Source organism: Falco rusticolus, chromosome 10, assembly GCF_015220075.1.
Source record: "Falco rusticolus isolate bFalRus1 chromosome 10, bFalRus1.pri, whole genome shotgun sequence".
Classification (NCBI taxonomy): Eukaryota; Metazoa; Chordata; class Aves; order Falconiformes; family Falconidae; genus Falco; species Falco rusticolus.
The window spans coordinates 456407-742899 of NC_051196.1; the positions used below are offsets into that span (position 1 = coordinate 456407).

General features: G+C 43.0%; 4 protein-coding genes, 3 long non-coding RNA genes and 1 other non-coding gene across 19 annotated transcripts; 5 read left to right on the forward strand and 3 right to left on the reverse strand.

Annotated features, from left to right (window-relative positions):
* Nucleotides 1-2719: 2719 nt before the first annotated feature.
* On the forward strand, nt 2720-186956 carry OSBPL5 (oxysterol binding protein like 5). Of its 3 annotated transcripts, XM_037402494.1 has the most exons (23): nt 2720-2938; nt 4910-5012; nt 120904-121060; nt 127126-127199; nt 137741-137821; nt 138486-138587; nt 140182-140385; nt 146248-146332; nt 156499-156670; nt 161810-162029; nt 166273-166457; nt 167878-167959; nt 170036-170134; nt 171040-171136; nt 172170-172268; nt 173559-173656; nt 175715-175804; nt 178533-178669; nt 181658-181843; nt 182384-182522; nt 183699-183816; nt 184447-184549; nt 185619-186956. In XM_037402494.1, exons 2-23 carry the CDS (start codon nt 4998-5000, stop codon nt 185752-185754), a joined length of 2679 nt encoding a protein of 892 aa, XP_037258391.1. In that variant the 5' UTR covers nt 2720-2938; nt 4910-4997; the 3' UTR covers nt 185755-186956. The 3 variants fall into 3 exon arrangements, with proteins under 3 accessions (XP_037258391.1, XP_037258393.1, XP_037258394.1); XM_037402496.1 differs by lacking the exons at nt 2720-2938; nt 4910-5012 and adding an exon at nt 43750-43921; XM_037402497.1 differs by lacking the exons at nt 2720-2938; nt 4910-5012 and adding an exon at nt 44332-44508.
* LOC119154655 lies at nt 186398-188425 on the reverse strand. The gene is made up of 3 exons (XR_005106514.1): nt 188120-188425; nt 187907-188034; nt 186398-186470 (listed from the first exon to the last, which is right to left on the reverse strand). It is a non-coding gene; the product is annotated as an uncharacterized LOC119154655 (long non-coding RNA).
* An 83-nt stretch (nt 188426-188508) lies between these two features.
* On the forward strand, nt 188509-198494 carry LOC119154898 (tumor necrosis factor receptor superfamily member 6-like). Of its 3 annotated transcripts, none has more exons than XM_037402885.1 (10): nt 188509-188598; nt 189608-189701; nt 190527-190658; nt 191059-191170; nt 191750-191823; nt 192515-192619; nt 193616-193647; nt 196414-196752; nt 197228-197276; nt 198175-198494. In XM_037402885.1, exons 1-10 carry the CDS (start codon nt 188566-188568, stop codon nt 198468-198470), a joined length of 1266 nt encoding a protein of 421 aa, XP_037258782.1. In that variant the 5' UTR covers nt 188509-188565; the 3' UTR covers nt 198471-198494. The 3 variants fall into 3 exon arrangements, with proteins under 3 accessions (XP_037258782.1, XP_037258783.1, XP_037258784.1); XM_037402886.1 differs by lacking the exon at nt 188509-188598 and adding an exon at nt 189096-189229; XM_037402887.1 differs by lacking the exon at nt 188509-188598 and adding an exon at nt 189348-189514.
* A 410-nt stretch (nt 198495-198904) lies between these two features.
* Nucleotides 198905-233373, forward strand: CARS1 (cysteinyl-tRNA synthetase 1). Of its 2 annotated transcripts, XM_037401707.1 has the most exons (23): nt 198908-198997; nt 204794-205039; nt 207897-207988; nt 208816-208904; nt 209207-209303; nt 209762-209860; nt 210825-210974; nt 212158-212298; nt 213136-213224; nt 214377-214498; nt 215251-215363; nt 215925-216053; nt 216264-216393; nt 216716-216819; nt 217833-217930; nt 219352-219541; nt 220048-220116; nt 222952-223033; nt 227509-227589; nt 227959-228026; nt 229374-229433; nt 230670-230753; nt 231869-233373. In XM_037401707.1, the coding sequence occupies exons 1-23, from the start codon at nt 198973-198975 to the stop codon at nt 232001-232003; spliced, it is 2493 nt and encodes an 830-aa protein (XP_037257604.1). In that variant the 5' UTR covers nt 198908-198972; the 3' UTR covers nt 232004-233373. The 2 variants fall into 2 exon arrangements, with proteins under 2 accessions (XP_037257605.1, XP_037257604.1); XM_037401708.1 differs by lacking the exon at nt 204794-205039 and having other exon boundaries at nt 198905-198997; nt 231869-232224.
* On the reverse strand, nt 230895-236921 carry LOC119154320. The gene is made up of 2 exons (XR_005106430.1): nt 236838-236921; nt 230895-231273 (listed from the first exon to the last, which is right to left on the reverse strand). It is a non-coding gene; the product is annotated as an uncharacterized LOC119154320 (long non-coding RNA).
* Nucleotides 236922-241360: 4439 nt separating this feature from the next.
* Nucleotides 241361-242255, reverse strand: LOC119154319. The gene is made up of 2 exons (XR_005106429.1): nt 242101-242255; nt 241361-241476 (listed from the first exon to the last, which is right to left on the reverse strand). It is a non-coding gene; the product is annotated as an uncharacterized LOC119154319 (long non-coding RNA).
* Nucleotides 242256-246170: 3915 nt separating this feature from the next.
* NAP1L4 (nucleosome assembly protein 1 like 4) lies at nt 246171-274846 on the forward strand. Of its 7 annotated transcripts, none has more exons than XR_005106374.1 (18): nt 246172-246302; nt 248065-248105; nt 249170-249228; nt 250258-250289; nt 251502-251563; nt 253104-253203; nt 254141-254282; nt 254383-254469; nt 255994-256119; nt 256861-256932; nt 260531-260670; nt 262588-262733; nt 264322-264344; nt 264981-265100; nt 265389-265418; nt 266725-266802; nt 267964-268001; nt 273567-273742. XR_005106374.1 is itself a non-coding variant. In XM_037401474.1 (18 exons), the coding sequence occupies exons 3-17, from the start codon at nt 249226-249228 to the stop codon at nt 267967-267969; spliced, it is 1146 nt and encodes a 381-aa protein (XP_037257371.1). In that variant the 5' UTR covers nt 246172-246302; nt 248065-248105; nt 249170-249225; the 3' UTR covers nt 267970-268001; nt 273567-274846. The 7 variants fall into 7 exon arrangements, 5 of the variants coding, with proteins under 5 accessions (XP_037257367.1, XP_037257371.1, XP_037257368.1 ...); XM_037401474.1 differs by having other exon boundaries at nt 266746-266802; nt 273567-274846; XM_037401470.1 differs by lacking the exon at nt 267964-268001 and having other exon boundaries at nt 246171-246302; nt 266746-266802; nt 273567-274846.
* On the forward strand, nt 254683-254810 carry LOC119155188. The gene has a single exon (XR_005106637.1). It is a non-coding gene; the product is annotated as a small nucleolar RNA SNORA54 (small nucleolar RNA).
* Nucleotides 274847-286493: the final 11647 nt, after the last annotated feature.

A 286493-nucleotide genomic window follows, 5' to 3' on the forward strand; every position in this document is an offset into this window, starting at 1 on the left:
CAGGGGTTTGGTTTCTCTGGCAGAAGTTAGCAATGCCCAGAGCTGGGCCAGGCTGCAGGCTCACACCCTTGAGAGCTGGTGGCAAGGAAGGGCTTGAGTTGTGCTGGATGGATCCTGGCACAAGTGGAAGAGGAAAGGGGGCAAGGGTGGAGGGGTTCATCAATAATTAAACACTGAGACAGAGCAACATACATAATGCATGATAAATTAGTCCAAGCACAGCAGAGGAAGCATGGGTGAAGTTTGTTTCAAAAAATATAAAATAGGATGTGACAAGGTAATAACAGCTGTTTGCTATTTTTTTTCATTTATTTATACAGATTTCCTCCCCCTCACAGTTAGGGGTTCTGCCTAGAGTGGGACAGAAATCGGCAACTAAGCTGGAAAATAAAGTCGTTTCCTGTCAGGTCCTGGTCCAGCAAGCTCCCCATCTGGGAGATCTCCCTCTTTGCTTAGTACTAGACTTTCCTATTTGATAATCTGATGCAATATTTCCTGTGCTGAGAGTCATCCCAGTGGTTTGGGCGGCAGTTTGATTGCAGTTAAGGCGGGCAGGGTTGTGCTTGTAATTCCATGGAAACAGAGGCCCATGTTGACTCACTGTAGCCTTTTCTGATCCCAGTTTCCCCAAATGTCTTTCTCCTTCCAAACTGTATTTGCTATTACAACACAAATTATTTATATTTTAAGATGTTACATTCATTACAGATGGTAATGAGGCTGCCAGCCAGAGGGCATCCACTCTATGCTGCAGTGTCAAACTGATTTAGGTGGGGGGTGGGATATAAATAAAACCCCATTCCTTTCCTTTTTTTGAACAAACCTGGCAGATCTGATGAGTTTTCCTGTAAGCAACACCAAAGGCCAAAAGCTGCATTATTAGACTTGCAAAGTTGCTTCATCTGAATCAAAGTGAGTTCTGAGCAGCATGCCTTTTTTTTTTTATTTCCCACTGTGAATCACTTAAGGTCTCCTTTCCTGTGTTAATGAATAAGCTAGGTATTTGTCATGATAGATCACAGAACACCATACACAGAAGATGTTTATTACAGGTAGCTGGTACAGCTACCCTGACACAAAAATCCAGCTTTGACGGAGCTCCTTTTGCTCATCATGGGCTGCACTTGGAGTAGGATTGTGTGAAGCCACCAGGAGCTGAGCACTGAGCCTTTCCTACCACTCCTGCACCCTTCACATGAGGGCTTGCTGAAACACCACTCCTTTAATCTTGTCTCTTCTCCCAAGCTCTGTCTGCTTCAAAACTGCCTTCCCCCTTAAAAGCAGGGGGCACTGGATGTCATGCTTGCTAATCTGCCTACTCTGAAGAGGGTATCTTACTTCTCGCAGGTGTAAGCAATACACAGGGAAATATTTTTGTTACTAACTGCAGGCTGCATTTTTCCACTCTAGGACAGATGCATGTTTTCTGGTGCATATTGCAGTTCTTTGCCTAGGATTGCACTTGGATTTTTCCGTGTTTCTGGAGCTGACAGGACAGTACCCTCAAGCAGGGACTGCTTAGGCTTGAGGTGAGGGAAAAAACAGTCTGAGTTCTGATTATTTTACTGTTTTTTCCTGTATGTGGGCTTTCATCTTTCCTTGCTAGAAAGGGTAAAACTATGGAAAGTGTCTTGCTGTCATGTGTGCACAAAGTGTGAAGGGTTGAGTATAGACTAGCTGTCCCCCCAAAATCAGTATGTTCTCTTTAAACATTGAAGTCACCTATATATAAAAAAAAAAAAGTATTGAAAAAACATGTAAATATTGAGCCCATAAGATATGCAAGAATAGAAGACTGCTATTAAAAGGCTAAAATTACACAACCCCCTCACTAAAGGCACACAGATGCAGTTGCATATCCAGGTGCTAGAAGGGATGGGGAAGAGGGAAGCAGCTTTTGATCTCGAATTACCAAGAAGCCAATGCAGTTTTAACAGCCTTAGCTCTAACTAGTGAAGATATGCTTCAGTTTCTTGAAGTATCACAGGCTTCCTGCATGCTGCTGGGCTTTCCCAGTAGTAAGAAAGTAATGTAACTTTCCCACAAGTAATGTTCTACTTCACAAAGACATCCTAAGGATAAATGCACTAAAGAGAATAAAAATGTGCTATAGCCAGGCAGAACAGAAGCATACTATGGAAACTCCTCAGTGAGCAGGTTCGGCAGGTAAGCAGAGCTCTGCTTTTTTTCTTCTTTTTGTGTGTAGGGTTTTTCCTGTTCAGCTGTTGCAATGACTCACTGATTTGCATGGCCACTCGTGTTACGGTCTCTGAAAAGCTTTGAGCGTATGATTGTGATGATTAAAGCCCCTGTCAGCCATCCCTAATTCAGCTAGATATTTTTCTCTCTCCCTTCTCCTCCTAGAATCTTAATCTAGATGGGCCTTACCACTTTAAAAGTAAAGTGGGACACAGGGATGTGAGAGAGAAAAGGAAAATTTCTGAACTCATTGCCCTGTTCCAAATTAATTAGAGCCAAACCCACCTCAAATATGTGTAGAAAGCAGCTTAGAAAATGCTCTCCATTTAAATGCTGAAACTAGAGTTTACAATGAATGATTAACCAAATCCTGCATCAGCTGCTCTCTGTGCAGTTTGACCACACTCCAGATACACAGGAGGAGAAAACGTAGGTATTTACTGGTTTTCTAGTGCAATGTGCACAACTTACAAAATAAATCAACCCAGTGCTTGTCAGTGGCATGGGATACCAGCACAGCTGCCTGGCTGACTGATTTTTCTTTCATCAGCTATATGAAAATTCAGAACTTCCTGGAGGCAGGCTGCGGTGGTAACCTACTTGGCGTCCCTCTCTTTGGTATGCCACTGCAGTGGCCCCTGGCCTGCTGCTGGCTTTGAGCTCTTCTACTCCCAGAGGTAGGGGGGCTCCTCACTTGCTTGGCATGTTTTCCTTGGTTTCCTTAAGACAGCTGCTTCCAGTAAGTATATGTCCTTATTGTCTTTGCAGCCAAGACACTGTTTTACTAAGCTACTACTTGACAAGCTTCTTTCTGCAGCACCAAGACCACCTCTGAGGGAACACACAGTGCGTAATTGCCTTCAGTGGTGTGTGCTCTCTGCCCAGCACTGCCACTGAATGGACAATATGGAAGTGTAAAGTGGCTTCAAATGAAACCTCACATTTTTAAAGATAGCAGAAGATCCTCAGCTGGAAGAAAAGCCTGTGTGAATTAGCCCGGGTCTATGCCAATTTACATCAAAGGAAAATCCAGATCATAAATGCTTGCACATGTAGCTTTCCAAGATCAAAGTCCAGGCTGCTGTATTCAGTTAGGCTGTGCCTCTGTGCTGCCTGATTTTAGCGTACTGTGGCTCTTCAGAAGCCTCTTTTCCAGCTCAAGTGTAACACCGCCTTCAGCGCTCTGGGGCAACATTTTTGGATTGTGGTTCTCCAAAAGGCTGCAGTGTCATCATGTAAAGGGAGCAGTGGTAGCGCTGTCTTGTGTAAATAAGTGAAGAAGCATCCATACCAAAACAGGAGATAAAGAAAAAGTGGTTATTGTTAATGACAGTCTTGCTGACCCTATTCAAATATAACTGTTTTTTTCCTTACCATTTGCTTTTTCATTAAAAAAGCCTTCCCATTTTAAGGTGCAGTGTAGCTTTTTGCAAAGTAATAACTTCCCAAGGGGTTGTCTGCACTACAGACAACTTTGTCCTCTAATATGTGTAGATGACAGTCTGTAATGTTACTGCTGAAGATTGGATGGTGTTTGCTTTTCATTTGTGTCAGAAGACTGAAATAAATGTCGGTGGAAACGTGGGCCATGGCCTGGACTGTCCTTATATCGGGTGGCCAGTCAGATTTGCAGATGGAGCACCTTGGTGCAAAACCTCTGTGGAAACAAATCTGAATAGGTTTTACCTGAAAGAAGTTAGGAGACGTAAATGCAAGCAAGGGAGCAAAACAGTGTGCAGAGACTACCTATGCCTTTTCTCTATTAGGATTTCATAGCATGGGTCATCTGCTGTCAAAACCCACTTTTTCAGGCTCGTGACATATAGGTCTGGTCTTCCTCGTCGTGTTAATTGTAGAAGTACACGCCTCCAAAGTCCTTTCCTGACCTGCTAACATGCATAACTGCAACAAATGCCTTGTCATCTTTAGGATTTACCATAGGATAGCTACCACATACTAAGACTGACTTAGTTTTGGTTTCTTAGTAAGGAAAACTAACATTTCCTGGATGTCCCTGGATGTCAGCCAGCTCCTGGTTGTCACCTCTGTGAGGTCTTATTGCACACTGGGAAATTATGCTGCTGCTGTAGGACTGGCAGGGTGAAATCAAGGGCTCTTCCAAACAGCAGTGAAGTCCAGGATGAACATGTGGGCCTGAGGACGGGATGGCTTCATGCAGCCACTGCAGCAGGTCCAGCTCTGGAAGATAAAATAGAGGTAAGATTGCAATGGTCTCCACACTGCCCACCATGAACAGCATCTCTGTCCTCCAGTGAATGCTAAGTTGTTTGAGCAGTAATTCCCACCACTCCCTACAAAGCTAGGTCTGATATGGTACCCCTGCCCCAGCAGCGTGAATTCACAGCTCCGGATGTCACTGTATTGCTTCCCAGCACAAGGCACCTGCTTGACTGATATTTTACCCTTGTCAGTGTTCAAAATAGTTATGCATCTATTTTAGCCAGGCAAGGCAAGTGCAAATTGTTTTTTATGCAGGATGACTGTGTACAGAAGCACAGGCAGGGGGAAGCTGGATTTTTGGAAAGCAGACCCTTCGTATGGGGCAAAATGCTCGCCCGCACTCTGATGCTGATTTTCTCCTTTATTGGCTGCTCCTGAGCCTGCAACCAGAGGAACGGTCTCCTGTGGAACGGCAGCTTTAGACAATTTTATTGGCTGATGAATCTGATCTTGCCTGGCCACTTTCCAGAAACACTGACTTGCCCGAGACGAGAGTGAGAAGAAGGTTGCTCTGCCTGGGGCTGTAAAGCAATTGTTTCAAGACCAACGTAACACCCATGCCTTGCTGCACGGTAAGTATATAAAGATGGGTCTGTATACACACATATATATACGCATTAAGTGCTTTATAATGTAATTGCTGACACAATTAAATGTGCAGCTGCTGTGGACTGTGTCTCGTTTGCTGGTTAATGATGTGAAAATGTACTTGGTAAATTGCTTGCTGTCACAAAATGCTCCATTAACTCTTGCAATGATCTAAGTGGAAACACTGCATTTGTCTTCCCCTCTGATTATTTCCTGTGCTGCGAGACATTGATTTAAGCTTTTTGCTATGAGAGAACAAAATACAGCTGCAAGATGCTGACATTAAATTGTTTTCTTCAGCTTTATTCTTTTGCTAGTGAAAATTCAAAATACCAGAGCTGCTTGTTAATATTTGCTTAAGTCTAAAAATTGCTGATTAATCTTGCCCTTTCATTTTTTTAAGGGTAACTTCTGTAAAGTTTGATGCTATGGGTTGTTTTGCAAGTTGTGCTTTGCAACAGAGCAAAAATAGGGCAGAGCTAAGAAAGAGAATGTTTCTAATGTAGCCACCAAAGTGTGTGGTGCTCAAAGTGGCAGGATACTGCATTGCACCTACATCAGTTGGAAACAGATAAACATTTCTGGAAGAGCCTCCAAAACTATTGCTACCTAAGGAATTGATGGTTGACCCACAGCACTAGAACAGATTGAAGGAACGCAGCTTTTTAGACTGCAGCAGCTCTATAATATTTAAAGATGCAGCTAATCCTGATAGCACAGCATACCTGCTGCTTCAGAAGTGATGCCGAATATTTTAAGTTTCAGTCTAACAACCTGCAGTGCCTCTGATAGCCAGCATTGATCTGGAAGCTGTAAAGTTTTAACAGCTTTGAGAAACCACCTTTTATCACCGTATTTTTTCAAAATACCTCTCCCTAATGTTTCGTCATTCCTTGTTAGGAGAAGTGAGGTGGCAGTGTTTTCTGCCAACAGATCCCTACTGATGATAGTGCAGGGACGATACAGCATCCTCAGAGCTAAGACAAAGTATTAAATTAAAGGTAAGTAAAGCTATATACAGTCCTCAAACACTTCCTGAGCTAGAACCTGCTGAATTCTTGGGCTGTGCTTAGCACAACTGTGTTGATGGCAACAATGCTTTTCTTCATTCTTCCTGAGGGTCAAGGCGGAACCTGAGCAGCTTCATGATTTGCCTTGGCTGGAATAGCTTTGCAGTACCACACTGGCCTGGGATGCAATGGGTTCCTTGAGGAGCCAGAATGGACAGCGTAGTTCTGGCTATAGCTTCTTAAAATTGCCTCCACCGCAGCTGCCTTTCCAAGCCATGCTGTTATGTTTTGAGAACTGTGGGAAGAGGTTGGAGTAGGAGGGCCAAGTTTTGCAGGTGGAGGAGACATGTGCATTGATTTGCAGCTGTGGTTGTAGGAAGATTTTCCCTATTATGTCCAAGTGAGGAGGAGGGGAGGCCTCACTTGGTGCAATTCCTAGCTGTATTTCAGCTGCAGAAGGAAATAATCCTGTTGAACTCCCATGGCTCCCATGACAAGTGGAATGGCAGTATACGAAGTTGTGTGGCTCTGTTATCACCTGCGGATATAAGAGTGAAATAGGACCTTAATGGGAAATGATGCAGCAAATGTGTTTTAATGTGACTTTGGTGCAATTGTGCCAGGTAGCACTGACAAACTTTGGTGCTGTGTTTTCGAAACATTCATTTTGTTGACGCTGTAAATAGTCTGAACTACTTTTTCGCTTGTTCCTGTGTTTCTACACTACTCCTGCTCCTGTTGCTGGTTGAGGCTTGTAAGGGAGCCATGGGAAGTTGACATTCATACTCATTGGATTTCAAACATCCCTTCTAGAAATCACAGGCACTGGCATTATATGGAAGGCAGTATCTGCAGAACAGAATTATCTAGTTTGTAGGTGTGTTTGTGATTTCCTGAGGTTCTGTTGTGGATTTTAAATTAGGGCTTCTTTCAGGTTAAGATATAAGTAAGTAAGTGGAAAACATAGTACTGACATACCAGCTTGGTATCTTTTCACCCTTCTGGAAAAGTTTTTTATATTAATGTCAATCATGCACCTGTGAAGTTGCAATTTGTGGTTGTTGTAATACTAAAAAGGAAGGAAAAGAGGAAGCAACTGTGAAGATGTGAATTCTGCTAGTTTAAATGAGAACCATTTAAAAGCAACCTGTGGTAGAAATGGAGCTTTACTGCTAAGCAGGATGCAACTTACTTGGGGGCGAGACGCATGGTCCTCTTGATTCTCCAAAGGGCTCTTCGATACCCTGTTACTGGTATGCTGCTGATATGTTTCTGCAAGACAGCAATCCTGCAAAAGCTACAGAGAAGCTACTCATTTATTCTTTGAGCATTTGCAATCAGTCTAGGTAGAAATACCTGTGACTTCTGTCACTGTCAAGCCAAAGGTAGAAGTGGCCTCACTTCAGGTACCCGTGGAATGGGTACCCAAGGAAAATTCCTTGTGCCTGAGCTGTGCCAGTGGCCTCTGCGAGCACTCCCTGGGAAGGGAGAGTGGCTCAGGGCCCTGTGGCAGGGCAGGGGAGAAGGACAGGTCACATCAGATGCTTTACCCTTTGCTGGCCTGCCCCACACACAACTTGTAGGAGTGCGAAGGGCATGACTGCAGCCAGCCTCAAAACAGCATGGCAGATTTTTGCTGTTCTGCCATCAGTTGTCTGGTGTGGTGCTCTGCGCTCCGGCTGCCTCCCCCAGCCTTGTAAATGTGCCTGGGTCCTGATCTTTGTTTTTTTTCTTGCAGTAGATAAAAGATAAGGGCATTTCTAGCCCTTTTGCCTTGAGGAGGGAAAACAGAGAAAAGTGGAAAAATCTCAGAAGAGGAGGCAACTAAAAATATCATAAAGCTTGTGATCTTTGTTAATGGTTATATTTGGCAATTCTGTAGAAATGGATCTGAGAGAAAATTATGATTCTTAAGACTTTAAAAAAGCATTTCTTTGGAAATGTTTTGTTTTTAAATTAAGATGTGAGCAAAGAAAGTGGAAATGCATTGATTTGTATTTTGATGGTTTAAAATATCTTTTGTGCAATGCTTTTACAATATGTTAGTTTAGAATGTGGACTTGCAAATTACAGTAGTATTTTAAAGCACTTAAAATTCAGAACGACATGTAAACTGACTGCAGTGATTTTATTTCCATCTTGGCTGGTTTTGTGTTAGTTTGGATGTGAATTTGTATTTCTGTATGTGTATATAAACATAATCTTATTAACATGTATGTAAGTAGGAAAGTGGTAGGCAATGTGCTTACATATGTATCACCGTATTATTGAACCATAATATGAAATATTTACTACCAATGTCCATTTATAATCCTGATGTGCTATGAATTCATGCTAGGAGTAATAAGGCAAGAAACTGTTTATGCTCTGTGATACAAATAGCCAGATCAACAATGGGAGTGCAAACTGGAATATTGTTTTTCAGTTTTAATTACAGACTGACAAATCATGCATTCATTTTTCATTGTTAATAAATGGCCCATATGGCATCCCTTGATCACATGCTCTGCAGCTTCTGCAACAGTAAGGCACTTATCTTCAGGAAATACAGAACATAAGATTTAATTCGGGCTTTCTGAGCAGAAGATTGTGTTAGGTAAGAAAATGGACCCTACCAGGAGAAAGTACCTTAGGTAGCTCAGAGCTTTCCAGTCTGAAGGCTTAGTGCATGTTGCATGCACCTCAGCAGCACAGCCAGCAACGTCCTCATGTTCCAAATCAAACTGGGTAAAACCAGAAAGGGTTTTTCCCCACAAGCAAATTTCATTCTTTCACAGGATGTGTGAGATTGATTTTTTCATGGTGCACAATCCAGATTCCAGGATGCCTGGCATGCAGGGATGGATAAAAACTAACCAGAGAAGGGGGCTTTATTTAGAAAGCAAAGCAAAATTAGAATTTCTTTGTGTCTGAGAAATACACATCACAAAAAACACCAACAACCCAAGTCTCCCCTCCACCTTCCCTTCCCTCTCTCCTGCACACCTCAGAGTAAAGACAACCTATTTGCTTTTAATCACAGTATTTATCATACCTTTTAGAAACAAAACTGAAATCCACAGCCAGGACACCAGCTGGAGACATTCAGGAATATCTCCATGGAAATACCATCTTGGAAAGCAAAGCTTGCTGAAGTTTACTCATTATTATCTTCAGAGCATTGCTGCCGGGGAGAAAACAGGAGCTAGGCAACTACTCATCTCCCTGTTTTCTACACCCACTGTCACAACAGATGGATGGGTGATAGGATCTCTCCAGAGCAGCTCATGTCCTCCCTTACAGTGTAGCTCTTGTAGCCACTTTGATCAGAGTGGACAGCCAGTGCCTGGGATCTTCCTGGGGTGTTTCTATCAGAAAATGATACTGATTATACACAACTCATACCTTTAATGTGATCTTAAGTGTTTGCAAAGCATACATGTATGTAGCTCCTGTTTCCCTGAACACAAGATGTTTCCTCCTTCACAGTTTTCATCTGATCCTTCCAGGGGCAAGGAGATGCAGAAAGGAGGCAGGAAGAAGGAGCGGAGGAAAGCCTATTGGTCTTGCTTTGGGAAAGCTTCATCAGTGCCATAGCAACGCATAACCTCTCATCACCTGCTGCAGCACTGTCAGCGCCCCTAGAATACTTTGAACTTCTGGTCTGACAGTAGCAAATGACCAAACTGCACACTCACCCATTACTCCATATAAGCAAAGACTTGTGTCCCCTTAACCTTTTGGAAATGATGGATACAACATGATAGCTTAAAACCCAAGGCAGATGGTGCATTTCCATACCATGCATCATTTTGTACGTGTGATGAAATGTGGCTGGCTAAGTGTGTCCAGATGGGCATTGCTCCTTTGATGAAGAAATCATTAAAATGTGGTGATTTGTGGGAATCTAGGCTAAAATAAGCTCTCACATGGAGAGTTAGTAAAGGCACAAGGTTGAAAAAAATCATTCTCCACATATGTAACTAAAGGGGGGGGCGGGGACACGGACACCTTTAAAAGATTGCATAATCATTTAAGTTACTGCTTCACAGAACTCAAATATAAGGCACTTAAAACACTCTGAAAACAAGGAGTGTTGTGAACTTTCAGCCAATACTCCAGTGCTAATATATAAAATGCTTCCCCAATATACCTGATTTCTCCTTTCAGCTGACTTTATAGGAAGGATTTTTGAGGAAAATTCCTAAGCCCAGGTGACCGGTACATGTTTTAGGGAATATGTAATTTGCCACATGGAATACACGCTGGTCCTACCTCTGTTCTTAGAGAAGATGGAAGCTAACAAAAATGATGTCTGACAGGCTGTTTTCAGACTGCGTGGAATGGTCTGTCCCTATCCTCAGTTTCTTGTAAGTCACTGTAGCTCAAGGTGGGTTAAAATGTTTAAAGTTATAAAAAGTAGCTTTAAAGTCACTGTCTTTTTAACTTGTAAAAGTTGTTTAGGTAGGGGCTTATGCTGTTGAATCCTGTCATCTCCTTTGAAATGTTTTTATAGTCCATCTTCTTTGAATTAATAGAAAGTTCTTTATTTACTTTCGGTAAATGCCTGACTTTGGCCACAAAGCATTGCTGATCATAAACTTGCTGAAATGTTACCTGTGAGGTGTAAAATTTGGAAGTAACTTGCTGAACTGATAAGATTGTCAGGGACAGTAATGGGTAAATGCCTCAACCTTTGTAATATAAATGATTACATTTGAAACTAAGCATGGGGAGGAAATGCACTTGTCCCAGGAAAGGAATAGTGAGCACAAGAATTACTTTTCCTTCTTCCAGAATCCATGACAGAAAAAGGAATACCCTTAAGCAGTTCTGTCACAGCAGATTAGATTTTGATATTAAATATTCCCACCTGGGCTGCAAACCAAATCTCATTCCTCTTGCTTTTAGGTGGATGTCAAAGTTTAATATAAAAAAGGAAGTATTTATTCAATTTCTCTTACTCCCCTTCTGTGGTACAAGGCTCTCTCTGGCTGCAAGGACAAAGATATGACACATGTAAACATGACTGATTTGTTTTCAAGTTTATGTCATACGTCAGCTCCAATATAGGGGCATCACACTTTCATCAGTTTCACAGAAATGCCATAAAGAACCTATATGGATGGTGATTTCAGTATGAGAGTAAAGGTAACAAACTTGACCCAGTCAACTTTGTGACGTATACAGACACTTACTGCAGCAACTTGCACCCACACAAGCTGTAGGTCGCAGGTAAGCCACGCGGCTATGTCTCAGCAGTTCATCCCTACTTCCTACTGCGGTTAGACTGTACTGGCTTCTGGGAGGTTATTGCATCTGCATCAGGCATTTGCATTGGTGCAATGGCTGTGTTTCAGGCTTTCCCCAGATGCATAGAAACAAACCACCCAGGTTTCTTTGTCCCAGGAAAAGTCTTGTCCCTGTGAAGTTTTAGTAAAAGATGACTAGATTTCTGAAAAACCAAATAAAGAGGAAGTAACACTGAGTAATCTAGGAAATGTTTTTCTATCTAGGTTTTATTAATAATTGTTTCCTACTATGGTTATTTGTATACATTTACCGAGCCCAGCAGAGCTATTTCCCTTGCTTGTTCCCTTTTGTTTCATAAAATTCCGAAGTATGGAGCTGTCACTTATGCTTGCCAGGGATGAAACGTTGGTGTGATGTAATTTAACTATAGGCAAGGAGGTTTAATTAACATTTACAGTTTAACAGGCAGGTTTAGGATATGCAATTTTGTTTTGTACTAACTTTCAATTTTTCTTTTACATCTTTCCTTTTGCACTTTAGCAGTGGAAAAAGAGCTCATGTGCTCTTTAGTCATATGACCATGCAGCTCCACAGAGGGACAGGGAAGGCTCTGTTCAAGAAAAGTCAATGTATTTGGGGCAGGATTCAGCAAATTAGCTGGGAGCCTGTTTTTCTAAAGGCTGATTTATGCCAACAGGGAGATCCTCACACAGTGTGAAGCAGCACTAGGCTCATCTCAACAGAGCTACTTGGCTCTGTGGGGGTTAAAAATCTGATCCCAAGTGTGTGTGATTCTCTTCTCATGCTCTTGCGATGATTACCACTGTGCCTGGGGAAGGTTTTGCCTCTGTCTCCTCCTCTCCTCTCTTTATTGCCTCATAACCCTACAACACACTGTTTACCCCCTTGATTTTTTAAAGGTTATCCATGCTCATGTGGCGAGCTGTGTTTGTGGCTGAGTGCTGCTGCTTGTGTGAGCTTTGATGCCATGGGCTTGGTAGCAGTGAAAGCACAGCAGCACTGGTTTTGCTGCAGCCTCGCTACCTGCAGCAAGGCCCCAGGACCTGCTTTTTCCAGTTCAGCCCATGCTGCCATATCACTTGCTGCTCACTTGGTTTGCCTCCACATACCAAAAGTATGCTTTCCTCACTGGAGCACGGGATATCGAGGAAGTAAGTTACTCTGAGGTGGGCTTCCCTGCCAGCAGTGGTTCATCGTACTGTGTTGAACTGGTTTGCTTCTTATATATGGCAGCAGGAAAAGCCTGTCCCCATGCTGCTGCTCCTGCTCAGTTTATCATTTTAAAAGACATGGTCCATTTGACTAGCACTCCTTCTGTGTTTGTAGGTTAGACAGAATTCCCTATGGGTCAGCTTTACGTCTTCAGCTGTAAATGTAGGTCAGCTGGCTGCTGTGCAGTATGTTCCTTATCCTTAAAAGCACAGGTCCTCACATGCAACTTCACAGTACATTGCACTTGCTTGTCCTGTAAGAAAGTTCATTTTGCTAGTGTAGTGAGTGGTTCAGCTGCTCTTGTGAAGGGTCTGGAATGTAAGTCTTATGAAAAGTGGCTGAGGGAACTGGGGTTGTTCAGTCTGGAGAGGAGGAGACTCGGGGGATCTTACTGCTCTCTACAGCTGGCTGATAGGAGCTTGTAGACGGGTGGGGGTAGGTCCGTTCTCCCAGATAACTAGTGACAGGACAAGAGGAAGCTGCCTCAAGTTACACCAGGGGAGGTTTAGATTGGATATTAAGAAAAAATTTTTTACTGAAGGGGAGGTCAAGCATTGGAACAGGCTGCCCAGGGAGGGTGTGGAATATACCTCAGGAAAATACCCCGAGGGTATTTAGAAAATGCGTAGATGCGGTGCTTGGCAATATGGTTTAGTGGTGGGCTTGGCAGTACAGGGTTAACAGTTGAATGTGATGATCTCAAAGGTCTTTTCAAGCCTGAATGATTCTATGATTCTATGATGAAGAGTCCTGCCAGCACGGTAGCAAAAATATTTTTCAGTCTGCGTGTTGTAGACATATTAATGAGAGTACTTTCTGCTGTTTCACTGAGGGTTTTCCTGCCACTTTTTTGGTAAGAAGACACTGATCTCAACCCTATTAATGAAATTAATGATTATAAGGTGTGACAGTTGGTGCCTGTAAATCAAAGCAAATCCTTCAGCTTTTCTGCTGTGCTCAGGGACTGTCTGTTCTGATGTGGAACCTAAGGTATGTTCATTCCTGCATCACAGAGAGCCCATCAGAGGTTTAAAGTCTAGGTATGAAAGAGATTCTCACGAGCTCACAAGGTGCCAGTTGAGTTCAGCTACACTGCTGAAGGGCCTACTGTTTCCTTTATAATGCACGTTTGGTTTACATATCCATTCCTGCAGACTCAAATATTAAATATGACACTTAATATGCTTTGAATTTTTTTTTAGCCCAGTTTCCTAAGAAGCTGAGGCTTATGCAATCCTTCTGCAAAAGGAAAAGCCCCAAAAGGTTAAAAAAAAAAAACAACAGTACAAACCAGCCAATGAGTTCATGAATCAGAAAACGTATTTTGGATTCTTTCACACAGAAGAAGGTGGGTGGTGTGGAGCTCTCTCTGTCCATAGCCGCAGGGACCCTACAGCTGCTTGTAGGACCACGGCAGGGTACAGACTGGGGCTCTGGGTGACCTCCAGAGGTCCCTTCCAATCTCAACCATTCTGTGCTTCTGTGTCCATGTAGTACTAGCTTTTCAGCAGAATTCAGCAGAGGGGTAGAGCTCTCAAAGGCAAACAAGTTATGACAGGTGTCTGCACGGAGGGGAAGGCTGCAGCATGGATGGGACGGTTGGTTATCTTGATTGGCACAGGTATGCTTGGGAATCACCAAGTATTCATGATCCCCTAGAGCCACTGGTGGTTAGCAGATACAGAAAGGAGTAAGGGGATACACTGGAGAGGAGACACATGGAAATATAAGACCTATTAGGGGTCTGTGGGGAGATAAGGAGATGGTGCCTTAATGCACAGGATGTTTCTACACTTGATTACTTCCACTGGCAGGACAGCTCTGCAGTATTTAGAGAGAAGATGTGGATGTGGCTACGGCAGCTAACCAGAGAAGGATCGTGGTCCCTTTTGTGGCCAGCAAAACAAACACAGTCTGTAGTATAGTAATTCCTCTATTCATATGTAAGATAGGCTGGCAACTTTCTTAGGGCGGAATTCTCTTTTTAATAAATGGAATCTTCTCAAAAAAAATATTTTTTTTGCCCAAAACTGGTATTTCTTAATAACTAAGAAAACATTACTGGTTTATTGAAGTGAATTTATTTGGCTACCAGAAAGAGTAAAACAAATTCAGGAAATACTAAGAAAAGGTTTGGGTTTTTTTTTCTAAGTTAAATATCTTGCATTTTTTTGAGAAAATATCACTGTATAGTAGGTTATTGAGATTATATGAGATTAAGTCAAATCCCATTAAGAACTGCTTGCTTGCATTGCCTCAATAGCAGGATGTTACTTTATCCTGCTTGTGCATCTCCAGTTCACTGCTTTTTCTTTTTAACCTCTGTCTCCTCCTCCTTGAGCGCATACAGAAATGCAAAATGCCACGTGGGAAACTGAAATCCCAAAATTCTACTCCAAAAATGTCTGCTAAAGCGATGCCAATTTAGTAAGTCATTTGCGGGGCCACATCACTTAAAAGAAAAGAAACTCTTAAGATGAGTCTGACCTGTTACCTCTGAGACAAGCTATCCTTTCTGGAGTACACCCTCAAAACAAGACCGACAGCTAAACCTTTGAAAAAAAGCAGCCTCAGACTTTGGGCAGAATTTTGCCTGAGACCATTTGGTGGGGTGCTGCTGAAGCCATCTGAGTTCACCACCCAGCAGGTACCCAGCCCTTGCGGGCAGCTATCAATGACATTGGTTGATTGCTTACAAAGACAAGTGCCATTCAAGTTTCGTTTAACTGTTAAGTAAATACATGGTGCTCCCAGAGAAGTTAGTTACCATTTTCCTCCAATACAGAATGAGGCAATTTGGAACTTTAACCAATTTTCTTGCACAAAATTACAGGAGAATAAAATAGGGCTTCATAATGGAAATGATGTAGCATTAAGTATGGATTGTCCCTTGCCTCCCCTTAAGAAACAAAATACATTTATCTGACAATATATGTAAAACCCTGTAATTTTTTTCATAATTTCCCTAAACCATAAATAGCAAATCTTCAAGAGTAACTCTATATAATCTCAATAGCCATTTCCGTCTGGGAAAGGAAGCATTGCTGGTCAGATGTTAGAGCACTGGCCCAAGAAAATAAGGGGGGAAGTCTGATCAAGGGCCAACTGCTGAGAATATACTACCAGTCTGGAGGTGTGACAGGCTTCCCAGCCTGCAGCGGAAGGCAGAGGCAAGCCTGTTTGGCTTGGCCCTGGGTCCCCCATCAAAAAATCACTGTCAGGGTACATTGAAGGTTTCTGCTTTGATGCTCCTTGCTCTGCCAGCCAAGAATTTGCCCTTCCCTCTGCCGCTCCCAGTGCAGCAGGGTGTGGTTTGCCAAGTTCATCACCTTCCTCTGTAAAAGGCATTTCTTGCCTGGCCGTGGCTGGATGCAGAATAAGATATATCTGAGCATTGCCAGAGCTGAAATGACTGGAAATGGATTTGTGCATCTTCAGGGAGAGTTCCATATACTGTGTCAGCTGGACCACATCCCCAAAATCTCTGGGATGGAAAGGGAAATGGCACACCTCTGGAGACAAGCTGACAGGTTTTGCATGCACAAGGATCAGCAAGGTGCAACACAAGAAGACTCGCGCAGTGGTTGTTCAGACCTTCATGAGCAATGAGATGTCAGAGGGTTCTTCCTTTCAAAGGCTCTGTAGAGAAATACCCCTCTGAAAATGCTTGGCTGGAAACACATCTGCTATTGTAATCCACTAAATAGGTGGGAACTAGACTTCATTAGGAGTTTTGATGGGCCTAGGCAGATTCAGGGCAGCAATCAGACTGTGACCTAACCAATCTGTCTCTTCTTTTACTCCTCCAGTAACTACCTGAAGTTGATTTGTTTTTGTTAAGAAGTCTATTTGGGCAGCGGCAAGGATGGGCAGGGAGCACACATTCAGTGAGCAGCAGAAACAAGGAGGAAAAGGCTTTTTCCAGTGGCTGCTATAATGTTCTTGAGTGGTGATGAGGAAGGTACCTGAGCTTTTATTGTTACTGCAAACACATGCATGTGGCAGGAATTGGGAGGGGGAAGGATCTACCCGCTTTGCTGTCAGCTGAGAGTCAGGCCTGCCAGCAGCAAATGCTAAGAGTGGCTGTTTTAAACCAGACTGTGTCAAGGTTTTGCAAGTGGAGGGAATGTGCTTTTAGAGCCAGGGCAATGACCTGGAAGGAAGCAGCAAAAGCGGTGCCCGACACTGGCAGCAGATGACATGTGGGTCAGAGGCAGCGCAAAAGAGAAGACGGTTGCTGCGCCAGGGCTGTGTGGCTTAGCTGGAGGTGGGTGCAGGAAGCAAACTCTGTGTGTTTGTATGTGGCCACATCTTTGCGCTATGAATGTAAGAGGAGGGGAACAAAGGAGTCTCCTCAGGGCTTTGAACCAGGCAAGCTGAAGCACAGGGAGGGAAGTCAGGTGCAGCTGGTTTTTGGAGTCTTGTTACCAAAGGCTTCGGTTTGGGAAGGACCTGTCCATCTTGCCTCCTCCTTTCCCATGAGGGCTCCTTTCCCATGACACTGACTGCAGCCCGTGGACATTGGCAACATGAGAGGATGCCATGCAGGTACACCTGAACTGCTTCCTGTGGCTTTTTCTGGGTACCAGAAGCAGCATAACTGCCTTAGCTCAGCCCAAAATATGGGCTAAGTTAGCCTGCCTTGCAACAAGGCTGATTCAGTTAGGTGGGGAGCGGTATCTGGAGGCTGTGCTGCTGATCGTGCTTGACTTACCCTGGTTGTCTCTGGCCAACAGTGCATCCTGCTGCTGGGACCTCTTATCAGAGACAACAGCACATCAGAGGCTCTGCTGTCTGGCAGTCAGCACTGGGAGTGGAGGAGAAGCAGATAAACATAATCTTTACATGAAAGAGGGTATTAATCACTGGAACAGTGCTTGTTGTGGACACCTCACCACTTACAATTGCTAAACCAAGATGATTTATGTTTTTAAAATATAAAATCCATATGTATGAGTGAGTTCAGTGACATCTTCTGCCTTGTTCCAAGTGAAGCCAGACTATGATGACAGTGATCTTTTCTCAACTTATAAAAATGACTTGATACATAATATATAGAGTTATAATTAATATTAGAAGCATATTATTAATTTTCTCTTGAAATATGTCTACTTATGTCTGGATCCTTCTTCTGACACTCAACTACATTTAATAACAAATTAGTTCTTAATAACTAGTTAATGTGACCTTCATTTATTCTGGCATAAAACAGCTAACATTTTTCCACGTATTTCATAATCTCCTTTGCAGTATTAAGTATGGAAAGCTAAAGTGGAGTCTCAGAGTACAGAACCACTGAAGAACTGAGGTTCCAATGCGAAAAAAATTCTCCTTAATGTTAGCAGAGTTGAGCATGACCAAGCATGAATTTCAGTAAAATCTGGAGTTATGTAAATTAGGGGTCTTTGAATATGGAGCCCAAATCCACTAAACAGAGTGGATTAACTTCCCTGGAAAAGGGTTTACCATGTTTCAGACCCATTAGGTCTCTTGCTTCTTTTCCCTGTATCTGCTCATTGCTCCCCACTGCGGCAATCAGTGAAAATAGTTATTTTTGAAGATGCTAGGCTGTGTTTTGCTAGGATGTATCTATGTGTAGGTTACTAGTGATTTCAAGGAGGCTGGTCAGAGCAGAGTTGGATCTGGGGTTTCTGGCCCTCTGATGTGCCCAGCTGCTGCTTTCCCAAATGCCTCAGCAGATGTGGGATTGGGACCAGCCTCCACTTTGGAGGGACTGACACTGGAAGTAGGACAGCTCGCAGTGCCAGTACTCCTGCAAAAGAAGTAGGAGGGCCAAAGGCATCAAACTTCGGGACTGAGCAAGGTGCCACCAGTCAGGAGCGCACTTCTGCACAGCCTTGGCTCTGCTGTGTTTGTAGTCAAGGAAATGTATAAATACCTTGTTAGCGGTTAAGTGTATTGTCTTGTTAGTGACTGCCTCATGGAACTGGGGCCAGTTGTATCCCAAAGTGAAATACCTTTATCAGGAGATCTGCAAGTTAACTTAACACTTAAGGTTAGACTTTTTACCAGTGGTTGTGAATTCCTTGGAGTTGCTTTGCTTTATTAACAAGAGGAGTGTCTGCTCTGCCAGCAGCCGAGAAGAAATAGGTTATTGGTTTCTGGAGGACAGGATTACAAAAGCCTTTGCAGCTGCTAAGGTATAGTTTAAACCTTTTCTGCCTGGGCATTGCAGGTGCTATGCTTGCCAGGTTGGCTCCTGGCCTAAGAATGTCAAACATCAGCTCTCACACATTAATTTCTTGCCTTGTGGTTTCCTGGTGTATCCCCAGAGGGAACAGACCACTCTGTTGTGCTCTGATACTGGTCCCAGTAAAAGTCCAAATATGCAAATTCAGGTCTACTATAAACTTTTTTGCAAAAACTCTTATAAACTTAATGAACTGAGTTGTCAAGTGCTATAAACATGAATTACTCTACCTGTGATTTCCAATGACTTCAGGATTTATGCCAGACATAGATAAAGCCAGCAATGTATTGAAGTAAATTCAGAGAAATGCAATTCAGTTGTTTTTAATTTGAGCAACAGAGTCCTTCTATTGAACAAAAGACAATCCACTCTTTAGTTGTTTCTGGACATGCCCAGGGGCACTAATATTTCTGCAGCTTGATTTTTAGCTTCTTCTCACCTCATATTCCCTCTAGTTTGAAGAACAATGTACCCTTAGCCTTGAGTTTTAAACTTGCAACCCTCTTCTCTGGCCTCATAGTAGAAATATTTTTATTAGATAATATTTGGCAGCGTCATAGTTTACAAACATCATTTTGGTAGACTACCGTCTCAACTCTAGCATGACAGTGTGTGTTTCATGGCCTTGCGCAGAGCCTAGGGAGGGAATGCAAGGATAGCTAGTCCCAGTTTGCAGCAGTCTTGAGATTGCAACTGAGATACTGGCTACTCACAAAAGAGAGGACCCTGCCATGGAGGTTTTATTGCTGATTGTTCTTGGTGCCTTCCCTTGTTCAGGATTGAAGAGCTGGCTGTGGGGGAAGGTCCTAGAGCAGGTAGGATATGGAAGAGGGAAAAACTCTACCGTGACCCTCTTCAGCAATACCTGGGCAGTCCTCACCTCAGACTTTTTTTTTGAGAGACTGAATTTTGCTGTATGTGTGGGTCAACACTGGGGTAAGAATTAATTTATTTATCTCTTTTTCAGTGTGTTATGGGAAAAGCCAGCTTCATCTGCTTTCTGTGATAGTTTTAGGATGGTGAAGAAGCATTTGGCGTAAGAAGGATGATTTTCCCATGAAATTCAAAGTCAGGTGATACACCCGACTTCTTCATAGCTGGCTGTCAGACTGTGCAGCAAGGTACCAGGCAGTGTTGTCTAGTGTCCTGCTAGTAAAAAAGGCAATCAAACAAGTTTCCGAGTGTTCCCCTTTTGAGGAGCTGCTTTAAGCCCCTTCAGTTAACCAAGGTTTTCTTGTGGAGATGTGAAATCTGATGAACCTCTGCATAAAAGCCTGAAGATCCAGGATATAACGGAGTCTTTTAGTGTGGTTTGTGGCAGACCAAATTAAATCACTGGAGGAAGTCCAGCTCTTTTTCTGATAGTGCTCCCTTAAAGACTGTTGATTTTACACTTGAATACAACAAACACAACTTTCTCAAAATTTTTGGCATTAATATGAATGCTCTCCCATTGAAGTAAATAATAAAATTATCTTCATTTCAATGAAAACAAATCCAAAATAGCATGTCAGAAAAGCCTTCCAGGCAAATTTTAACTCTACAGAAGTTAAATTACCTTGTCAGACTAGCTGAGAGACGTTTTTGTCTGAGTTTAGTTAGACTCCTGGTTAGTAGGAATCTCCTAATTGTCAGTGGAGAGTGAACATTTCCAGAAGGCAAATCTTTCTACTCACCAGTGACGCCCTTTTTAAAATAGGATTAAGTACACTGTGAAGATCTGGGTCACTGTGCACTAACTGGGACAACTACCATCAACTAGATGGCTATAGTTGCCTGTAGTTCGCTCCAAATGTTTATTCTTTACCATGTATGCTTAAGTGCTTATAAAAAGTGTTCAGCTTAATCAGTCTGTCTCTGGTAAAATGTGCTTTTAAAAAAAAAGGTGTATGTGTAGCTGCCGTTCATAACAGTGGTGAATATAAGTCAGATTACCCATTCTTTAAAAGCCTTAACCTTGATCACCTTGATTGTGGCCAATTTTCTAGGTAATGAATGCAAATAATACTGTTATTTCTGCTTACCTTTCCCTTACACATTGCCTTCGCTACTCAAGTATTTTCTTCCTCATTGTTTTTGTTTGTTTGCTTTCTCATCTATACTCCCACAAAGCTGTAAGCTCTTGCAAGGCAGTGTTGGTTTAAAGCTTAGTGAAATCACATCTCAGACATGTTCATCTCAAAGACCTGTACTGCAGTGTTGTGACTCTCTCTGTTGCTAGTGAGAGTCAGGCACCTCAAGTCTTGCACGCCATTTTGAAAATAATGGAACAGATTTAGTCTTTTAAGGCATATTTTACTTCCTTTGTTTCTTGGATGATTTCCATTTCTGAACAATGTGCTGATTTTTGTGCATTTAAACCACTTGCTGTGGAAAGCAGCAGAAAGAAGCAATTTCCTGTAGTTATTCTGTCATTTTGATTCTAGTCAGGGCTAGAAGTGGGTGAATCTTGTTCAGCAAAAAATGCAAATTGAAAATCAGCAAAACACTTGGCAAATTTGTGTTGATTCTGCAAATAATTCAGGGAATAGGAAAAGAAAAAGTTTTATCTCAATATGCCCCAAATCCTCTTGAACAATATAGCCTTTCTTATCAGGCCTTATTAACCTTAAGTCATCTCTAGATCTGAGTAATTTTCTCTGGTCAGGGACATGTTTTTCAGGCCTCTTTTATTCATCTGCTCTGCATGGGAGACCCATTATGACTTTTTAAAAGCTAATGCTACCAACAGATGATACGGCACTGGGCTGTGTAAAGATAGCAAGCTTGTTTTGCACAGGGTATGCTGAGTGCTAGAGAAGTCCTACAGCCGTGGTGAATGATGCCAGTGCATTCCGTTTTTCAGCTGGGTCAGCAGAAAAGCTGTGTTGCTGGTATATGTTGCACTGCAAGACAAATTTGCCATCTTCTGGCTAACATGCAGGCCCCTGACTCAGTAAACCTGAAGTCCTTGTGAAATGGCCGACATGACTGAAAGGCTCAGGCTTTGTCCTGGAACGACTTCCACAAACAGGAAGCCAACCTTCGAAGACACACACTGATGTGCACACACCCATTGCTAATTTTGGCACAGTAAATATTCTCCTGACACACATATATTGGCTTTCTCTGCCACTCATACTGAAGGACAAAAGGACTGCAAAGCAGGTTTAATGGACAGCGTTTCTAACAGGCAAATCAAATGCTTCAAGCCTGCAGAAAAACTAGTCACATCCCCTTCTCAGTACTAAAATCTCTACTTGACTGAGAAAAAAAATACATGAAGGTGTAGTCCTGGAAATACATCTAGAGGTAGGCTCCAAGGGGAAGATTCTTTAAGGTTATTTTTATTCTTATAATCAGATACCTGAGGAAGGCAGGAAACTCTCTGAGGGAGTATAAAGTGCTTACCAGCTAATGAAAGGGAATCAATATCAGGAATGTTAAGTGACTACATTATGTTCTCCGTTAAATTGCTTTGCATTCATTTATCTTGAAGCCTCTTAAAAGAGCTGGTGATTGAAAAGACATATCTCTTGAAAGCATAAGGATTTATTCTTGAAAAGCATCTATTGTTAACAGTCCCATGTGACAGCTATCTAATTGTATGGTAATTGGTAGCACTGGGGTCTCATTTATCTTTTCTTTTTTTTTAGCAATTCCAAGGTTTAGTTACACTAGCTTCTACTTGTACTAGTCAGTCTCTTCGGGGCTGGAATAATATTCCCTCTCTAAAAAGCTCTTTAAGGGAGAAAAGGGCCATAGGGAAAATGAGAGAGCTCTGTATTCTGGAAAGACATTTATCTCAGTCCTAAGGTTGGCACAAAGCTTACAAATCTCCTAAGCCCTCCCTTTAAGCCTTCCCAACAGAGCTCTGACTCTGAATGCTTCTAGGTGTGGGTTCCCTGTGCAGGGCTGTGTTTCACTACATAGGACATTTCTAGATGTGCTTAGAAGAAGAATCAGAAGCATTCATGTGCAAGAGTAGCACCCTCCCTGTTCACTTTTTTTTTTAGTCTCACCCCAAACATTTTCTAGAAGTCAGGTGTGATCTCTAAACATGAGACAGCCAAAATCACTATGAAGAAGGTCACGCAAAGAGCTGTGGTGGTGACCATGGCAAGCCTGATGCCCAAGAGAAATGTCTAATAAAGATAAGAAAGGCACAAAGTCTACAGGTAGAAGGCAGCACCTTAAACTGAAAGCATTATTCTCTTTTATTTCCAGCACTTGAGCAGCCCTCAGGTGGCAGCCAAGAGATGGGATTTTCTTCCACTTTGCACTCAGTGAGCACTGAGCTCAGGGTGAGCGATAGCCCCCAGAGTGCCTTCCTAGGAAAGATGTCCTCCAGTGCATTGCAGGTTTCAGAGAGCAAAGCTTTGTCCAGACTTTGTGCTAGGCATTTCTGGAGTGTTTCTGATGGCTTCCTTCCTATTTTTTTTTTTAATTCTGTTTCTCTGCAGAGCTTTCTACTAGACTATACAGGATCCAGAAGACATTAAGTACAGCATTTCCCCACCCCTTTTGGGATGGGGAGACAGGCCAGCAGCCTTCAGGCAGTTTTCCTCAGCATTTGTTGAGATCTCTAAGCTTCAACAGCTCCACATGTGCCTGTGCTGAACCAGAAGTGCCAAACTAATTTTTTACAGGTGGACAAATGAGGTGGTTGAGTGTTTGCACATGTGCCCAATTTATTGCAACCCACGTTTTTAACATACTAGCTTGAGCTAAGGCCCTTGTCCTGTGTAAGAAAGTGAGGTAGAATAAATGAGTGCAAAGCACAGATGCTCCTGAGAAAAGTTTATTCTAGCTAGCTGGGGATCAAGTAGTGCTGAAGCAGACTTTATGCTGCAGGGCAGTACACGCCAGTCCAAAACCCTGAATATGTAAGTACTGAGTGATTATTTCAAAGACTTTTTACTACGTGAAAGATTACAGCTCCTGGGAAGAGGCAGGCTTTCCATCTGTACTCTTAAAGTTACAGTGCAATGCCATACCTATCATGAATTTTCTTTCCTAGAATGAAGGGTGTGACAAAACTAAGGGATGTTTTCCCGTGTCAGTGGTGTTCTGGAGTGGTTTAGTGCCTAAATACATTAGTGGTACTCATGCACTATTAACGGTAACCTATTAACCAAGATAGCTGTGCATGCTGAGTTTCATCAAGGCTTAATGACCAATGCCATGGGCTAATCACTATCTTCTTTCTGTTAATTGTTAACAATTATGTTTTCTACTATTACCTGCTTGCACATACCACCCAGACTTACTAAGGTGTGTGCATCCTCCATACACACCCAAGGCTGGCTTCCCCCACCCACAACACTTTCTCACCTCTTCATCTCACACAGCTGTCTTCCTCTCACACTCTTGCTCCTGCACTTTGGTCCTAGGCCCTCCTCTAGGTGCTTGCCACGGGTGTATGTAACAGTGGGGAGTATCACCGTGCTGCTCTGGGAGGTCTTGGCTGTGTGATTCTGCTGGGCTACTTAACATCAAGTAGCTCCATGGCATTTAGTCTAGCACAGAGAACAAAAAGGAGGTCCTTCCCAGAGCATGGGTTTGACAGACAGGGAGATGTGGAAGTGCATGCAAGGGGATTTGAAGAGACTGTGGTCAACATGGGTCTTCAGCCAGTGTGGCATTGGCCAGATGTGTGATGCTGACGTCACTTTTCAAATAATCTACACCTGAGGTGCTTATATTAGCCTTCTGTCCTCCCTGAATGGTGTCAAGGGAAAGGAGACTTTTATCTGGCTTTCAGAAGAGGGGAGATCCTGTATATGGGAAGGGTTTTGGGGTGTGTGGTTTGTTACTTTTTTCCTGTAGAATTCAAAGAGGATTTTCTCTTTTCGCAAATTGGAAGTTGACTCTCTTGACTGAAGAATGAGGAAGGGAAAACAAGGTGAAGATACAGTAACACTGGTTGCCAAGAAACTTTCTGGCATGCCAATTCTGTAAGCAGCCCATTAGAAACTAGCTCTGAAACAAGTTGTGGATCCTTTTACGTTCTTGACTTACAGGGCAATTTAAATGTCGAATGATTATCTATTCTGCTATCCGTGACATTGATATGAATGTGTGCTGGTTTTTGTAGTGGGTAAAAGTAGTGAAATTGTAGTTTTCTTCTTTTTTTTTTTTTTAAGGCAGATTTCTTAGGTGTTGCTCCAGTTCTTGTAAGTTCAAGAAGTTGGTGTGTTATTGTTCACTGAAATGGGCAATGTTAAGGTATAACCCACCTCGTAATAGGGTGTTGTTTAATCTCAGCTCCACTTCCATGAGAGTGAAAAACAAGTTGAACTATTTTGCTGAATTGTGGTAGTTATGATTTATATGTGTAATATCCATTCTGATGTTCTACGGTAATAAGAGTCTAAGAATATCTGGTCAGCCTGAATAACTCTTAGCAATTACCAGCTAGTGCATTTATCTGTGGAATCAGTTCTTGTCATTCATTATGTATCTTTTAATGTTATGAACAAAGTTTGCTGCATTTTAGCTTTTGTCCCAAGAATTTGGGTTATATTTTTGCCTCTGACTCATGCAGAGTCATCATCAGCTGATGAGTACCAGAGTAGGAAATGACTGAAAAGATAAATTCTCTTTGTCATAACACAGCACAGTGTAATTTCTTGGTAGAAGATAACACCATTTGTTTTAACAGACGATCGGCAGTAGCAATTTACCTTCCACCCTAGAGCGCCTGACTCTGACCTCTTGCATCTCTTTTATACCAGTGTAGCTTTAAGAGCCTTAGTAGACTTTTGATTTAGGCCCAAATGCAGAAATATGATTAAACACACATTGATTTCAATCAGGATGAAGCCTGTACTTCAAGCTAATTATGTACTTAAATATGGTGCTGAAGATGACTTTCCCACTAATTTATGCAAGGAGAAAATTGAGCCCAAAAATACATATGAAATAAGACAGGTATCTGTTTCTTTTGAGATACCATATCCTAGCTCCTCTTTTTTTTTTTTTTTTTTTTTTCTATTTCATTTCTGTGCACTGAAAGACTATCTTTTTTTGGATTTCCAAAGACTTGATGATGGCGTTTTCTGCAGCTATGTTAATGTCCCCAGATTTATGCCAATGCCAATAAATTTAATCCATATGCTTTCTATCTTTCCTTATCAGTCTTACTAGACCTACAGTAGCTGTTAAAGCAGTTTTACTGCTAAAACTTCTATTTAGCTTTTCTTTTTTTTGTTATGCCTTTTGGAAAGATTGATGTCTGCAGAGACTGTTAAGCTTTAACTCTTTGGGTTTCTTCAGCCTCATAATCAGTGACAATGGGGCACTTACTGTCACAGAGCCTCTACAGGGATACCAAGCCTGCCTGAACTTGGCAAACTCTCTGCTTACGCCTTTGTGAGTGCAGCCACCTCCTCTGCTTCAAAGACGTGGAGTAAGGAGAGGAGGCCAAAGCCTCTGGGCTTTCACAGCACACTAGTATTGGAGCACTTTACCTGTTCTCCACTGCTCCGATGTTTTCCAAAGCATAGGGACCCAGTGTGGGCAGACTGGGAGATCAGCTTAGCCGTGGTTAACTGGTGTAAAATCAGATGGTACTTCCAGCCGAATCGCTGTTCTGCAGTCACCGTTCCTGCTGGTGGGAAGAGGCCCTCTTGCTGGCAGTTCCAGTAGAGCACCTGAACAAAGCCCAGAAAACAACTTTTCCGTTCATCTCCAGGCGTGGTACTTTGCTGAGGATTGATCTGACTTTGTGGCTATTCCAGGCTAGTAAATAATGATTAATTGTAAGATACGGGAAGTCTTTCCCTGTGCCAGGTCAGCTTACAGTCCCTCACAATCTACAATTGTGGAGAAAACAAAGATAACCATTGCCCAGAAGTCACTGGACTGCTGCAATCAGGGCAATTCAACCACCCCTTATCCTGACATTTATTAAGAACACACTGCCTTTCCTGTTGAGCAGTGACAGTCGATGGCAAATATCAACCCAAAAGGTATAAATCCGTAACAGGTCCTCTGGCACACTGCTTAATACGACATGCTGAGTGTGGTTCTAAATCTACCCTAAGCCTTTGTGCTTTGCTGCCGTGCCCTCGAACTACTCATTCATATCTGTGCAAAGGATGCCTGAAATATGAGCACACCAGAATATGTGTTGATAGCCAAATGACATGCACCAGTAGCACACACTTCACTGGACCCTGAGTGGGCATAGGCAGCTCAGTCAGCTTTGTCTGATCACATTTTTTGCCTTCCCAAGGCAGACGTGTCCCCGCAAGTGGGGCAGAGAAGCACATTGCAGCCGGGGCAGCCAATGCAGTGTTCACAGGAGAGAGGCTGCAACCGCTTTAGTACATTTATACTTGGGGACGGAAGCATGCTTACTTCTTGCACAGGTATATCAGACACCAGAAAGGGTGTCCCTTCTAAGTTATTTGTAAAAAGAAAGCATAACCTGGTTTTGAGGGTAGAGACAGCAAAGTCCACGACAAGGGGCTTCTGAGGTTGGAGCACGGTGGGCTGGGAAGGTGCTCCCCAGCCCTTTCTTGGGAGCACTAATCATAGCTGTGCAGCTCCCAGTGAACCAATGCTTCCAGGGGAATGAAGCAGAATGCAGCCTGTGGCAAAGGTTGCTAGTAAAAGAACTCTAAAAAGAAATGTGCAAGTCCTTGAGGACAGCTGAGAGCGATTTTTAAAGATGTCAGACATGAATCTTAATGTTTTGCCTTGGAAGCCTTGTACTCTCATGAGCTGCTTTCATTCTGCTTATGTATAGAAACAAGCCAGCATGATGGGGCCTCAGTTTGGGTCAGGCCGTCTCAGTATCATGAGTGAAGAATAATCAGGAGATCCTGTCTCCTTAAAGTAGAAAAGCCAGAAAATATTCTTGCTGAGCATTCTTGTTATAACAGAGGTTTACAATTTATGTGGTATTTGTCTTTTAACCCTGAAAAAAATGGGTGTCAGCAGACTGTGTTCAGATGTGCAGATAAGCTCTGATACACCAACCCCCCCACCCCCACCCCCCAATACTCAGGAAAAGCTCTCTGTGGCTTCCAATACATAATCTTGCCTAGGAAAAACCAGGCTTGTGCCCCAAATACCTATTTGGGGATTTATACAAGGGAGAAAATACTCTGGGTTTGGATGGGAAATAGGGAAATTTTGAGGGACAATATTTTCTTCAGTGTCCAAACCAAGAATCACAGCAAGAGGACGACTCCCAGATCTGGCCCTATCTATTCAGCAAGAACTCATCTGTTTAGGATGAGTTTGGGACTAGATGTATCTTCAAGGGGAGGACAGGGAGGAAGCATATGGAGATCTGGACTTGTCCTTTATTTTCAACTTTGCGGCTGTGTACCTAGCAGCTCTTAGCATCTAGACAAAGAGCTCAGCCTTTGGCCACTGCAGAGCAGAAATGAAGGGAAAGACTATAGCAGCTATTCTTCAGTCCTCTTCTTTTTAAGCTATGCATGATTCATGGGTGACATTAGCATCTCTCCAACAGAAGGACATGGATCATTAATGCACCAGTCCAGAGGAGACATGAGTGACGGCCTTCTGCTTTGATTACTAGTCACATTGTTTATGTTGCATACTGCCAACCTTTTCTGTGGCTCTCGTCTGTGCAGCACTCCCCATTTACAAATAAATTCTCCAGGCTCCAGTGTGTCATGTTAGTTACACCTCCTTTGCAAGGAAACCCTAATGCTTCAGGAAAATGTGTACTGATGAAAGCAGTCAGCATTGGGCCGGCATGTGGAAAGAGTTACACAGGGTAGCTAAGCTTGTTGGCACGCTAGAGCAGGTCACGCTAATGTAATTGCTAGTGCTGACCTTCTGCCTTTGGGTATGGAGCACAGTATTTATGTCAGTGTTGCAGTACTGCTGACTGCCCTCGGTGGAGAAGATGCCCTTCTCCTGGCTCGCCTTGTGCTCAGGTCAGGTGAAAGCATACTGTGTGTCAGACTTGAAGAGCACGACAGATTTTTTTTCACCCACTGTGTGTTCTCTTTGCAAAACAGTAGCTGCACAAGACATGAAAAACTGTTGCCCAGGGTGCCTGTTTTGACATTAAAAAGTTACAGATCAATAAATTAATAAACAGGCTAGGGACAGGCAGACCGAAAATGCCAAATATACCAGAGAGATCATTGGTGGAGCACAGTGTGATGAAAGGTAAGCTTGTTTGAGATGGAGTGTGCACATAGGAATTTCAGATGTTTCTACTTGTCTGACTGGCAGTAAATTTGCACAGTATCACCGAAGTCTGGGGTTGTACATGCACGAGTGCTCAACGTGGTGTCTTTCTCAGCTAAGCTCCAGGCTATTCAGTGAGTTAATGCTCTGCCTAGCACAGCCTGTTCGTCTTTCCAGCATGTTCCCCGGAGAGTGAATGAAGAGGTATCTTTCCCCCTGTGTTTGGGGGAACCTTTGTGTGCTCTGTGCTCTAGTACTGGGGTTGCATGGGAGTGGGAATTGCGGTCCAGCTCTTTACGCTGCTTCTGCCGCAGTGAAATGCAAGTGTTGTGCCCTCACGTCACACCACAGCTGCATCTAAAACTTGCCCTCAAGCAAAGATGAGATTGCTCTGGCTAACAATAAAATAATTTAATATAAACTTCCACCTTCATCTTTACTGCTCTTACAGGGAGGATCTAGCTGTTCAAGTGTGACTTCTTTCCCCCCCAGTTAGCAATCTCAGGAAATCAAAATACATTGGGAGAAGTGAAAGCTTGCAGATTTGTGGCCATCTGGGACTCATCTCCTGCCCAGTCTCCAGAGATCGCACTTTTCAGGGTGCTGCGTACAGGCAGCTGCACTGTACTTGGGTAGCATTTCTTGTGTGCTCACTATGTTTTGAGAACTACCTTCCAAATATCTCACTTGACTCCTACACGCAGGCAAAAGCTGCAGAAAAAATAAGATTGGCTCAGTCTATTTTTGTCCCGGAAGGTGTCACTGAAGAGCTAGGAAAGGTGCAGGTTTAGTAATAGTCTTAACTGGGGTCTTAACTGCTGCCTGGTGAAGTGGAGCCTGGGGAGGGTTAACGTAGCCAGAGATCCCTGTGGCTACCTGGTTCTGAAGATCTGAAGATTTTTGCATCAGAGAATGAATACTCACATTTGAAATGCTGTGCTATTCATCAGCTAAGTCATCTTACGGGCTGTAACAAAATGATTCTTGGTAGGTGGTGGGAAGAGGTTCACGAGCTTGGAAGTCCTTTTTTATAGCACAGCTTTGAAGGAATAGTTTTCCTTCTTGCTCTTCATTTCATACCTGTTGTGTTAACATTACATTATAAAGTATAAATGCTTTTTTGCAGCCTTTTTTTGCAAAGTTTAGGTCTTTAGGCTTATTCTTATGGATGGGAGGAAGAGCTGGGACTTTGATTGCTTTGCTATGACTTATGCATTATTGATAGATGCAGAACTAGCACGGAGTTGTCGGTGATGTAAGAGGCCTCAAGGAGCTTGCAATGTGAATTCAACCAAGAACAACAATTTACACATGGCAAGGTGAATGTCCTCTCCATTTGGAAAAAGTAGTTTGAGTTACTGTTTTAATAGTCTTTTCTCGAATTTTAACTGTCTTATAAATTTGATCTGATATATGAAGCAGGGGCATTTAGGGTACCTGCCTCCATGATGCATGTTGCAAAGAAATTCGTCATTGATGTAGCCAGAGTAGAAAACCTTCTCAAAAGGATATTAAATAGCCTGACTTAAGCCAGTCTCTGAACTACTGAAGACCAGGCTGTGATCTGATGTGAGGGTAAGATTATCCTTACACCAGCCTACTAAAGGTTGTTATTTCCGTCCCCAGAAACATCTGCTACTGTCTGAGGCAGGATAATGGACTAGATTATTGCATCCATGTTGCTATTCCTGTGTTTTAAAAAGAGTAATTGGAGGGTCTTTAATAAAAAATGTAGGGGGGGGGGGGGGGGAAGATGTTTAGTTGATATGTCAAGCTATATAGCTGGTACATACCTAGCCAGCTCTCTGCTCTTCAGGGTACTGACGCTGCAGATCTTGTCCCTTTCTCTTAATATCCAATAGCATGCCCTCAGCCAAGTTTGTTTATCTTGCCTACAGTTTTAATGTACATTATTAAACTGTAATTTAATTTGTAATATACACCACAGCTTTTTGACAGTTTGTTGGCTTTCTGAGATGCTGAACAAAGGACTCTTAAGTTTTTCTCTGACTGACAGAGCTACACCAGGTTCGTTGCTCCGAAGGACTTCCAAGGTCTGAATGAAGGAATATAAAAAGAAGTCCAAAATTCGCTAGAACGTGTGCTGCCTTACTTGATAAAAGCCACTTGAAATTTCATTTAAGTGAAAATTCAAATCATTTTCCTAACCTCCTCAGCACTGGTTGAATCATACAATGCTGCAAGTACATTTAATGGCAGAAATAGCATAAACTCCTGGGAATGTATAAGAAAACCTGCTACTGTTGTTTCAATAAACAGAAAACAAGCTGAAAAAAACCCACTTAAAAAAATGTAGTAGAGTCTACACAGTGACATTCTAGTGGAAAGGTATGTGGTCATACTGAGGCATTGCAGCAGAGGAGAGCAGCAGGTCTCAGTGCTGGAATTTTGCCATTTAATCCTTCCTCTGGCAGATTAGCATGGATATTACATAGCCTGTGTGCATTGTTACCCACAGAAGCAAAACCTACAAGAGTTTGTTCACCTGTACTCCCCACTTTATTTATCCATTTTTTATTTCAGCCACTAATCTGCTAAGGATTTCAGCCTTTAGCTCAGGGTTAGCAGAATGGCATTGTGAGTGGATAACATCTGTTTCAGCTTTCATCCATCTAGAACACAAGCATTAATCACTAGAAATGGAGTGTGAAATGGAAAGAAGAGTTAAATGCACATTTGATTCTGAACGCTTTCAGAGAAAATGTCTTTTGGGATCTGACCAGAGGGAGAGCTTTGCTGCGCCATAGCTAGGGTTGCCAGCGCAGCTTGCATGAAAAGCTGGTCGTATTATCTGACAGAAATTCTGCTTCTTTCAGTTTGTTTTAAAGACACAATAAAACCTTGTCCTGTCTATTTTAAAAAAAATGTTAAAAAACAATTAACCCCAGAACAGTGCATCTGTTCAGTTCAATTTGGTTGTGGTTGTCAGTGTGGAGAAAATAAAGCTTCTCTTTCCAGGCTTTCTGTGCCCCAGTCGCTATCTCCAGCCCTGAGCCACTGCAGCCCCGTGCTGCAAGTGAGTAGCTGTGGCCAGGCTTTCCTGGAGCAGGGGGGCCAAGGGAATATATCAAGGACTAGGAACAATCTTTGACCAAGACACAATGGGCTGGCTTAACAGGCCGTTTCCATACAGAGTTTCTAGATTTTCACAGATCTCGGCAAGATGTGGTAGGGAACTATGCTGATTTTTTTTTTTACTGGTCTGGCATGCCTCATGGTATCTGGACTCTTAATTTTTAAGTCACTTTAAGAACAATCACCAGCCCTGCCTTCATGGGAGCAATTAGGCATAAGATACCATGACTGCTTAATTTTCTCTCCAAATTCATTTGCTATTGTACATTTAAATCTTTTTTAGTGAAATTCATCTATCTCTAGTTTGCCATTCATCTCTCTCTAGTTGGCCCTTCCATCACACTTTCTCCTTTTGTCTCGTTAAGATTTGCCTTCCTAGCTAGAAATATGAGTCTCAAAAAGCAGCACTGTTGGGAGGAATGTATAGTCGGTAAATCAGTGTTTGTGTGGTGCGAGTCAAACAGCTACTGCAGAGGGCTGTCCTGTTTCTTCAAGGAGGTTTGTTATGGGACAGAAGATTTCCTGTAAGCATGTTTTTGTAGAGTTAAGACCCACACTTTGGATGGTTAGTAGGGCTTGTGGCTGACTGTGTGTACTTCTCTGATAGTTGCATGGGGAATTTTTACAGCACAATGGGCTGAATTTGCTCTGCTTTGTGACAGGTATCCTCTCTGCATTGGAGAACATGTTGGGTGTTGTGCTGGCTTTGGAAAGCTGGAGGTGGAAGACAGCTTATATTCAGACCTAGCTGGTGATATGTGTTTTGTATGTATGCCCTTTTGTAGAGGTGATTTCCAGCTTTGCTTCTTACATTGTGAGATGCTCAGAAAACTGGCAGTTTATTCTTATTCTCTGAAGCCTTCAGAGAAGGCTTCTCACAGAATTCCTCCAAAACCATGGAGTATAATTCATCCAGAGCAGTCAATACTACCTACTTCTGTCATTTTAAAACCTCTTTTTTCATCAAGAGACAGTTAATATAGTTCATCAAGGTGTGATTTCTGCACAGTGCAATGAATTCAGCAGATTACCCGTCCCTGTTTCCTCTATCACTCCTACCCCTTGAGATAAACTGTTCTCAGCATCTACAACTCTAGAAGTCTCTGAAGAAAGTCATTGCGGCTCATTAAAAACACCATGACAACTCTTGCCCACCCATCAGGTCAGTGGAAGTGCCCTGTTTTCCAGAGCCTAAGAGAGGTGTCTCTCTAGGAACAAGAGAGAACCATGTTAACAAGTATTACTTCTCTAGCTTTTGAAAGCTGAGCCCACCTCTAACCTCTTCCAGAAGAATTACTTCATTTGGTGTCCTCCCCCTGACTTCCTTGCCAGAAGTCTTTCACTGTAGGTAGACTTAAATATATTAGTCTTACGCATCCCAGCAGCCAAACTACTGTATTCTTCAAGCTCTGTTTTCTGGGAAGTGTTTCTGCAGTCCCACATCCTTTGGTCCTTTGATTTCCTTTGGTGCTATGCTGAGAAGTGAAATAGTTAATATTTACTGGCATTACAGTTACAACACTTGTCAGCTGAGTTGGCATCCGTTCAAGTGAAGGCGAATATCAGGCAGCAGGGCAATCAGTTCAGTCTCTCTTCAGACTTGGCTTGTCAATGTGGGATAGCTATAGCAGAAAAGGAAAGGGAGAGACTTTGAACCTCTGTAATTAAACCAGTAGTTCCCAGGAGGACACTTCGTGTCTAAAATCAAGACCTGCCCTTTTTACTTCATGTTGCTGCATGAATTCTTGAAGCTATCCTGACAAAATAGAGTCTTCACCTAAAATCAGAACGTCTACTCTGGTCTAACGTGAACCATTTAATTAGACCAGTATAATAACCAGGAAAAAAATGTCTGCATAGACAAGCTCACAGGTATCTATTTATATTCACTTTGTCTCTTCCCATTTTAACAGAACTGAATTTCCTTTTACAAGTGAGCTGAGAGTGTGCCAAGCAACAGCCAGACGTTGAAATCCTTTGTGTTTTCTGGAGCTGATGCCATTTACTTGTGCTGTCAGTAAGAACCGAGTCTCTTCCCTCCGCAGAGAGCACTCCCCTACCTTTCCAGCCCCAGCATTCCTCCACTAAGCATAGTGCTCCCATACCAAGACAGCTTTTCTTTCTGTTTAAAAAAACCCAACAACCAACCAACCAAAAAAACCCAAAAAAGGAGAGAGAGGAGATGGGAAGAGAAATTACTGCCAGTTCTTGGCCTTATACTTTTAGGATTATGTTATTTAGGGTGTATCTTACTGGCCTTCTTATAAAAGAAGCATAGAAAGACCTTTATTAGGTTGGTTTTTTTAGGAAGGCAATAGCCTAAACGCAGAAATGGAGACAACATTTCTGACTGATTTGTCTCTTTCCTTTTGGTTTTGGAAGATAATATCTTCTGTTCTAAAAACTCATTGGTACTTTTAGAAACTCCTTGGGTTTTTTAAGGGAAAATCTAATGAATCCACAAGAAAACAATAGAGAAGAACAAGTCAGTGATGTGTTTATCTCTACAAGCGATGGAAATACTGAACTGAAATAAAAACATTGTTGTTTATATCAGAATAGCAGTAACTGCAGTTCTAGACATGGTAGGTAAAACATTCACTTATGTCAAGAATGTTAAATGTAAGTAAACAAAGTCTTTGACACAGGCTCTATCCTGCAGATGAACAACTGTGAGTAGGTTAAAGTTTTGCACAGAGAAATTCAATAGTAGAGGCCAGAACTGGGACCCGGTCTGATGAGGCTGTTGTTTTCCTCACCAGACCCTCCTTTCTTTCCTTTGGGCTCCATGCTTTGTACCAGCTCACAGAATAGTCTCTTTGAAACTATTTAGTATTCATCACAGATGATAGCCTCGTAATTTTGTGAAAAGTAACATCTGTTCAGGGAGAAATAGTGTGTACATGTATAAGCAGGTTTCTAAGACATGTATTTGAGAGAAGAAGAGAAAACAGTTTTGCTCAAATAGAGCTAAAACTTGCCCGCCTATTCAAAATAATCCAGTGACACAACCTCAGAGCAACCTTCTCAGGAAAAGAAAAAGAATACATACTGATCTCCAAGCCCCAGCTGACATCAAATGGTATTTCTTGATTGCAGATCTAATCCGTTATGTTTTTGCTGCCTGATGAAAAGAACTTCCTGCCACTGGCAAGTGGAATTTTTGAAAACCAATCTATATGCTAGACTACACTCTGGCTTTAACTAGCAGAGCCTTATATCTGTGCTGCTGCTGATACAGGCCCTCCTATAAGCTTTCTGATTGAGTCCAGAACTATGGAGTTTCATCTGGTTTCACTAGAAAGTTTGACAGAGTTGTGAGGAGCACAGTTTTGCTGCAGAACCATCTCAGTTGGCTGAGATGCTTGGCACAGGTCTGATGAAAATAGGCTGAATTTTAAGGTTTTAATATGACCCCACACCCATGAAGCTTCGTTTGGATTCTGCTCTGCTTTAAAAAACTCTTTTGCCCAGGGTTATTTAAGGTACTTTCGGAAAGTGATACAAATTTAGCTCTCCATATCCAAATGCAATTATTTGTGTCCCCCAGAGATCAGCTACAGAGAATATTTTATTCTGCTCTTTATTCTACTCTCCTTTGTGCCCAAGGATCTGATGGGAAGCAGGACAAGGATTAATTGCATGTCATAGAGTCCCAGGGGGTTTCCTGTTCTGGGTAGCAAGAAATCATTGATGGTCTTGAACTCTGGTTTCATTCAAATATGCATCATCAGCATTACTCCTCTAATCCTGTAGTCATGCAAATATAAATACAAGTAATAACACTTTAAACTAATGCATTTCATATATTTGTATATTTATTACAATTTCTCAGTAGCAATTTGTGTTCAAAACTATGGTATGTTTTTCACTGACTATCTTTTTTAAAAAAGGCATCTGTTCTTAGAATTTGGTCTTATTTTTAATCCCTGTGTCTTTGCCATGACAGTTCAAAGCGAATGGCTGCTACATTTAACACGGTTTGTCTTCAAAACAGTAGCATGAAACCACCACATGACAGTGTCTGATTGAAGAAAGCAGCCTTTGGCCCCGCTGGAAGGCTTGCACCCAGTGGAGGCGTGGGTGGCATATGAGGCTGAGGGTTCTGCTTGCCGTGGTGCCCCATGCAGGCTAGCTGCCCCATTTGTGGCACAGCCGTCCCCCACTAGGTGTGAAATGGGGAGGAGTAGCCTAACCCTCACTGCCAGATAGTCATTGAGGGAGCTAAGGTAGAAGGGCTAAGCAATGTGCTCCAGGGCTTGTACAAACCTAGGGAGCTATTATCAGTCAGTAGGTAAAGTGATATGTTATCCTAAAAACCTGTCTCTGCATTCCACAGTATTTTTTTCCACCAATATCTCTTTCCTCAGTCAGCAGCCTGCTCATATCTCAGATGTGTCACTCTTTTTCTTTTTTTTGAGACACATCAGCAATGTAGTTTTGAGGTAAATTTCCAGTTCATCTTTGTTTACTGCTCTTTGATTCATAACCAGAGCAGTCTCATGCACCTGGGTTCCCTTTCAGTGAAACTACATGGGAAGATGTACTTACTCTAAGAGCACATCCTAATTCACTGTAGCTGCTGATGGATGCTGATTTGATGGGTCCAAATGAACGCTAGTCTAAAACCATCTCTCTGAATTCAAATACTGTAGATGTTGCATCCTCACTAACAGTTTGTTCACCCTACGGATGTGCTCCTGCTTGGTGGTGTAGGATTAGCATGAGAAAGCCACACACTGACAGCAAGCCTGATTTAACTGTTCATGGGGATCAGGAGACAGTGGCAGTGGATCAAGTTCGTCAGGGCTGAAAACACCCAGGATATTAATAATTCTATTTGCAAAATGATGGAGCAAATGCCTACAGTTTGCTGTGGTCACCATCATAATTCCCAGGGTATTATTCCACTATTTCAAGATTGAAATAGTAGCTAAATCCAGCCATCCTCTGTGAGACCTTGTGTGGACTTCAATAGCACAGATCTAAATCCAGGTCCTCTGTGGTATAAAAGAGATGGATGTTTTGCTCTGGAACAAACCTTTGTGTGTTGCCCATTGAGGCTGTAAGTCAGAGCATGGTCTTTGATAGTGTTTTATCTGTTCTGGGGAAACATTTCTTTTCTTCTAGGCTTCACTTTTGTGTTTTACTTCTACAGTTGTAATTTGCAACAGGAACACTGGACAGGTCTCCTTGTTTGAAGCAAAAGGACAAAATACTGGCATCCCTCTGTGCAGAGAAACCAGTTAGACAGCTGGCCTTCAGCAGTAGCAGAAAATGTTATTGTACTTTCTCTTCCTGATCTCCTTCAAGCCCTTGCGGCAACTGCAGGTGTCCTGTTCATAGGAGGCATCAGCAGTAACAAAGAATCCTTAAAATGAATTGCAACAGTCAAGGAGACTTATTTTTGCTTGATCATGGATGAAGACAGAAGATGGATTTCAGAGAGCAGAGCAAGAAAGAAGCTGTGAGAGGTTCCGTAATTTATCAGAAATGAGCTGGCTGCAAGAGTGAGTCAAGAGTTGGGCAAAATAAAAGGGGTCAAGTATGAAAACAAACACATCCTGTAATGTTTGGAAGCAGCTGCAAGCTTGGAAATATGATACAGTGTTATTACAAAGCTGCTAATAGATCAGGTTTGTGACTCTCTGGCCTGACTTCCAGATCAATAGCATACACTGAGTATCAGGAACTAGATTCAATCATTTGTCAGTCAAAATGCCCCTCTCTGGAGAGGATGATGTTATGAACAAAGCAGAACTAAGCTGTAACTTTCTGTCTGCCCAGATCCAGATCTATCTCCGGACAGAGTATCAATCAGTCAATAAATAGATACCTGTAGAGAGATTGGTACTGGCTTATATGAAGATCTATCTGTCTATATAAGTCTGATAATCAAATCTTTTAAAGACATGTTTATGTTTCTTCTCATTGTAATATTTCCTGTAAGAGAACAGCACTCGGTCCAGGCAGATTAAAATTGTTGTCATCTGTTCAAAAGTTTATCTGGGGCAGGATGAAAAATAAAATAAAAAAACCCTGGCTGTTTATGAAGTTTGACTTCATATGGACATTTCCCATTAGCTGTTGAGGAAATCATGTCAGCTACACATCCTGATGTGGATGTTGCAAACTTATCCAGCCATGCAAAAAGTTCATTTACATATATATTTCTAGGCATGTATGCATATATTTACACATACATATAAGTTTTCATTTTATCCTTCAAGGCTAACAGCTAACTTGCTTTGCAATGAGCTTGAAATATGATCAAGAACAAGGGCTGTTGGAATGTTTTTGAATAGCGAATGGGTTTCATGTCATGTCTTATCAAAGGTTTTGAAATCTAGCCCAGATTTCACTGGACAGTTTGTCAGATCCTGGATATCTTGGCTGCTTTCCAGCCTGCTGCTAGCTGCAGGAGGAACCTGGCTCACCAGATCAGGTCAGCGTGTTGGGCTTCCCTCTGAGAGGAGATTTGCAGTTAGTTACTAGCCAGGCCTGCAGGAACAAACCAATAGCAACCGAACTGATCTAGTTTTCACACCAAAGCCATAATTGCAGCATTTGGCTTAATTTGCTATGTTAGACATTGAGAGGAGAATAAAATAGGTTCATGGTGCTTGATGTGAACAGCCTTCAGATAAGCCATAAGAAATTAGGACCTTGGGTAGTCACAACTCAACTTGATTTGACTCCAATTTTAGCAAGACCAAGGTGTATGGAAGAACAGTCCTACCTCCCAGCACAGACCTTAATCTAGGACTCCTGCACGTGAGCCCCCTTGAGAGAGAAGGTTTTTTTAGCGCGGGTGCAGGGTAGGAAAAGTGAGATCTGCCCAAGAAGTCTTGTTTAATACGAGATACCTAAGATCACAATTGACCTCTCTGGAATGAGGTCTGGGTAGAAGTAGTTGAAATGACACTGTTTAGACTCCTGAAAAACAGCCTTGGGGTTAAGGCTGTAGAAAGCAGGGCACCATCCAAGCATATGACAGGTCATACAGAGAAAACAAAGCAGGTAAGAACATCTGTGATCTTTTTTCTTGTTACCGGCAGGTCTTCAAAATTGCCTCCTGAAGTCTCTACTACAACCTATTGCTGGAGATTCCTTCCTGAAAGCTCAAACCCTTTTTTACAGGACCATCACAGCCGTGAGTGCCTAGTGAGCCCTTTGGAGGCTTAGCCCACTGGGTGAAATTCCTAGCCAGACTTATTTGCTTTGTAACCCAAAGCCCAGATGTGGACATTTGAAAATCTTCTGACCACAGTGTGTGGATAAAGAAAGACCTTCAGATTGTTTACTTACTCCATCTTCTTTAGTACTGCTCTAGGCAGGGAGCACGGTGCTGCAATGGCCAACATCCATCATTCACAGAAATGTCTCCTAAGCTGCACTCAAGGAAGTCCATAAGGACTATTGCAGGGAGAAAACAAGACAGCAGAAAAGGAGATGAAATACAAAGCAGCAGGATCTAAACAAGATCTTAGAATTATGTTATCTACCCATCTCAGCAGCAGACAGGCAAGAAGGAAGGAGCTGGCCTGTGTTAGTGGATGGTGAATATATTAGCTAGGAGGTAAGTTCTTGCTAGCAAAACATGCAGGAAAAATTACCTCTTCTAACAGAGGAAAAAAAGACTCAGCCAGAAACATTATCTCAGCAGGGAACACACACTAACGTTCAGGAGATGCTAAAGTAAACAGAAGCACAGTCTGCAGTATCAAAACACAGTGATGTTGTGCTCCTCTTGATGCTTGCCCACGGCCAGATGTAAAGTCTTCATGCTGCTGCTTCTATGCTCTGCAATGTGCTGTGAAACTTGATGCAAAGCCCATACTCCCTCTGAATCTGTTACTCAGCGTGCAGCCCCCTGTGTAGAGTCCCAACTTTCAGCAGTCATCAGTTGCTGAAAATTTTCCTTCACCTTTTGCCACAAGAGTACCTCAATCTCCAGTGGCTCCCAGGGAGATATTTGTGTTTTTTCTAACTTCCCCAGAGACCCATTCTAGCAAACTTGCAATTAGGAACCTGGTTTAGCAGCAGCTCTGTTTTTCAAAATGTAAAATGAGCAAACATGTTTAGCTGTGGACTTAATTTTCCAGAGCTCTAAACAGACGAACTACCATTTCTTAACAAGAAACTCCTGCTCTATCCAGCTATGGTATTAAAAACTTTTTGCTAAGGAACTTTGCAGTGGAAAATGCATGCGGGTAAAAGTGATCTTTTTCTTATCATTAATTGTGTACAGTTGTGTTGAAGCTTATGGATAATGATAAAGACCTGTGTTCAGTAACTTCTTTTTTAACTAATTTGTTTTAAAGCTTCCCGCTTCTTGTCTTGCTATGTGTCCATGAGCTTAAGGGCAAGTGAGCTTCTTGAAATGCTAACAACCTAAGAATCGTTCATATGATGTCTGATTAATGTGGTTATGGTTGTAGAGACATTGTACTAATTATGACAATATGAATATGATTGTTCCTCTCAATTTCTATTTTAATAGAGGCCAATAAATATATCTGATGGCTTTTATGGTATTTAATAACCTTTACAGTCATAAATGGGGGCTTGTAGAACTATTGTAGATATGTCGTGAGATACAGGGAAGCATAAAATGCAAGTCTTCTGGACAATGCAGAATGAGCATATATTTGCATTTCACATAGGTGGGATCTGATCTCTGTTGCGGGGAAGAAGAACTCAGCAGTTAGCAAAAGGTGAAGGACTCAAAAAGGAAGATGCAGGGGAAAGTTTCAGTTATTTGTTAGAGCAAAAAGCAGGCTGCTGACCTGAAAGAACTGAGTGATCTGTCTGTTGCTGCAGCTCATCTCCCCATCTGCCTTTATCATAATTTTTAAACAGCACTTACACTGTGTTGTTGCACATCTGCTAGGGTTGTCATAAAAAGATGTTAGATACTGTTTTTAAGTGCCCTGACTATTAAGTTCTCTGGGTTGCATTATTGGATTGTAAGGACTGGAGCAACACAACTGAATCACTTTGACTTCAGCCTCCCAACACTACAATTACAGGATATTGTGCTTTGCTGTTTTTGTTACCCTTGCTTATGATAGAGTTCACAGCAGTTTACAAGCCCTCTTAGGACAGAGTTATATTGCTGTGGTGAGAAAGGTAAGTGTTGCGAACGCTGGCAAATGCCCAAAGAAAATATCACAGCTGCAGACCTAAAAGGTAGGCTGCTTTCTTGCAAAGGAGAATTGAAGCCAGAAGGGACCTCAGCCCTAACTGCTAGGTACATCCGTCAGAGAGCTTTTATCAAAGGGATGTGTCATATCTGGGGGTCACTGATGAATTAGCTTGAGAGCTCAGGTGGTGTTAGGACGGAAGCTGGTGCACACAGCACACCTCACCCCAAATGCAGAAGTTGGGTCATGAGCTTTGTACTGCACAGCCTACCCCGTTGGGTAGGTACATCCACATAAAGTGCAGGCGGCACAGGCAAGGAAATCGTAACCAGCAGAGCCTGAGCACCCATGTTGTCTTCTGAATGGCTGTTAACAGAACAGACACTAGAGGGCTGTGGACAATAGTCCTTACAAATATTAGTGTTTGCATGGTTCGGTTTCCCCACTTTCTGTAGCAGATTTGTAAGAGGGAGAACGGGTCCAGGTCCTGTCTTTGACAGGCAGGGTAGTAATGGATGTTGCTCTTCTTGTCTAAGTCAGTGTCAGAGGACCATCTGGTGCAAGGTCTGAAGCCACAGCAAATCCAGTTTCGGGGCTCCCTGAACCATGTCAGAAATGCCATGGCTACATGATGCAAAGCATCATTCTGGTATAAATTTTCCCAAAATACTGACAGTTTAACTGGTAAGCCTTTCGCTCTGTGTATCCACACATGTCACTAATGCCACATGCACCGTCTTAGAGCACATCGGAAAACAAAGTATTCTTTACAAGGATCTCTAACTGTTTTGACAGAAAAAGTTTTTGAATGCGCAGTTTTTTAATCAAATGAGCTCTGTGTGGCAGTGAACAGATGAAATATTAATAATCACAGAATGATTGCCTGAGAAGAAAATAATCTAGTGGAAAACTTCAGTCAAAACACTTTTAAAAGGATTTTAAAAACTTTTAAAACAGAAATCCTTGGGAAGTGGACTCTGAGTCCCACTGTGATTTCTGCAGGGATGTTAGACACCCTATCTCTGTACCAAAGTAGCCGAGGAGCCCCTTCTGTTGTTATGGCTGGACAAAGCCAATCTAGATGCAGGTAGCAGGATCAATGTCAAGCCCATGGTTTCAAAAAAAAAAGCCATTTGGACCAGGCAAGGTGTTGGCAAACTAGCAGCTGCATTTGAGTGAGCCAACCCTAAAAGCAGGCAGCGTGAAGGGAGCGTGAGGTACAGAGAGGAGCGTGGTATGGCTGAGACCAAACAGGGCAGGAGGCAGCAGGGAGAGGCAGTATGAGCCAGGTAAGCTGCTTCAGCCTTCGACAGGACGGCTCTGCATGGCGATGCCCTGAGCCAGGGTGACGAGAAGCCTTGGCTCACGCTCGTTCTGGCATCTTCGTGCAGTGCCCTGCACCATGGCACAGTACAGGCTTGCCCTCAGGGTAAAATTTTGGGGACGGTTAAGTCAAAATCCCAATTGACTTGAAGGCAGCTGGAATCATGGCAACTCTCCATGCCTTGCAGTTGGATGGCAGAAATCACTACAAATACAGGTGAATTTAATAATTACCTGCCTATGCAGGTAAGTAATTCAAGGGCTTATTTAATGGGTAGAGAAGGGCCATAGTGCCTCTTGAGTAGCAGGAATAGCTTAGGCTGTGGGATCTCTTCATAATTTAGTTTATAATCTGTTTATAGCCCTGTTTTGTACTAGAACTTCTAGGAAAGAGCAAAAATAGATGGTGAATTTTCTCTCCAGTACCATGCTGTACTCCTAGCTAGGTGTAGTGCCTATTGTTCCATGTCCTACTGGGCTGACTAGGAGAAAATCAGCTACCTCTACTAGCTAGTATTAGGTACGTGGACTTAAGTGATGCAGGGTGTAGCCATGTTGTCCGTGGATGGGCTGTAGTTGGCTGGAGGTAGTGAAAGAAAGTGTGTCGGGGTCCACACTGAGCTTGCAGCTTTAGTTGAATTCAGGATTTTTCTCTTACATCTGGGAAACCTCTTTAATTAATGAGTTATTGCTTTTTAGAGTTGGAAGCTGGCTTCCTGGGTAGCATGAGGAACATCAGAGCTGGTGGGTCTTTGTCTTGGTTTAGAGGCTGCACACCCTGCAGTGAAAAAGGATCTAGCCTTTTCTGTGAAGGGTGGGGTAGCAGAGCACTTCAGGCAGCTGGTTAAACGCTTCTGGGTTCTGAGCTGCGCGCTGTGTTTAGCACCAAGGGCTCAGCTGCACACGGGTGATTCAGACTTGGTGATGGAAGTCAGACACACATGTTGGTCATGTTATCTCCTGTCATATGACTGTAGTTTCATAAAGTGTGGGTGCCTTTTAATGCTGCCGCTCCGAGTCTGGGTGGACTTTTGGCATTACCTTCTCCCTGGGCAATGGCGGAGGCGTGAAGCCCTGTTTGGCTTCCTGTTCTTGGTCCAGCATCAACCCGTGGGACCCGCGGGGTGGAGGGAGAGGAAGCATCAGTTAAACGTGTGTGGCTGGGCCGTTTTCTGTGTCTGATGTTCTACCAGATACTGTGCTGCCTGTAGAGTCCTGCCTCCCCCGAGGGGCAGGCAGGCTGCGGCCAGGGATGCGGTGATTGGACTGTCCTCTCGTCTGGAGGAGCTGAGGGGTCCCTGCTTGCCGTGGGATGGATTTTTCGCTCTGGATGCACAGGCGAAGCTGGGAGCGTGCCCGGCTGCGTGTCAGGGCTGTATATTGCATGGGCGCCTTTGAGTCACGGCGGCGGCGGCTTATGGCTGGATGCTGAGACAAAGTGCTCCTGCAGCTGGAGGGCTTCAGCGCGGCGATTTCCCCAGGTTGACTTTCATTGCCTTGCACACGGCGTCAGCGAACCCCAAGGATGGCTAGTTGCTTGCTTGGGGTGGGGGGTGGGGGTGTCTGCATAATTTTTTGGGGCGTTTGGCTTTTTTGCTTTATTTACTCTTGTCTCGGCTTCAGCCTCTCCCTGTGTCGAGAAGAGGGAAAGAAGGAAACTCCAGGGGGAAAATAAACCAAACCGAGCCGGGCTCCAGCCGGGTCGGCGGGGTGAGAGGGGGGCGCTCCTGCGGGCCCCTGCAGCCGAGTACCGCGCCCGCTCCGCGCCGATCCCGCCCGGATTTTGCACGTTTCCTTTCTTTTTTTCCTCCCCCCCCCCCCCCGCCTTCTATTTTTCCCTCTATTCCCCGCTCCCTTCCCTCCCTCCCCGGCGCGGTTGGATCAGTCTTTTGGTATTTCCTGCCGCCGCCGCCTCCCCCGCGCAGCTGCCCGGCCGCTCCCGCCGCTCCGCGCTTCCCGTGCGGCGGCTCCGCGGGGCCCACGCTGCCCCGGCCATGCGGGCGGCGCGGCGGCGGCGGGGCGCGCCGTGCTGAAGGCGGCGCCGCGGGGGCTTGGTCGCCCCGAGCAGGTAAGCCACGCCGGGCGCCCCCTCCTCCAGCCGCCGGGTCGGCGGTCTCGGAGCCCTTCAGCCCCAGAAGCCGCTTCTTCCCCCGCGCCATCCTCTCCAAAATACCTTCTAAAACCAAAGACGTGTGTCCGTACTCGCCCACGCCCACCCCCCCCACCCCCCATCGGTTCTTCCCGCAAAGCCAGCCCTTCTTCTCGCCCCCCCGCGCAGTCCGGCTGCCGATTTTTAAGCATAACGTTGCGCCCCCAGATTCATCTTGGGAGAAGAGTGATTCCAGTTTGGAGGCTGAGCGTTGGCAGCACTGGGAAGGCAACCCCGCGGCCCCTGCCCGTGCTTTGTGCCCAGTTTGCGGGTAGCGAGGCAGCTTTGCCGTTTCTGTGGGTGCCTGTTGCAGTTTGGGGTTTGCGGTGGGAGCTGTGGGATGCCCCCCCGTCCCCCTGGCACCCCTGCGTGCCAGGGCTTGGCCGGCTGGTGTGTGGCTGGCGTGGCGTGGGGGGCTGCAGGCTGTCAAGGTGACATCATTTCTTTACACGTGTGGACGTACCTGGTCGGTGGAACCCGTTTTTAATGTACTTCAAGGATGGTGAGGAAATAGTAAGGAGACTGCACTGATGCTGTCTACGTGTAAGTGAGGATAGTAATTGTCTTTCCTATAGGCACTTGTACAGATACTATACTGGAGACCATTTGCATTGTGAGCCAACTTGGGTAGACCTGAGTTTGGAAATGCTTTTAGCTTGCAATAAGTGAAGCGAGGCAGCGTTCCTGGAGAGATGAATATATACGCGTATACAACTGTCCGCTGGATCAGAAACCATGTTTTCTGAGTGCTATGCAAACCCGAAGTGCTGTAGTGTGAAACAATTGTTTAACTTAAGTGGGGAGGAAACTTCTTGAAGCTGTGTAGTCACCTGCTCAACTTCATCCAGCTGCAGCAGTATCTTTGTTGTCAAAATATTCCCTCCCTCTCTTTGCACTGATGCACAAAATAATAGTATTCAGCAACATCTGTACAACAGAGAGCAGCCACTGCATTGGATGTGTCCCTAGCTGCCACCTTCCCTCCCTGGCAGCAAGTTTCCAAAGAGGTGTGAGTGGGGAGGGAGGGAGAGAAGCCTGAAGTCACACTCAGCAGCATCTTCCCCTCTGTGCATGGTAAGTTTTCTTCCAGGAGTGCAGAACGGGTGTTCTCCACAGGGCAGCTCATGATGGGATGGTAGGTGGCCCTCAGAGTGTGCTTGCTCCAGCCTGGCGAGGAGAGTGATGGATGAGCTGGGCCAAAAAGGTGTGAGGGCTGTGAGGGAGTCTGGTCCAGCGTCAGGGGTTACTTTGTGCCACTATTGATCGAGGTGGCAACAATTCAGCCGTTCAAGGGGAAAAATGCAGGCCTTGGTCCTGCCTGCAGCCTGGTTTAGTCTGAAGAGGACAATGTGAACCTAAGGAACGATTTAATCATGGTGCGACATGAATGTAACTGAAAGGTGGATTTACTGCTGTAATCATTTCATGGTACTTAATTTAATTTTCATGTGCTTTATCGCTAGACTGATTCATCAGGTCAGTGGGAGGGAGGCTTGTACAGTGCAGGTGGTTCAGTTTCCATTGCTGGGTTAGGTATTTAGCAAGGTGCTTTCTTGACTACAGCAGGGAAGAAATGGCTCTGTGTCCGACATGGTGCTGTGGTTTGCAATCTGGGGTTTCTTTAGGGAAAGGCCATTCCTGTGGTCTGTAATGGGCAGTGTTTGAAGTCAGTGTGCTGTGTTTAGGGCAAAACTCAGACTCAACATAATTCATCTTGTGTTCATAAATCATAAACGTGTTAGTGAATCTGATGTGAATTGGGTTAGAGTCACTTCATGTCCAAGGGACCTGTTACCTGCTGGAGGCAGCTCTGAGACTGTTGGTGTTGCCAGTGGCAAAGGTCTTTTAGGGCTGGATCAGGGGCTTAAGAGGCAAAAATGAGACGGCCTAGAACTGTGTCAGTAGGATCCTGCAGCTTCTGAGCTATGGAGCCCAGACGTCCCTCTGGAACTGCACAGAGTTGTGCTATTTGATCTCGTCTCTTATTTGGGGAAAAAGCTGCATTTAGTGTTTCTTCTCCTGACCTCCCTGCCTTTTGAGCGTTAATAGCAGTGTTTTCTCAGCCAGAAATGCTGCTCCTTACGCCTCCGCTCCTCAATGTGCGATGTCTCTGGCAGCACATTGTAGGTGTTTGTGCATGCCTGCTATGGTTACTAAGGTAAAGGAAACACAAGCAGCAGCTCAGGGAATGGGAACAGACAAAAAAATCCTCAAAAAATATGGGCATATCCCTTGTTCTCTAGTCTCAGATAATTTTGTGTTGTGTTTGTAGAGCTGCAGTTCAACTTGTGCCATTATTTTCTTTATATTCCTTTTGGACTGAAGGATTTATAGAAATGTAAATCAAACTCTCGATTGAAAAGGCTCTTTTCTCCTCCTTGTTTCTAGGTGTACACCTGGGCTTGCTTTTTGAAATTTGTCACTGAGGTCTGTGCTATGGGCTAGTATCAATAACCTTATGCTGGCAGCCTTCTTGATAATAGTTTTTGAGTTTTTATATGTGTTTTGTTAAACTGCAAGCCAAGCTGTGATTTTTTGGTGATCAGCTGTACGGTTGTGTGAATTTGGGTGTTCTGGCAGGCCAGTTACCTTAGGCATGATTATAGTATCAGTGTAAAATTAACCAACTAAAGGCAAAAGAGAAATACACACATCCTCAATAAACTGGGCCATGTGTAGCTATCCTTGGGGGGGGTGGGGGGAGCCTCAACATCGAGTCTGCCTGCTTCATCCTATCTAATCTTTTAGTGAATCAATCAATGTGAAATTGTACCCCCAAGGAATAATGTAATAGCTGTTTTGTGTGTAATCCCAAAATGGTACTACTGTAGTAGAGTCCTGAAGGGTGTGCTGTCTAAATTGATCAGCAGAGGCTAAATGAAAGCAGACTTGCTGCTTATCTGTAAGATGCAGAGGAGAGGCATTAAGTGATGAAATGTCTAGTTCTGTGTTGAGTGGAAAGCTTGAACGTAAACTTGGTCTTTCTGCATCCCAGCACTTCAAGCGCAAAAGCAGTATCCTGCTAGTGCTCCTTCAGTTTTCTCACTGCAAAAACATGAGATTGTGCTAAAAGGCACTTTAACTTCCATGCTGATGTAGTTTGCTCCAGACAAATGTTTGCATTTTGTTGCCTCTTCCCACCTTCAGTGCTGCAGAAAGTTTGGCTTTTGTTAGTTTTGTTGTTTGATGCTGCTTAAGAGTGCAAAGCCTACACTAACATTGCACTATTCAATTGCTTTGTTCTTTTCTCAGATTATAATGACAGGGAGTTCTGTCCTCACAGCAAACAATTGCCATGTCCCAGTGAGGAGGCGCAGGGAACTCTACTGTATTGCATGGTGTCGGTAACTGTTACTCACTGTGGGTAATCCTGGCACAATGAAAAGAACAACTTAATTTAAAAAAAAACTTTTCTTTTTGCCTTTTTTTTTCTTTGGTTTTTTTTGGCATGCATCAGGAGAGAATCACTTTTATGTACTAGTAGGAGGTGACCAAGGATTTTTGACACTTTATCAAACACTGTACTGTTGGCTCAGGGAGCTGCTGCTGGCTCTTCTGTAAAATCCCTGGAAGCTGAATGTGAAATAACCACTGGATTAATGCTGGGCAGAGGGGGAGTGGGGGGATTATTCTGGTAACCTTCTGGAATGGATACAAATAGATGAAATTTCCATGTTATAAGATGAATCTTTCAGCCTTTTGCTGTGTTGCTTTGAAAAGAACTTCGTGCAATGCTGCAAGCTTGACAGTTGCTGATACAGTGAATAATTTTTTTCCCCTTACCTTACTAAGGAAAGAAATCTATGTTTGCAGGTCATTTAATGACCTTTTCTTTCATATGTAGATCAAAGACAGTTCAGGTCTGAGCAATATATATATTTTTTTTTCCTATAAAGTTGTAAATCCTTACCTGGATTACGAAGGCTTTCTGTGAACACTGAATGCACTATACAAATTGCAACACTAGTGGGCAAGGCAGTAATTTAAGCTGCCTTCCATGGACCATGGACTCTGTTATTGTCAATCTAGAGCAGGACACAAGTATGTAAGGCATGAAATACACTGTCTTTGTATTTTTGAGTTTGGTTTAAAATAGATTTTCTTCTTTCTGTTTTAACATCTGTTAATTTGGCCCAACCTCCTTGTCTTGCTCTGCCTTTGTAACAGGGGAGATGTAATTTGATAAGAATAGATAGAAATGGATTTTTTTTGTTTTGTTTTGTTTTAATTCAGGTTCAGTGGATGCAAACCAGGCCCCATATTTTTTTGGCTGATGATCCACCCAGGCTTTGTTGCCTGAAATCAAACTGCTGTTTGCTTTTCCCAAATTTCTCTCTGGACTCCAGGTCATGGGAGGCACATTGACATACTCATTTATTCGTACATGTATGCATTACAGTCGACTTGGGGAGGTCTAGTTGTGGACAGGGCTGGAGGCTGTGTAAACCAAGCCCAGACTATCAGGCATCTAAACTAATTTTTCCAAGCTGGTATTCAAGTTCTGGCTTGTGGAAACTCGGTATAGGTACTGAAAGCATTCTTTTCCAAGAGGGTGAAGTGTGCTGAGAAGCTGGGAGGATCCCCTAGCCATTAGCGTATGTGAGAAGTGTGGTGTAGGGTCTCCTGTTCCTGAGTGCCCCAAGAAGGTACGTGGCCAGGGTGTGTTAGCATCAGCTTCCCATGCCTTTTTCATCTTCTGTCTGCTTGGATTATATGTTCTATGGTGTCAAGGTCTATCTTTTGTGGTAGGTTCACAGAATATCTAGTACAATGTGGCCTTGGCTTCTGCTGGGCCTTTCTGTGATTATAAATAAAAGTAATCCCATTGTGTAAGCAAGATACTGAGTAACTCCTCTAAATTATCTGAGAAAGTGGGTGCAACAGTGCCAGTTTTATTCTCTCCTCTGAACAGGTGCATCCTCGTGAGGAGATAAAAGGTAGGTAGGGACCAAGTGAGAAACATTGAGCAACAACCAACTGTGATTCAGAAGCAATTTAACCACAATAATTCCTACAGTGCTAAAGATTCCTTTTCCCAGAAATGCATAATATGCTGCGCTCTGCTGTAAAGCTGTTGTCAGCTGACATCATTGTGTTAATATAAGCCTTGCTGTTATCCACAAGATACACAGTTAGAGAGCAGTTCTATGCTGGCTGCTAATTTTTGCTAATGTTCTCCCGATTGTTGAACAACAATATAATAAAGATATTTCCTGGTTAGTATTTTATTCCTGATGTCTGGTGTGCTCACATTGTGTTAAAAATAATGCTTCTACTATCAGTTCAAATATTACCAAACCAGTGTTTGATTTATTTATAAGAACATAGAATGACCATTTATGAAGAGCCTGCATTGGATACTTCTTGTAGATGCTTTGGTTTCGGTTTTTTTGTTGTGGGTTGTTTTTTTTTTTCCCCTCTGAGTAGCATTGTAGAAATTAATTGCTTTAAAACAGACTGAACTTCTAGGGAAGATCGGTGTTTAAGATTTTCACATCCTTCCGTGGCACAGATGTGAGTAGGCATGGAATCCACGTCTGCACTTTGTCCTCACAAATGAAATTACTTTGCCTGCAATGAGATTGCTCTAAACAGGGACTTGTGTGAGTCAGTGTTTGCTGAAATGAATCTTCTAAGCTTTTACCACTTAGACCGTATATTTATTAGAAGATATGTAAATGTACATGGCTTCTTACCTGATTTCCTCTTGGCCTCCTGTTTTGTGTTTGATATCCTGACCCTCTTGAAGTCTGTGTGTTTTCCTGTCGATTTCATGGCGACCAAGTGCTTTTTATCGCCTGTCTCTTTCAGAGAAATCACATTAATAATACATCGCTAGCCTGCGAGAACTTCTCCTGAAAGCACACAAAGGCAATCATTTGCCTTGTTATTCTGTAAAATGCAAATTCTTTCCTCATGCAAAAAAAGAAACTTTGTTGAGGTGAATGAAGTGAACAGGGAATTGGTGTTCAAGTACTGTCTCCCCAATGCGAAAGGAACATTGTGCTATCATTGAGATTCTCCTGTTTTTTCTTGGAGATGTGGTATTGAATTTGGAAATAGAATTTGAACAATTTTCAGCTGAACATCTCACTTTTATGCTTGCTGAATAGATACAAACCCTTATTGTTTAATGGCTAGATTCACTTTTAACTGTATAGAGTTTTATAAAGGTAAGATAATAGCTCTGAAAAAGTAAGACTTTTTTTTCTAGACACTATTTAATTTACCATAATTATATTAAGTGCTAAATTGAAAGAGGCTTTTCTAGTTAATATGAGGATAATGAGTAGTTGTGCATTATTAGCATAGCCACAATGAGGGAAGAAAGAAGAGATTTAAGTTTTGCTTCAGAGAGAAAGTAGTCTGCCTGAGTGTGGTCCTTAATAATTTATTTTCCCCTCTCTATTGCTGACTCCCAAGTTTTGCTAGAATAGCTTTCTGCCCTTTGTACCTCAGGGACGTAGCAGATATTTGAAAGGAAACAGTAGGCGCTCCAAATGAAAATGTCTGTGGGAATCGAGTGAAGGAGCAGATTGCACCTTGAAGCCGAGCCTGGAGCTCCATAAGCAGGGGAACTGCATGGGAAGTGCTATTGCAGGAGTCAGCTCTGAAAGCACTGGGCTGTAGCATGGCTCTCCAGAGGCTGCTGCTCCCTCCACGCTTCGCCCACGCTGCAGAGCAAGGTGTAGGTTGCTGCTGTGTTGTGCTTGTGGCAAGCTGGAGCAGCTCGGGCTGGCCGGGCTGCAGGCCGCTTCCCTCCTCTTTGAGGCCCTGAGCAAGTCATGAGGTGCACGGAGTTGTGTATCGGCTGAAAACTCACCAGCTCTTTGTTTTGGCATGTTTGGTGCAAATGAGAATGGCATCTTTATGCTTTTAATGTGGAGCTGCTGTAAGCACGCTCTCGCTCTCCGTGTGCATAAAAGTGATTTATTTGGGACAGGATTTCACTGGGTTTTCAGAAGTCAAAGCTGTCAAGGGGAAACCAGAGCATTTCCTTGGTTTTTCACCTCTGTACTTTGGGGTCCGAGACACCACTTCTCTGCAGAAGTCATCCACTGGCTTCTCTTGCTGTCGTGCTAGGGCTGCTGCCAAGCTGATCCCCAGGGGCTTGTCCCGTACAAACATTTGTCTTCTGGGAATTACACTTGAGCCGTTCTCTTACCTCTTAAAGTGTATCAGAGTGTGTGTGATTGTACTTGACACTTGTGGTCTGGGCTGGATGTGAACCTCTGGGGAAAGGCAGTGTGTGAATTACTTAATCTCTTGAGTGTTCCAGTCCCCTACCTAAAAAGCATTAAGCAATACGGGGCTTTTTGCTTGATTTTATAGAGGGTCTGTGTCAGCCTTACTTGAACTTCAGAAAGCTGAGTATTTTGAAATTTTTAAAAGTTCATAACCTTGTTCCAGATTTCTATTGCAATATGGGAAACTTACACCATTGTAAGCGGTGTGTGCTTCTCAGTGGGTCAGAAATATTCCCAATAAATGTTCTGTTTTCTTGTCTTCCCTCTCTCCTTCCATCCCCCCGTTAATTTGGTATTTCTGGATTCAGACAGGTTGAGGCAATGAAAGTAGGATGATTTTGTGGTTAAGGCCTTTGGCTTTGTATCCAGGAGACCGATGTTGGTTCCTGCTGCCATCGCAGGCCTTGTGTAGCTGTGGGGAGATGGCTCACACCCCTGCACCTCTGTCTGCATTGGGAAAATAATGAGCAGAAAGTAAGTTCTGGGGTTGCGTTTTTATTTATTTTCTTGTGTTGCTGGCCTACAAGACTGTTATGAGGGTAGGGAGAGGGTCTGATCTCTTCTCTGTGTCATTTGGCCTTGTCTGCCTGTCCTGTCTCAGCCAGAGCATGCCTACGTACTCTCTGAATAAAGCTAGTGGGAAACCTTCACGCCCCTATCTTTTTTTTTTTTTTTTTCACTGCCACTTTTCTGTCCTGCCCTTTGCTTTCATTTAACGTCAAAATTAAATGGTGAGTTAAATAGTATAGCTCTTAATAATGTCTTGAAAATGAGCTGAGCTGCATACATAGATGGTGCCCGTAGGAAGCCTGGAATGGTACTGTAGTATGTTTAATATGCAGTCCTGCTGTGCTCTAAGCTGTTGGCTCAGTGAGTCCATCCTAGATGAGCCATAGATGAGACGCCCAGTACTGTAAATACCTGTACTCTTTAGTTTTGAGTACCAGAAAATGAAACAGCATACGAAATAATAAAAAAAGTTTTATTTTACTGAAGTCAGTAAAACAATTTTTTCTTCAGGCTAATTTGGAAATGGACCTTAGAAGAATTAAGTGGGGATTAAATGCAGTGTTTAGGTGCTAGAAAAGTTTTAACAATCAACGCAAGCTGCCCATTGCGGGCTGCCCTGCTGTCTGCTTGTAGTGCAGTGATGTGCAGCACTCGGGCAGCCTAGAGAAAAGGCTCTGCAGCACTTGGCGTGGTGATCTTGTAAGGTGCTTATGTGGTGAGTAAGTGGGCTCAGGCAGGAAGGCTGGAGTCTGCTTTTTTGAACAGTTCAGGGGTTTTTTGCATCCTGGATTTTTAAAGGCAAAAGTATCAGTCGTGTTGATCTTACTTGACTTCGCATCTGCAAGCCACAGGATTTTAGCCTGGGGTTCTTACCTCACGTCTAGTGATTTCTGGTTAAATTCAGCATATATCTTAGGCATGCAGTGCATTTTGATTTTTGTTGGTGATTCTTTTGTGTTCTTCAGCAATGTGTGGAAAGGGTAATTATCTTTACAATAAAAGATGTGTACTTTCCCTCTAATCTGGCTTTTTTTTAGCTTCATTTTTTTCCAGCTTTCTGACATCTTTTCCCTGTAATTGCAGTCTATGATCAGATGATCCTTTAAGTATCTTTGTTTGGTTAAGTAGGTTGAACACCTTAAATCTCACATTGCAGTTGATTTAAGACCTGGAGACAGTGTTGTGGTTTTTTTGCTGGGTCCTTTCCAATTTTTCATTATACAGTATTTCAGGTAAAGGTAAAGATTGCATGTGTTATGCCAGCAGTGATTTTGCAGCTGCCACATGCAGAAGTAAGGCTCTATGCTGGCTCTTGCTGGCTTTGGTTCACACACACCTCCCCCTTGCCCCCCTTGTTAATGCTTCCAGGAACTGAGCAAGCCCTGTTCACCCATGGTGTTGCACTTGACATCCAGGCTCTGTTGGTTATCTGTAATTCTTTGTAAACCAGAGCCATTTTGGAAAACTAAGGTATGTGTCTGGAAAGAGAGGAGGGGGTGTTTTGGTCTGGTATGTATCAACACAAGGTTATTTATCACACATTGTGCTCTCTGCACTCTTAATAATCTGCAGATGTTTTGCCAGTAATAAAAAGGTCAAGGAAAAAAGTTGCTTCCTACAAATCATGGCATTTGATTGTTCTTATTATTAAACAGACCATGGTTTCCTTGCAACGAAATTTCAGCGATCCACAGCTTTGTTAAAGGTGAATTATCAGCTGGTACAAATACATGGGAATAAAAGATAGAGCAGCTTTCCCAGCCATCCTTTGTATGCCACTGGTCCCTGTTCCAGTGACTTGTCCTTTTGTGAAGTAGGGTATAGGGAAGATGAAAGAAAAAATGTGCCTTGAACATTGAATACAATAGCGAAAAGAAATGATGGGAAGTCGATACTTGGAAAATTAAACATTAAGTTGATTTAAAAGGCTTCTAGAGTCATCTCTCTGCTCTCAGGCTCACAAGATCTTATATATGCTTATTTTTTAGCAGTGGTTTTCCATGTTACCTATTAAGAATCCTCTGTTACTTCAAGTATAGTAATTCACTGAAATACAACATTACATCTTATTTTTTTCTTTGCTTCCAAACTTACTGATTTTTGTCTCTGAGATGCCTCAGTTTGAGATGGCAATGCTGTTTTTCTTGTAACCCCAAATGGCCCTTACTGATACAGAAGTCATACTGTTGGAGGCAAGGCTGTGGCATAAATATAGCAGTAGTGGTTGGGCAGCGGATGAGCGTTGGCAGTCAAGTTGGAGGTTCTGTAACACCAGCCACGATTGGGAGCTTGGGTAGGTCTGCAGGAGCTCGAAGGGAAAGGTGCTGGCTTCTTGCAGGGTTACTATTTGTGGGGGCAGCAAGCACTTGTGGCAGGCTGATGAGTTTTAGTGCTGTGAATTAGGCTAGTTTGTTATTTTGTACAAAGAGGTAGCACAGCTGGTGTATTTTTGTTAAAGGAAATGAACAAAAGTGTCTTCCAGGGAGTGCTGGCTTGTTTCTCTTGTAACTGGGCATTTGCTGCTATCCCTCCTGAAAGCATCTCTGTAGACATCTGAGAATGCATGCCTAGGGAGCTGAATTATAACAATTATATAGCTACAGTGGGCAGAGGAACTGTGTGTTGCAGTTCTTACTACCAAACCACCCTCAAAATGAATTTGAATGTAAATGCTTTCAAAAAAGGGAGTATTGAAAGGTCTGGATTGGGGGAAACAGCATGTATAGTCTCTGGCTGAGCCAGGTTTTTTAGCATCCTACAATGTCATTACATGAACGTCCAGTGGGCAGAAGGTGCATATTTAGCTGCCCAAGGATTCAATATTGCTATTAATTGGCTCTGGAAACAAGCCAGGTCCACCTGAAATGGATTTATTTCAAAAAGTGCTATTTTGCCATTTAAATTACTTCAGCCAGTGTCCTCTTGGGCAGCTCAGTAGGTTTTACTTTTATAGAGAGCATTGTATGTGTTGGGACTCTGCATGTATTGGTCTTGGCAATGGCTGTTGCGTAGTAAAATGCTGAAATGTGCTGGAGCTGGAGTGAGCTGCTGGCTCTGCAAGGATTGAAGGAGGATTCCCAGCTTCCTGCCATCCCAAGGGATATGGGAAGTCACATTCATGCCTGCTTTTCTAGCCTTTTGTATTTAAATGTTTTAAAAGCTTATTGTGCTTACGCAGTTCAACACAAGGTGTTTCTATACTTCCTTTCTGCCAAACACATTGCTCTTCAGCAAATGCGTGCAGGGTACCTAAACAGACTTCTTGGAAAACACCTAAGGATCTACATTTAGCACACGAAGTACAAAAACCTTAAGCTTTAAAGTTAAAGTGTCTCTTTCCTGGGTTGACTTAGATCTGGGGGTCATTCTGTCCTCTCCAAGGCCATTTCTACTATAAGCAATTTCCCTTGTGAAAGCATCCAGCGCTGCTCTGTTTGGGTTTGCGTGCTGGTCCTCCTGCTTTCTGGCGTATGCCTGTCGCAAAATGCAGTCATTTCTACTCCTGAAGTCTTTATTTAGCCAGCAGTGTCTTGAGGCAGGCTGAAGGAGAAAGGTGGCAACTTTGAATGAGACTGGAGAAATGGTCCTGATTTCAGGAAGGTCCAAGCTGAACAGGAAGGGAGCAGGTGGGCAGGGCGCTCTGGGGCAGACACACTGTGTAGTGCTGGCGCCTGCGTACACATGGCTGGGATATCTTTTGTACGAGTGAGTCTGATGTTACATTTCTTGTTAATCAGATACCAGTGTTATCTCATCCTGGGAATTTCTGCGGCTTGTCTCCACCCGGGTTTAAAATTGGCCTTAATGAGCAGCTTCTGGAAAGTGGGGAAAAAAGTATGTCATGGTCTGCCACTGTTTACATTCACGATTGATTTACTGGGCCTTTTCTTTCTATTTTCACCGGGTATTCATAGACTTTGGATGGATCGTTAGCAAAAAAAACAATTATCAGTTGCATTTTTTTCAAAAATGTAATTAAAGGAAATGTCTTCCACTTTATTTAAAACCTAATAATAAATCAGACAGTTATGCAAATGTCAGAAGCCATCTCATTGGTCACAGAAAAGAAAGATGGAGCCAAAGAAAGGAAGGCAGGGTAATACCATGGCATTCAAACCACTTTTTTTTTTGTTTTCATTCAGATATTTTTAGCTAATGGTGATTTTTCCCTTGGAGTTGATGTGTTTTGTCAGTGCTAGAAGCTGCCGGTGTAGATGTCTGTCCCAGGGAAAAGGTAGCAGTTGACATTGAATACATTCCAGGGACTGCCAGATAAAATGATGTGAAGGAAACATAAGGAATGCTTCAGCAGCTCTTCTTATTAGTAGTAATAAAATCCAGATTAAAAATTGCAGCCTCATTTAAATCAAGGTTTAATTCGACTTGCAGTAGTCTGGAGCCTTTATTTCCACAGCTACCTTTCTGCTGCTTCAGACACCCCACTTGGGTCGACACGTATGTTACTTTCCTTGGTTTGGTGCAGTCCTTCCCAGGAGAGGTGGTCTAAATACTTTCAAGTGAGTGGTAAATTGTTTCCAATCTCTCCTTGCCTTAAAATGGATTTTTTTTTTTATTCTGTTTATCCATTTAGGCCCCAATCTAAATCCCATTGAAATCATCAGGAGGAGGGGGACACACAAAACAAACAATGGGAACAAGAAGTAAATCAAGCCCATGGGTTGTACTCATGGCTTGACTATGTAAAGGCATTATCTTCGTACACATTTGAGCTTTCATTCTGGTCTTGCTTTCTCTGAGCCGTGCATGCGTCATGGACAGTGTGGTGCAATGGAGCTGCAGAATGTTGGGGACCTGCCATGTTTCTAGGTGTTTGTAGTACCTTTACTAGGTATTTATGAATTTTCCAGTGTGCAAGAGAGCAGCTGCTCCGGAAGTGAAAAATAATGCAAAGTGTGTGTAAAATTGGGGCAGAGAACCTTCCCCTGCCTCCCCAGGACACACAGAGTTCGGGTAAGGTACCTTGTGCTGGAAAGGTTTTCTTCCGTGAAGTTTTATTTGCACACTGGACAGCGCTGGCTGGGTATGTATTCAGCACTGTCCCTTCTCTGGGCAAGGACGGCTGGGAGCAGCGATGCAGCATCTGTTTTCAAAAAAAAATAGCGCTAGACACACAGAAAAATCCTGTTCCTTGCAGGATAAATGAAGGCAGCCCCAAGACTGCTATAATTTGTATGCTTTCCTTTTTTCATGCTGTCCCTGGGGAAAATAACAGCGTGCCTGCTCAACGTCCAGAGATCTGCTGCGCCAAAGCAAATAATTGCGGCATGTGGCAAGCAGCGAAGGCACCAAGGTGTTTGATGGATAAGCATTCCTCTCTCAAGCAGAGAGGTATTTGTGAGAAGCTAGTAATATACAGTGGTTGAAATGGCCCAAAATTCCTAATCAAGTTGGCCAGCAGAGACTTGAACAGTTGGTGCAGGAAAAGAAATCTCTGTAGATAAATCAGGTTGGCACCTAAATAATTGCAGGGCCCTGAGCAGGCCATATTAGCATTTTGTCTTGGGTGGATGAAGTGAGGGAAGATTCCATTGTGTGGTGACGAACACCTCCCCCAGCTCCTTCCCTTCCTGTTAGAGCTGCCTCAGTTCATCTGAAACAGGATGCTTGGCGTGTTACGCTGCTGCTGAGGTTTGGTGTTGCAGTAGTGTGCCAAAGTCCTTATCCTTGATCAGGGCAAGATGCTGCTCAAACAGGTCCCGAGAGCTGGGGGTGGAGGATGTTAATAAGCTGGATGGAGAGCTGGAGCATCATTGTGGATGAGTGTGGCTGCTGAAGAAGCTCTCCAGAAGTGAGAGCAGTTGCAGCTAGCTGTGAGGGCAGACAGGCTCCTGTGCTGTAATGTAATTACAGACTGGTGTTTTAATTGCTGCTACTTGCTTCAGAGGTGTGCTCAAAATTAAGAAGGTGCTTTAGAATAGCAGCATTTAACTTATTTCTGTGGTCTGCTTGCTTTTTAATTGGTCTGGGCTGGGATTTACCAAGGGAGGCTTCCTGAGCTATATAGATCCCTTGAAAGGGTGTGGACACTGGGTTCCTAACTCTCCTGGAGGTGATTTGATGTTCCCCCTACACCAGAGTAATCTGGCTTCTCTGCACACTCAGTTGTGCAAGCCCACTGCATCCCATGTATAAAATCCAGCAACTGCTTGAGCTGATCTGCGGGAGAGCTGGCCCACCTCCTTTCTGTTGCATAAACCAAGAGACATCCCTGGGGGCCGCATGATTGCTGGATGTAAGGCAGGAGGGGAGAGGGTGCAGCTGGAGGGAGAGGGGGAAGCCTAGGTTTGCGCGGTTGGGTGGGGCATTGAACTGCAGCCCTGGGAAAATTGCTGGTGGGAGTGTAGACAAGACTGCCCTATTTCAGAGCTTCTAGCCGTTCTTCCAGCTTTTTTTTTTTTCTAAATTTAAATGAGACAGACAGCTCAAAGCTGGAGAGGCAGATTGCGTGCAACTAGATGTTCAAAATCAAAGCTCTGGTATGCAGGGGCAGTCAAAATAGCTGGGACAGTGCTTCCCAAAAAGTTTTTTGCTCATCCATTTGTTAGGGATAATATTGTATATCCAGGAAAATATTGTCAATTTCGGAGATCCCGAAGTTGTTAGAAATTATGACGCTCATTTTAAAAATACAAACTTCTCAAGATGGGGGAAGGAGGGGTGCTAAGGAACATTCTTTACTGTTATTTTTTAAAAATTCTAGCTTATGTTCCACGCAGACTTCCAAGCTTTTCTCTCGAACCAGAAGAGGTTTTTTTCCCCCTGGCTTTTACTAACAAACAGACATTTTTTCAAAGCAATCCCCTGAGGTTTAAAAGAAAAAAAAGTACTGTGAAATTGATTACAAAATGGCAAATCATAGCAGCCCTAGTTAAAACACAAAATAGAGCCAACATCTCTTTAGTATCCTCTTTTACAATCCCGAAACCATTCAAGTTTGCGAATAGAGTAGCTTTAATGTCAGAGAAAGCCATTTACTCAGTAGGAGAACAAAATATATTGGACTTGACTCCAACATAATATTATGAATGGATTGTAGACCTCTCTGTTGGCATGTAAACCGTGTGGATACATGCAGATAAGGGCATGGGTATAGGTTTGTCCATAGGAAGAGGTCTACCGGCACACTTACCTGTGGTCTGGAAGCGAGGTAGCTGTGCATGCGGGTGGTCCTCCTGGGCTGCAGCATCTCCTTCCTCAGGAGGCAGGCAGAGTACGTAGCAATGTGCATAACTGCATCTGGTACTTAGAGCAGCGTGCTTGCAGGTGTCTTTTATACAGCGTTGTGTATGCTTTTGTTCAATTAATATAATCCATCTGCCGACTTCATTCAGGATAACACTCTTGCCAATTGATGTGGTGGTAATTAAAGTCACTGTTACACATTATGTACTCCTGTTGTACATTATGTACTCATTGGAGGAAGAAGGGAAAATAGGTGAGGAAACGCTAGCTTTGAAGAAGAGGAGTGGCGATGCCAATTATCTTGGATGAGTTGTTCAGTGACAGTTAATCCATGTGAGTGAAAATAAGTCCTCTGTGATGCTGTGCCAAGGTCAGGAATTTGAACTCTATTTCGAGCGTGAAAGTTACAGTCTTGCAGATTAAAGCTCCTTAGAAGAAAACATCTTTATTGCATAAATTGTGCAGAGCTTTTCCAACTCTGTCATCCATGTAATAGTCTCCCCTTGATGCCCAGAAAAGGACTGTAGCAGAGTAGAGCTAAGACCCCCTCAGATGAAGGGTTCAGCATTGCAGGGGTGTAACAGAGGGGGTTTGTGAGACTTGTCTTAGTGTGGGTATGCCCATGTGCATGTGTATGCGCACAGGCAGCCAGAGAAGATCAAGTAATGTGTGCACTTGATCTTGTGGGAGAGCAACTACTGCAAAAATACATTGTCCTTTGCCGTCCATGGTGACAACAGAGCTGTACTGATTTATACCACCCGGAGCTCCTGCTCAGTATGCTGCTACATTTTTACCAGGTGGAAAATGGTCAAGTTCAGAAAGGTGACTGACTTTACTTTGTCCATGTTTTCTCATTTTGCAGATAGGATTGAGTCAGCACTTGATATGCTGGAGGTTCAGCTAATTTCAATACAGTTCTCCTGGTAGCTGGTAATTCGGGGTATCTGGTTCATCCATATGAATCACTCTATTGTGCAAAACAAGGTCATTTTGCTCTTTGTCTCTACCTTCTATCTAAAATCAGGCACCATCTCGTCGACATTTTGTTCAATATCTGTGAAATCATTTTCAGTTCAGTTCATATTTGGGTTATATGTGTCTGTCTGTGTCGTGTGTCGTCATCCCTCCTTGCCCTCCGTTATTGGCAGTTGTATTATATAGGCTATCCAGAAACTGACATTTCATTTTAGTCTCTGAAAAATAATGCTATAAATTCCATGATAGACCGCAGTTTGTAGGACATGTGGTCTGTGATGCTAACCAAGGAGATGCCCCTTTATTTCATTATGTTGGCATTGCCGATATATAATCACACCCATGTTAGTACATATTAGTACCGTGTATTTTAATATCCATAGCAGAGTATAAATACAGTGCTTTCTATATATAGCTTTTTAGTCACTTGATATAAATGGTACTGTTTTAATGCAGAGACTGCCATGTGTTCACTTGCCTGTACAGATGAGCATGTAAGGTCTTGGATGTATGTGGAATGTCGCTGACTTCATTATCCACTTGCATTGGTGTGCTTGAATGAATGAGGCCTCAGTATATATAATGCCTTTGTATAGTTTACACTTGCCTCTCCTGGAAAGTGTGTATGGAAGGGAGTTGATGGCCTTAAAGATAGTTACCTGCAAGCGTTAGGGGCTTGTTCATTACAAAGAACAAGTTGGACGGATTGCTCCTTTAAATATGAAGTATTGCTGGAGCTCGGCACCATCAGTACTTCTAGTGCAGTCTGAAAGCAAACATTGAAGCTCTGAATTCCTTTGCAAAACAGGATTACTGTGTTCTAGGCAGCCTCGCTGGCCGGTCCCTCCACCAGCCTCAGGGTCATCCACCCTTTGCAGCGTGGGTGCTCTGGCTGCCAGCCTCTTCTCTCCTTCGCTCTTCCCTGAGCTCTCCAGCGCAACCTGATAAATTAGTCCTTCCAAGTTAATTTGTTGTGGGAAATCGCTCCCAGCAGCTTCTTTCCTTATTGCTGATCCATCCCAGTGAAAGTCGCTACCGCTTGACTCTTTTCTAACCTATCTCTAAGTAATTTCTGTCTGTCTCAGTCTTGTACCTTTTTTCCCTTGCATCTTTGGGATGATACCCCATTCTGTCACTGAGGCACTGTGAGCTTAATTAATATGTACCAAATTCACTGGAGGGCTGTGTTTGGTCAGGGGTAAAATACTGTTGTCAAACAGTAGGTTTTTTTAAAGTGGAAATAGCCCACTGTTCACACATAATTGAAACCAGGCTTTTTTGGAGCGTCTCACTTGGACAGGGATCTGCCAGTGCTGGAGAGGTGTGAGTACAGATGCACCCTGTAATTGCATAAATGCAGAATGGATCTAAAGGGGACAAAGTCTATTAAAGTTATATTTTGGAAGGTAGGATTGTTGTTAGGGTTTTGAGGTTTGGGGTTTTTTTAACTGTTTGTGAACAGAAAATCTGCTATTGCTCTGAGAAGCCTTGTGTGAGTGTCCCTGAGAGGGGATGGGCCTGGGCAGGTTTGAGGAGGAGGCTTGGTGCTCCCTTTGCTGCTGGTGGACACCGGTGCTCATGCCATGGCAAGCACCAGTGCTGGGTCGCATGCACCAAAGCCAACTGGGCAGAAGGGCAATGCAAATCAGATAAAGCAGGTTCTTGAACAGATTGAGCTCAATGCTTTACTAAATCAGAACATAAATGTCAAATTCCTTATAAATACCAGGCAGTGTGCAGCTGCATTGAGCTACTGTAGTTGCTGTGGTCTGTTGGGTGGGAGAGCAGGGTTGAGATGTCCCCACACGAGCTAGAAATGTGGTGGTGGTTCTTCTCAAAAGCAGTTATCCACATTTCCCCCCAGCCTGAGGCGATGGGTCACCCCTTCTTAGCTTGGTGAAGAATGTGTCCAGTCAGCATGGGGGGAAATCCCAGAATAGTCCAGAAGTGCCAAGCATGCAAGCACAATACTGGCATTGGCAAATCAGCATGAATAGTTTTGGAGTGCTGTAATGTGGGCTGCAAATTGCAAGGCTGACTCCTCACAAAGACCACAGATCCATCACTTTGAAATGTCAGGCATTTGTCACCCCAAATAGGCTTTTGTCGTCTTTTTCCATACACGATACATGGAATTTTTTCTTTTTTGCTTTGTGTTATGCAGTATAATTGGAGAAGAGTCTGGGCAGTTCACACTGAGAAGCTCAGCTAGGAAGAAAGGCTCCTTCATAGTAGGTCGCTGGCCAAAGACATGCAGGCACAGTTGAGTTGTGATTGAGGCAGCTTTTGGGACTCCCAGGAGGGTGTTAAGATGCTCTCCCCTCTCTGCCCACTGCAGTGCTGTGAATGTAGGGTCTGGGAGAGCCACTACTGAGCAGTTGTGTCTAAGCCCAAAACCTAAATTCCCCTTTTTAGTGCCTTGAGTCATGGCCCAGGCTGTCACATTTGCTTTTTCAGTGACTGGATTATGAGACTGAGTGCTGTCCCTCCAGTTTACCTGCATGAATTAGGCATGTATAGATCTTGTGCAAAACCACAGTATGCAGCGTTAGTAAGAGGGAGCTGCAATCCCCCTTGAGATCTCTGTTGTGGTGGTTTTTCTGAGTCTTGATTACATGAGGTGTGGTCCACGTGTGCGTTACAAGTCTCAGAAAGGAAAGAAAACTCAAGTCACTATTTTTACGCACATGCTTGTACCACCAGGAATATAGCGCGTACCAAGTGTAATACATACATAAGTTCTCATCTAGTTTTGAGGTTGAGGGCTGTGTTGTGCATGGTGCAGTAGGTGTGGATTCAGGGTTTTTCCAGTAGGATTTTTGTTCAGATAACGGTTGTGCTTTGCAGATACAGTCTCCACTTGCGGAGTAATCTCTGCTTCCTTGCTCTGTTTCATGTTGTGGAGCAGTCCTGGACTATGCACACTGGATTACCTTCAGATGAAACTAAATCGTGCTGATGATAACCAAAAGAGACAGCCCAGAGTAAAACCTGTCCTGTAACATGGTTCCCTAATCGGGATTCATCTGCAGTCTCAGTAATTACAGTTCATGAGTTTGGATCTTCATGTTTGCGAAAGACATCAGCCCATCAGCAGTCTTGGAGAAATCAGCCTTGTGTTAAAGTCATTGGCCCATGTGCTGTGTGGGAGCCTGGGGGAGACAGGTTGTCCGAGGGCCTTTCACAACGTGGTGGAAGATTAATAGGTAGGGTTGAAGTATTGTGGGTTATCGTCTTGCTTCTAAGTCCAGCCCCAGCTGAGCGGGACATTTTTAATGTGGTCACTGATGTTGTTGAGTTCTGACCTACAAATGTCAGAGCTCAGTTTTGTTCTCATGGGTTTTCTGTGCTCCAGGGCAAACTGGAGGGCTTTTAACCTGCTCAAACCTGGAGTTCAGTATTTATGCTTTGTCAGAGTATTTCTTGTGCTGTTTCAGTGTAATTATTAGTAACAAATATCACAGAAGAAACACAGGATACTGAAAGTTATTTTGGCAGCAAAGTGCATGAAGAGCAGACATTAATTTGTAAATTTAATCTCTAAATATGCTTTTTTTCCTCTTAGATTTGGAATCTTTCCTGAATCAATTAATTTCAGGTAGAGAAAGCGTGGGTTGATGTGTTTTAGGTTTTTTTCTTATCTTATCATTCTTCTACCCTTCTGGATTAGCTTCATGTGCACAAGTCGCTTCTGTGGAAGAAGGTGTACCAACTGAACCACCTCCACCCTCCACTTTTTTTTTTTTTTTTTTTTTAAGGTATGAACACAAATGCTTCTTCCTCCTTTACCAGGATCGGGGGCAAGAGCACTGTGTAACTCCCGGTGAGTGCCAGAGGGAAGTGGATGTGTCACTGTTAATGGCAGGCTATCCAGCACTGAGGGGCACGCGAGAGTAGCCTTTTCTGAGCAAGGCTGCCATGCCCTTCTCAGAAATGTTATGCAAGGCCCCTTTTCATGTGCCAGCATCCCTTTCCAGTAAGTTAAAGGAAAACCCAGCAGCTTTTGCTTCCAGGATGAGACTCGTGAAGGGAAGAGTGTATTTCTGTGAAGACGTTAAGTAAGTAAAAGCCCCACATCCAGGCATAACTTTAGTAGAATAAAAGAGGATTCCACCCCCACTCCACCCCCCACGTATTTATATAGGTTTGGCCTATTGCGGTTTCTGGTTACACAGGAGCTGCACAGTCAGACTTCCAAGACACCAGGACATGGGGAAGGATGTTAGTATCCCGTATCTCATGTGGGATAAGGTCCTTTTGGTTGCAGTGAGGTGCATAGGTGTTAGTGGAACAGCTCCAGCTGACCTCAATCCCAAAATCATCTTTTTATGCTGCAGCTCTCTGCTGATAAAGTCCTTATTGGTGTAAAATGTCATATGGACCAGAAGCAGCTGTGAGCTGCAAAAGGTTACATTTTTATCAACAGCTTGAATTTTCTTATTTTCATGTTGGGTGAACCTGTTTTAAATTGGGACAAGCAGGAACACTGACTGATAGCTACAGGATGCTCTGAGGTTGAATCTATACGAGCAGATTTACAATTAATGAAAGCAGCAAGGCTTGTCGCTGAACTCCTGAGGAGTAACGATGGAGCTGCTCTTGAGCACTCCATGTATTAATGCAAACAATACTGCAAGAAATAGGTTGCTGTGAGGAAACACTCTGATCCTTTTTTCTTTAATATGTTCTTTTTTCTTCTTCTTTTAAATGGTTGGGGTTTTTTTTTGGTTTGGGGTCTTTTTGGGGTTTTTTTTGTGTGGGTTTTTTTTTTTTTTTTTTTAATTTTGGCAGTTAGCAAGTAGAAAGTTGTTCCTGCTGGGCTGGAACAGGCTGTTGTAGTCTTAAGTTGTTGCTTGTTGACTTATCCTTGCACAACTCCCAGCAAAATGTACTGTAGGCTTTGCTCCAGCTGGCTGAATGCCCCATCCTCTGTGAGGCACAAATTGAATTAAGAAACAAAGCTATTTTCTACAGTCTGGCTGTTGCTACTCAGTCAGACACTGTTAAAAACCATTTTAAACATGGATCCCAAAGCTGATTTCATGTCAAGTACAAATAGGCGCTAGAAAGAGGTACCTTAAGGTTGAAAGTAGTGTTTATTTTTCTCATCTTCAGTGCCAGCTTTGGAATGTCAACATAGCCCGTGTCCGGGGTAGACTTGCCTGGTAATAAATACTTCCACGTATTATTCTGGTGCCTGTATTAGCAGCAGGGATTCTTGGAGATCTTGGCTTACTTTTGAGAATTAAAATTCAGAAAATCAGGATCTGAGTGTTGCCAGCATATCTACCTACCAAACAGCTTCAAGGTAGGTGTGGGATGAGGCTACTTAGCTTTGTGAATTTGCCTTCCTTTGTTCTGTATCTCTGGGACTTGCTGGAAAGTAAATCTGCTTTTTCTCAATCTGCATTATAAAAGGAAGCTCTCTTGTTATGTCTCTGCATTTCTGTTTTCTCTGGACCCCTCCACACACACAAATCTGCAAACTGTAATTACTGTGGAACAAAGGCTCTTCTCCTCCTCTGTGTTTTTGACAGCACCAGGTTTTAAGCCCCCTCATGGTGATAGGAGTGGTGCTGAGCAGGGAGGCCACAATGCAACCCTAACTTGGCGTTGGGGCTCCCATCCAAGCGCTGGCAATAAAGACAGCCTCTCCTGAGCTGTGGGGATGGAAGAGCCTGGGAGACGAAGTGCTCTTTTAGTAGATGTATGAGTTCAAACAAAATAAAGTGAAGCTGTCAGCCCTTTCCCCAGACACACTGGTGACCTGAGGTCAATGCTGAGTCTGGACGCTACCTCTGGGAGCCTGGGAATCCAGAGGTACGTTTCTCAGCTGACCCAGGCTGCTTCTCAAGGCTGAAATGAATCTGTTGTGGTGGTAGGGTTTATTGATTAGCTGCCAAGGTGTATACTGGTGTGTCAGTGGGGAAAGGTCCCACATGAAGATGTATCATAAAAATTGAATTACCACTCCCCTAAGGTCATGAAATAAGAAGCTTTCTACTGTGGAGCTCTGGGGGAAGTGATTAATGGGGACCTTGGAAATCTGAAAGCTGCACCTGTTGACTGTATGAGCTGAGAGGTCTGACATCCCTACAATTGCAAGCTAGTGGGAAGCATGAGATAGCATTGCTGCCTTGGCCTCTCCTCTGTAATCTCCCCCCTCCTTCGTGGCTCAATCCGATCTCAAGATGGATCCAAAATATACATACAAGCTGGAGAATTCCTGAGCAAAGAGTGTTCTTCCTTGCATCCCTGTGTTGTATCTGCACCAGCTCTGTGAAGTAAATGAGATGTGCTTTGAGGAGCAGAAATGTTTAAATGCATTTAGTAGTGTCTTAGCTTCTTTATTGCTTTTTCTCCTCTGTTCTTCTCAGAAATAGTGAGTGGTCGGATCATGGTGTTGCTATGGTGAGTTTTAAGACACGCTTTTGATCATAGTTGATAGGAGCCAGCCAGCATATTAATTCTAAGCTGTCCATGTGATTCCAGACCAAAATAAATCTCTCTTGCTACTCTTAATTTTCTTGAACGCTTAGCCTGCAAGCTCACAAACTACTTTGTCTTATTATGCTGCTCTGAGAAATTGGATCAGGTTTGATATTTCCTTTTCTCATCGGAGCAGCAGCTGGCAGAATTAAAGCAGAGTTTCTTTCCATTTGTGAGAGTAGTGGTCAGGGCACTGTCTTCCTCAGAACTGACTTTGGCAGCCCTTTAAGATTGGGAGTAAACAGTACTTAAAGAGATGGGAGGGAGGAGGAAGGCTCTGTGTGGAGAAACACGAGGTACCACGAGTGTAGACTTAGTGATTTAAATTGCTTATACCCTCGTCTCTCACTTTTTCAGTCTTCCTGTTGCACCATTCACTTGCACTGAAGTGCTTGTATTTGCAGAAGTAGTGTCCCCAGAATTGGGCTCATCTTACGTGAACGAGTATTTGCTGATGTGAGTAAATGGCATACTCAAGCCCTGGCATTTGTGTTGATATATTCCGTAGTGTGGGGAAGTGTTGTGCTGCTCAGTATTGACTCCTCCAGCCAATTCAGAAGTGGAATTAATTGGAAGGAGGAATCTTGTTTGATTTGTCCTTTGGTAGTAGTTGCAAGAAAAGGCCCTGGCTATTTAATGTGAACTTCTGGGTATGTGAAATGAGATGCTGAGATTCCTCCCTTGAAAATCAATAGCAGAAGTCCTACTCCAGATGAAGGAGATGAGGTCAGATGGTTTTGTCCCAGCAAGCACAATTAAGTCTACAAAATGATTCAGATATAAGTATGTCTTGAGTGGCAGCTCGTCCCTTCTGCCTCATTTATGTTGGCCAACAAGTTTTCCATAGCTCCAAAGCCTTACTGAATCGCTGAGGTCTCCTCACTGAATTGAAAGCAAAAGCCTTGCGAAAGTCCAGGGGGGCTTGAGCATCACCCAGTTTTAGGCAAATATCTGGAAATTATTGATTCATTTTATAACTTGCCTGTATTACTTAAAGATGATGCAGGAATGACTGAATTTGTGCATGAATGTGGGAGCAAGTGCTGTAATTCAGAAACAGCACCAACCCCCGGATTTTTCCTTGTCGCTGTTTGGAGGAAGTCTGGCCTGCTGATTTAGCAGTGCTGCTCTGCAGCCAGCTTGGCTGGGTGGTGGTTTTCTGGCTTTCAACTTCACTTGTTCTGCAATGGTTAAATGCCTCTCCTACTTAGGAAAATATTTTGCTGTCCTCTGTGGTTTTATACAAATAGGACTGAAAAGCCAAGTGACAGGGAATGTGGTGCTCAGTTATTTTCTGTGATTTATGCTCTGGTTTATCTGGCAAGGCAGCCTACGAACCTGAGAGAACAGTCTGAATATCTGTGTAAGCAGAGATCAGATAGCGGGCTGCCGTGCCTTGCTGGGCTGGAGGGCCTCATCAGCTATTAGGAGATGATATTAGGAAATATGATTTACAAAGAGACTGTTCAGAGAGTTTTGAGTCTTTTGTCAGTTCTAATAGAATATTCAAGAGGAAGTTTGCAATTTCAGTCTAAACCTTTTGGGTTGATTTTTTTCATTTTTGTGTGCTTGTTTTTCTGCCAGGCAATTGCCTGCTACAGCTATTTGCTAGGACTTGCTTATCTAGGCTTCTGTTGTTACCCTGGTTGAATGTTGTTGTTTACTTGTATGGTAATACCTAGAGCTTCTGATGTGGGATCAAAGCTCCATCCTGCTAGATATCACACAGACCTAGTTTATTAAAGGCAAGTATTCACTGTCCTAGGATTGTACGGGCTTACCTTATAATATCAAGAAGGGACAGAACAAGGTAACAGGAAAGCATTCACATGCAATGTAATAAGCAATGGTCAATGCACACCAGCTATCTTGTTTTGAAGTGGCAAAGGTTTGTGCCTGAAAAAAAATATAATGGCTAGAAAATGTTTTCCCCAGCAAAACAGCAATTATCAGTGTGTTTTCATTTTTGTTGCCTCTGCAAAATATTTGCAGTGCTTTTTCAGCACAGAATGGTTATGCTGCTGTTGACAGGACTGCAGCCAACTTCACCAGTCGGTGGGCACAAGAGGTTTCTTTAACCAGAAATTAGGAGATCCCAGGTAAGAAGTTTGTATGACAAACGTTAGTTAAACATATACTCCTTTGAATTAAAACCTAGCCTGAGCTTTTAGTAAGTCCTTGCCTTGGTCAGATACTGCAGGCATTTTCTGATCACTTCTGCAAAGCAGTTGGCATGGCTCATGTTACTCCTACATGGCGTGTTACAACTGTGTTACAAGGGACAGCATCACCGACCTTAAAAGGGTTAAGTGGATATAGGTTTTGAATAAATCTGGGTATGTCATACACTGAACTGCACGGTAGGATTAGCTGGGTTGGGAACAGGCTGGTTGATGTTCAGCCCTACCAAGGACTGTAGTAGAGTCCATGCGGACACAATGTCAGAGATGAGCCGACATTGTCAACAAGGCAAACTACATGCTGGGCTGCACTATGAGCAGCAGCATTGCCGGAAGATTGAAGGAGATTAGTATTTTCTTCTACCCTTTGGTGCCCTCCCGGTCATGACAAAGCTTGAGGGGGCCCAAGCTTGCTGACCACATTCGGTGTGTAAGAAAAGCAGCAGCAGTGAGTTTGAGACAATTTTAGAGTACCACAGAGTGAAAGCTGAATGTGTCCCAGCAAGCACGAAATCTGGAAATCTCCCCTCCTGTGGGAATGGAGGCTTTGAATGTTCATCTTCCCCGTATTAAATGCCTTCTCAGCAACCCTGTCTGTACCAGTAGGATTTGTCCACCCAAGTCTGGTGGCGTCCTTGGAAAAAATCAGCTTTTGCATAATCAGCCCCAATAGGAGGGTGCCTGAAGCTTGCAGGGTCGGGTTTGGTTTGTTGTCTTGTTTTGGAATTGATTTGTTTCCTTTTTTGGAACAACGTTGTGTTTCTCCTGCCAGCAAGGAGGCAAACATCTCTTCCACCTTGGAACTGTGCAGCCCTCACTTCTGATTTTCTGCTGGCTCCCATACTTGGCTTTCTTTTGCTGCTGCTGGTGGTGAGCTTAATTTCAGAGATGTGCCAGGTTTAGCAGAGAGATCCAAATTTAGGTGTCTCCACCTTTAAACAGAACAGAAGGTCTACAGAAAGCATTTTTTTAGGATAGCTATTCAGAGTAGCTAATAACAGAGGCTTATTGGCTGTGCATGAGACCGCACAGAATCCCTGGACCCCGCCATGCTGGGCACTTGGCTTTTCTTCTTTTATGCCCTCATTACTTGCCATGGTGATGACCCTAGGTGACAGTGGACCCAAGGAGAAGTTAGAAGCAGAAGCCTCCAGCCAGGCTTAATGTGGGACTAGAGTTACTTTTACTTCTCAGAGCTCTGGGTCACCTCATCCCACCCAGGCGTGTTTCCTTTCTTGACTTACGTACTGGTCTCCTGATGCATCTCCTCTCGTCTTCATACTTCAGTGAAATGCTGGTGCAGTGACTTTTATTGTAGCCTGGAAGGGAAAGATACTTCCTGATCAGAAGATGGCATGAACGGAGGAGCAGAGATAATTTCCCTAATGCAAACTGGATTAGTGTATACTTCTGTAAGGACTATAGTCAGGAGGGCTGTATTATGTAGCTCTTAGACTGCAAAATAATTTGAGATAGGAGCTGAGGCATTTTAAAAATGAGAGCACTATTTCTGGCTTGTTTGGATAGAGTTGAGAAGCAAGATGGAGAAGGGGCTGAAAATGAGCAGGCTGGTGAGAAACTTAATGTGGTATATAACTAATTACAAGACAAATGGTGTCTCGGATGTGTGTTAATTAATTTTAAAATTGGCTGGCAGTTAACTGCTTGTTACATGAAGTCCTTTATATCTTCAGGTTTAACATCTAAACTGTAGGGGAATTCACAGCTCTCCACAGTTGACTAGAAGCACATTTTAAAAAGTAGCCTGCAAGCTTGCAGTTATTTAACTTTGTCAGTGTTCTTTGGTAATACAGCAATTAACTCCAGGAGTCTACTTGTGTGTCTGGTTATTGTGTTTCTTTCTTCTTAAATTTTTAAGTAGCTAATATTTGAGTAAGCAAAAGCTGAGCAAAGGTATTGTGTTATCATTGGTCACTTTATTTAATATTCAAGGCTCCCTCACTTTTTTGTCAAAGGGGTTTGAGCCTGACAGCCTGCTGGGTTGCATGAGGGCTGTGCCAGGTGTGTAGCACCCTGTGCCACAGCAGCTAACTGCATGCTGCACCCACCTTCCTCTATTTCCAAAATACTCCTCTGGCTCTGGACATGTCTACATTTGAACCTGGTCCAGGTCTTTTGACAGTTACGTGGCTGCTTGAATGCACAAGTTTGTCCAGAAAATAATGAAGGAAGCCTTGAATCTTGTCTCACATGCTGTGGATCTGTGGGAGGAAAGTGGTTGTAGCTACTTGAATGATTTCCAACATGGCATGTAAGTCTTGAGTGGAATTAAACTGCTACAAAAGGAGTTGCTGCCAAAGGAACAAGGTAGTAATGATTTCAGGGTACTGAAGAATGCTTAGTCAGGATTTGGAAGAACAGCCACCCGGACGATTACCTCCTCTGCCTTCTCTTCTTGTTTTCATATTATGCTGTTCCTGCTTATGGCCTTAACATCAGTGAGTAGGACATGGGAAAGATCTAAGGATACTTCTAGCATTCTGAGGCATTTCAGTGCAGTGATGAATGGCAGAAATGATTCCTGAACTGCCCTTTGTGAAGAATCTCACTCTTCTGTTTTGATACCACTTGCTCTCTGCTGCTTTTTCCTGTGCTGAAATGATTGCTGTTGAGGATACAGTTGTGAAAAGGACCTGGGAATGTGGCTGGTTTGTCTTTATCAGCAAGTGCCATGGTTGAGGGGGGATTTGGGGTAGGTCAGGCAAAGGAACGGAGGCCCAGAGTCCTCCCCCTAAAGTTCAGGCTCTTCAGTGAGGCACGAAGGGTACGGAGCTGTTGCTGGTCTCTAAGCATCTCTTGAGGGTAATACTTAGCATGGGCAACTAGAATAAGATTGCATTAATCTGGACTGAAATATGTCATCTTTATGCTGTTGGCTCCATCCCCTGCCTAATTCAGCTGGGACCAGAGAACCATCTTTTTTTTCTATTTCAGGGTCAAATACTACTTTGCTGGTGTTTTTGTCCTCAGTTCATTAAAATTAGAACTATTCTGTAAGACCTCAGCCATTCATTAAGCTAACAAACCAGTCCTGACTTTAATTTCTGTGGCTGGAATTTAATTTTGCACAAGCCCTGGTGCACAAGAAGCTTTTGGGCTCTTGTGTGATTGCCTTTCAGCAGGCTCACTGGTACTTACACCATGATACTGTTATTACTAGCAGGGACACACTAATGCCTTCCTGCTTAAACCTGTCTAGGAATCGATTAATGGGGTGGCCTACTTCCAAATTGCAAAGAGGAGCAAAAGCTCATCACACAACATAAATGGTGATAATTTCAGCAAATGCTTTCTCTGTAAGGAGATTGATGTTTTAAGTATCTAAGCAAATTGGTATTAATGATCAGCAATTCTCTACCATTCTTCACAAAGAAACAGGTCTTTTAAAGAAGCAATTAAGTGCAGCCACCTTCTGGACTGAGCTAATGCAGACTTTTCCCCTTGTCCTGTAAGTTAACTATTAGACTTACAAGTCGTTTTTTAATGAGCTTTCCGCTTCTAAATCGGTGGGGAGCCTTCGATGAAGCTGTGGAAGTGTGACCAGCATTTATGGGAAGTGCCTACTGCAGCTTTCAAATTACACTGGACAAAGCTATGATTTCCTTGCAGTTGAAATGGGATAAACCAGGAGATGTGAAATGATTCTGCAATAGCAGCTGTTGCTGTTGTGCTGTTTGCTCATCTTACAGGTAGTGACTGGAGAACGAACATCAGCTGGTTCCCTAATATAATATATGGAAAGATTTCAGCGTGGATGTCTGCGTACATCCATGGGTGTGAGGGAGAGGTCTAAACTGAAGGTAAAGATGAATGCAGTGTTGTGCAGAAGCTTCAGTGTAGGGCTTCTTTTACTTCGCTACAGGAGGCATTATTAGCGTGGTCCATATGCTGCAGTAGCCCCTGAACAGCTTACCTGCCCAGCTGCAGCACGATCAGATGTAAAGCCCTGATTGAGCAGGGGAACTACTGAACTCGGCAGTTTTCAGATCCAGTGTTCTGTTTAACAACAAAACTCAAGTTTCCTGATTCAGTCTCCTCCTGAGCCTATGTAAACTTCTTGCACCCACAGTGTCCTCTCACTGTAGGGTGATCCCGCTTACTGAAGAACAGACATGCTGTTCGCTTCACTTTAATAGACTCTGCCGTGGAAAACACAGCAAGCTAGCAATTGCTATCCATGCTGATGACAGCCATGCTTTTACAGAACTCTGTTTTGTCCCCCTAAATAAAGTGTTTTCCAGACTATTGAGTCTCCTCAGATGACAGGACTGGACCTTCATGTAGTATTCAATGTGTGAAGTAGCTGTGGATTTTTAATGTCATCTTTCCTACTGCAGCGTAGGCTCCTAATGAAACTTCACTGATGACCTTCTTTCATTGGGAACTGAACGCTTACTCCCGTTCTATGTTTCCTAACTTTTAAACATTTTTTCTATGCAAGGACTTCCCTTCCTATCCAGCAACTTTTAGCTTTCATGAGCTGTAGATGAAGGTGTTTGGATTTCAAGAAGAGTTGTGACAGATTAAGTGAGATAAATCACTTTTATCCACATGGTTGCAGACTCTGGTTACTGCAGGAACTCCAAGAGGCTGGAAAGGCAGGGCTCCCCCTTACAACAGCTGTGTTGACTGCCATGAGCTTGTATTTATGTGGGTATCTGTTATCCTTTATTACAGGCTTCACAACATTGCTAGATACAAATGTTGTCATATAGGCCTCTAGTTTCCAAGGCCCTCCCAAAATCTTTTCTAAAGGCTTCATGTTTTTCATTTTCCAGTAATCCAGCTATCTCAATTATGAGTGTTTTTAAAATTTTCAAGTGAACACTAGTTGTAGTCCTGATTTGTTACTGTTCCTTTTCCCTATTTATACCAGAAATCCTCCTGTGATCATTGAAATTTCAGATAGATCCTGAAGAGGCTCCACTGCGTGGACCACTGCAGATTCTGTTTGTGTTTCTCTTGCAATGAGTTCTACTTAGGTTTTAACGGGTACGTTTTTTGTTAGTTATTGAAACAGCTTTTAGATTAATTCATGCTGTAAGGAATATCAAGAAACTAGCTATGTTTCTTTCCCTGTTTGTCACATTTTAACATAATTTTAATTCTCTTTAAAAGGAGAAAAAAGCCCAGGCAAACATCTTTCTCAGGATGTTTTTTGTTGCTCTGGCAAGGCAAAGGGATCTTCAGATCTGGAAAACTGCATTTATGTCTTCTTTCACAGACAGATCAGTGGAAAGCAGTTGCTGCTGTAATCGAGAATTACACCCCATAGTTTTCTTCTGGCAAGACAAAGGATACTTTAATACAGATACATAGTATTTAATATGTTCGTAAAAATCACTTCGTTGTTCTAAATCTAAGTGGTCACATTTTTAAGTGCCGCTGTTTCCACATTCAAGTCAGCTCATCTAGGTATGACTTATTTCTCTCCTGTGTTTACCTAGTTCCATTTAATAGACCATCTATCTTTTGATTTTGATGGGATTGAACTCTGTGCAGACAGGCTCACAGCTCACACTGGCGCTGTGAGGATACCTTATGGCTTTTCACATTGATTCTCTGCGCCGTTATAATCTTACCAGCTTGTTTTCACCCCCTGGAGGTATGCCGAGATGCAAATGCTAAACTGGCGCCTCAGTTTCTAGAAGTAGCTGAAGCCAGTGAGTTTTGTATGGAACTAAATTTCGTTCCATCTCATCTGTTGTAACATGGAGTCTGGAAAATGGTAGCCAAATCAGGCAATTAGCAGGCAGGTAAATGACGCTTCAGTACACAGGGCAGTTCTTTTGCCTCTATGCTGATTTCAAATTACAGTATTTCAGTTGTGTTTTTTGCAAGTCCAAGCAGAATAGTAAATACTGGATTGCCAATACTAGTGAAAAAGCATGCTTTAGGCTTCCGCAGCACCTGAGCTGTTTTAACCATCAGCTCTCTGGGTTTGTTGTAAAGCTTTTTTATAAACGTCTTCACTTTTCATGTTTTTGTTATCATGAGAGCTAGGAGCCTATGTTTTCTTAAATAACAATTGATATCATTCATGTTCACGTGTCCCTAAGAACACAGACTTGAGGAAATAAGCTGAATCCCTTTAAACTGAAAATGAAATGGCAGGTTTTCAGAACCAAGTAGATAGTACAATACCAACACCTTATTTTATGAATGTATTTGTATAATACCAGCCTGAACTTTTCAATAGGAAAAAAGAAGCTTAGGATGTTCAGAGTTGGGTGCCTTGGAGTTGAGATGTCCCTTAGGCAGTTGTATAAGAGTTGTTGGTTTTCAGAAATGCTGACTCTTGCAATAGTTGTTGGAGTTGGTAAAATCTGTGGCTGCTCAGACCTTTGAAAACCAAACTGGTTTTGTTCAGGTGGGCAGATGGAGTTAGGTGGACATTTGGGCATTGCGTTCTGTAATTAAGTCTGCAATATCATCTTTACTCCCCAGTCTGCCTCTCCACTTCGTGTTCACCTGCACCAAACTGAAGACACTGACAAAATTCTCTTTCTGCGCACACACCCCCCCACCCACCCCCACCCGCCCCCGCCCAGTATGGTGTGGTTGGGCTGTATACTCCTACATGCTTTAATCTAAGATCCAGTAAGGTAAACAGGAAGACTGACTGGAAAATTTTAAACCATATCCTTTCATGATTCTCTTCTATCGCCTGGGGAAAGTTATATGAAAAGGCAATTCCTGATAACTTTCCTGAAGTATCTTTTGCTTTTAGAGATCATTCCATTATTGTAACCTAGATAAGTGTGGTACTAGCTGAGAGGTTGTAAGTGTTGATGTTTATTAGTGCAGCAGAGGTTGCCAGCATTCATTTTGGTTATGCACTTGTGTTTTTAAAATTTAGCAGGAGGTACCAGGAGGAAAGGTAGGCTTTCTTTGGGCGTATGAACTGAAAGAAAATAGTCTAATTTAAAGTTGTGAAGTTTCCTGTTCAATGCAGTGTTATACCTTGTAACACAGAATACACTGAGTACAAGAGCCCCAAACTACATTTGAGATCCATTTGAAGCCCATCTTTCCAGACTAATGGGAAGACTGGAAATATTAAGCGTTTGGGAAGTTGCAGAAACATTTACTGAAGGTGAGAATGTTTCAAAGCTGTAAGAGGTGCCTAATAATAATGATATCCCAGAACTCAGGTATCTTAGAGTCCTTTACATGCTGAAGGCATGTTGATGGCATTTTTATGTCCTGATTCAAGGAAGCAGTCACGCTCTGCAACCCCCTGATGTACAGTTTAGTCTGCATAGGCTGCATCAGCCTGTACGCTGCTGATGCCTTTGTGTGCTTAGATGCTTGTGTTTTGCTGAGCTGGAATATTTAAGCATGCACTTGAATATTTTGATGAGCTGCTGACCTAGAAAGGTGGTATAAATTGAGTTCATATAATTTCTAAAACACTGCAGTGAATACTTCAGAGAAGGATGCTTCTCTGGATCCTTTTATGCTAGCACTTACGTGGTGGGTATTTTGGTATTTTGTTTTTCAAAGTTAGACATTCTGTCACATTATTCTTATATTGTGTTAATTCTTTTAGTTCTTAATTGAGACACTTTTGGAAACTGTATTCTTCTGTTAAGAGAAATAAAACTCTAATGTATCCTTAGACTGACATCTGTTAATTTTCAGCTGAGGACATTTTGGTTTGAACTATTGGTCTCAAGATCTATTTCCCCATTTCCCTGTCTCCTTTTCATTAGGTCTAAATGCAGAGTCACAACTGTTCTTCTCAGACCCAAGCCTTCAATGTCCTCTTTTCTGGATTTCAGTTTGATTACTGCTACATCATGAAATCTTGAAACCCACACTCCAAATAGGTGGCTTTCCTTCACTGAGTGAAGTATATTCTCCTGGGAAATACAATGTACAAATTGATTTTTAGGCATGAGCTGAAAAGGATTCACAGATGTGGAGTGGTCAAGATTTTTTAAATGTCAGTCCTGATTTCAGGGTATCTTAAATCTTTGATGTGCCATTTGGAAGTGCCGGAGAAGATCCTGGCTTGCAAAATGTGGCTGCTGAGCTCTTTGAAATTAGGATCTCTTAGATTCTCTCCACTTGGACATCCAAGTTGCAAGATGCTTTTCACCACTGATAAAACAAAAAAGGCCCGTTCTTTTTTTCTTCAAACTAGGGAATATGACTGCCACCCTTAAATAACTAGGAAAGACGGTTAGCTATATTTGGAGAAGTGTGAGGTCTGTTTCTCTTTCAAATTTGCAGTTTATTTAAAACTATTGAAAGACCTAGCCACTTGTATGTGTCTGTAAAATGAGGTGTCTGTGGGATCTGTCTTGTCCATATCTAAAGGAGGAATCATTGGTGTAGTGCACTGATGGATGAGTGGCAGACAGAGTTGTTACTCATAGGCAAAGAAATAAAACAGTCTATTATACGTCCATCCCATCTGTTGTAGAGAGGTGCCAAATAGTAGCAGTACTTGGGATGTAGGTTCATATCACACTCAGCTGATGTGAGGGCCAGCTGCCCCTCCACTGACCTTGCTTTACATTGCTATTTGCTCTTGTCTCTTTTTCTGAACTGGCACCAGTGCACATAAAAACAGGTCCTATAAAACTGTTTTGGGATCACTGAACTCCCTGAATCAGCTCACTGTGCCTCTCAACAAAGATGCAAGAGCTCAGAGCTTCCTTCCCTCCTAGTGAGGAGCAGATGTTTACCCCTCTTGGGAGTAGCTCAGAGTCAAAACCATAGTGTTGGGTGAAGAAGCCTGCATCCCAGGGGCAAAGCCTGTGTACTGATTTTGCAGTCCCACCTTGGGATGCTTTGTACAGGAGCTCCCATGGATGGCCAAAAGCTCGGGAGAGTGCACCAGACCCACTCTTACCACCTCTGCAGTCAGTTGGGTAGGAGGGAGGACTGCTGCTATAAGGCAGGTCAGACCAGGGACTGGGAGTCTTTTCTGAGCCATCATCTGCAGGAGTTGATTGCTGATTTATAAAGAAGGGACCAAGGTGAGTATATTTCCAAACTAAAGCCAGCTTTCATAGGTGTGCTCTGAAATCTCACTGTCTGAAACCTTCCACCACAGGCATTCACTTACCAGCCTTCCAGATCATCCTAGCTTTTTGACATACGATATTTAGAGGTAAACATCCAACCCAGCCTCTATTTCACGAAAGTGCAGTAATTGCCGCAAGTCATTGTGCATATAGTTTGGAATTGTAGTTTATATAGTTCTGAAATGAGCCCTTGAAAATGCTATTAAGTGAGGATATGGGCAAGAATGAATCGCTCCTGACCTTTTGAACTCCTCTTAAAATAGTTAAGTTGTGTTTAGCTAAGGGCTAGTTAAAATAGTGATTGGTGTCTTCTCTTGCACAGTCCAGTCATCTTCCCGAGCATTTTACTGAGCTGTATCTTCTGGATGTTGGTGGATGAGCTCTGGACAATCTTGCTACTGCAGTTGTAAAAGGTACCGCTCCCTGCTCTTGTTTCTTTCCAAGGGGTACTGGACCCATAACAGAAACAGCAGAAGGAAACATGCATTAGCAGCTGCAGTGAAAAATCCAGTATCTCAGCCTAAAAACACTGCTTAAGCAGCCCCAAGGAAATTCTTCAAAGCCAGGGCACAGTTAGTGCCCCTGTTTAAGGCAGAGCGCAGCTCCTGGGTGAATGTTACATTCTCAGATACACTATTGTAAAGGTTGATCAGTTTTTATTGAAGTGGCATTTTGTTTTGTTTTGACAAGGACGGGAGAAAAAGCACAGTGGTGCTTGCTGGGGCTTTCCTGCCCCTGGGTGTTTGGGGGCATGGAGGCTTCTCTTACAAGGCACAATACAATTGTAGCTGATTTCAACAGACCAAGGACCAACCTCATACTCTTGTCTCAGGTGAGTGTCTTGCTAAGTTGTTGCTTTCCTTTCCCTGTCATGTTAGACCTGTGGTAGCCAATGTTTTCCTTTGGGCCCTGATTCTAGGAACTAGAGGATTGCCTAGAAACGCAGCCGGTGCTGAAACATCTTGAATATCTTGCATCTCCTACTTGAAAAACAGGAAGGAAATCAAAGAACAGAAAAATTATATTTTAAATTCTTATGGTTTTTGGGGTGTGTTTTAGTTAGCCTTGTGAGTCCTGTGGTTTGACTCATGAGTGTGTAGTGCTGTGCCTTGGCAGTTCTGTGAGCGTGCATGAGTCTCTTGGCAATCATAGGGCATCATGCCGAAGGACGAATATACCTCATAATTCTAGTCTCTGTCCAAGGAAGAGGCCATAGTGTCTGGAACCGCATAGTTTCTAAGCTTCTGTGATGGTCTCCCTCTTGTCTTGACGTCTCCAACTGGAATGCAGAAAATAATGTTAGCTAACGAGCTACGTGTTCTGGGCAGATTTCTCTTGCTCAGTGCTGTGGTACTCTGTAACAGGTTGTTGTTTCGTTTCTCATGTTGCTGCTTGGTCTGCTTGCAGAAGGTGATGGCAACTATTTCAAAAGCACTGTTTACACACATATCCTTTGTCCTCAGCATGTTGGTTGTGCCTCAGAGTAGGAGAAACTTCTCTCTAGGAAGAACTTCTACAGGAAGTGGGAGCTGCATTTTAGCACAGAAGCTCCAAACGATCTTGGTCACCTGGAATAGGATGCTTATGGGGTTTTGTTTAAACAGAGGCTCCATCCTGCAAATTCGTGTTGCTTCACATAGCAGAGTCAGGGCCAAAGATCTCAGTGAAGAGCTGTCAAACCTGGGCTTGCTGTGAAGTGGTATGGAGTTTCCTGATACAAAGCAGCTCTTCTGCAGAATTCCCACATGCCCTGCACACCAGGTTGTAGGGCTCCATTTCTTGGCTTGGTCTTAACAAACATTCTGTCTCCTGTGGGTCTTACCCAGATCCTAACCCTTTCAATAGGAAGCTGGTAGCAACACCTATAATCTGTGCTGCTTATTGATTCTGGGAGTGGAGAGTGCTTTCAGAGCTCCATATTAAGAATTTGTTGCACTGTAACGAATCAGGCATCATCTCACTTCTTAAATTAGAGAGCTCAGGAATAATTGTCTCATTGCTCTCTCTTCATGACAATGTTGGCAGACGAGTTGAACACTCTGTGGCCTGTGCAGACTATGACAGCAGCACAAATCATGACCTAGAGGACAGTGATTGTAGCCAAATTGTTCACTTATTGCTTCTATCAGCAGCATGTTTCATGTCAGAGATGTGGGTTTTGTCCAACACTCATGCTCTCCGATTCTGCTGATAATCCTTCAGTCTCATCTTTTGTTTATGCATTTCCTGTTATATTATTTTTCTGGCTGGAAGCCCCTTTCACATGCCAGCAAGGAGTTTTGCTCTCAGAATATGTATTGTAAAAAAAAAAAAAACAAAAAACCCAACTTCATGCAAAGACCAACTTTGCTTTTATAACAGATGTCTGTCTGTTTGGCAATCAGACATGAAGCAGGTAATGACTTGGGATTTTGCCAGTACCCCCCATTCCTCTGCTGTGAATAATGAAGTAATGCGCAGCAAATTAACTCTTTGTCTTACACTTCAGATCCCAGGAAAAGAATCTCAAAATGTGTTTGTCAAGTTTCTAAAACAGTGTTAATGTAGATATCTCTCTCTCCCTCTCGGTAAAGAGACACCCTTGTTGAGTGGTAGGCTCAGGTTTTATTTCCAAATGAAATTCAGTAACGAGGAATAGGAGAGGAGAACAATTAAGAGCTGGGAGAAAGATTTTTCTGGCTATGATTTGGGAAAGGATAATGGAGCAGATACTTTGGGCCAGATACAACAAACTATTTAGGTTCTTAATTCTTGGTGAAATGAAATGGGAAAGCCAATAAAATATAGACCCATTCTAATGAAATCAATAGTAAAATAAGGAATATAAATAGTTTTGTTGAATATGGTCCCTGCTGTTGTTTATGTGGAAAGCAGATGAGAAAGTTCTCCCATCAAAGCATGTCCTTATTGTAGTAATAGAAATGAAGATGTGAAAATGAACTGAGCAAACTGGAAGCAAAAAGATTAGTTTCTCTTTTGATCAAAAGCAGGCAGGATAAAAAAAGTGTCTTTTGGTGCTGAAAATCTCTATGCTAAGTTTTAGCCAGGGAAGAATGTCATTTGCATCAGGTAAAAACGTGTTCCATATTTCAGAAAATGAGTCCTTAGCATGGAAATGTTGATCCATCCTAAGTACAGTTTTATAACTAACACATTAATGAAAAGAACAAAACCAAATCTCTGTAAACCAGTCCCACTGGGCTACATTAGATGAACTACAGCTGGCAGAAGCAGAGATATTAAATCTTTAATTACTTTGACAGAGAGGAGGAGACCTCCAAAGATGTATAGCTGTCTGAGACTGAGCCACATTTAGGAAGTATTAATTTAAATTTGACCACTAAAGCCTTTTTGTTGTTTCTAAATAGTTGTAACCAGGAGAATACTGAAGGGTCTGCTTTTTTGTGTAAATAGGTTGTCACAAAATTTATGCAGAGGTGGTCTTAGCTGAGATAAAGTTCTTTCTGTGTTCATTGAAATACAGCATGAGCTATGGGAGAGATAATTTCGGCCAAAGATATATATAAACAGTGCATTTCAAGCTTTAGCAGAAGATATTTCTGGTCGCAGCCTAATAGGCAGCTGTCTCTTGGTGGCTGCAACATTGCTTTGGCTTCTGCCAAATGGGCGAAGATGACGCACTTTACAATTTCCACCCCCACCCCAATTTTAGAGTCCTGCTACTTTGAGCATCTCTGCATTTGTTGAGCAATGCATCCATAGATTCCTGCTCCTTTTGAGGGCATTCTTCATGCAGGTGTCCTGCATTGAGATTTACCATCAGTCTTTGCAGAATGGGAGCATAAATCACAAATTAATCGCTGAGACACTACACAATGCTACAGATGTGGTGCTGTATAAAGTTCTGTTAATCAACGCTAGCTGTTGCAAAAGTGTCTGCTCAAGCGCATTTACTTTGACCAGTGTTCCTGGATTTAATGGACAAAACCTGTCATAAAATTAGTGCAAGTAATCATCAGTTCTGCTCATCTGGAATGTAACACATCTCTTGGAATGTGTTTGGATAGATCTGGTCCTTGGATGACTGAACTCAGCCTGATTCCTTTGGAATGAGAAAAACAGTGGGAGATGTAAGAGACCAGGCTAAACTGCAGTTGAAAATTATTTGACATGTCTCTGTAAGCTTCTGTAAGGTGCTTAAAACTGCTCAACTGGTGTGGATGGAGGGCAGTTCTGTAGGAGCCAGGCATTTTGAGCCAATGCGGATGGTGTGAGCTGAAGGTCTGGCTCATTAAAGCAGATAGTCACAGCTCCTGGGTGTGCGTACTCATAGCTAACTTGCAAACAGATGCTGTGGGACAGAATAACTTTTTGAGCAGGAATATGTGCTAGTGTATTTCTTCATGTCCTCTTCTATATGTGTGTATACACATACATATATTTATTTATGTTTATATATAGAAAAAGGGAAGAGACGTAATATACTTCAATTAGCTCATTTCATATTTGCAGGTCTGAAAGAGTTGTGCCTCAGAGGAGGCAAGAGGAAAGATTAGAGTTGGGAGCACTGCCGTGGAGCTAGGAGAATGTGTAGTTGGTTATTAGATGCAAACAATTTCAGGCTAGTGAAAATAGTCAGATACAATTTTAATACCTCTGGGAAGATCACTGGAAGATTGACTGTCCACTCATCATGTGCCTTGGGAACGGACTCTGTGAGGTTGCTGGTGTGTTCTGTTACTAGTTTGCCTTTCTGTTGCAGCAAAGCTGATGGGCTTACAGCATTAAGCTTTTTTTTGCAGGGGATGCTGAATTAACTTGTAGAAAACAGCAATCCCAGAATACTGCTTGTTCATTGCTGTTAGCAAGTAGAGAGTTAGTCCTGATGCAGGACCAACATGATGTTGCCTTCAGTTCAGCATGAGACATAAAACAAATGTTCTGCTCTTCTGAGTGAATGACTCCTTCCTTTTGCACTTCATCCAAACCAAATCAAAAAGCCACATCATCAAGTATAAAGAAAACACTTGCCGTCACGAAGCAAGCAGGGCACCAAAATGGGTCTATTTAATAATTTTCATGTGTTGCTAAAAGGAAAATAGCAGAAAGCAAGTTGTTTGCAATAGCAGGCATTTTTAAGGCTTTCATAAGCCAAAGTTTTTTAATGCTTGTGTGAGTATGACTGCACAGTAATTGGTGTCATAACTTTTACTAGTGACTGCCCTGCAGAGAAATTAGTTTGTACCTGAGGGATGCAGTTAGAGCTCTTGCCACAAGGAGTTTCATGCCATAGACCGGACCTGATACAACATAGGCAGCAGAAGGTTAATGAGAAAGCAGAAAAATACAATCAGGAGACTTGAGGGGTGACAGTAGGGAGGGAACAATCACATCTTGCAGCCAAATACATCTGAAGAGCCATGTCAGGCTGCTGAAGGTAACTGGCTCATAAAATCAGTCACCCAGAGAGCTCCATAGCCAGAGACTATCCTTATAATGGTGGTTGTGGTGGAAACATAGAATTCCTGGACTGAAACTTAGATTTGAAGTATATTAGGAGCTTTGAACATCCTAGAACTATTTTTGAATGTAGTGTGTACCACACACTGCTGCTGACGTTGCAGATTTCGCTCTGTCAGTGCACAGACTAATTTTACCAGCTGTGTGGCAGCAAACCCACTGCTAGTCACCAGCTCAGTTATACTGGGGTTTTGTTAGCAAACAGCATTGCTTGCACTGGTCCCAGCAGAGGTTTTCTTGGTCACTTGAAATACAAAGGTGATCTAATGTTTGCCTCTGTTTGGTAAGTCCCCTTAGGCCTGACTCAAGGTACCAAAAGGCGCAAGACCTAGGGTCTCACTTGCCTTACGAAGTATCTACTTGGGACCTACTTAGGAAATTAGTTTACATGGTCAGCCAAATAGTGTTCTGGACTGAGCTTCTTGGTTAGGTGCCACCGTGTGCTGCTGCCCTAGAAAACTGGTATGAAAGCCAGAGAAGTACAAGGAAGCTTTTCTGGGCTGGTCCTGCCCAAACTGGCATTGCTGTATGTTAGTCACAGCCCTTAGACAGATATTGCCATTTAATTTTTAGGACTCTGTCTGCTTTACAGTAATCGTAACTGCTTGCAAGGGGAAAAAAACCCAGATCAACCACATTATGAAGTAGATTAATTTTCATTTCAGCTGCTCTTTTCCTCTCAGTACCTTTCATTATTGCCAGGAACCTCTGTCTCAGGCAGTACATTAAAAACAAAAGCCTAAACTTTTCCTTGTTACTGTTCTGGGTGCCCTGCCATGTATAAACTGGCAGTACCTTTTGCAGTGATTTTTCACATTGACAGTGTGCAGATACAGTTTGTTTAGCTTAGTCATTCTATGTGAGGCAAGGCTGGGGAAATGCCAGCTTATTTTCTGAAATGCCAGCCTTCTCAGCTAAGAGCTCTCACTTTGCTCTGTGTTCAGAGCTGTTGGTATGTTTGAGGAATGTTTGCAAGTTTGGAGTATTTTTGAATAAGTTTTGAATAAATACCTACCTAACAGCTGTTTGTGGAAAACTGCTACTTTTATAATTTTTGCATGGTTTTGTCTTGCTCATTCATTTTAAAGGCCAGCTTTCACGATGTACATCAAAAGTACAATTTGTGTTTGCTGAAGTCCATTAAATTGCCCTATGGTTTGCTGTAAGAGGTGTTTCCCTCTGGTCAGTCATAGTGTCTTCTGAAACTGGGCAAGTTCCCCTCATGAAGAAGTGGTGGGTTCTGATTTGCTTGTCTTAAAAATAGTGTAGTGCAGAGTGTGGTTTTGGCTTTGCAGCTTTCTCTCTGTGTAGTTCCAAGCTGACAAGATGCTTGTTTATGAAATGGAGAACTTGAATAGCTGGCTGTTATCAAAATGCCAGTGCTATAATTGGGAGCATATGCTGAAGAGTTGAAAAATGTAAGAAGGCCTTTTGTATGATTACATCCATTTCCCTACAAAGATAGACAGATCTCAATAAAGGTTTTTCTCCAGCATTGAAGTGGCACTGCAGTGATTAGAACCAAAAAGCTCCTCTTCCTGGTTCTCACATGCATGCTCATACAAATGTTTTTTTAATTGGAGAAAACATGATAAAGTAAGTGTTTGATTATTTTGGAGTTTTTGGAGTGACCAGACGATGCTTTTCCCCATTGTTGTGCTTAGAAATTTGAGTAATAGAGAAAACTTGTCTGTAAAACTTAATATGGCCTTCAGCAAGGACGGGCATCTTGAACTGTATGTAGAAAGTTGTTCTTGAGATGTGATTTTTAAATGAGCTACATCCCCAGTAGTACAGCAACACTTTTGCTCTTTACACATTGGCAATGTTCTTCCAGACCTTTGAGTCCTGCACTGTCTGACCAGGAACATGCACATAGCAGTCATAGCATCATAGAATTGTTTAGGCTGGAAAAGACCCTTAAGATCATCTGGTCCAACCATTAACCCAGCACTGCCAAGTTCACCACTAAACCATGTCCCTAAGCTTTTACATTTTTAAGCCATGTCCCATGGCTTTTAAACACCTCCAGGGATGGTGACTCCACCACCCTTCCTGGGCAGCCTGTTCCAGTGCTTGACCAGCCTTTCAGTTGAAGATATTTTTCCTAATCCCCAATCTCAACCTCCCCTGGCACAACTCGAGGCCGTTTCCTCTTGTCCCATGGCCTGTTCCTTGGGAGAAGAGACTGACCCCCACCTCTCTACAACCTGCTTTCAGGCAGCTGGAGAAAGCAAGAAGGTCCCCCCCAGCCTCCTCCTCTCCAGGCTGAACAGCCCCGGTTCCCTCAGCTGCTCCTCCTAGGACTGGTGCTCCAGCCCCTTCCCCAGCTCCGTTGTCCGTCTCTGGACACGCTCCAGTGTCTTTCTTCTAGTGCGGGGCCCAAACCAGAACACAGGATCCGAGGTGCGGCCTCACCGGTGCTGAGTGCAGGGGGATGATGACTGCCCTGGTCCCGCTGGCCACAGTTTCAGGTACGAGCCAGGGTGCTGTTGGCCTTCTTGGCTGTCTGGGCACACTGCTGGCTCCAGCACCGCAGCCGACTGCTGTCAGCCAACACCCCAAGGTCCTTTTCCAGTGGAGGCCCATCAGTCCAGCCTGCCCAGGCCCCTCTGCAGAGCCTCCTGCCCTCCAGCGGATCAACACTCCTCCCTTGCTTGGTGTCATCTGCAAACTGACCGAGGGTGCACTCGATCCCCTTGTCCAGATCGTCGATAAAGATGTTCAACAGAACCGGCCCCAGTACTGAGCCCTGGGGAACACCACTTGTGACTGGCCACCGGTGGGATGTGGCTCCATTCACCGTGTCTCTTTTTTAGCTCCACCGGCCAACCAGTTTTTTACCCAGCTCGGTGTATGCCCACCCAAGCCGTGAGCAGCCAGCTTCTCCAGGGGAATGCTGGACTCCAGGCACAGCTGTGCTTATTTCAGCCCTCACACATTCTAATGCCCCTGGATGTGCTTTTTATGTGTATGTGAGAGCTGTCAAATGGATGTGCTCATTGGCCTGTGCTCTGTAATCAGATGTGTGTGGGAAGCTTACGGTGACAGGCCCCTCTTGCAAATGTTTTCACAGTTGAGTAATTTCACTGGTGTGAATAGGTCTGTTAGGCAGGAAAGCACTTGAAGATTTTCATTTTTTTAACTTGGGGCAGTTTAGTTCGAAAGACAGACTGAGGGGACTCCCTCCTTTGTCTCGAACACAGTCTGAATAGGATTCTTTTCTGTCATTTGATATTATTCCTGCAGGAGCAAAGTGAAAAAAAGAGAACTTCATATATGCAGAGACCTGCATACATAATGTTGCATTCACATACAGGTGTAGATGGAACTCAGAGGAATGATCACAGAAATGAAGATGCTCATCAATATAAAACCAGGAATGAAGAAAAAGAGTTGGAGATTAGTCCAAGTTTAATAAAATCATTGCTGTGTGCCCTCTTGAAATGCTGTGTCTTTGTTAAAATCCTCCTAACATGCAAACTGTCACGCAGCATTTCAGTAGACAAGGTAGATGACAGTATCTCCAGGTACTGGGTTTCTGTAGGGGTTCTGCCCTTGCTCATCTTCCTCTTTTTACCTGTATGTTTTTACTTTATGGTTAATTACACCATAAGAGATCAAAGGTGTGTTATCTGTCCCCAAAGCTGCTGCTAGCCTATTTAAGGTTTTATTTGTTTCCCTTTCACTGTGTGACTGCAAATTGAGAACTTCTTCCTGAGTGGTCCCTTTGAAAACTGCTGGTGTGATTCATGCCCCTTCCCATGCTCCAGCTGTGAAAGCTTGATGCTTGGGTGGAACGATCCTCCAGGCAGCCTGCCGGTAAGGAACCTTTCTGTACCTTGTGGTGGAGAGCAATGGGAAAAGGTAGGTAGAGTGGGATTTAGTGTGGTATATCAGACATCTGTGAGATTGAGTTTACAGCTGTGTATTGGAGTTTATTGTCCTTCATCTTGATTGTTTTATTAATTTTATAAACTTTATACCAATGAAGAGAGACACATGACAGCACTCACGGCTGCAGTACTTCATTTTATTTGCAGACAGGTTACGATACTCAGGTAGGAACATACACTTTTTTACTTCCTTGCTTTGCCAGTGTTACCTCATCTTTGAACTGGAGGGATTACAGGAGAGATGGAAGGGCAGATTGTGAGCGAAACACTAGGAACCAATTTCTGCTCCACTGAGATTATTAGGGAGTTCGCCACCAAGCTCAGAGTGAATAGCATCAGGTCCTAGACTGTGTTCTTGGAGACTTAGTTCTGGGTGCATCTTCCCCTCTATCTTACTCCATTTTTGGTTCTCGGTACACCTCCAGCCTTCAGTGTGCCAAGGCCAGGCTCCCGGCTGATAGCTGGAAAGGCTCAGTGAGGAAGATATGTCCCCTGTTCAACCTGTGTCTGTTTCTGAGCTGTTTGTGGCTTGGTTTGGATCTGCTGCCATGAACTAGGGTCAGCTGCCATTGATTTTACCTTCTTTGACTTGTGAAGTGGCTGCACCAGCAGTTAATTCCTGAGCCCCTTCAGTGGGGGGATGGAAGGCTGAAAACAAAACACAGAGCTTGGCTGAATTGCAGTACTTTTCCATAGGAGCAGTGCTAGGCTGTATTTATAAGTTCCTGCTTCCAAATGAGGTGGTGGTGTCAGGGGAGGGTTTCAGTACTAAAGTTTTCAAAGGGAAGATCTCTGGCAAGTGAGCAAAAAAATACACCGTATCTCTGCTCATTCATAGAAATCACTTATTATCTCTGGTTGAAGTATCTTTTAAACCAGCCCTAAGGCAGGTGGCTGAGATGCTGAATTTCAACACAAATCGTTAAAATTCAGTTGAGTAGAAGTCCTCTGCTCAGAAGTCTTGGGTAACTTTAATTATGAGCCATTGTAGTGATGTTAATAAGTTTGTCTGCCACTGTCGATGGCACTCGTGTTCTCAGTGTAAATAAATGAGTCAGATGAAGCATTAGGAAAAAACATGTAACTGTAGAGATGAGAGTCATTGGAAGAGGCTGTAGGGGAAAAGCTGTGCAGTTTTCCTCACTGGAGGTCTTTAAGAGCATCCTGGAGAAATAACCTGCAAGGCATTGCTTTTGGCAGAGAAATGCATTACAGGACTTCCTGAGATCTTTTTCAGCCTGGGATGGGAGGATAATGCATTCATGAGTAAATAACCATCTCACATAATTTTCTTACATGTGTCTCACTCCTACATAATGCATGTTGCCTTAAGTGGTAATTTGCTTTCTCTTGCAGTCCTTTATCAAAAAGGCACCATAACTATAGTTAATTGGCCCTCCCTGCCAGATGCAGTGGATTAAGGACAACAGCGAGTGTACAGCTTCAGGAAGCCGAACAAATGGGCTGGGCTCTTCTGAGTGGCCTTGTAGCTTTGTGCAGGTATTGGCAGCTCTTGTGGAACAAAGCAGAGATCACCCTGTTTGAAGGAAGCATTTGGGTGGAGAGCAGGTCTGCTGGTGTTTGTTGCTGTGTCCCTACCAAATCGAAGTCTTCTGGGGCAGCTGCAGCTGCATGATTATCTGCTGTGTTCAGGATTGGTTTTGGTTGTACTTCTGAGGGTAAAGGCAGCAAGCACAGCCAAGTGCTAGGCAGCCACAGGGAGACCCAGTGGTAACACTTTTGGATTGCATCTTGCATTTATAGCTGCACAGCATGTATCAAGAGTCACTGCAGTGGGATTTCTCAGACATTGTAGTCTTGCCTGCTGCTTCAAATTCTGCTCCAAGTCATGAGTTGCAGATCTTGAAAACCTCCAAAGTTCGAATTCTCCCCTTTTCCCCTCCAGTATTTCCATTTGTGCATGAGGCTTCCACGTGCAGCTGCAGCCAGTCTTGGGGGAGAGAGCAAGTAATGCAGCCTTGACCCAGGTGCATCCCTGCACGAGTATGTCAGTCCTAGAAAGGTACAAGGGTACTTTAAACAGCTGTTTAGGAGCCAAAATTGTGTAGCCAAAAGTAGAGCTCCTTTCCCAGAAAAGGGTATATGTGAGGAATGGAAAGGAGCTTCAGTGGGTGTTTTCACTTGCTACTTTTAGGTGTCTGACTTAAATGCCTGTCTTAAGAGTGCAGAGGATACTGGTGTCCTGCTAAGGGAGGCTGCGAGTTTGAGTCACTCTTGGCAGGACTCTCTCTCTTTCCACTAAAACCAGAGACACTAATTTCGTAATTTAGGAGCCATAATTGTTTACCAGAAGTTGGGAGGTGTAAATACCAGCAACAATGATCCTCCTGAAAGAGCACTGCTAGAATACTTACCGACTGGATGTACAGTTCTCTGGAGCCTGCTGCAGGTGGGGCATGCTTCACAGCAGCCAGAAAGCTGCCATAACTACTCTGGCATTGAATTTGCCATTGGCTATTACCAAACTTAGGCTCCTGGGTTTTGGTGTGTATCTGGGTTTGTTCTCGGTGTATGTGTGTTAGTACTGCTTATCTTCCCAGGTCCTGTCTGCTCCTAGAAGCTGTCTGCTTGGAAAGCCTGGATATCATTTTTGTTGATAACTGTGGTTTCCCCGCAGGCTGGAGCAATAGTCTTTTTGCCCCTTAGTTCCCCTATTGCTGGAGTTGTGTGCAGAGCAGGGAGCCGGCGAAGAAGAGTGGGGCAGGATTTGGGTTGCTGCTTGATTTCCATCAGTTGTCTTGTTGATGCTGCAAAAGATGCATCCAGAGTCCAGTCTATTCCACCTGCTAATATTTTCAACTCTTTCTCCAGTTTAAGAGTTTTTCTCTTTACAGCCTCAGATGTATATTTTTATTTGTGAACGGAGCAGCCTGAGAGCTGGGGATGTGGTTTACCGCCAAAGAGTAGGGTGAGTGTGAAGAAAGGGCTGTTGGGAATGCCTTATGTTGTGTGTCAGTAAGAGTTTCAGATAGGAGGAAGAAAGCTGGGAAATGAAGAGCTGAGCTGCTGGCATACCTTAGCTTGTCTTTGCTTGGAAAGCCCACCACATTTGGAAAATAATTGCAAGGAGTCACTACCTGACTGGTCATTTAGGTGATGAACGCATCTTCAAAATGTCATTCTTCTAAATTAAAGGCGTCTGCACAGGGTTGTCATTTTTGGAATAAGACCCCTTGTGAACACGCCTGACTACATCAAGACTTCTCATGAGATCAGAAACTCAATGAGCTCATGCATTGCCCAACAGGAAGAGTGAAATTCCCCACCCTGCATGTTTGTAGAGTTAAAGATGGACTAGAAAACAGAAATGCAGGAAGTGTTGGGTCTGGGTTTTTATTTTTAACTTCCAGTCCCACGTTACATCTACAAGACCATCAGATCTGTATGGCAAGGTGCCACGTGTGTGTGGTCATCTGGATATTGAGCATCAGTGCTGAGTACACCAGCTGACCCCTCCCAAGTGCAGTCACACTTAAAATGTTCTGGAGCAAACATAGCTGAAGTGCTCAGAATGAAGCTGTGAGAGAAGCAGAAGCGGGACATATTTTTTCCTTGTATTATAAAGTTAAAGCAAAGTATGTGGTCTCATTTTTGACTTCACGTTATTTCTTGAAATATCGGTACCTATCATGCTGGTAAGAGATTTGGGGGAGTTCATTTTATTCCGGTCCTTGCTTTTGTACTGCATGGTAATAGATTAGTAATAGATACATGTAGGACAATATGTGCAAAACCATTATGTTTCTGTAAAGTGATGGTGTTAATCACTCCAGTGTCCTGTAAAAGCTGTTGTGGGCGTTTAGACAGGATACTTTTTTGCTCTCAGACCACTTCAGGGCACTGTGGGGGAACAGCTAAGTGACTGCTTAGGGCAGGACCCAGGACGTTACTTGGTGTAAGGACAGCAGGAAGTATCAGATCAGTTGCAGGATGGGTTATTTCCATGCCCAAAGCCCATTTTAGATGTTTGAAGCTTACTGACTCGGTATATGCATCAGCAAACGTCTGTGGCAGGCCGTCACGTGTGTTCAACCTACCTGTGTGTGTATATCTATAATTTGAAATGTGTAAAGCAGAGGACACACAGTTGCATTGCCTGCTTACCTAAAGACACTGAATACACGCTGTATACAAAGTAAAAATTGACTTTTTTTTTGGCATAACAGTCTTTCTAAAGGTAAGACATACCTAAAAAACATGAGTCAGTTCCCTACATGCCATTGTCTCATACGCAGCAGTAGAAGGCCACCTCTTTGTGACAACCTGAGAGAAACAGATGTTTTATCACCTTTGCTCACTGTGAGTAGTACCTTACTCACCATAACCACCCGTTCAGATCAGTCAGGCTATTTGTGGAGTACAGCATTGTTCACTGTGTGCGAGATTATCAGAGATTGGTCCCTATTAAAAAAGATTTCTCTTGCGCTAGAATGTTTCCAATGGGATCACTTCATTTATTCAGGGAACATTTGTAAAAAAGACTCCTTGCTGTAAACGCGTTGTGAATTCAATGGAGCAGCATCCACTTGTGGCAGCTTAGGAACCACCGATTTGCTCTTAATATAGGTAAAGGGACTCAAGCTGTCCTGGGTAAAAAAGCTGGGTGGGTTTTATAGTGCACTGTGGTTCCAGCTTTCACCAAAGCAGGGTCTGAACCCCGATGCTTTGTGAAAATACTCGTATATTCATGTTTTTCTGCTTTTGCTGAAATGCTGTACCTGCTTTGCATTTGATGAAGGATTAAATAAATTACATCTGCCAGTATGGCGCTCTGATAACTGATGTGCTGCTCTTTGGAAGAAGCTGCATTTATAGTTACTGGTTTATTTGCTTTGATGAAGATGCCTCATTTTGTTGGTTCCTGCTGTGTTTGATTGAGCTGAGTGGTCTGATCAAGCAAAGTTGCTGTGAAATTTTCTTCTGCTTTGGTAAGTCAGCTCAGTGCACAGAGCTGGTGGGATGTCAAGGCGACGTGATTTTGTGAAGCTGGAGCTCTGTTTTGTGTGAATGTCATGTAAGGACTGTGAGGTGAGGTGAGGGAAGAAGCGGGAAGCTCTTTTCTCATAGTGCAAATCCTAGCAGTGAATTAAAGACCAGATACTGCTCTTCAGTGCCTTGCTGTAGCTCACTGGTGACTCAGGACCAAAGAGGAGCTTTTGCCAGCTGAGTGACTGGAAGTTTATTACTCCCAGACAGAGACCACAATATTAATAACCACCTGCTGTTTGACCCAGCAGAAATTCAGCTATTGGATGAACACCTAGTGCTTTTCACAGTTCGGGTATTTTTAATTTTTGTAACATAATTCCTATGAAATGAATAAAAGAATATTCATTTATAGCCTGTGCAGTGCAAAATGGAGTAGTCAGAGTGTGGGGTCAAATCCTCACTCAAGCTGAGTAACTTTGTTGGAGTGCTCGCTTGGAAAGGCACAGGTGACTGCATGTTCGCTTTTGCTTTGCGTCCTTTGTGGTGGGGCATGACCGGGTCTGGCCTGGTTGCAGAGCTTCTCATGGGCCACCTGAAGGTGCCTGCAGTTCCTTCGTGTCTCAGTAGTGCTTGTCCATCTAGAGAGGTGCACAACAGGGGAATTTCCTATTTTGGTTTCTTGGAGGAACCTACCAATTGACATTAAGCTGTTGTGAAGGATAAATATTTGCAGTCATGACAGATTTTTCTGATTTGATTCTGTCACTTCAAAGTTATTTTTAATGCATGTTCATAAGCTTAACTGTGCCTCTCCACACGCCATAAGCTAATGTGTACTATTTCCTTGCTGATTAAATTGCAGTGATCTTTTTTGTTTAGAAGCAGAAAATTTTGATTTGCAAGAGTTGAGAGGCAGTAATTAGAAATTTCTGATGCTTTTTATGCAGGGTACTATAGCACTAAACTTTCTCAGTCTTGAGCTTTCTCTTTGTTACAGTTAATGTATCTACATAGGTATTTTTTCTTCCTGTGAATAATATTTTTTAAAAATATAAATTTTCCAATCATTGTCCATTTATATAATTGGCACAGATAGAATAATTACATGGGCAGGCAGAGCTACAGAGTTATAAATCTTTCCCAGTGACAGTGTCTTGAAATAGCAGTCAGGATATCATCACCGCAGCTTAATATTGTCAGTAGATTTTGCTGCCTTTCTGTGAGGATATCAGTATTGTGTTGAATCCATGCAGGTGTGTATGCATATACATGTGTTGGGGTGTGTGCGTGTATACATGTATGCAGTTGTGGAGAGCTTGTATTTAATTATGATGGATCCTTCTGTCGCGGAACCGTTAGGGTATGGTGGATGTTACCAGATAGAGATCTAAGCAGAACCCCAGTCTCTGCCTACTTTTTTGTCTGACTTCCTCCACTGTGTGACACCTTCATTGTACTGTCGGTGTCAGCTGTTACCCAGAGCGCTTTAGGGGGGAGATGAAGGCCTCGACTGTGAAGACTGTGATGGTGTAAGGCCAGCTGGTCCTGCCTGCAGATCTGGATAGGCTGGGTGCAGATGGCACTGAACGCGTTTCAGCCGTGTTCACTGGTGCTTTTTTCAGGTTTGTCTTTCCCCAAGCACCGTCTCGATGCCATGGTCTTGCAAAGCAGCGATTGCCATGCTCTGGTCCTAAGTTTGTAATGCAGATGTGGCCCTCCTAGGTCATGTTTAGCTATCCCAGGCCCATTTGACATCCCTGGAAATCCTGACCTGGGGTTCACCAGCTGTGAACTCAAAGATTTGAAGCCTGATTTGATTGATTTCACCAGCAGGTCCTTGGTCAGCCAACTTCTTGTCTCTCCCCACAGGGAAGCACTTTGCTTGCGCTGTCTCCTGTTGTCAGACCCTAAACTGAATAATGGCAGTCTGTGAAGTCAGACCACTTGGAAAAGCCATAAAATGCCAGACCAGGAGTAGCAGGCATGAGGACTGCACAGGTCTTGCATTCCACTTGCTGTGGTCACCTGCAGATCACTAAGAACTGCAGAGAAAGGGCATTTGTGTTACCCTTCCTTCACCACCGTGTTCCAGCTATGGGACATAACTGTGAATGCAAAACCAGCTCATGGTCTGTTTTTGCATTCGCTGGTGAACACTCTGCGTAATACAACCAAGAATACTCCATAAGCCAACCTGGCTTGGATGTAAGTGTCGCTTCTGGTTCCCTGTCCTCTTGGGGTGATCTCCCCTTCTTGCCCATGCTGCCAACTGGGCCATCGATGGGACAAGTCTGGAGACTCAGCCCCAGGGAATTTCTGTGTCACTGATGGCACAGCTGCAGAAGTGGATTTTCTTGGCAGGAGAGGCTGTAACAGGTGTGGTTTCAGAGAAGAAATCCTTTGGCAAGGCATTACATTGCCATTTTAAAATGGCCTGTTCTGTCAGAACACTTCTTCCAAGAACTCTTGCTTGCTGTAGATTTAGAAATATGCCCTTTGATGCAGGGAGCAGGCTTGGGGATGGAGTCCCTTCCTTTGGGTGTCCACCCTTTCAAGGGGAAGTCTGTTTCCTAAATGACAGGATTCAAGCCCGATTGTCTTCACTCTTATCAGAGTTAGCTGCCACATGTACTCCTGATCCTCCGGCACGTTACAGCACTCTCCTGGCTGGACACTGGTGGTTCTCCTGGTTGTGAGTCATTCCCTCCTTGCTGTGCAGCTGCTGTGCTTAACCACAGGAGCACAGTTTAGAACCAGAAGCCAATGAAACACATGATACTCAGCTATCTGTAGCATGAAATGGTATGTTAGCTCTTCAAAGACAGCCTGGAGCCTCATGGTTGTCCTCTTGAACAGATCTTGCTTTCTGCTAAACATAAAAAAACATTGTGTAAATGGCCTCACTTGCATCAAAGTCAGTTCACCACTTGCGAATCTGGCTCCACGCATCTGGTATGTTCTTTACCAGCAGAGATAATGGTATTTAAAATGACCTTTACTGAGGTTTTTGACTCAGCTGTTTCTCACTGCATCTGGCTCTGTTATTGGCTTTCTTACCATTCCTATAACATCTTTTTCTTCTTGGGAGCTGTTTTAAAAGCAAAACCTTTTAGATCTGAAAGCATTAAAGCAAAAGGGTTCATGAACAGGGAACAGAATAGACTGTTTCTGCCTCTGGTTGCTTATAGCTGGATTCAAAAGAAGCTGACACATCGGTCATGTTTTATGTGGTCCCATGGTTCTGGCTTCATTTTGAGCTACAATACACCACGTTTGTGTAAAAGGTCATAATGAAAAGAAGAGTGTTGGAAGAAATGACATTGTTTACTTTTTCTGGGTGTTCCTTCCTTCCTAGTTAAATGAAGCACCTTATGCTTATGTAGTTCCAGATAATAAGCTCATCTTTGAACGGTTTCTGAAAGGCTGGATAAATTTGTCTTTTGCTGGAATTCTTTAAATCTGTGTAAGTCCTACCAAGAAAAGCCTTTTTGTGCCATTTCATTCTTAGTGGTCCTGGTTTCTTATCAGATGTCCTCTGTAGTATGTGACTATACTCAGAACAAAATGTATTGGCACCAAGCACTAAGTGTGAATCTGAAAATGGACCAAAGCTGTGGATGCAGTTGAAATTTTTGCAAATGAGTGACTGGATTTGAAACAAACCCCTTCCAAAGGTGGGGAGATTTGTTGTTTCATGGAAGTAGATGCTGATACTGCTGAGAAGGCAAGGTCACGACTTAACAAACAACACTTTTTTCATTCTCCCTTCTTAATTACAGGAGTCAGTCAGGGTTCAGCTCTTGCATGTTAGGCCACAAGGAAAAATAATTTCCTTTTCATCCCTTTTACTGGCTTTTTCTCCACTAGTATAAAACTAAGGGGTGAATTTTTTTCCTACCTGTTTTAATAATTGAAGTTACAACAAACAGTTCAGGATTGCATGTAATAACAATAGCTCAGTGTGTTCAGAAAGTTTACTTTGCCCTGTAGCAGCCTGTACGTGTTCCACCATATGGAGCTTTTCAGTCTATACCTCCTGTTGTGCTTTGTAGCTGCTGGGAGCAGAGGGAGGGCGCTTGGGTGGGTAAGCAGCACCCTTGTCCTGCTTTCACTCTGTGCTGGGGAGCAGTGGGCTCCAAAATGGGTCCCAGTAGCCTTTGCCCTGATTTCCAACAGGCTGAGCACTCAGTTTGCCTAGTTTAGTGCCCCGTTTGCCGTGGCTCGCTGACCTTGTCCAGCCAGGGCCATTTTCCTCCGGTTCTTAACCCGGCAGCTCCTGGGGCTACCAGTTCTCCTCTTTCCTGCTGGCAGCAGTTGCGTAGTTGGAGTTTTGCCCATCTACTTTTCCTGTTTCCCCCCAATGGGGCTGATCTTTGTGGGGCGGCGTTGCTCTGGCAGCACAGTCCTGCTCCCTGTGAATTAACTCCCCTGCTGCAATTCCTTCAGCCTGGGCCGTGCTGCAGAGGTTTCTGTGCGTGTGAGTCCTCACTGGGTGCACAGTACCTTCCAGCTTGGCTGAAGAGCTTTGATGGTTTTTGTGAACATGAAACTGTGCCTTGGTTCACAGTTCTGTGGTGTCTTTTACTTTACAAAGACAAGCTCTTCCCTATTCTTTTCTTCTCTGCAGATTTTTTCTTGAAGGCAGGCGGCAAGACTTCTTCTTGCAGCTTTTGTTTATTAAACTGAGGAAAAAGAGCAACCTCCCAAAACCAAAGCATTGTCATTTATTGACAGCATAGCAGTGATACAGGTAAACTGGGTGTGAAGCACAAATCCTGTCTTGACTACGTAGTGTCACTTGGGAATTTCATTACAATAGTGCACATTTCATGCAGCGGTACTGCCTCAGTGCCCTAGCCCTGGGAAACCTTCTGTTACTGGACGCTCACCAAGTTGTAAATGGAGAGTTTGGAAGCAGCCATCAGATGTGGCAAGATTTATAAACACACATTAGCAACCTTCTTGCTTCTTCCTGGATCATGGGACCTAATCACATATTTGGAAAAAGGGTTACATTTTCTCCTAAACTAGGGCCCAAAGGCCCAGACCTACCTGTACTTTCTAGCAGGCTTATTTCTCATAGCAGAGATCCCAGAAACAGGCACAGAGAATGTAAAAAAGGTATTTCCAAGGTTAGCTTGTTAGCCAGAAACATCCTGAGAAGAGTAATTTGCCTAGAGGGATGGGTGGTGAACATATGCTTGCTGCCATTTGAGGTTTCTCTATTATTTTCTAATAGCTTTTATTTTCATGTGCTCTTCTGGCTAGCTGTCTTTGCATGCCTCTGACTTCTGGGATCCTGGATTCTTTGAACTGCAAGAAATACTGGATGTAATTCTTTCACTCTCTCTTTCTTAAAAAAAGGTATCTTCAAGTGTCTCTCTGTGAATCTCCAAAATGGTACCTCTCTGATCTGATTAGATTTCATGATGTGATTCCATTGCTGCTAGTGCATAACGCCTTGCATTTTCTCACTTTTCTACCCTGTTACTATAGTATTTTACTGCTTAGGTGCAGTGGAGCCCTGTGAAGGCAGGAAGATACGGCTCTTCCGAAAGTCGGTTCTGTAGCAAAATAGTGAAGCATCACATGCACTGATAATGGTAGTGGCAGGGAATTTCCTGTGTTGTGTAACAGATGTTAACACTGCAAATCAGCCAAGTTCTGAATTTGTGTTCTTTCAGGCGACTGCGTACACAGAAAAGCCTGCAGTCACCTTTTCAGGCAAGGTTATGAGATCGGTGCTGTTGTTAACTCTATTATGCTTCAAGAATGAAACTGCTGCAATTTAGAAAGGTTACTTTCTTTACACAAGCTAAATTGATGATAGTGGCAGCATTGCTAGTGAAAAGCAGCATCCCATTAAAGCTGTACTTTGCATAAAGCAGCAAGCATGCCTCAGTACTGTCAATAACTCACCTGCTGTGGCCCTATTCATTTGCAGACAGAAAAGGGTGATATTTAGGCAAAGGACACTCTTTAGCATGTAGGATTTCTAGCATAATAAAGGAGGGTTGGCATATCTCCAGCCTGCTCCCTCTGACCTGTGGCTTCCTCAAAAGCAAAGCTGTGAGGGTTTCGGTGTGAGAGCCGTAGACCCTTCCTGGAGGAGCTCGCTCTCAGAGGAGCCAGGAGTGTGTGGCCAGATGGTGCCATGCTGCAACGTCTGCATGCTGATTTCCTCGTCACTGGTGTAAATCAGGAGTGACCTCAGTGAAGCCACAGAAGCAGGCTGTTATCACACAACTGAGAGAAACAGGACTAAATGAAAGAATTGGGATAAATTATACTTCTTGTGTGAAATGCTGTTACTGCTGAAGTTTTTGGCAGATCTTTACTTGATTTCTGTGACCTCTGTTTTGTATTTGTGGTTGTCTTGATGTATCTGAATGTCAAATAAAAACTGCAGTAGCCACTTTAAATACAGGAGAGGCTTGAGAGGAGTGTATGGAATTAGGGAAACAGCAGGAGATTGGTTTGGCTGCCGTATTGGTAAAGCCACTGACATAACCTATAGAATTGTCTTACCCCATACCAACACAGCAGGTATTTTCTGAAAGAAGTAAATGGTAGTTTCTACACTTTCTTTTTTATATGGCACGATAGGGACCTGGTTAAAACTTGGCCTTATTTACAGAGCATCTTGGAAGCAGTTTTAAGATAATAGATGAATTAATTACACTTGTTTGGAAAAAATAGCTTTAGTTTGAGAATGGCATGAGAAGTTGTAGCATGAAAGATATTGTAAGACTGTTTGAGAACAGCAATTTAGAATGAAAAGTTTTTTCTTTGTTCTGGATATAAAATGGTCTGATCTGCTGCATACTAGAAACCAAGGGCTTGCCTGTGTCATTCCCGAATGGGCAGTTGTGAAAATGTGCAATTAATGCAGAGTCTGGAAGCAGTGAGAAAGCATGGCTAGGTGTACACCAGAAAGCAATTCTTCCTCTGTCTCCTCACTGAATGGAAAAGCAGCACTGTAGAGCCCAGCATGTTTCTTTTGTGTCAGTATGTGTGTATTTGCACCCTGCAACCACAGAAAAATGCAAAGCCCAAATCTCTTTCACCTCAATAACATTTCAAGAGGATTCCAGGTCTAAAATGAGAAAGAAAAAAATAAGTTGTTTCTGGTTTGTTTGCTTTGATTTGTTTATTTTAGAACTAGAAATGCATTGTGCAGACTGTGCAATCACGGGAAGGCCTGGTAGGCTCGGCTGTGCTAAGCTGTCCTTGTCAGAGCCACTGGAGAAGACCTCATGGCATCTCCGCACAGGGCTGCATTGGGATGGCCAAATGCTGCTCGCCGGGATGGAGGGGGTCTCCCCCGGCAGTGCCTGCGTCCTGCTGCCTGGCCAGAAGAGGGTTAAGGGCTGCCCGCCTGCTTTGTGATCCAGAGAGGTTTGAAGGAAAAAGGTGTGCCTTTTTTTTTGCAGGAAATCAGAAGACACAAATGGAGATGCCTTTGGGCCTTTGCTACTTCGGTCACAGGAAAAAGCAGTTTTTTATGTTTCTTGGGCATTGTCTTTGGCCGAGTAAGTCATGCCCAGAGGAAGATGGCCAGTGGAGACTTTGAGGCGGGAGCACGCTGAGATTTTCCTGGGCAGGTTAACAAGCTCTTCCCAACTTGTAGTGTCTTTGAAAGCAGCTTTGCTGCTGGCCCACGAGCTGCTGGGAGCTGAACCTACTTGCATAACCCAGGTGCCAGCTCAGTTGTTTTCTAATTGTAAATGGATCAGGCCGCTGATTTGTTGCAAGCATCTGAATTTGGAGGGATATTAAGTGTGAGAGTCTGCTCTAAGATCTGGGTTTACATTGTTAATTTAGCAACACAAAGCTGTGTGGCTACGTGGCCTTTTTCTAACAGCATTTTATAGTGGTCATTTTGACTGTTGTCTTTTTTTTTTTTTTTTTTAAGATTAAGGTGTTTTGCCTGCTTTTTAGGAAAGCAAACAGTTCAGCCAGACTTCTAAAGAAAATCACCTGGTATGAGCTTTGGGACCCAGATGTACTTTTCTAAGTACAGGAAGGAAGCTGTTACTTGGCAGAAATGGAGCTTAAACAAGAAAGAGACAGCGGGAATGTGATTACCTGGCATGTGGAAAACAACTTTCAAGCAAGTTTCTTTAAGATCAAGAAGTGTTAAGGCTGATCCTGTCTGCACTGACCCCAAGCAAGTCACCAGTGACCCAAGTCCAGCCGAGTTGTATGAGCTCGCAAGGGAGCAACCACATACCAGTTTGCAGATGTGAGTTTTGTTACTGCTTTAATCCTGAACTAGGCTGTGTAAGGAAGAGGCAGGACATCTTAGAAGGGAGGTATAAAAGCTTTCTTCTGGAAAGAAATCTGAGGATTTCCTCGTTTTGGTGTGGCGGAGATGGCAGAGGTAGATGTGCCCTTGCTCACAAATGATGCAGCAGCAGCAGCAGTTCCCCTCTCTGGATTGTCATACCTTGCATGGAACCAAGGGCAGACCACAGTCCAAAACTGTGAGGAGCCTCCAGGTTGCTGTGACATTTAGTGGCTCAGTACAGAGAAGGGGTTGCTTAGAGCTGCCTCCGCATCTACCTGTTCAAAAATTCCCCACCCTCTCTCAGAAGCAACTGCTGGCCGTGGCACTGTTGGATTTGCTGGTGCTGCTGCAAATGCCAAACAGCCTGAGCAGGTGCTGAAAGACTGACTTATCTTTGTAGCACTAGGTGATGAAAATGCAGAAGTTATGAACAAGGGAAACACAGGACTGTAAGGGACCCACAGAGAACATCCAGTTTCTTTCCCAAGACAAAACTGTTCCTGGCAGCTCCTTGTCTCACGTGCCCACAAAAATCCCCTGTGCCTTCACAGCTAGCATGGCCTCAGGGTGTCCTTCCCAGCCAGTAGCCTGCCTGCATCCCCTCGTCCCAGTGGAGACCCCAGACCCCTTGCAATGCCAGTTGCTTGTGAGCCTTTCTCTTAAATTCATCCCAGTTTTCTTTTTTGGCTTGTAATACCCAACCACAGAGGGCTCTTTAATAACTGTCTGAAAGTGAGATACGCACTTTTATCTGAACACTGGCTCCCAGACCCCAAATGCACTGGATGGATTTACTGTGTCCCCTGCCTAGACCAACTGTGGTACCTGTAGTAAAAAAATGTTACTTCTCACTCTCTGTCATTTACTGCCAGAATTTACTGCAGGATTTCTCTGCCCTCTTAAATGAGGCTGGACTTCTTTCTGCACACAGTGTGCACCTCATATGGTTCCTCCCCTGTTGGGTTACCCCAAGACATGTAGGCAGCGTCTCTGGGTGCCCTGGTTCTTCCAGTCCCCTGTGGCAGAGGGGCTGCAGCCTCCTGGCCTCTGCATCACTCCTTGCATGGGAGTGCGTATCACTTCCTCCAAGGTGGTGGTGTTAGGATCCAGCAATGTTCATGCTGCCTGGCACATGAGCACTGCCTCCCACAAGGACTTCAACAGTTTCCTACAGCGACACTGTCTCAGATAGCTGAAATGTCTAGTAAAAGATCTTCATTTCTCAGCAGATGCTGTGGCTTCAGCAAACTATGGACTGTCAGGTCTCGAAGGTGGTGTTTATGCATACATTTTAATCCTTATTTGCACTGTACTTTGAAGGTGTAAAATACCACAGAAATGCTGGTTTCTTATTGTTACAACTGGCATTTTAGTGTTCCATCATTTTGAATATCAGTTATTCATGAGAAATCAGTGCAACTAGTAGTTCTTCCAAAGCTTTTTAGTTCGTATTGTTTGCGGTCACATCATGCCAGATGTCTTGGAGGAATCTGATCTCAAACAAACCCAGACAAGTCACTGTAAAACTGTATACAAAAAGACACAGGTTGATATACTGCAGCTGGTTGCACCAGCAGATACAGATGTTATTTGCAAAACTCTTCCTTCACTGTGAGAGCGTGAGGGCCAGGGAAGAACACATGCTGGGGAGAACAGCAGCAACACAAATAGCCTTGGCTTTGGCTGAGGTGTGTGTTTTGTGCTTATCACTTAATTTAGCAGTATCAGGAAAACCCGTGAAGGAAAAACCTGTGGATATTTTGCAGATGCAGAGTGATGTAGGAAGAAGCAGGGCTGTAATTAAACATGCTTGCCTACTGAAGTATGTGTACAATTGCTGTAGAATACTATAACTAGCAACATCTATTGGACTGTTTTCAAAGCTAAAGCAGTGATACTATGCTAGTGTGGCTGATGTCTATGCCTGTGCCTGGCAAACCTGCCTCTGCATGGCAGGTTTAGGTTCTGCGCAGCTTAGGAAATGATGCTTTTACTGTGCTCATCTGCATCAGCTGAGAAATCTTTGTCAAACTCAAACGTGTCTGAGCCCTGCGCAGAATGCACCGAGTGATTTCCACCAGCAGCAGCCCACTGTTGTAAAGATTTACTTTATTGCTTACAGATTAATTACAGAAAAAAGTGAACTGTTTGTTGTTTTTTTTCTTCCGATCGCACAGTGATTCTGTATGCCAAGAAGCTACTAAAAAGAAACAGAGTGTGAGAGATTATGTGTGACAGGAAGAGAGCCTGTCACAGAGTTGCACGTTATTTATTGCTGGTGTGCTTTGGTAAGTGGCTGCAACTGGCTCTAATTTTCTCGGTGCTGCCCAGCTGCTTTGATCAGCAATGAAACTGTTAACAGCACTGACAAATTATTGTCGATGGGCATTGCAGTTTAAACTTCCCCTGACAAACAGTGGCAGATCACACCTGTCAGGGCTACTGTTTAAGGCTTTCTTAGGATATATTGCTGGGTTGAATCATGCTGTGCTTCTTTTCAGGGGTTTTTTTTGGGTTAGAGAGCTGCTCTGGTTTTCTGAGCGAGAGCTGGGATCAGACAGCGTGCTGGCAGCGTGTGGGAGGTGTGTTCCATTGCCCATGTGCCCCTGGAGCAGAGGCTTTGCGTGCAGGTGTCTTCTCTGGGTCCTGCTGATCTGCAGCTTGGAGGAGTGTGGCATCCAGGAGGGGACGGGAAAGCTTCTGTGCCTGTAGCAAGCAGCGAGGATCTGGGGAAGGGGCGGTTGCTCTGAGCACAGGTGTCATGAGGGAGAGGAGAGTGGATGCTGTCTGAGAACACTGAGCACTGCGGTGAGTGTCCTTTTCTCCTCCTTCCCTGAGACTGATCCCAGCCATCCTTCTTACTTTCCTATAGCTCTCTAAAATGCTCCCTTTGCGTAGACTCTTTCTTTATGCCTTTCAGCCTCTCCTTTTTTACCTAGCCTCCTATTCTCCCCTCTCATTCCCCTCCTTTCAGTCTTCCCGTCTTTATTTCCTGTGCCTCTGAGGCTGGACGCAGTGTCATGCAAATGCAGTGGGTTCTTTGAACATGTGTAGCCTTATGTTTTGGGAACTGTTGACTGGCAGGAATTGTCTATAATGGATTTAGTAGTACCTGAAGACCCTAGTGGCATTTTTGCCTGTCTGCTCAAAAACACCAGCACTCAGCTCCCTTGAGGCTTGAAATCTGCTAGGAGCAGCTATGGCAGTGGCATTCTGTCATTTGCTTCATCAGCTGACATTTTTGGGAATGACAAAATTGCTGACAAAACGACGTTGGCCATTTCACCGCCCTCTGCTGCTGAACAACTTTGGTAACTTCTCACCTCCTAAAGGGATGGAGTCCCCTAGATATAACTGGCTTTATTAGAGCAAGCCCACATGAAAGCATGCAGCCTCCTTATGTTGTTGTTGTTGTTATTATTCAGTGGTCTGTATTGATTTGTAGTGTATTTTATTCAGCTCAACCCCTGATCAGCCCAGTTCTATTTTGTGTCTAGATTGCATGTAGAATTAGGAGTTTCAGTAGAGATTTCAAGATCAGGAGCAAATCCTCTACAAAATTAGGCTTTGCCTATGTAAACAAATTGCGCTACTTTCAACTTCCATTCTGTAACATTGATATAACCTGCCCCTAATGTGAATTCAGGTATGCCAGCATGGACATGCTTATACCAGCATAGCTTGCTTCCCCGTGGGAAAGGAGAACAAGCTATTCCAGTATAGAGCACTTTTATTTGGCTCTGACTACATCCACGCTTTCATTGTATTGGCAGAAATATACCAGCAAATAATACTTGCAATTTTACATGGGTAACTGGTACAAAATCATGTATAGAACAAGTCTTGGGCTGCAGACTGCCTCAATAACTCCTTCATGAGTGAGTGCTGAATATGCCACGTATTTATAATCTTGTCTTTGTAACTAGAGGTACAGTGGAAAAGACTTAGTGTTACTGGCATTATGTATTCACAATTAAGAAACTAAGAACTGGTCAGTGTGTTGGCTCTAAAGTTGTGACTGTGAGTCATGGCTGTAGTTTATTTTTAAATAAAGTACGTAAGACTTTATTCACTTTCAGATTGGTTGCTGACCTTTGTTTTTATTTGCAGCATATTGGCAATGTAGGAGGGCCGTGGCAGAGATGCAAGTTCCAGTAGTGCTTACTTGGAAGTGCCTTTGAGCTGGCAGGGAAACACAGAGGTGTTCCAGCAATGCTGGAAGTCTAGGTCCTGAAAAGCCGCTTGTGCCGGTGAAAAGTGAGTGCCTGGTGGCTGTGGAATACTTGGTATTTGTATTTGTGGTCATCTACCTCGGTCCTCAGCGGGGCAGAGCAGTCCAGAGATCAAGGGGCAACAGGCACAGGGAGAAACTTTAAAAAATTCCAGTCAGATACTATTATCCAGATATCATGGTTTATTGGTGGTTTTTTTCCCACTACTGCTGCTAATCGAGGTGATCAGTACGTGTCTTGTAGCAAGAACCGTGTAGGAAAGACTCCTGGTGTTCGCAGGCAAAGGAGAAGCACGTTTGTCATGGGAAACCCTTCACGTTCAGAGTGCTGGGGGAGGGCAGAGCCCCCAACAGACTGGGGTCTCCTGGAGGGGAACTGTCTTAAATTGCGCATGGCTGACAGGTGTCTGGAAACATGGGACCTAACTAAAATCTGTAGATTTTCTTCTACCACAGAGTAAAAGAATGGATATGACCCTTTTCTTCTGCAAGATAGGAAGTTATTTTAAGGCAGGTGATGGCGAGGTGAAGCAGTCTGTGGGGAGGAGAAGCTGGCGCCATTAGGGGACTGCAAAGCTTGCTAGGAGGAACGCACTTTATTGTGCTGGTGTTTGGCACAGTTATCTTGCCGGGCTGTTGAGGGAAATAAATTTTCACAGAACCTAACAGTTTCCTCCTATGAGTTACTGTCACCTCCGTCTCATTTAATTCCCACCTTTGCTTACTGTGAGTGCCGTTTCAGTGCTGGGAGTACCTTCCATTACCTCCAGACTGAGCACTGCTTTGGAAACAGCTTTCCCGACTGCAAGGGGCTCGTTTCGCAGAGCAGGGAGGAAAACTTCCTTGCCTTTTTTTCCCCAAGCTCGTTGACTCCCATGACTCTGACGATGGTGGCCGAGGTGGCCCCCTCCCCGAGCTGGGCTGGGGCTCTTGCCTGTGGCTGGGGCTGCAGCTGGGTGGTGCCAGGGCTGTCAGGGTGGCACAGGGCAGCAGTCAGTAAAACTGGCGTATTGGTGTCAAGAGCAAGCAGCTGACCTTGGACAAATCTGCCGCTAGGCTGTAACCCAGCCTAGAGTCCAGCTTGCCCTGGCCTTTGCTGCTTCCTTCTAGGAGGAAAGTGATCTGTGTTGGTCCCCTTGCTGGTTTAGATTACTTCTCTCCCTGAGCCGACTCGTGGGTTTTGCCTGCTGTGTTTGCATCGGGTGGGAGCCACAGGCTGTCAACAGCAGATCTTTCTCCTCAAAAGGTCCAGCAATGTTGGCAGTCCTGGAAGGAGAGGCAGCGGCGTCAGACAGGTCCTTGCCTGCAGTTCTTGGCAGCAAAGCTTGCAGTTGGGACGGTTTTCGTGAGATTGACAAATAGAAGCAGTATCGGGTCAGCCCTGCTCCCTCAGGAGTCCACAGAATCCATTGGTGAGCAGCTTTGAAAAGATTCTTTTTATTGTCTCGTCACCTCCACTTTTAACCACATACGAAATTGTTCATTATAAAGCACCCAGTCATCCTTACAGCAATCGCATCACTGATGTCTGTGGTGTTGCGTTGTGAGCTGCACAGGAGAGAAGTCATTAATATCCATGTTTCTACATTTCCCTAAAGATGAAGAGATGACTGCAGTGGAAGATCAGTTTTGCTGGGAAAGACACTGAGTGAGCTGACCTGATCAAGGAGAAGACATTAAACGTTACGCTCTTTAGTTTTCTCTGCTTCACTCAGACCTTAGCTGGTGTGGTCTATTGCCTTTTAGAAAATATGTTTGGGTCCAAGGACTGCCTGAGACAGTTAGAAACCCAATATGTTTTTTGAGGCAGGGGCAATTATTCATTACGTGTTTGTACAGCTCCTAGCACTTTTGGTTGCTGTGCCAACGGATTGGTAATGGCTGAGCAATAGTATTTATTACTGGCAGCTGGTAATAGCAGTCTGTGTTTATGCTCTGTAGGGGAATTTGGTATGTGCACACAGCTATGGGCTGTTAAAGGTTTTGTACCTTTTAGAAGCACCACAAAATCTGTACAGACCATCTAGCCTTCTGCCATTTTAAGTGTTTTCTTACTTCATTTCAGAGATATTTGTTTATTCCTTCCCTTGTTTCCCTCCCAAACTTTTCAAACCTTTTCCATCTGGACTCTTGTGTTTATAAACGTGTATGGAGCTTGTAGGCAACAACCACTTTCAAGCCTACTATTGTAATACAGACCAGATAGCTGCCAGAAAGCACTGTGGGCCCTCACCACCTCCTGAGGGCATTGCAGGTCTCTCTGAGATTGCCTCCCTCCTACCTGCTGGATGCCCAGCCCTGTGCTCACCACTGTAGGTCAGCATCACCCTGTGAAGGAGGCCACAGAACTTCCCTGATTTACCCAGGCTGGGCATCTGGTGCAGCACAATTGCTATTGAAGAATTTTCCTTTGTCTTGGTTTGTTTCTCTTGAAAAGTCCTAGTGTGGCAACTCTAACTCCTGTTTTGTAAGACGCACGCAGCTGAAGCCTATCACTTTTTTTCTAGTGTGAAAAAGATGAGCTGGTCAGCCATGAGCGGGCCTGAAGTCCAGCCTCATAAAAACTGTATGTCACCTTTTAACCATTCTCCTTGCCACTTCCTTTTCGTAGCAGAGATAATGGGAGTGTTTCCTGCTAACTCCTGTCTCTCTGTGATAAATTGCTGTGTTCTTTATTGGAAAGCATTGTATGGCTGCTCATAGTGCTGCGATAAAGAAAATGCTGTGAATTGGCTGCATTGTGTTTGGCTTCCTTTCAGCCAGGGCCAGTCTGGACACCGAGGACCTGATCTTCCTTCTGTGCCAGGCCTCAGCTCATGTTTGTGTGGGAAGCAGGGATTTTTTGTTTCTTTCTTTAAAGCCGCCTTTAACACTTTCGATGTTGAGCTGTTGAAAGTCAGTGTGATCTATAAATCTATAGACGGGAGTCTGCAGGTGCCGCTGGTTCTCTCTATCTCCATCTCCTCCCTCCTTTGTGGCAGTGCTGGCGCTGGTGTAGGCATCCTTGCCTTGGTGGTGTGCTGCGTGGTTAGTGCTTTCTTTACCCTCCCCAGCTGGGAACTCCCAGCTCTCCAGGCAGGGGTGCTTCAGACCCCCTTTGTATTTCCAGTGCTTGTAGCAAGGAGGGCTTGCAGCCAAGCAGTACTGTTTTGGTTCAGGTTTGGGGTTTTTTTGCCTGGATCATTCCATTCAGTGACGAAAAAAAAAAAAAAAAAAAAGCCAATGTCAGTATAGGATAGCTTTAAAGTGATAAGAAGAGTACTCCTTCTGAATTCCACAGCTTTCAGATTTGTTGCCTTTTGTCAAGAGCTGTATTGTCAGGTTTGCTGCCCAGGAGATTGGGAGCCTGGATTGTCCAGGCCCATAGCTTATGGCTGATAACTAAAAAGGAGTTTTTGTCTGGCTTATGCCCAGCACGCACACGGCTGCATCTGGTAGTGGGACAGTTGTACAAGTAGCAGAATAGTCAGTGACAAAAATATTGGGATAGTAGTATTTGAACAGGTAGGAGAAGATCAGCAAAGACAAATGCACGGTTAAATTTGTATGTCAAAGGTGTATCCGTTCACCTGCATGCCTAAAGCTCCCTCCAGCTGAATCAAAGGAAGGCACCAGTGCAAAGCCTTTGACACCATCTCCCACAGCATTCCCCTGGAGAAACTGGCTGCTCACGGCTTGGGTGGGCATACACCGAGCTGGGTAAAAAACTGGTTGGCCGGTGGAGCTAAAAAAGAGACACGGTGAATGGAGCCACATCCCACCGGTGGCCAGTCACAAGTGGTGTTCCCCAGGGCTCAGTACTGGGGCCGGTTCTGTTGAACATCTTTATCGACGATCTGGACAAGGGGATCGAGTGCACCCTCGGTCAGTTTGCAGATGACACCAAGCAAGGGAGGAGTGTTGATCCGCTGGAGGGCAGGAGGCTCTGCAGAGGGGCCTGGGCAGGCTGGACTGATGGGCCTCCACTGGAAAAGGACCTTGGGGTGTTGGCTGACAGCAGTCGGCTGCGGTGCTGGAGCCAGCAGTGTGCCCAGACAGCCAAGAAGGCCAACAGCACCCTGGCTCGTACCTGAAACTGTGGCCAGCAGGACCAGGGCAGTCATCATCCCCCTGCACTCAGCACCGGTGAGGCCGCACCTCGGATCCTGTGTTCTGGTTTGGGCCCCGCACTAGAAGAAAGACACTGGAGCGTGTCCAGAGACGGACAACGGAGCTGGGGAAGGGGCTGGAGCACCAGTCCTAGGAGGAGCAGCTGAGGGAACCGGGGCTGTTCAGCCTGGAGAGGAGGAGGCTGGGGGGGACCTTCTTGCTTTCTCCAGCTGCCTGAAAGCAGGTTGTAGAGAGGTGGGGGTCAGTCTCTTCTCCCAAGGAACAGGCCATGGGACAAGAGGAAACGGCCTCGAGTTGTGCCAGGGGAGGTTGAGATTGGGGATTAGGAAAAATATCTTCAACTGAAAGGCTGGTCAAGCACTGGAACAGGCTGCCCAGGAAGGGTGGTGGAGTCACCATCCCTGGAGGTGTTTAAAAAAACACGCAGATGCGGTGCTTAGGGACACGGTTTAGTGGTGAACTTTGCAGTGCTGCGTTTACGGCTGGACTTGATGATCTTAAAGGTCTTATCCAACCTAAATGATTCTATGATTATAAAGAGTTTATCCTGTCTCCTTGTTTTCACCAGCAAAGTCACGGATAAACTAGGAGAGAAGGAAGGACTCACGCAGGCATGAACGTTTTTTGACTTGATAACTGAGGCTGAGAGTGGGTTTTGTTGTGTGTGCTGCATCAGTCTGTGTGCTGTTTGAGTCTTTTGGGCTCATTTAACACAGCATAAATTCCACCCTAGATGCTCTTTGTGGGTTGTCTAGTTTCCTTCCTCCCACAGAGATTTTTAATTAAAAATCTAGGACCAAAATAACTGCAGCGCTATCTTTTAACTATTGTTGAAGGAAGAGCTTGATGCTCTTGTCTCTGAGAAACAGTGAAGTTTGTGTGAAAATACATGGTGTTTTAATTTCCTGCAGAATTTCAGGGGGAGTGGCTGTAGCAGGGGAGGTATAGGTGGGTGCTAAATGTAAATAACTGTACAACTGATCTTGGTGTGCTACAGCACCCAAGAGTCTGAAAAGCTGAACACGAGAAGTATCTTTTAAAAAATAGATGTACTTCCTTAAATTTTGTTGGTCTTGTTTATTCAGCCTTCCTTGCGAAGGCTCCTGAGGTTTACACAGACTGTCTGAATCGACAGAAGAAACAAGAAAGTAGAGGAGCAGAAAATTCAGCATGATTTGAGCACTGTGGGATGTGGCCATTTCTCCATTGCTTAGCTGTTCTTCAGAAGCAGATGAGCCAGGTCAGCTATAATTTAGTGGTCTTGGGGTCAGAGCCTTTGGGTGCAAGTATAGTTTGTGCTTTTCCAGGATGTCAAGGTAGAAATATACTTCTAATCTAAAAGTCTCTGCATTTAGGATATTGTCCCTTTGGTTCTTTGTGAGCATGTGTTTGGGATGGTGGATGCTCATGACATAAATAATCTGGAACTGATTGTGGAAAATCTTTGTGGAATTGAACTGCACTTCTAAGATGGTTTGTAAACACCCTTTCTTGCCATTGCCTTTGCCTTACTGCTGAAGTTCTCTGTTGAGATTGAGTCTGAAAATAGCTCAGCAAGACTTGAGATAGAGGTCTGATTTTGTTTTACTTTGTTACAAGGGGGCAATATTTCACGAACAAGGGAATAATGTCAGGGGGACGCTATCAAGCATGAAAGCAGGTCTTAAAATTAGCTTGGTATTTCCTAGTAGTTGTGTGGTGGGAGTGTATCCCCAAGGCACAGTCTTTTCTAGATTTAATTATACAAAGGCAGAGGTGGATATCATAGAAGGCCATCATTGAGACTTGCAGTCGTCTGGGTTTTTTTAAATGTCATTAAAGCTTGAAGTAAGATCCTTCCATTAAAAGGGAATATGATCTCATTATGTGATTTAGATAGTGGTATGAGGCTGTAATGATGCTTTTTAATATGTTCTTCTTAAAGAAAAATGTCGAGGCAAGAATTGACCTTGAAGATGTGGATTGCTTGCAAATGATGTAACTACACAGCTGTCCAAAGCAATGTGTTCTTGCATTGGCTTTAAATCTCCGGTGGCTTTAGCTAAAACAACTAAGTGAATTTCTTACTTACATTTCCATGTACCTGATACCATATTTCCCTCACTGCCCTGGACTTATCCCAAATCCTGTCGCTCCCTGCAAAGGGCCATGCTCCTTGGAGCCCTCCTGCCGGCAGTGGGGATGGCAGGTGCCATGCAGGGACAGGCTCCCTCTTCCCAAGGCCTATCACAGTGATTCCATCTCTAATCCCTAAGGTACCACTAGAAAAACTGGGTTATTAAAAAGGTGTTTGCTTATGTAGTCAGCTACAGTTTAAAGGATTGTATGGGAGGACATCGGAGGTTATTACTAACAATTAGCATACGTAAAAACTTCAGGGCACAGGGGGCTGTGGGATAACCGTTCTCCAAGTAGTGTGTGTACTGAGTTATGGATAATTACTGGAAGGCTTAATGTGTCAAAGGTGGATGTGGTTTACCGTTATGCAACTCATTAATACTGTTCATGGGACTCAGAGACTTGGTCCCTGAAATGCTCAGGCTTGGAGATACTGTGTTCAGTGTGCCTCAAACAAAAAACATCAGTGGTGTATGAGCTATCAGTACTAATAACTACAATAAAAAGGATGCAGAGCGCTTCAAATCTGCTTTTCAGGTGGGGATTTTTTGAGTCATCTAGCCAGTGTTTTTACCTTTGGGCCTAATATTCTTTATATTGAATTTCATAATACCGTGTCTGTGCCCGAGCCTCACACCCATGGAGGTCAAAGGGAGCATTGCCTTTTGGCTTGGGCACGTGCTGCCAAACCGCTGCAGGCTGGCCAGACGCTGTGCCCACACTTGCAGCACAAGCAGCAAGGATTCAAGGGGCGTCTGTATTGCCGGTGAGGTGTGATGATGACTTGTATCTGCTTACTTGAACAAGCTTGCTCAGTAGCAGACATCAGCATGGATTTCAGAATGATCTGCCCATGTGGTGCTTGTCTGATTTCTCAGGTATAATTTCTAGCCTGCCTTGCATGCCTTACAACTGTAGCCCACACAGTTAGCCCCACTCCAGCTAGGTAGCCCAAGGGTAATTTATGTATGTGTGCCCAAGTTGCGCTTGTACCTTAATTTTGATGTACGTATATCTCCAACAGCCTTTTGAGTTCGCTGCCAAGAAGCAGCTATGATAGCCAGATGAATCCTTGTGTCATCTATATAAAACTTTTAAAGAAGTATAAATATTTCTAGATAAACAGAAATTTAGAGGCAGAGATCTGGTTCCTGAGTTTGTTTCAAAGTGGATCCTTACTGGAATTTCTTGGCTAATGTGTTAACGAAAACTGCATCAGGAAATCAGTGGTGATCTGTGATGGCACATTTCTTCCTATACATTCCACATGTGCTTGTACATTATGTTTTGGTGGGGAGTCTGCTAATCTGCATTTTGGCTTTGTTTTCCTACCTAAAAGAATGCTAACTAGAGCTATCAGTAACAAATAATGGTAAACTTTAAATAAAAATTCTGTAAGGCGGATAAACGTTCAGTTGCTTCATGTATATTTAACAGGCGTGGTTTACCTTTTGGTCATCTTCAGTTGAATATATTAGAACATGGGATTAAAGGGCTGAAGAGGATTCAATGAAAGCACCTTACCCTTCTGCATAGATTGGTGCTTCAAGAAAATACCTTTGATGAGCTTTACTCAGTAGAGATGCCTTCAGAAATCAGGGCCTAAAGGAGTTTATGCAAAATACGATTTACTGAAAGTAAAGCGAAGGGACTAAGACAAAGGTGTGCAGGTAAGGTGCTTGTTCCTGTCTTTCACTGAGCGCTGAGGACTCTCATCCTTCTGGTAGTATGGGTAAAAGCATCAATTCTGCATGCACCTGCTGTTACTGGGGAAATAATTGATGTACTAGTTGTAATTACAGCAAGTGAGGTATGATCTATGCCATTAGCAAGGGGAAAGACCAGTGAAATTGCCAAATCAGGAGAAGCCCCTCAGTGGTAGTAGGAAATTTAATATGCTGTGTTAAATTAATAGCCTTCTGCATAACAATCAATTTACAGCTTAAAGGGCAGAGGAGGTGGATGTAAAAATCATTAAGCATTCATTTGATGACCCGCTCAATATTCTTAGTCAGAAGAAATCGCTAGCATGATGTTTACAGAGTAAATTGCAAGTGTTTTAAGACAAAAAAACACACGAGGATTGTGTATTTAATGTTTATTACAATGGCTATTTCTAAGCCATAAGCTTGCAGTGATCCTTTTCCCAAACACAACATGGCTTTAGTGATGGGCTGCTGTTTGCTCACAGATGATGTTCATCCAAACCAGAGATTATTCTAAAGATGAGGTTTTCCTACATGTCAAATAAAAATGTTTTGCCCTTTGTGACCCTACCTTCAAGTTTATTAGTCCTGAGTTAATTCGGGATCCTCAAAACAAATGGTCTGGGATGTTTTTTTCCTAGTGTAGGCATGCAGTGCCTGGTTTTGCCTGTAGTTGTTCTGTTTGTGGTCTTTGTACATAACGCTTACCGTAGAGAGAGATTTGTTCTGAGAAGATTACGCATGTAAGTGCTGATGGTGTGCCTAAAGCTGCCAATGTTCTCGTGTATACAAAGGAAACGTTAATCAAGGCATCTTACAGAGAATTAAGGGAGGAAATACTTTTGTTTCCTGATTACTACTGGCCAGTGCAGGAAAAGGCAGGCAGAGAAGCAGAAGGCAATAGAAAGAGATGGTTGTTCTCAGAGAAAGCAAGAGCAGATTGCTGGGGGTGGCTGTGGTAGGCAACTTCCACAAAACCAGCACACGAGAGGCAGCTTTAAGGACTCTGCAGGGCATGTGAGCTTTGAATTAGGTTGTAAGGATGAACTGGCCACACTCCTGAGCTTGCTAAAGCAGCTGAGAGAAATCCATCCTGTTGCATATAATCTTAATAAAGCTGTCTGTAGCTTTAGCTTTCTATAACGTTCCATTGTTGCAGTTGGGTGTCATCGGCAAACCCGTATTATTTGATTTTCGAGCCTGGACTGAGTAACATGGCATGCAGCAGAGGACATAGCATTCCTTAAACTTGGAGCACTCCCGCAGTACTAGTATTTTGGTGTTTTCAGCTGGAGTGCATGAAGGATTGAAAGAGTGGTGCTTCATCGTGCTGCTGGAGCTGGTTTGGGCTCCAGCAGAGCAGGACATGGTCTAGGGGGAACATACTGAGGACCACCCCTGGTGAGGAAAGGTCCCCTTGCCAGCAGCACAGAGAAACAGCTGACCCAAGTAGTTCTGGGAAATAGCTGACAGTTATTGTGAAGCTTCATTGCTTCAGGTTCCAGCTGACAGCATGAGAGCCCAAAACATTCAGTGTCAGCTGTACTATGTATGTTTTGCCATATCCTTAACCAAAACCATGGATGGAGTAGAGAAAAAAAATTGCCTGCGCAGGCACTTTTCACTGTATCAGGTTTTATTCACCTGTTAGTAGGGGGTTGGTTGTCCAATTACCTGTCTTATAAATAGGTGTTTTAGGAATAGCTTCCAGAAGCAGATTTCACAAGAATTTCTGAATTGATTGTAGTTCTTCAGCTGTTGTAAATCACCAGTGCACCACTGGACTATTAATTTACCTTTGCTGAGGATCTGTGCTGCTGTTTTTCCTTGTTGAATACTTAGGGCAGTAATAGCTAGAAATGTATCTGCTAACAATTTGCCTTCTCTTTTCATTCATGAAATTTTTACCTCCTCATGATTAATTGAATCAGGAAGCGTCAGTATCTTCAGATTTAGTTTTCCTTATTGATGCAGATTCTGGAGTGAATGACTGCTGTGAATACAAAATATGGTTTAATTTGATTTCTGGGAAATGGTTAGTGACCAGAAAAAGAGAAGGTTGTTTGAGACAAGCTTTGAATAAATTAAGAGCACACACATCACCACCGCCCTTCCCCTGCACAGCCTTCTGACGATATGGAACCCCTAATTAACTCCTTATAGAAATGTGCATATTTCCAATCTATTTTGAAATGCTGGAAGTGAGAGTAAGCAAACCAACCTACCCACTAGTTTGCAAAGGGTAGGGGCAGCGTAATGTCTGCACAGTGTTTAGTTTGTGGTAATTATATATCAGGAACTTAGCAGATTTAAAGATGGAACCAGGAAGATTCCATCCCCAAGAGGCTCGAGCCTGAAGCCGAAAGCTGCCCTATCTTCCCAGCAAGCACAGAAGGCACAAAATGCAGAGCAGCCATGTGAAAGGCATCGCTGCACCAACGCTGATCATCTGTAAGTGTATTAGTTGCTGCCTTCACCCAAAATGGGTCCAGTGCCAGAAGAAGAAGGTGCTGGCATTTCCCATTTGGTTTAATGGCAGCCACGAGGTTTGCTGATAAAATAATTTTTATTCTTGTCCTATTGCTCTTTCCTTGGCTGTTCCTGAAGCTGCCTGGAAGTGAAAGTCCCATTAGGCAATTGCACCCTGTTAAGTTCACCCACCGCTTTTACTGTCCTGTGTTGCATGGGGGTTTGATGCATACTCTCCTGTATTTTTCATTTTTAAAAGATAAAGTAGTCTCAAAGACAGGGTTAAGCAAGAAGTTTATTTCTTGCTGCTGAATTATTTATTCCTATTTAAGCTCTGGCTAGCAGCCCATGTTTAATAGCCCACTAGTGCTTAGAGAGCTGTGAATACAAAAGGGGCAATCCTGAAAAATACTGTTTAGTGGCTCTGTACTCTCTGTATTACCTCTCCTTCATTTTTATGATCAAAAGCACAGAATAGAAGGCCAGAAATGACCTGTACTGCAAACTTAAGGGCACTTTAATCTACCAAGATTGCTAACATCCAGAGAAATTAATGCAGTAAATTAATGCTAGAGTGAAGATTTTTTGCAATGAGATTAGCTTCCTAAGGGAGCTTATGGATTCTGCATGTTGGCATCTCCACATCAACACATGATGTCTTTCTAGGGCGATTTCCCCATCTCGTCTACCAGATTTGGAGGGAACACAGGAGCAGTGGTTGAAATTTATTGCTTTGTATTACATAAGTGGTTTGGTAAAATAATGGCAATTTTTGGCCTTCTGCAATTCTGGCCCAGTTTTGATTTTTACCTTCTTTCTATTCCCCAAGCCCCCACGGAACTGGTTTCTGTGAAGCACCTGCCATGTCCTGAAGTAGCCTCCAAAATACTGATTTAGAAGTAGATTTGAGTTTCACAACAAAGTTGCCTTCAAATCGTCCATGGAAGGTTTGAGGCTCAAAGGCACTTATGTCTAGAAGTGTTTCTTGGATGGTTGCATATTTCTTAACAAGTACTTCATCGCTAGTGAGTTTTTATGTGTTTTCTAGATAATTATGCATTAATGGTATAAAAGTAGATATAGTACAAGGCTATATTCTTCAAAACCTTCACACCCTCCTATCTCACACAGGTGATTCTGGGCAGAGGCTGGATTATTTAGGTGTCTAAAAATCCCTGTTGTGAAAAACGCTGTGCGCACTTTCCACCTTCCTGTTACATCCCTTCAGAAAATTGCCCCTGCTGTCTACTGTTCAGCATCCCCTACAACTCTCACGAACTTTGTGTAATTTGAAGCCAGTTTGGGCAGGCAGACCCTTATGGACAGACAGAACAAGGAGCTCTCTGAATAAATGAGCTAATGAAGCCTCATTTTCTTATGGATTTGTGGCTTATATTGGATGGTATTTGTTAATAGCTGGGTTCGTAGTGCTACCCTTCTTTCAGAGGGCAACAATGCAGTTTCCCTCCATTCTTTAGGCATTGATTCTCACGTAACTTTTAAGAAGCTAGTATTTTCAGGTTTTCTAACACCTGTTGGGTTGCCTTGACTTTTGCCAATGGTACAAAAGGCATTGGGTGGGAGGGAGGATAGAACAGCATACATACGGATGCAGACACATACAGAGATATCCTTTGGAAACCAAGCCAAATATTTCGCGTGTATTATAGAATCTTAATACTGTGAACTACATTTTCTCCCACCAAGAAAAAAGGTGATGTATAGAAAAACCCCAAAATACAAAAAAAGTTCTTTTCTCTGATTTTGTGCTGCACTTTGCACTGAATAAGGTGAAATCTTGTAGGCTGAGTCTGTCCATCTCAGTCTTTCTCTGAAAAAATTGCAAGGTAACCTAAAAGATGGTACAATCTTGTAGAATGAACTGCAGGCCAGCATTTCTTCTCTTTTACCCAAAGTAAAGGAGAAGTATGTTGAAGTGGTGCATACCATGTAGTGCACTCAATGAGAGGCTCTGCTGCTGTCAGAGCAGGTTCTAGTTGGAGTGAAGCCTATGACAATGCGCACGGCATAAGAGCCTGTCTGGATGAGGGTCAAATGTAGGAAGGATCTATGCCTGTGAGCTGGAGCAATGCAAGATTAGGTGACCTTTGAAAAACAGGCTGGGATGTTGGTGACGTGGTGTGTTGCGTGTGTGTGGCCGACAGACACATCGCTGCTGCTGCTTCTCTGGGAGCTTGGGTCACTGGAGGCCTTCTGACAAAAAGGATCCAGTTAAGAGGAAATTACTCAAATTGATCTTTGTGGTCAGAAAGAGGTGAGCTGCTGCCACAAGTTTATATTAAGATTTATAAGAGAATAGCGAGAGCAAATTATGGACTCAAGAAAAGGCTTTTTCCTTTGTTATGGCGCAGTGGCTTTCCCCATTGAACAAGGCATCCAGGTTTCTTGCTGTCAAGGCCATGGCTTAAATAAGCGTGAGAACAACAGAGCATCAGCACAATAACTCTGTCAGTTATCTCGTGGTTGAATAGTGTGCAATAATAGGTGAGGGAAATCAGAGCACGGCGCTCTCTGCATAGTAAATATAGCAGCAGTTGAAAGAAATTCTGTCCTGGTGCGTCTGATCTGGTATACAGCCTGCTCTTGCTCCAGTGTCTGGAGGGGGTTTGCCACCAACAGCAGTGTAAGCTGGCTGGAAGTTCTCCACTGATGTGGCTTGTGTAATTGCTGAGATGAAATGATGCTAAATGCACCCTTTCTGTTGCCCTGTCAAGAAGAGTCTCCACCATGAGAGCAGGGCGTAAGAGCTGGATGGACAGATATTTTATGTTTGTAACTTGTTCCCCAGCCTGCTTTCCACTGGATGGACCTGGGATTTCTGAACGCCTTCCTGCACAATTGGCTCGGCCTTGCTGGGTCACTGCTTTTTGGGGAGAGTATCCCACAGATTTGCTTTTGCTCCAAGCCACTTACGAGCAGTTCCAGAGGCGGAAAATTGAGATGGCCTTTCTGGGAACAAGGGCAGAAAATAGCTCAGTGTTAGCATTCCAAACAGAGCTATTTAGACCTGGATTATTTTAAAATATTTTGCTTTCAGACATGTAACTACTTGCATTTTCCTCCTTTCTCTCTTCTCTTTTTTTTAAAGTTAGCTTTTTTTAAAAAAAAATTCTCTGCACCCAGCTGTAGGCGGTCAAGAGTATCTATGCAAAAAAGGGGTTATTTACATTGCTAGATGTTAGGTACATAAGTTACCTGCTGCTTCAGAGATGTCATTGGCTGCGGTGGGAACCTGGGGACTTTTTGAGCCTGGATGTATGTTTGTAGGGCGATTTTGCTGGGCAGTCGAATTGACGGGGGGGCAGGGCAGCGGCGAGTGGAAAGCGCTGCAGCCACCCGTTCACCCAGCTGTCATCACATGCCATCAACCTGGAACAGCCTTGCGTGAGGTGCTGTGTGACGGGTTTGGCTGTGGCAGCCCCATCCAGCCTGGCGTGTCTCGGTGCTCAAATGTAAAGCCTTTCTCCCAGAGCTGTGTGAAGGTTAGGGTGAAATGCTGCTGCCGAATCTGTAGTCTTACAGCCGCTTCACTGAGGGGGCCTTGATAACACGTAGGGCTTTCGGCGAACATTCTGTCCTCAGAGCACTGCACAGACCGTAAGTCATCCTGCGTGGATGACGCAGGCCCAGCAAGGGACGTGTATCACCTTCACTTTGCAGGTGTGTGGCCTGGGGGAGTCCCATTCTCAGGCTAGCCCTGGCTGCTAGCCATTAGCCCCTTTTTGGGTGTCACAGACCCTCACATCTGATGGCTCACCTATCCCAGCACGGTGAGCTGGGTTCAGAAAGGCGTGCTGCTCAGAGTGGTTTTGGTAACCCATGCTGATTGTTGGAGTCCAGACTCGTTTAGATCAAATTAAACTCTTGGGCACTGAGGCCATCTCTTGCAGGAAAGAAGGAGCAGATTCCCTCTTGCCTTGTAAATCATTGGTAGTTTATATAGTTGATGCAGCCTGCTGTGTAAATACATTTAAAAAACCGTCAAAACCTGACACATTGGGACTGCCTTCTACAAGGATTAGCAGGGCAGGTGGAGGGGCAGAGCTCAGATAAAACCCGAGAGGAGTTTCTCTACACTGGGACATGGTCATTGTGTCCTTCCTCCTGTGCAGTGTCTCAGCTGTGAAGGCTGAGCTCCAAGAGGCCACTGTCGGTTCCCCGTTACGCTGGGGTGTTTGGGCCAGCACAGGCACCAGGGTGGTACTGGGAGCAGGAGGGGCGGGGCAGGGTGTTCTAGCCCATCATCAGCCCATTTTCAACCAAGTGCCACACAGATCACCTTGCATGCATGCTGGTCCTGCCTTCTTGAACACTGTGACTCTGGGCGACTTCTTTCCCTTTGTTTTCCTAGTAGCTTAAAAAAAGTTGGGAAAACTTGGTGTCTCTTTTCAGGAGACGTGTGCCATCCTAAAGGGGTTTTCTTACCACAATTACTGTGGTAGGTAAAGTGAGAGGAGCAGCAGACGCTGTGGTCTGTAATGCCCACCCAAAGGCTGGGTTAATGCTTCTTGCTGCTCGTAAGAGCCCTGCCTCTGGCTGCACACGGGGAGAGAGTAACGCTTGTTACTCAGAAAGGAGACAGTCATAGTATCTGTTTGTAATGGGTAAGAAAGAACTGCTTGTTGGGTGGGTATAAAAGAAACCTTTAATTCCAGCCAGGATAGTCTAATGCATTAGCCACGTGGTGGTAAAGAGCACAGTACCACCGGGCTCTTCTGCGGGGGTGCAGGGAGGCTTTGGGGTAGGCAGCTGCTGTTCTTTACCCTCACAGAGCAGCAAGGTTTATCTTAGTCATCAAACTGCAAGGCTGATCTAAATGCTATTTTAATGAAAACTAAAATTATTTATATGTGTAATTGGAAATAAGGGAGGGAGTGACACCGGTGTTATCTCTGCTTGCTGTTCTGCAGGCCTGTGCAGCTGGTCTTCCTCCATGCAGCTCAGATTAAGTGCAGTTTTTTGTGGAGATGGTGTGACTCTGCTGACACCAACGGAGTTACATGTATGAAAGAGACTCCAAAACCTAAACAATATAATAATAGTTAAAAGTGAATTTTAGCCACTGTGCTCTGGATACAAACAGTAAGTAGCTGTTATCCTAGATAGATCCTTGTAGGCAGGAGGGTGTTATACTGCCTGGAATCACCAAGGAGCAGTGTCCTGCTTCCCTGCAGTTTGCAAATACTGGGGGTCAGCAAATCAGTAATTGTAGCTTCAAACTAATAGCACTTTCTTTTTTTCCCTGCGTAGCCTTCTGGCACTCTATAAAAAGATCTGGCATGCTACATAGGATTAGGCAGCTTTGAAGCAGTGGAGTCATCCGGGTGTGAAACTTTGATTTCCTGTGTCTTGAACTGTTACTTCTATCCTTTTCAGAAAACCCCCACAGCTCATGCCATGAAGGAGGAGAACTTTCTTCGCCGCAGGTTCTCCCTCTGTCCAGCCTCGTCCACCCCGCAGAAGGTTGATCCTCGCAAGCTGACACGCAATCTGTTCTTTGGGGCCGACAATGACATCTATCCGCTCAGCCCAGGTTGGTTTCGGTGTGTCAGTGCAGAAAGTAGTGTGTCGGGTGCTTGACTGCAAGTAGGTACTTCAGTGTGCTGCTGGGAAACAGAGAGAAACGCCTTAGTGTGAGAGAGAGAGGAGCTGTTGCAGTGTAGGTGGATCGCAGACAGTGCTGCTTTTGTGGCGCTGTCTGTGGGCTTTCATTGCCATAGCTTTTCCTGGGCACGGCGGCTGGTAGAGTTAGGGTTCCTAACTGTTTGAACGCTGCGTGGCCTCACACTTAAAAAAATGACTAATGTTTTCGGTGCTTCCACTTCGAGGCACTTGATGTGTTTCACCCTAAGCATTGGACTCATTTAAGATTTACTGGCCCCAGTTGCAGATGTTTAATGGCAGGTTTCCCTGTTCAGGTTTAAAGCCCAGGATAAATATTACAAAACCAGACTTTCAGTGGTTAATGGTCTGTAAATATCTACAAGCACAACAAGTACCAGGAATCTTGGCAGGTTGTGGTAAATGGCAGATTGGCTTTATGCGTTCTCTTCGCATCTTTTTTGTTTTTAATTTCCTAGCACCCTTGCGGAGGGAAATAGAGCTCATTTCATTCTTTCAGAATTTGTTGCTCACAATAAACATTCAAGTCTTTCCTTGATTGCAGTCTGCAAACAATGCTTCCATTCCAGCCTGTAAACAAGTGCTTCAGGGAGCAGTCACGAATACGTAGAGCTGTCATTTGCAGCTGCAATTGTCAGTGCTAAATAATCAAACCTCAGAGCACCTTTGGGAGTTCTCAAAACACTGCTGTCTAGAGAAAGACCATAGCATCTGTCAAAAGGTTTCGGTGTTCATATAGATGTAACACCTGACAGACTCTCTGGGCTTTGCAGATGCAGAGCAAAACCAGGTCTGAGTTTCCTGAGCTAATTGTCTCTAAGTGCAAAGGATTCAAGGGCCTCTGACTTTGCAGGTATTTCTATTTGTGAGTGTCTGCTTCAAGGCAATGGGGAACCTATTTTCAGCAGTGTGACTAATCCCGGCTGTCACTGAGGTCACTGGAAGCTTCAGCAACCTTTTGGTAATCAATTTGAAAGCAACTTCAAATGGGACACCTGAAATCTCATACACTTCAAACCTGTAGGGACTTCTGAACAGCTAGCTGCCCATAATTACAGTCTGTACAAATGAGTGGTAAGTAACTAGCTGTTTCACTTCTGCCATCCTTGGGAGCTGGAGAGCAGATTCTTCAGGCTATAGTCACTTCCCCTTGCTTTGGGGAGATGGAGAGCCATAGCTTAGTTTGCCCATTCTTGAGTTCTTACCAGCATTTTCAGTGCTAAACAAGTTACTGACTTCCTCACAGAGCTGTGATCTTTCACAAACCAGGAAAAGGTGAGAGTTTCAGCATGGAGGAGGTAGCTGGAAGAGTTTGTTTCTGCCTCAGCTTCCCCCATCTCCTTGTTTCTCCTTGATCCCTGCTGGCAGCCAGACCAAACAGCCTTTGCTGGGCTGAGCAGAACAAATGCCTTGAGCTACGCTGGACCTTTTGTTCTGCTGCACAGTTCTCCTGAGTAACCTCCAGCACTGCCATCAGTGAGGGCAGTAGCCCTCTTTATTGCAAAGAAAAAAGAGCATAGGCAAAAGAGTTCGTAAAGGAGAGAATATCTCTTTTAAACAAACAGAAGCTACTGCTTCAGCCAGGGAATTTCTTGCAGAAGTCTGGCCTTCATATTTTTTTTAACTCCTTTCATTTCTTTTCTCTTCCCCACAGAACTGCCTTGTCTCTTTGTTTTCCTCACATTTCCCATAAGAAGTAACTGTCATTCTTCACATTCAGTGGCCGTCTCCCATGATGGGCTTTCTTTTCAGTGCTTTGTTGCTGCTTCTGCTCCCTTTCCTCTGAGCCACATGTGCTTCCCCCCCACCTTCTCCCATCGCTCTTAAGGACGTTGCTGTCACCGCAGATAAGCCACAGGTCTACACTCATAAGTTGCATCCCATATTTCTGTCCCCTATTTCTCTCTGTTATATTTTATGTGAGTTTTCAGTTTTTGAGGCTTTTCCGTTGGTCTGTGTTTTGCTGCCTGACCCCAGCAGTTTTCTTTACAAGCGCACTGGGCTGATGGTGTTGCATGGGTGCTGTGGGCAGCAAAGCCCAGTGATTTCCTGCCAGAAATGTGGTGGGTTGTGAGGTGGCTGGAGCTGCAGGTCTCACAACGTCAACACTTAGGATGAGCCCTCCAACAATGAAGGTGTGCAAGTAAATAATTCAGTGAGAAGTGAGTGACAGACTTCACACCTCAGGCAAGCTATGCTATGAAGATTCAGTTCATTGAGAGGATTTTTTTGAAGGGAACATATGGGAAATGCAGAGGGCAGTATCTGGAATAACATGTCAGACTTTTTGCCTCTTGCTTGCATAAAAAAATGCTAGTGATTCTGGTAACTAAAAGAAATTTGAGGAAGACATTTCTCTATAAAGGGAAGTTCACAAACTAGAGAGACATGAATTCATGTTCCTTGCCTGTATCTGTCTTTCACTTAGCAATAAGGAGAGAGAATCTTTTTCCATTTTCTCTTTAGGAGGGTAGGCAATTTTTGGGGGGAGTAGCTAAAAGAACTTCTAGAGAATCTCTCTTTTTGACTAGGCTGTGAGATCACACAGTGTCTTTAAATAAAAATTCAAATTAGCTTGTCTACATCCTAAGAGTTGTGCTTTCATGAACAAGGGAATTTTACTGTGATAGATTCATGGAACTAAATTTCAGTCTGGTGTACACATTAGGCTATGTGGCAGATATTTACAGCAGTGACAGGTTTTATTTGCGATAATTTTGCCACACATCAGAGCCTATTTTTCATCTTGTAGTTATCCAGCTCCTTTGTCAGAAAGCCTATAAAATAACAGTTCATGCTGCATGGAGTTAATCATGATTTCCTCAATAACCCAGTAATTTTACTCCCTATTGTTACTGGTCATGCTTGCTGTCTCATCCTTTATAAAGGGGAAAAGCAAATGCACTTGTAGGATTGATGCCCAGCAGCAAACAAAAGAAAAGGAATAGTTACTGTTCTGCAAAGGAACTAAGTATTTGCTTTTCCTGTGCATGACAGTAATGGGATAAAAGAAGGTATTGATAATTCTACTCTGTAACCATAAGACTGGAGTCTTGGCACTTTTCTTCACAATGTGGTGAATGAAGGCTGTTTCCTTAAGCACCACTGATTCTCTTCCCAAAATCTTTTTCATTGTTTGGTGCAAAAATTTTTGGGCTACTTTGTGGAGGACCCTTCTTTGCATGCCCTGCTATCAGCCAGCACTTTTAAGTCAGGAGAGATTCAGCTCTATTTCTGTTGTGGGCATTACGTTTTCTTGGTCAGGGAGATAAAAACTCCAGCTTCTGTAGCCAGTTAATATTGAGCTTCTTTTAAGTTTTTATGTGGTTTCCTATTTATTTTCTCGAGGTGGCTGTGTCTGTTGTTCTCTGGGTGGGACTCCCACTTTTGGGCTTTCTGTGCACTTAAGTATGTGTGCGGGTTTTTGAGAAACTTGCACAATGAAGTTTGCTTTGCAGACAAGGGCTGGCACTGTCCTTCTGCATGGCTGCCACAAGTCTGCTTGAGAGAGACAGCAAACGGCAAAGTTAGCTCTTCTCCAAAAAACAGCCTTTCCCTTACAAGTGCCAGTAGGCTTGACGAGTGAGAAACTAGTACATGCTGCTCCATAAACATCTCACAAACACTGGTAGAAGAGTGAACAGATGCATGTTCCCGTTTTTCATAATACTGTGTGAGCGTGATGGTACAGAGCCTCAGGAACAGCGAAAATCTCATTGTTCAGATGGCAAACCCTTCTAAGTGTTTTACTGAGAAAAGGCGGAAATCTCTTACATCCAGGCTTTTTGTATGGATGCCAGCTTGAAGTTAAGCTTTCTTTAAGAAATTAGACATAATAAAGGATGGATGTGAATTCTGTTACATTAATAGGCACCATTCCCTTGGAGCGGGCAGCAGCAGCTGATTCCCATTAACTTCACTCGAACTTTCATTTCTCATACATGCGCAGAAAAAGCTCTTTGTGGGAAACCAGTGCAGCAGCCCCATGGCTTTGGGAGTTTGTTTCCAACCTTTGCTTCTGCCAAGGAGAGTGGGGGCTGTAGAGAGGAAAGTGCCATCAGAGAAAGAAAAAGTGTGGAGGTACAGGTCCTAATCCACACGCAGCTGTGCTTATGGCCATCTCACTTGTCATGGTAGTACGAGAGGACTGTCAGATACCCAGCGGCTTGCGATTTTCTCCTGCTGGTGGGCGTTAGGTTTCTGAGTGCATTATTTAGGGCGCAGTGTTTCGAGGGGAGGAGTGAAAGTTAAGAAACTAGGTTAGGATACAAGTTCCCTGTTGGTACACTGCCTTCCTGTGTGACTGCGTAGGTCCCTCCTCTGCCTCAGTTCCCCACGTGCGCAATGCTCGTGCTGTCCCTCTTCTCCCAGCCTTGGAAGCGTTTGCTTTGTGTCAGATGGCTACATGCACGTGGCAGAGCGCGGCACTATGCCATGGGTGAGAACGACATCTGAAAGCTCCACCATCCTGGGTCATCATGTGAAAAGCTGGACACCTTCTAGAGGCAGGTGTCCCACAAAGCCTTTTCTTACATTTAAGAGCTGATACACCAAGCTGCCTGTTAATGCCTGTGAAAAGGGCTTGGGTTTTGTCCTGTCTCTTAACCAGTGAAACCTTGTAGCACGGTTGCAGCTCCGGTTATAATGGGACATGCTTGTTCTCTCACGTGTCCCGTGATGGAAGTACAGAAACATGACCATGAGGATATTTTATTTTTTAGTAAGCTTCTGTGGCAGGCTTTTCTCATGATGCTTAGTTTTTTTTAAATGGCTGCTCTGAAAACTCCAGGAGACATTGTGGCTTCTGACACATCTGTGACAGCTTCTGCTGTCTTCAGGAGAATCAGGATTTTCCCTTGCTGGTTTTGGATTTGGTGATGTTTCCAAGACTGGCCCACACAATGTCTAAAAGCATTTTTAACAGTTCCCATGCCTGCAGTGTGCTACAAATGGATTATATTTCACTGTCTTGGTGGTTCTTTACTGCATCCAGTATTCTGAAGCTCTGATTGCTAACAATTTTGAGAAGAAAACTACATTGCAAATTAGCTCTTTAGTGACAAGATAGTCATTGTTATCCAATCTCATCAGATGCCATTTTCTGGCTTTTTTTGTTAATAGAAGCTCTATGCCTTCTGGTACTGTAAGGACATGATTACAGTTGGCAAAAAGAACAGAATCTGTCATTACATTTTATTGCTTGGACTAGGACTACACACACTCATACTAGTACATAATGTGTAGAATGTACTGCAGGTTCAGCGTATTTGGCTAGTGGAAATATTTCTCTATAATGATTGGAAAATGTCATAGTGTTCATAAATACTACTTGTTAATTGAAAATGTTTCTTATTTTAACAAATAACGGTCAGAATACATTGAACTTCTGCAGGGCTTTTTTTATTTTGTTTTACTGATTATGTCTAGATTATGTTCTGTCTTCTGTAATGTTTTATGATCATGGTTATGATTTGTCAAACAAAGCATGCTATCAAATGCATCTGTGTATAGTTGCCAGATACTGACCAAGGAGGATAATATATTGAATAACTGCTTATTAACTGGATTCCATTTATTATTTACATTGAATAAGTCATGGGGTTTGTAAGAAAAGAACAGACTGTAGTAACGTAATTAAAGACTGCATCATAATACAGACACAGAAGGGAGCTGATTAAGGATGCATTAAGCAACTTTATTTCTGTTTTTTCCCAGCCTTCATATGCTGGACTTTGCAACACTATGTTGGTTTACCACGAAGTTTTGAGACCTAACTTTTAAGCAGTACTTGTTGCATAGCCCACACATGTGGGTTATTTCAAGCTCTGCAGGATCCCTCTCTGTGATCCTTGTGTGCCTGCTTCTGCTCATGACAGCTTCTCTTGCTTGCTGTTAGCAGTAGCCCTTCTAAGGCCATGAGTAGCCATGGTTCTGCCCAGAATTCCTCTGTTTCTGAATCACATTTATTTGTTGCAGGAAAAGACGTGGAAGCAAACAGCCCATCAGCACTGAAGGATGAGACACCACAGACTCCAAACTCCGTTAGCAAGGTACTGTGGGATAGGCATCCATCCCTAGACTTGCTTTCATTTCTTCTCAGACTGTTATTAATCGTTCTTACTGTCTTACTTTTAAAGTCATTGAGAAATCCTCTCCCTCTGTTCCTGCAGTAACTGTGTGCGCATTTTTTGAGAGAAAGAAAATCAGTGGTTTTGCATGGTTGGGATGACAGATAAGCCCACACTTTCCCCTGACTTGATAGCACCTACTGCAGAACCCTGTTTATTTGGGCCTCATTTGGTAGTGTAATTAGATATGAATAATTACAGTTGAAAGGTTGATTTTGTCAGCAGAGGTGTCTCCTGCTGTTCCTGATCAGCAAGGCAATCATAAACCTTAATTGTTTTGGAAGAGAAAATTGTAATATTTAGTTAGTGCATAACATCTGAAACTACGAATTGAGATTCTGGGTGAGAACACTGGGAATTAGTCTTAAGAGGAGAGGAACATGAACTGACCAGCATTTCCTCAACACAGTGTTTCCATCCAGCCTGTTGTGGAGAGGTAAAACTGGATCTAAAGAGTCTGGATCTGGGTGTTCAAAACCTGGCTCTCTATCTAGAGTTACGGAGTGCCTGGGTTTGATTTCCTGTAGGGATGGAGTCAACTTTATAAATTAGATCTGGCTTTGAAGATTCATATACAGGCCTTTTTTGGCTGCAGCTCCCTAACATGTTTCTGGAGGGTAACTGGAAATAGAAGCAAGGCCTGTTAATAAATTTTTAACTGAATTTATTCAGCTATGAAGCTATAAAATGCAAATGACACCAGCTGAAATGAAAATATAACATGAAGGAAGCAGCAGCAGACAAGTGATTTCTTATAATACATGAAAATAGGCTCTGCATCTTCACATAGGTTTGGCTGTGCTTGCCTGGAACTTGCAGGTTGTTCTGCTGGGGTGCCCTGGCAGAGGTCAGCACAGGGAGAAGGTGATGAGAGGAGTGTTGGCAGTATGCAGCACAAGGGCTCGTGTACGTGTCCTTTGCTATTGCTGGGACCTGGCAAGCTGTTTTAAAGCCAGATGTTTTGTGTGCCTTACAAGGAGTGGTGTTAAATTCCCAGTTGACTTAGGAATATGAAGAAGAAGGACTTTTTCTGGACAGGACAACTCAGAGCACTGAAATGCTGTCCAAAAGGGAGTCTGATTTCTGAGATGCAGGGTGAACGTAAAGGTAGGAATGTATTTATGAGACGTATCTGGGTGAAAGCATAGCTCATCTGTGTTTTGCCCGCCTCAGGGCCTGCCTTGCTATTTACTCTCCTACAGGTGTATGTTTGAAAGAAGAAGAACCCTTGGAAGATTTGGGTGCCCAACTAGATTTCTGCCATGCTTTGTGTGCACCTGGGAGGTGTTGGGGGCGTCTCTCCTTGACAGTGTCAAGAGCAGTTGTTAAGGGGAGATAAGAGAAAATGCACAGCACAAAACAACTGCATCGGATCTGTGATTCAAAACAATCTGGGGATCTGAACCTGGACCCGAGCTTTGACTTCACCAGCCCAAGATTTCATATTTACAATAGTCAGAATTGCTCTGAAACACCAATAGGCTCAAAACAGATACAAGGGCCCCAAAACACCAAACTTCAACTTGCCTACTCATTTGCAGTGTTGCAGGCAGTTGCTTTCATTACTGGATGGGCCAGAGCTAGTTTTTCTTTCCTGCCTGAATGTTCTGCTTAGACCTTCTTCCTCACTGGACCTGTGCTGTAGCACCTGTCGTTCTCACTTCACTCTGCTTTGCCTTGCCGTGTTGCACACTACCTTGTTCTTCTCCAGCCACATAACATTTCTTCCGTCTTGCTTTGCTGTGTCAGTGACAGTAGGGAGTCCCTATTGTGAAATGTCTTGTACCTTAGAAGTTTAGGCAAACTGGTAGTCATTTTGCTTAATATTTCATTTTTCACATCCACTCAGCTCTCAAGCTAGAAAATGAAAGGGATCCAGAACTGTAACTAGGGATCTGTCACAGTATTTCAGTTTAAAAATAAATAGCAGTTCCACCTACTTGAACCAAAGGAAAGAGTGTGTGCTAATTGGGTCATGCTTATATTGCTGATAGCAGGGGGGGAATAATTTTTAGAAACCAAACTGTAGGGTGTGTAGGTTTAATTAATGGATTAAAAAGTAAAAGTTCTAGGTAACAGATCTGTGCCATGAATACTTACCTTTCTTTTGGCACAGTGGATACAACAAACCTTGTTGGACATCAGTGTCCCTTCAGCAGTGCTATTTTGATGTACTTCACCACACTGACTCTTTTCACCCAGTAATGAGAAGGAAAAGAAAGCCAGTCCAGTAATCTGATCTCTGGATCAGGGTTTAGGGGACCTTGAATTCCCAGCTCTGACTTGGAGTCCCTGCATTTTCCCAAGCAGATTAATTGCATTTCTGTTTCACATCTTCATCAGCAAGGTGGAAACAGTTTCACATTTCCTTCACTCAGGCCATACCTACACTGCATGAAGGAGCAAGCTGCAGGTTTCCTAGGTTAGCAGGCACCAAGCAGAACATCTCATAAAACCCCTATAAATGTCTGTGAACCTGTGAGCTGTGAAGCCATTTAACTGCAAGCACACTGCCCTGCGCTCAGGGATGGACTGCGAGTCTGTGTCTGAGGCGTGCACACATCCTGATTGCCCTGTCTGTAGAGACAGTAAAATATTTTGATGCTGGACATTTGTTTCCGGTGTGTTTGTGCAGTTCTTAGCAGTATTTATTTCTGATTTCAAGTGTGGCTTCTCACCCCAGATTTTACTAAAACAAATTTAAGGCACAGTTCAGCTACATATTACATTGGCAACTTTCCTGCGGCGTATTTTCTCCTATTTAAATTTTTAAGTGAAGTCTCTTTCATCTCCTTTTCCAAAGGAAGAAAAAAGTTACTAGTTTATTTATGTCAGATTGTTTCTCATATTAGTCTCTCTCTTTTTTTTTTTTTTTTTGAGCCCTTTAGCCTTGTCTTATGGGACCAGTGCTCATAGTGGGGTGTGTGAAAGTATCACAGAACTGTCTCTAAGCCTCAGGATTGTCTCTGCAGCCAGGTAGTACAGTTAGCACACACCTGATAGTGACAGGAGATGCCTTTCTCATTTTGTGCCTCATTTGGCACTGTTAGTGCCCTTTAAGGCACCTTTTATTGTGGTATGCATGTTGCATTTTCTCTTTCTTCCAGTCCTGTGCTTATCTATCATTCTACTGGCTGGAGAGCAGCTGGGGGTGTGTGTGTGTGTGTTTGTGTCTGTTGATAGGCATGCAGAGCCCACAAAGAATTGAAGTATATTTTAAGGGATAGTCAGAAAGATCTTGAAGCTGGCATTCAGTGGCACTTTGCTTTTTTCAGTCCCCCACTAATGCCACAGCGAAGTCTAAAATGATCACATTGCAGGAGTATGGCTATTAACGTGCAAGTTATATGACGTATGGGAGGGCAAAGATTAGATTGCTTTGTTCATCACAAATGAGTTTTTCCACATGCCTGGATTGTTCAAGTCTTTATTGTGTGATTTGTAATCTGAAATATGAATCTAAACGGCTGCTAGAAATTTAATTTAGCTGTAGTTTGAAACACCTCATACCGATCACTTGAGATTTAAGCTATGACTCTCATGCTGTCTCAAGCTCATCCTTCTAGATCTGTGGATTATGCTCTTAACCTCTGACTTAATTCTATCCATGGTTACATTTGGGACAATCATAAAAGATCATTCACAACTCTGGCAACCTGCAAGGGTACCTTTCCCTCTGTTCTCCCTTAGCCAGCAAACTGAGGAGTCAGTTGTCAGAGAGATCCAGATGTCGCAGGAATTGGTTCAGAGGGGCTGAAGAGTGAAACATCCCCTGAGCGTGCCAAGCACAGCTTATGGGAGGACCTGGCCCTTCTAGATGGTGTTATGTTTAACTGGACCCTTGCTGGCTTTTCATTACTGTACTTCCACGCTGTCGTTGCGGATGGAATTACCTTGGAGCTAGTTGTTACACTCGGTTCCTGTGCCCGGACTCAGGTACACCTCGCTGCTTCGATTCCATGTGCAGCATTTTAGGGTGATCGCTGCTGTCTGCAGAGGGCTTTGCAGCTGATCTCAAGTGAGCAGAAATGTAGCCTGGAGTATCCTGGGGAAATGGCATAGGAGAGGGGTGGGATTCTGCACTGAGAGGCAGGAAACATCCCCAACTCGTGTAGGTACATACGAGCCCTGAAACTCCCAGGCGCCTCACAGAGGGGAACGTAGGCAGAAGTAACTGTTCGCTCACAGGTGTGATGTCTCAAAGCTGATAACTTCTGGTAAGCCACAGCAGTCCTGTCATGTCACCTTGGGTCACTGGTGATCATAATTCCTTACTCTAGTGTTTATGATGGGGGAGGTGCTAAAATGGAAATGATTTATTAAACAATTTAGCAAAGGATATTCTGAGCTGAAAGTCCCAATTGTTTTTTATTGCACACTTTGTTTGTTTAAATTCAGCCTAGGAACAAAAGCTGTCCCTAAAGCTGGAGGGGAAAGCAAAGCTTTGCTTCAGACTTCCAGCTGGGGCCCCAACATAAGAAGGACGTGGACCTGTTGGAGCAAGTCCAGAGGAGGGCACAGAGGTGCTCAGAGGCTGGAGCACCTCTGCTGTGAGGACAGGCCAAGAGAGCTGGGGTGGTTCAGCCTGGAGAAGAGAGGGTCTGGGGAGACCTTATACCTCCCAGTACCTGAAGGGGCTGAGAAGAAAGCTGGAGAGGGACTTTTTACAGGAACATGTAGTCGTAGGACAAGGGGTAACAGCTTTAAAGTGAAATAATGTAGATTTAGATTAAATATCCGGAAGAAATCCTTCCCCGTGAGGGCAGCCCGGAGAGGCTGTGGGTGCCCCATCCCTGGCAGTGCCCAAGGCCAGGCTGGACGGGGCTGGGGGCAGCCTGGGCTGCAGGGGGTGTCCCTGCCCGGGGCTGGGGGTGGGACGAGGTGGCCTTCAAGGTCCCTTCCCACCCAAACTGTTCTGTGATTCTATGAACTGTATCAGCCATGTGAAACAGCACTTTGTCAGTGTGCAACTTCCCATCTTACCTAAAGTGTTCTTTAAATATTATAATCTTGCAGAACGTTCTTCCCATGAAAGGTGCGCTGAAATGGTCAAATAGAAATCTCAGGAGGTCTGTGACTTTTCCTTTATTTACTATAGTCTGACACAATGGAGCAAAGCATTCCACCAAACAGTTGTATAACTTGATTTTTGGAATTGCTGAATTTCACCAATGATTTTCCCCAGATATTGCAGTCACGTCAGCCATTTATTTGTACAGGCTTTTCAATTTGTGCCAGTCGTTGTGCTGTTTCAGTGTTGTAAACACAGTTGCTATGTCTATGTCACATTGTTGAAATAAGAGGGGTATGTTAATTTTTTTACCTCAGACTAGAAATTTTTAGCTGACGATTATTCAACTTGCTGTAAAGCAGCCTATTAATTGATGGGTAATCTTTCCTAATGCAAAGCTTGTTTGTCAGTAAGAATTATTTCACTGACTACTTTGCTTTGGATGAGCTGTTAATTTACAGCAAAATAAAAAAGTTTTTAAAAAATCTTTTCATAGTAAATTGAAAACAAAGTTGTCTAAATGCAATTGAGGTATCTGTGAATATTCACATCAGTAACCAAAAGCTCTTCACTTCTAATGTTGAAGCCGGCATTTCCATAGTGTTTATACTACTTCAGAAACTTTTGCTTCATTTCTTTTATTTCTGCAGTGATACAGATCTGTAGCAATTGTATGATGGAAAAGATACTGGAGAAATTATCTGTGAGCAAGGATGAGTCTCCCATGTGATGACCATTTTTGCTTTCACGAAACATAACTTATGACCCCGGCTACTTTTGTTCTGCCTTCAAATTCCCATCTGATTTTATCTTTCTCTCACTTGGATGCGAAGAAGAAAAAAGAGCAACTTGTCAGCTGTCACTGCTGTTACCATACTGACCACAGCCTGAGAATGACTTTTTGTAAATGTTGCTGATTTGGAATATTTCTGTCTGTCTCTCTTTCATTACACATTTTTTGTGTCCGTCCTATGCATCAGGGATTGTTTGTGCTCAAGAACAGGATATTCCTCTTGCTGTCCTCCAAGGCACGGCATGCCGATGGGCTGGCATCCCCCACCAGCGTCGATCCCAGACTGTTTTTCTGTGAAATGACTTGGTTCCTCTTGGAACTGAAGTCACCAAAAAGACACTGCATCAGCATAGCACTGTTGTGAGGACTCTATGTGCTCTCTTACAAAGCCTAGCAGAAGTGTGGGGTATTGTGATGACTGCTAATAATCAGCAGTGGATCTGCAAAGCTACATGACTGAGATGGAAGGGAACAGAAACGTAACTGGGATAAAAAGTGTGTCTCTTGAATACAGTACAGCCCATCATCAGCCAGCAAGGTCATCACTCAGTCCTGGACAGGACAGATCTGGTGAGAGAACTAAAGAGACACCACCTTTTCCTACCCCTGCAAGTGCTGCTGCATGCCCTGGTAAAAGGTTTTGGCAGATTAACAGCCTTCACTCCTTATAATTATGAGAACCAGTATATGGAAAACACACCTATTGCTTTCTTACTAGAATATTCCAGTTGTGGGTTTTTTAAAAAAAATTTAAAAGGATACCAGTTCCCTACCCTCCCACTGTACAAAGTCTCATCTCTGGTTAATACTCTTCACCCGTTGCTGCAGAGAGAAGGGGCCAGATTCTGATATCCTGCACAAGCATTATCCCGGTGTCCTTGAAAGATTTGCTGTGATGACAAATGGTTTCTCTTCGTTTCTGCCAAGCTGAGAAAGGCAGGGCAACTGAAGGGCATCATTAAATGCTCTTGATGTGTCTTAGCAATGTAAGGCCCTGCTGTATCTTAGGGATCTTTAGAGGTGATGGCCCAGGTTTACTGACCCTTACATATGCCACAAGGTACAATCAAAACTATTAAGATGGATGCATGTAAAAAGTTGAAATCATATTACTTCAAGTCACTTAGCATGTTAAATCTGGAAGAACCGTGCATTGCTATCAGCAGCACAGGGGCCTGTGGTATGCAGTGCTGGGGCTTTCGATCCCACCTTTCCTGGGGAAAGGCAGGAACTTCAGATCCAGAAATGCAATGCTTTTCACTCTGTAGACCTGGAAGTCACCTGCAAGCAAACTGCTGTTTAGGATCTGTGATGATGCACTCTCATAAGCATAACAAGAAGCAAAGTTGGCATGAAGAAACAATCAGTTTGCTTCGTTAAACAAGTAACTGGGGAACAGCATCACGATTCTGAAAACAGAAGCCCCAGGTCAGACACATCTGAAGGCTTGTCCATGGCTCCTAGATAAAGCCATGTCTTGGTATTAGTAAAATTTTTCTCTCTCTTCATAAAGCTTGGTCATTTTACAACTGTCTCAGAGAGCTGCCCCATTTGTCACACAGCTGGCACAGCACAGTGCTTGGGACATGGCAGCACAGATTCTCCCGTGCCTGGAAATTCTTACGCAGGCAGCGAGGGACATTTGCTACTGCTTCTTTCTCATCCGTTCTTAAGTCTGCCTCAGTGTGCACTATCCCTGTGGCCATGCTTCCGTTTACAAGTAAGGTTCACAAATTCAGCGTGTCTGGATGTAGCTCATGGAGCTGGGGGGGGCAGTGCCTGAAGGAAGCAGCACACTGGTTCAGGAGCCCACTGCAGCAGCCTCCAGGGCTGTTAATCCAGCTGCTTTGACCAAGTGAAAGACCAGTTTGTAACAGTTTCGGACAAATTTCACTGAATTTATTAAGCTTCTAAAGGCTATGGTGGTGTAAGGGGAGATTATCCCTTCATCCGCTGTTGCGTGCTGTGGCTTTGTAACACACACAGCAGCGTGGGCTGGCATCGGGCATGCGGTGTCCTTGGTCACGGAGCTACGAGTCACCTCTCCTGAACAGGCAGAATCAATGTCTCTCTGTGTAAGCATCCCAGGTTTGAAGTCTTGTGGTTGTTTAACTCTATTTTTAGTATGACCTAGAGAGACTCCGAGGAGGAGGCAGGGGTGGCTGGTAGAGCAGTCAAGAGTGCCTCTGTCTGTGTTAATGCTGGTTCTCCACAAGCAGCAGGTTTAAGGGCTCAGGTTCACACGGTTTGTGGCAGTTGTTGAAAGCTTTTCCGAATTCATCTTCAAGTAAATTTCCTCAAGCCAAGTGAGCTTAGGGGCCAAAATTTTATTCTTTATATAAATGCTAAGGTGTAATTGTCTAGACAACAAGTAACTGTAGCTTGTTTAAATTAGTTGAGCAAAAAGCATTCATTACGTCCTGATGCTTTGCAGACACCTGAGCAGGATTTCCTAGAATCTCGGGGACATCTGTGCTTTTTCTGCTTCTCACGCTGGCCAATTAGGAATAGTGCACACAGCGTTTCTCTCTGCATCTGATCTCTCCTGCTGGAGGGAGTGAAATTACCAATAAACAGTTGGCTCATAGTTGTGTCTCAAGGACAGGACATTCTCCCTGCTAATTGGGAGAAAGGGGGAGAATTCTTCTGACCAGTTTCAGAGGGCACATGTCTCAAATCATGAAAGCATAATCCCCTAATAAATCCAAAGGATTCTTGCTCAGAGACATTTAAGCACTTAGAAATGTTTCCTTATAAAGAAAAGCTTATAGTATGCCTCCCAGATGCCTACTACTACCCTTTGAAATGTGACAAAGACCCTGTGGGCACAATTCTCTGCTGAAATGTCATATCTGTGCTGCGGTCCCCACCGTAAATCTTGTGGTTTTTTACAGTGAAGTCTCATGCACAGAAATATAGAATATGTATCAGAGACTACATTACAGGTAGAGGAGGCAGGCTTAGCTTTCTATTAAACCAAAAATGGCAAATACCGAATAGTTTGCAGGAGTCCAGGAGCTTGCATTTTCTCTTTCATTGCTAAGTTGACTTTAGACCAGATGATCAGATGAGGGACTTCACTGGTCTTTATGTGCCATCGTAGAGTTTTCATTTCTCTAATTATTCTGAAGTATCGTGTAGTTTTGGTTGTAGTGAAAGACTGCTGTAAGGGTTATTTGAGAAAAAGTAATAGGTTCTACAGTGACTCTGCCTCTTTTGCAAATTGCACCTTCTGCCCCTGATTTCTAATCCTGCGTTACCCACAAAGAGTTTTGCTCAACTGAGCATGCACCCTTATCTCCCATTGTTGCTCCGGCCACGGTCTCTAAAGCATAGTTGATGACCTGTTTGCTGTGATCTGGTCATGCATTTGCGTGTTTTTATCTAAGTTGTGTGAAAAGGACTGATCTGAATGTCATTAAATATTTTCCTGCACACCCTGGTGTTCAGCATGGTTTGTGGCTGTAGCAGCCAAAGAGGTTTCTGTGTCACTGGAAGGGAAAAAGGAAGTCGGTCCCTCAAAACTGAAGGTGCTGTAAAATGATTGCATCAACTCATGACATAAAGGAGAGAGAGTTGGAGAGCCTAGTGGATTTGTTTCACATGGCAGTGAATTTATAGATGGGAACTACATTTGATAATTTTTTTTCCTTAGTACAACTCATTTTTGTGTCATGCTCATTAGATCAAGGGGGCCAAGGGCTGAGCTTTTTCACAAACTGTCATGTGTAAGTAGGAGAGCCAGTGCCTGACCCCAAAAGATCGCAGGCTGAATGCATTAGACTCATGAAAGACTGGAAGGAAAAGAGGTACAGAGAGAGAAAGTAACTTTCCCAAGGTCATGTAAAATACAGTCTAGACTGGCAGAGTCTAGACCGTACCATAATTCTCACGTCACTAGCCCTCCCCGGGTTTTGGACGTTTTGCTGACAGTAGTTACCCAGGTAGGGGTCCTCGTTGTGAGTTGGGCTCCAGAGAGCTGTAGTCTCTAAGCATACATTATTTTCACAACAGTAATATTGTGACTGTGGCTAACAAAAGTAAAGCATTTTTTCAGCCCGTCAGCACAATCGAGAGATCAGTCTGTAGCCTCTGAAAATGAATTTAAACAGCACTGCCACTATCAAATGTGATTTGAAGTGACTGTATATTTTGTACCTCACTTCACAAGGCCAAGATGATGATGATGATGATATCCTGTATTATCTGTAACATGATGAGGTCATTTCTTGCCCACTCATGTTTCTGGACATTTCAGCTAGGGCAACAGTCATTGCCAATGTCAAGTCTAGTTCTGAAAGATCTGTACCAGCTTCCCCATAATTTTTATTCCAGTAATTGAAATGCTTTCAGATCTGAAAAGAGATGGGCAGTTTTCAAAGTCAGGAATAAGAATAGGGGGGTTGTTTGGTTTTGTTGTATTTTACCAAGATGAATGGTTGCATGGGAGAAATATGAAGAAAATTTGGTGGGGATTTTAAAAAGTAAGTTTGGACTGCACTGCAAATACGCATTTTCTGTGCCTGCCTAGAGTTCGGCTGCTGAACTCTGCAGTCAGCTCTTTCATGGGTTCCTGGAAGATATAAATGACTCTTCGTTAGACCATAAATTGAATATCTTCATGTTAACACATTTGTATTTCCTCTCTTCTTTTTTTAGATTGAATATAAGCTTTGCAATGGGTCTGACAAAGAGTGTGTGTCTCCAACAGCCAAATTCACAAAGAAGGAAACACTGAAGGTATGTGCAAAGCAGCCAAGTCAGCATCAGCTGACTTTCTTTTGCAAAACAAGTAGTACCTTCCAAACAAACCATTGGGAACTACTCTGAGTCATTTCCCAAGACTCAGAGAAGCCTCTGACTCTTCTAGGAGTCATTATAGGCCAAGGGCATTCACAGGCTTTATATATGGGTAAGATTATGTACTGCAAACAGAACAGATCAGTGTAATTATTTCACGTTGTTTGTATGTTCCAGAGCTATTGGGCACCTCAGGAGGATTGTAGTCTTTCAATTGGTCTTGTTAGGAGGGGTACGCCTAGGCAGTCTGAGCAAATTATTGCTTGAACACTTGCCTGTCTACCAAACCAAAAGTACAAATAATTTGGTTTGGATGAAATTAGATTTAATCTGTTTAGTTTCAGGGGTAGGGACTATTGGGTATTCAGTCTCTTTCCATTACTCCCAAAGGAAAAAACAGATTAGATTCTATTTAGTGGAACTTCAGGAACAAAGAAAATACCTGCTATCCTGTTATGCTTTTGTTCTTTCTTGTGCTTATTTCTGGGGAACCTGTGCTGGGTCAAGTTCTGTGTTATATGTGGCTGTCCTTAATGCATTACGTTCTTTCCTCCCTGAAAGAGGCCATGATTACAGCTGCTGTATTTTCTCTGTTCTCAACCAGGTACAAAAAAAAAATTACAGACAGGAGAAGAAAAGAGCTACCAAACAACTCTTCAGTGCTCTAAAGGATCCCAGCGTAGTGATCACAGCAGACTGGCTGAAGGTATTTAATACAGACTATTGCTTCTGAGGGCTGTAGGAAAAAATAAGTGAGAAGTTGTCGATGTGTCTGAGACTTGTACTGGCACTTTTTTTCACTGAAGGAAGACTGAATAATTTTGAGTTGAAGTTGCTGTAAAGCCATACTTAAATAACGGCTAGAAAAGTGGAGTTATGGGGAATATTTACTTTCCATCTTAACCTAATTCAATCCATCTGTATCATGTTCTTAAGTAGCAAAAAGGTCTCAAAAAGTGCATAGTGCAAAAGGAAGTGATAACGTTTCTTTCTTTCTCCCTCTCTGAAATTGGAATCTGCTGGCCTCTTCTCATAGATTTGTTTTTGTACTGAAGGGGGAATAGACAGACTAACAGCCTGGAAATGGGCAGATACAGCTTGTTCTATATATGGTTGGATTTTGTGTTGTCACAGCACAAAATGAAACATATTGGACCTGATGACAACTGTAATTTCTTCTTGTGCAAAGACTCAACTAGTGACAGCTTCTCATTGAAGTCTGAAACTTTGTATGTGCAAAATAAATTTGGATTGACGTTGAGAGACCTTACCTTTGAGCACTGTTTTTCTCCTTGTTTGGGGCCATTTAGTCTTCTTGACTAATAGTGAATTGATTGCCCCTTTTATCATGACAAAACTTAATTTCCAAACATCGTCAAATACATAACTCTAAAAATAAAAAGTAATGTGGGATTTCATGAAACAATACTATCGCATTCGACCGGTGTGGAAAACCTCCAACATTGTTCTATGAGCAGTATTAGAGGCCAGAAAAGTGAGATGCATGTGGTTTATTTGAGAAATTAGATTGGCAATAAAATGTGTCCAGAGTTTAGTGTTGATGATAGATAAATATAGAGATACTTGTTTTTAATATAAAATGCCTATTGCCTGTTTGCTGTGGCTGGAAATTTCTGGTTCAGCAACAAATAATGCTGGACCACAAAAACAGAACAGTGTCATAAAATTTGAAGCTTGGCCTATGTACATTGAAGATATGAAGACCTTAGGCAAAATCTAACCTTACTGAGAAACTTCCCCATTCTTAAAGCTGTTATCTTTAATATACACTATCAGAGTTAATGTTTTCTGTACAGGAGAGCGAGTGCATGGAGTAAACCAGCCGGAGAAAGTGCTTTTAAAAATGGGGTATTTGACAAAACCCATTAACACCTCTCTTATGCAGAATGCTATTAAAATGACTTACAAGTCAAGTTAGACTAGCTATAACATTTTTCTGTGCAATGTTCTAATTGGAGTGTCTTCCATGATTATTAACAAATCACACTCACATCAGCCAGCAGTGCTGGTTGTCTAAAATATTAAGCAAGCTGCTCACACTAAGCCAGTAATAAAAATATGAAGATTAGATTCTGATAGCCAGATTCACAAGGTCTGGGATTTTGCCATGAGAACCATAGGACTGCTCAGATACTGCACTGTGTTTTCCTAAGTGCATCGTAGTGTGGCCTTGGGAGAAACGTATACTGGCAGTACTGTATAAATACTGAATAAATGCTGTTTCTCTTTTAAGGAGCAACTTAAGTGCCATTTTTTGTTCCCTCCCTGCTTCCCTCCAGATTCGTGGGACTCTGAAGAGCTGGACCAAGCTGTGGTGTGTTCTGAAACCAGGAGTGCTGCTGATTTATAAGACGCCAAAGATCGGACAGTGGGTTGGGACAATCTTGCTCCATTCTTGTGAGCTGATCGAGAGACCCTCCAAAAAGGATGGCTTCTGTTTTAAACTTTTTCATCCTTTGGATCAATCAATCTGGGCTGTAAAGGTAACAAGCCTGATGCGTCAAACAACCTCTTCTGGGTCACCAAAGAGTCTGAGCACTAGTATTAGCTGGCATTGATATTACCTAGATTTGCAGTAACTCAGTTGCTGTTAGTGATGGTGAATTGACTGCATCAGAAGATTAAAGACACCAAAGCTTGGTCATAATATGACATCAGAGGAATGTGGTGCATTGTGAGTAGTGACACAAATGTGTCATTCCTGGTGTATAGATGCATGCATAGAATGAAGAAAGGGGAAACACGTTAGTGCAGGAAAAAGGATCAATACTTAGAAGCTATATCAAGCCATGGCCAACATCTTTAAAAAGAGATGAGATATAAACCTTAATTAACTGACTTCTGCGAAACAAGGATACACAAAACACCGAATGCTTTGCACAGCATTGGAAGAGGGCTGGCAAAGTGACAAAAAACGGATTAATAATGTGACTTTTTTCTCTAGTGCCTCTGAGGTTTGCGTGCGTTTGTGATGGACTTGGAACTCTGTGGTCTGCTCAAGCCTTGATGGTTCCAGAAAAGTGTGACTTTGGATAGGTTGCCTTAGTTTTCTCTTCTTTGAAATGGAAATAGTGAGGTTTTCTCCCCTTCACTTTTGAGTTGTTTTTCAGTCGTGTTGTTACCCACAGACTGAAACAGTCTATTCCTATACACACACAATAACTCCTGCAGTGACCTCTGGATCTCCCTGTAATGCAAATGATTAGTAATTTCTCACACTTCCTAAAATAACTCCCTGCAAATTGGAGAGAGCTGCATTTCTTTTTTTTTTTTCTTTCCTTTAAAAATAGGCAAAATGAAAAAAAATATTATCTAATGCCTATAAGCAAAGAGCAAGACCCCAGTACCTCCTGAGAAGCATGAGAGCAACATCTCTTGGATACCCTGAAGACAAAACTCAAATGTTCTTGAATTCTTGTTTCCCCATTAAAAACAGTGACTCAGCAGAGTTACTGCAGACATAAATTCTCTAGGAGACATCACCGGTGTAAGCAAGGCATTACAAGCTAGTGCCTTGCTGCAAGGTGGTCAGCAGAGTAAATCTGTTTGGAAAGACGCGTGTGAAAGGGATGAAGGCATTTGTCATTGGCATCAGAAGATCTAACAAAATGGAGGGGAAGCCCTGTGGGAGCAGATCAAAAGGCTTACTCCTGCTCATCCCTGCAGTTAATTGAACAGTTCTAAACACAACTGTACAATCACTGTAAAAAGTCTTGCAATTTTTAATAAGGTAGGAGGAGAGAATTAAAATTAACCTCAAAAACCAGGGGTAAGAACTGCTATTTTCTGACAGTAGCTCAGCTCTGATCTCTGCTTAGATGCAGTGCTTTTGCTTTAAGTCCCAAAGGTTTCATTGCTACCTTGCTTATTCAGTTTTGAGAGTTCTGATGCTTTTTTAAATCAGAGCATGCACCCCAGAGAGTTGCTGATCATTTGCTGTCCCTGAACAAAACAATTCCTTGTGACTTGACAGGTCAACTCAATTCTGCTGAGAAGGACCGTCAGGTGAAGTGGTGAAAAAGTAGAATCAAAAGTGCAGTCAGGTACGGAAAAGTAGTGTCTCTGACATATCTGAAGTGTTGTGCTAGAATGCCCTTCCTTTGATACGAGTCATCCAAAAGCAGGAGGAGCTTTTATCAATATGCATATGTATCTGAGCGTGTGTATGTATATCTAAATCTTGTCGCTTTTTAGAAAATATATGACAGAAATAGGAATTAGTGTATTAAATATGAAGGGAATATATCTCTGAAAACATTCGTGTACTAGAGGAAGTCCCAAGAGATTTTAATTTTAAAGTCAAAGTAATACGCTAACTCATTTGAGACAGATATTTAGAAAGTTAACATCTGAGCTGCGTAGTAGGATATTCCCTGAAACCTGAACTCAGCGTGGGTTGTTATGTGTGGTAGATGCTTTCAGCCACAAGGTGAACACCAAAATACACATCAAGAAATCCACCAGTGAACTGCTTGATGTCAGAGAAGCTGTCTGCACTCTGACAACAGTTTTAAGGCTAAAACTGCTAAAAATACTGTTTCATTTTATGTCATTTCATGGCCACCTTTTAAAGCAACTGGAGCAGAATTGAGTGATGTACACTGGTTCTGTATAACTGTGCAAAGAAAGCCTATTTCTCGTGAAATATAGATTAGCCTGAGCTTAAGCAAAAAGCCCAAGTTACTGTCCATCACAATAGAAATAAGATCTGGCTAAACAGCTTTCCCTTTTGGCTTAAATGGCTTGTGAGATTTTCAGGTGTTTTCCAGACTGGAGTTGATGGTCCAGCTTTGACTCACATCAGTGGACTTGCAGCTAACTCAGGGTAATTGATGAGCACCTTTGTACATGTTGGCCTGGCTGCTCAGCAGTTTTTGGATCTAACTGCAGGGTTCAGTCCTGGAACAAATGTCTGGTTCAAGCACTGCCCTGCGCATTTATAGTTGTGCTAGCCAAGTAAGTCTGATGGGCAGGCATTTAACTCCGATTAGAGCAGGGCAAAATTTTGGGGTACCCTTCAAATGGCAGGTAGGTAAGCTGTAAGACCACTACTTATAGTTGAAAGCTAAATATTTGCACCAGGGAACTGTTTTTCCTATAAAACTCTCAGATGTCTAGAGCTATCTTAGAAACATTGCTAAGGGGAGAGAGTCCTTTGTTCTACACTGCTTCCCTGGCTTTTCAGTGGTTTTATCCTGAAACTCCTGCACAGTGCAAACGGATTACACCTTTAACCTGTTTGCTCTGCCTGGACCTTTGTAACCCAAGACCAAAACTGCCAAAGTCTCAAAATCAGTCAGCTGCGCAAGCAGCAATAGAAAAGCTTCCCCCTCACACTCCGAGTGCTGCCGCAGAGGCCCTTTGTCCATTGCGTGAAGGCGGCGGGATCCCACGCTGCTTCAGGGAAGACACTTTTTGCCAAGATGACTGCAGGACACCTGGTGATCAGTGTGGGGGTGTGAGGGCCTGTCCTCTTGCTTCGCAGAGGGAGTACAGGGCTATCAGCTGGCAGGGTTTGCTCAGCTGTCCCCCAGAAATGTCCTGGAATAGTTGCATTTTCCCTTTGAGCTTGCTCAGAAGCTGCTGAGCAGTGTGGTGTGGGAAGGCGTTTATTGACTGCAGCTTGTTCTGACATTTATTTAGAATGCTAAATGAGTGGGGGTCTGACCCACTGAATCTGGGAATATATATAATTTGAATTTTGCTGATTTTAAGAACTTTTGAGTCATTCCTTTAAAGAAAAAGTTCTAGTAATGGGCTTATGCTGCCACTTTTACAGTTGTTTGTTCTACTCCATAGTATAACACAGTTAGTTTCATCTTCGTCCTTACAGTTATCCATGGTACCGCTGATGAAAGGGATTCTTTCCCCTTTTTTAAGCTTTGTTTTAGGACTCTCCAAAACTAGTCATGCTATCTAAAACAGTGTGAGTCCACTCCTTTTTCCAAAGCCTAATCAGCATCTGTTTGATAATGCCTTTTGGGTCTCAAATCAAATGTAAAGACGGGAATGATCTCAAGATGATCCTTTCTTCATTCTGCTGTCTAGAGGCTGCAGCTGAGCTCTGGGTCCCAGTGCAGCAGGGAAAACATTAACTTTTAGTGAGAGATAATTGTCTTGGAGGTCTTAGACTCTAAACAGGCATGATGCTCAAATGCTGGGAGACAGAAAGCATTACCGTCTTTGCCGTGCAGATGCAGAGCCTCATTTTCTCTGTGGAGATGTTGACTTTATTTTTACGGCCTACTCTTCTTTTCCTCTTCTTTCTGTGGGAAACAGGCCACTCCATGTATGTCCATGCCTTACTATTGAATATATTTCCAAAGTGACCTGGCTGCTCCTCATGTTTATCCACATGCCTAAATGTCTGTTAAAACCTCATGTTATTCCCTCCTTCCCTTTCTTCCCTTTGCTCCATTTTTTTTGGTAATGGTTCTCTGGATCTGTACTGTTTGGCTGTGGGTTTTTCCTCCAACAGAGCAAATACCAACCTCTGCGCTGAAAACACAAGTAGTGGTGTGGTCAACAGCTCTCAAACACCCTGCTCAGCTGCAAGCTACCGAAAGGGAAAATGCCATTGGGAATGATGCCTGATTGCATTAATGTCACTAGTAATGTCTTAAGCTGCTCTGTTCTGGTTTACTAATCTAATCTCAACTTTGCCAGTCCTCACTGTTAAGCCTTTAAACAGTCTTAATTTTGTGAAACTCTTGTGGGAGAGGGGAAGGGAAAAAGAAGTGAGTAACAAGGATCCCGGTTTCTCCTGGCAGCAGCAGAACCCTGCAGATGTGAAGACCAGAAGCTAGGCTGGAGACTGTTGTCTTCTCAGCACTACATCTTTGTGGCATACACTCAGAGACAATTTGGTGCTTGTCCTATGCTTGCACTCTTCTATTCTTTCCATTCAAACCAAACTCTTTGGTTTTCTGGGTGGAACTCCGAAACAAAAATCCAGATGAAACCACCATTTAACTACCAGACACTTGTATACCAGAGCAGTTTTCGGTAGCAGTTTACTTGCTCACCAGCTAACGCTAGGGAGAAGACCTTCTTGCAGGGAGCAGAATGGAATACTGCAAAGGCCCGTGTAAGGGAGGAGAGGCATACTCAAACTGCAAAAATACGTCTACAGATTTTCAGCATTGTGTGCTATTCTCAAGAAACTCAGGGAAATATTTATTTGAGCAGACTCCCAGTTCCACCCTGCAGTTGGCATAGTGGTTCTGTGAGTATTGGTGACATTTTCTGCTCTGCATTTATTTCTGTCATGATGTCTGCGTATTTGAGAAAGGATCTGCTTTCATGTTTGTTACAAAGTGAGGAAGAGGAGGAGCTGAAGGAGGCTGGGTCACTTTGGAAATGCAACGGAGGAGGAGTGACTCCTATTTATTTCAGCCAGGTTGTGGCATGAAGCCCATACAATGGGAGTATGAAGCTCTGCTCACTGGGTACAGGAACTGCCTTTTTTAGCAGCTTCTGGAGCTCGAAAGAGGGAAAAACAGGGAGGAGATCAAGGTGGGAGCCTGTGGTTCTGCTCAAAGCAGTGCCTAATCCAAGATGGACTCTACCTCCCTGGCAGTCATTTCTGGAGGGTTGTGCTGAACGGATTGTGGCAGGATGTTTACCAGACACTGTAATCTTTTTTTTGCTACGGCTCTTAAACCAAAGGCAACATAAACAAGCAAAGCCTACTTTTGTTAAAGCCTGAAGGGGCCGTTACCCCAGGCACCACAACATAATGTTCTCAAAGGGTCTGGACGTACAGGTGAAGGGGGCTGCATCCCAGCAGCATGTGTCCATGCTGGGAGACATTTGGTCCCGAGTCTGTGGTTTTCCCTGTCTCCTCCTTTCCCACAGACAGGTTTGCAGGATGGAGTTTCCCCTTTGTTTCCTTCCAGAAAAGCTGTCATTGCCTCTCTGCTAGAGGCACTCACAGCGCAAGGTGTGGGTTCTGCCACACTGCCAGGCTGCAGACAGACTCGGTGCGTGTTGTGTGGGACATTCTGTTCAGGTGTTGCACAAAGATGGCCAATAGAAAATATTTGACTGTTTTTGTCCCAAGCAACAGAAATGAGATTCTTCCATTCCTGAAGATCTGAATAAAACAGAGTAGGTTTTGGACTGAGCATTGGTTAGACCAAGCCCCATTTACGTCAGAGTTCATTACTGCTTTGGAGTTGCAGCAGCAATATCATGATTACTGATGAGTCTATAAATTACTCCATCTGCTCCTTCCTTCTCTCCTATCACAAACATACACACTCTGCCCAGGAAGGGTAGAACGACGCTGAACAGGCCATTGCATCTTCTGTGCCTTACATCTTTTTGTCTGGGTGCATTTCCAGGGCCCAAAGGGAGAAAATGTTGGTTCGATCACTCAGCCTCTTCCCAGCAGCTACCTGATTTTCAGAGCAGCCTCTGAATCGGATGGTAAGTTTTGGTCTTTGTTTGCCTTCTCCGGATTGCATACCCTGTGCTAGTTAAGAAAATAGGTTGATGCAAACAGAAAGGCATGTGAAGGAAAAAGTGGCTGCTCACCCAGCTTGAGATGCCGTTCATTAGCAATGGTCGGAATAGGTCAAGCATACTACAGGCACAGTTCGCATTCCTCAGTGAACGGCCACCTTTCTGGGCATGTGTGTGCAAGAAGGACTTAGGCTTGTAGCTGGGGAAAAAACACTTAAGTCAGTATGTATATAGTATACTAAAGGATGAACGGAGTTGATCCCAAAATTGGGATGAGAGAAGGGCTTAACTGTTTCCTCAGTTCAGCAGAGACTTCAGTGGGTTATCTGCCTATGTCTTATGCTAGGTAGCGATCTGTTGGAGGAAAATAATACAGTAATACTGAAGAACTGTTGATAGATCTCTCTCAACCACCAGAATTTTCCTATCGACTTGCTGTACCATGGTTTACAGTACAGCAGGCCCAGATGCTGGTGACTCCACATGTAAAATACCATTCTGGGAATTCACAAAATTATGGAAGGTAAATTTAGGTCAATACATAATGGGCATGCCAGCTTGCTATGTGAAAATCTCCACAAATTACTTTAGTGGACCTAAAAAATCAGTGATTTATAAGTAGATAAGAAGATTAAAACTCATTCCATTTGACCTTCGGTGTAATTTTATATTTTTTTTCCATAGTGAATTAACCCAGGCTGTTCATTTTATGGATATTTTTCACCTACCTCACCAAGGGTGTTCATGTAGCCCATGTGCTCCTTTGGGTCTCATCTAGAGTAACTTTCAAGGACACAAGGATTTTTTTTATGGAGCACAGTGGGCTTTGAAAGTGGTGTCCTTTTGATCCAGAGGTTAAGTTTTAGGTTTTCCTGAAGGCTGGAAATGGGACAATGTCAAGTGCACATTTGACATGGCACTCAGAGTAGGAGGAAACCTTCTTTCGTTACAGGCTGGGTGTGCTTTTCTTCCTAGTACTGTGCAAAGAGGGCTGTTGATAGGGAGGGATACCATTTGGACACTCAAAGCTGCTTGCAGATGCCAGTGTAGTGAAATGATATGAAGATAAGTGGAACTTGTAGAGCCGTAGAAGCACGTCTGTTTCTTTCAGTGTTATGCTTTCATAGCTTATGGAACATTACAGCTTATTTGTGTAATGAAATACAGGATTCCAAGCCGGCTCTGATTACCACCTGTCTAGAAAAGGATAGTTTGATACAATAGTCTCTTGGAGATAAAAAGTGCTGTTGGGGTAGAGCTGCTAAGTTACAGGCATTTCAAATCCTGAATGTACAGATATCCCACAGAATAGATGTATGAAACAGTCCCACAGAGTTCTTAGGCACCAAATAGCTTCAACTACTGTCTGTCAATCCGTATGTTCTAAATTATTATTTTTTTTAGGGACCCATGTAACTTGTCTTTCCATTAACTTAATTAGAAAGTGTGCAAAGGGACCAATGTGGTCATTGTATATACTCAAGAGAAACTGCTGTCTCATAAAGTACTTTTTTTTTTCCTGGCATTTCAGCTACCTTCTAAATGAAAACTTTCATTCTGGTGGAGACCTAATGATCAAACCTTAAAGCCAGCCTGGTAAAGAGAGCTGTGGCTGAACTTCCACCTTCTCTTTTACAACGACTGCCGTACGTTAGGTTGAGTAGAATAGCTTTAGATTTGTTCTAAGGAACCTTGCCCATAAAGGCTCCCAAGCTAGCAGTAGCTCCCAAGACATCATCAGAGGTGAGACTTTTCTAGCTGTAATCTCTCTGTCTGGGTCACACAACGCCTGCTGAAAAAGCACAAAAGGGACCATATCTGGGACATGAGAATTTTCAATATTTAAATGCCTGCGGGAAGCTTTGTGCCCAGTGAATTACTACGTGTCTCTGGTGTCATAAAAGCTTAAAATAGTGAGTTACTGAAACATATTTTAAAGCCAAGATATTGGCCAAGATTCTTGGAGAGCATGCAGAGGCCAGACAGATCGAAGTAGAGTTAGTTTAGGATTTAGTATGATTTTCCTGTACTGTGCTGGTTCTCTATAGTAGGGTCTTCAGGTTAGATGGAAAGCTAATGTGATCAAGGGAAGGAGGAGGAACTGTGATACCTGTCAATCAAATGTCATAAACACGTATGTAGAAAATAACTAGGTCTTTGATTAAGGGTGAAATAATATGTGCTCTTGAATAGCACTAGTGATGCCCTGGAGCCACCTGCACAGGTTTGGAGCACTCACATTGTGCCTGGTAGATCCTCACAGTCTGAGGAGGTGACGTGGAAGCCAGCATGAAGTGAAGCTTTGGGATGTGTCCATTTAGCAGTGGACTTCACAAAAAAATGTGATACAGTATTGCACCAGAAATGCTAGCATGAAAAGTGGTGTAATTTTCAGCTGAATGAGAGTATTTGACTTCACAGCTGAGGTCAGTGAGCTGTGAGAAGTGGCTGTGCCTTGTGCAGGAAGGGAAGGATGTGAATCAGCAGGCAAGAGAGAGAAACAGCTGATACATCCAGGACAGCCTCCCTCCCAAACACCAGAGCTGTCCTGGCATCGCGACTGTGCCATGCTGCTTTGGTTCGTTAGCCTTTGTGGGGGCAGTTTTGGGGGTATCTGCTCCACTGAGCGGTGTAGACAGGCTGACAAATGGCCAAACACATGGTGTCACACTCAGAGGTGAGTGACTTAGGAACATTATTAACGTCAGTAGGTGGTATAAAACATATGCAGCCAAGGACACAAGGAATAGAAACTGTTACATTTAAAGAAATCTGTATAAACTGCAGCAAATTAAGGCTTGTACTTTGCAATTAATACAATTTGATTTTAAGCTCAGAAGACACTACTGAAATGGCTGTAGACTGTTACATAGCTTTACCTGTTGTAAAGAGGTGTCTCCAAGAAGGTGTACCTGAGTTTGTTTGGTTTCTTTAACGCACTGAACAAACATACAGGATGCAGTTCTGGTGAAGAGAGGCAGGAGCTGAAGGCAGAATGAGCCTAAGCTCGCTGACACAACTGGGGCAGGTGGAATCTGTTCCCTAGCATAATGTTAGCGTATATTTGTAGTATGTTCACATCTCCTCCGTAGATGCAATATGGTGTGAATCTACAGCATCTCTGAGGAGGTGTCCTGACCATCTTCTTCCCGTGTTAGTGGAAAATGAACCACAGAGCATTTGGCAAATTTAACGTTAATTCATAGAGGCCTCTGACTTACTGGGGAATATTGAGTTGCAGCGTATGTTAGATGTACAGTTCTGCTATCCGGGCAGCTATATCATGATCAGCAGCTACATGTCCTACTTCTTCTCTCAACATTTCAGAATGTCTTTCTCCCCCTCTGCTGTACCATCTGTGACAGACTGTTGGCAGGATTTAAGGTCCTGACTTCTGGACAGCCTGCAGAACCGCTGCCAAGCTACAGGAGATTTCACACTCAGAGACCACAGTAGCAGTCTGCTTTATGATGTGTTTTAAAGACACGTGGAAGGTCACGTCAGCCTACAGGCTCAACATGTACAGGCACAGGGTCTTTCTTTCTTGGCAGTTTCGGAAAAGAAAATTGCTTTTTCCAAACCAGTGACTGTATATGCATTTCGGGTTTGTGCTGATTCGTGGCTTAGAATTAGTAGTTTAAACCTGTCCCAAGCTTCCTGACTGGACCGTTCCAGAGCTGCCCCTGGGATTTCAAACCAGTGCTCCAGACCTCCTAAGCATTTTGAGTCGCCTGCTTAAATCTCGTAGTGCGGATCTCCACCTTGCCACGGGCAGTGCCACCGAAGGGGTTGCTAGAGAAATTCAAAGTGGCAGATTACCAAGTGGTGAAGGCTTAACAGTGGAACTCTAAACCACACTTACATTTTGTTCCCTGTGTCTGTCCTCTCCTCCAGGCATGCTTTGGGTAGTCTCTGTTGCCTGGTGTGGATGGAGTTGTGTGGAAATCCTGACGGCCTGGCTTACAGTGTTGTTATTTCATTGTTAGGCACTGGCCCTTCCCCCAGAATTGATGCCCTGATCTAGGGAGGAAATTAGATTACTGAAATAAGGGTCGCACACAGAAGCAGTGAACCAGGAGGAAGATTGCAATTTGATACCAAGTTCACAATGAAATGTATCAATGGATCCTGGCAGTACTGGGAAAATTAGAATTTACCTTCTCAGCTTTATGTCTGCCCTTCATATTTCTTAGACCTTTCACAGCAGTTTAAAATCCAGGCATTTGCAACCAGACTTCATTTAGCTCAGTGCATAAACTGTACCTGCAGCTAACTGAGAGATTGCATCCTTGCATCCTGACAGCCAAATTGTAAAAAATTATGCATTGTACATCAAAATAAGCAGTCAGCTGAATATGATGACCTTCATGTTCACTGACTGAACCAAATCAGCCTCTTCTTCATCATTCGTGATTTGTGTGCACTTGAGCAATATTCATCGTTTCCAGGTGACAGTCTACTTCAGGCTGATTTTTAAAAGCATCTATCTTGCAAGTGTGAGGCACGAGGCCAAAAGCTGGATGACTTTAATAATTCAAGAAGAATAATATTCCCTTAGTGATGCCTGTCTGGAGGAATGTATGGTTACTAGGTATGAGGCTTTTGAAGTCTTAATTGACAAGAGATTCATTCCAGACCTTCTGTAGCTACAGGAATGCAATGGAAAAAAAAGTATAGTCCCAGACTGAGATTTTGGTGTGCAACAATGTGATTCCATCTTGAGCAGATTTTTGTTATTGGTGAGTCCTGAGAGAACACTGGCTACTCCTCTAGGATCAGCTGTTGCAAGATGTGGCAGATAGACTTGGCACATCAAATTATGAGTTGTCCTAGGTGGGTAAAGAATTTCGAAGCTGAATAGCTTGGATGTTTTCAATACTGTTGTTCAATGCAAATACAATTCTGTGTGATATTGTTGTAATTTGGATCTGAAGACTATGACGGTCTCAAGTTATTCCTTGAACTGAACCTAGGTTAGCAGCATAGGCAATCTTCAGTTGTTTTGGGGTTTTTTTTGCCAAGGGGGAGGAGAAGTGGTTTTCATCACTTGGTTTTAGTAGTTCTGTGAAAAAAAAAGTTGGTGCGAGTGCATGCCTGCTCCTGTTCAGCCTTGCAGCCTCCAGGTTTCCTCATGGTGCCAGCAGTACGTGCAGACCCAGGAAGCATCCTACAGGGACCCATAGTGATTCCCGTTTGCACAGCTGTACTGCAGGAGTCGTCTCAAAGGACCACAAGGTGCTTTTCCAGCCTGCTGAGTCAGAAGACCTGGAGAAAGCATACAGAAGGTTTCAAAAAGTGTGGGATGCATGTTTGGCTTTGTTTTTACGAAATTGAGGCAACACACATCCTTTAGTAGCTTTTTCTTTCCCAAACCTTTGAAGAGGGAAGGAACTTTGGAACCCAGCTGTGTTTAACTGACTTTTCAAAGAGTTTACTTTTTCAAATTGTTGCTGATGACTGTTGTCATTTTATTGTAAACACATAAAACAGAAGAAAAGGGTTACAGGCCTACTGAGGGAAGACACCTCCATTTCTTTTTCTTTTTTTTTTTTTTTCTTTTATTTTTAATTGAGCGAAGCTGAATGATGTGCAGATGTGTTCTGCTGACATCCCACTTTCCCAGGCCGTCAGTGACATGCCAAATGCTGTGATCATCATTTGTTAAAGTGATGTAGGGAATGGATATTGAAACCAATGATCAGTGCAAGAGGAGAGGCTGCTGCTACAAAAGAGAGCTAGTGCTAGCACTAGCACTCCGGTAGGACATCTGCTTTTGGTGCTTCAGGAACAGCTTTGTCCAAGAGTCTCACTCTTTCCTCACTGTTGCTGGGGAGAGCCAAAGGTGGCTGGGCAACACACCCACCTGGCCAGTTCAGGTGCCAAAAGATGGGTGATGTGAAACCTCCTCCTTGTGTCAGCTGCCAGTACGAGCGACCTAGCTGGACTTGACTTCACATCTGAGTTGGGGACCTTCTGGGGTGGGGTGTCACTTCTCTCTGTTACTATCCTCAGTGAGAATTCTGTTGGCTTGGATAAAAGGCGGGTTTTGAATGTCTCCAGAGAAGGACTATTTTACTCTCTCCATCTTTCACCCTCCCTCAACAGCCCAGGTAAGAGCCAGAGCTTACTCTGTGGGCTGTCCCTTGGAAGTCAGTGACAAGATACTAAATACAATGAAGAAAGGGTCAAGCTCAGATATAACATTTGAAAAGGAACACTTAGTTCACAGCTCCCAAGCAGAAGGGGGTAATTGTGGCATACGAAGGCATGGACTCAGGTTGTGGTGCAACCAGAGACACTTTATTGTACAGAGAAGCTCATATTTATATTTATATCTCTGAGCACGGATACAAATTCCAGCTGTATGTACCGCCAGGCTCAGGGCAGAAACTATTCATGCAGTTACATAGCCATGTATCACTACAAGCGTGCAAACACCTTTTGACTACTAGATAAAACCTTGTTTATCTTTCTTACTTTCCTTCACAATACTCAGCTGTTCTCTCATCTCCTGCCAGATCAGACATTCTCCATCCTCCTCTCATACATCTCTCTTCAGACATTCTCTATCCAACTCTCCCACAGGTAATGCAGGTGGTTTAGAGACAGCGTGATCTCTGCAGAAATTGTCCAGAAGTGATCATTGTGGTCAACAGAGTAATAGATCATTTGATATAAGAAGAGCTTAAAAGCATATGGAGAGATTCTTCCATAAGCTGACAATATGCTCTTGGGTTTTCCTTCAGAATTTAAACATGTGCTTGTTTTAAGCTACAATTCGTGGGAAATTATAACGGATAATTGATTGCGGTATTTTACATTGCAGCTTGAAAAACCTCAAACCTTCTAAAAGAATACCGTTGTAACTCCTTCACAGCTCTTTTTTGCTGCCTTTATATGCGTCAAACCAGGCTGCCATGCCTGTCTGAAGGAACCCACATTTTGCATCCTTCTCTGATCTAATTACCTTGCATACAAAAACCCCTGACTTCAGTCAACCACACAAAATTAGAAAATGTGAGAATTAAGGTAACCATGAAGCCTGCATGCAGACTACCATGACTATAGATGACAGCCTTTAATTATGTGACCACACACTTTTTTCCCCTTCTGCAGTTCCTGAGGGAGTGAGTAGACTTGTTGAGTAAGCAATTAAGTAATCCAAATTCTAGCATTTTTGTATCATTTTCACAATAAAGAGTATCACTCAATAGCAAGATCACTCAAACGTAAAAACATTTTATTGAGGCCTTTAGGAAGGAAACAGGTTTATCTTGTGTGCAATCCCTGAAATTGAGAGCGTATAATTTTACGGTGTTATGCTGCAATTAACACGCCATTGACTTGGACAGAATGTAACCTTTTCATTCCCAGAGGAAATCCCATACTTTATGTCTGGTTTTGTGGCACGCACTTGTTCGGATTCACAGCACCACCTGATGGCTGAAGGCCCATTTCTTAGCTTGGGGATGCTGTGCATCCCTTGAATTCAGTTTCTGTTAGAAATGAAAACACTGATGCCATTTCTGTGTTCTGTGGGAGAGAAGTAATGCTGACTACTAACGTACAGCGAGTTTTATGCCTCTGCCTTGGAATAGATAAAAGTAATATTTAATTTTTTTTTTTTTTAATTTAGACTTCTTGAATAAGGTTTCAAAAAAGATTCAAGTTACTCTGAACACCTTCCAGTGAGTTATATAAAAAGATAAAAAGCCTAGATATGTTACGTAGAAATTTCCTCTGGTAATGTGGTGGACCCCAAGGGTCTGACCAAGCCTGTAAGCCCACGTTAGTGCCAGTGAGTGCTGGGAGGGGAGAGCTGCTGGCACCAGGGAGGGGTGTACTGCAGGGGCACAGGAAGGGAGACGGCTGAGGGAGACTTTGGGGTCACCCTTGTCTCCCTTGTTAGAAAGTGTAAACATAGCCAGCGAATTGCTGTAACCATCGTAAGAAAATGTCTTTCACACAACACGAGTGCTGAGGACGCTGAGGAGCTGACCTCCCTTCCCGCTCCAGAGTGCTCCTGCTGCTGCAAATCAAGCTGCCTATCAAAGCACCTGATTCTACAAGCCCACTGAATATAAAAGTACCTTGACATACGCAGCGTTTCCAGATGTCAGATCCTGCAGTCCTCCCTCTGCAGAACTGGAATAGAAAAGCAAAGGTAAAGAGAGAGCCGGAGGAGGTGAGCCTCAGCAGGGGTGTGCTCCCTTGTGTGGAACAGCCTGAAACAGGTTTCCATCTTGGATTTTGGGGGAGAAGGGATACGTAGGAGGAAGCGGATTTGTGCTTAGTGCAGCCACCAACTCTAACAGGTTATCCATGCAAATCCTCCACATGGCGAGAGGGGAATAAATCTCCGCGTGTAAAGCCTTAATGCAAGAATATTTCCTAAATACAAAATAGGTGAAATCAATTCCAACAGGCTTCAACCTTCCTAATCTTTTATTAACCATTATGTGTGGGTTTTATTGTTAACCCATAAGCTGGCGCTGAACAAATTTATGGGATGAAATTAGAGTAAATGACTGAGCTCTGTGGTGTTTGTGGCTCAGCGTTCAAGTGCAATTCTTCAAAGCTCTGGTATTTTTTCTCTCTCTGTTTTACTGCTTGCAGCTTTGTATCAAAGCAAGCACTGAAAGCTACTCAAATTTATAAACATTTCTTTATGTACATATGATCTGGATTTTTTTTTTTAACTCTCATTGATCATCTTACAGAGCCAAATTTCGGTCATATTGAAGTTGATGGGAATTCTGTCCCAAGAGAACAGCAGGATCCCCGTGAGATTTATGCATGTGCTTGATGCTAAGTGTGTGATAGAATTGAAAGTAATGGAAAGATTTCCCGAATGGGACCTAGGAATGAAAGTGGTCCAGGGAAAACCTGTTTGTAGCACTTGCCATTGCCAGAGCAAAATCTTTTTTTTTCTTCACTGCCTCTCAAGCACACTTCTAATTATTGCAAAATATATTCTGAGGAGTGTAATGAAGAGCTGCGTTTTACATGCTTGAAATTAGAGGATAACTCCCATGATACTTCAATTCTTGAATGTTCAGCCAATTTGCAGGTGTCTTGGCCTCATTAATGACTGCTCTACAGAAGCAGACTATTTTCAGGTGCTTCCAATACAGTGACTCCAGCATTGCAGTGGTTAGGCTTTAACACTAACACACAGCTTTGTAGTCTTGTATGGATCATTGCAAAAAGGGCCAAGGGTCGGTTTGGTTTCCCATGCTTCTTATTTGCTACCTGCCTGTGGGACTTACAGAGGCCTTAAAGAAATCCGGTGAGGCTGTGCATAGGAACTGCAGTTTGTCTTTTCTCTGTGCCATGCGTATAGCTTCTGGGATTTGCAAAGTAGACCCTTCAGGTAAAGATTTTTTTGTGGCAAGATAAGAAAAACTGAGATTCCATCCAGATTATCTGATGGGTGAAGCAGGGAGAAGGAATGGAGAAAAGGGAAAAATATACATAGAAAGAGGAAAAATAATCAGCCCGACAAGCAGCTCCCTCTAGTCTTAATCACTCTGGCAAGTATTGATCATCCTGACTCTTGTTTGGAGTGATTGTTATTGCAGCCCTACGCGCTGTGTGGGACCCCTGAGCCAGCTTGTAGTTCAGTGATCCCATGCTAAGGCAGGGGCCTCTCCTGTTAGTGCAGTGCCTCCGTATCTCCCTCCTGTTGGGTAGCGTGTGTGTGTGGTGGAAACGCCAAATGCTGAACGTGGTTTTGGGATGTATTACTTGCAGAGATAAGCTGCTAGGTGGTTTGAAAGCACCGCAGCACTTGTACGTGTTTCCTGCATGCTGAACAAAATCAGAAGGGGGCAAAAGGGGATGTGAACAGGTTGTGGGAGATGAGTGGAAGAGATGCTGTTAGGGAAGGGGGAGTTGGGGTGAGCTTCCCGCTGTATTACCCGTGCGGAAGTATATCACTCGTGCAGCCATGAAAGCATGCCATTTCTGGCAAGATGACCTAGGTATTATATATGAGAAATAGATTATTTTACACAGTCATTTCCTGAATTATAATGAGCTTTACTCCCAGGCCAGAAGCTTTTGAGAAGCAGTGCATGAATTGTCTTATTTACTCTCCTGTGCTTAAATAATTCATTTTGTTTTCACAGGCCGATGCTGGCTGGATGCTTTGGAACTTGCCCTGCGTTGCTCCAGCCTCTTCCGGCTCAGTGCCTCCAAGCAGGGAAAGGATGGAGAAATGAACGGCTCGAGCGATTCTGCACATGCCGGGCTCAGCCACCTCTTGCACACAAGCACTATCTCAGACCACGAGTTCTTCCAGTAAGATGGAGCTATTGCTTAATGCACAGAGTGGTGTTGCATGGCTCACACTTGGTCATTCTTTGAGCTTCAGCATAATCTAGCCAGAGTCCAGTAAGGAAACCTGTTTAAAAAAACGGCCTCTGTGTTCTCCTGCTGCATCTGTCACTAATGTATGGGCTTGGTGCACGTGAGGTTTATTGCCACCTAATGCTTGAGTGCACAGACCGGGGGGAACCTCAGCTGTGTTTGTGTGTACATAAACAACTTTCTTCTGTCCCCTGCTTGGGCCAAAACGCTGCCCAGAGGTGCTGGTGTGAAAAATGGCTTGCCTGGGTAAAGCTTGCAGAATCGAGCTGCTGGAGTAGCCCTGTAGTTACACAGATGCAGCCATTAACGATGTCTGTCTGTCGACTAGCACATATGGCTTCAAGTCTGATCTATTTTTTTAATAATGTTTTCTAATAATACTGTGTCATAGTCAGCAGAGTGCACACACTGCATCCTTAGTTTTATAATTACTTTCTTTCTCTACAGGGGTTTTGAGTGGTTTCCAATTTCTTCTTTGATACACCAGATAAGATTTTACAAACGGGGGGAAAAAAGTCCCCACAGCCTTCTTTCTATTCATATTTCTAGTATTGCTGCAGCATTGTGGAACAGCTCACATCAAAGCATTAAAAAAACTAGGCCTTACCTATTGCTTATAGCTAAACAGGCAACTCCAGAAATCCCTTTGGTATAGACACTTGGCCCTTGGAGCGGGACCTGGGAGATGTAGTGTCTATTTCTAGTTCTGCCGATACAAATTTGACTCTTGGGCCTCACAGAAATGCACTGTCGTTTACACAGTTTTTAGGGTATCAGTTCTTGCAATCTGCAAAGATGATGCCTTGCACAGTGGAACCTCACCTTTAAGTGGTTTTCTTAGGCTCTGTTATAACAACAGCGGAGATCTGAGTCCTCTTCAGGGTGTCGAGGTATCTCTGGTTCCATTTTAGTCTGCCCTTTGCTCTGAAAGCCACTGGTACTCCCAGCATGTGTTCTCCAGTCCTGAGTTTGAGGAAAAGCTTTAATGAAGAGTAATGGGAGAAGAGAAGGAAATCTGATGTGTTACCAGGGCATGTGCCCTAGTACTTGTGCAAATACTTCTGTTGTTCTTGGGCTTTTTCGATAACACTTTACTTTCTTATTTCTTTCTGCCTAAGAGAGAGTCTCTTAGGACTGTGCTCGCTGTGATAATGAATCCAGGAGTGCAGTGGACTTGTTTTTCAGCTAATGGATATATGTGTACAGAAGTCCAATATTAAAATGGAGCCTGTGGCACTGAGAACATTCAGGCAGACTCATGGCTACTGTAAGGAAGTGTAGTTAAAACTGTATTAGTATTCTTCAAACTGTGATGCTAAATGACACTTAAACGATGCCTCTGTTTCACCTCTTAGTTATTCAGCCCTAAAAACCCTGTTGGATGATGGGGCTCAGCAGCAGCACACGTGGCAGAGTTCTCAGAGTACCCACAACTGGAACCAGATGTTTCTGACAGGCTGTTTTTAGCGGAGTCTGGTTCAGGCTGCGTGTTTAGCATCTGGTCTTCTGGACAATACACTCTCCTTTACGAGTCCTGCCACTGGTTTTAATGAATATCCAGACTTTCCCCAGTGCTTCAAGCCCGGGGGATTCTGATGGTTGCGGGAACAGGGGGGTGACTTGCTGTTGTTCCTGGATGAATAAAGAACAGTTAAACAAGAGAGAATGCAAAACCAAACTGTGTGTGCTGAGTAAAGGGGTTTGGGTTTGCCACTGACAGTGGCTTTCTCATAGGGATTTAATCATTCTAATTAAATGCCTTCCCTACAGGGAATCTTACCAACCAAATTGGCACGCTGTTGTCAGAGGGGCAGTTAATTACATTTAACTCTGTCTTCAAATTAGCCAAACTACTTTGTCAAGAAAAGAAAAAGAGAGATGATGAATATTATAGGGAGAACAAACCCCAAGGAAATTGGCAAAGGCAAATCATCCGTTGAGCCAAAGTTGCATTTGTCTGCTGGCTGCTTTGCTCCTTCCGTGGGAAAGGAATCAAGATTATACAGTGATTTTAAAATCCATGTCTTCAGTTGCATATAAAAATGAGAGGGAGAGAACTGTGCAAGTGAATTGAAGGCTAAACTACTGTGTAAATCTGTGATTTTAGCTAAGAGGCCTTCAGGGCACCAGGCACTCTTCTTTTTAATATGAAGTTGTATTTCTTGTGAATTCCATGTCTTATCTCTAGCAACGCTGAGAATCTGGCTGGTTTACTTGTTTGACAAGAGCCAAAGGCTTTTTTGTGCTTTGTGTGGAAGAGTGGTATTAAACCCCCAAAAGTTTTGACTTTTATCAATGACCGAAAGGTCATTGACTGCAGTTTCCAGGAATGCCCCTTGGGCATAAAGCACTGGTGTAAGAGCTCCAGTATGCTGAGGCAGTAAATTAGCTCTGAAAAATGCCAAGTTACTCATGTTCAGAGTGGAAATCCAGTGTTGACTTCCAGCATAGTCATTCCCTCCCAGCTTTTCAAGCCTGGTCCAAATCCCATTGGAAGCCCTTGGGAAATCTTTACATTGATTTTAGTTCAAGCTCATAGTGTGGCTTTTGTTTTTAGCATATCGTACGTATTCAGTGGTGGTTCTGTTTGGAGGGGTAGAAGAACCTGGCTCCACTTCAACATCTCAAGTTTGTTCCTCAGAATGAGGAACATCTGTTTTCCCTTTGGTTGCCCAGAGTGGCTCCTTGGCTCTGGATGTGTTAAGTCTTGCCTTGTCTGTGGCTGGTGAGTAATCAGTGCACAGCTGAGTGGGATTTCTTGCGAGTTTAATTCCCTCTTGGACTAAATCTGAAATCCTTAAAAAATAATGGGGGGGGAGCTGAGAAAACTTAAGAAAAGAGTAATTTGCTCCACTGCAACTTCAGATATTTCCCAAATGTGACACAGCTGACACGAAAAAACACTTGCTCTTCTTACAAATGTGAAATAGAAACAAGTGCCGCTTCTCAGCCATGAACCATAAGCCTTATAGTGAACTGTTCTTTCAAGCATTTTCACCCGATTGAGAAAACTTTCACTAGGTAAGGGAGCAAGCAACCGCAGACAAACACTCATGTATTTAGCAGATCTTTGAAAAATTAAGAAATAAATCAGGTATTTAAATGGTCACCAACTGATAACTAATAACTTCCTGGACCTACCATCCAGGAAGTATCTGTAATGAGGAATCATGGGATAATCTCTTCTAGACAGCTCTCTCCTCAACTTTTTTTCTCCTTTGTTATCTTAAACTCATGGACGTGCTATACTCTACACTTCCAGTGGATCTGGTTATCTATCAGTCACTACACTTGCTGGTTGCTAGCTAAAGAAAAGAAGCAACATCCTAGCACTAGAACGATGAGGGCACGTAACGTCTAATAGCACATTCTTAGTGCTGGAGTATAGTGTTGATTCTATGGTTTATGATCTTAGGTTTATTTTACAGTAAAATGATATATCATAAAACCTTGTAGTTTATATATATACACACACAGACACACATAGACGTATATGCATACATATATAAATGGAGTTAAAAGAAAGTTTTTCTAAAGGCACAGAAAGCTGTAGACAACACTTTCAAAAGAACTCTAGAAACTGAGCTTCTCCAGAAACTGAGCTGTGACTGTCAGAATGTGGCTTGCTTGGCATGTTAAAAATCATGAGCTTATTTCAGTGCATAGTTGCAAGTTGAGATCTTCTGAAAACCTGCTACCAGTTCTGTGTTCTGACTCCTCTGTTGTGTTGGGTTTTTTTGGTTTTTTTTTATTCTGGCTCTAACTAGCAGTGCCTAATTATCTTTTTTAAAAAAGAGAGAACAAGGGATGGGAACTTTCAGCATTAATCTATAATCAAAGTTGAAACATATCCAGAATAGCCTGAGAAAAGGCCGATCATGGAGAGACTTCAGGCTTGATGGACCATTCTCCTGTTCTGAGGAGAGAAACCTTGCTCTGAGAGGGAGGCGGACTATGGGAAGTAGCAAAACTCTTCCACGACCCAGGGCCTGTTTATATCCCCTAAAGCTCCTTGAATAGCTGGAAATCTTTTCTTACTGCTCTATGCAAGAGCAATTTTGCATGAGAACTTGGGTAAGACATTTTCAGAGGAAGGTCAAGCTGAGAAGGTCAGCACCTGAGAGCTGGGGTAGGCCATGAAAGAGGCAGCGTGTGTGTGAAGACATGTTTTGTAGGGAGCACTGAAGCCCATGCCAAATATCACTTGAAAAAATGGGCATTTAATGAATACTTTTCAGCATCTGACCTCTGGCCCATCTAATCATGTTTGCCATCTGTCGTACTAACTGCATCTGCTTTTTCAACTGGAGATGCTGTAGGCTACTTGAGAGAGAATTTTTGGCTTTCTCCTCATTCTCTAAAGCGTGGATCCCTGAGCATGAAGCTTGCTACACCTTCCATGCTTTCCCTTGGATGCTGTTATAATCTAGTATTCTTCTTACGTGTTATTGTCCAGTCCATACTTTCAACTCAGTTCTTCCACAAAGCATTGTCTGGGGGAAGCACATTCCCCAGGTTCGGTTGGGGCGTTGTGTGTGTGTGAAAATACTTGCTTCTGTTGATTTTTAAATTTGCCTTTACTAGTGTAGGGCCAACTTAGGACCACCATCTGTTGAAATAAAGTAGCAGTAGCACTGAAAATAAAATGTATTCCATAATGTCATATTTTTCCCATATGCTACAGTGCACTGATTTGCTTCTGTAAGGGGAAAAATCTCTCCTGATTGACACTTCAGCTCTTTAACCAGCAGTGTACAGTTCTGTGTGTGTTTGTATCCCTCCGGGGTGTGGGCTCCTGTCCAGAGCCAGGGGCAATTTTGCATAAGGGTGGGTAAGTAGAGCTGTGTGGCACATTTTGCAAAGTGCAGTTTGGAGGGGAGAATTTTGATGAAAAATATCTCAGTGTTTCCGCGGTAAAAACCCTGCTATTCAGGAAGTCGATGTCTTATACTCTCCTGGGATGTATGCCCCATTTTGAATCCTGGAGGTTGTTTTTACCTTATCTAAAAGGCCCTAAGTAATCTGGTTTCATAAATCAAATTGAAGCAAGTAATGAACTGTGTGTTGCAGTTTGAATGAATCAGCCCTGGAGAACCACCACCACCTGGAAAATGATGCTTTTTCAGACAAGTCAGAGAGAGACAATGTAGAAGAGTCGGAGAATGAAACCCATGAGAACAGTCGGAAGACAAATGAAAGCGAGAGCGATCAGTCAGAAGTCCATGGAGAGGTCTCTCCAGGAAGGAAAGGGACAACTTACATTGAACAGATCTATGAGGAATTTGGGGAGGTAACAGAAAAAAAAAATTTAATCGCTGCCTGTTTCTGTTAAAATGTCTCTGTTCATAGTATTTGTCATGCAGCCTTGTAGACGCACGGCAGTTAAGAACTAGCTTTGTGAGTTTTGGTGTTTTACAGATAAAGCAATGCACAGCTTTCTGCTAAATTACGTTGAATTATCATGTGCTCTAATAATTATGCATTATGAACAGCAGCTCCGCTACTGTTTTCCTGCATCAGCAACTGCTTTAACCAGTTATTGCATTAAAGAGCTACAGAGCATTGGCACAGTGCTTTGTGGAGCCAGTGCGGGGGAATTACTATTCTGGGCTTGTGTCCTGACCGATTAGGGTGCTCAGTCCTTCTGTGATGCAAAATATGATACTTTCCTTTTTTCATTATGCATGGAACATCCTTTTTCTGTGACCTAATGGAGCATTTGAGCCACTTGATTCCGAAATGACAGTTTCCTGTAGGAAAGCCATTTCTCATGTCATTTAACAGCAGGAGGATGCGTTTCTGTTCCGTATATATAAGAGCCTTTGTTAGCTGGATGTCACTGTGACACCACTGAGGAAGGCAGTGCTGGAGAGCTGGGGGAACCAAGTGTGTTGAGTGAGACTCAGTCTGGGCAGGCAGCGGAGGAGCTCTGCTCCCACGCTGGGAGGGCTCTGAGCACTCCCTTGCCTGTTGCTTCGAACAAGGAAGCTGAAGTCTTGTTGGTGCTTCAAAGAAAACCACTTTGCTAGAAAGCTGTTCCTGAGAATCACAGAACCATTTAGGCTGGAAAAGAGTTTTAAGTTCGAGTCCAGCCGAAAACCCAGCACTGCCAAGTCCACCACTAAACCGTGTCCCTAAGCACCAGGTTTACACCACACGGCTTTTAAATACCTCCAGGGACAGTGATGCAGCCAGGGCTCTGGGCAGCCTGTTCCAGCGCTTGACCACCCTTTCAGTGAAGAAGTTTTTCCTGATATCCAGTCTAAACCTCCCCTGACACAACTTGAGGCTGCTTCCTCTCATCCTATCACTTGTTGCTTGGGAGAAGAGACAGACTCCACTTGCCTACAACCCCCTTTCAGGCAGCTGTAGAGGGCAATAAGGTCCCCCCTGAGCCCCCTCCTCTCCAGGCTGAACACCCCCAGTGCCCTCAGCCACTTCTCGTAGGACTTGTGCTCCAGCCCCTTCACCAGCCTCTTATGCTCCTCTTTCCATGTTTTCCTGAAAGTGTACTACTAATATTGAGAAAACAAGTATAGTTAAACGTAATTTTTGTAATTATAATAAATTTTATAATTGTACTAATTACACTCCGTGTTTCACTGAGTGATAACTTAAAACACTGAGAGTGGTTAGGTGTCCCACACACAGATTGTATTACTCCTGCTTATTTCTCCACAGACTGCTTATAGCAGGACAGCCTACATGAGAGGCCACAAAAGAATGTCTCTGCCGTATCACCTTGCAGAGGTACAGGAGTTCAGTTTTGCCTCCTCCTTTCCACAACTCACCCACCCCCAAGCGCAGCAGTTTGTGGTCTGGAGCCACCAGTCCAGGTAGCATATGTCTGCTGCCATTTCAGATGTCAGGTGTGAGGTGCAAGCCCCTGCTGTAGAAATGGTTCGTGCAAAGAGAACTGTTGCCTACAGAGATAAAAAGGTACCAGCTCCTTTTTTTGAGTATCTCTTCCCTCACATCCCACCCCAGACACACAGCAAATGGTAACTGGGTCCCAACAGGGGATTCTGAATGTAGCTAAGCAACAGCAAAATGAATTTCTATCAGCTGCTTATTCTGAAATTACCTTTTGCCACATGACAAATTTGTCTTAAAGTGTTGGTACGGCAGGCTGATACTTCGGTGTCTGAATGAACAGGCAGCACTGATGTCTGTATGTGGGTGGGTGAGAGTGAGAGATTTCTGCAGTTTTACGTAAAATAAAAAAACAATGCAGTACAAACCAAACGGAAAGGACTAAATTTCTGCTGTAGAGTGACACTTCGTGTAGGGTAAAATAAGGCTAATGGTAGTGTGGCTGATCAGGCAGAGGTAGCATCCAGTGGGCTTTCTAAAGAATTGCAATTTAGCCTTGACACCATTAGGTGTTTTATTAGATTTCTGTCATTGACCCAGAGATGGGGCTGTCATCACCTGGGACACACAGGTAGGACTGTGGTTGGGTCTTATCCCATCGGTGACTGTAACGTAAGGAAAAGTAGGTTGTATCGCCGCGATTGAGAGACGGGACGCAGCTTGATGCAAGCAAAATGTAACTTTAATTAGCCTAACAACATGATTATATACACACAAGCAATTGTTACATCTTATTCTGATCGGTTCAAAAAACTTGCTTATTCTGTAACTGTGGAAACTCGCGTGAAGATCTCACGCTAGCTATTTAGCAATTCAGCAATAAAAACAACGTCTGCAGTTCTTAAACCACGTCCTTGAGCAATCTGACAAACCGACCGCCTTATTCCTTGTATAGTCTCAACTTGATGATTAGTCCCTGTTTCTATACCCTTCAGTAATTTTTCATGTCCCTTATCACCAGGGCTTGTGACCCACAAGCTCGAGCACATTCCTTTCAACTAACTGATTGTTACTTGGGGTCCTGCTTCCCAGGCCCCCTCCTGCGTTGTATGCAATGATATGGTTTGCTATCAGCAACAGGTAGAGGTGTATCGAGGTAAACACATGCAAGTAATAACATCGGCTGTCATCTTAAACTGAAACTGCTGCCTCTCAGTCTGCGTGTAGGGTTCAGATTTGGCATGACAAAGGTCACAGATGCAAACTGTCACTGTTAAATTTTCAGTTTGGCTTGGAAAGCTCGTTTGAAAGCTCTGCACCGGTATGCATTTGAAAGGTCTGTGCATGTGCATCTGATGTTCCAGCTTTGCCTTGTTTGCAGTAGGAATGTGAAGGCAGAGATAGGTGTCAGAATGACTTTGAGATTGTAAAAGTTGGTCTAGAATATAAAAAAGATACCTCCTCAGTAGATAGGTTAATAACAAAAAACCAAACATTTTTCCCAAGCTTTTAGTTTTAGCAGGTTATAAAAAGCATTATTGAGGGTGATGTATTTTAGGGGAAAGCAAACCAGAAACAACTTGAAGTTGTTCTTGTCCTCCTGCACCACCTTCTCCCTCCCTTTTCATTCATCCCTTCTGCAAGGATTCATTCTGAGTAAGACTTTGTACACCAGTTTCAACATGGCATTAATTTGTATTGCCAATACATGTGCACTTGAGAATCTAGATTAATAATGAAAGTTCTGACAGACCCGTATGTATTGCAAGCCCTAGCTGACGCTGTGGTATTATATTCTTTAATGGTTTCCATTTCTTCTTGGAGATTCAAGCTGTGTATTGCATCAGACTGTCACAAGAAGAATGGCATGATAACGGAAAAGCAATGAAATGAAAAGAGCTTTGTTGTTCCTCAGTCTGAAATTCCCCTCAGCCTGCAAGCTAGACTTAGTGTGTTTCTGCATGACTAGTGGAAGGGCTGATTGGGAGCCAAAAAGGTTATGCTGGGAATGCTCGGGTGGTGAAACTGAAAGCACAACATAATCCCTGGCTTTTTTACCGTTACCTGCACTTCTGCTGCAAAGGGCACCGAGCAGGGTTGGGGGGTGCTGTGGGTATCGGTGCATGTCGGCTGGCAGTGGGGCCTTTACCGTACTTGCACTACCAGTTTGTCTTATTTTGGACTTGGAGGACTGCTTCCATTTTTTGTTTACTCATTTATCTCCTAATTTTTTCTACACATATCGTAATGTAATAATGTAGTAAAGGCTGTAAATCTTACAGTCTCTCATTTGCTGAGAATGGGACTGAGAGGAGCTTCTTGTATACATCCCACCAGGCTGCAGTGATGCTGTAACAGCCATGAGCGTGTCCACACCTCCTGAGAGACTGCGGTGCAGGGTCCTCTTGGTTCATGTTGGTCCCGGTTGGCCCATCGCAGTCCTGAGGTGTGTGGAGGCAATGGCTGAGGGAAGGCACAGCAGAGGCACGCTCCCTGCCTCATGCCAGCTCTCACGGAGGCCCGGGGCTTTCTGTACCACTCGCTTTAGTGCTCTGGGGATTCACTTCTGAGACAGCTGATGTCTCCGCAGTGGTGTAGCTGAGCGTTCACCCTTGTGCCAGGGCCAGGTGTGCCTGGGTGAGCTTGGACCCTGCAGGTAAACACACCTGCAAGAAATGGTTTTCCTGTTTCTGCTCTGAGCTTCCCTTTTCCCATTGTAGACAGGTGAATCGTCTCAAACGGAGACTGTCTCTGAGGAGAACAAAAGCCTGATGTGGATCCTGCTGAAGCAGCTGCGGCCCGGCATGGACCTGTCACGGGTGGTGCTGCCCACCTTCATCCTGGAGCCACGCTCATTCCTTAACAAACTCTCTGATTACTACTACCACGCTGACCTGCTTTCCCAGTAAGCAGCGTGCAGAGTGTGCCCAGCATGGGCGCTTCCCTTACATTTCTGAAAATGTATGACTTGAAAATGTTAGCTTGGTGCTGGCTGGGATGTGTTTGTGTGCTTGAAAGGCTCCCAAATAATACCCAGGCTGCTGGATTCAATGTAAATTAAGCCAGGTGCCAGCTGCAGTGACCTTTTAAAGATGGACTGCTGCCAGTGAGGAGCGAGGAAAACAGTTAAACTCCAGACAGAACTACCTTGGCACATGCACATGTTTGCCAGCATTGGCTGGAACTGATGGGGGTTCAGCTCATGCCTTTGAGCATCTCGCAACAGAGCTGTGCCACCTTCTGGCATAGCTGTGTACAGAGGGGAGTAGGACAGAGAGCAGACAGAATTGTCAGGCACTTCTGCCGCCAAAGGAAATACAGTTATGTTGGTTGATAAACAAGTAAGAAACAACTTTTTAACGTGCATTTGATGAGCAAGACCTGCTGGGACCAGCAGAACAGAAGACAGAAAATGTTATCCTTGCGAATAAGACCAGCCTTCTCAATGAGATATGCCCACTATATTTCAAAACCAGTGTGTGCAATATTCCAATAGCAGCACTAGTTACTCACGTTTATTCCACTGCCTCTGGGTAATTTCAGAATCATGGCATTTTCAAGCCTTGTTTGTCATATTTGTAACGTCTGAAGTTAAGGAAATGTTTCTCCTCAGTGCTGAGGTCTAAGAACACTTCAAGAGGTTTGGGGGGGTTTGTTAAACCTCTCTGTGGTATGGATGATCCTTCTAAATGGATTTTGCAAGAACTTATCCAGGTTGTTTTCCAAATACAACTGAATGGTTGGAAATACCAGGAACCAGGAAGTATGTGTTTACTTCCCGCTTCGTCTATGGATGGGGAGGGGTTGGACGAGATGACCTTGAGAAGTCCCTTCCAACCTAAATAACTGTATGAAATCTCAAAGTACTGAAAGAGGCCATGTAGCACATCAGCTTAAAGATCTTTAAGAGAGAAACAAAGAAAAAGAGAAATAGAATTGTCTTTTATTGTGATGGCATTAGTATTACTGGTTTTATGACTCACACTGTACTGTTAGCTGTAACTAAATGCTAGCGTAAGTGGCAGTCCCACGTTAATATACTTGAATATCCAATCAAACTTGATACACTCCAGAAATTTTGTTAGGCTTTTTGCAGGAGTGCACAGTATGGGGTGCCACTTCCAAGAGTTTATGTGTGTGTTGTATGATGTACATTACAAAAAAAAATTATTTCTGCTGGCAGACACCTTTTTCACTGGTAGAAGCACAGAATTTACTTCCCTTTAGTAGTGGGGAAATACTATTTAAATTAGTGTTATTATACTGGTATGAAATGAATGTGAAGTGTGAACAGTATGAAGAGCATTTTATGTTCTGTCCTGCAGGGCCGTCCTTGAAGATGATCCATACAGTCGAATGAAGCAAGTTTTGCGGTGGTATCTGTCCGGCTTCTATAAGAAGCCAAAGGTAAAAGAATGCGTGAAGTTGGGGTCGTTGCGGTGTCACATTAACAAGGGGCGTTTCCTCGAACCCTTTACAGTGGGTCAGCCTGTCAGTTTCCCAAGAAAGACGAGACCCTCGTGTGTGACCAGCCCGTCTCCCACCTGCGTTTTGACAGCCCCCTGTGTCGGGGAGGTGATTCAACCAACCTATCCGGGGACCCCCGCTAACAGCGTCGCTGAGTCACATCCCTTATAACAGCTGCTCAGGTCTCTGGAGACTTACTCAAAATGAACTTCAGCTGAAGATTTTTATTATACAAAGTACAAGTTTGTGACAGAGTAAGGTTCAAAGATTGCGGGTGATAATACACCGACAGCAAAACAAGCTTGAAGCAATACATTTAATAACAGCTAGCATGAGTTAGTCACAGAATAAAGTCCTTGCCCAGTAGGCATCCCTTTAGGAAAGAAGATGGGTTTAGCCCATCGGCTGATCCCAGAAGTTATCATGGAGTCTTCCCTGACTTCTCCCCTCATTTGTACACTTTTTGTACTTCATAGTACATTGCATATTCATTTATCATACACAGGACAGGTTAAAAGTTTCTCGCTTCCAATGTTAATTAGCATGCGCCTCAGACAGCACTGCTGAAGTTCTTCACTAACTCCGCGTGCTCTCCAAGCAGGGGTTTGCCCTCTTTTGAGGGGGCTATTTGAGTCAGAGGTCACAATCTCCCACTACCACAATTACCTTTGTCCTACTTTCAGCTACGTTTCTGTGGATGTATGGGGCTCGTGACACCTTACCAACTTGTCAGCTGGAGCTTACAGCTTTAGGGGGTGGGTCAGCTTGACCTACCTTTGTGACACTAAATCAGTGTGGCATTTTTGGAGTTTAGACAACAGTTCCTCGCCCGCCCCCCCCCCCCCCCCCCTTTAGATTTCAGTTCAGGACCAGTCCATTTTCTTTACATTTAGGTGGAGCTTGAGCGGCTCTAGTCATACATATTTTTGTTACTGATTGGTATCATGTACCCAGCGAGATGTAGTAGTACCTTGGAGGCAGGTAACGCTGGGATGGAGGTGTGTGTTAGTATTAACAATGAGATTATTTCATCTGAGGAAAGTAATTTTGCTCAACGACCAGCTCAGCAGCAGACATTAACTCATATATTCTTTATGTGATAACTGCTATGCAGTTTATGAGACCATCAGGTCCCCCTTCCTGCAGGGAGCACAGCAGAGCCTGGCCATGGGGTCTCCACTCCGCTCCCCCCTCTGTTACTCCTGTCAGCAGGTGCTGAGATTGCAGGGTTTGTTGCTTAGGGAGCCACGGTCAAGTAGATTCCATGCACACCAACCAGCCTGAAAGCAATATTCGTTTTACCCTAAAGAGCTTTCTGTAGTACTACGCTTCTGTTAGGTCCCAGTTTTCTCTAATTCCTTCCCCAAAGTAATTTTCCCACAAACGGGCATTGAAACCTGCTATGGTTTTGTATTTCTTTATTGCCTGTCCTTTGAAACTTTACCTCTTCTATTGTTCAGAAGACTTTGACCATTACTTTTAAAACTGAAGTTGCGTTTGGTTTCAGAGTAGATACTGAGTGCAAAATAAGTGTTGATCAACCTCAGAGCCTTTGCACTGGGCAGTTAGAAGGCAAAACTAGTCATCAGCAAGTAACATGTCGTCAGCAAGTAACATGTCATCAGCAAGCAGCATGTTCTCAGAGACAGGATTTGTCCCTTTGCTGAAGGCGGATCTCCTTTCTCTTTTCAGGCATGTTAGTACCAAAGTGCCATGTTTCTACATCAGGACGCACCTGCTGCATATAGTAGCAGAAATAATAAAGTCTGATCATCTTGTAAAGCTTTGATCAGACAGTATCAAAGATCAAGTTGTTGAGAATAGCAGATGAATCCATGGCTCAGATTAAAAGGTTAGATTAGGAGGGTATAGTAACTAGTTCTTCATTTTTTATTCTTGTGATTGACTTAGTTTAAAACATCAGGGAGGAAATTGTGGTGTTGTTTTGTGGCCATCTCTGTAGAGTTGGATCACAAGTCTTCGTTTGTAGCAGGTTTTGATTACTTTGTTTTTCAGGGAATAAAAAAGCCATACAACCCTATTCTGGGAGAGACATTTCGCTGCTGTTGGTTTCATCCTCAGACAAACAGCCACACATTTTACATAGCAGAACAGGTAAGTTGCTTTATTTGGATGCTGAGGTGTTGCAAACAGCAGCCTGCTTGCACCTCTGTGCATAGTAACATGCTCCTTGTCTCACCTAAGAGAGGAACTTGGGAGTTTTGTGTAAACATCCAGAGTGGGACATGGGGTCAACTAGCTGCTGATGGGTTTTTTTCTTAGATTTACAGAGGTTATGTGAGCTTGGTGGGCATTCAAGATTATAAAAGCAGGTCTCCCGTATTTTCTTATTGTTAATAGAATGTGGTTTGTGTTGCCTCTGTCAAAAGGGGCATAAAACACATGACCAAATCCTACCTTACTTTATTTCTAAACTTTCTATAATGATTTTAATAGGAATAAATTCAGGGCTGGTCTCTGTGTCTTTGGGGATAAATGAAGGGCAGAACTCACAAGTAAACTGGCCTGAAAAAATTTAGTTTGAGATTTACAGTGTTAATAAAGGGATCTGAGGACCACGTGGACTTTGGTACAGGGGCTCCCCCTTTCACATACTTTTTTCCCCTATGTAATCAGAGAATTTTTGTCTTGTTTTATTTTATTTTGGCCACTACATCCATTCTGTGGAGGTTATTCAGATGCTGCCAAAAAGTTCTGCACTGACTTTTATTGTGTTGAAAATCTGACACTGTACTTGTTGGCCTAAAGTGATTTCAAACGCACAAGGACAAGAAAATACGGGGTAGGGGAGAAAGTTTACATATAGAATGGTCTTGCATATAATGTTCCCGTCTTTAACACTGAGGTTAATGGTACAGATGGGGCTTAGAGGACTCAGCTCAGTCCTGTGGCCTCTTTCCCTAGAGCGTGTGTAGCGCTGTGTGAGGCTGTGTATGTACCCCCTGCTCGGCTCAGCCTGTAAGACTGCTGTAAATGACCTCTGCCTGTTTTTCTTCTAGGTCTCCCATCATCCGCCAGTGTCGGCTTTTCATGTCAGCAACAGGAAGGACGGGTTCTGCATTACTGGCAGCATTCTAGCTAGGTCTAAGTTTTATGGTAAGGCATTAAGCCTAGACATCTTTCAGGTAACATCGTGGCATTGGTTTTGGTTGGTTTTTCAATCGCTCCTGAATATGTCAAGGGTTAGGAACAAAGAAATGCTTAAGAGATCTATCACCAGGGCACCCTAATTCCTTGTCTTGGCTCTGCTGGGTTTTCCCCATTTCCACCATTTCACTGATGTTACAAAAAACCAAACAACAAACCCAAACCAACCAACCAACCAAATAAAAAAACCCAGCAAATCCAGCCAACTAAACAGAAAAAGGGAGAGCTTTAAAAACCTGGTTTTCAGAAAGCAAAGGTTCATGAGAACGTATGGGCAATTGGTTGTCTTTTTGCATGTGCTCACAGATGAGTCACTTCATAGCTGTCTGGTCATCCAACTGACTTTTGCAAAAGTCTTTGTATAAGTGTAACCATTTATCTGGCTCCCAGATTTCTGAGAGTTGAACCAGAGAGCTTCAGAATGTCCTCGTATCTTTTCAACTCAGTGGAGGCCACCCAACTGTAAGCTCTGAAACCATGTTGCTATTTGAAATATTTCTTTGTTTAGAATAACACCTCTCAAGCGCTATCCTGTATTTTTTTATTACAGTAATGTATTACTGTACATGTAAATGTATTTGCTGAAACACTTGGGAATTGTCATTACTGTCCTGGCAATTTTATTCATTGTTTGGGATCATACACGAATAGAAAAGTTGTGAGAACAGAAGGACCTGAAAAACTTCCAAGCACTGGAACTGCTTTCTGCCTCCCACTAACGACTTACTTAGTATACTACCCTTTCTGCAACAGGGGCTGAATGCCAGAGCGAATACGAGCTGTACAGCAGAGAGTTTATTAGAACTGCCTGCCTCCAACAGTAAATGATTTGCAGGGTCCTGAATTGTTAGCATTTTGTATCTCTTCTTTCATTAGTGACCTACATTTAAATGGAAATGTTTTTCTAAGGTAGGATGAGTGACCACGTAAAACATGCTTTTTTTAATATTTGTTCTTTTGTATTTGTTCTTTTAAATTCCAGGTAACTCACTTTCTGCACTGTTGGATGGGAAAGCAAAGCTGATGTTTCTAAACAGGGGGGAAGATTATATAATTACCATGCCATACGCCCACTGTAAAGGTAAGTGATGGCTGTTCAAATAGGAAGCAAACAGAAAGAATAATATAATGATATCTTACTGACTAGTTTTGCACTGGCTCTCTTCTTCCCACTGGAATACCTGGTGCTGCAGGGACTGGTAATTCCAGGGAGCCGTTGCTCCACATGAGTCATAGTGGTCAGGAGAGAACTGATAATCCTCACTGAAGTCTTTCTGATTTGTCTGTGCAGAGCTGAGGACAGAATTAGTAGGCCCATCTAAGTTGGTTTTAACACAACGTAGAAACGAAAAAGTACTATGTGTATACACTGCAGATAAAGTGAAGTTGGAAAGAGTAAGAGTACATTTCTGAGCTTCTGAAGATAAAAAGCTTTTCTAAAGTTAACATGGAAATTGTTTAATATATTTTTGGGGGGTTTGAGAATAATGGAAATTCCTGACTTCTGACTTTTTTGTTACTCTAATCGTGATACTCATCAGTGTATGAGCTGCCTCAGTGAGGCTGATGCCTGTTACCCTGTAGCTTTGCTCTGTTGAGCTGAATATGAACTGAGGCCAGGAGATGGCTGCTGATTCGTGGCTGAAACTTTGCATTTCTCCTTAGAAAGCAAAGTGTTGGTGGCGTTTCAAGCACAGTGATAAAATCACTCCTGCAGCAGTTTGATCCAATTTGGGGTTTTGAATATTTTTTTGTTTTGACATGTTGACCTCTAAGCTAATATTTATGGAGGGTCTAGCTACCTGAAAACTGTAACTTCTGTAAATCATACCCTCCGTGAACTATTCCTGTGCTTAGGTCTTTTTTTTTTTTTTTTTTGGTCAGTTTTTCTTTTTCTGCAAATGACCTTTTTAGAAAAAGATAAGCGTGTGTATAAAGGAGTCCCCTGCATGACTGCTAGTCTCTCAGATTCTGCTGAATCCTCTTACAGCTTCTCTCTGCCTCATGCACCCTGTGAGAAGTGACTGGGTCTGTTTAAGCACTAGTATAAATGAGGTTGCTGGGCACGACTTTCCTTATTTTTCCTTTCCGGCTTTCAGCTTGCCACAGATGTACTGTCAGCACCTGTGAGTCAAGCTGTTTCCTAGTTGGTGTAATAAATATGGCATATAGACTAGGGAGGATTCTTCATGCTTATATTAAAGAGCCATTTCCTAGAAACTTTGGTTTCTGTGTTTTCAAAACTGTAAGCCAAGCAGCAAATTTCACAGCATGTCAGTGAGAACCAGCTTGAGTTGAGAAAGCAGATTGCTTCCACTGGGACCTCTCTTAAATCTCTTACCCCCCCCCACCCCCCCCACCCCCTTTTCAGGACTTTTATATGGTACCATGACAATGGAGCTTGGAGGGAAAGTTACCATCAACTGTGAGAAAACTAACCACAGGGCAGAACTGGAATTCAAACTAAAGGTGAGAGACATTGTGGCCCCCGTTTTGAATGCGTCTCAGGCTTGCCCCTCCACTCCAGGCAAGTGTGACCATACATACCAGATCATTTTCGTACCAGCAATGTATGCATGCACCAGGGGGTGGCCTGCCTGGGGAGGAGGCATCATCCTGCCGCCAGTTCTGCCTGGTGCAACTTGATTTGAACCCAGGGAGCCTGAGCTTTACACAGGACTTGTTCACAGCCAGCTAGCTGGCTGCTGGCCAAACTGTTCTGAATGTTTGGCAATGCCAGTGCGGCTTCTGTTTAGAAAGGTACAATTAGGGGTTTTTTTTTGCAAAATACAGCAGGGTGTACAAACTACTGTGAGGCAAGTTAGGACGTGGATCTGCAGTGTAGCTCTCCAGCAGCCATCACATGTGTACTCTTACCTTTGCAGGTATTACAATGAACTACACGTACCTTGTGTTTCTCAACTGTGCCTGGATGGCCCGGTGAGAGCCCATTTCTAGGCAGACAGTTTTGAGTAGCTGTCACCCTGATGCGCTACACTGTCATTGCCTTGTACTGACTTTTTCATGTAGCTGTTCCCCCCCCTAGAAAGCCTGGTGTTGCAAATTTATGGTATGCAGATAAAATGGAGACGTCTTGGAGCATTCCTGTAGTTACGTGTTAAAATTTGGGAGGGAAAGTGATGACCTGTAACTGTTGTTGGACAGTTAGCTTGCTTCTGAAGGAGCATCCCTTTCTCTTCTGTTCCAACAAACAATTTCTTGCCTGGCCATAAAATGAAAGAGGCAGAACTGAGAGTCTGCGGGACTTTATTGCTGCAGCCTTAGCCAACGTAAATGCGAGAGAGTACTGGAGTTAGGGGAGTCTTTTGCAGACTGCATTTTTCTGGGGGAAATCATAATTTTCTGTCTACTTGCTCTCACAAAGTGAACTGTTGCCCTGTGCACTTCCTTAACATTTGTATATACTTGTCTTTCAAGCCTGTTCTTCCCATAGGCCTGACATACTGTGTTGAGGCCAACTCCCCAACTTCGATCAGTGTCATCTCAAACCTACAAACACTTCAGAGCCTCAAATGCAGCCCATTCTTTTCTGGCTTGAAAACAATATGCTTAGTCCAAACATGACTCAGAAAGGTCCCCATGGCTTAATTATGTGCTCTGCTTTGAATATTTCTTAGCCGCCATTTTTGTAGAATTGTGAGAAGTTAAAGGTAAACCGCATAATTTTGTTATTAATTTGGATATGTACCGATTCTCTGCTGTATTGCATACATTGATTCTTGAGATACTTGTGATTTCTTTTCCCGTGGGTGTTGTGGGAAATGTGGGTTTATATTATTAAAAAACAAAAACGTTCGCCTGCACAAATGTTATTGGAAAGTAGCTGCTAAAATGTCTGAAGAAATGTTGCGTAGTACAACTGGAAGAGCTGGCCACTCTGTCACTGCTGTTTCCTGTGTTCGGCAGACAGGAGGTGAGGGGAATTTTCCATTGTTCTGAAAATCTTTTTCTTGACTCTGGAAATACCCTTTTTCTTTTTTTGTTTTCTGTTTTGTATGATGCCGATGAGAGTTTCTTCACACTGGATGCTTCACGCAGATGCAGCCATCAGCAGTGCCACACTGCTGTTGCTGTCCTGTAAGCAGGAACTGTCACCAACTGCATTAGTGCTGCTCCTTTTTCTTTGGACAAGGCTGCAAGTTTAAGGGCGCAAACTGTGATGTGATTCTGGACAACGGGAAGGACTTGCCCACATACACTTGTCCCAACGTCTAGCTGACAGTGAATGTATTTGCAATGAAGGCGAGGCCTTGTGCTGCTGAATGCACCTGAAGGCTTACCTCCCTTCCTGCAGCTCCTACAGTGATTTTGGTATTGCAAACAAAAGGAGCAGGGCACAATGCTAGACAGTCAAAATCCATGTTAGAATTCATTCTGGTTTTCCCCAGAAATAGTGGAAATCAAGCAAGTTGCACCTTCCTTCCCTCCTGCTTCATCACTGCGTTTGGCTCCCTTCCAGTTCTCACTAGACTGATCATGTTTTCTATTTCTGTTCTCCCCTGACAGCCCTTCTTCGGTGGCAGCACAAGCATTAATCAAATCTCTGGGAAGATTAAATCGGGAGAAGAAGTGTTAGCAAGTCTCAGTGGACACTGGGTAACATACGATAACCGAAGTCGCTGACAGTTTTAAGTGTGCGCGGCAGCAGGGTGCGTGGGAGGACTGGCAGCCCTTGGCAGCTCCCTGCCTTGGAGCTGGCCACCGAGGGCCCGTGTCCTGGCTCCTCGATGCTTCGTGCGGTCCCCAGGCAGTGCAGGCAGCATGCAGGCAGCAGAGCTTTCTGGCAGCACCTCTCAAGGTCATTGGTCATTTACTCCTCTGACTTCCCTGCAGTGTGAGTAACACTTGCACTCCCAGAGCCTGGGACAAAGCTGGGAACAGTGAGGAGTGCTTCCTCAAAGCCCGTGGCTCTGTATTTAGGGTCCTAGGCTCAGGACAGGCACTGATGGCAGGAGACGCAGTGTGTCCTATGTGTGATTATGAAAATCATGAGGCTTCCTTTTGTCTGGTGTCTGAGACTTCCCCAGATACAGCAGTATCAGGAAAGAACTTCATAGGTTTTTGAATCCATTATTTTCACAACAAACTTTTATTTATAAAAAAATTTATAGAAGGTGGTTACTCCTCTGTTCGTGATGTGACGGACAGAGATGTGGATTCGGTGAGGGTCTGTATGTATGGGCAGCTCAGAACAGTCAGCAGAGCAGCTAGCACCTTTGCACACCTAGTATCCACAAATGGATCACTCGGAGACATCCTCAAGCCAAAATCCAGCAAGAATAAAGCGGCATGGTGAAGGATGTAGTCTAGAGCTTTGGCTGAGAACTCCTGGTAACCAAGGCAAAAGCAGCGAGGCCTGGCTTTGGGTTGGGCACTCTAGGTATTTAGCTACATTTAGTCATCTACATCTTCATATAGTTGACCTCTGCTCCCTTACCAGTCCACAGAAATTGCCACTTCTGAGACAAGACTTGTCTTATCCTAAAGGAGGTATATAAAGTAGGTCAGGTAAGATGTGCCTGGACAAAGCCCTTTCTATAGAGAGGTCCTAACCACAGTGTAGCCTTTGCTGCTGGACTCCTCTCCTCAGGTGATCTCTCTTTTTACATAAAAAGCTAATGACCATTTTGAAATGTGGAGATTTGCCCTTTCTAGGCATGTACAAGGTGATTTGCTCCCTGTGCCTGGGTAGCTTTTCTGTTCTGAGCTCCCTTTCCTGCAGAGTGAGCTTTGGCAGTCGTGAGTGGTGCTGAGCTGTGGTGTACCTCGTCTGCCGTGTGTCCTGGGACCACCACCCGTGAGAGCATGTAATTGAGTGGTGCCCCTGGGGCGCCGAGCCACATGTTTGCATGCTGCTCAGCTTCCAGCCTTCTGTGTTTGGGTTTTATCAGCCTGAAAATAATTTATTCCTCCCTTGTTCTTTATGCTGGTTGGTTGTGGTGCACAAAACTAGAATGATGTATAAAAGAAGTAAAATGGCTTGAAAGGGTGGCTCCATCAGCCGCTGTTTGCAGCTGCGTGTTGTGCACAGAGTAGCTGCTGTGCAGCAGTAGGGGAGTGGTTTGTTCCATCCTCCCTCCCTGCTGGGGGTATTGGCCTCCTGACAGAAACCCTCGCAGCTGAACTCTGCCTTAGAACCTGAAAACCCACCTGGATAAAGAAGGGGAGCAAATCCCAATGCTTCTCAGCCCCAGGATCAAAGCAGCAGCTGAGTTGCACACAATTGTGTTTGATAATGCCTGCGTGCTGCCTCCTGCCCACAGCTGGGGTACTCCTGGGGACCCAAGATCTGCCCCGGCACTGGCACCTCAGGATGGTACAGGTGGCACATGGCAGAGGACGTCTTAAGGAAAACTTTGAGGAGGGATGAGAGTCCCTCGGGGCTGAAGGAGTTTCACAGCTGAAGATGTGGGAAGTGAACTTGGCGACATGCATCAGGGACCATGGCAGGGGAAGAAATGCAGCAGCTGTGTCACAGAGAAATTGGGCAGTGATAGGCAAAGCCGATAGCCGTGACCTAAATAAGGTTTGCGTGATACTCACACCATGTCCAGGCAGCGAAATGGCACTGGTGCACATGCTGCTCGGCAGCTGTAGTTTGATTCATTCCGCTTGCAGTCAGTGTTGTGCTGTTCACTGTCCGCTCTGTAACCCCGTCTGGCTCCCTGGTAGTGCTGCGTCTCTGAGCAAGGCTGGGAAGCAGCTTCGTTAAGCAGGGAGACAGTGATATCGCCTAACCAGCCTCAGATGAGAGAAGCGCTGCTTAATATTTGGTTGCCAAGTAAATTGGCAAGGAATAAGGATGAAAGACCCCTGGCATTTTGAAATACTAAATGAAGTTCAGGAGCAATAATAGAAAAACCTGGCTAAACTGGAGGGGGCGGGGGGGGAAGTGAAAGATCTCAGCTTGAGGTCTCCTCTCTAGAGAGGATAGTATTTCAGTAGGCTCTGCGTGAGGTTTCAGCGTTCAGATTGAGGAATAAAAGAAAGACTGGAAAAGGAGCTAGGGATCTTGTTTATATGTGGTGGGTGGTACCTGGAAGGAACAGTGGGGAAAGAAGAGCATTTTAGGGCTTCTGTGGGTACCCTTGTCTGGGGACAACACTAACAAAATGGACCAGGTCCCTTTTAATTCAGCCAGTGTTTCTGGGAATGCCTTGCCTCATTCATTTTTGAAACTTCCAGGAAGTGTTCATTGAGATTTAATGGGATAGAGAAGGAAAGCAGCCTGATCATCACCTGGAAGCAGCTTCCATTTATTGGGATTATTTTCTGCCTGTGTTTCTGATTGTCGTTAACCTTTTCACTTGATTTTTCTTCTCAGGATGGAGAAGTGCATATAAACGAGTTGAAAAACGGGAACACAGAAATGTTCTGGAACCCAACCTGTGAGGTACGAAGGCAGAGACTGAAGCGCCATATTGTGCTGTTTGAGGAGCAGGCGGACTTTGAGTCGGAGAGGTAGGTTGCTCCGGAACATCTCACTGCTGCTCCCCTGCAGCAGGGCTCTGATCAGAAGGGACTAATTTCTCAGCACAGTCCTGCAACAGCTGTGACCCACTTGGGTGGCGCATATTATCCAGCCTTTTACCTGTTTTTTTCCAGTCTGTTAACTCTGGAGTCTTTCCGCGAAGTACTGCTCTGAAATAACCAGAGAGCCGGGCGGGGAAATAGCGTAGGATACATTTCATCTGCTAAAATAACAACTCTCCCTGGACTCCGGAGATCATGAACAGGCTCTCTGTAACTGTCGGAACATTCTGTGGAAGGGCAAGATGTTGGTTGAGTTGTTGGCAAGGTTGGAAGAGTTGTTTCAATCGCAGGCTCTTAAACTTAGATGCAGGAGTCACGGAACCACTTAATGTTCAGGAGAATGTAATTAAAAGGTGTTTAACCCTGCCTTGCAATCTCAGTTGAGATCTCCAAGGAAGTCTGCACCAGGCTTTTTATGGTAATCTGGATTACCTAAAAACACAGTCCTGACACATGACTTAGGAAATGGAAGGGATGACTACCTGATGCGGTGAGCATCCCCAAGCCAGTTCTTGAGCAAGAACAGTTAGAGCAACGTCATGTGGCACTGGCTTTGAACCATCTCGTCCTGCCATCTCACCCGTATGGCTAGTCAGTGCCAGCTAACATCCCAAGCCAGCACAGTTTGCTGCCTGGGTCTGCGGTACGCTGGCCACTTCCCTGTGGGCACCTAATTTTGGTGTTGCATCGCATCACACTAAGAAGATTCCCCTTTTCATGGGTGAAGAAAGGGATTGCATGAAAATAAAAACACATGACCATTTAGTTTGTTCTGGACAGCAGCGGACATTATAGAAGGGCAATAAAGTCTGTATTTGTAATTTACAGTCACACAGTTGCCGTTGTCACGGAACAGAGCAGACCGCAGCACATTTCTCTATTAATCTCCTGGAGAAGATCCTTTTAAAGGAGACGAGAAATCTTGGTCTTGTGGACAAAGAATTTCCATTTCTCTGTTTGCCAGGGTGCTACCGGAGTTGGCTCCCTTTGCTACATTAGAGACTAATAACGATACATGTGTGCAGGGGAAGGAGGTAAAAGGAAAATTTTGGAGATCCCTAACAGACATTCCACCCAGCTCCTTATTATGCTGACAGTTGCATGAATAAATTACATCTAATCCAGGTTATGTTCTGTCCGAATTGCTGAGCCTTTCCTGCAGCGCTGAGAACCACCTGTTTTCACAAACGCTGGAGAGTCTCTGAAGCTCGTACTGTTATGCAGCTCACCAGGGAGGGTCTCATGGTCTGACGCATGCAGCTCTTGATGGAGCGGTTTGCCCTCGTCAAACAATTTCTGTGCGTGTCCCTCTGAGGTTCTTAGAATTAGGACTCTCTCTTTACACTGCTGCATTCCTTAGGACTGATTTTACACCACCGCAGTATTTTCTGAGGCTGTTATTTTCACTCCTCTCTCGCTCCCCCACCCCCATCTCTTTGAGTTTCAGTGGAGTTTCCTTCCATTGTTTCTGGGAGAAAAGTTTCATACACAGGAAAATGGGAGTGACCTGTATAAAAGGACAGGAAAGTGTTCTTCTGCCTTCAGTAGACTATCTAAGAGGCTGCTTTTTTGTAAGTTTTGCGTTAATGTATGGTGATAGAAATATAATTAAAATATCAGTATCCATTTTAAATTAAAGAGCTTCACAGCAAGGTCCAAATTAAATGCAGTAATGCATTCATCTTCTAAATGGTGGACTGGTGTTTTGTGAAGTTGGGAGTACTGGAACAGCCTGGATCTCCAGTGCCTAGTCTAACTGCTAAACCACACGGTAATGTTTTGGGAGGGCTAGCTGCTGATCTCAGAAGTATTTCCCATCTGAAATAAGGATTAGAGTGCTCTAATTAGAGGAACTGTGGAGAGGCTTGGCTGTCAGAGCTTGGCTCTAGTAAAAAAAAAAAAAAAGGTAATGATTTTTTCTCTCACAAAAGGCAGATCCTTTCCTCTGGGCAGAGGCTTATGAGACATTATATGATGGATCACGAATCTTTTGGCAGGTGAAAACAAGTGCAAGTGAAAACCTGTGTTGATGCTCGCAGTTTGTGAGCATGAGTACGTGTCCATGTCTTGCAGATTTGTTCAGCTTCATACAGATCTGGTTCCTATGCGGTTCCTATACAGAAGTACAATATTGCACATGCAGCTGCAAGCCATGCACATGAGTTCATTTTCCAGTGCTTCTAAACTTTAAATATAAAGCCTTTGTTTCAGGGATAGACATTAACACAAAGGCTCCTAAACATAGATGATTGAAAGGGTGAGGAAGGTAACAGCTTCTCCGTTATATATCAGTCTCCTCTGGGATTTATATTTATCAATCCCCATCCCGGCCCCGAGCAGCGCAGGGTTCCTGAGGAAAGGCGCCTTGCAGGGGTGCAGCGAGGGGGGCTGCGGGTTCAGACAGCGCACGCACACTTGGGTGGCGGGTCACGCATCTCGGCAGCTGTGCGTCTGCTTTGGCCCAAGGTGGGAAAGTGCCCACAAGCACTCCTGGACCTGCGTGGCAGGTGCAGGGCAGCATTCTGGAGTGTGCGGGTTGACCCTCTGGATTTCAGCACGGTTAAATAAGTAAACAATTTGTTGGAAAAGATGATAGTATTGAAACAACTGAGTTGAAAGCATGGAGAACACAAGGAGGTCAGACACCATTTTAATGGATATTGTAGGTGACGGGAAGGCAAAGGTGATGGGAAGGGAAGATTCCCCTGTTCTTCAGTGGGTCATTGTTTACAGCATTCAGGGGTGCCATTCTCATAATGTTCCTTTTACTTACAAGCCAAAACAGAGGCTGAGCAATGCTGTTGTAGTTCCTCTGGAGTATCAATAGACCAGAAAAGCGTCTGCTTTTACATTCCAGGTGGCAGAATGCATTGTTGGTTTTAAGGTGGTTTAACTTGCTTCCCTGTTTATTTCTAGGCTTTGGCAGCACGTTACCAGTGCAATAAACAAAGGTGATCAACACAAGGCAACGCAGGAAAAATTTGTGCTGGAAGAGGAGCAGAGGAATGCTGCCCAGGAGCGGAGAGAGAATGGCACAGAATGGAAACCACTGCTTTTCCAGCACGACGCCACGACTAATGAATGGCACTACAAATACGAGGAGTGAGTGGTGGGGTGGGGGGCGATGAACACACCTCACTGGTTGAGTCCCCAGGGATGCAAACAAGGATACAGGCCTCTAATTCGGGTCCTGCCATTCCCCAAACTATGCCCTGCTTTTGCTCTTTCTGAGCTCCATGTCATTATTAGCATACATATTCCTGATGCTAATTGGGAATAGCTGGAAATGAGGGCTTGCCAATGGAAAATCTGCCATGCTCTTGGTACAGATCCCTATTACTGCAGAAAATTGTGGAACCATTTAGCAGAGATTTTCTGCGCTGTGCGAGCAGAGTTGATAACTGTGCTTTCCTCCCCTGGCAAGAAGCATGAAGCCTTTGGAGACTGAACCCCCCTCGGTTATTTCTAGGAACTGTGAATATAGAGGGAAGTATCTGTTACTCCTCACACTGCACCTGTGGAAACTGGTTACCATCAGGGACGAACACCTGCACCGATGCATGTGGAATTAATGTATTGCTCTTAACACACCTGGTGTGGGATTCTTGCTTTTCTGATGTTTTTTTCCTTTGGTTTCAAAAGTTTAAGGCCCTGGGATCCTTTGAACGATATTGCCCAATTTGAGAAGAACGGCATACTTCAGACTATGGAAAGACACTTAACCACAAGGATGTCAAACCACAAAACAACATGTATAAACAATCAAATCATACGGCACAAGGTAATAAGCCTGTTTTGGGGAATATAATACTCTTTACAATTGTTTAGGTACACAGCCCTTCACATACACAAGCCACATACTGCAGCATTTTCATATAAGCACAACATAGGCTGAAATGTTTGGTTTGGGTAAATACAGCTTACGACTCTAGACCTGCAGTATTATACCATCATAAACTCCAAATAACTGTAATTCTTGGTTGATGTATCTTGTCCATTTTGGCATTTTTCTTCCACCCAGTGTTAGTGACAGTGACTCTTATGCTGAGTTTTGCACATGACTGAGGTGAACTTCACTGTTCAGTGTTTCCAAAGCAGAAAACTTCCCATAGTGAGTGTGTGAGCAAGGTTTTGGAGTGCACCACTGAGACCCTGCAACTTCAGTTTCGGTCTCTGCCATCTGCCTTTATCATTTCCTTTTAGACAAGACTCTCTCCATTCTTCCCCTTAAACAGAGATGATGCTTTCTTACTTTATTGCATTCATCGTGGGAGTAATACATGTCATTCATAAAATGCTTTGTAAATGTAGAACTGAACCAGGTGGATATAACCCATATTACGCTGAAGAACTCCTATCTTATTATGTACATAGTCTCTTCTTTTATTTATAATACCCCAAATCTGAATGTCTCTGAAACAATGGGAAAGTTGGGGTTCATAACTGCTTTTCAGACCCTCCAGTGAGAATTTCAAACCCATGTGTTTGGTTTACCCATCTGAGAGGTAGAGAGAAACTTTCCAAAGTGCATCACAAAATGAGGCATAAAAGTTCTGTGATGTTTAAATCCTTCAAGCACCTTTTGAAAAACTTTCTCCAGGAAATTTCATTCTAAATTTTTCTCTTTCATCCTTTTTCTTATGTATCTGGTTGGTGGGCACACAACTCAGCGAAAGAACTATAAGGCTCATAATAGTAAGTGTCAGGTAAATCTACAGCAAGAATACTTTGGATGGGTGTCTTAAGGATGCTGTCATACAAGGAGATGCTTCTGTATGGGACACGTGTAATATCTTTAAGCAGCTGCCAGGAATCCAGCTCCTAGGAGTTGCTGAGAAATCAAACTTTCCAATCTCACAGATACTCCCCAGCACCCTGAACTGCTTTGTTTAAAGCCAAACGTAAGAGTCTTCAGTCTGACAGTGACTGAGTCTCTTTTAATCCCTGTTTTACGCAGAGGTCTACCAAAGACTGCAGGCGCCGCAAAACCAGTGATCAGCCGTCCAACCACAGCCAGAACACAGAGAGCAGCTGTTCAACACCAGAGTCGGTGCAGGAGCTCTCGGATGATGATGGCAAGTATTTGGGTGTCACTGGGTCAGGCTTTAATGTTCTTCCCTCGGTACTTTATTCCTCAAGCCAGCCCTGGGACATCTCCTGGCCCAGTTAATAGGGAGGGCCCATAGTCCACAGACAGACACAGAGAACATTCTGCTTTCCTGTTCTCCGTACATGCTGCTCCTCTTTCTGCCTTGCACTGCCCATGCCAACGAGAGCTTCCCAACTCTTGGCACAAACATTTTGGAAAAATACACTGACATTCCAGTCAACAGATAGGAGTCGAGCTTTGTTTCTTATTCCCTTTTCTCAGCCTTTGTTGGAGGTGACCTTGAGCACTTCAGAGATGGGGGCAGGTGTGAGCACTCCGTTCCCCTCCCCTCTGCTGGGGAGCAAGCTGCAAAAATTGTTTCCTGAGAGCCAAGAAGGGGCCCCAGGCCAGTGACACAGGACTCACTGAGCTGGGTCTGCAGGGTGGAAGATTCTGTCCCCTGTCTCCTTCTCCCTCTGTTTCCTCCTGAAAGTGTTCCCCCCCCAGCCCCCTGGCTGTGACAATTTGATCACAGCCAGCCACTTTCTGGGTGCACCTGGTTTGTGTTTTATCACCGCTGCCAGATACTTTCAATACTTTCAATGCTTCGCCATAGGGTTTGAAAGCCTGTGCGCTCAGTGTGGGAAAGAAATTAATCACCTGAAGGAAATTCATTCAGCTGTCTTATCCCTACAGAGAGCCCAACAGGACATACACAGGTAACCATTTTTTCTCATCAAATCAATGATCTTAATGGGCTAAAAAAACCCTGTGGCATTTAACTCCCCCACTGCAGCCTTTGGAGCGACCTTAGCAGCCGCAGGGGTGCAGTTAGCAGCTGTTTCAATAGGTAGCCCACTAACACACCGCAGAGACAAACCCACCCTCTGTTTGAAACAGTGAGGAAATCTCTTCCTCTTAAGACTCTCTTTATGGGGCAAAAAGCATCATCTCAGCGCGCTAAGCCTCTCCTGGCACTCCCAACCCCAGAACAGCTGCAGAAGTTGGGAGGGGCTGGGCCAGGTCCTGGCTATAAATAAATCTCCTCTGGAAAAGAAGGTGTGGGGTCTCCTTTCTCATCGAGTGTGTTAGGACTTGGCTCAGTTTGCTGCAGACATGCAGGCCTGTGGTCTGAAAACTGGGATCCATGGGTGAGAAGCACTAAATTCCCACTTTTTCTTTAAACTGCTGGTTGCTGTCTGAGGGAAGCTGTGAGTATACCTGCTCACCCTACTGCTGGCAAAGGGCTTTGCTCTGCGACTCCTGTGGGGAGGGCAGGGGAGGTACTAACAGCCACACCTGCCCCAGGGAGCCCTTCTGATTCCCCTCTGCATGAGGAGCACTATCCAGCCGCCCCCCCCCCTCCCCGAGCCTTCGGTGGGGTGGGGTGACACACGAGGCCCACCGTTTTCTGGATGCCAGAGCTGTCGGTGATAGAGCTCTGGCTTTCCTTTGCTGCTCTTGGGGTTGTCCAGGGCAAGTCCTTATATTTGGGAAGTTTGGGGCTTGCGTTTGTGAGTGGGTGCTGGATGAAGAGATTTCTTGGGGTCTGTGCCCTTGTACCTTCTCGTGCCAGCCAGCATGCCCTGCCTGGTCCGGCAGCAGCCACAAGTACTTGCCCTCCTGATAAAAAGCGGAGAGGTAAAGTCTGCGGGGCAAGTGCTGTACCTGTGAGGGTGTCTCTGAAGTATGGGGATCTCTCCCGGTGTGGAAGCTCTGGGTATGTGCGCACATGTGACAGCGCACCTCCCTCCCACACGTACATAAACGTGCTGCTTTCTTTTCCAGAAACCTCAGTGCTCTGAACAAAAAATCCTTCCACAGGAAGGTCTCTTCTGAAAGCTTCCTTCTGGACTCTCGCTGTTGGTTTGTCCTCTGCATCTTTCTTACATGTCAACTATTCATTAATTATGTCTTCAAATAAAATCACTACGTTTGGCAGCAATAATGATTACTGGCGGCAGGAGGGGGGCCACTCGCGCAAGGAGCCCAGCGAGGCACCAAAGCACTTTAGAACCAACGCAACAGAGGTGGAAGAAAGTTGAAGAAACGAGGTTAAAAAGGGACCTAGGAACCTGCAAAACTCTGTTCCTGCAGATTATGTCATTTTTGCCTTTTACATGTACATCTTCAAGGACCTCTTAACCTGTACGGGCCTTAATGCTGAAGCCAAATGTAGCTTTAATTGTGCAATTTGTTTTCTATGTCTTGTCATTTTCTGATGCAATTAATAATTACCCAGCAGTATTGGTACCCCCAAAATGGTAAACACCCTGGCGTTCTGGAAAGGTCACACCAGCCTGGGTCATAGCTCTACGAGTGAGGGAGTGCAGTTGGAGAGCTGTAAAGAACTGATGTCCACAGTGCCTGTCCGTCTGCCTTTAATTATGGGAGGGAGCACACTTGGTCTAAAAAATCCACGCCCCTGGATATGAAGTCATGATTTGTTTTGTCAGCACACACAGAATGGGACGTCAGGATGTGTTTTTATTTTCCATTCCACGGGAACTGTAAATATGCACAATTTCCTAGAGCCGTTCCTCTTTAGGAAATAGGAAGTGTTCAGTGAAAGCTCCTCGTCTGGTTACAGAGCTGACTGGTGTCCTGGATCAGGCCCATCCAGCGTAACGTCAGACATGCCTGTTTGTAAAACCGGGTCACTTACTGTTGTTATTTGCTGTATGGCTGTTTTGTAATACCACACACTAGCATTGTAGAGAGAAAACCACTGCCCCAGGATAGGTGAGAAGGATGTGAGCGATATAGGTGTACATGTGTTCGGTCGTAGGCATGTTTATTGTCGAAGGTCAGAAAGGAGGAAGGGTTTTGCCACTGCATTGTTCAACTCTATTGATAGTCTTCCTATTTTACACCATTTTTTAAAGATTTGCAATATTTTCTGTAGACTGCGGACAATACTAAGCCTTTCTTTTCTGGCCTGAAGTAGTTCCAAGTGGTAAGTACTGCTATATATACAGCCTTAAAATACTTAGTGGTGGTGCCAGTCTGGGCTATCTTTCAATGTAAATGTTTCCAAATTTTTAAGTACATTCCTCATCATATTCCCCAGTTAGGGGAAATCTGTTTGTGCTTGATATGTTGAAATAAAACTACACACAACTTTCAGTGGCAGTCTATCTGACAATTCATTTGTTGTGTTTGAACTCGGGTTTGTTTTATAGCACTTTACAAGTAAACAACTCTTAGGCTGTGCTTTTTAGAGGAAAAGGCCTTCAGGAATCCCAAACATAGGCCATATGTTAGAACAGCAATAACATTTTGATCTTTTCTGGTTCAAATTCTCTGTGTCTTCCCTTGAAATAGAAAGAAAAGTGATTGCCTTGGTTTTCATCGTGGTACATGTAAATGTACCAACTTGTCTTGGACTTAGAAAACCTTTTTATTAAGGAGGTAACTTGGTGATAGAGAGTAAGGCAGTTCCGTGGAGAGACCCACAGGTCTCTGATGTGGACAGACGGGGTGAGAGCCAGCATCTGGAAGCTGATGGTCAAGAAATAGATCACAAATAATAAAGGGTGAGAGTGAATTCGTTATAGGCATCACTCTCCAGAAAACCGTTCTTCATCCTTGGGGAATCATCCTTAAAGAATGTCAACATTGCCGATCCACATTGGGTACTTTTTTAAAGGATGTTGCCCTAGTTATTCCTTCCTGGGGAGGTCTCACCCGTGCCACTCGCCGTGTAAAACCCTGCGAGAGGAGGTGCCCCTGGCCTCTGCCTCTCTGCCTGTGAAAAAATGTCCAGCTGCTAATGATGCCTCCCTGGCTACACAAAGTCCCGTATGCTTGCTTCTTGTGCCGTTCAAACACATCTGCTCATTTCCTGCCTAAATCTCCCTTTGAATCCTTCAGCAAGTCCGTGCACCTCTGGCCTGTCAGCACAGCCTCCCTCATCACACACGTCCCCCTTTGGGACCACGTATTTGAGTCGCTGATGGGAGCCGCTCCTCTTCTGTAGGGGTAGTTCCATCTCTAGGGTACCAATGTGTTCTGGGTTTGAGAAAAAGTTACTAAAAAAACCCTCACCCAAACAATAAAAAAGTCCCCAAACCCACCTGAACCAAGGCGAAGCAGTGCTGAACAGGGAGCCTTTGGCAGGTGTAAAAGCAAATGCTTTACATTCTTTGGGCCGTTTCCATTTTGCCAAACTGCACGTCCACAGGGATTTCACTGGGACTTGTTCCTGCAGTTAAATAAAAGAAACGCTGTTAGCACGAGAGCAGCAGTTCAATCAAAGAAACTTATTAAGCTACATAAACTAATTATACGTCAGCAGTAGAGAAGTTTCCAAGGTTTACTGCTGCTGCCGCGGGGGATTAAAAACATAATCCGAAAAGGAACAATCTGTAATTCCTCGTGCCGTTGATTTTAATCCAATTTCAGCATCTGGAGGTGAATGTTCCGACATGCCGTTGCGTGCACGTGGAGGACGAGCGGCATTCCTGAGGCCAGCCGCGACCAGGGCGTTATTTCTCTAGGCGGGACGTGGGCTGAAGAAGGGGGCAGCCCGCTCGGGGCTCGGGACACCCGGTGCGCACCCGGGCGGTGCGGGCTCGGGAGACTCTCCCTTCCCGCGGGGGGCGGGGGGCCGCGGCGGCCGCTGCCGGGGGGGCGGGGGCGGGGGCCCGCCCCGGGGCGGATAAAGCGGCGGCGGCACCGCCCCCTGGATGTGCTGCGCGGCGCGGAGCGGGGCCGGTGCGAGCCGGGCGCTGCTATGGGAGCCGGCGGGGCGGTGAGGCTGCTGCTGGTGAGTGCTGGGCGGGGGTCCCTGGCTGGGGTCTCCTCCGCCACCTGTTGGCCGCGCTGCCGCGGCGGGGCGGGGCTCTTGCGGCGCGGCCGGGCCCCGCGAGGGTGGCCGCCGTCCCCTCCGGGAACTCGCCCCAGCTTCCGTTCCGCGCTGCCCGGGGCCCGGGCGGCCCCCCCCCCTCCCCGGCCGGGGGCGAGGCAGCGCGGCCGGCGGAGCCGAGCCGGGCCGCGGCCGGGCCCCTGCGGGGGGGCAGGTGCCGCCGCTCCCGGGGCGCCCCCTCTCCGCAGGAGCCGGCGCGGGGGGCGAGGCCTTTCGCGGTGCCCGCGCCGTGTAGCGGGGGGGCTCGCCAGCTCCGCGGGGCCGGGAGCCGGGGAGGGAGCCGGGGCAGCGGGCCCCCGGCAGCCGCTTGGTGGCGAGTGGCGGCCCGGAGCCCCGCGGCTGCCCCGCCCCGTGTCGCGGCCCGCCCGCCCCGGCGAGGCACCTGGGCGGCCGGCCCGGGCTCCGGGGCGGGGTAGCCGCGGGCGTCTTTAACAGGAAAAAAGAATAAAAATTCCTAAAGCTCCTGTGGCCGCAGCACGTTATTTTTGTTAATGACTCAGCCACTTGCCTTCTGCTGAAGATGACAGAGCCAGTGAGGAATGCTGGATGTCGCCCTCCCAACTTGGGAGATGAGGAGGGAGAGCCACGTCCCTGGGGCGGGAGCCGCGGCCTCTGAAGTTCGGCTGCAGTGATTAGTAAAAAGAAAATAAAGTTTAAAAGGGAGGCAGGGAGCTGGGGCGATAGTTGGCCTAAAAGCCACCGGCCGCTGCACAGTGCTGCTTTAACCCCAGCCTTGTGATTGCCACTACCGCCGTGAGCAGCACACTTAGGCAGAAATTAGCTTGGGTTTCCTTTGTGGCTTCCCGTCAACTTCCAAGTGTGTTTTCAAGTCTTTGCAGGATCATTTTCCCGAGATGGTTATCGTGTCCCGGGAAGATGAATCACTCGCGCTTGTTTGTCTCTGCTGTAGGTTATGCTGCTGATGATGCCTGGAGCCAGCGCCGAGGACTGCAGGGAGGGGGAGTACTTACACGAAGGCTGCTGCTGCGTATCTTGTCCAGCTGGTAAGGCTGCAGGCTGTTAGGGCTGATAACAGCCATGGGGTTTTCATCCCTTGGAGACTACTGCGTCACTATTATTTTTTTAACATTGCATCCAGTGAAAGTGTAAGCCTGGTCGGTGCTGTTAAGGCCGGGCTCCATTTTGAGGTGAGAGCCCCTTGTGCAATAGGTGATGACTGGGAGAGGTGCCTTGGCAGCGAGCCGGGAAACCTCTGCCTGCCGCTGAAGTGTTCCAAATTGGATGGTGTTGGTCTCCCCCCCCCCCCCCCCCCCCCCCCCAGCTTAAAACAAACAAGCAAAAAGCAATGCTTTAGCTAGCACAAAGAATGGGCCCAGGGGAATTCTGATATTTCTGTAGCTGTAGGTAGAACATCGGCCTGCCTTTGCAATCTTCTCCTTGCTCAATGTGTGTGGTGTTAACAAGCTTTGTGCCAAGAAGTGTATTGGAGGGCTTGTCGGGTGCATTTAGAGATAATCGGGCAAAGGAGAAGTGGGGTTATGAGCAATTCTCCCTGTTCCGACTGTGTCCCTTCAGAGGAGGTGGCACTGGCCACATGGGTGACTCGGGCTGTTGCAGTCACCCTCCCCAGTGTGTCCTGGCAGGGGCCTGGCTGGATGCCTTGTTTGCTGCCGCTCCCTGTCTGAGCGGCGAGCTGCAAACGTGCCTCCTGACCCTGCTGCGCCGCTTGGTTCATGTGGCACACCACACATGAGAAGGGGTTGAACTTTCACCAAAAATGGCCTTGTGTTGTAACATCCTGTTGTAGTCCTTTGCCTGTTAAATGATTGCTTGAGGCTGCTGCTGCTACCAGTTCTCCCCTTCCACAGGTACTTTTGTTGCTCAGCACTGTAGTGCCCCGCATTTGAGAGGAAGATGTGACCCGTGCGTCGAAGGGGAGAGTTATACTGCCCATGAGAACGGCTTGGAAGGATGCTTGTCATGCAGACAGTGCAAAGATGGTACCGAGCACAATTTTGATGAAACCTTAACCCTTTTCCCCTTCCGTAATGTGGAAAGTCTCATCCTCCGGCTTTCCGCACTTCTAAGTCATTGATAATATTGAACATATAAATTGCCTTTATGGCCTGAGTATAACTTGTGACTCTCTACAGCAGGGGTCCTCAAACTTTTTAAACCGGGGGCCGGCGCAGATGAAGGGGCAGGGAGTCATCTGCAGCTGCTTGGTTCCCACCCCACCCCCCCCCACCAACAACCCCTGATGGGGGGGGGGGACGGGGGACAGGGGGGTTCTGTAAATACCAGGGGCCGGATTGAGGACCCTGGGGGGCCGTAGTTTGAGGACCCCTGCTCTACAGCTATGCAAAGCTTCTATATTTATTTTGTAATTTGTATTTTTAGATCAGATAACTTTGAGACCCTGTACTCCGACACACGATACTGAATGCCAGTGCAAACAAGGGTATTTCTGCCCTGCTGAGGGCTGTGAAATATGTCAGAGATGCAGTACAATGTAAGTTTGATAACTATGTAAGCAACTGTTTTCCTTCCAGGGAATGTTATTGCTGTGGCCCAACCTGTGCCAGTACCTAACAAACACATGCTATTAGGCTGTAAGTAATGGCTCTGAAGCCAAATGGCATTATTCATGCATTTAAGTTTTAGGTGTCAAAATACATGAGGTTGAGACCTAAAAGATACAGATTTTGGTTTTGTGCTTGTTGCTTACAGGTGTAAACTTACATTCTTCATGTCTTCAGATCAGTACTTCCCCCACATACACACCTTGAATGAGTTTTGTAGCACCTAGCCCAAAATTTCAGGGAGGTAGAACCACCTGCTGAAGAAAATTAACTGTGCCTGAATAATGCATCTACTCTGTGGGTTTTTTCCCCACCACTTAGAAGCCGACACACATGAGCTTTATCTGCTTTGCTTCTATTCAGTTTCATAGTATTGCCTTGGGTAACTAACAGTCACCTGTTTATGCATGATCTGTTCATGTCTCTAAGCTCTGCCTGAAAAAGGCCTGGGCAGAGCTGCATGTTGCTCTGGAGATGCTGATACAACCCTATGTTGCCACCTATTTCAGGTGTCCGGAAGGAAAAGAGATTGTGCAGAACTGCAATGCTACTATGGACCTAGGATGTGGCCTACCTGATCAAGGTCTGGTACACAAATACCACTCAGCTTGATTTGTTGGGTCTGTGGCTTCAGGCTAATAACATTGGAGCAGTCTGTAAAACAGCGGTTTGAACTAATGTAACATGTTTAAGAGCTTCTGTATTTTGGTCTGGGAATTACTTGCTAAAGACAAGTTCTTGAAGGGGTTGGAGTGGCAAACTATCTTAAATTTCAGCTGGTGAAAAGCTGCATGTCTTGCCAGGGTTGTCAAAGTCACAACAGTGACACTGTTGAAAGTTACAGATAATGCAAAGACTTCTGTGTTTTCTGTCTGAGAAGCTGTGTACAGAGTGGCTTTCTCTTCTGCTGGCGGAGAGCTTCTGCCAGAGTAGAGAAAGAAGGAACTGACACTACCAGTGCTACAGCACCTGAAGCTTGCTGTCACCTTTTGCATACTTGTGTCCCCTGTTTCTTAAAGGTCTCCTCAGAAAGACTTGCTAAGTTGTGTCGCAGCTGTACAGAATCCCCTGCTGCCTTTGGGCTAACAACGTGCGGTGCAAATGAGCACTTGCACATTCAGTTCAGCTGATAGACCCAGGACAAGCTAGCCAGGTCATTGTACTACTGTGGAGCGTAGGTTGTTCTCTAGGACAGCAGGGAGTCAGGTTGTGCTTCAGAATATCTTGTTTGGGGACTGCTCAGTACTAATTTTTCATTCCTTTACCCTTCACAGGAAGCCCAGCTTTTGCTTATATTATGGTGATTACTGGGATTATTGTGGTGGTGGCGGCTGTTTCGGTGCTGTTGGTTAGATTTAGAAACCTGAAGAGTGATAAAGGTAACTGCTTAATTACTATCCATAAAGTTTCCAGAACTGGGCAAAGCATGCGCTAAGGCTGTCTCTGGCTTTTTTTGTTACTTTGTGGGGGACTTGTTTAATCTCTGGCTCATTTAGTGTGTGGTTCAGTTAAGTAACTCCTGTATCATGGTGGCTAGTCTTGTTCAGCAAATAAAATGCATAAAGCTTAACTGTGAGCTTCCTTACTTTGCTGACAGATGCCTGTGCTTCAGAGCAAGATTAGTGTAAGGTCCTTGGAAGGAATTTTCCTATCCACTTGCATTGTATTGGCAAAGGGTGAGGAAAAAGCTCTCCATGAGCTCAGATGTGTGGGGCAAGTAGCAGCAACTAATTAGATCCCCAATTACTTTCTTTCACTGTGTTTGGCTGTGGAAACTTTTTCTACAAATTGTTGCCCTTTCATCACTTGAGACCTTTTAACATGAATGTTAGGTTGATAAGTCCTGTGTGAATTAATTCCATATTTTTATTTAGAGGGAGCAGAGGTATCTTCCTGGGGAATTCTTCTTTCTGCCACTGCATATGAAAGTTTTTCTTGCAACTAGTTTAGTTAAAATAATGTTGAAAATTACTCTTCAATTTGAAAGTTAACTTTGTTCAAATCATGTCTTACTGATTGTATTGCAGTAAAGACAATTTTCTGCCTTCTCTTTCTATTGCGGCAGCCCACAAAAATGCTAAGAAGCATAAGCTGGGGGGGATGGGGTGGGGTGAAAGAGTGGCTTAAAATCCAAACTGCATCTTGTGGTCTGTTAATTTACTAAGTAAATTTACTAATTTACTAAATGCTGGAGGTGGAAGCTGAGGGTAGTACTCTTACAAAACATATGACAGATCAAGGAAACTAAATGGCTTGTATTACGGCTTTGGTTTGTTACGAATGTGTCTATTGTGTATCAGTCTTGTGAGAATTCAGCTGTGTTTTAAGTTGTTGCAATTCCTAAAAGCTTCTTAGAAATTATCTTTGTTTTCTAGCTGCTTCAGTTGAAGGTGCAGAGAAAGGTCTGGTAAGTATATGATGCATTAAGTGTTTTGTCTCAGTTTTGTGCAGCTTAATTGTGCCAGTACTGGTTATTTGTACCTGATACACAGCTCTCAATTTTTGTCTCACTGTAGACCCTCTGGTAGGATGTGTTCCTGTGATGCAACAAGTTCTGATTAATACAGAGCCAGATGTTAGCAAGGGCCTGATGTGTTAATTAGCTGTATGTGTCCACTGCAGCTGCCCTTTCCAGTACTTCCCTTGGAAACATTCCAGAACCTCTGGCCAGGATGTTTTGAAAGTGGGGAAAAAAAACTGGGCTAAGTGCAAGCTTTCACTTCAAGCTGTCTCCAGGTGATGCCTTGATCCAATTAGTTGTCTGCCACTTCATGCATGTATTTCCCAGGCAGCATCAGCTACTGCTTGCCTGGACTGTGGTGTTCTAGCTTTCCTTGCATTTTGACTACAACATTATTTGGTCATCAGACTGACTACTCTCCATCCAGCAAAGTGACTGAGTCTTCCTGCCTTTGGGCTTATGTCACAAGCTACAGGCCAGGACCTGGCAGTCTTAACTCCTTGGTCTTAGACTGTCCCGTAAGTCAAGGGGTTCAGGAGCATACCAGTTCAGAAATACAGCCTGGAAAAGGGTTTACCAAGCGCAGGCTGGCTGATGGCTTATGTTCTACTTTAAAGCTAGGTTCACCCTGGCCTCCTGTAGTCAAATGCTATTTCAGAACCTTACTGTTTCACTCTAAAGATTATTGCTAGTCTAGCCTTTTGCAAGATAAATAAAAGGCTAGCTTGTCTTTCACTAGTCTAGCTTTAGATTCTCTATTTAGAAGCTACACTCCTAACAGCATAGCAAGGTGAAAACGAGCTCAGTCTTCACTAGCATAGTTAATGATGTGTAACACAAGTTGTAAAACAAATGTTTGTCTTGATGAGCATCCAGATTCCTCTTGTAGCACATGTACAGCACCTTCTCCCTGCTGCCTTTCTTGTCCCCCCACCCAGTGCAGGCATTACTTGCCTGGTGTGTGAGCTTTTAGCTAATCTTACTATTAGACATTTTTCAAGCAATAAAATGAGTCTGAATTATGTCACAAATACTTGAAGACTGAAGAAATAGAACTGAAATACCTTTTGCAAACATCACTTTTAAACTCTTCTCTTTTTCAAGGTTCGTAAGTGGCACAAATACATGAGTCATGCGTGGGTTTTTGTTGAGTTGTGTCTCCCCCGTGCCCTGGCCAGATTTGCAGCGCTTCGTGTATTCGTAGAAGCTGATGAAGAAGCATGACAGACAGTCTGGTCAAAATGCTGTAGCGCAGGAATAGGCAAATATCATCTCTTTAATTAGAATAAAATGGCAGTAGAATAATCAGTACATTGTGACACCTCTGATGTAAGAGTTGTCACAACTTGAATTGTAATGTCTGTGTACTTGGAGCATTTATGCTACTGTAATAAAAAGCTTATTTGCTAAGGAGAGTTAATGCTGATGCAGCCCTGAAAACAGGTGTTCTAGTGCCAACATGCTGTCCTTTCCAAAGAACCAGTGAATTTATACTGTTGTAAAATAAAATAAAATTACTGCTGATAGTTATTTCATTCCACAATAGAGCAGCAGCTCTGTTAGTCAGCTATGCCGTGTTCCTTCAGTTGCTTGGTTACCTACTGAAGAACTATTTTGTATAAGTAGGGTCAACTTGTTTAACCTGTTTGCACTCTTCGACAGAAAGTGGATTCAGTAAGGATGATGTACAACTACATGTTTGATGTGTGGGGTGGTTCCCCTTGCATCCCTACTTACACATGGTGCTGTCACACGTGGGTCACTGACCTTGTGCAAACAGAAATCACACTGTTTTATGCTCATTGGGGAGCTGCACATTAACAAACACAAGTCTCATTAGAACAAGTCACTCTTTGCCTTCATTTTCCACTCATAAAAAAAAAAATCTTAAAGCTTTCTAGTTTTTAGCATTAGTTGATAAGCTAGATAGATGCTGGTCTGTGCTGTACTTATACTGTTTTTGATGAGTTGGAGCTACGCTCCCTGGCATGTGCTTGTTCAATGTATTGACAGTGCTGAAAATGATGCAGCCCTCCTCACTTGCTTCCCACTCTGTCCACTCAAAAGCTACACAGTCTGCACTGCTGCTTCTTTCAGCTAGTTCTAGTTTGTGAATCTGCCAGAAAAACTAAAACTGGAGGGGGAAAAAAAAAAAAAAAAAAAAAGCCTGAGCTAGTGCACTTACACAGAGCTGATAGGCTATTATTAGCTTGACAAAAACTCTCGAGAACATCAGCCTTGGTACAGCAGTAGTCTTGAGGCCCCTGCTGCTGTTAAGTCACCTCAGGTGCAGCAAGGCCATTTGATTCCCTCCTGCATACCTTCTGTACTGTGACAGGAGCAAGCAGCAGTACAGGCTGGTGAAAACACCAGGAAAAATTTCCTGGGTTTGTTGTGGAGGTAACCTGTGAGCCTTACCCTGCGGTCCAGTGGGAGCAAAGCAACAAGCAACGTGGGAAGTTTAGGCTCTGAAACCTTTTGAAGTGCAGTGGACTCTATGATCTTAAAGATCTAACCTAAATGATTCTGTGATTCTAAGTCCAAGTCTATAAAGGCTGTAACTTTTGCATGTTTGTAACTTTGCTGCATGAGCAGCTCTCCTATTATTTCTCTGACATCTGGTGACTTCAAGTGTTCTGTTTTCTTTCTCCAGACTGTCCTTGAAGACCTACCTATGAAACATTTCTTAAAATATGTTCTCGCTCTTTACAGGAGTTTGAGGGCAGTACTAGAAGCCTCATTTTACCAGAAGTGGAGACACCTGCAACTAACACAGCCAGCCCTGAGAGTGGGAACTCCGGTGAGAGCCCAGAGGGCCAAGTGCAAACCAGTGTCAGCTTGGAAGTAGAAAATACATTACCGGAGGAAAACAGCATTGTGCTTTCTGAGCGGGGCACTGTCCCGCGAAGGGGCTGGAGACGACACCGCATGGAAAGGTGCTGGAGGAGGATCGTTAACTCTTCACTACCAGCAAAAATTGGGCAGACTCTTGCTTTTCATCAGAATGACCCACCTCGTGTACCAAGTGGTAGCATGCCAGTAAATTGTATGGTAAGTGTACGTGTGTGAAATTACTGTATTTGCTCTGATACATGTGTAATTTCAGTTGAGTTCTTAACTATTCCTTGAGTGATAGATGCTGTTTTCAGGCAGAATGATAGTGAAGAGGAGGCTTTGCCTTGAAGATGTAATAGAAAGTATGGGAAGTGATATCTTGGGAAAGCAAACTTCAACGCCTCGTTTAATCTGCTCTGTCTCTCTCATGTCCCTGTTCAATATTTACGCAGAAGCTATTCTTTCGCAAGGGCAGCAGATGTATTGCCTTGCTGCTTCCCTTCAGAGCTGGCAGTGTGGCTGTTTCAGCATGCAAGTTTTTTACTCAGATACTTTCAGCTGTGCTGTAAAATCTGCCCCCTTCCCCCTTATTGGTATGTGTGCTGTGGAAGCGAGCTGTCAAGTAGCTGAGGAATAATCGTGAGTGAAGTGCTCTGATAGGTTGGAGTAACGGTCCAACTTTGTATTACAGGTACAAGAACCAAAGTGTCAAATAATTGTTAACGATCTCTCTCAGAAAGGTAAGTATTCCATAAATTTTCATAATTCCATAAATTTCAAAAATTCCATAAATTCCAAAAAAATAAAGTACTTGGAAATTTTTTTCCTGTTGACTTTAGTCTACTTAAGGAATAGTGTAGGGAGGCTACTGAATATTGCTTAGAGCTATAAGGCTTTCAGATTATTGTAAAATATACTGAAACAGGATTATTACTACATTTGAGAGAAGTTGTAATCCCTGTGGTAAATTGTTATACTTTAAAGCTTGGCTTTTCTGCACAGGAGTATAATGCAGTCATGCTTATGCTTTTAAGAATAAGAACGGTACAAAATTTTTTCATAGGTTTTAAACAAGTCTGCATGGCAGCAGTATACTCTGCCTTAGTGAGTGCAGTGTAGGTCAGAGCAGGAGATCTTTCTGTCAAATGGCCACTCACATGGAAGACCGCCTCAAATTGCCATACACCTGCCTGTACCCAGCAAGCTGATATCTAAGGGACAGGTTTTGCTCATGCGGGTCTTGGCGTGGCAAACCAGCAGCAAACTATACCAGCAGCATAGTGAAGTGGTTAAAGCCTACTGTTGAGTAGCCCTATCAAGTTTAAGTGAGTGACGATGTGCAATGCCAATGAAACCTTCCGCAAAACTACTTTTACTGAATGGTGTCTCTCTTAAGAGACTACTCCTGAGATACATAGACTGATACCTTTAGCTTCTTTCAAGATTACTCAGTAGGAAACCTGTTTGTTCTGCAGCTTCTTAGGTGCCAAAGCTGGCCTTGCTGCTGCTGTTTGTTTTGTGCATGTGTTGGCTGAAAATTAACAGGAAAGCGTATATGTTAGTTACGAGAAAAAAAATATCTGTATTTTAAAATCTAAGCTGATGTGTGTGGTGTTTGGTGTTTTTTCTTTTTTTCAGAACTGAGAGATACGTTTTTGGTCTTTATCAATGCAGTACCACCAAATAAATGGAAGCAGTTTATGAGAGGTTATCTGCAGGAAAACGATATTGATAAAATTATTTGTGACTTTCCTAGTGACAGTGAAGAGCAATGCTATCAGATGCTTCTGGCCTGGAAAAACAAACTGGGAATGAAACAATGTATTGTTAAATTACTGGATGAGTTAAATTATGTAGATGCTGAGGCTTATGATAAGGTCTTGAACACTTTGAAAATGAATAACATTATAAGTATGTCAGAAGCCACGGATTAACATTTACGACGAACTTCACAAGTGCTCCTGTGTACATGTGTGTATGTCTACGGCCTTCCTGTAAATGAGGACGTCGGCAAGCGGCTGGCAAAGGCGGTGGCGCGGACGTGATGCCCTCCTCACCTTGGCGCGGGGAGCCGCCGTCGCTGGTGTTACTCGCTGAGGCCTCCCGAGCCGCGCGGTGCCGCCAGCCCGAGGGCCGGGGCCGCTCCGGCGGGGGTGGCGGCGCTTCGGACTGCGGAGCTGCCGCGCCGTGTGTGGCGCGGGCGCGCCGGGGGCGTCGCGTTTGCAGCACGGCAATAAAAGCCCGGCTGGGCCAGAACCGGCGCCGGCTGTCGGGCCTCGCTGAGGGGGCGGCCCGCCCGGGGCGCGGCGGCGGCGCTGCGCCGTTGCCGCGGTGACGCGGGGCGCCCGTCGGAAGTAGCGTCGGGCGGGCGGGGCGGGGCGCCGCTTCCGGGCGCGCTGTTGCATCAGCTCGCGAGCGAGGGGAGGAGGCAGCAGGATGGCAGCGCCCGCCGCCGAGCAGGGTAGGTCGGTGACCGGCGCCGAGGAGGCCTGGCGGGGCGCGGCGGGGCGTCCTCCGGGGTTGGCGCGGCTCGGTGGTGGTTGGCGCCGCGGCTCTGCCGCTGTCACGCTGTCGGGCGGGCGCGGCGGCGGTGGGCGAGGGGCGAGCAGCCGGCCCGCCGCCCTGTCGCCGCTGCTGAAGCGGCGGAGCGGCAAATGGCGGCGGGGGGCCTGGGGCCGTCGTCCCGGCGGCCTGCTCTGCGCGTTCCCCGGGGCGGGCGGCGGCGAGGCGCCCCGCGGCTCCCGCAAGGCTGTGCCGGGGGGAGCCCCCGAGGTGCCAGGCCGGCAGCCGCCGCGACGTGCTGGGGGCGGGGGCGAGGTGTGGGCTCGGCGCCTGCCGCCGGGGAGGTCACCGGTGTCCCTCGGCGGCGGGTGACACGTAGGCAGCGCGCGGGGCGGCGGGGGCGCGGGGCGGCGGGGGGCGGTTGCGCCTCTTAGGCCGGTACCTACGGATCAGGGGACCGCCGGTGCCCTGCGAGGCCAGGGGAGGCGACCCGCATCGTGCCTCGCCGCCAGTGTAAAGGTTAATGATGGCACACGGCGATCTGCGGAAAAAACCGGGAGCTTCCCGGTCCCGGAGCGAGGAAGCAGCAGTTCGCCAGCCTGGTGGGCTCAGGGCGGCGTGCGGCGGCTGCCACCCCGCTCGGTCGGTGCTGGTCGCAGCCCCCCGCTCTGGGAAGGAGCACGGCAGTGGGGGATAGCAGGGCAGAGAACAGCAACAAGAAGCCTCTGCCTTCCTTGCTGCCTTTCCTAGTCATCGGTGTCCTCCCTTGAACTCATGTCTGAACTTTTTGACTTTTCCAGATTTTTTTGTGTGGTCACGTTTTAATGATGGGTTAGACTATGCCCTTCCATATGGAAGGAGGGCCAGGGTAGTCCTATAATTTTTGGCGCTACTGTAGCAAATGGAAACTTGGATTACCAGTCATACAGGTATGAAATACCATCATGGTAGGTAAGGGGTTGGAAATTTTTGTCATTCCAGTTAAACATCTGTAGATTCAAAGATTTTGCACCTTTTTCTTCGTTACCAAAAGATACTTTGCTCTTTATCCATCACAAGTAACATTCCTGTCTAAGGGAGTCCAGAAACATTTATTGCTGTTAGGGGACTGACTTTTTCAGACATTTTCAGTATCTTAGTTAAGGTTGGGAGGAGGAACCACCAAAGGCTCAGTTGAGGTGTCCTTCAAGACAGTTTTTAGTTACATTTATTGTTGGGCAAATAGTATTTGCTTTTTACTGAAACTGTTACATTTAGTTTCAGTTCAGGAGAAGTAGAAGTGAAACTTCCAGGGCTAAAGTGACTGGGACTGTTAAGCTCTTCCTTGGTGGGAGATGACGGTCTTAAAAATCCCTGCTCTGCTAAAAGCCTCTTGATCCTCGTGTGTGAGTTTTGGAAAGTCCTTTGCCTTGCTGTGTGTGTGCTGTGTCTTGCATGGATGGGATAGCTGTGTTGGTTCAGTTCTTCTGAATGTTTTATGGAAATGTATAATTCCTCTTGGCTGAGCAGACAGTTGGACTTGCTTCCAAAGCTATCAGAGTGGCCAGCCAGAATGATAAATGGCCGGTTTTGAGCTGTGTTAATAATGAGACCCGTTACGCTTATATTTTATGAGTAGTTTTAAATCTGTGAAATCCAAGTTGGAAGAGAAATGACGTTTTAAAATATTCAGAAACATCTTAAGATTTTTCCTCAGAGAATGCATCTGCAGAAATCCTGGAACATTGTGGTTGTCATCTAATTATGACTGACAAGGTTAGCAGGTTCAGGGAAGCCCAGGAAACTTGATTTTCCCCGAAGCAAAGTAAATCCATTTTTGTGTCAGCTTACTGCCTACTTTATGGCTTTTCTGTATTTACTTTGCTGTTAACACCTTCAAGGAACAGAGGTTTTTCTTTTCAAGTTAATAAAAGTGAAAAATTTACATCAAATTTGATACTGTGTGGGTTATACATTAAACTTCAAAAGGTATTTAATGGGCAAATAAAATGTAGAAGCAGTCTTATACCTTTGAGTCTGTGTGTTGCTGCAGTCTTACAAATTCCCAAATGCATGGGAAGAAGAATGTGTGACAATTATATTGCCCAAAGAGATGATACACTGGCAATTATTGTGAAAGAACTGTTTTAAATAATGTCTACAGTGGAATTTTTTTGAAACAACTTTTTAATGTGGGCGGAGTGTTACATTATCTATGATTTTTCAAGGTTATTTTGCTGCCTCTCCCAATACTCATGCTCGGTGTTTGTTTTCTGAACAGAGTTGCTCTTGAGTGATATGATTTGGTGTCTGTGGATCATTCCATTCACATGAGTTAACATTTAGTGTTATGCAGCAGCTCTGTAATACTTTATGTGCTTCTGTTGTCAAGAAGACACTTAGTAATGCAATTGAGTAGTAGCAACTGTCATTTTTCTGTTTTGGGAGGGGAAAAACATCGCAGTCAGAGGGAAGGGCTATTTCTTAGCCTTGTTTCCTAAAGCAACAAGGGTAGAACAGGTCAGACCTATATACGTCCATTGGCACTTCTCCCTCAACAGTTTTTTAATGCATCGATTGGTATTAATTACGTTTGACAGTGGGCTGCCTCTTGTATAGACTTGGCAGACTGAGCAAAGATGTGTTGGGGCTGTACAGGAGGATGGGGATAGTGAAGTGCACGGGAGGAAGAGATGGAGCACTTGGGAGATACCAGGAAATATTTCAGTGGGAGTGTGTGATGAATTAAAGGCATTGTGAGACACGATGACAAGACTAAGGGTGCAGAATATAATTCACAAGAAAACAAGACTGTAGATTTACTACTCTTATTTTTAGTAGTGATATAAATTAAATTGGAACAGACTTTATGTGAAGATAGTTTTGACCGATTAAAAACTTTTACTTGAAAAGAGATGGCCCTCTGGTATACCGCTTTCCAAAAGACAGTATTACCATATTCATTCCTTCTTCCCAGGAGAGCATCCTTCGCTTCAGAAGAAGAGGTTTTGTTTTGTTAATTCAGTCCAGTTTGGAGCTACTCAAGAATGCCAGAAGTGAGAATGATTTTGTCCCGTATGTACTGAAATAGGATGCTCAGCGGTATTGCAGAATTGCACTGATCACTCAGTACTCTCTCAAACACAGCAAATTTGCTTGTTTCTCTGCATCTGGCCACAGCAGAGAGTAGAACACATCCATGCTAGCTTTAAGCTAGCTGTCATGGTTTGAAAAGTAGCTGTCAGTCTAGGAAAGGAAATTTGTAGCTCAATGCAGCCTGTCAAACCAGTGTGGGAAACTTATACTGGTACAGCGAGCCTGCTGGGAGCTTGAGACTGCTGCAGCCCGGCTGCTTCTGTGCCCTGAGAAATCCTGCCAACAGCTGTTCAGGTGTGTTCATGCTGTACTGCATTTGCTGTGGTGTGCAGTCATGGACATGAGTTTGGGCTCAATTTGAGTCAGTGACTGGTCTCAACATAAAGACATCCGCCTCTTAGGTCCCCTGGGCTAACTGGTTTCTTTGATGTACTACACTTTCAAGTCTGCTGTTGCTCTTGCAACTAGACATAACGTCAAACTTCGTAATTTCAAGTATTAATGTGTGTGCCAAGATTGCTCAAAGTAATTTTGGTTGCTTTGCTTATCAGGGCTGAGCTGGTACCTACATTTGCAGGCAGTATTTGCCATCTCTCCTTACCAAAACTAGCTGGTGTGAGTTCTGTCATCTTTGTTGTATTTATGTGTAAGTTTGTGCACCTCCCCTTTTAGATGGGTTTGCAGATGTGGTTGGAAAGCACATTTTTTCAGATATACTGACTTGCCTCCCATTAGCAGCCTGGTGTGTGAATAATGGTTGTAATAACCCTAATAATACTTAGCAAATTGAATGTTGCTTTCCTTGCGATAGATCTTTAAAGATCTTTTCTTTGAGATATAGTTTCATTTCTACTCAGATCATTCTTGTAATTTTTTTTTTCTTTTGGCCTTCTCCCTCATATGATTCCTGGATACAAAATTCACATTCAAGGAAGACTTGTGTCTTAGGTTTCCATAGTTAATGAACATAACTATTTCAAACTAATTCATGTGTATAAACATATGAAGTTCTATGATGATAAACATCAGTAAATATTTAGGAGCCTGAAAAGTTTATGGTAAACTCAACTATGTGAGCTGAAGCTGAATCCTATTCAGCTGAGTAAGGCGAGCAGGTAAGGTCTAGTTACAAACCATTATTTGTTACTCTTTGTTTATACTGAACAGTTACATGGATAGCCCTGGAGAAGAATTGAATCTGTGAAGAATGTGAATCTGACTTTGATTTTGTGTATGAATTTTAAATATCTTTGTGACCTTTTGTTAATATTTTTTAAATCACTGATCTCTTTTATTAGTTCTACTGGTGTGCCACTGTGTCTCATTTATACTTGAGTCAAACACAACCACACTTGGTATCTAGCTGCCATTTCCCTGTCATCCTGTGTTCCTTTAGAACATTTTAGTAACTGATTTTTATATAGGAAATGAGCTGCTCATAAAGTCTTAACCGATAATATTCTGAAAAACTTCTTAATTCTGCAGTCCCTCACATCCTCTCATAGCCATCACTTCCCCATCTCCTTTCATCCTTCCCTTTCCAAAAGCGTTAGTCTGTGAGCACCTCCAATGCTTTGGGAGCTACTTGTGCAGAAGATGTTAGTAGTAGTGTAAGAACAACAGTTGTGGTAGTGGTCTCTGTCAGAGTTTGGGAGCAGGAACAGGTGTTCTCATACTGGCTCTCTCACTTGATTGCACTATGACCTTGACAACATCTTAAATTACTTTCTTGGCTGACTACCTAAGCAGGGTCTTGGCTTAGCTGTTACACTTTGTGTTATACAGTACTTTGAATGTGAACGGAGTTACAATTGTTGAATCATTGTAGGAAAATATGAATGCTAGGTTTATCTAATGTCAGCGCTAGTCCAGATGCCATAACCTCTGCAGTGCTTTGTACCCACTGACTTGAGGAGGGCTTGCAGTTCCTGTGAGCATCCCCACCAAGTCACAGAACTCTTCCACTGCTTCCTCAACATCCCTGGATTTGCAAAGATGAGACCTAATTGAACCCATGATTTACCAAATAAATCATGGAAATAAAACATTGTGACGGAGGAGCATGATCTAATATTCTTTCTGTTAATTTGTGTAGATCTTACTCATTTTAAATATTGTTCATATGTCTGAGGAGAGGAAGTGGCATAGGAGAAATATGGGAAGGTACAGCAACTGAAGTTTTGAGTTGCTAAAGCAAGTAGGAGTAACCGAGCATCACGCTGGGAGCTTGCATGTGGGCCCCAGTCCTGCAAAGATTTAATTATGCCCAACTTCAGTAGACCTATTGACAGCCTATCCATAGCATATAAAATTAATCATATTTAAGTATTTGCAGGATGAGTGTTTTGGAAATGTGGAAAAGACAGACTGATTAGGTTTGCTGTGTATGAATTTTCTCTGGTTTCAAGTAGATAGTATTTCTTCATGAAAAGGACTGGTGCTTTTGTCCTTATTACTCTTCGTAAAATGTCTCCAAAAAAATCACCACAGCATGAACATAATCTATTAATAGGAAACATATTTATTCAGTACCTTGTATTAAATACATTTTTCTCTGAATTTCTTGTCAGTTGTCAGAGCTAATTTAAAGGGGGAGATGTATAGTGTAAGGATATATTTTGGTCATGGGATCTCCTCCTTCTTTCAATGCTGACCAAATATCCTGTGCCTCTCTTTACAGCTTCCAGCTACAGTTTTATTCTGAGCATTAGTGAAGAGGAAGCCAGGGTGAAGGCTTTGAACGAGTACCTGAGCACTCGTAGTTATATCCAGGGGTTCACATTTTCACATGCAGATGTGGAGGTATTCAGAAAGTTTTCGGGGCCACCTGTGGACCAGTATATCCATGTTGTCCGGTGGTACAGACACATAGAAGCAATCTATGATGGCAGCAGTGAAAAAAATGAGCCTTGTAAACTTCAAACAAGTGAGTAATATTAAACTGGTGGGCAGGTTATAGACTAGCTGACATTGTATTGGTTTTTATTGCTGGGAATTCCTAGAAGTTCCCTTTCATACTTTCTTGCACGCTTTAAAATTTACCATATTGACTTGTATTCAAGGTCATAAAATTCTTCTTGCGTACAGTTACTGCATAATTGATATGACCTATTGGAATGTTTAAGCTCTGTTTCCACATTTCTTTGATTTTAAAATTCCTCAGTGTACAGAATTCAATTGTGTGTATTTTCTTTCAAAAGCTAGCTGCTGGATTGTAAAAGGCTATGTGGGTTTTGGCTTCTTCCCTAAAATAGCAGGATTGGCTCGGTCCGCTTTCTTTTTTTCCTGCAAGGGTAACTAAATAGTTGTTGTATAATATACAAATTCATAATAAAGTAAACTCAATACTGCCTCTTACAATTGTTATTAACGCTGAATTTCAAAAAGAATATTTGGGCTTCTTTTTTAACCGTGGCATTGCTGGTGATTTGAGGAAATGCTAACCAGTTAATCTAGGACATTGTGTAAGCATGGGTGTTGGCATTTCTGGGAGCTGCATCACTCTTCTGAGTTGTTTTCCAATGAGCTAGTCTAATATAATTGCTTTATAGTGAGATCCTTGCTCAGGGAGTCATGAAATAATAATAATAATAATAATAATAATAAACAGCAGAGCTGTTGTATAGTGCTTGCAATACCTACAAATGAATGCATAATGTCCGTCATCTTTGCTGATGGTTGTTGACTAATATTACTCCAGTGCCATTCTCACAACCTCTCATCAAATGTGTTCTCAGTTCCTAGCAGACCAGCAGTTAAAATCTGACTGCTGCGAGTAGATTCTGTATACCTGTGTGTGCCTGCATGCATTTGTGATGGTTATTATCGATTGCCCTTCAACAGCGAAGGGATCTCAGCTGTACTGCTGGCTCTGAGAGCAGATTCATGCCACTAACTACACTTTGTCTGCAGACTTTCATGGATCAGGGTGGAACAATAAGAGAAACTGTCTCTGGTTTCTGGTCCATGAAACCTTTCATGTTAATCTCTTTTTCTGAAGGGTTATGTCTTATTATCTTCATCATCTGTGCATATGAATCAGGACTCCTGAAATGGTATTCTGCAGTGTTCGCTATGAAAATGACGTGAATCTGCCACACATCTTAGACCTTGGGTATTTTATCAGTGTTTTCTTGGGTGTGTCAGAGAGCTCCAGGGGTGGATTGGAGCAAATGAACTTCAGTTCAACCAGGGGGAAGAGGATAGCTGACAGAGACATATTTGAACAGACTAAACAGTATGTCTTTTACTTTGCCCTCGGTGTCTGTATAGCAGATACAACGTGACACCTAATTCGCAAGCTGAGAACTTCAGGGTGCAGTATCTGGTTTTTTTCTTATGTTTAGTGTGGTTGTAAGTAAATAAAGCTTTACAGATCTATCTTTTATTAGACTAACCCACATAGGCTTCTTTCCCTGAGGGGAATGTTAGCCACAATTAAGCATGGCAGCATAATCTTTGTAAATCAGAGTAAACAAATCCATACCTTACTGTATGGTCTGTGTTATGGATAGACTGCTCTTTAAGTGTTCCGTCCAGGAGTACCACATGCAATGAAATGTTTAGAATAAACACATATTTCCGTGGATCCATAACAGGGAGATTAAGTGGAGTCCATTTGTGAGACAAAGTACTGCAGTTAATATATTTTTTTCACGTTTAGGCAGTTATTCCAACAAGGAAGATAAAGAGATTAAATTTTTTTATACCATGAATATTTACATTACTTGAAGGTTTTCAGCCATAATACTCCGTTTCCCCCAATATCTTCATATGAATAAGTGAAGAGCACCCTGACACACAGGATGAGAAGGCAAATTTTGTTGTCAAAACAAATAGTTTATATAATATTTTAATTGCAGTTAAAATGCATACCATGAGAACTCCTAAAGACAGTGCTGTGTGTATTATTAAGCTGGCAACCCTGCTGTATTTTTTAATTTCCTGGTTTGCTTTCATTCCTAGTTAATGTGATAATTAGTTTAATATTACTACAGCTGCAAGCAGCTTTGTGTATAGCAAAGTGCAGATCTTCAACAGATGACATACTCATGAAAAAACCATGAGTTTAACAACTATGTTGCTGCTTAAAAATTTAAAAGTTAAAAATGCAAGAATATTGTCGCTAATATTACCCTGGGTTTTATCTGCTCTCTTTAATGGCAAAATTTAGCTTCTTGCTGAATTGGAGCATATTTGTGGTAAATGAGTGTGTTCAAAAATGCTTTGTGTACATAGCAACATGCAGGATAAAAAGCTGAGGTTCTTTCTAAACCTTTCCCTCTCCCCTCCCTCTCACGCTGAGTACACATACTCTGTCAATATTGGCTCTAGAGACTGTTCTCTGGAGACTTCGTGCAAATTCTGTATGAGATCTGTGATATGCCATCACGGTAAAATCAGTGGCGTTGCAGAAAGCCCAGGACTGTCATAACACTTTATTAATAATTCATTAAACTTCAAAGCTTTTGTTAATGCTTTAACGGAATTGCATGCGCTTACTTTTATAGACTTTTCCTTCCTGTTACTTGGATTGAAAGTTAATAGGGGTAGCAATTCAGGGAGTAGAAAATAAACTAGATTGGAATAATTTATTTTGGGTTTAGTGGCTTTGTAGGAAGCACTAACAAAGTAGTTGGACTACTGGGATTGGAGCTGCTTTGTCTAATTGTATGTGGGTTTTTTCTTTGGAAATAATGACATGATAAGGAGAAAATGTTATATTACAGATCTGTTTGTGGAAAGCATCTTTTCAATTCTCTTTAAACTACTTTTCCCCTTAGGTAAAGGCAAGCGTGTGCAGCCTCCCTGGTCTCCCCCTGAAGGGACAAAACATTCTAGGCTCTGCCTCTACAACAGCCTGACTCGCAACAAGGTGACTAAATGAAAGAAAAGCCGAGATTTCCATAGAAACACAAATAGTGGAGTCATCAAATGTTTGTTTCTGAAGTGTTTACCCTATCAGTAGACAGGTTTCTGTGTTGTATGGTGTAGAATGTTAGCAAGCACATGCGAGATGCTGTGTCAGTCAAGTGTGTTTGCTGGGCAGATGTTATAATATAAACAATAAATATACATATACTACAAATGTGTGTATATATGTGGATATTGCCTAATATATAGTTCCCAATTGCAAGTTACCATCATGCAAAATAGCCAGGGGTTAAACTGTAATACACATAAGTACAAGCAACGTGAACAGATAAAATCACAGTTTCTTTCTTTAGGTGTCTGTGTAGAAGAAAAAAAAAATAGTATCTTGCCAATTATATTATGTAATATAAACTGGTAAAACTTCTTGTGGTCTTCTTTGGGAAAGAGAGGAAATACTAAGAATACTAAGGTTATATGGGATGTAGTATCAAAGTGTGTGTTACTCTGTAACCTTTTTCAGTGCGGAAGAAAGCTGATCTTTCCTTTCACAAACACAGCTTGAATATTACCTTGCCTAGTCTGAATCTTTGTAATCTGATACCTTACTTGATAAGAGTGCAGGTAAATAAGCAGCCATACTCTGTTACCTCTCTTACATGACAAAGCTAGTGGTGACCTTTTTTTACAGTAAAACTGGGAGTGGAGTAACTATTCCTTTTTTGTAATTATAGTCCGTGTTTTCATGTCCTAATCTCCAAATGTGGTGTTACTGGCCTGATATCATGCCTTCAATTTCTTCTGATCATTGTACCTTCCCTTTCAATTAAGGAAATATTTCAGCCTCAGAATGGAAGAAAAGTTTTGTGGTATTGCTGTGGTCCAACAGTTTATGATGCTTCTCACATGGGACATGCCAGGTACTTATTTTGATATAGGTAATAACAGTGTCTATCGGAAGCAAAAGGTTAATAGAAAAAGGTACTTTATTTAGATGAGTGTATTATTAGAAAACAGTCGTGTTAGACTCAATGCTTGAGATGTAAGATTAAAAGCATGTTGTAATATTATGTCATTGTGTGATTAAAAACTTACTGGTAGGTGAGGGAAAATTAAAACTGCTGTAAAATAACTGACTCTGAGATTAAAGTAGTTTGCGAATAGAATAGAAACAGGCTTGAGGTGTTTGCTAAAAACACTCCTATATCTTTTGTGATTTTAGGTCATACATCTCATTTGACATCCTAAGAAGAATCTTGAGGGATTATTTTAAATATGACATTTTCTATTGTATGAATATTACAGATATTGATGATAAGGTAAGGTCTTTTAAAATTGTGATATAAAATACTGTACTTTGAGCATGGAATTCAGAGAGTCATATGTAATTGCTGTTTGATAAGCCAAGATAAATCTTACACTTATTAACTTAGACATACATTTTGTACAGTCATTGATGTTTCTCAGTTTTTTAGTGTTCCTATGGTAGCAAAGCCTGTATTCTTGTATGTAAATGAATGTTATCATAAATAATGAAGACCAAGCATTTTTCAAAGATAACATTTTATTTGCCTGTTGTTGAGATACCAGATTGACTCTGTTGAAGTAGCTGATTGACTGTGTACGATGTGTTTAATTTGTATTACTACATGAAATTCTTATAGCCTGTTAAATTTATCGGGATTCTGAAATGCCTTTGGTATGTAATAGATTTTATTTGCACTTTGTATAACTATGTGTCACTTCACAAAAATATTTTCATGTTTCTGCTTTGTAGATCATCAAGAGAGCAAGACAGAATTACCTTTTTGAACGGTATAGAGCAAACAAATCAGCACCAGATCAGCTACTTGAAGATGTTAAAACTGCCTCAGAGGTGGGCATGGTATTTAATCCCTGTTGGTGTCTTGAGTTCTTACTCAATAATGTAACAAAGCATCTAAAAAATGCCTCTGACTTTGCTACCTCCTTAAACTTTCTGCTTGTTTCAGTTATTCTATCGAACTGGTACCACACAGAAATATTATTGGAACTGCACATCATTTTGATTTTTCCATTGTTTTAGAATTGACAGGAAATATCCATGTAAAAAGAATGTCCGATTTTTACATCCATATAACTTGTTTGTGAGTGAGTGTATCAAATTGTTGTTGGGGTATTGGGGAAAAAGCTCAAAAAGCATTTCAACATTTGTGTGTTAAAATTAAAACTTTAAAAATAACCCTTAAAAACAGTTTTTAAACAGTGGTATGTCCATAATCTTTTAAAGATTTCTCTTTCGTAGCATTGATGGCCTTGGAAAGAGCAAAAAGTCTCCAAAGCTTTAGGGATTTAATAAATTGTGTATGCTGGACTGAAGGTGGGGGCAGGTGATTATTAGGATTACAGATCACAAAGATTGTCAGTCTAATGCATTGAACACAGGCCTGGGAATAGGAAGCCTGGACATCTTGTCCAACTATCATTGCCTGACATACTCCCTATGCATAGCAGTTTCGTATTAAAGCTTCTCCTTTTCAGATTTGTGATAATCAGCTGTGTAATTAAGGTGATCAGCTGCATGGAAAATGAAAATTAATAAACAACAGTAATGATGATGTAGTAATTCATAAAGTCTTTCTGAAAAACTGAATTCAGATGTGAACTAAATTTTTTTGACTTCACCTTTATTTCTGATGAAGAGTATGTTTCAGTAGTTTGATACCAAAGCTTTTTATGTGGCATGATGTATTGTCACTAGCAAGATACTATGTGGCAAAAATAATGTATTTTGTATAGAACAGAGTGCTACTGTACTGCAAGTTGCTTTCTAATTTTTCTAATTCTTTTTTTAATTGTAGCTTTTTTCAGTTAAATTAAATGAGACAACAGACCCAGATAAAAAGCAAATGTTAGAAAGAATTCAAAATGCAGTGAAGTCTGCTTTTGACCCTCTACAAGAAGCTGTGCAAGCAAAACACCCTGCAGAAGAGATCAAGAGATGTCATGAGGTCAGTTTGAGCTCCTTTTTAAATATATCTGGCTTATAATTGTTAGGGGTTTAAAAAATATTTTGCTTGTAGTAATTCCCTGAGACATTATGGAACTTTGTATTCATAAATAGAGGAATTGTATGGCTGAGGACTTTTTACTACTTTGCATTCAGTAGAGGAAATTTGATCCTTGAATTCAACTATATAGTTTTCAGGTGCTGTTTTTATCAATTACTTTTTTTTTTTATTATTATTCCTTCCACTGTGAATAATAAGTCAGTTATTTTTTCCTTTCCCATGGGTTTTTTTTCTCTTGCACATATTTAGATTTACTCTTAGACTTATTTGTCTTGATGAATTAATTTCAGTATAAATTACTGAACATGCATTTATCACGTTCCAATACTAGTGGGAGTTTTCTACATAGTTGTTTCCGTCTCTGACCAGAGAAGAAAATACATCCCAAAAAATTACGCTAAGGATAATTTTTATCCAAAGACCATTACATCTAGTGACAATAATCTTGTTGCCATTTTTGGGCTTTGGTACTGTCCCAGTAATCAAGTCAGCCAGTATAACTACTCTCTTTTAGTAATTGGTTTCTACTTTCATCTTTTCTTGCTTTCAGAATATTTGTGATAATTACTGTAGAAAGCATAGAGTATGTGCTCCTTCGTGAGAAGACTCTCTGAATTATCTTTACAAAAGCCCTCCAGTGCTTCTGTAAAAATATATACTGACCTAACAGAATTTTAAAAACAACTAAAATCTAAGCAATTGCACCTCCTGGGCTATATCCTATTGTAAAAAAATGTCATCTTTTAACTGAAGTGTATCCTTGCTGATGTTCAAATCTGTCTTTCAAACACTTTTTAGCAATGTACACAGTAAATCTTTTGCTAGACTGTCTGGTAGTAATGGGGGGAAGAGATGATGCGATTTAACTGCAGGTCCCACATGCCTATTTAAGTAATTGATATGCAAACAGATATCACTTAGCAGTTTATCTTCCTTCCTCTGTTTGTTTCATCCATATTTCTGAAGGGCAGTATGGTAAAAATCTGGTAGAAGCAAAATTATTCTGTATTCATAGCCAAGTGTTGTCTTCCTTAAGCAAACCTCTCTGGTCAGAGTAAGATCTTTCTGAAGTCTAAACAGCACAAGTCTTTGATTGGTTGCACTTACCATTATTGTTTAATAGATACTATTGGAAGAAGCCAAAGATTTGCTGTCTGACTGGTTGGACACAAAATTTGGCAGTCAGGTGACTGATAATTCCATATTCTCAAAGCTCCCCAAATTCTGGGAAGGAGAATTTCATAAAGATATGGAAGCACTCAACGTGAGTATACAAACTGTTTTCTGTTCTACAAGTGTGCGTGCCATGCATCATAATACCTAGAATACAATTTAGCTACTTCAGTAGCTTTCAAAAACCTCATATTACAGCCTTACTGCTAAAGTACCTCTTTTAATGTGACTATGTAGCGGTTAAGCTAGCACCTGTTCTGTTTCCATCCCAACAATCTTAAATCCATTGTGTGTGTTACTAGAGCCAGTTAACTGGTGATCAAGTTTGATGTCTGCATTTGATGTCTGCATTCCATCCCTTGCCCTTGGTGTAGCATAGGCTTATAATCATAAACTGATCCGGAAGTTTGAGATCGACTCTGTTAGCTGCACAAGACAGCCCTGCCAGCCTCAGCATTCAGATTCGACTGCTTACCGGTCTTCAGTCACTAAGAAATTATATGATGATAACAATCGAGGACAGATTTGTCTGTTACAGATGAAATGCCGTGTAATATGCAATGGTACAGATCAGTGAAGGTTTATTTAATTTACCTGCAAATCAGAGGCGCTTATTGCCTGTTCTGTCAGAAGTGCAGAAGGTGGAAGAGCTGACATCGCCTGCAGTGGTTTGTTATTAACATTGCCGTAAGGGCAGAGGAAGAACGGCCACAGCACATTGTTTCAGAAAGCTTGAAACAGGAGTCTTAGTGTCACTTGCTTTTGAGCCAGTTTTAAACCAGTGTATACTATAAATATTTAGTGTCTATTTGCATATATATATTTATATTTATTCTTGTATATATCTAAAACACGTTTTATATAAATATTTTGTTTACATAATTTATACATATCTATATAAATATGAAATTCTACTTTTTATCTATAGGTTTTACCTCCAGATGTTTTAACACGAGTTAGTGAATATGTGCCAGAAATTGTGGATTTTGTGAAAAAGATTGTGGATAATGGTTACGGGTAAGTTTGCCACTGGATGCTTTTGTTGTCCGCTTGTACTGTACTAGAGCTGGAATGATTGCTTTCAACACTTAACTGTGAACTGTTTCCTCTGTTTTCACATGCAGTACTAGTCTTTTTCCAGAAGTAGTGTTTCATCAAATAAAGGAACTTCAGGTTCCTTTGCAAAAGACCTGTTATTTATCACCTGATGAAAATGTGCTATTCTGTACTTCTGATGTCTTTACAAAGAGAGAAGTTAATTATTAAATTTATAGGATTAAATCCTCATTCATTAAAATAAATAGCCAAAGTCCCATTCATTTTAACTGTGTTTGACTCCTGGCCTTCAACAAGGCATTTCAGAAACGGATGCCTGAGTAGAAGGCTAGAAATCAGTTTTAAGTAACAGAAGTTTAAAAGGAAAAAAGTAATAATGAACTTTTTTTCTGCTATTGTCTAATATTTGTGAATATCAAGCTAATATTCTGGAAGTTCTTAAGTATCATGACAGATGCCCATCTGAAAGTTTTGAGTTCTCTTTCTATTAATTGCCTCAATTTTTCTACATGATGTATTTTTATTTTGAAAAAAAGCAAACCTGTGATTCAGATTGCCATAATTTCTCTTTTTAAACCTACATTTTAAAATTCTCTTTAAAAAAGGGGGCAGCAGTTCAAAATTGTTGGCACTGAATTATCAGCATTTCTGTTAGCCCTGAAACTTAACGTTTGTATCAGAGTTTTTATTATGGACGTACCTTTGTGTCAGAGTTTTTATTATGGCTGTAGTGGGGCAAAATTAGCAAAGTAAAGGGGGACAAAATGACTGCGAAACAGACATGATTCATATTATATTATTCCAAAATATTGAAAGGGTCCAGAGGTACTGTAAATATTTCTTCTCCTGGGACTGTTATCTAATGTCTCGCCTCTTAAGAGTTTAACAAAAGATGTTAGTTGTTTTCCCTTTGATCAATTTTATTATGACTTTCAATTTGTCTGAAGCCTTTATGGACAGGCCTTAAAACTTAGGCTCACCTAAGTCATCTTTACAATACTGAGCAGTACCGTACTGTATGTAGTGTCACTAGAGAACTGAAGTGATTTTTGTTATAAAATTCAGTTAAGTCTTGGTAGAAAGTTAGCTGAATAATGAACTTTAACTTCTCAGGTATGTGTCCAATGGATCTGTATACTTTGATACTATGAAGTTTGATTCCAGTGAAAAACACTCCTATGCCAAGTTGGTTCCTGAAGCTGTAGGTGATCAAAAAGCTCTTCAAGAGGGAGAAGGTAAAAAGGGGAAATAACATTTGCTTAAGTTGCTGAATAAACTGATGATGTATTGATCTCTTCATCTGACTTCAATGACATTTGGATCAAAGTCACTGTCAGAGTTGAATAGTTTACCTGCTGCACTTCCTTTACCAACAGATTTATTTTCCAAAGTTTTGTAGCTTGAGCCAACACTTTCCTGAAACTTTTACATTGGAAAATACCAAGAAATGTTGTTAATTCTAGGGTGGTTTTGGATTGCTTGGGGGTTTTTTAGTTCGTTTGTTTCTTTGAGAGAGTTTTTTGGTCAGAATTGTGAATAGCTCAATCATTTGACTACAGCTCAGTTATTTGGCTGTTCATCTGGTTCAGAGTAGGAGGAAGAAAGACTTGAAGCTGGGTCTTCCACATGCCAGGTGAAAGCTCTCCAACACCATGCTGTGGCTATTTCATGACAAATATTTGGGTTCCTCTTTCGTACTGAGAACTCCTCCTACTTGTAAACCTTGTGGCGTTGAACTAAATCCAAATACAGATTTGTTTTTTAGTTTTTTAGCTGTAGCATAGGATTAGCTCAAAATGCTCAGTAAACACATTAATCAAACCCCTGAAGAACTATCGGGGTTAATTATGAGGAATTTTGAGGGCTGAATTCTTTTCTTTTATTTATTTATTTTCTTTTTCACTGTATGTGAGGTACAGCAAGGCCAAAAATCAGTAATGCTGGTGTTCAAACAAAATGTATATATTTACATTTTCTCTTCTGAAAGGTGACCTGAGCATCTCAGCTGATCGCTTAAGTGAGAAGCATTCTCCAAATGATTTTGCTTTGTGGAAATCCTCCAAACCAGGAGAGCCCTCATGGGACTCTCCATGGGGAAAGGTAAGGACATTATAATCAGGATTTAGATCTTCTACACCTTAGTAAATAGCATCCACCTTAGTAAACAGCATTACACAAATACTTTGCCTCACCTCATATTAATAATGTATAGATTATGGGGATCTTGTATTCAATCATAGATTCTGTTGCTCTGGTCATTTAATAAATTAGAAAGTGTATCAATCTGTCTGATACTTCTTAAACAGAAGTCTGCATGCAGGCTCAGGATGGCTGTTGCTGGTCGTTTGTCCTGTATCTACAGGCTTTATCTGCAGTAATTTCTATATCCCTTTTTCTCCTTGTGATCAAAAATATCAATGTAATTTTCAAAATAATAATAAGCAGGATAATCGAGGCATCACAGATGTATATACCATGTTTGATCTTTAAAGCCAACAGTATACTTTTATGAAGGTGAGATTAAAAATATTTTTTGCTTGGTAACACTGTCTCCTTTCCTCAGGTGTGTAACTGCTTAGCAGCAGACCAATGAGGGAATGATGAATAAGCAGGAGAGAAAGACAATTAACTAGAAGCCAAGTAATGTCTTTTTCTTAACAGGGTCGTCCCGGTTGGCACATTGAATGTTCTGCTATGGCTGGATCCATTCTAGGAGAGTCAATGGATATTCATGGAGGAGGGTTTGATCTCCGATTTCCCCACCATGACAATGAACTGGCACAGTCTGAGGTGAATAAACTGGGCTTCAGTTCAGTGCTGAAAAAGTAACACACTTTGCTTTGACTGCAACTCACACAAATCCATCAATTAAGTTTTAAAACTTTGTGTGATTTGTATAAGCATAGCTTTTTTGTTCTCAGATTTTATTCTTGAATTATCCTACTTGCTGGTATATATGTAAGCAGTGTTGGGTCTTCAGGGTTTTTGTTTTTGCTGCAGGCATACTTTGAAAATGATCACTGGGTTCGGTATTTTCTGCATACTGGCCACTTAACAATTGCTGGCTGTAAAATGTCCAAATCTTTGAAGAATTTCATTACCATAAAAGATGCACTGAAGAAACATACAGGTAAAAATTGCTTCGGAATTTGAACACTTTTGATGTAGTTTGAGTGGTGACTGTGGTAGTTTTGTTGTTCAGGCACATAATGGAGTTTCCAAAAATGGCTCACCTCAGGTGTCTGTCTTCTTTGCTAACTTGAGAACAGCTTCCTTGTTCTTCCGTTCCTTGTTGGTATTATCTGTATGGATAATAGCGTTCTTGCTTTTTTGGTAGACGTATTGACAGTAACAACATTAAAAATTACGTTCTTAGCCACTGCAGTATTGGAGGCCATAAAAATACTTTAGATTATGATTATGTTCCTTGTTTATTTTGAAACTCCTAATAGCGCGACAGTTACGGTTGGCTTTCCTCATGCACTCTTGGAAGGATACACTGGATTATTCAAATAATACCATGGAGTCAGCTATTCAGTATGAGAAGTTTATGAATGTAAGTAAGCTTTCCATTCCTCCTCCAGCTCTCTAAGCTTTGTGTTGTGATATGTGTTTCAAGGAATAGAACCCAAGGATATATAGGCCATATCCAGAAACTTGAGTTTGCCTTCTGAATTCGTGGGGTGGGATGTCACAATATTTGTTTAGTTGCCATTGAACGTTCAAGTTAGGTAAATTCCACAGACAGCTGCATTCCTCTGCAGCCGGGTGCTTTCTCCAGGTTTTGACATCTCTGAGCAGCTTGGCACTTACACGCGAGATTTGTTTCTCAGTTCAGCTTGCTTATAGGACTCAGTCCAACAGACACTCTTGTAACACATCTACCAGATCAGACTTTATACAAATATAGCCAAAGGAGAAGAGAGAGTATCATTCCTACCTTGTCGCCTCACCATATACATCGATCATTTGTCTCTGTGCCTTGTAGGCATATGTGAGGGGTCAGGCACAGTTCCTCTCCCTGCTTATTTTGGAACCATGATTTAAACCCACGTTTCCCACAAGCAGGCTGTACAGCATTTTGAGATGGTTGATCTTGGTCTCTCTAGCTGAAGCTATTCTGCTTTTTATGTAAAACATTTATGGTTTGGTTCAGGCCATGGAATAACTGAAAATGACTTTTCACCAAGATGGATGCCCTTGCTATAAAGCCATTTTTATTCTTCGGCTTCCATTGTTAGCAACACACTTTAAAATCTGCCATAACAACTCTTGCCTAGAGTTTTAAAAAATAGTCTTGTATTTGAGCAGCATGGTGTTTAGAGTATTGTAGTGTATCATGCAGTGGCAGAGCCAAGAGACAGAGCTGAATTACAGTCCAGCTGTGATTTAGAGTTATGCAAAATGTGTGGGTTTCCTTGCTTTGACAGACATTCAGTAGATCCTGGCTGAAACAGTGTTGGAACTAAAAACTTTTGGAGGCTAATTAAGAAATAATGCTCTTTTTTGGTAGTAAATGCTGGTTGTATCTAATATAAACTGATTTTTAGCCATATTCTTCTTTGATAGGAGTTCTTTTTAAATGTGAAGGATATTCTTCGAGCTCCCACTGATGTAACAGACCAGTTTCAGAAATGGGAAAATCAGGAAGCAGAGCTGAACAAAAAGTAAGTGGAGCATTCCTACTTCTCTGTGAATAGCTATTGTGTACCTACGTGTTTTAATTTTTTGCTTGCAAAATGACTTACTATGTATATAGTGATATTGTAAGTGCAGCATTTCCACTGAGTACCCAACTCTATACAAGCTAGTGAATTTAATCTTGCAACACCTTTATGAAGTACAGATGAAATTGTTAATTTCGCTTTCATTTAGGCTAAGTACACCAGCATGCCTCACTGCCCTGTGAAGAGAAGGAGAATTTTTTTGTTCAATATCTGTCATTTTCTTCACTACTTGAAATGCTGTCCTTCTGTCTGAGAAATGACCAATAATTCACAGTGGTTACAACTGGGAAAATAGTATTTTACACATTTCAAAGTGCAGTGAGCAAACTAAGACAAACAGAAGTTAAATAACCTGACTAAAAGCACAAATACTCAGAGTGCCAATGTTCGAAAATGTGTTATTGAGAGAGACAGTGATATCAATATTGCAGTCTTTCGTTTTTATAACAAAGCTGTCATTATTGTTTGTAATACAAACAGCTTCCTATGTGACTTCTATTACGTGTGAAATTTAAATAGAAGCATCTCATGTTACAGTACTAAAATTGTTCCTAGTTCAGTTCACTGTTGTGGACAGAGATGTTGACTGTAGAAGGATGTCCTCTGAAAATATTATCTTCAACTTCAGGTTGGTAGAGATAACCCTGTTTTAAAAAAAGGGGGAAGATAGTAAGTAATAGAGAGGACAAAAGAAAGGGACAAAGAAGTGGAAGGAACAGAAGGTATGCTTCAGGGATAATTTTGTTTTCCTTTCTCTACCACTTTTCATTCTCTTTTCTCTGGAAAAAAGTACGTTTGAAACAGTAGTACTCCTAGTGTGATGAAATGGTACTTTAATATATTGTATTACTTATTATGCCTATTCACGAACATTGCAAAGGTTTGCATTACTTTATTCCTTGTATCTGCTTGTAGCAGCTTCATAACACTTCACTTTGTGGTAAGTTACCTTCCAAATTGGTGCTTGTCGATGGAAAGACACTAAACAGAATACTTGGCTGGTACATAGGGATAGGAGAGCAATACTGTAAAACAAATACTAAGCACAAGAATGTACTAAATAAGCAATTTATACTGCTTCAAAAAAACGGCATGAAAAGGCTGGTTGCTGAAAAAGTGTTTAATGTAATTTTGTTTGGATAGTTGTTGCCAGTTAGCTTATCCTGCCTGCCTTTGTCCATAGCAGCAAATTGGCAGCATCATAATGCCCTTTTCTCACTCATCTGTTTTTCCTTCAAATAAAAATTATGAACCAACAAAAGATTATCTCACTTTTAGGTTCCCTTACTCTTCTGAGATTCTTCAGAGTAGGCTGCAGATACTTCTGACATCAATAGTAAAAAAAATCTTTTTCTTCTTAGTTTTTACGACAAGAAGGCAGCAATTCATGAAGCACTGTGTGACAATATTGACACTCGCTCTGTCTTAGAAGAAATGCGTTCATTAGTCAGTCAGAGTAACTCCTATATTGCTGCAAAGAAATCTTCCAGACAAATGCCAAACAGACTTCTTTTAGAAAACATCAGTTCCTATCTCACTCAAATGCTAAAGGTATGTAATAGCAAGTAGTAACGTTGCTATTGCACTGTGCAATTATAACTGTTGTATTTTTCAAGTATGTAGGGATCTGTACAGTCTTTGTTTAAATCTTGTAGGAAACTAGAGATCTTCCACACACATCCCATCCAAAACAACCCCAGATTGCAGTGCGTGCTGCAGCAGGAACAATGTGAAGTCCTTTATGTTACATTCTAATTTGAGCTAATGTTTTGTTGAATAGTGGAGAACCCCTAATACATGCAAGGAAAATTAGATGGTAGAAAAAATATGAAGTCAGGGTGTCAAATCGGACAGATTAAAGCTAAATCTGAAAGCAAATACTTAGTATTCTGTATCAATTAAAACCCAAAACTTATTAGAGCAGCAAATTGTGGGTTAAATGAGAACTAGGTGGCTTCAAAACCCTAGCACATGTTAATTCTGCTTAGTTTTCACATGCCTGTGACCTGACGTATACAATCTTTTCTCTTTTCTTTTTATGTTTTTTTGTTCACCAGATTTTTGGTGCCATAGAAAGTGATGACGCAATTGGTTTTCCTGTTGGAGGGAGTAGTCAAAACATAAATGTAAGTGAAGGACAAAGTACACTATACAAAATCACTCTGTGACCTGTGAAGAGGTTAGGTTAGGTAAAGTGATGACATTACTGATATGTAGCAGACTTATATCCTTTCTGCTTTTAACATTTTAATCTAAAATAATTAACTGGCTTAGGAAGCAGGATTTTTCTTTTATGAGAGTTGGCGGTTTTTATAGGTTTCTTTAACTGAATGAGAGACAAATTGTATAGCAACCAGAAAAAGAATTATCGTGTCTTCTGAATGATGAGTCTGTTTAAGAAACCACGTTAACTACAGACAGCACATGCTACCATCTAAAGACTCGTTACAAGTATTTGTATGTTAAGTAGTTTCAAAATACAATTATACCGATTAAACTTCCTTGTGGTACACCAAAAACCAACCTGGAGGCAGCTGGAGTTTTATCTGCATTTCAATCTCTTTTTTTCTGATCTCCTTTATAGCCACAGGTTTTATCTGGCTTTTGAAGGCTGTTTTGCTTTGGTCACCCAGCAGTTCCAATGTGATGCAGAATTTTTCTGCAAATACCTGGGAGATACCTGAGGAAAGTGCTGATGGGCACTGTAATAACAGTCATGTTTCATGGTGCAGGAAGGAGAAATAACTCCATATGAAAGCTATCAACTTTACTGTCTTTGTTCATGTGGAAAATCTGACATGGACAAACCTGTGCTGTTTTTCAAGTATTTTTCTGCATTCAAAGGTGTGACTATATATATTTCTGTTCCTTCTTAGAAGGAATAATTAAAACATCTGTAGTGTAACAAAAATCTGAACTTTTTATTAATGAAAGGAAGAGGAAAGCTTGCTTGTGGTTGAAGAATGTGAATGAACACTCATCTGATAATTTCCCATGCAAATACTTATATTACTGTGCTGTGGAAATCTCCAGTAATGATAAAAGAAAGATAATATGAAAGATACTCAGTATTTCATACCAAACCCCATCAATAGCGAATTTTAATTTAGCTCAGAATTATTTTGAATTATCGAGACAGGCAGCACCTGAACACTTACCTTTTTAGGGAAAATGAAAAATACTAAATTAGTATTTAGCACTTAATTCAGGCAGTGTTTACAACAGATAACACTTTATGGAAGGATTGGCAGTACCTTGGTACAGGAAGCTAAGTCCTTTCTCCTTTAAAGTAACGTTGCCAAGGATAGTAGAGTCAGAAGAATGTTGTGCAGAAAGAATCCTGTGGTAACACCTGTTATCACAGTTGTCAGAAGAATCTTGTGCTAACACCTGTTATGTACAAGAAACTTCTGTTTTTATCACCTAGGACATTACTGCGTTTAAGCATTATAATATAAAGATGCATAATATCACAAATGTTGGGGCTGTTTCATGAAATATTATACCCTCTTTCAGTCTTCCATGCAGATACTTATTTTTCTTTGGAGGAATTACCAGGCGAACATTCAAGGTTGAAAAACTTCTCATTAATTACAGAAGGCCTGTTTTTGATTTGTCTAAATTGGAGCAAAATGCATAATCCTCTTCAAAAGCTGTGACAGAACAACTAGCTTAATTACTGCGGTTCAGTAATTTACGTGAAAGGGGATAGAAGAGATTTTAATTCAGAAAACCTCAGGTTCCATAGTCTCATTTTCCAAATGAATTGAGCGTTGCTATCAAGTTAGTTATTTTGGAAATAAAATTTTTTAATCTTAAATGACTGATAAAGTAGGGACAGCGCATGCTTTCCTGACACCGCTTCATCTGGATGTTTAGCTAGCTTCAGTGTAGAGGGGGTAGTGAAGGTATGACTCTTGCTCACTTTCCAGAGCCTGTTTCTTCTGCCAGACTTGTCAGCAATGGTTCCAGTTGTGAAGGTGATTGCATAGTATTCACATTTATGAAAAGTTCTAGTGGAGCCCCTCAGCTCCTTTCATATGGGCACTTTTTGAGCATAACAGACTATCTTGTCTGCTAATTGCAAAGGAATTTGTCATGGAGATTTAACAGATTGGAAAGACTCAGGGAGACTGTAGGGGAGACAAGAGTGTGTGTTTTTTCTTTTTCTCCCCCACCCTCCAAACTAATGAAACTTTTAATTTAATCAGTCTCCTCGGTGCCTAGCTTCCCCTCTTGGGATTCCAGAAAAGCATCTGCAGACAGCACTGATCTGTAGTTGTTCTTGTAATTGTTCACTGCTGTTCACTAACTGTTTGCTGTTGCTATTCACTACCACTGAAAGCAGGATTCTCAGGATTTTTTCTGTGAGTTTTTAAAACTACCATTTACTTATAATGAAATAATTGAACAGTAATCTCTCCCCATGTTTTGTAGGGTAGGGAGTCACGTGAGGAATACAGACAACTGCACTGTATTGGGAATAAACACAATTAGCATAAGCTAACATCTGAGGAACAGATCTGTGTTCTAACGAAAATGAGTCCTAACATCAGTTTCACCTGGTATTATGTCTGACAAACACTGTGACCCAAGTCAGGCAACACAGAACGTGAAGGAGCAAATTCGTCTGGGTGGTGTTTTTTATCCCTGTGCTGCATTATAGTTAGCTGCTTTATAGCATAACCCTGTGGAACTGATATATCTGTAACTGAAAGGAGACAAAAAAGGAACGGGGAGAGGCAGGCAGAACTTCACAAGTACCTGCACAAAAGGAAAATTGACAGCTAATGCAAGGGATCATCTGTCCTTTGACATCAATGCAGCAATGACAATTTTTATCGATGCACATCAGCCCTGAGGGTCAGGTTCCATTTACCAGCACATATATATGAAGTGGGTAAGGACACGTTTTATATCTAAATTATGATTAGCTGACTGTAGAAATAATTATCCTGCAGGTTGAATCTACAGTGATGCCATACCTACAAGTTCTTTCTGAGTTCAGAGAAGGAGTGCGACAGATTGCCAGAGAGAAGAAAGGTGAGAGTTCACTTTTTCCTGTATTGTTGCATATGAGACTCGGGTTATAGGAATCAAACTGGGGGCATGAGCCAGCTGATACAGCAGTCTCTCTTTGCTTAGAGAATAAAATCTTTAAATCAGAATTAGCTTGAATATTTGCATCCCTGCTACCTGTGTCTTTAATTTGGGAATCTTTTACAGGCTGCTAAACTAATTTTATTATAATTTCCTAAAGAATTTGAAAGTTCTGGAATGACAGGACTGGCTGTTGTTTCTCTAGATTAGGGCACTCCCTGCTTTGTAGGTATAAAGTACCCAAGATCTCTTCTCCCAGGGAGCTTGCTCTCTTAAAGGTGTAGATTGCTACGCAATGATACTGTCTGTGTTTAACTGGCTTGAGATGTCTGTTCTTATTTGTTAGCGTAGTTGAAATTGTAGCTCCGCTGATGGTAATTGAGTGCTTTCTTTGCAAAATTCATCTGGGAGTTTGCTAGAAGTTGTTTCAGGCGCTTCTTTTTTCCTCTGAAAAGCTTTGATCAATCATGCTGTGTGTGTTGGCAGCAGAACCATACAGCGTTAAAAAAGGTTGTTTCATTAAGCCATCTTTGATTTTAGCGACTGATTAGTTCCTAATGGAGCTGTTACCATTTTCTGCTGTCCCCTGCGGAATTTACATGTCTTTAATAGGTATTTGATTCTTGTTTTCTTAAAACTGTTTTACACTGAGATTTGTACTTGAAGGCAAAATAAGTCATTTTTTCTATATAAAATAGATATTAATAACCCATGTATTATGCAGAAATATAAAATTACTTGTAGTGTCTGGTTGATAACCTATTCAGCTGGCAAAGAATGCAAACCCTAATTTTGCTACTGTTTTGAGTTTTTCTTAAGGGCTAATAAGTTTACCTTAAAAGCACAAAACTATATTTGTTAATGTGACTACTCGGCTATTACTGTCAAACTCCTATAGACCTAACTAATGCTGAGAAATAGGCTTGTTAGTTCCAACACCAAATATTTTCTGTAATTTGAATTAATTCAAGAAGTTTGTGTGTATATCCTCAGGCAAAAAAGGGACCTTTGGTCTTTTGGTATTTAACATAAATATTCATTTTATGTGAGGCTTCTGGTTTCCTTGTTTTCTGATGGTTGAGCTAAACTGTTGCTCACTCTTAACAGTGGTAACGTTTAAATATTACAGGGATTCTTGTAGATCATTTTTAGAACGTACTTAGCACTAGACTGCTTACTGGCACTTGAGTTTCTTACTTGGAAGGTATTGATATTTTGCATGAAATAAATTGGGCAGTAAGAATAAAACTGGATCTAGCTGCGGTGTGGCTGGGGTACAGAACACTGCAGTTTGACCAGGGAGGCACCTTTCATTAAACTATTTGACATATGGAAGCTGAGTGGTGGTTGGCAGGACCTGTGATGATGTGGTACTGATTTATTTCCCTGTACCAATTAAATTCTTACTTGCACGAAGTGTTAAATTACTGTGAAAGTTGTTCTGATTAATGGCTGGAAATACTGCCTCTATGTGGTTGTAAATGAAGGGAGTTTCCCCATCATAGCTTGATGCTGGCAGGATGGTGTTAAATATTAATTAACATGATCTGTATTGCTTTAAGTCTTCCTACAGGTTAAATAAAAAGTATGCTGCTTCGGTAAAACCTGCAGAGCAATATAAATGTCTCCATCCATATACACAGAACTTTTAAAAATACATATTTACAAAACATTTCACAGAATAAGCATTTGTAAAACTATGGGTTTCAGTAAGAATCAAAATGTATACACTCCACAAAAAATCTACCATCACTCAGAAAGGCTAACATTCAAACATTATTAGTAAAATAAATTCTGTCTTTTATAACCTTATTAGTGTTGAAACTGGAGACCTGCACCGATTACTTGCAGTTGAGTCTTGACTTAATTTGTGAACAACTCTAGCAATGATGGTAAACAGAAAAAGGAAAACATTGTGCTAGCTGTACAAGGGAAAGAAATGCAGAAACCCTCTGCAAAAGACATCAACGATCAGTTGGGCAGAGCATCTCTATATTGCACATCCCAACATTTTGCTTGAGAACTTGACCAACTGCAAAGACCCCACATAGCTGTCTCTGCAAGGATGCACAGTGGAGCAGATCCGTGCTCTAGTGCAGCCCCCAATACTTGGGAAGAATTCCCATTAGCAGCAAGTTATTCTTCAGATGTTAAAAGAGGAGCAAGTCTCTTCAGTTGTTGGTTACTTATTTTAGGACATCTGCTTAAATTGACTACCCTGTGGTGAAGGTGTCCATGACTGAACTCTGCCTGCATCTTCATTTCCTGCCATGGATGCTGGTGTCATGTGGTATCTTGCTCTAAGCTGCTTCTGGGACACGGGGGAAGCCCTCTGCCCTCTTCCTAATGTATCATCAGTTGACCAGGATTGGGACAAATTTGATCATTGTCACCATGCCTGCTCTTTTCTTTTGCTGCCAGTCTTAACACCGAGCATTCTCAGGCTGGTGGGTTTTTTTAAGTTCCTCCTTTTCCTCTCCATCACAGTGTTCCCATTCACAACAGCACAACATCTGTTTCACATCCGAGACTCTTTGGCTTGAAGTTCACAGAAAATGTGAAAAGCGGTCTGGGCAATGCTCACAGGCTCAAGGTGTGCCTAGCTGTCCGGGTGTTCATGGGCACTGGTGATAAGGCTCTGTCTATCCACTGGTTTCCTGGTCACTGTCCTTAGTAAGGATAATGACTTACGTCTTAGGGCAGCCCATAAACACACACCCCTACCCAATCCGAAAACATCTTTGCTCTGGAGGTACCACATGAAAAGAACCTACTTTTCAGCCTTAGGCAGCCTGGTGCAGACTTCTCTGGATGACAAAGGATTGATCGGAGGATGTGTCCTTTCCTAAATAACACATTTCTTCTTCTTAAACTTCCAATTATTCATTATTTCAGATAAGTAAATATTTATAACTGAAAAGATGCTGTTTTATTGAATGAGCATTAGGTGTACCTGATACATTCTTGATACGATATGTGTAATTCTTTTGCCTGGGTTAGAGTCAGCACCTTTTAGTGTTAACAGCCAGTGAGATAATCTTAGCCCTTGTTTATCTTTATGGCTTATTTAGAGTTGTATCAAACATGAATGTGGTTAACTGTGTAACTGCTTTGGATCAAGAAAAATAACAACTTAGTTCATGACGGACTAAAGAGCTTCTATAAACTGCAATGCTTTCCTGTACAAAGAGAGTTGCAGAACACTACCATGCAGTGAAATAGGGTGGCTGTTCCTTTTTATGGTATTAGGCCAGTTGGTGATCTGTTTGCTGTTCAGCTCTCTGAGGCTCTGAGAATTGTGGAAGGGATGAAGGTTCAGGGATGGTACCTGTATCTACTGGTAGGTGCTGTGTCTAGTACAGTGTCTGGGTGGCAGCTTCCCCTGCTAGAATTACTGCCCTTGAGACCCCTATTGCTTCTTAGATTTAGCCAGCTGAGAGTTACTGAAATGGAAAACACATTATAAGCATGTGGTGTCATCTAACCCAGGTATCTATCTTGTCACACTTGGTAGGCATTTCCTTCTAAGTGCAGCACTGTCCATAAAGAATGCCACTGAATTAAGTTCACAACAGCAACATACTGGTCTTCTTGATGCATGTAGTTCCTCTTAACTGGGCTGCTGCTTCTCGGCTGATACAGTTTCTCATCCAAGTAAATATCTTGTATGAAGATTTATTTTCCCCTTAGGCCCTGATAGCATCTCTTTCCGGTAAATCTTGAGTTCTTAATCATTTGGTGTCATCAAAGGCTCTTTGATAAATTCTCAAAAAAGAAAAAACATTAGTCATGATGTCCTGATCACCATCCAGAAAGCCAAATCAAAATTCTATGTTCTGCTGCGACTAGCTTACTTGCAAAAACCAGCTTTGTCAGACTAGGTGGTAAAGATAACTCCGTGTAGAAACAGAGGATGTTTGGATTACAGTTGCTCTGACAAATGTCATTATCAAACCAACAAAATCGTAGTCCTTCAAAGGCACTGTTAGATGTGGCACAGGATATGTTAATTAGTGATTTTTTCTACAATAGGGTTCTTAACTCTTCTTACTGGAAATCCTGCAGCAACCATTAGGATCTTCCTGAGTCATACACCCTTCCACTATACCCTGGTAGAATTGTTGCATTGTTTCTGAACTGCCTTGGATTTTCTTTCTGTTCCCCTTCAGGAAAAATGAGGGTATCTTGGAAGAAATTTATTAATTTCAAGTCCCTGCAAAGAAACATGCTGCTTCTCTGGGTAGCTGAAAGAAGGGAGAGCTTATTTGAAAGGTTTATTACTTTAAAACAAAAGACCTTTCTCTGGCCTATGTGAGAGAGTGACAATTTCTTAATTGCATTTAAATAACTATGTAGCAGGACGCAAGTATATTTGCAGCAGATCTTACTTCACTAAAAGTATCTTTCATTCTCTGTAGTAACTGAAGTGCTGCAGTTGAGCGATGCTCTTCGAGATGACATCCTTCCTGAACTCGGAGTTCGATTTGAAGACCATGAAGGTACCTAATTATGTCTTGCAACTTTGTAGGTAGCTGTTTTTATAATCTTACTCTTTTCCTAAGTGGGGAAAAAACCTGTCAAGATTAATCTGGAATAATCCAACAAACTCAAGGACTGCAAAGCTATAGCATATCATATTTCTGATGTATGAATATATATTCTAGAACTGTATATTGGAATACATGTATAGAATGTAAATACATGCATTGCAATCTTTTTGATCTTTTTGTATAGCACCTAATTTCTTAATCACTTCTGAGTAGTTACTCAGTTGTATTTGCATTCAGCTTGCAATAAGAAAACTTAAACACCTTTATCTTTGACTATTCAAGCACTGGAAACTCATTCATCTGTTTTTGCTTCTTCAGGTCTTCCAACTGTGGTTAAATTAGTGGATAAGGACACGTTGTTGAAAGAAAGAGAAGAAAAGAAAAAGGTTATTATTTTAAGCATTCTGTATTTTTTAAATTTAAAATAATGTGCAAGCTATGGATACTTTTACATTTCTTTGATAACTTGTAAGAAGAATCTTAACAGACTATCGACAAGGAAAATAATATATGAGAATTGATACTAAAATTTGAGTGTGTTCCAGAAAAGAATTTTGAAACAGCAGCTTCTGAAAATTTTGTATAGGACCTAATGAATACCTCCAAGGTTTTTTGTTGAAGATCTTCATATAATTAAAAGATGTTGAGTATTGCATGCATACTATCTTAATGTCTCTGGAAGAATGATTCCAATGAGAAGCTAATTCAGACTTCTTTTCTCTGTACAAACGAAGTTGATGCTTTCCATAGAACTAGACTATATTTATCTGATTTGCGAGAACAAAATGCCCTGGCTAAATCTTAATTAATGTAGTATGGATGGGTGACATATTCAGGGTGTGGGGGCAGGAATTCACATGTTACCATATAAAGACTGCGAATTCTAATTCACATGCACAAGGTCTGCACAGAAACCATCCTAGCATTAATATCTGACTTTATAACATTTAGAGTAACACTTTTTTGTCTGTCTTCAGTTTTAACAAATAGTAAAATTCCATCATGGCTAGAAATGTTTGGCAGACTTTCCAACATTTCTTCTTCCATGTAAATGTTTTTTTAGAAAAGGGGAGAAGTAAAATGTAGTTTCAGTTGATTCCAAATGTTTTCATCAAAAAGACACTTGAGGGCAGTTTGTATTTAGCTGCTGGGTGGAACCTGCAGCTAGAATACGTTTTCCCTGGAAACAGTATTATGTTCAGTACTGGCAGAACTCTTGGAGAACTGATGGGTCTCTCCTAAGCAAGTTCAAGATGAGATTTTTCTAAGTTTTTTCGGTTGGATAAATTTGGATAGTTGTTTCCCTAGGAACATCAAGAGATACAACCACTTCTTGAGAAACTAATGGCTTCACAGTTTGAGGCTAGAGCTTAAAATATCAGTGAAATACAGTCTTTTTTTAAAGTCATTTGCAAAACATTTTTCCCCGTGAAATGGCAGGACCATTTCTTTTGCAGGCTTTGTAAGTATTCTTTTATAGGTATACACTTTGCATGCAAAATGGATTCTGTTCAGTTAAAACTGGTGTAACTGTGAATGAAAGCAAATTAAATCAAAGTCATACAGTGGGAAGTATCAGACTATCCTAATTATAAGGCATGGTGGTTTGCTGCAGGTTATGCTGCCAGTTCTGTATGTAATTTGATATCCAGGGAAGCATGCAGGAAAGATTTGTAGAAAACAATCAAATTAAATAGTTCATTACCTTTACTCATTAACATTGCCTTTCATAGATTGAAGAAGAGAAAAAAAGGAAGAAAGAAGAAGCGGCCAGGAAAAAACAACAGCAGGAAGTAAGTGTTCAGATCCTTTTAATCTGGTCTTGAAGAAGAGTGTTAGCAGCAATAGTCACATGCAGGAAAGATTACATTAGAACACAGGCTCTCTGCCCAGCCTTAACTGGGCCTCTTTTTTTTTTTTTTTTTTTTTTTTTTTTGTCTACAGTTTCCTGCTCAGAATGACTTTGGCTTGCAGTTCAGATTTGAATTTTCAGCTCCTATTACAGAGAAGCTGTCTTTGAAAACACAACTAAAGGTTGCAACAGCTTCTTAGAAAAACTTGTAGCACTTATTTCAGTCTACAGACAGTATTACTTCAATTGCCAAAGCAGTATCTTACATACCTGTTAAAAGAAGCTTATTTTCTTCCCTTTCAGATATAGTAGGCATGTGTGGAAAACATGGAGTTTTTTCTCTTTAAGAATCCACCTGTTCCCTATGATTGAACTCTGCAATGAAGTGATTTTTAAAAACACATTTTATCTCTGCAATTGGAATTAAGATAGCTCAAATGGTTTCAGCCTTTGGATGAGGAGTAGACAGCCAGAGGAGATGAACTCATAAGAAGAAAAAGAGTTTGCCATGCTGATGACTCTAACAGTACAGGAAATACGTTCCTGCGTTGAAAGAGGAAGCTGACTTTTAGAGAGCACCACGTACAGAGAGAAAACTAGATAAATAGCATTTATCATCCACAAATTCCAAGCAGCTTTTTGCATTCTTTCGAAAAGGTGATTCCCTTGCATTGGGCATAAATCACTTGGAAAGGATTCTGAGATGTGCTTGTTCACAGATAAGTGACAGTTCAGTTTATTTTCAGTACAGTTACTTGCATCCTGATCCTGCTGTGACCTGCACAGAAACTTGTGCTTGTCAGCAGGAAACTCCTGATAAAGGTGGTTCCCTTTGCAGTGAGTTAATTGCTGAATGTTCTTTACTCATAGCAACTATTCCCTTTGTGTTTGCACCTAAAGCACTAAGGAACCAAATCAGCAAAAATCAGATGTAGGTTTTGGAGTATGTAAGTGAATTATTTTGAGTTCCTGCAATACCTCTATCGTTTGGGGTTTTTTTCCCTGCTTAGCACAGCTAAGACTTACTGAGTTGTTCCTCACTCAGTTTCTTTTCACATGAGAAACAATTGTAAATTAAATGTTCCTTGATTTGCAAATTATAGTCTACTTTTCCTTTTGCATATGTGACAGGTTGTCGGTAATTAACTGTGATGTTAATGCACATTTTATATTACAGGCAGCAAAACTGGCAAAAATGAAGATCCCACCACATGAAATGTTTAAATCAGAACACGACAAATATTCCATGTTTGATGAAAACGTAAGAGACTTCTTTAAATAGGGAGTGGTTTTCCTTCCCCAGTTACACTTACTCAATTGTCTATGTACATAGCTGATCTTGTTCCAGAACCTCCAGGGCAGTGCTATTTATGTAACAAGAGGAGGGAAGAAGAGAAAGAAATGGTGATATATTAATTTTATTGCATACATCTTGCATTGGGGACCAAGGTTCTGTAATTGTTAGCCATCATTTCAAGGGTCTTTTCATTGTACGTCAGTCTCCTTTAGCCCCTCTCATTGCAGAGCAAAATTCCCTGTAGATACTGTGGGTAGGAACATGTATGATGTTTGTTCACAGCTTTATTACCCTGTGGCAAGGCAAGGAATTCACTTGCAAGTACAAACTCCCCAACTCTGCTAGAACTGATGTTTTTCAGAGAGGTCCTGTGCTTCCTTTTGGTTCTACCCACTGTTTTGCTCTCTCCTGGCAAAGGATCTCTGAAGGGGCTGTATGGATAACTTTGCTCTTGATTGCTCCCCTCGATGGTAAAACGTGTTACCTAGAAAACACAAAGCAGTGTGTGTTCAGCGCTTGATCCAGGACATGGATCCTGTTTCTCCCTGTTCTCATCACCCATGCAAATTCAGGCCCTGGGGGCAAGTAAGAATGGAGAGTGTAAATACTGGAAAATACCCCTGCAAGCCAAGGAGAATGTCCGTAACAACTCATCATACTTTCTCCATTGAGAACACAAATCTGATACTGACTTTGCTTTAAGCCTTGGGTTCTGTATGCTGGTGTGATTAGAAGTCGTCTCTTAACCATCTGCTCAGGGATTATTCATTATTCTTACAGTTATAACCATCTAGAAGTTAGTTGTCTAACCTCCCCTTACCTAGTACAGGACAGAAAATAAATACACCCTTTGCCCTGTCATTAACTAGGAAGGGAACACACACAAATAGTGAGAGGTAGTTGTCAAACTTCTAGGTGACTAAACTTAGCCAAGATGTACCCCATGTTGACAGCTTGTCATGATGACATTATCCCCCTATCTTCTTAAAACACGATTCCATAAGGAGCAAAAGCAGTCCAAGAATTTGTCTTAAATATTCTCTTGTGTTGTTTTTTTGGGTTTTTTTTAAATATTTCAGGGATTTCCCACCCATGATACAGAAGGCAAAGAACTCAGCAAAGGACAAGTTAAGAAGCTAAAGAAACTTTATGAAACCCAAGAAAAGCTATACAAGGAGTATCTACAAATGGTTCAGAATGGAAGTGCAAATTGAGAATGACAGGACTTTAATTTTTTAGACTGTGAGTGCTGGGTCACCGTTGAAGAAGTGAGCATATACTGATGCTCAGATTTCTGTTTACACTTTCTATTATGTGCAAAGTAAAAATCCTGTTTACGTGGATTAGTAATGTCATCTGGAAAGTCAATAAAAATCCATTCTTAAAAAAAAAAAAGCCAACCTGTAAGAAGTTTCTTCAGAACAACAGTAGCAGGTTGAATGGTTGCCAGTTTTATTTGGCAAGGTGCTGCTCAGTCAGCAAATTTATGTAAGGTTTCTTGTTTATTAGAGCTGTCCAGGCTTTGGTTAATTTGCCCTGCATACTGATTTCTATCTAAGACCCACTGTAGCTTGCATTCTGGAATATATCACAGTCAGCAAAATTTACAACTAAATGGGAGCTGAGTAATTTGTCCCACAGTAAGAACAGTATTTTCCAGATGACTTTAGTATCTTTACATAAGCAGGAAAAGTGGGTAGTTCCACTAGGATACTTACTTTAGCTGCTGTCATTAAAACCTCTTGTAAGTATGCCCAGAACACTTTGCATAGTAGAAGCTAACAGTCCCTTTGTTGCAAAAGGGAGCACGTCATCATCTTTGCTTAACCTGCAGCTGCAGTGAAGTGGGTAAGTACAAGGCAAATGCACCTGCCTTTGTGGTGGTGGGAAAAATGTGAAGGGCTAATGGCAGAGGGTAGTGCATTCTTGGAGCTATCCCTCAAAGGGAACAGCAGTGCTGCCAAAGTACCTAATTACCAGTTCAGAGCCATGGGGATTTAACACAGGGTTTCTAACTGAGATACAGTTTGTGGATTGGTTTGCAATTAGGAAATACAGCTATACATTGCTCATTATTCAAGCCGGATGTTTTTAATGTGATGATTTTACCCTGAGTTAACAATCTTCCTGATGTAGTATGGTCACATTATGTCTGCAAGGACAGTTCTCTGTTGCCTAATAATGCGTTTCACTGGCAGTAGCTGCTGAATGAACCAAAGTTCGTGAAATTCTAAAAAAATCTCACTTCCCGACTGCATTTAACAGCCAAGTGCCCAATATGCAGAACTATTTTCATCAAGTATTCTTAAGCCTCAAGGTGACTTGCAGAAGATCATACTGTGACACCTCTGTTCCCTCGACTCTTAGGTTCATGTTATAACTATTAGGCTGTGTTCCCTTCCTTAATTAAGAGTTAAAACATCTTTGCTTTATCTTTATATTTATATTACTCCTTCTGAGAAGTAACAGAAAGGTCTAGTAGGGTTTTTTTCTAGTTTGTATTTGCCTTTGAAAACATATGTAATGTTAAGGTCAGTAAAGCACATACATCTTGTATGCAGAAAATAAAATCTGTTGTAAAGTATAAATTGTATGTGACCTTTGTATAGTGGGAAGAATATAGAGCTTATCTTTATCCCACAACCATCTTTCTGAAAAAATGTGGTTTACAGAACTTTTCTTTTAGCTTGCTATTACTAGTTGAATTCATTTTGCATTTAGTATTTGATTATTCTGCTAATTTCTAAATAATTGTATAAACACGTGTTTAAACTGCACAGTGGTACTTTAGACAGCCGGCCACAGCCACGAGGGCAACTCCTCCATCCTCTGGCCTATGAACAGAAGAGGCTCAGTTGCATTTTTACGCCACTCTGTATTCTAACCCCCTTTAACATTATCAGCTCATCGTTTTCTTCCCGGCATGCTCCCCCAAGATATCCATGAAGGGATGGGATGTTGTCGTGGTTTAACCCCAGCTGGTAACTAAGCATCACGTAGCCACTCGCTCAATTGCCCCTCACCTAGAGGGATGGGGGAGGAGAACCTGAAAGGAATTCTTAAGAACTGGGGGTTAAGGTAAGCACAATTTGATAACTGAAATCCAAAGGGAAGGGAGAAAAGAAACCAAGTGATGCAGAACACAGCTGCTTACCACCTGCTGACTAATGCCCAGCCAGTCCCCAAGCAATGATCCCCAGGCCCCGGCCCCCTCCCCCTCCCCCCTCCCCAGTTCACATACTGAGCATGATGTCCCATAGTGTGGAATAGCCCTTTGGCTAGTCAGGTCAGCTGTCCTGGCTGTGTCGCCTCCGGCCAGCAAGGCCTGAGAAACCAAAAAGTCCCCAACCCAGCACAAACACTGCCCACCAACAACTAAAAACATCAGTGTGTTATCAACACTGCTCCTAAATCCAAAACACAGCACTGCACCAGCCACCAAGAAAAAAATTATCCCAGCCGAAACCAGGACAGACGTGCCTGGGCTGCTTCTGAACTTGCTATTTGATGTCAAATAGCGACTGTCATTTGCTTACAGAAAATCTTTTTTTGGTGATCCAGGTTAGCACTTGCTTAAAGCTAGTTAGTATATGACTATGGAGAAGACACTGTTAACCCCTTGCTGTCCTCGGCTGTCAGTTATGACATCTATCTCATGATAACATCCTGGCTTTCACCCCCATGCACTGGTTTTTCTCCTGCTATACTTTCAGTAGAACTTCATCCAATTCCACGATTTATCTACTACATCAATGTAGAAGAATTAAAAAAACCAAACACGTCCTTTTCCCTTCCCAAATGCTTCATTTTGTTTCTGGGACAACTCTCCTTGAATAGCTCTTCGAAGCATTTCAGACTTCCATTATCCAAAGGTTATCTTCCAGCCTCTTCGTATGCTTCCCACATGCACACATTGCTTCCTCCATCAGTAATTTTTTTTTCTTAATTCAGTATGCATAAAGTCCTGGTGAAGGAAAGCTTGCTAGCAAACAAAGATCACTGCAGCCAGGCTTGGATGCACACGTTCTAGGCTGACTTTCTCAGTGAAGGTGTGCCAATTGATCTGTGGAATCGCTGAAACTCAGCACAGTACCTCTTCCCTGGCAATCCATCAAGGTGGCACTTAAGTGAATTCCACTGCACTGGGTGAGAGCGACCTGGCAACCAGAAGGGAATGTAACAGCAATGGCCTGCATTCAGTGTCTGTCACCTGTCCCTCCCAGCAAGGGAAAGGGTGAGGACTCCACAGTATTTTTAATTTATTTATTGTAAAATGTGTGTGTATGCATACACAGGCTCAGGGAAGCCAGCCTGGAACTGATTTTCTAAGCATTATGAAAATGAAAATCCCCAGAGCAAATTCCTGGAATTGTTTAATATTTTAATTTTCTAGGACACAGACCTTGTGTTGGTCTGTGCAAATTTGAACTTTTTATTTCCCACCTATCAAAGACTTTATTTGGACATGCAAGGCAAGGTAAAAGTGTGGGGTTTATGTTTTTAATTGGACCCCTGGCTGCAGGCCAAACTTGGCAGCAGCAACTTTGCCCAGTGCGCCTTTCAGCCTTCCTAATGTGAGCATTCATACTAACATCAAACATGAAGACTGCTCCACTAAAGAGAACGAGTTCCATCCCTCAGTTGGTTCAGATACTGGCAGAAAAATCTGTGAATTGTTCAGTCTAGTCTTGTTGCCACCAATCTTTTCAAAGACTTTAAACTGAGTGCCTAACTACATTGACGATAGTCTCAGTGACCTCTTTATCCTAACACCTGTATTTGCTGTCTGCTGTTCCAGGAAGCCACTGATGCATTTTAAGCGTGCAAATAAGCAAATCTCTGCCCATGCACTACATACCTTCAACTCCTTTTCCTACATTTTAAGTCAAGTTTAAACATTTTCAGGTACTGGTAGTTTGCTAGACCAACTTTAGCTCCCTCTTTAATGACACCATTTCTACCACACAAATACGGAAGGGAATTTTTACTCCTCTCCCTGATTTCACAGGGCAATTTCCATACAAGACACTGCACCACATGTATAGTTCTTAACATGCCTCCTGAGACAAATTAATTAAGAACATTAGCTGTTTAGTACTAGGACTCCACTTAGCAACGATCAAAGTTCTTCCTCCCCCTCCAGAAAAAGTCATTGACAAAACTAAGTCTTGTCTCTCAAATTAGGCTGTGAATGGCTGGCATCTCCCCAAGTGACAGCAGCTTCTATTAATACCCACCCAAGGGCAGAAGACGGAGACATGCTAATGCCGGTTACAACCTCAGCACAGCCTTTCTCTCCAGTGTCTAGTGCATCTGTTTGGCAGCTCTGCCACAATCCTTTCTCTCAGTGTTGGTTCTCCAAGCTCTTGTATGCTAGGCTGGCTGTTTAAATCAAGCCAGGGTGAGTCAGCAAATACGTTTTTGCAGCTCTCTGCAGGGTAGGAGCACCTGATGGCAAAATGACTCCACAGATTGTGCCTTATCCAGAGTCCTAAAGACCACCACCATGCTACAAGAGGTTGGAGAAGTCAGCAAAACCCCCTCATTGATCACGGCAGACTAATGTCTTTGGAGAGGGGCACAAGACAATTTAAATGTGTGTTTACTTCAATACACATCAGTGGAGGAAGACAGCCAGGGACTTCCAGCACTCTGGCCTGTTCGAAGGCTTTAATAATTGTTCCAGAAGAAACCAAATCTACTTTTACAAGACCATCCTAATTTTAATTTCATTCAGGGTTTGCAGCATTTATGAGAACTGCATTTACAGATGGATAGCAACTACTTCAGAGGGACAAACTACACATACCACTGAAGATGCAGTACTGCAACAAATAGTCTGAACGGGGCTGCAGAGTGCAGCTACATCACATACTCAGGCAAAACCTCCTCTTTGCAGGAGACAAAGTTTGGAATACGTACTTCAAACATCTTCTGGATGGAAAGGAGAAATGGCTTTTAACCAAATGGAGACTGACAGAAAAAGCTTAAAAGAATATTTGACAGCTATGAACCAGCAACCAGAACAAAAGCATAGAGCAGGAATACCTTCCAATAAATCCTTCTTTCAGAGTTCATTATGCTCTTCTTTGGAGGACTGAGAATTACGTGTAGCCACTGCCATGAGTAAAGTTGTCCCAAAATAAGAATCCATGGAAATAGGAGGAGGCTGTGCACTGGCTGTTGTTAGAATAAAAGACTGGTTTGGGGAAACACGGAAAGGGATGGTGATTTAAAGAACGAAGTCAAAATTTCTTAGTGACTGAGTATCCTTTATTGGCAGCGCTGGATGCACGGGGATCCTCCCGCCTAACGTGCATGTTTAAAGTAACTAATTATCTTACATTTATACAATAAAACAATGAATATTCAATTAACGCCTATACATAGTCATTACCTAATCCCGCCTACTCTCACTTCGTATGTTAATTAGCTTATCAGTCCTTTGCCTGCGCAAATTCTTCCAAGAATTGTGGGCAGTGGTCTCTGGGAGGAAGGCTGTAGGTCTTCCTCACGGTGTACTTTTCACCTTTTGTCTGGTACGTGATGATCTTGCCAGTTTGCAGTGTTCTTATTGGTCTGAGCTAATTTATGTCCTTGTCAACCATCTGTTTCTTCTGCTTGTTTCTTTTAATTGCTCCCTCGAGATAATTTATAAGCAGGCCCCTTGTTAGAGAAAGTTAAAGAAAGAAAAACAGACTCCTCCTCTGATCAGTTATTTCATTAATTATTTCTTTCAGACTATGGTTACATGACCTAATTACTATACCTACATTTTTGAGTAAATACAAGTTCTTAGCCTTGGTACAGGGTTGTACAGAGGATTTCATAGCAGCTTTTGTTGTGCAGCTATTAATTTCATTAGAATACATTTCTTATGTTCATTATACTTTAACTACAAGGCTTATTCTATCCTAAAGTGAATTCATTCAGTATCATTCCCCCCTTTTCTAGGTACATGCAAATTCCTTTGCATCATATGTATCTACTTGCATTCAAACACCAAAGCATGCATCTACATAATATACATACAAATATTCCAAATATTATAAAAAATGATTATTACAACAAAAATCTGCTTCAGCCATTGAAGGTTAGGTAACCAAGAAGTCAACTTGTTCCCACATTCCTCAAATCCCCAAGAAAGATCATCTTTTGTAATCTCGTGTAATTCTTTGGTCTGTTTCCAAAATTCTTCTACATCAGTGGAAACTCTTCCACTCTGATCTACGTATACAACAACTGGTATTAATAATTGTAAATACTCCTCCTTGAGCAGCCAATAATAAATCCAAAGCCATTCTGTTTTGTAATACCACTTGTGACAAGCTAGATATTTCTATTTGCTGTGTCTTTATAGCATCGATTGTTTTGTTTTCTAAGTTTTCTATCATTGCTGATATATTGACTATAGGGGTTTTTTTCAGTTCACTTACTCCTAACCAAGGGATAAACCATCGGGCAAAGCTATGAAAAGCACTTGGCTTTTCTATTAAAGGATTTTTTATTTCTCATCTAATTCTCCGGATATGATTTCTCAGGTATCCTTTTGACAAAGAATCATGTAACGTCATATTAGGACCTTCTGCTCCTAAGGTACATGTTCCCATCCATTTTTTTGGTAATATCTTTCGGGCTGTACCATTACACAGCCAGTACCATCCTCTTCCTTCTGGCACTGGCCAAGCTGTGGAGTTAACAGAAATCGAGGTACCAATATTTAAAGTTGTATTACAAGAAGTTTGATTTCCTACATAGGTCACAGGGTTACAGTCCATGTTTCCCAATCCTTTGGGTGGATTACATCTCTGAACACACATATAGTATGACTCTTGCACCTTAGGACTATTTATCTCGTAATTTCAAAATTTCATCATTTTCAATACTCCAAGAGGTATTTTCCCACAGTCTTTCCTAAGATTTATTCCTAGGTAATGGAATTCCAATCAATGACATACCCTTTCCTCCACATTCAGGCACATGTGTACATATCCAACAATCAGTTTTATTCAGAGCCTGAGATATGCCTTGTACCAGGGATAAATGTACATTCCTATTCCACAGAGTTAAGTACAAATTTGGCAAACATCCGACTATAATTATGACCTGAAGAATCGTAGTCCTGTGGGTCCTGCCGGAGTGACGGCCCATGATTTCTCAGGAGTTTTCTTTACTCTTGAATAGTGGATACAAGCGTCTCGTTCTTTTCTGTTCATCTTCGTCACTTCGTGAAGAGAAATACTGGATTCACGAGTGAAGAAGTCTGTTTTCACGTTACATGAGACTTTGCTGGACTGTTATTCTGTTATTCAATTTCTAGTTCATGTTTGTTAATAAATTGTTATTTGTTGTTTACTGATTGTCAAATGGTTCATTGAAGTTACTTTGCATCAAACACACAGTTTTCAAAATAAATCCAAAGGGTTGGGTAATACATATAATCATAACCTACAAAAACAAAACCTAAAAATAACACTTATAGCTATATGTTTCACTTAAGTAATAAAAATATTATTTAAATGAACTATAAACACTGTATTTTCTTAACACATTCCTTTTTTTTTTTTTTTTTTTTTTACATGCATCACTATCATGGCTAGACTATAGGGATTTCGCATGCGCGGTCTTTCCAGATTTTTCCAACACATTCCGTGGAGCTTTAAAATCGCACATGCACATGTTCAAAGGTATACATGGATCATGCGTGTGATAAACAATGGCTACTGCATGCCCAGATGAAGTCCCAAACCCATTTCCCGAGCTTACCACTCCGGTAAGTCTGTTAATGGTAACATTTATGGCACTATGGCCAAACAATAGGTCCCTGTTTTCAATGTAATGTTTTCTCACCACCAGACCACCGCGTCACCTGCCAGGGAAGAAGGGTCTAGAGTGTACATTTCCCCCTCTGAACATTCTGTAAGGTGAGTGTTCTCAAAACGTTTAACCTATATGGTTCATTAGAAAGAAGATCAAAACTTTTTTCTTCCTGTTGTTGTTTAGGCAGAGGGTGCATTTTTCTGTTGTCTCATGTCAAGAACTTATGGCGGAAGCGGAAAAGTACAAAAGGCATTACCATATCCTCGTCTATGTGCTCCTGGCAGTTGTTTTTGCTGCTATTCTATTTTTATTCTTACTCAGCCTACATTGTTATCTGAATTGTTAAGAGTCAATTGTTTCCAAATTCTTGTTGGCTATTAAAATGTTATTTTGTGTGTACATTTTGTCATACCACTCGCATTTGTTTAACGCCATCGGGTGAAATCATAGTAGCAAATTGCATGTTAGTTATAACGTGTTGAATTAATCTTATAAAACATGGAACAGCACATGGCAAAAACAATAAGGTGGCTAATCCACATAACAAATAAAATAGGATTCGTTTTACCCAGGGGCTCCCGAGAAGCCAGGAAAACAAGTCCAAGTCAGTATTCGTCTTTCCAAGTTCGGACGGGAACATGGGCTAACTTCCCTATCTCTGATGTGATTTGTTTAACTGCCTCACCATTGTCATCAATTTTCAAACAACAATTGGAAAGATTTAATTTACCACAAACACCTTCTTCGGCTAGCAGGTAATCAAGAACCATCCTGTGTTGATAAATTGCATTTCGTATTTGAGTTGCTTGGTCTGTTAGTAGTAATTTCCAAGACAGCCTGTAGACGAATGATACGATTCAGATTGTAGATAGGTTCTCGAGCACCGCTAATGAGTTCATTAGGATTCCAAGTTGCAGGTCCATAATACTGTATGATACGTTGGGGTGTCCATTCATTTAATAAATATCAGTACCCCCCAATTCTTGGGAGTCTGGAAAAATCAACTTGCCACTGTTGCCCTGGCTAATTTTCAAACACATTTCACATTGCTGAGTCACCTGTTTTATTACAGTATACAAGTTCTGCCCTATCAATTTCTGATTTAGACTTTTATATAAATTATCAGCTCCCCAGTGCATCTCATTATGTTCTGTTACGGCTGTGGTCCATATTAAATTGGATGGTACCACTATACGACCATCCCTCAAATAAGTCCACTTATTTATTTTTTATCATTCATGTCCTGAATTACCTTTAAGTTTTCTTTAGAATAGTTTGGCTCCTGATCTGTACTTACAGTTTGGATTTTACTGTCTGGTATTAAGGATAATTCCTCCTTTCCTACCTCCTCTGCTACTTGTATGGCTTCATGGTCGGCCAGGCAGTTTCCAATTTCCAAATCAGTGCCTCAATGGGCCATCTTATGTTCTTCCTTCCTGGATGACCCTCTTATAACAGCGGGGGCCATTCCTCACATCAGGGTCTGGCATGGCACATGTTCCCACCGCTCAACGCCTGCTGGGTTGCAGCCAGCAGCAGAGCTCAAGATCCTTCTTGGTGGCAAACACAGAGGCCAGCCCAGTCTTGCCCTTGATTGTGGTAGGAGGCACTTGACCAACCTTATTCCTTATACTTCGTTGTCAATGCAGAGTTTCATCTGCGCATCCCATAACAAGTCACTGTCATGGTAAAACACACAGATTTACATTAGTAGAACTACTACAGAGTGTATTTTATTTCAGTTTTTCTGCCAGTATTCCCCACAGCCTTGCTGACCAAGGGATATTGTTTTACCTGAACTAGGCAGGCCTTCCCCTTATCATTTTTACTGTAACAGGGAAAGCATTTTTTCCTTACCTGGAATTTACTTCCAGATATACCTGGTTAAAGATTTCTTTTACTTCAGGGAGGTCCTCTCTTCCACTTTTCTGTTGAATTAAAGATAAGCTCAACATTTTAATTAATTGATCTTTTAAAATTGATTAATTTTAACTTTTGGTTTCATTTCCCCTTCTTTAAACGTCTAGATGTTCTAATAAATCTCTTCCCAACAAAGATTTTGGTGAATTTGGCATTCTTATTTGTTTTCTTAGTTTGTACTTTAAAGGTTTCAGGATGTTTTCCTGGTGGTCAGCAGTCCCCACAACTGTAACAAATTCTTTTCACTGAAGTTTAACACCAAATAAGTTGGTTTTGTATTCACTAAAAATTCCACCTCATTTTTCCTAATCCCTAGTTCACCAGAACCCCTTGTTGGTTCTTTAGCTTAGGTCAATCTCACTTCCAGTGTCCACTTTCCCTACAATATGCTCATTCACTTCTGCCTGATATTCATCCTTTGTCTCTGCTTCATCTCCTCTATCAGTTTAGCACGACCCAGCTCTTCTTCTCTTACCTTCTGTACACATCCCCTATTCCTTCTATCAACTTTTCTACATCACAATTACCTAGTAACAATCAACTCGAGCCTTTATCCAGTCCTATTCACAACCAACTTTCAAACATCTAAATTTCCCCATCAAAGATTCACCTCTACTCTCCTCAGACCCGCTGCCTGCCCTAGAGGGGCCGTTACGGGTCCTGCTGTGCTGCAAATGCTGCAGCAATTGGGGTGACATTGTCAGGTCCTTCTGCTCAATCCTCAGCAACAGCAACCCCCTCCTCCTCACCAGCAGAAGGATTGGAGCAGGAGATGCTCTTCCTGCTCTGCAGGTTACACAAGCCTGCCTCTGCTACAGCACTTCTGTTTCAACTCTTTCTTACCCTGAATGCAAATCTGCTCCTTGTTGCTTTAAGTCTGTGTTCTTACATATCAGCCTTTGCAGGCAAACAGCAAACACCCTGCCATGCGTCCCGCAGGACTCAGCCGCACCTTCGAGGGGGTACGGGCGTTTGTACAAACTCACCCCAATACTTCAACACTTTCACAGGGTCTTTGACTCTCCACCCCACCCCCCACCCCCGCTTCAGATCTTACATACATTAGCACAAGTTTTTATCTTACAACGTGTTTCATTCTGGTTGCTGCACAGAAGGAACCACAACCTGAGCTCTCTTTTTTCTTTTTTTTTTTTTCCCCCACAAATATTTCAACAAGAACATCTTTCTAGTTTAGGTCTCAGGGGATTTTTTTGTTTTTGTTTTTGGGTTTTTTTGGGTTTTTTTTTTGTTTGTTTGTTTTTCCCTATCCTTTTCTAGAGCCATAATCAAAGGTCAGGTGGTGTTAATCCCACACTCCTTCTGTCACACAAACATATCAGCACACATTACTTCATCCCATTTTCCTCTCCCCTCAAGAATAACATTAACTGCAATAAAACATTATAATTCAGTGTCCCATTTAAGGGCCATGTCTCTCCGTCCCCCAGCTTATACAGGGGCCACCACTGATTGCAGTACTTAACCAAAGTTCTCTTATTCACGCTTCCCCCAGGCTGCCCCCCCATTTCCTTCCAGTGGCTTAAAACACATCCCAACGGACCCTTTCTTACTATTCCGCCACTTCGTTACCTCAATCGCTATCCCAGCCACAGACCACTCTAATTTCACTTACAGCTCTCTCTCTTATCCCAAGGCGTCCTAACCTTACAGTTAGGGCATTCCATTTCTTGTCCCCACCATACACATAATAACTCTTTACACCATATACACTTCATAACATATAGAGGTTCACGTTCATCCCTCGGATGTTCAAGACAATAACCACATACCAACATTTACAATATACTTAATACAAAAATGTTCTCACATTTCCAGCATAAATGAGTATAACAATTATTAATAACCTTATAATTTTAAATTAAAAGGCCACTTTTCTCCGCATTCCAGCTTATAAAGCTGCCACCGTTGATTACAATATTTTATCAATGTTTTCTTATTCACGTTCCCACCAGCAGATCCTCCAATATCCTTCCAATGACTTAAAACACATCCTAAAGGACTTTTCCTTAAAATCCCACCGCTTTGTTTTCCTCCCATTTTCCACTTCACACTAACAGAATACACTTAACACTTACAAAATGCAACATGCAGGTACCTTTCTACAGCAGCATCAAAAAGCCACTATTATTACCAAGAGTATAGCCAAAATCACAATAACGATAATCAAATTCCACATCCAGTATGTCAGAAAACTCTAATAAGCAAGATTACCAAGAATATAGCCAAAATCACAATAACGATAATCAGAGCCAAATTTCCACACCCAATAAGTCAGACAACCGTAATAGGCGAGACCGTACCAAACGAGCCCTATAGGCGAACTTGCCAGGCTCCAAACGGCAACTGAATGCCAACCAAACGGCAACTGAATGCCAACCAAACGTATACTTAAGGTGCTAGCCACAAAAGTATTCATCACCCTGCAGAAGTTTAACTTTTGACTTACGGGCAGTTCCAAATGATGGGTCTACCAAACAAACAAACCAAAATAAAGAATACCGTCACTTACAGCAATGGGGTCCTTGTCTGCCGCCGCAGTGATCCCTTGAGTCAAGGAGTCCCTCCGGGAAATCCCGGGGGTACCCTAGGGAGTCCTATCCCCAGCGGGTCCTACAGCCCGGCAGAGAGGTGTCCCATCTGGCTCGCCAGATTGATTTAAAGAACTAAATTTTAAGTCAACATTTCTTAGTGACTGAGTATCCTTTATTGGCAGCGCTGGATGCACGGGGATCCTTCCGCCTAACGTGCATGTTTAGAGTAACTAATTATCTTATATTTATACAATAAAACAATGAATATTCAATTAACGCCTATACATAGTCATTACCTAATCCCGCCTACTCTCACTTCGTATGTTAATTAGCTTATCAGTCCTTTGCCTGCGCAAATTCTTCCAAGAATTGTGGGCAGGGGTCTCTGGGAGGAAGGCTGTAGGTCTTCCTCACGGTGTACTTTTCACCTTTTGTCTGGTACATGATGATCTTGCCAGTTTGCAGTGTTCTTATTGGTCTGAGCTAATTTATGTCCTTGTCAACCATCTGTTTCTTCTGCTTCTTTTAATTGTTCCCTCGAGATAACTTATAAGCAGGCCCCTTGTTAGAGAAAGTTAAAGAAACAGACTCCTTCTCTGATCAGTTATTTCATTAATTATTTCTTTCAGACTACGGTTACATGACCTAATTACTATACCTACATTTTTGAGTAAATACAAGTTCTTAGCCTTGGTACAGGGCTGTACAGAGGATTTCGTAGCAGCTTTTGTTGTGCAGCTATTAATTTCATTAGAATATATTATGTTCATTATACTTTAACTACAAGGCTTATTCTATCCTAAAGTGAATTCATTATCAATGGAAGCAAAGAAAAAAAAGTGGAAGAACTTCGCACTGAGCATGTCCTCTGGCCCATCACATCTGCTTGTTTGTGCAATTAATTCTACAATGCTCCTGCAGTTTCTTACCTGTTTGAATGCAGTTGAAAATTATCTCTTTATTTAATTACACTATTGGCACCTGTTTAGCCAACAATTCCTTAGTTATTCCTACAATAACTGAACTACTCCAACATTAATGTCTTGATTAGTTGTTAACATTGGTCTCACCATTTCCAAATTTTAATCTTGCCTGTGGAAGGATTGTAATGATAAACCCTAGCTGTTAATTACCAAAATCCAAGACTAAATTGCAGACCTGGAAAACGACCTTTTCTTTTGGAACAAGTGAATCCACTGACACAATAAAGGGTGACAGGTTTTTCCTGTCAAGTGAAAGGTTACCAAAACTTCTAAGTGGCTTCAGATGCTGAAGTTGCACTGAGCCCAACACCAGGCTACACAGCACCTGCTGCTTGCTAACTGCCCCGTGCCCAGCGCCGGGCTGTTACCGAAGTTTTGTTGGATTTCTTTTCTGTGAAGCCAAAACCATGCCTGTATCTAGACTAGGAAACAATGCTGGAAAGGCTAACAGCTGCATTTTCACAGAGGTGCTCGATCTGAAACACCGAGAAGGGCGCTTTTTTTTTTAACAATAAGCACTCACATTTTTAGTTGACCTTTAAACTCCTGATAGTCTCACCGATGCGGATGATCTAGAGGGGTTCTTAAAACCACGGCCGCATCGCCCACCTGGCTAGAACGCAGCGCTGCGGGCCCTCGAGCGCACCGGCCAAGCCAGCGAGCCCCGCGGCGGGCGGGGGCCGGGCCGCAGCACGGCGCGCCGGGGCCTCCCGGGCAGCACCTCCCGGCCTCAGCACGGGCCCCCGCAAACACTCAGCCCGCTCCGCTCCGCACAGCGCCGCGCCGGCGCTCTCGGGCACCGGCCTTTGGGCCCCCGCTCGGGGCCCGCCTCGGTCCCGCCACTGCCGCCACGGCCCCACAGCACGGGCGCCCCCGGGCCCCGGCCCGCAGGCACCACGCGCGGCCCCTGCCACTTTAAGGGCGCAGGCACGCGCCAGCCCCCCGCCCCGCATCACGCGCCCCCAGCCCCCCCTCCCCCCCCTCCCCCCGCGCGCTGGCGCTCGCCCTTTGATTGGCCGAGCGCCGCGCAGTCGGATAGTCAACATGGCCCGCGTGCGGCGTGGCGGTGGCGGCGTGGCCGGGGCCAATCGGCGGTGCCTTTGCTGAGGGAGGCGCCCGTTCTCCGGCCAATGGGAGGGGGCTTTCTTGGTGGCGGCGCAGCCCGAGTGAGCCTGCGAGGAGCCTGGCGGCTGGCGCTGCTGCCTCTGCGGGCGTGAGGGGACGCGGAGCGGGGGCAGGTGAGGGCGCGGCGGGACCGCGGCGCCGAGCCCCGGCTTGGGGGCGGCACGCAGCCGGCGGGGCGGGCGGAGGGCCCGGGCCGGCCGCCGCGGGGACGGGGCGCTTGCGGCCGCCGTTAGGGCCTGCTCCGGGGTGGAGCTGGGTGGCGGCGGGGGCCGCCTGGCGGAGAGGGGCGGGCAGGGCCCGGCCCGGCACCATTTTAAGGCTGGCTCGAGAAGTTTGGACCGAGGGAAGAGGGAGGCTGCTTTGCGCCTGGGTCCGGCGGAGGGGGGGCAGGGAGCCGTTGCGGCCACTTGCATGTACGCTCCCGCCCGCCCCGGGGAGCCTGGCAGCGCGCCCGCCCTTTCCCCTCCCCCCGGGGGAAGTGGGGGAGGAAGAGGGTGGGAGGGCTGTTGTTTGTGCCGAGCGGCAGCGGCTCGCTCGCCCCGCGCCGCGCGGGTTGGGTCAGGCCCTTCGCGCTTAGGGCAGGCGGGATTCCTTCATTTGACCTCATCCGCGATCTTGAGTGCCCTCGGCGTGGTGGGGGATTTTGGGGGCTCGGTTTCTCGTTTCGGAGGTCTCCGTCGGTCAAGTAAGGGTCCGTTTAAAACTCTCGCTGTTGCTGCGATGATTTACTGCAGATACTACCAGCGTTTGTGGGGTTTTTCTCGCTCTGTTCCTGCAACGTCAGTTTATGATGCTTCAAAATAAGAATGTAGTATGTAAGTTACAGGTAAACCCAGAACCAATAGGCAAGAATCAAAATAGTGTGCCCTCAAGAAAACTTCCAAGGTGAACTGAAGTATTGCTCGTGTTTAGGGCTTTTGGAGCAGGGTAATGAGTTTCTTCCTCTCGACTTTTTTTCCTTATTGCTCCTAATTTTCTCTACGAGAAGTGTAAGACTGTTGCGTTGTGGCTTCCCACAGCAGCTCTAAAATGGAAGTCATAACTTTCCCTTCTGATTTGTTGTAGTTACGAAAACCAGTAGTAGTTGTCAGTAGTAGTCTTCGTGTGAGTTCAGGAGTCCATTAGTCTCCTGCTTCATATTCTAGTTGTATTTAGGAGTTTTGTACCAGACATAGGCTATTTAGCCGAGAAGATTTATTCTGTGTACCCTTCTACTTATGAATATGTCTTGCCATTAAATGTACACACTTTTCCTTTAAAGTTGCATCCTTCAGGATATCACTTGTTCTTACAGTGAACTTCTGCTGTCTTAGTGTGCATTGAGTCTATGGTTTCCTGCTGTTTTAAGTGATTAATGGTGTATGACATTTGAACTAGACAAGTTGCAGCAGCCTGCTTTGTGGGACGAGTGGTTGATGGAGTCCCGTCTTTCCCAAAGCTTCATGTCTGCGTTAGTCATTTGAAAACAGTGAGCTGTCCAGAAGAAGTAAGATGAATTTGGCCTTTTATTGGTGGTGGTAGCAGTTATATCAATACCTTAGACTACTGCTTTCTTGGAGTTCTGATAGCTTTTTCATGTCTTCATTGTCTAAACTGAGCTCACTTGCTTGGAAGGTAACGAAGGCAAGAAATATGAAGGCATGGTGCCTTGCTACTGTACTTTTTTAACTAGCTGTGCATTTAACTTTCTCTCTCTAAAATCACTTTGCTCTCTTCCTTCCCCTGCCCTCACAAGCTTTTACCGAACAGTTTTGTTAGTAATTCTGCAGCAGTTTAGTCATTGGAAGGCTGCTGTAATGCAACGGGGAATTGCAAGCTGTTTTATAAGAAAGCTGCTTCCAATTACTTATTTATATAATTCTTTTTATTTTTTAGTTGCGGAAAGAACAACTTGAGGAGCACAGCAAGACTTAAAAGTATGTATTTGCAGCTGTGAATGGTGTTTTCTTTTTTGTTGTGGTTGTTTCTTGTTACTTAGGTGAATGGCGCTTGTCAGAACACGCCCAATTCATTTCTGTTCCAGTGGAAATTAATTCAACTACTATTTAAAAATTATTCAGGTTATAGGAATTTTATTCTATGTTTTCCAAACACAAATGAGGATAGAATGAGAATCTTGTCTTCCCTCAGCAAGGATGAGAAGTAGTTCCGTGCAGGAAATAAAGCACAAACCGAGCAGAAGAATTTGTATGTGGAGTGGATTTTTTCCATTAGCTCTATCACTGGGCCTCAGTTGGAAGAGACAAATCTTTGAGACTAATTTTTAAGTAATGCAAGTCTGCATTTTTAGTTTCTTACTATTGCTTCCTCTAATAATGACTAGGGTCATATGACGTGTTGGCTGTTAGGTCAGTTTGCTATGTCTTGACTTTTCAATTGTATCTTTTTTTCCCCTGCCTTCTGTCTGCTATGAAAGGAAAGACTCATGTATGCTTCTTAATTTCTTCAGCTGTGAGATAGTAAGATTCTTCTGTTTTGCTCTAGCAGATGATTGCTTGCATTGCCGTTTTCTCTTACGATGTTTAAGGCAAGAATTAAGTGTTTCCAAATAATAGACCTGTGTTGCTGAAACACACCTAGCCTACAAGAAGCCCCTTTTGTTCCTGGACTTACTCTGTAGGGTGGGCTCATGCGCTTTTTTGGTAGATTTTAAGCAGTTCTACTTCCTGTAGAATAATCTAAGGTATTTTCTTAGTACTTTTGTAAATGAACAAATCTTTTTAAGTCCGTTTAAAGAGGTTGTGAAGGTGGTGTTCCCAGCTTGGAGCAGGAGTCAGCATCTTCCAGATGGGAGAGTGCATACAATCTCTGGGCGCCCTACCCTGGCTGCCACTCAGGACATCTTAGGTTCTTCATTGATAGGCCTGTATTGGAAGCTGGGTTAAAGATTGGCCTGCTTGGCTTTTGTAAAATCTAAGAAATGAGACCTGTTGACTCATGAATGATGGAAGGTACTTTTTATTCTAAATTTGACTTGCAGACTAACATCTGCTTTCTTGAAAGCTTGACAGTGGAAAACACCACCTAGGCTTCTGTATGGTATGTAGTGATTACTTGGATTTGTGATGAACTGTTTAGAATGGGGGGGGGTGGCGGAAGCATCCAACCTGTTACTAAAATAGATCTATAAGCTTGGATATTTCTCCCCATTAAAGAAATAATGGCAGGTTAGGTAATCTGGCTCCTTCTGGTTTCTCAGGAGAGCTAATTTAGATCTTGGGGGCTGGGGTTGCTGCACTAAACTTGGTTCCAGTCATTGCTAACACCAATACTTCAACTTCTATGTTTCCTCTTGTTTTTTTCACTCCCAATAAATAAATTCAAGGCAAACGTCTGTATAGGGGATTGTGCCTTCATAGCTGCTGTCAAAAACCCTTCTCTTGTAAATAATTTTCTTTCCTTCAGTGTTTTGCTTCTCTTTATCTAGCAGCAGTTTTAGGTTGTCCTTCAGTGTAGTGTAGCAGAAGCAGCCGTTCACAAAAATAGCCCTGATTAGACAGGCAAGTGAGGCATATTTTTCTGCTCAGGTGACATAAGAAGAAAGTCATTATGAAGCTGTAATTAATTTGAACTTTAATTGCTTTCAGATCAGGCATAGTAATACAGGATATGCGGAGATTAAAAATTCATTATTTACTATGATACTGTTAAGGAATTAGGAAATAATACATCTTCCTCTTTGGTGTGATTTTTTTTTTTCCCTTTTTTTTTTTTTTTTTTTAATAGAATTGAGAGCTAGTCTAGGAAAGTCTTGATACTTGTCTTCAGGCCAAAGACTTACGATCTGGTAGAAATGGATTACCATCTGGCATACTTCACAGGAAAAATAAGTTTAAAAGATTTAGAGGAAAGCACCTAACAGACTTTATAACTATGAGCAGGTTCCAGTTTGTATTGGGTATTAGCTCTTCACCTTACTGTAAGAGCTTATGCATGATGAATATCTTGGAAAACACAGCAGCTGTTAATTTCTGTTGAGGTTTTAAATGATCACCTGTTCTATTTTCAATTTCTGTTGAGGTAAACAAATTGTCATTATTTTTAAACACTTGGTATTTCAACTTGCAGGTGGATACAGGCACACAGATGGCAGATAACAGGTATGTTGAAGTGTTTTCTTGAAATAATTAAATCAAAGGAGAGCCGACTATAATCTGGTTTTATGTGGGAGAGTCTTCTTTTTACATATGAAGAATGAATTACTGAACTTGGATAAGAATATGATGGTAATATTTTCTGTTACTAGACTGTGTTTCCTTACAGCAAGGATACAGTGCCCATTTGGTACAGGAGAAGCTGAGGTTGTGTGTCAGATACAGAATTACTCTGTTCTGGCATTTAACATAATTTGCACTGTCGTGATTCGGTTTTCAGTGTTCATTATTTAAATGCTCTAAAGACTTGAAAATAATGCTGATCATCAATATTTCTCCAATGTGTATGTTTTAAGCTTGCAAAAGGCTCTGTTTTATTTTCTAATTTTTTTATAGCGTTCTTGGAACAAATAACAGTGTTAAACTGGTGTAAAGACATATGTGATACTGGGCTTTCGAGGCTTGCAGTACACAAGGATAAGCAGGATAAGCTAGTCTACCCAGTAACTCGTAATACCCATTTGCATATACGATATCTTTTCTCTTGTATCTGAGTTAGGGTTAATTTCAGCAATACCCAGTCTGTACTCTTGTGACCTATAAACTGGCAGGGAACACAGGGAGTGCTTGCTGGCTGTTGACTCATTCTAGGCCCTGTCTTTCTCCAGCAGTGGAAGTGTGATGGAAGACATTGCAGCAGGGAGATAGGAAGGATAGGGTTATCTCTGGAGTAGAAGCGAGTGTTTTCAAAACAAAAAGCTTTGACCTGTTGTTTATCTTCCTTTCTCACCTGTATCCTTTCTCATGGTTTTTTTTCCATTACACTAAAAGGGTGTCTTATATTTTCACTTGTGAGTAATAACATTTTCCTGCCCAGAGTGACCCAGTACAGATGAAAAGCCAGCCATTCACTTAATAGGATGAATTTATCTGTCAAGTATTTTTTGTTTTGGGGCTTTTTAGTTTATTTTGGGGTGGTTTGGTGGGGGAAGGGGGATTGCCTTTTTCCTTTGCATTCTGTTCATCTTGGGAGAACTAGTTGCATATCCAGACTTAAGTTTTGAAAAACTTGAAGACATAAATACATGATTTTTATTGGAATACTTGTTCATGAAACTTCTGTAGTAAACACTGCAAATTCAGAATACTTCTGTTCTTAAATGTTAATATTTTGTGAAGTGATGCCTTTTTAATATGCTACATTTTTAATTTTTCTAGTAAAACAGAAGAAACTGCTTCAGATTCTGTGGAGGCTGCTAAAAATGCAAGCAACAAAAAAGGTAAGAAATACATAGTAGTAGGTAACATTACAAAAGTGGAATAAGCTTATTGTCCTGTGTATTGAAGGTTCTTTATCTACAGTTACAAAATCTTTAGTCAAAACTACAGATGTGTTTACTGTTGAAAGCAAAGCAATGGTTTCTAGGCTGAATGTTTACTTTCTGATGTTTTCCATGTTTATTGCAGCCAATAGCAAAATAAAGGCTATATTTTTGTAACAGTGAAAGTATTATTGCTTATTTTTTGACTAGGATGCTTCAGTACTGCGTGAAAGAACCCACTAGATGCTTGCAATAAGGCATGCATAGGCTAGCTTTTAACAACATGTAATCTTTATCAGCATAATTATTAAAATGAGCAGTCCTTGATGTACGCTAGTTCTTTACTATCTTGTTTGTAGGAAAATGCATCTCTGTTGTGTTATTGAGGTTTTTATTCTTAGCTTGGAAGGTCAGCGTTATTCAGGTAATTCAGGTAATTGCTGAATAATGCTTTTCAATTTAATACTTCTGTGTGCGGAAAAGCTACATTCCATTGTTATTTACCTGAATGTTCAATTTTGTAAGTTAGTGAAATACCTTTCACATATGTGGTCACTGAATGCATTTTAGGTCTCAGTTTTTTAACAAGGCTTGTGTGACCAGCAATTGGAAATCACATATGAACTGGTAGACACCATTGAATAATTCTTGTAGTCAAACTGGATTAAGAAGCACCACGCCTCCCTCTAACAACAAAACCAACCAAACAACACACACTCATCTATATGAAAGCTTCATCAAGTTAGCGTGTGCTGTGCAACTTACTGGGTTTTAATGTCTGGGGAGAAGAGCAGTGAGAAAGGGTGGAGAGATTTGAAAAGCCTGTGTCTTCCCACTGTGACCACCTGTGTTGTTATTAGCAAGGATTTTTAACTCCTAACCAGAAGCATTTAGATCTGACCTCCTGAAAAAATAGCCTTTTGTGAACTGTTGTGATGACTGTTTGAGGGGTCTTACAGATTGTAGAAGTATCTTGATGTAAAAAATTAGTAGTTGTCAAGGAAATGGTTGTAGTACTATGCTGCTTTGTTGTGTGGTACACAAAGTTTTCCTCAGTTGTTTTTGTCGGGAGCCAGACTAGCTGGAAAACACTCACTTTTGTCTTGGAATTATAGTTCAGTGGTTCTTCTCTTGCAAATTTATGTATGGCTTATAAGCTACAGCTAATAGGGAGGATAGTGAAGCTCCTATTTTGCACTTTCTTACATAAGCAAATTCCCTGTCTTCCCTTTTATGTCACCAATGTACTGCTTGCTTCTAAAACCAAAGATCTGATATATTTTCAAACAGAAAGGTGCATTTTCTATCCTTATCCAATGTTACCTTTCTGAAATCTGATCCTGAAGTAATTTTGCTCGAGGTGTTAGTTACCTATACCGGTGCTATTTGAGATCTGGAAAATTGTATTTCTGCTGTGAATGCTGTAAGACATACAGCATAAGAAAAGCACTATAAATTTATTCAAATCTGTTTTAAAAGTTGTTTTCTGTCTTCATAGAAAAGCTAGCAGACCAAGTGATGCAAAATCCACAGGTCCTGGCAGCTCTACAGGAACGGCTTGACAACACAGCACTTACTCCTTCAAGTTACATTGAAACGTAAGTAACAGGGCATAATAAAATTAATGAAAGATTGAAAGCATAACAGAATGTTGTTACTGTATAATTAAGGTAGGAAATTAGAACAAATTATTCACTGAAAAAAATGGTTGACTTAAACCATGATTCATAGTGGCCTACGTGTGGAAGGAAGAGCCAAGTTTTGGGTTACTTGTATAAAATTGCAAATTTTGGTCTGATTCAGTATTTTCCTTGGCTGTTATCACTTTGGTTAGAAATAACTGCACATGCACACACCCCCTGCTGGGTTTGTTTCCTTCTGTGACCCTTATTCTGTCAGGGCATGCAGTGATTGATGATTTCTATAAGATTGCTGTCCAGGATGTAGTAGAAAGTTCAGGACCCTAGCTGGAAGCTTAGTTTTATATTAACTGTACACTGGAACTTCAAAATTTTGTTTTTACTAGATATTTATGCTTTTATTTCTTGATGGGGAATAGATGGTAGACCTGTTCTTAAAAAAAAACCAAACCACAAACAACCACATAAGTGTTATAAAAAGTTCTTTGTACCTGAATATCTATAAAAGCTTAATAATTTAAAATACAGAGGGGAAAAGTATACTTTTCTGAGTATGACCCATGAATCAAAACTTTCCCTTTAGAGTGCGCAGTTCTTATTTTTCATAGATGGATCAGTACAACTCTAGCCTCAAAAGTTTAGGTGTAAACACAGGTATTAATTTCAGATCTCTGAACTACACGGGAGGGGTAGTGGCCCCAGGGAATGGAACACCTTTGAGAACAACTTGGGTAGGAGAGGGTTCTTCCAAACGTTTTGAAGAAATATATATATGTTTAACATAAGCCTTTTATTTTAAAATTGCACTTGGTCATGAGCAGCCTGTTTCACACTGATATATTAAGTAATGCTGAGGCAACTAACTTGTAATGTTAAAGAATTGTTTGCTTTTTAGTTTACCAAAAGCAGTGAAAAGAAGAATTGATGCCTTGAAACAGCTCCAGGTGAAATGTGCCCATATAGAAGCTAAATTCTATGAAGAAGTACATGATTTAGAGAGAAAATACGCAGCACTCTATCAACCCCTTTTTGATAAGGTGGGAAGGCTATGCAATCTTTGTCTCCTAGCTGAGTCAGTTCTGTTCACATATATGTAATTTTACGTCTTCAATTACATTCTTGATTTTTCTAACACAGAGAAGAGAGTTTATTAATGGGGAAGCTGAACCCACAGATGCAGAGTCAGAATGGCACAGTGAAAATGAGGAAGAAGAAAAGCTAGCTGTGAGTACAAGCTGGATAATGAACTACAGATATGTTGGATTGTCAGAATTAATTCCTGTACAGTGTTTTCCATTGGAAGACTCATCTTTTTGGAAATAAAGTTTTATCAGTAATGTGCTTGTGATGAATACTGTTGTGTACAGTGAAAGCTTTTAAACTTCTAGTTTAACATTTTTCAAGTTTGTAGTGAGTGAATTGCAAAGTTGCTTTTGTTTGCACTGTTCGTAACCTGTTAACAGTATCTTTCTGATAATGGGTTCCATTCCAGTGCTACATGATACCCCAAGGTAATATAAGGCTGGCTGTTTGTCTGCCTGTCCCCTTTATTTTGGGGGACATAATTAGCTTTCTTTTCTATAAAAACAGATTAGACATGTCACCTAGTCATAAAATGGAATTGACCTAATAGAATGCATGCTGGCTAGTGGATTCCTACTTGTCTATTGAGTAGGACCTACCTAGATTTATATTCTGTAGGCTGCCTGTTGCTCTCCTAACATAGGTTCTCTGAGAAAAAGCAGCAAGCCATGAGTATACATCTCTAAAAACTATCTACTTACAATGCTGTTTACCATTCTGTCAGGTTTTCTTTGCGTTTTTTTCCTTGGCCTGTTTCCCTCAGTTTCCTTAGGACACTGTTCTGTATACAAAGCTTATTGTTCTCTTTGGTTTTACTGATCTCATGAGATCGAGCATGACACGGAACTCCATGTGCATAAGCAAGAAAGGTTTGTTAGGCTTTGTGTAAATACAGCGTTGACGGGCCATATTCCGTGCAGTTACAGGATCAGAAACGTTACATGGCGCGTAAACTGCTCCGTGTTCTTGGCTACTCACGGCCCAAGTAGCCGCTGTTCGAAGATCGTGCGTGTTTGCTGCTCTCTAGTGGTGCACAAGGAAAGGTGCAATGCAGCTAATTCAGACTCGATTTCCTGGGGTTTTTGGGGTGGAGAAGTGACTTGGTCATCTTTCTTTTTTATAACATTTGACATCAGTTATGTGTAGGGAATCCTGTACCGCATAAGAGAAATAACTGAAGACAGTGTAATAATGAAAAATAACCATTAAAACGAACTTTACCAAGTATTCTGCAAAATTGGGAAGCTAAAACTGTTTCAGGAGGCAAAGTTACATTTTACATTTTTAGATGAAACGCTGCAAACGGCTCATGAAGCTACAGGAGTGAGGTGAATAGAAAAATAGAAGTGTATTTATATATTTTTTTCTCTTTGTAGAAGAGTAGAAATGTGTTTAAATTGTTTCTGTCAAGTTAGTGAAACTCAGTCTATTCAGTCTTCATACAGAAGAATTTCAAATGAGTTGCTAGTAAGTCTGAATTAAACGTATATATGTTGTGTAAGTAAACCTTGTGTCTGTTAGCTTTATTTACAGAGAAAAAACAGTGTAAATTTTAAATGTTCCTTAAACACAGCTTCAAAGATGGCAAATGTTTCGTACATCTACTTCTGTTTATCAAATATTTCAAGTAGTAGGGATTTAAATGTTTCTGTATTTGTTTTATAGGGAGACCTGAAAAATGCAGTGGTAATAGAAGAAAAAGCGGAAGCAGGGGAGACAAATGTCAAAGGGATTCCAGACTTCTGGTTTACTATCTTCAGGAATGTAGATATGCTAAGTGAATTAGTACAGGTAAGTTTCTCCACTGAAGAGAGTACCTTTTGTCGTGTTAAATGAATTGCCACTTTTTCCAATTGATAGTGAATGTTTATGGAGTGTGTGTGAGACCAAATCTTTGAGTCTTCAGAATCCCTAATACTGTTCATGAAGGTGCTTGAAAGGCTTATGATGGACAAGCAGAACAGCTGATCCAAACTGTTAAACACTGTGGATTGTTTAAGATATGATCTTGTAACAACTTTTGTAGATACTAAAATGCAAGCTTTTACGCTGCTTACAACAGCTGTTCCCCTGTAGTTTTGTTAGTTTAGTCCATAAAGGATTATTTTTGCAAGGATATTATAAGTGTGCCAATGGATTGGTTGAATTCATGTTAAATAGCTTATGTAGTTTTGCCCTCAGTTATATTAATTGCTTTTAATGCTGTTAAGAATTCCCTGAAGCATGTCCTTCTGTGAATCTCACCAGCAATCAATATCCTGAATGAAGTTACTTTATTTTCAATAATGTTCACGCAACCTAGTGTGATAACAGTTTTATTTACTGAAGATGAGGCCTAATGATCAAGAATTTGGTAGGTGATATTTGCAACTATGGTGAAGAAATTGGGATCCAAATCTGATCTTTTAGCTGAAATTGTTGAATAATTACAAGCTTTGGTTCTTTCTTACAAACAGGTTGAACAGGCAAGCTAGGTTTAAAATTTTGTTCTTCTGAATATTGCCTGCTGAACAGTAACTCTTTTCCCCTTAGGAATATGATGAACCAATCTTGAAACATCTGCAGGATATTAAAGTTAAGTTTTCTGAACCCGGACAGCCTATGGTGAGCTTTCTTTTGTTGGTTCTCATGAAAATTGTAGAATTTCAAAACTTCCATTCCACACTCTTCACCTGAAGTGTGAGATGCTTTTTTCTAAGCTAATAGCTTCACACTTTGCCTTTTAAAGACTTATCTTCAGCTTCTCTGACCCTTTGCTTTTTCATCCTTGGCCTGGACATCTCAGATATCATTGTAGTTTCTAGATTAAAATTCTAGCTCAATTCTGTCTAGTTTTCACTTACTTTTTCTCTCTCAAATTCCAAATTAGGTACTTTTCCTCATAAAGTTACATGGCTGCTTTTGGTTTGAAAATGAATTGTGGAAAAAATGCTGGGTGCTACTTCTTATATTGAATATTTCATCAAAAGAAGAAATGTGACTTAGTAATATTAATAAAAAATGGTAATGGATACTATGCCTATCAAAGGATAGGAAAATTAATTAGTCTTTCAGAAGTGTACCTAATTAGTAGTTTTTAAAGTACAATTTTGCCTTGTTTTTGGAAATTTTCTTGTTTAAGTTCAGTGTACAGAAACGGGATACTGTGTTTGTTGAAAAGAAGTTGTTCTGTTGCTTATTTAATTCGTGCAGGCTATACATACTCCTTGAACCCCTTTTGAGGGGGTGGCGGGGAGAAGGATGGAACCTGAGCCTACGCATCCTTTCTTTAAATTTCATTCTTGTGCCTTTTTCCTTATGTTTGGCTTTTTTTGTTTTGTCTTACGGAATTAGTCTTCTGACAAAGTCTAACACAAATGAAAGAAAAAACTTCATTGAAGATTCCCATAAAAAAGAATGGAAGGACTTTGTTAACATACCTTTTAAAGGTTAATAACAGCTGAAGCAAAATTTTGGTTGGTTGGGGGTTTTTTTCCGTCCTCATTGTCTTTCTCCTCTTAGGTACAAAACACTTGAGCTGATAATAGGCCAGGGAAGTAGTACAGACAGAGGGAAAACTGGGAATTAAGTTCCTACATATTGCTAGGCCTGAAGGAGAGGATATGAGTTTTATGAAGAAAATTACTCTGTGCTTAAACAATTAAAGTATTCTAAGATATTGCTGATTTTTGTCTTGAAGCATATCTGTTTGGTGGCATTTGGGTGATTTGGGAATAGTTGGGTTTTTTCCCCTGCAGCTTTTTTTGTGTTCTCTCTCATTCACCTCTGTTTTACAGTACCTGAAGTTGAAGAACTGCTTTTAAAACATCAATGGAACTATCTTGTCTTGCACTAGTCATAATCTCTTGACAGCCTGTTTCTGTGAATAGGTTGCATTCCAGTGCTACATGAAAACCAGTAAATAGAAGACTGGCAAACTCCATCTCCTGTCATTATTTGGAGACAAAAGGATGCATTCCTAACTACTTGAGTGAAACCTGTTACCCCAGTTGCATGTGACTGTCTTGTCTGAAATTCTCTGGCAGTTGAAAATTGGTGCAGCAGTGGTAGCTTCGTACTGTAAAAAGTTCACATAACCACTGTGTAATAAATACAGTAATTCTGCTGGGGATTAGGATTTGGTGCTAAAAGAAATACATGGTAGATAGGAATTTTCTGATTTACCGTAGACCCATAGTGATTAACTGTAGTTACAGTCCTCCAAAAGTAGGTTTACCTGGCTACAGTAATAGTGCTTCAAAGTTCTGTTTGCCATAGCCTGTATATATAAGCTTCTACCTTCACAAAGCATAAGTGATTCCCTTACTGTTTGCTTTTACGTATTTATAATCATATGAACAAATCTACCCGTTTGTATAAATATGATTTCTGCTTAGATTATCTATTGGACCATCAGGATACTTAGCTAGCACATTTCACACCTGCATGATACATCTGGGTATAACTTAAATAAGTAGCTTAAAATCAGGAAGATGTATCTTTTTTTTTTTTTCAACTTCATGAGAACACCTCATACTACAGGGAAAATCTAAAAATACATGGTACAAAGGTAAGCTGATATCAAAAGCAAAGATGTCCAAATAAAGACTGCTGGAAAGGTTATTACAACACTTCTAATAGTATGTGAAACTTGAAGCTGCTTCTTATTGTCTCCTCATTAGCACATACAGAATGAAATACTGAAATGCAGTCTCTGCAGGTATTTCTGTCTTGCTCGTCCTTGGGACCCTGCATGCTAAGTAGTGCCACTGGTTACCTATTCATAGCCCCAGTGATGGTTTGTGGGATTCCTTGGGCACGAGTTTTAGCCGCTGGTGGTGGATAAGCAAAGTTTGTAACTTCCCCTGCACGTTTGCCAGAGGGAGATTTGCCTTGGCTGGAGACACCCTCCAAACTGTACTAGCTGTCTTGAACTGCCGTAAAATGGCAGTAAAGCTGAAATAGGTTATGTGAAGCCAGTGTAGATATTCCAGTCCACATCTAGTTCCCAGTGGTTTCATTTCCTTAAACTGCGTGTGTAGGTTGGGATGGCTGCACCAGTCTTCATCACTCCTTGGCCACTGTCTTTCTAGATTTCAGTCATGTGAGGAGATTCATGGGGCCTTAGAAAGACTAAGGGACCTTAGGGTGGTGAGTGACAGATATGTATCTGTGAACAGGCTGCGGTCCCCAGAGTTATTTATCCTGTCTGCACGTGGTGGGCCTTCAAAAAGAGAAGATGGCAAGGGAGACTTGAGTGATAACAGACCATTTTCTGGCCTGAGTCTGAAGAGGGCCTGGGGAAGTATATTCAAGGGTAGTGGTTTTAGCAGTTACCTGTTTTGTATGCGCCTTAGGTCTAGTTCTTGTTGCTGGGGGAGTGAATAAAATATTCACAGTAACTGCTCTGCATGCTATGGCCTTGCAGCAGGTATGGCGATGTTGGAGGTTTTGACTTTTTTTTGTTTCAAATAGTGCATAGTTGATCCTGAGTGCAAAGTGGGTACACACAGCATTGTGCAAGCAGTTTTGAAGTCTTTACATGTTTAAAAAGTGGTGCATTGTGTATGTGGCAGTTTTCCATAATTGGAGCCTTCTATTCTCCATGTAAGAAACTGAATTTCTGCAAACGATTTTCATGTGCTACAGGAGGCTCAAACATAAGCAGAAACACCTGCTTCAGACTGTAGCCTATTAAGACGTATAATCTTGGGTTTCAGTTTGTGAAATTAAGTGTTCTTTTGCAGGATCTTCTGTTACCCAATGGAAAAAAATCCCTCTGCTTCGTGGTGGAGTGCACTGTTTAAATCAGGATTGCTGTAATTTAGAATTCTTTTTAGTTAGAAATATAATCTGTTTCAGTTTCAAGATTATAACGTTGAGTGATCAGAGTGGGGGCAGTAATGGAACCTGATGTTACTCTGACATAAAAATCAAAGTTGCTTTAAGACAGCAGTTTTATATGTAGAGGTGAAGGAAATATAGTAATTACCTGACTATAATTTGAATGTTAATAGTAGCCACAGTTGTTCCAGATTTCCTGCCCATTAAGAATTGGTTGACATTAATTTCCTGCTTGTGCTGTAGTTTGGAAGGGTTTGTTTATCAACAAATTCCTAGCTTTTCCTGTATTTAGAGTGTGATTAATGGTAATTCTGCTAATGCACTATTTCAAAGATAAAAATAAGTGGCAATATAAAATTATAATGGAAATTTCTTCCAGTCTTTCTCATTAGAGTTCCACTTTGGGCCCAATGACTACTTTTCTAATTCAGTCCTGACAAAAACATACAAGATGAAGTCGGAGCCGGACAAGACAGATCCCTTTTCATTTGAAGGACCTGAAATAGTTGATTGTGAGGGGTAAGGAAAATTTGAAATTCAAAAAAATCTTCTGAAGTAATAGTCTGTATTTTTTAGATGCTGTTTTCTCTTACTATGATAATGATTAATGAAGGTAAAATACAGTGTTTGATAACTTAAAAGCTGGGAATGTTTGTAGGGATAATGGTGATGATCTTTGCTTCAGCATGCAGGAAGAACAGATAACGTAGACAAAGATACTTTTTAATATAGCGTGCACTTTAAATCTTACACGTTTCAAACTTAATAGATTACTAATGAGGTAACAAGCCTTTTATTTCCAGATAACTGGGTAAACTCATTTTAGCCATTACATTTCACAGACCCCCATTCTCAGTCTGATAAGTACCCTTAGACTCTCTTGGACTTTTGCTCATCTCCTCGGCAATTTTTATTCCAGCAGTGCTTTTGAATCTGATAGGAATTGGTCATATGTATGCTCTGTTCTTTCAGACTGTTTTGAGGTGCGAACATACTGGCCACACAGTTTGGTTCTGGCAGTTATAGCTTAAGGCAGCAATTATTTTAGCAAAATGTGTTCAGAAACAGGCTGTGGGATGGTGAATTCTTACCCATGTTCTGGAAGTCTAGTGAGTTGGACAGCGCGCTAGAGTTTTCCTTTGGATAAAGCATTGTTCTGTCTAACCTAACCTTTTCTCCTCACTGATCTCTGCTCCATAGCCAGTGTTCAGTGGCACACCAGAGCAGAGTTGAGACAACTGACAAATGTTTTTGTACCTTTGCTTTCTTAGCTTACTTAGTGTTTTTTATGTTCCAGTCCCTCTGCCAAGGGTGTGTTTTTAGCTTCTGGTGGGAAGGTTTTTGGGGGTTGTTTTTATTTTGGTTTTTGTTTTTAAACTAAAACTAAAGAAATGCCAAATACTTGCTTTCTTGAAGGCACCCTGACAACCTCAAAACCTTCTGTCTTTTAGTGCTACATGCTGGCTTTTGAATTGAGTATTCACCGGCAGTGAGGCAAAACATGTACTTGCACGTTTAGTGAAAACTGTACCTAAGTAAAACCTAGTCTGTTTTGAAGAAAACTTTAGTTAATTACAGCAAAATGTTTTCTGTTAAAGTCTTAGAGGAGTCGCTTCCTAAAATTGTCAAAAACTTTTATGTCAATTCATGTCTTGTGATGAAGGTTATAGATACTGGAACACGTAGAGCGGGAAGACATTGCGGCTGACTTTGGCCATTTATCTGTAGGACAAGATATTTTGAGGCACTTCAGGGTTACTGTGACACCATTGTTTCCTTTAGAAGAGAACTAGCTGTGTTTACCTCTGTCTTTGCCCCATGCAGTTTGGGGTAAAACTATGAGTGGATGGAGAGAGATTTTTAATAGAGATAAAAGTGTCAGTTTGCACAGTAGCAGAAAGGAACTGAAAAATAAGCTCTTTCTAGCTTGCTGTACTTGACTGCCAGGTAAGTCTGAGCACTGCTAAAATGTGCCTCTCCCTGGCCACTCTTTGTACGTTTATTTTTAGGGTAGCTGGATACTGCGTTGGCCTGCAGTGAAAGGTTTTGGACTGGTCGGTCTGTTGGAAGAATAGTTCTCAACCATTGAGATTTTTGTGTAATAGCTTAATCATGACCTTGGTTATGGAACTCCAGTAGCTGGGGCACAGAGGTATTGAAATATCAGGGGGATGAGGGTAGCGATTACTCTGCGAAGACAAACTATTCAGCTTTTTCATTTAGGGGAGTATTTGATATGTCCAGCATCCACATAGTCTCTAGCACTACGATGCATCATCTACTTGACATCTTGTCAAGTAGATTGAGTTGCCAGTGTGTGTAAAACTAGCTTGATCTAGAGAATGATAGTCTTTGCTGTTAGTTGCTGTAATGCTCATTTCCTTATTTTCACTGGTGTCTTATGTTAAAATGCTGTTTTACACATCTTGTCTCTAGGTGTACTATTGACTGGATGAAAGGAAAAAATGTTACAGTTAAAACAATCAAGAAAAAACAGAAACACAAGGGTCGAGGCACAGTTCGGACAATTACTAAACAAGTACCTAATGATTCTTTTTTTAACTTCTTCAGCCCAATAAAGGGTAAGTGTGGAAATCAAGAATTTAGGTTTCTTTAAAATGTGTTTTATTTCTATGTGTTTGTATTTATACAGCTTAAACATACAAACTGTTTATGCTGCTGCATCGTATACTTTCTTCTTACTAGAGGAAGATAGCAAACTGCAGCCCATTGAAACAGATCGTTTCATTCTGATGTTATTCTGTAGAATTTGGCTATTAGGTGTGCTGCGTAAACAGGATTCATAGTATGGCAAGTGTCTTATGTAGAAACCCCTAAAGAATTTAACTTGTTTTACCACAGGATGGCTCCATGCATCATTTTGAGGTTTTTAACATGCAAAAAAAATCTTAACCAACATTGGAAAAGTTACAGCATATTGGTTTCGCTTAAACCTTTGTTTAAGTGGTGGAACTTCCTGTGGTTTCTTCTGTGATTAGTTAGTGATCAGTAATGCCCCATACATACCTTCCTCATCTCCCTACTTATCTGACGGTAGATGTGTACTCATATACCTAAAACAATTTAGATGGGTTCCAGAAACATTCTTCTTGGTACATCTCCCATTGTACTCTTCCACCCACAAACATGGATGGAAGAAACAGTTAACTTTTTGGTCTTCAGAGATGTACTGAACAGAATGGACATTGGTTCTTGTTTCAGTTGTGGGCTACTATGAGCTGTCTGTCCCTTCTGAGTACCACTGCAAATTCCTGTGTACATGGGGATAAGAGACAAGTGATAAGTGTTTCCAAAGTTGGAGTTCATTTGGTACAAAAAGTTCTTTAACATAACATTGTTCTGGGGGGGGGGTTGTTACAAGTAGTTTGTTCTTTCAGAAAGGGGTGGAGATTTGTTGGCCTCATGATGGTTTTCTGTTGTTTTTTTTAAAACACTTAAAGGACATACTCTAGAGGTAGCTATGTAAGAAAGATGTAACTGTGACATCTGCTGGCAGTTGTTGCTTGCATTTTCACTTGAGAACACTGAGCCAAATTACCGATTTCACAGTACTGTGGCACCGGAGTAGAGGAGGGGAATCTGGTTTTGGTTTGTTTTATGTTGTGTTTTTGTTGGTTTGGGTTTTTTAATTAAACAAACAAACAAAAAAAACCCCAGACTGTTTCTCACTGGTTACAGTACCAGGCCTTTTGTCAACAATGCTTTGCCAATTCCTGACAAATGTTAAATCTACTTGGTAGCATCTGTGTTTGGGGAGAGGGGAGGGTTTGTAGCACTCCAGCAAAATAAAGTTACTGTAATCACAGCATTAATACAGAAACAAAATATGTTGCTCTTTGAAGGAAGAAATGTGATCTGCATACCTGGTGAACCTATCTGTGTAGAAAGTATTTCTTGTGCAAAACTCTTTGACATCAAAATGGGCAGCTTTGATGTGCTTATTGCACATAAAATTCTTGAAAAGGCAATTTCTGTGGGTTTAAGATTAATCTGAATTGTCTTTAAAGGTTTTAATAGCTTCTGAAGACACTATAGCCCCAGTGTTTTCTGGTGTGAGGAGGTCTTTATACTGTGTTTTGTCATCTTGAATATTGAGGTGGGCTAGACTACATGAACTTTTCTTAAATTTCCTGTCTTTTCTTCTTGTAGTATCTGGTGATGGAGAGTCATTGGTAAGTTTCATTTCTGAAATTCCATGATTGCTCTTTGCCATCTTTTTTGCTAAGCATCTCTGGTGACCCTTTTGGTTCTTTTATTAAATACAGTGTATTTTAATCATTATTCTTGCTTTTACTAAAGCTGGGCTTCATCCTGATAAAAAGAAATGTACTCTTGACTTCTCCAAGTAATCCCTTGACATATTGCTCTTTCTTGCATATCTTGCTGATCCAGTACTTCTACAATGATCACTGTTGGGAAGAAGTAGCTATTTGTTCTAGCTACTCAGGACTATGGCATGGCTGGTGTCTGGTTTTCTAAAAAAATCAGTCTGAAGCATTCTGAAAAATTCTGTAACATCAGGTGTTAGAATGAGCCTTTTTAATAGAAAGTGTTTCAGCAGGACAGTAGCTTGTGTGTAGAAAGTAGAAAACTTCTAAAATAAATCTCAATTCTGAAAACCTGGATTTAGACTTGCAATACTACTTTTATTGTTACAAAGTTAAGTGTACTGAAAGTATGTGTGACATGAAGGTTGATATTGATGACAATGTGAAGTTTCTGAAACCTGTAACTTTGGAATACTTTGATTTTTCTACCAGTAACGTGGTATGCTACAGAGGAGTAAACAAAACTGACTTACTTTACAGGATGAAGATTCAGAGTTTACTTTAGCAGCAGATTTTGAAATTGGACACTTCTTCCGTGAAAGGATAGTCCCTCGTGCTGTGCTTTATTTCACTGGGGAAGCTATAGAGGATGATGATAACGTATGTATGCTATCAGCATTTTGTTTATTAGTCACCATGTAGATAGAAACCTCCTTTTCTGATTGGCTTAGTATATAGTATTAATTGCATGAGAACAGCAACAAACCTGAAGAGGTTCCTGTTGCTTAGGAATAGGAAGGAATTATTTAGGTTGCTATGGGTGTTTAATCTTTGCTTCTGGAAGGGGCTTAGTTTCAATTACTGTGTTTGAATATTCTAGAACTATTACTGCAGAAGATTTTATGCAAATATTAGCAGAGCTAATAAAACCTTGGGTTTGTTTTTCAGTTCGAAGAAGATGAAGAAGGTGAAGAGGAGGTGAGATGCATACTGTATCTTTTATAGATAACTAATTACCTACTGCATTCCAGTTCCAGAAATAGTCCTATAGGGAGCAAAAAAACCCCTGTTCATAAATGCTTTTGTGTATGATGCTTGTTTCCAAAAAAATTTGGCATTCCTGGCTTACAAAATCTGTGGCTGTGTTTAGTCTTCAAAAAATTACTGTCTGCAAGAACATTAATCCTGGTTTTTTTCTACTGTTTCGAAAGCTGCTTTCTGATAAGCTCATCTCTAGTTTTTGACTCTCTTTTTTTCTTGAGTGCTGAATGACAAGAACCTTCAGTCTTATTTTTAAATATCTGCTAACTTAGGCCATAGTGGAATTCGGCTGTCAGCTTTTAGTTGTCGTGAGATTGAAGACTGGGCCGTGCTAAACGTAAAGTAAAAAAGGGAGAGTGCAACTGCTCAAGATAAAGGCTTAATTTAGGACAGAATTTCTAGTATATCAAGAGGTCTGATCAGTTTACACTAGTGTTGTATGTATACAAACATATCGTGAAAGGCGTTGCACTAAGCCACCGAATGATACCACACTTACATGAACTAATACCCTTTACAGAGGTTTACATTTTTATTTTACTGTGGTGATTTTGCTGCTTGGTTAAAGGTGCATACCTAACTGTCACTAAGATCACCATAGCAGAGTACATCAGAACTTACTGAGGTGGTGCTCTGATGTGGGCTGGCAGCCTTCAGCACCAGTCTCTTCTCCTTACAAGTTGCAATGTTGAGTAATGTTGTTACTGTTAGGCTGTTGAGTAAATAAAAAATTTTCTTTTTTTTTTAAGCTGAGTCTTGATAGAAATAGACATGTATTTTTAATCTGTTTTCAGTGCCAGGTGTTACTACTTAGATGTAGGCATGTGTACAACAGCGTGTGGAAATACTGCGAAACCCTGTGCAGGAATATATAGCCTGTCAACAGTAATCCAAATAAACGGAGACTCTTTGGGAAGAGGTCAAAACAAAGAATAAAATTAGACATATACTTACCAGAACTGTAAAATTCCAAGTAATATGTTGGGTAGAAGTTACATAGGCAACTTACATAGGAAGGGTTGCCTTAAGCCATGCTGAATCTTCCAGATCAATGTTTAAATCTTCTTTTAAAGATTTTGCTTTAAGATTTTGCTCTAAGATTTTGAAGATGCTGAATCCTTTTAAGTCAGCCTAAGTAGTTTTAATGTTGACATCTGAAACACTGTAATTTTTTTAAATTTGCTGTTTTGTTTTTTCTCCATTACAAAAAGTTGCACTTTTAACCTGTTTTAATTTCTGTTAGTTTATCTCTATTTTGTCATAGGAGTTGGAGGGGGAAGAGGAGGGAGAAGAAGAGGAAGATGCAGAGAGTGATCCTAAGGTAAGGATTCTAGTGTGAGCAGTCATATCACAGACTGCAATCATGAGCAGTGTAATTAAGGTTATAATCGTTTGTGAAAATATTAATAAATTACATATAAAAAAAACCCAAACAAAAACCACCCTAGCTTGTGACTGCAGTGTTTCTGCCTTCTTAAGCACTCAAGTGGCCCTTAGTGTTTCCATAAATTGAGAAAGCGTAGGTCTTGTCTTTCAGCCTGCACTAAGAAAAAGATAATTTCCAAACTGTGTGCCTTTACTTCGTAATGATATTTCTGTATAATAATTACATATTTCTTTTCCTTTGGAAAGGTCACATTCAAGTATTCTGTGGCTGGACTTCAATTTAGGATTAGTCTGAAAAATCTCAGCTAGCTTGTTTATTTTGGTTTTTTGTGCTTTTTTTGGCTGTCCTCATGCCTGCAGGTTAGACTCCGCACATCTGTACTCTGCTAGAAATCAAAAAAAGTTAGTCCCCAACTTTGAATTTTAAAGTTTACTAGACTTGATTTTTAAATCAGCCTTAAGGGTTAGTGCTTCTTCTGATAGGTATTTTTCAGTCCTTCAGTCATGGTAAAGTTAATGCTTATATTTAGCGAAGCTGGGACAGTGATGACAGACTTGCATTCGTTTAGTTCTTAAAGCATTGGCTTTAAATTTTTTATAAAGGCACAGATGAAAAGTGAAAGGCATGCAAAACTACTTGATCTTTGGATGGAAGTCTTTAACAGTAGCTTAAGGTATTACTTTTCTGATGTAGAGCTTTACGTCATCATGTTGCTATTAAATTTGTCACTGTATCGAGAACTGAGCTTGTTTTTCTTTAATGGGAAATATTGTATAGTAAGGACAGTCTGTCTTGTGGAAAGATTGATCAGACAGGGTTAGAGTGGCAGAAATGAGTATTCTGACTCTGCTCTGCAGGATCAAAATGCAGTGGGGTACCTGTAATGGGAAAAGTTGGACAGCTGAGAAACAAAATGTTAGTTCTAAGTTGAGGTATATTTGTGATAAGCATCAAATACCCTTTTAAAGGATTTGGTATTCTGTAGAAAAACAGCTTAAGGTATCTTGGAAGGTTATGGTTGTTGCCTCCTGTATTATTTTGTGCATTTCACTTTTCATTCATGCTGACAGTTCCTTTCAATTTTTTCCCATTTAGGTGTAATTTAAGTCTGTTTATCATTCATACATTTCTAGGTAAGGTGGAATTCCATTCATACCTAACTTCCAAGAGTCCCATTTGTAGCCATGCAATGTGGTGTGTTTTCTAGGGTTTTCTGGGGTTTTTTTGTTGTTTTTTTCCTTGTATGGGGAAAAGAAATGGGGGAATTGTGACTTCAGCGTTTAGGTTTTATCAGCAAAAAATAGAAAGAAATGTGTAGAGAGATGAATGCCTTTAAATCATATAAATCAGATTTTTTCAGAATGACCTCTCTTGCCTTCCTGGCACAACTTCTGCTTTACCTTTGTAGCAATCAAGCTGTACTTCATATATTCACGACAGGAGAAACTGAGACTTGTCAGACTTTTTTCCCCTTGTTTCTGATTTGATGTTGTCTCTACTGTTTTTTGTGTACATGCAGATTGTTTCTTAAATATCTCCTCTGCTCTTCTTGAACTCTTGTAACCAGCTTACTTAATAATGCTGGAAAGGACATACTATTTATGCTTTCTGAAAAGGCAGTCAGTCACTCTTGGAGGACTTTTTTTGAGCACTCTCATGTTTCTGAACAGATACTGCTCTCCTGCTTACCTGTCTCTATTGAAAAGAAGAAAAAGAAGTTCCTTCTGTTGTATGCTGTCATCTTTCGCCTTTCATCCCATGCCTCATAGAGAACAATGCCTCCAACAGGCTCCATGCTTTTTTCTCCCCTCTATTTTAGGCTTGTTTCTTTTTTCTTTAATTACTTAGGAGAAACTGTAATCTTTCCAACTCATTCCCTCTGTGTGTAGATAATGCCCTTTGCCTTTGTGAAACTCAACATTGAGCTGTGGTTTTGGGTTTTGTTTTTTTTTCTGATCTGACATGCTTTCAGAAGCCAGCCACACTGCCTCAGCATACTCGCACTGTTTACTCATGTGTAGTGGCACAACATCCATGTGTCCCAACAGCTTGTATCTGCTACAGTCTGTTACACAGCTGTCTTCCCTTCATAAAGTTAAGAATTGTCAGCTGCCAGCTTCAGTTTTTCAAGTCAACTTGGAATTCTGGTTTTTTGTCTTTTGAGACTCATATCTCTAATCATGTTTTCCATTCCTCCTGTTCGTCCTGTTTCTCCCTGTCCCGTGCCTCTCTTTGCCTTTCAGTTCCCCCCCTGCTTTTCTTAGTTCTAGAATAGCTTTCCTTTTCATGTACACAAAAAAAATAATAGTTCTTTGGTCTGTTTTCCTTCTAAATTCAGTTTCTCCTCGTCAGTCATTTCCATGTTACCTCCTCCTTGGTGTGCTACGTTTGCTACATAATTATCGACACTTTCTGCTTTGTTAACTTTTCTTCCTTCCTCTCGCTTCTGTCAGTTTTGAAGTATGAGTTGTTCAGTTAGAACCCGATCGTTATCAACTTTATATATAGCATAAGCGCTTGGTGTAAGAGTTGTGGTTTTGGAAGCCTGAGCAGTGGGATGACTGGAAGTAGCTTCAGAAGTTGCTACAGAAGCAGATAATGTAGCTTGTTTTGTCTAGTATATGTTTCTATGTGCTTGCATACCCTGTTCCTTTAGCTGCCTTTATCTCACATTACTGACAGTGCTTGAATTGAGAAATACCTGGCACAGTAATATAGAATGCAGTTTTGAATTATGAACTGAAAAGCTGCTGTGGGGAGAGACTGCACGTGCTTCAGGGTGCTTAGTCTATCTTTTAAGTAACAGTGGTGGAAGGGCCTGTTAGCAGCAGATTCATTTTCAGAACCTTTGAAGTGTTCTGTTCATTTGTGGAGGAGGCAGTTCAGACCACTTGCTTGCTTAACTCCAGTTAGCTCTGAGTTTACTTCCCATGTATGTATTTGATACCTTTGCTGTTCTCATTCCATAACATAGATTAGAAAATTAACAAAGATAAGGTTTAGCTTTAGGACCCCTAGCTGAACTATTTCATGGTAAGGCATTTGAAGTAGTGAAAAGCTTTCTTCCTTCTGTGCTAGAAAGGACATCAGCGTTATTGCCTACTGCCTACATTGATCCTGCTGTTGGCAGAAAAGTTTGGGAGTCAGTGAGGTCTTGGTGGGCTGCCTGTGCCTGCACACCTACTTTAGTGGATGGGAAGCTTCCCAAAAAGTGATTTGTAAAAGTAAGGAGGTGAAGGTTCAGTTGCTCTTTGAATCACCTAGGAATGTATCCTGCCTAAATCTGTTTAAACATTGAAGATTAATAAAAACTCAGTGTCTTTCAGCAGTAACTGTGTGAAAAAGATACGGTTTGAAAGGATTAAATTGCTAACCTAAATGGTGTGGATACTTTGGGCTTATACTCCCATCCTCTAGGACACCAGGTCATTTGGATGGGTAGATGCAGTGAGCTGTGTGTATGGAAGTCATGAAAACAGTGTTACTTCAAGCGTGCTTTTCTTCTCCATGTTAGCCCTACGATCCTGCAAATTTTAAGTGAAATTTCCTTTAAATTTGATGTCTCCGCTGTGTCCCTGAGCAGCTGATGCAGTTTACCTGATGTGATTGCTGATGTTTGAGCAGGTGGTCTGTACATGAGCTAATTAGCTCAAGTTTCTTGCATTGTTCTGGGTAATCAAATGCCAGAAGAAAAATCTTCATGTCCATTGTAGCAAGAGTATTTTTATTTTTAATTCTGGGCAAGTGATGCACTAAAGAGGCAGGGTCAAAAAAGCTTTATATTGATGCTTTTTAGCGAAAGAAAAAAGAGGTGGGAGTCTCACTGATTTAGCTTGTATAGCTCCATTATAACAGCCTCTTAAACAAGAATCAAAGGCCCACAGTAGTTTAAACTCCTTGTACATATTATGAAATAGTTTGAAGATGTACAAATATGAAAAGTGGTAGGATTTTTTTATGAACTTAAGTCATTGCTCATGACTGCTGTAGAGAATCTCTTTACAAGAAGAACAATTCTTACTTGTCTGTGTAGTGCTGGTAGTAAACTTCAGTACATGTGATGCTGCCGAATTTGTTTAAGATACAATTCCTCCTTATCTTCGCCAGTTAAAGTCTTTCTGTTTGGTCTTTGTTGCCTGGCCAGTGCACTCACCACCTTTTTAAGTATCTTGGGAAGTTAATTTAGCGAAGTACAACATGAATGGAAATCTTGCTAGAAGAGGAAGATAAATAGCATAAGATCTGTCTAGGGCCAAAAAATGGGTTGACCCCCATTTGTGTATGTAACGTATCCCACATTGGCTGGCTGACCAAATGTCTGGGCACTGCAGGAAGAGCAGGCTCAAGCTTAACAGCCTTGTCTGAGGGTGTATGGATGTAGTATCTTGCTTGCAGTTTAGGGTCTGGTCTCTGATCTTACAGGAGCCATTAGAGGTCAAAGATAAGTCTCAACATGCATGTGCCTGATAGGGCAGCTGTAACGTGAAGAAGATTGTAGTCATCTATCTGTGTTGTTGTCATCTTGGGATTAAAGATGCTTTGTAGGCGGCTGGCTGATAGCTGAAGGCGGTATGGAACTTGCGTGCTGGCCTGCTTAGCAAGAGCAGTGAGGTACTACTGAAATGGTGGAAGAAAATTGATTATGTTGGAGTCTGGATCTGAGATACTGCCTTGTTGCTTATAGTCTGCTGAAACACTTTACATGTATGGTCAAGATAGATAGGCCCTCTACTATAAGCTAAAAATAGCATAAACTAGCAGTACTTCTCTCAGAATTCTCCAACAACTAACTCGTATCCAGGAACCCCTTAAACTGTATTCTTTGTCTGAGAGCAGTAATCAACACTGAAAGGTCCTTAAGAAGGAACTTTGTAATCCCTGTGACTCAGTTTTTACAGGATAAAGATTTATATGCAATAATATTATTTAAATCTTTACAGAAATAAAGACAAAGAAAAGGCAATTAAGTTTATTGGAAAATATAACAAGGGGTTTAGTTGATCATTAAAATTCAGTGGAAATGGTTGCAGTGGTCAGCCTAAGTATGTCTAATATAAATATAACAGGTGAGTAGGAAGGAAGGAGGGAGATGGAAAGATTTAAAGTACTTTCTAAATAATGGGTTTGTTGCTTGATTAGGGCTCTTACCCAGAATGCATGAGTGAGGAGAAGTAACGCTGTGTACTCCTCTGTGGCCACCTTCAGATACAAAGCAGTTACAAGAAGAACAGATACTTTCAGAAAGCTTTTTGATAAAAACGTTGCTAGTTTTTGCCTGCCTCTAAATGAAAAGCAGTACCATGCAAGGTATTACCAGGGGCCATCAGACTTCTGCTTTCTGAGAGAGAGAATGCTAGCTAATTTTGTGTTTTGTGTAAACATATCCTTCTTTCCAAGAGGGAATTAATGAACATGAATTCACATCGGTGTTATGTGGAATCCCAGGCAGATGAGAGAGTACAAAGTTGATGTTAGTGAGATGTGTGCTGTGGGAGGAAAACCACAAGGAAGAAGGCTGAAAGGTCTTTGGCATATCCGTGCAGAGGAGGCAGCATTTGGCTTTAATCCAGTGGGAATGATAGTGACCGCTGTAACCCTAAAGCAGTTTAGGTGAGGAAGAGGAAAAATAGTCTGGGTTCTGTGCAGGTTGTCAAGGACAAAACTTAGGATAAGGAATCTTTGTTGCGCCTGGTTCTCCTCACTACAGGAAAAGTACTTAAGTTGCCTTAGCTTTTGGTTGCTTGATGTGTAATGAACTCTTGCATGTTTACTTCTGTTACTAAGTTACTAAGATTTTATTTCGCGGTCAGTGACATTCAAGGTGTCGTGGTTTATACCTGTATTTTTCTTTGCTAGAATTCAGCAGGTGTCTGTGACTGCTGGCTGTTTGTAATAAACTATATTAAGAATGCTAAAGGGAGAAGCAAACTGGAAATACACTGAATAAATTATCCTGCTTTCTAAGAATCCTATTTTACAACAAAAAAGCAAGAAGTGCCGTGTAAAACCTGAAGTTCTTAGCTGTCTGAGTACTTGCTCTCCTTCCCAAATACACTTCCTTTTGCCAGAGGGGAAGTTGTTTTACTACCTAATGAAGGTGTTTCTACTTTTACATATTCAGATTAACACTGGGCAAGAAGTCCACATGTTAAACTGTTGAATAGTTACCTGCTGGTGATGCAGAACCTAGAAGAAATCAACACATTAATTACTTTTTTATCACTTTGGCAGAAAGGGCAAGGCTTCTAAGGGAAAAACTCAAATGTGCTGCAGAATAAGCAGCCTGCCTTCCCTCCCTCCCTCCTCAGTTAGTGAGGTGGCAGCAGTTTATTGTTAAACTGTTTAATGGGAACCAAAAGTCAAATTGAGCCTCTGGTTGAGGGGGGAGTAGGAGGTGGTTTGCTTTCTTGTTTGTTTGAACCTTGGCCTACTGGATGGAGCATGAAGAACACAAATGTAGATTAAAAATACTATGGGGTACCAAGCAGTTTGGGGATAGGGGGGAAACCCGATAAATACGGTGACTGCTGTTCAGACCTTTATGATCTAGTCTGAGTTTACTTGTATCTCTTCTTGTACACGTTAATGATACCTCTGGCTAATTCAAAACCGCGTAGCAAATTTCTTTTATTTGTTGTATTTTCTTGCACACCATTTTGATTTTTAACTGGTTCTTTTTTCTTTTTCCCTTTATCCAGAAAGATTCCAGCCAACCTGCTGAATGCAAACAACAGTAATAAGGAAATACCACTTGGAAGTGATATTTGAACAACTTGTAACAAATATTTGGGTACCTGGCCTGCAGTTCAGGATATTCCATTGCTGCAGCACAATCTTATTAACAATGCTTAAAATTAATTTGTTTTAAAATGCATGATTTTCACTAACTTTTCTTTATTGCTTAACATGTACAGTGGCAACTTCAATGCATTTGGGAAATATGAGGTTTAAATAAAGCACACTCTACAGCCGTTGGTACACTAGCTAAGTATGTCAGTAGGCCTTCGGAGCCTTTTTTGCCCTATGCACAGGGCAGTAGTCCAGACTACCAGGTGAGGATTATCCATTTTCTTGTTAAACATTGAAAACTGCAGAATAGCAATGCGCTGAGAAGCTAAAGTAAATGGATTACACATATGGTAGCTGAAACGGATAGAGCAATATGACTTTTGCTAGTTCCCGCCCCCCTTTTTTTAATGTTTCTTGCAACCTACAGATTGAACTAGTGCTTGAGCAGCTTTAAGTGTCATATTTATTATCTCAGTAAAACCAACTGAATTGAAGTAATTTTACTTCATTGAAGGGGGTGTCATATTTGAGACTTAGTTGTTCATCTTACTATTTATTTATTCATGTTTGTAAGTACTTTGACAGAATTAGTGCTTTTTAATAGTTTTTAATATACTTGAAAATCTTTCTCTTTTGCATACGATATGGGTACTTGTAAAACAAATAATTTGAGTTGGTCTCAATGTAGTAGTCTAGACAGACGAAACGAACTTGCATTAAAATGACAACTCTTCTGGGTGAAGGTCAAAATGCAAAGGCCAAACTGTTGCTGTTGATGGAAGTGGGTTGCAGCCAAAGAACCAGAAAATTTCCAGTAGTTTTATTGCTTGGTGTCTAGCATGGAAGGACCTTTCACTATGAACACGGAAATTTATCAAAATTCAGCTCAATAAATCTGAAGTTTCGGTGTCTTACATGCAACACTGAAATTATTCCATTCCACGATTTGTTTTATTTAAAGCTCTGAAGTCTTCAAAACTACCTTTTGTTGTTGTGTGGCACTTCAGGTACACATTTCTAGTTTCAGCATCCATTGCCAACCTCTGGCAGCAGTTGAATAGCAGCTGTATCAACACTGTGACCAGGCATGTAGAGTGCTCCAGCCTTACCTTACACATTTGTAACTTAATACGGTGTTTTCAATTTGTACAGAATAGATAGAATATTCTATTAAAGTTGTGAAACATTATCATTGGTGCTTGTCTGGTCCGTAATGCTTCCTAGGTTAAATGAACATCCGTTTGACTTTCAGTAGTGATCAGTGAATTGTTTGATGAGGGGCACACCAGCTGTTTGGCCTCCTACACCACTTTTCTGAGCATCCTGCTAGGTTCAGTTGTCAAAAGCCAACGAAAGGAGCCCTTGTAAGTAGTGCATTATGGAGTTCTTCATGTAAATCTGAACAAACTTGCTCAATTTGCCAGTAAACGGTCAGGGATGTTCTGTAGACTTTGGGGAGGCAGCATCATTGTTAAAGATTCCATGTGATCTGTGCCGTTTGGTCACGGAATAAATGAGATGCTGGGGGACGTAAACTGGTTTATGACCTATTAATGCCACATCGGTACCTTGCAGTCGAGAGATGTGGGCACAAACACTCAGGTGATGTGCTGCAGTGTTAAGGCAGGAATGAGGGAGGGGGGAAGAAGGCAAGAATAGGGGTAGGTTGTGGGCTTTTATTTGAAAAAACGAATGGGAAACATGAGGTTTTGTAACCAGTCATTAGACTGTAAGTGTACCAGAGCATGCAGAGAGAACAGTGTAAAGGCATGCTGACAAGGGGAGGAATAGCAAAGTGGAGTTTACCCATGTGCAGACTGGCTAATGACAGTGCTGGTGATGCTTGGCATGGCAAATAGAAATATTTCTATTTGCTTTTCTAATAGCTTTGCTATTTTACCAGCTATTTTACCAGCTTTGCTTCTTTTTGTATCAAAAGAAACTGAATTATAGTTTCCCCCATCCTAAACGAGTACTTTCCACTACATGGTTAAACGGGAGTGCTGTTACTCAGAGATAAACATCTGCAAGTGAACACACTGAAGTAATTTATGTGCATGAATCCTGAAAGGCTAACTTTAATTTTGAGAAAACGGGAAATTCCAGAACACATAGAGCAAATGTGCCAGCGTTCAGGGAGCACAAATGAGATGGCTTGGTAATGAAGCTGCCAAGCAAGATGTTCATCCTTGGGGAAAGTGATGGGAAAGCTGAGCTGGGATTCTTAAAGCAGAGTTAATGCCAGTTGATACAACCTAATAGCAAACAGATCTTGTCAAAACTGAGCCACTACAGATCTAGCTGATAATGGCAAAAAGGAGCATTTCATAGACTCCAGGAAAAGTAACAAACAGGTACGTGAATGGCTCAGCTCGTTCCTCTAGCAGGGTGAAGCAGTATGAGGGATTGATGGCTTGGTTGTCAGAATGTCACGATGGTTGTGCGAAAAGGGGGGTGAGCGAGTAACTGTTGGAAAACTAAAATCTATATTGTTTTTTTCTGAAGGCTGTGCCTTAAGACATGTAAACATGGGGCCCTATGCAAAACCCAAGGTGGAAAGTTTCAAAAATGGTGAGGTGATACCAAAAAGTGAGTCTACGTGCATATGTGCCTGATTACCATCATGGCAACCCGATGAAAGGAACTGTGAAGTTCCGTCTGTGGGAACACGCTCTTTTGATGCAGTCTTCATGTCAGTAGCTTCTCATTCGGGGGGGGAAGCTTCATTTCTGGGTCTGGAAGTTGAAGCAGCTGGAAGCGCTGTAAGCAAGATTAATTTGGCGTGTTGCCTGCTTGGGCTGCAGTGTGATGAATGGCTTCTCAGCGCCTCAGTTGTCTAGGAAGGCAGCCTTGGAGGTACTGCCCCGCTGCCCTATCTGATACGGCAACAAGAGGCAAGTACTTTGCTTCCAGCTGAAGACGGGATGGTCTGTGGTTTCTCAGGTGTCTTACACGTGGCATTAGGGTACCTTCCTGGCAGCATGGGATCTGGCGCAACTGGGAGCTTTCTGTCTGATTTCAGTATGTTCGGTTATCTGGGGTTTGCTATCTGTTCAGGATTTGTGGTAGCTGGAAAAGTTAGAGTAGTCTGTGTGTGTTTCTGCTCTCCTTCCTAACAGGCTTTTCCTGTTTTAAAATAAAAGAGACTTGTAATAAATTCGTCCTCGGTTAAATGCTGCCTTGACGGTAGTTCCTAAAACAAATGAGGTCTGGCCAAGGAGGCCAGCTCAGCACAGCCCAGTCCAGAGGAGGCCTGCGCAGGAGAGAGCGTGTAAGAGGAGGTCAGACTAGTTACCACACAAGAAAATTGCTCGCTCCCTGCGAGCTCGACAGTTCAGGAGGTGAGTTTAAGATGCGAGGTGTGCCCCAGCTGCCTGACATTACACTGAGGTAGCACGTAACCTTACGAACCTGCGCTTGAAATTTGCAACTTTTTCCGAAGCATCCTGGCTTGAGCCCTTTTGGAAACAATTACAACTCGGCCAGAAAATGGAAGAAATGTCCTTCCTAGCCGAGCCTGCAAGCACGAGCAGTGAATTAGGCGGCTAGGTGGGAGACTTGCCTCCTGCTGCTGAGCATGTGTTACGTGCCCCAAAGCCTTGCCACTGCTCAACTTCACCTGCTCCCGTGGCTTCCGTGTCCACAGTGTGGCTTTTAGAAATCATGAAGTATGCTTTGGGCTCCTGCAAATTGCCTCTTGATAGCCTATTGTAAATAGCAATGTATGAAAAGAAATTAAGTGCTACATTCACGCTTCTTAATCCTCTGCCTCTTCCTATGGACGAGTATCTGTGTTACTTCCCCCATAAAGCCTGGGAGGCATTGATGTTGTGTCAATATGGTACCTGTTCAGGACTCCTCCCCTGAGAGATTATGAATTTTCTACATTTGTTGCCTGTGGTTTTCACCATAACCAGTGTGCAAACAGCTCTGTCACTGCAGCTGTGACCTGCGGATGGAAGAGCCTTCATCCTCCCTTTCCCAGACAGTTCACAGTCATCACGCTAATTGCAGGCACAGCTATTTTTTTTTCCACATGCTCGTATTGCTGTCCTAAACACCTCCAACCTCTTGCAGGCCAATAAATGCTGTAAGTCACTCTGGTTTGACAAACATCCAAAAAGAAAAAAAAAAAAAAAAAATCCAAGCGCATATGCTGTTAATAAAGCATCATGTGAATAACGACTGAGCTGTTTGGCAAGTGCCAGCTTTTTGTTTCCAGACCGGCTTTCCTCTCTGCTTGTTCACCTCACCATTACACAAGCAAAAATACACGCTCCACCCAGCAGCGCGCTCGCCTCTTGCACAAGCCGCCTTACCCTCTGGTTTTTACCGTGGGAACCCGGACACCTCGTGGGTATGCCGAACCAGCTTAGCACAACCCAGCCCGCGTGTGCCCCGACTGCCAGGGTGGCTCTGCGCAGCTCCTGGCCTGTGCCAGCCTTCCTGGTAACAGTCCTGCGCTGCAACCCCCCCCCCCAGCCCCGAGCTCATTTTCCTTTCCCAAAGGAGCCGTCATCAGCGATGCAGTGGCTTCTCGCTGACGAGCCCCTGCCTTGCCGCTTGCCCCAGCATCTGCAGGTTAAATGTAACCTCTGCCAGAGCCATCCCAGCTTAAGGGCTAAAGGGAAGGGAAATGGTGGGGAGAGGAATTTACCTATTATGCAGCATGACCCAAAGAGGGGAAAAAAAATATACATACAATAGCGTTTTGCCCCTGCTTGGGGCAGAAACAAAACAGCATAGGATGGTGCTGGAAAAGGACCATTGATAGATCACCGATGCAAATCTTGTTGCTGTGCAAATATTCCTTGTGAGCTGTTAAACTGATCTTTTTGCGAAGCAAATTCTCTCTGCGGTTGTTGAGCCCGTGTTCATCCACATTTTAGGGGTGAAGGAGGAACTTACCTCAGTGTTTTAGCGTTAACACCTACTTGACCAACAGTGGCAAGGTCACACACACTTAGGAGAGGTTTAGGTTTGGGTTTTTTTCCCCTTCTTTATATTATTTTTTATTCCAGCCAATTACTTAGTCTTCCTTCTTTCTTTTCATGCTCCTGACCTAAGGCACATTTCAAACTCTTTGAATTGCCAGGACAGAAGGAGCGTGAGAGAGGCAGTTTGGGTACAAAATCAGTATTGGAGCCACTACCAAAGCAAATGCCTGAAGTCGGTGATGGGATATAACTTGTTAGGGGAGTTAAAGCACTTGCCATAAAGGTCACGTAGAGCTCCTGCACACAAGTGAATAGTTCAAGACATTCTGATGCAGAGAAAAACCAATTAAGATATAACTACTGCTGACATTCCCCTAAGCCGTTTCATCTCTTACCGCTTCAAAAAAGCAGGGAAAAACAGATTATGTACTTTCAATCTGAGATTTATATAGGATGAATTGTTGCTTAGCCTATGAAAAGATCAAAAAGGAGATCTTTGAAGACAGATCACCTACAAAGAACACTGGACTGTTATTATAAAAAAAAATTTAAAAGCACAGTTCAGGTCAAAATCTAGGCAAACGCGGTGTGTGCGGCGAAGTGTTCACAAGGGCTGCTCGCTCAGGCGACCCAAAGCAGGGCAGCAGGAGGGTAAATGACGGCGGCGACATCGTGTGCTGCAGCACCGCGTGTGTGCTCCGCTCCGCGCTTGTAGGCTCGGTAAAGCTGTGCCGGCTGGAAGCTCCTGCAGTGGCAGGATGGCGCGGCTTGGCTCAGGATCTGCTGCCAGGGAGAAGAGGGGAAGGAGCCCCTCCTGCCGCCCCCAGCTTCGTCTTGGCCTCCCGGGAACCAGCTGTTTCAGACTCTTTCCCCGAGCGAGGCCAAAGAGGCTGCGAACGCCCCGTTTCATTTGGGACTGACCCCCTGTGACCCCACTGCTGTTCCGGCACGCGCTGCCCATGTACCCCCACCTCCCAGGGCGCGGTCAGAGCGGTGCCCAAAGCCAAGCAGGGGGTGGGGGCCACCCGCTCTGCTCCTGGCCCAGGCAGAGTCGCCACCAGCTTTGAAGCATCCCTGAGAGAGGGGCCCGGCAGGCAGAGCTGCAGCAGGGAGCCCCCGGCGCGCGGGGCTCCACGGTGGGCATGGGCAGCGCTGCCCCCAGTCCTGCTCTCCATCCCTCATCCCCCTGAGCATCCCTCTTCCACGCTTGGCCCCATCTGCAGACGCAGGGCGAGGAGGAGGAAGAGGAGGCAGCCTGGCCTCCCTTTCTCACTGCAGCAGGGCAGCCTCTCCCAGCAGCTGGCCCGACCAGTATGCGGGGTTTGCTGGGAGTGGGAAGCCGCCAGCGCCATTTCACCTGGGGTCCAATTTCAAAGCCAACCTTGATGGAGACGTTGGGTGAAGGCAAAGCAAACAGACACCGTAATTGCGGTGTGTGCTTTCTCATCTCTGTGGCAAGTTGCAAAATGTGCCGCCTCCTCCCTTGTCAGCCGGGCTTTAATTGGCTTTAATGAAGAGGCAATTACATGATTTCAATTTTTAATTAAAGGGGGGAGTTGCGGGAGGGGGGACGACCAGCCCCCTTCAAGCATGTTGGTGGCACCACGGGAGATCTCTGGGCATGGTGTGCAGTACGGCTGGGGGGGAGGGGCAGCTCCCCTGTCAAGGCCCTGGCTGGCAGGGCTTCGTGGGGGGCTCTGGGGTGACTGGGGGGAGCACATTGAAGCCGGCTGCCTCCCGGCCACGCTGCCAGCGCTTTCAGATCCTGCCCCAGCACCCCGAAGCAAGCTGCAATTGGCTGCTTTGGTGTCGGAGCCAACACATCAAAGGGGCCGTGAATAGCTTGAAAAAAAAACACCAAACCCCAAACCCAAAAAGCCCTCCAAAGCCAAACCAAGCCTCCCAACACCCGGCACCATCCAGAAACACCTCCTGGATAAAGTACGGGGTGGTTGCTGGCGAGCGGGTGAGCTGCTGGAGTGGAATGGGTGTCAGGACACTAAAGCAAAACCATGATTAGGAGCTCAAAAAATATTTATTTTATTATTTTATTCTATTCTAATCAATGCCAAGCAGTGAGCAGCTGTCCTCTGACAGCAACGCTCTCCCTGTGACCCCGCACAGCAAGCACCAAGGTGGGACTCACCCACCCAGCCCACGTGGGCACCTTTCCCGCAGGCACCACCTTGTCTATCTGTCCCAACGCGTGACCAGGGAGGGAAAAATGGGGGCACGTGGTAGAAATCTCCCTTGGGAAACGGTGATAATTACAGGGGCCGAACTGCCGGCTTAGTTCCACAATGCCTTTATGTTTTATTGCTCTCTCTGGCAGGCGGGACACCAGAGCTTTGGCCTTGACTCAGTCCCATGCACTGGGATGTCCTTCCTCCTCCTGTTTCAATGAAACGTAATCGCTTTATGACTTCCTCCTGCCAGAGATAAAAAAATTATTAAGACAAAAACTTGGCGGCTTTGTGGCTGCGCTGCGCCCTTGGTGTTTCCTCCACCCTTGGTGTTTCCTCCGCCCCTGGCCGGCGCTGGGTGAGCTCCTCGAGCTTGCCCTCGGCTTGCAGGGGCAGGTGGCCCCAGGACCCCCAAGCTGCTGGCCAGGCTGCCCCAGCTGGGTCGCCAGCGCACGGCCGCCTCGCAGAGCTCCGGCCCCGGGCCGGTGCCAGCCGCTCGCTCGCTTGAGGCAGCGCGACTCCCGGCAGGGAAAGGTCGGGGGATGGGGGGAAGGGGGGAAAAGGCAAGGTGCAAAGTCTTTCTGTGCAATGATTGATTCACCTGCTCTGCAAATACAGCTAGAGCTGGACAGCTGAGTCACCCCGCTGCTGCTGGCCACCCCAGCCCTGCGCCAGAGTGAAGAACAAAGCTGCCTTTAACCAAAGAGAAGTGAAACCTGATTTTTTTAAACACCCAGATGGGAGCAACATGCAAGAGCTGGGACAGGTTCATCAGTCAGTGCCGAGCCAGCAGCCTCCTACCTTTGGTCGGGGCTGAGACCCCATTCCAGGCTCCCCGCCAGCCCCCCACAAACACAAACCTCCCCCTGCCTTCCTGCTCCCTTTGCCCCACGGTCCCAGATGCTTGACAAAAGCTCATCAGCCTCGATGCCCACAGCAAGCATCAATCCCAGCCTGGCTTTGTGGAGGGGACTTTTTTGCAGTGACTCAACCTGTTGATCTCACGGGGAAATGCAGTCCTGCTCCTGTGGGACCGGCTGCATCCCCATCTCCGTTCCCAGACTTCTCATGAGGTGAAGGCCTTTTTCACTCTTTTTCCCTCGTTGCTGTCAGATGAGAAATCACTTATGATTCAAGATGAGTTGCAGCAACTGCTTCTGTGGAATGAAAATAAACCCACCCTCCTGTATTGCAGGCTGGGGAGCAGGGTGCTGTATGTCAGCAGCGCTGAGCAACCAGCCTTTCCTCAGGGCAGCCCCCTCGTCATCCATCCTCATCCTCATCCTCATCCTCATCCATCCTCATCCTCATTCTCATCCACATCCGCATCCTCCTCCATGCATGGCCATCACCTGTGGCTGGCATGCTGGTGTAGGCAAGGGGGTCCCGGGCTCCTGCCTTGGTACCCCGTGTGCACGGTGCTGGTCTCTGCACATATCAACGTGTGTGTGCTCAGAAGCAATAGCCTTTGGGAGAAGACATGCTTCTAAGAAACCTGGTGTGAAGTATAAAGTTCATCCCTGCTGCCCATCGCGGTGACACACATGCTTGGGGTGGTGACACACCGGGCACACGCTGTGCCTGGGAGGGTGTTTCTCCTCCATGGCAACACAACACTCTGCACCTCCTGTGGGGCCATGGTGCTCCTCTCTGAGCTCCCCATCCCGACCTGGGGACCTGCCTTCCCTCCACTGGAAAACATCAAAGTCCCCAGAGCCACAGAGCTGGGTGGCGTGGGCTGGTGTCCCCACTTCCGAACTGGGAGCAGCCCACAGCACTGGGACACCTGGAGATTCCTTTCGGGAATTGGGAAAAATGCTTGGCCACCCAAGACCTTGGTCACCTGGGTATGGCCTGTGGCATAAATAAGAGGATTTTTATTTTTAGTTAATAATTGTGCCAGCACACTTGCCGTTCAGTTCTGAGCAGAGGTAAAGCAAACTGTCCCGCAATACCACCGTTATAGCCTTGCTTTACACTGTGAGAGAAGCAGCGAGCGAGGCACCGCAGGGTGATAAGTGATGGAATGACCGTGGCCAAAGGGGATTTCTGGGTGCAGGTGTGGTTGTGCTCTGCCTGCCCCCGGTCAACACTTAGGAGCTTTCCCACAGAGGAGGCAATCAGCCTGTAATGTGCAAGTGAAGCAGGAGCAGCCATGAATCACCAAAGATAAAGGTCAAGCTCCTTCTCTTATCAGCCACAGGAGAGGCTGCGCTGCGCTGCGCTGCGGGCTGGGCGTGCTGTGAAGAAATGTGCTCAGAGGGCAGCTGGAGCCAAAAATCCCAGCACCGGGGAGACCTCCACCCAGGTGGCCCACCAGGGGATACTGGCAGCAACTGCCCGGTTTTCTTCTTCCATCGCGGGTTTCCCAGCAGTGTGCGATGATGATGATGATGGCTTTTGGTGGTGCTGCGAGCCAAGTGGCGCCGATGGGGCAGTCAAATAAGCCGTGGGTGGCGAAGCACCTGCGCGGCTCCCTGCGGGACGCTTGGCTGTTTTCATGCATTGCTGGCGTGGCCACAGATAAGTCCCATCCGGAAGGGAAGGGAATGAGTGATCCTGACAACAGCCGGGCAAACAACAGGCGCCGCTGCATACCTCCTCCATGGACAGAGGAGGAGGAGAAAGGAAGGAGATGGGCTCGCTGAAAGCAAACATTTGTCCTGCCCTCACATAGGATCACACTTCATGGTCTCGTAAGAAAAGCTAAGGATGGAGAGGTGCCTGTGTAAGCCTGAGGAGAATTTTAGAAAGACCCTTGGCCATGAAACTGGGCTGGCAGTGTCCAGACTCCAGCCTCTTTTGCCACTATTTTGGCCAAATGCATGTTTTGCTATTACTGTTCATTGGTTTCGTTTTTTGCAAAGCACACACACTCACTGATGTCCATCTCCCTTGTGGAGCTGCCCTGCCCACAGCCCCACCGGCCGCTTGCAGCCCACCACAGCTTTTGCTGCAGTCCTGGATCTCGTGGTTCTGGCCGAGGGTTTCCAATTATGGGAAATGTGTCTGGCTCCGTGACATTGACTCCCGCTCCAGTAAGGCTGGAAGAATGACTTAGTCATCCCAGCTGCCTGCCAAGGCATTTAACTCATTTTGCTCCATTTGGAGGTTATTTCTCAGCTCCAGCAGGACTCAATACTTTAAATATCCCATAGCCAATAAATAGATTGAGGAAACAAGGCATTTAAAGCATTTTACCCCCCTTGTAGCAACCTCTGTCGTTACAACACCTCCAGAAAAGCTTGGATAAACCCACCACGGGGTGGTGAATGCCAGCCAGCGCTACCTGTCTTTGTTCACAGAAGGGACCCCTTTTCTGAAGGACACCAGTAATTTGGGGTTAATAGCTACAGCGAGTGCACAGTGACTACTCCACAGTAAGGGGCTTTCTGTGGTTTAAGCTATTACACAGCATTAGGAGGATTCCTGTGGTTTCAGCTCGGTGAAAAGAAGTTTTCCCCCCACAGTGGTACCAGGCACCAGGCTGGAGCCCCACTGAGCCGAGGCAGGGCTCGTGGAAGGGGACTGCCAGGCTGCCGAAGAAACCCCTAGGAAGGGAGGACAAACCCGCCCCCAGTAAAGGAGCGGGAAGCCCTCGGCCGAGCGACACATCTCTGCCCCCCTGGATGCCCCACGCGTGCCGTGGCTGCTCCCTGTCCCAGCTCATCGCACAGGGACTTGGACCTGGGCGCTGGCTGCCCTGGCTCCAGGGAGATTTATTTTTGGCTCGTCCCTGGGGCAGCGGAGCCCAGCCAAGGTTACGTGCTGGGCGCCCTCATTTCCTCCCCTTAACTGCCTCCCTGCTTTATCACAAACTTTCTCGCTTCATCTTTTTTTTCCACTCATAAAGGCTGCAGTCAGTGGTGCGTCCAGCAGCTCTGGCACAGGCTGCCCCTGGGCCACCAGGCCACTGGACCACCAGGCCACCAGGCTCATTCCCATCTCCATCTCCAGAAGCGCCAGCTTTTGCTCCCTGCACAAAAGGCACAGAGGTTTCTGCAGCCCCGTTTCTCCCTGCCGCTGAACCATGGCTTCTTTAACAGAGCAGAAGAAAATCAAATCCTCAGCGGTTTATGGCTTCAGAGTTCCCTTTCGGACCCCCTGGCTCAGCCAAGCGGCGCAGGGGCTGTGGGGAGGAGGGGAGCGGCCGGTGGAGGCTCGCCCCTTCCCCAGCCCCCAGCCCCCCCCCGAGCTACAGCGGCACAGCTGGGCTCAGCCCGGGACCCAGGCCTGCGGCGTGCCCTCAGCTCCTTATTGCAAATATTTGCCGAGGTGGGGCCGGGTGTTCGACCATGAGACACAGGGTGAGTAACCGGCAGGAAAAAAGAAAGTTTGGCTTTTACGTATTAGCCCCATCAGCAAATATTTACTTGGGTAATGCGGAGAAAGTGGGCTGCTGCTATCCCCCACTGTATGACCTAAAAGGCAAAGGACAGGTACAAATTGGGTGGCACCTGGAGTTTATACACACCAAATTTTATGGCTCAGGGCTGTTGAACTCAGTCCATGCCCTTTTATTTAGTGGTTGGAGTGGGGAATGACAGGTTAGCCTTGGGAAAGTCCATCGAAACTGGAAAAATACATGTTGCTGAATGCCCTTCTTCTTTTTATGCCATAGTTTTAGGATTATTTTTTTTTTCTCTCCCATGGTTTTTGGATTTCATGGAAGCACCTGAGGCTGATGCATGGAGAGTATTTTTGTGGGTTTTAAGCCACCGTGTCAGACACCCATTTCCCTCCAGCCTTCCCAGGCACTGCCAGGGAGGCAGCCTGGCACCCTCAGCTCCCGCTGGCTGCACCAGTGGAGGGCTGCCCACGGGTGTGGGTTTAGCCGGGAGCAGCAGGGTAATGGTAGCAGGTAAAGGTCACGGCAGCCAGAACACTGGCAGGGAGGTGGAAAGCCTCAGGAGAGGACAGCTGGCACTGCAGGCCACTTCCCTTCTCTCCTGCCACACTGCAGTGTCCTGGCTTCAGAAAGAAAATTTGGTGGCCAAAGGACAATGTGAAAGGTGACATCAGCACTACTGTCTGTCCTGCCATGCACACCAGCTGCCCAGGGGGGAAAGGAGGCTCTTCCTCCTCCAGCTCTTCCCCACCACCAGGCTCTGGCCGCTGCTGGGAATGATGCACTGGAGGGTTTTGCTTGTGGATGGCTCTCCAGCCTGCCTGGAGACAGGAAACATCCCAAACCTGGACAGTACCGTGACCTCATTTCCCCCTCAAGTTTGCTGATTTTCTGGTTACGTGGTCCTGTGACGCCTTTCAGTGTTTACTTTTAAAGTTTATACACTGTCAGTTCAAAAAATGGTGAACAGCGGAAAGCAGGGCCAGAAGGATGTGCCAAACAGAGAGTTCAATCATCTGCCAGTGGGATGGCTGGGATGGGACACTGGGACACACGTCACACTAACGCCGGGCAGTGCAGCCCAGCAATGCTCTCAGACATGATGCAGAACATCCTGCTTGCATGCGCTTGTCAGTGCTGGACCCGCCAGAGTCTCCACACAGAGATAAACATGGGGAAAAGATGGTTAAAAGCCACTTTACTGATCTCTGCAGATTTCCGAAGGGCAGGTTATCCGGAGCGGTGACCTTCCGTTTGGTATGTGGTGTCAGCATGTTGCTACAAAGCCTGGCCCTTCTTAATCTCTGGTAAATGTTGCTGCTGTAACACAGCAGGGTAGTAAACGGCTGGCTGGTAGCAGGCAGGCAA

Excerpts from the sequence above, each read along its gene's own strand:
- OSBPL5 (XM_037402494.1), top strand. Across the intron at positions 127,200-137,740 it reads CTCCAAACTCCGTTAGCAAG|ATTGAATATAAGCTTTGCAA; the intron begins GTACTGTGGGAT and ends TTCTTTTTTTAG. Across the intron at positions 172,269-173,558 it reads GCCATACGCCCACTGTAAAG|GACTTTTATATGGTACCATG; the intron begins GTAAGTGATGGC and ends CCCCCTTTTCAG.
- LOC119154898 (XM_037402885.1), top strand. The coding sequence starts at position 188,566 with ATGGGAGCCGGCGGGGCGGTGAGGCTGCTGCTG. Across the intron at positions 188,599-189,607 it reads GGGCGGTGAGGCTGCTGCTG|GTTATGCTGCTGATGATGCC; the intron begins GTGAGTGCTGGG and ends TCTCTGCTGTAG. Across the intron at positions 197,277-198,174 it reads TAACGATCTCTCTCAGAAAG|AACTGAGAGATACGTTTTTG; the intron begins GTAAGTATTCCA and ends TCTTTTTTTCAG.
- CARS1 (XM_037401707.1), top strand. The coding sequence starts at position 198,973 with ATGGCAGCGCCCGCCGCCGAGCAGG. Across the intron at positions 209,304-209,761 it reads TTACAGATATTGATGATAAG|ATCATCAAGAGAGCAAGACA; the intron begins GTAAGGTCTTTT and ends TCTGCTTTGTAG. Across the intron at positions 228,027-229,373 it reads AAAGAGAAGAAAAGAAAAAG|ATTGAAGAAGAGAAAAAAAG; the intron begins GTTATTATTTTA and ends TGCCTTTCATAG.
- NAP1L4 (XM_037401470.1), top strand. Across the intron at positions 265,101-265,388 it reads CTATAGAGGATGATGATAAC|TTCGAAGAAGATGAAGAAGG; the intron begins GTATGTATGCTA and ends TTTGTTTTTCAG. Across the intron at positions 265,419-266,745 it reads ATGAAGAAGGTGAAGAGGAG|GAGTTGGAGGGGGAAGAGGA; the intron begins GTGAGATGCATA and ends ATTTTGTCATAG.